This window comes from Podarcis raffonei, chromosome 2, assembly GCF_027172205.1.
Source record: "Podarcis raffonei isolate rPodRaf1 chromosome 2, rPodRaf1.pri, whole genome shotgun sequence".
Taxonomy (NCBI): domain Eukaryota; kingdom Metazoa; phylum Chordata; class Lepidosauria; order Squamata; family Lacertidae; genus Podarcis; species Podarcis raffonei.
The window spans coordinates 25,341,348-25,629,705 of record NC_070603.1 but is presented as its reverse complement, the minus strand read 5'-3'; the positions used below and the strand labels follow the sequence as shown (position 1 = coordinate 25,629,705).

General features: G+C 43.0%; 4 protein-coding genes and 3 long non-coding RNA genes across 21 annotated transcripts in view; 3 read left to right on the top strand and 4 right to left on the bottom strand.

Annotated features, from left to right (window-relative positions):
• MAP2K6 (mitogen-activated protein kinase kinase 6) overlaps positions 1-74,406 on the bottom strand; it is a 77,557-nt gene extending 3,151 nt beyond the window's left edge. Inside the window, exons 1-11 of the mRNA XM_053375418.1 lie at positions 74,058-74,406; positions 36,904-36,970; positions 31,276-31,324; positions 24,015-24,128; positions 19,826-19,945; positions 17,321-17,437; positions 16,283-16,334; positions 12,918-13,045; positions 11,036-11,113; positions 7,730-7,866; positions 4,329-4,374 (exon numbers count right to left, since the gene is read on the bottom strand). Coding sequence (XP_053231393.1) covers positions 4,329-4,374; positions 7,730-7,866; positions 11,036-11,113; positions 12,918-13,045; positions 16,283-16,334; positions 17,321-17,437; positions 19,826-19,945; positions 24,015-24,128; positions 31,276-31,324; positions 36,904-36,970; positions 74,058-74,073 — 924 coding nt within the window. The 5' untranslated portion in view covers positions 74,074-74,406. The remainder of the gene's footprint in view (positions 1-4,328; positions 4,375-7,729; positions 7,867-11,035; positions 11,114-12,917; positions 13,046-16,282; positions 16,335-17,320; positions 17,438-19,825; positions 19,946-24,014; positions 24,129-31,275; positions 31,325-36,903; positions 36,971-74,057) is intronic.
• An 18,578-nt stretch (positions 74,407-92,984) lies between these two features.
• Positions 92,985-98,057, top strand: LOC128407267 (uncharacterized). Of its 2 annotated transcripts, XR_008328750.1 has the most exons (3): positions 92,985-93,488; positions 95,204-95,304; positions 97,537-98,057. It is a non-coding gene; the product is annotated as an uncharacterized LOC128407267 (long non-coding RNA). The 2 variants fall into 2 exon arrangements; XR_008328749.1 differs by lacking the exon at positions 92,985-93,488 and having other exon boundaries at positions 94,954-95,304.
• Positions 98,058-116,081: 18,024 nt separating this feature from the next.
• Positions 116,082-169,758, top strand: ABCA5 (ATP binding cassette subfamily A member 5). Of its 6 annotated transcripts, none has more exons than XM_053375398.1 (40): positions 116,083-116,369; positions 122,177-122,370; positions 125,987-126,105; positions 127,033-127,237; positions 128,268-128,429; positions 128,829-128,926; positions 130,368-130,597; positions 132,707-132,848; positions 134,478-134,666; positions 136,807-136,954; positions 138,782-138,950; positions 139,720-139,778; positions 140,119-140,229; positions 140,717-140,892; positions 141,041-141,160; positions 142,661-142,799; positions 142,939-143,029; positions 143,534-143,673; positions 144,678-144,797; positions 145,359-145,560; positions 146,921-147,090; positions 147,950-148,122; positions 148,951-149,088; positions 150,187-150,300; positions 152,305-152,475; positions 153,632-153,745; positions 154,076-154,213; positions 155,750-155,815; positions 158,286-158,377; positions 159,865-159,988; positions 161,138-161,255; positions 161,359-161,450; positions 162,381-162,556; positions 163,166-163,241; positions 165,001-165,095; positions 165,876-165,995; positions 166,131-166,280; positions 167,004-167,083; positions 167,879-167,934; positions 168,443-169,758. In XM_053375398.1, exons 3-40 carry the CDS (start codon positions 126,001-126,003, stop codon positions 168,545-168,547), a joined length of 4,974 nt encoding a protein of 1,657 aa, XP_053231373.1. In that variant the 5' UTR covers positions 116,083-116,369; positions 122,177-122,370; positions 125,987-126,000; the 3' UTR covers positions 168,548-169,758. The 6 variants fall into 6 exon arrangements, 5 of the variants coding, with proteins under 5 accessions (XP_053231373.1, XP_053231375.1, XP_053231374.1 ...); XM_053375399.1 differs by lacking the exon at positions 116,083-116,369 and adding an exon at positions 116,475-116,619; XM_053375400.1 differs by lacking the exon at positions 122,177-122,370.
• A 1,745-nt stretch (positions 169,759-171,503) lies between these two features.
• On the bottom strand, positions 171,504-173,235 carry LOC128407269 (uncharacterized). The gene is made up of 2 exons (XR_008328752.1): positions 172,605-173,235; positions 171,504-171,947 (listed from the first exon to the last, which is right to left on the bottom strand). It is a non-coding gene; the product is annotated as an uncharacterized LOC128407269 (long non-coding RNA).
• Positions 173,236-176,000: 2,765 nt separating this feature from the next.
• LOC128407262 (cholesterol transporter ABCA5-like) lies at positions 176,001-225,040 on the top strand. 7 transcript variants are annotated; one of them, XM_053375408.1, is made up of 41 exons: positions 176,001-176,044; positions 177,137-177,464; positions 178,563-178,634; positions 179,270-179,388; positions 180,118-180,322; positions 181,889-182,050; positions 182,607-182,704; positions 184,861-185,090; positions 188,223-188,364; positions 192,313-192,501; positions 193,971-194,118; positions 195,188-195,356; positions 196,672-196,730; positions 197,416-197,526; positions 198,877-199,052; positions 199,189-199,308; positions 200,929-201,067; positions 201,175-201,265; positions 201,715-201,854; positions 203,055-203,174; positions 203,273-203,474; positions 205,155-205,327; positions 206,134-206,261; positions 206,630-206,767; positions 207,311-207,424; positions 209,686-209,856; positions 211,655-211,768; positions 212,144-212,278; positions 213,442-213,507; positions 214,854-214,945; positions 216,143-216,266; positions 216,629-216,746; positions 216,840-216,931; positions 217,572-217,747; positions 218,311-218,386; positions 218,844-218,938; positions 220,337-220,456; positions 220,568-220,717; positions 221,705-221,784; positions 222,293-222,348; positions 222,675-225,040. In XM_053375408.1, exons 4-41 carry the CDS (start codon positions 179,284-179,286, stop codon positions 222,780-222,782), a joined length of 4,932 nt encoding a protein of 1,643 aa, XP_053231383.1. In that variant the 5' UTR covers positions 176,001-176,044; positions 177,137-177,464; positions 178,563-178,634; positions 179,270-179,283; the 3' UTR covers positions 222,783-225,040. The 7 variants fall into 7 exon arrangements, with proteins under 7 accessions (XP_053231383.1, XP_053231381.1, XP_053231384.1 ...); XM_053375406.1 differs by lacking the exon at positions 176,001-176,044 and adding an exon at positions 176,173-176,271; XM_053375409.1 differs by lacking the exon at positions 176,001-176,044 and adding an exon at positions 176,278-176,426 and having other exon boundaries at positions 181,892-182,050.
• Positions 177,644-180,221, bottom strand: LOC128407268 (uncharacterized). The gene is made up of 2 exons (XR_008328751.1): positions 180,138-180,221; positions 177,644-178,159 (listed from the first exon to the last, which is right to left on the bottom strand). It is a non-coding gene; the product is annotated as an uncharacterized LOC128407268 (long non-coding RNA).
• Positions 225,041-225,332: 292 nt separating the features above from the next.
• On the bottom strand, positions 225,333-280,919 carry LOC128407263 (ABC-type organic anion transporter ABCA8-like). Of its 3 annotated transcripts, XM_053375411.1 has the most exons (38): positions 280,709-280,911; positions 279,819-279,992; positions 278,772-278,872; positions 275,945-276,171; positions 274,583-274,721; positions 272,020-272,205; positions 270,266-270,398; positions 267,028-267,199; positions 266,519-266,577; positions 263,941-264,051; positions 263,264-263,439; positions 261,064-261,183; positions 259,478-259,616; positions 258,015-258,105; positions 257,521-257,660; positions 257,205-257,324; positions 256,281-256,443; positions 255,361-255,524; positions 253,862-253,989; positions 252,050-252,187; positions 251,311-251,424; positions 247,970-248,146; positions 247,579-247,692; positions 245,849-245,962; positions 242,259-242,327; positions 240,591-240,682; positions 237,190-237,313; positions 236,147-236,273; positions 234,431-234,522; positions 233,995-234,167; positions 233,601-233,676; positions 231,583-231,677; positions 230,977-231,096; positions 230,269-230,409; positions 229,046-229,125; positions 228,251-228,306; positions 226,943-227,080; positions 225,333-225,912 (listed from the first exon to the last, which is right to left on the bottom strand). In XM_053375411.1, exons 1-37 carry the CDS (start codon positions 280,755-280,757, stop codon positions 226,982-226,984), a joined length of 4,593 nt encoding a protein of 1,530 aa, XP_053231386.1. In that variant the 5' UTR covers positions 280,758-280,911; the 3' UTR covers positions 225,333-225,912; positions 226,943-226,981. The 3 variants fall into 3 exon arrangements, with proteins under 3 accessions (XP_053231386.1, XP_053231387.1, XP_053231389.1); XM_053375412.1 differs by lacking the exon at positions 226,943-227,080 and having other exon boundaries at positions 280,709-280,912; XM_053375414.1 differs by lacking the exons at positions 225,333-225,912; positions 226,943-227,080; positions 228,251-228,306; ... (2 more) ...; positions 230,977-231,096; positions 231,583-231,677 and adding an exon at positions 231,691-231,966 and having other exon boundaries at positions 280,709-280,919.
• Between the last annotated feature and the right edge of the window lie 7,439 nt (positions 280,920-288,358).

The following is a 288,358-nucleotide window of genomic DNA, read 5'->3' as shown; positions in this document are numbered from 1 at the left end:
CACATGACCCAGAAGCTGTCTGTGGACAAACGCCGGCTCCCTCAGCCAATAAAGCGAGATGAACGCCGCAACCCCAGAGTCGGTCACGACTGGACCTAATGGTCAGAGGTCCCTTTACCTTTTTAATTCCCAAACAGGGTGATGATGACAGCGGGCCTTGACTCAAGGTACATTTTCCGTGGGACACATTCGGATGCAGCACCGAGCCATCAACCATGGTTAACCAGGTGAGTTTGTGCATGAGCCTCCCTTTCTCCAATGGAGAAACAAGCCATGAAATTGGTTGGCTTAGCATCACATCCCAACCACTGTCCCAGTTAGTTTTGCTGGAAACAAACCACAATAGGAAGCCAAGGTTCCCAATTGTGGCTTCTTGGGGAGGGCTGCTTTGGGTGTAATGCTAAGCCAGCCATCCTTTGGTTTGTTTTTCTGCTGGCCACAGGAAATAGCAGAGCGGGGAGCTCAAGCCCAGCTCATGCACAGACTGATTTGCTCACCCATGGTTTATGGCTTAGTGTGGCATCCAAATGCAACCAACGTCTCCACAGCAAAATACAGATGTCCTCCCCACCCATGGTCAAATATAAATGAACTGGATACAATATTATTGCAAAAATGGTAATCAGAATTCCGTCAGGGCTATCAAAGAAAAGCTTACAGTGAAAAGCAATTGAGAGCTATTGAAACAATAAATAAAATACCACTGAACTGGACACAACTCAGCAACAAAAGCTTCCATAAAGATTTAAATGAACAAGAAAAGAAAAATTCCTAACGTCTTTCTTGTGTGGGAAGTGCTTTTCATCTCTCTCTCTCTCTCATTAATTATCACAATAATCCCATTAAGCGTGTATTCAATACAACGTTTACAGAGAAGCAAAGCCAAGATTGAAAAAGAAGGACGTGCCCCAAAGTTAAAACTGGAAGTTCAAAGTTCAGGAAGGCCTGAAAGATGCTTCTCCCTAACCACTACAGTGGATGCAACTCAGAGAGGGTTTCCTTTGTGAGGAAAGACTTGAAAAGGTCCTCAGAAATGAACGCAGACCCACCCAATCTCTTAAAAGAGATCTCCAAAGTATTTCAGTCAATGAGCAAATGAGTTTTGAATGCGAAGGCTTTGAGGGAGGGATGGGCCACTTCTATGTGGTACGAGGTGTGACTCTCATGTATGATCTAGATCTCTTTGGCTGGCTCCTAGATTATGCATTGTAGCTGCAGTCACACCAGGGTTTAGGCGAGAGAAGAATCTATTCATCTAAATCCTGTCTCAGACTTATTTAGGGCTGGCTCAAACACAAGTATGTGCATATGTATAATTATATTTCTATATTGCCCTTCATCATAAGATCCCAGGGCAGTTCGCAGAATAAAATACAGGATAAAAGCAAGTATATAAGTACAGCGAAACGAAACGTTCATAAGTTATGTGCATGACACATGGTGGGGTCAGATGAAACTCCGTAAATTGGCCATTATGTATGGACTGGGGTGTCTGCCAGTAATCGCTCCCCATGCAACATATATGCCACAAGAAATCATGTGTGTGGGAACCTACTTGCATGTAATATACAACAATACAACAGTACACACAACAGTACACCCATAGCCCTTAATTCATACTAAATGTCCAAAGTGTTGAGGTGTGTTTATGCAGGAATACTCTTGTGCCACACTGTACATGTTGGAGCAATGAGTAAGCCAGCCCTGTAGGAATGGGAGTGTTCCCATGCTCAGAAGAGGTGTCCCCTTAACCCAGGCAGTGCAGTGCAGTGGGTATAGCTAACCTTGTACCCCAGCATTTGAGTAGAGCATCATCTGCAAAGGGCATTGAGGGGGTGAGGGAGGGAGAAAGAGTAACACTCATTCTCTCCAGCTGGAGATGGGGCCTGGGAAAAGGTGGTCAAATATATGGGATCCTGCCACTAATATTAAGAACTTCACGGTAACCAGCCAGATGAAAATCTGAACATCAATGGCCGAAAAGAAAAAAGAAAAAAACTGTGAGGAAAATGACCACTTTTCAAACTTTCAGCCTTCTGCAACTTCCCAGCTCATGGAACTGGCTTATGTTGCAAAGGATTCTGGGGTGAAGAATTTGTCCTTGGTCTTGGGCTTGTCTCCCAGCCTAACGAACACCCTTTTGGCCAATCTGTCTTTGAAGGAAGCTTTGCCTGCCATTAATGTTATTCTCCCAGGCGGAACCTCCCATCAGCTTCCAAGGAACCCCAGGGTTCCCCAGGACGCGTTTTGGAAACCACGGCGGTAATATAAAGCAAAGCGTCAGTAAGTAAGAAAATTAGCTCTCTAGCCATGCCCGAGTCATCCTCTCATTTTCCACTTGAAACCTCAACGACGCAGGAAAGCAAAAGAAGCAGCCTCAGCCTTCAAAGACAAGCAGCCCATTCCAGGACCGCAATGTCTACTGCCATGGGAAAGTGAAAAGGGCTAGGGGAGGAAAAGCCCAAACCACAGGACCTTACAACAATAATGTCAGCCATAAAATACCACAGTGCTGAGATAGATTTCAGAGGTGATCCAATATCCTAATTCAATAGAAATGTGCAGGGCTGCCAACCAGAGCTTGGCTGAAGAACATGCCTTTCCTCACTTCCACCCTGGCGAACCCAGTGTGTGCTAAAAAGCCACGTGATAAAAACACTGCTGTATGATTTGGAAGCGGGTGGAGGGATTAATTCTATAAATGCACGTATGGTGCATTTTTAAACAAGAGCCAATAAATCGAGGCCTTTCTCCACCTAAAAAGCTGTTAATGAAAGGTACATAGGATCACAGAATGCTGGAGTTGGAAGGGACCACTGGCTTAATCCAGTCCAATCCCTTGCAATGCAGGAATCTTTTGCCCGACGTGGGGCTTGAACCCACGACCCTACATGATAATTGCGTTATAGATCCATTTTGCAGAAATGCCATAGGAATTACTTATACACCAAAGAAAATCCCGTGTTGCAAAACAGAACACTCTGAACAACAACAAGCAACACGTCGGCTAATATTATACCGACAATATTTTTATAACACTATACTGTTTCAAAATTCATAAACAGAAGACATATAATATGTCCATGGAGTCACAAACTAATAAGAATCAAATAAATGTTCCAGGAACAAGAATGGTAGGAATGGTAAGTCACTGTCAAAGATCACTGAAATGGAATCAGAATGCCTTTCCACAGTCAATGTCCTACAAACGTGAGCTGATGGGTGCTCCAAACGTCGAAATAGGCTGCTCTGAGCACAACAGCAAGAACAGTACAGTTCTCCCAGGATAATAAACTGTTTCAATGATAAATCTTCATCAGCAAATTAATAGTTCCCAAAGGTACATCAAATGGCCATGGATCAGCTATCACTAAAAAGTGTAGTAAGCTGGTGCCATGTCGCTTGTTGTTGTTCATAGGAATTACTTATACAAATTTCTTTTACAAGAAAAGAAGAGGATAATGGTTCAGAAACTTACACTTGGATATCAGAACCACCATTTAGTAAGAGTCAAAACGAGGTGGCAGACTTGGGAGCATCTCAGAATTTCATCAGCATTAAGAAGGAAATACGTACTGCTATATTATACACATAAATGGATGGAAGGGTTGAAATCATTGCCAGAAGTCCCCACCTCCCTTCTCCAGGGACTTCGCAGAGGTGAGAAGGACATGGTGGTGGTTGCCACAAAAGTTTTTGGAAATTCATGCCGTCTTGCTTGATATAGTGATTTCATGGGTACAGGTCATAGAAGAGAAAGGGAACTGCAACTTCTCTACCGTAAAAATGGATCCCATGCAGTAAAAGCAGCTTGAAAATTTGTATAAAAGCCCCTTCAGAAAGAAAAACTACAGTCATCTCTCTCCAAACTGCAGTGCCTTTTTAGCAACATCTGGGTGGAAATTGCTGAAACGTCCGGGAAAAGCTCAACAACTTTTGTGTCCGGATTTTCACTTTTTGAAATATGGCAACCCTAACTGGTTCTTGAGTTTCCATCTGGCAGAAACAGTAGTGCTGATTAAGGATACTTAATGAATTTGATCTTTGAGGATTCCAGTACAAATTTACCCATTCTGCACCTCCCTGAGTAATGTGTGGGTTTGGGACTTCAGGCAGCTGCTGGATTTCACACTTCCTAAGGTAAGCTATTGGCTCAAAACATGATTCAGATAACGTAAAAGAACGCAAACATTTGTGGGTCTCCATCCACCCAGAGGAAAAAACCAAACCAATTCTCAGGATGAGCATCTGCAACGACAAGTTGTCAGAACCAAAACTTGTGTTTTCTGCCTGTACTGCACCTGGATCTGTTGCGACTACAAACTCACCATTAGTTCAGGGTATGTTGGCCTCTCTTTGGAATTCTTCTTCAAGCTTTAAGGGGGAAGGAAGAGAGAGAAAGGAAAATTATAGGTGTGTTTCAGCCAACAGAAGCAAACAGCCAACTTGCCTGTGAAAACACAAGGAATTATCTGTGTCCTGTAAAGGAGGGTGATGGGACTTGCTTTGCACCAGTCTCAGCACCAAAGGACACCAGAAATGGAACCAAAGCGATGCCAACTGATGTCCACCCAAACATGTAACTAGATCATGCAAGGTTCCAGCTCCCATGCCTATGCATGCAGAGAGCTATGAATACAGAATCCCTCCTGCATTAATTCCCATGCTTAAACTTCCCTTAAAACTGCAGGCATTGGAGAAGGGGCCAAGAGAAGCTGTTCTGCCCTGCTCTCTGGGAATCATGTGAGGAGCCCTTCAGGCATATCATTTGTATGGTGACTTAAGTGTGACTGGGATTCCAAGGCAAACTTTTAATTCTGCACAGCTGGTGACAAGCTGTTTCAGTGCCCTCACCAAACTTCAGTTCCCAGTATACTTTGCAGGGCACCAGGACAAGCTGAACAGGCATAAAACCAATACTTACTTGTAGATGAGCCTCCTCAGACATTCCCACCCCCCAAAGAGATGAGCACATATAATATTCATTTATCAGCTGTACACAACACGTGGGGCTGTTCTACCTTCCCATCACTTTTGATCTGCGTCACCCATTGCCAGGACAGGCCAGCTTGGCATGCTTCATCCTTTCTGCAAACAGCTATTATTACTACAATGGGTGGCTGGGAAAGTTTGTCTGTGACTTGAACGGGTGAGGTGGAAGGGTAAAAAAGATCCATTTATTCCGGTCTCCCTGCAGCTGAAAATAGCTTTGAAGACAGGATGTAATAGCAACTCACTTCCTGGCAGAGTATTTACGGGGAAGATGCTTGGAGTGACTTGAAAAAAGATCTCCACACGTACACATGCTTTAGCAGAGAGGGGAAGGAGGTGTAAAGTGTCACACTGAGAGAAACAAAAGTGTGATCATCGGGCTATAGTAAACACACCCTCTTCTGGGATTTGCCAAGCCCAGGGGGTGGGGGGGAAGTGGAGGATGCTTACTGAAGGGATACTTCCTGCCCATCTCTCACTGCATCATCTCAGAGCTCAGGTTTACGGAAACTCTTATGCTGTGTAATATAACAAAACCCAATGATTCTTTCGTGTGTGCATACACGCACACCCCATGTCTTTGCTTATCAAAACTGACAGGAGAGAGTGTGCATGTCGAAAATTGTTGGGTTGGTGTTTTTTTAAATAAACTAGCATCGAACTCTATCCAAGCTGGCCATGGGGAAATTTCGTATTCTTCTGCTAATTTATTCCTTTCCCATAAGCTTTTCATAACTTTACTATGAACCTAGGCTGCATTTTTGTAGAGTTTAAATCTATTCCTCTCTCTCTCGCTCTCTCTCGCGCGCGCTCTCTCTCTCTCTCTCTCTCTCTCTCACACACACACACACACACACAGAGAGAGAGAGAGGATTTGGATGAGAGTAGCAATAAGAAGGCAGAACGAGAGGGGTAAACTGAAGATGCAATATATAAACTGAAGATGCTAGATGGGATGATACGATGGCAAGTTTGGCCGTCTGAAAGAACATAAACTTACAGTGTCAGGACTAAATGGCTCAGAAAAGGCCACTATGAAACAATGAAGTAAAACAGCACCCATTTAAATGTCACAAAAGGAACTCCATTCTTTTAGGCAGCCTGCAGGAACCAAAGACTCTACACTGCTCTATTTCAACGGTCTTTTCTCTTCTCCTCACACTCTGCCTTGGCACAATGGCGTTTCACGTCTTGCCTCAGAGAACTAAAGGACCAGAACTCTGACACACTGAGTCACTTCCCCCATAGACCACTGGGAGGTCAACATGACATTTCCTGAAAGCTACAGGAAACAGTCCTTGAGGAAAGTTCACTCAGACACACGTGCCTTAGCTCAGGAAGAAGGCAGTGGAAGTAGAGATGGCTGACGTAAAGACCAGGCTCACATATGCACCTTGCCAGATTCCCTTGAGAGCTTCTGCCTGTTTTCAAAACAATGGAGCAGCTACTTCCAGAGCAAGTATCTTGATCATGCCATTAACAGCCAAAGGCAAGCATCTGCTGAGTAATTAAACTGACTTATTTTGTATTTATTTTTTAAAAGTAGTGGACTAAAATAATTATCCCTACCTCCTCTACAGCATTTTATAGATACTTGTGACAAATTTTCAAGGAAGGATGTGCGTCTTATACCTGCAACCTCAATCCTGCAAAGATTTTAACTCATAAGCTGAATTCTGGAGAGAAGGTGGGGTTTAACCCACAAGCATGGGTGCTGCTCTATAAAGTAAAAGGTGATTGGCTCCTGCCCCAATGAGCTTACAATTTAAAATTTCACCCAGGGGGACAATAGTCCAGCTACACCAGAGCTGGTCATTTGGGGCGAGCAGTGGAGCCATTTGTTGTTGTCGTTGCCACAGAATTTTAATGCATTTTAAATCTGATTTAAGTTATTGGTTGTCTTTTTCTCCTTTATTGTAGTGTGAATTCTGGCCCCAACCTAGTGTTTTTGACCCTTATAGATGCAAACTTCCTTTTTACCTTTTTTTTTAAGAGCCAAAAAGGCAGCATGTAATTCTTCTTTATTTAAAAAAACAACAAACTAATAATAAGTAGTGCATTTGATTTATGTATTTACTGAAATAGTTTAATGGAGACGTTATTTTGTTACTGCAAACTATCCTGAAATAATTAATGAAGGGTGGTGCAGAACTAATACTTTTAAATTATGTTTATGCATTTATATGCATATGTGTGTGTGTGTGTGTATATATATATAACTATATACACACAGACAGATCGATATACTCCAAAATAAAAGAAATCACAGTAAAACCAGTCAAATTCTACTGAAAGCTCAGCATTAAAACCAAGCAAATTCCTGGTGAGCACGCAAAGGTCTTCAATAGCATTTGGTTCAAACAAAAATAAACTAGGTCAGGGATAGAGGAACCTGTGGCCTTCAAACGTTGTTGGACTACAGTTCCTATCAGCCACAAGGGTCTATTTTGTGTTTCAAACTGGTTGGGTGTTTTTTAAGTGTACGCCACCTTGAGATGCTTGTTTGGAAGGTGATTAAATGTATCCACAATAGCGATAATGATCATAATCATTAATACCTGCCTGTTGGTTGTGCTGGCTGGGGCTGATCGCAGCTAGGAGTTCAACAACATCTGGAAAGCCGAAGGTTCACCAACCCTTTGACTACATGAGTCTGGGAGCAGGATCTAAAGTTAGGTAGGGGTCCCGTGGGGTTCCCGCCCCACCCAACCCCACCCAAAAAATGACTCACGCTTACCACTGTGAGGTAAAATCAACAAACTCTGCAGAGAAGGTGTCTGGGAGCTGAGGCGATGGCTCTTCCACCACCTGTTTGAGCTGCTGGAATGGCGTCCCCCAGGACTCGTACGGAAACCGCAAAATGGCCAGTTCAATCTGGGCATGGAGAGAAGATGGAGAGACATCAAGATCACTTTCTTAGGTTATTTTTTTTAAAAAAAGAAAGGTACCTTATAAAGGTACCTTTATAAAGTACCTTTATACAGTAGTACCTCGGGTTAAGAACTTAATTCATTCCGGAGGTCTGTTTTTAACCTGAAACTGTTCTTAACCTGAGGTACCACTTTAGCTAATGTCTAAACCACTCAGTCCAAACCACTGAGCCTCTTGGGCTTGCTGATCAGAAGGTCGGCGGTTCGAATCCCCGCGACGGGGTGAGCTTCCGTTGCTCGGTCCCAGCTCCTGCCAACCTAGCAGTTCGAAAGCACATCAAAGTGCAAGTAGATAAATAGGTACCGCTCCGGCAGGAAAGTAAACGGTGTTTCTGTTTGCTGCTCTGGTTCACCAGAAGCAGCTTAGTCATGCTGGCCACATGACCCAGAAGCTGTATGCCAGCTCCCTCAGCCAGTAAAGCGAGATGAGCACCGGAACCCCAGAGTCGTCTGCGACTGGACCTAACGGTCAGGGGTCCCTTTACCTTTACCTTATCCAAAAAGTACGGTGAGGAGACAAACACTGTTCCGTTTCCCTAACAACCGTAGCTTTTGCTGCCATCTGCAGGCATGGCCCCGCAATGGCACCAGACCTCCTCTCACGGCTTCTGCTTTTCTTTTTTCCGCTCCCCCCTTAGAAACCCTGGGCTCATTTGGCGCCTCTGGAAGGCACAGCCTGTGCGAATCCCTGGAGACGGCATGTCCCTGGGAATATTTAAAAGTAGCAGCATGTGAGGCCAGTTCAGCTGGTTTGCGCCACGTACCCACAGCCTTCCCTGGAGAATGCAGAATGCCAGGGGAGGGTATGCTCTCTGTCCTCTCCCTCTCCATTCCCTACCCACGGGGGCTGTTGCAACCAAAGGGGACTCATCCTTCCCTGGAGAATGATTCCAGTTTGCCAAAAGAAGCTGTCTGTTTGCTCTGAATGCTCTGATTCCCTGAAGCAGGCGTGGTGCCAGTTGAGTGAGTATGGAGACAGATTATGACTGCAGGGCACCAGGTTTCTTCCAGATAAACAACCTACACATGCACGCTGATGCCTAGCTACATTAGCATTTATCGGAAGCACTGTTTTAAAAGAGGCTGCGGAACGCTTGTACGTTCTGAAATTCACGTGCCTGCCCAAACTAGTCTGTTTTGGGTTGTTGTTTTTTAAGGAAGCCAGTCCCGATTTTAAAAACCGATCAGTCCCAAGGATGCTCAAAGCTGCTGACTTGGTTGTTCTAGAAAAAAGGCTGCCGCTGGCATACAAGCTGACACTACATCCGGAAATCTAGGCGTCTCTCCTGGCAACCTGCTTTCCTTCTGACCTGTTTCTGCCTATGGTTCTTAGCACAATTCATCTGATGTCTCTTGAACGTTGTCAAGAGAAGCTCGGATACCCACACAAAGTGAAGACACTCCTTTGTGGGGGGGGGAATAGGACCTCTGCAAACAAAACGAGAATGCACAGCTTCAGGTCTGCAAGAGGTCAGCTGGAGAAAGGGGGGAGGGGGAAGCAAAATTGACGATGGAAAGCAAAGCAGGAAAAGAAAGTAAAATCCACCTATGCAGCTTTTCAACATTAAAACTCCACTGCGTTTTTGGCTTTAAAGCCGCCAATAAATCCAGAAAGGAAAAAAGTGAACTGCTCCAATGAAGCATTTCTTCATGCCAGTGGCTCTCAAAATGCATTTTGGGGGGCAGTCTCCAAGTTTTCAAGAAGTGTATTTGGGGGGCAAGTTTCCTCTGCTTACTTGCAACTACAGATCACCCCTGGCGATCGGTGACAACTTGGGGCATTGTGTTTGTGCCATGGCACACTCTCAAATCACATGTGGTGGTGATAAGGCTCAATAGGCCTGTACGGCACCTGAAAGGAAGGCATGCCCTAGAACCATCTCCCCCCCTCCCCATCTCTCTTGCCTAGACAACATCTCCCATCAGCCCCAGCCAGCACGGGCAATTGTCAGGGATGATGGGATTTGTAGTCCAAAACACGTGGTGGGTTGGTGAAGGATGTTCACATTCCCCACAGTTTTCTGCAACATGTGTTCCCCAGTAGACTGTGGCTAAGGAAAGGGTTCCCTTAAAAAGAAAAAGGCTGAAAACCACTGCTATATGCCTTATCTGTAATAGTGATCTCTGCCTCTCTCTCTCTCTCTCTCTCTCTCTCTCTCTCTCTCTCTCTCTCTCACACACACACACACACACACACACACACACAAATACCTGCCAGACAAATACAGCGGTACCTCAGGTTAAGTACTGAATTCGTTCCGGAGGTTCATACTTAACCTGAAACTGTTCTTAGCCTGAAGCACCACTTTAGCTAATGGGGCCTCCCACTGCCACTGTGCCGCCGGAGCATGATTTCTGTTCTCATCCTGAAGCAAAGTTCTTAACCCGAGGTACTATTTCTCAGTTAGCGGAGTCTGTAACCTGACACGTATGTAACCTGAAGCGTCTGTAACCCGAGGTACCACTGTATATGGCTTACAATGGAATACTAAAATGCACACATTTAGACGAAGAGTCATGGGTATTGTTTCTGAAAAAAGGTTGACGATTACTCTTCCGGACTTCCTATAAACTCCAACCGCCAGTATTAGTCCAGTATTAACACAACCCTCACAGTTACTCACAGCTCTTTCCAGCCTCAATAAAATACTAGAATCATAGAGTTGCAGAGTTGGAAGAGATTCCAAGGTAGGTTGCCTAGTCCAACCTCATGCAATGCAGGAATTTCAGCTAAAGCATCCATGACAGACGCCCATGTAAAGAGTCAGAAGCAGTCAAACCACATTCCCCACCCAAAAAAAAATCAAGATATTTCTCCTGCTCTCATGTAACCCCCGTGACCGCAATGGGCTCTGCTAAGTACAGTGGCGAACTCAAAACAGTGAAATTGTTATCTTTCCTCTCACAGAATGTTCCGCATTTAAACATGGACACATTTCGAGCTCACCATGTCTTCACTGTATTGAAGGCTAAAGGCCTGAGCTGTATTCAGGCATTTTATTAATCGCAATCAGCCGCAGATTGCAAAATATTTTACGTGTGGAACAAGGCCAAACGGACAAAACTCTCTTCAGTAGACACAGTCCATCAGGCCTTCCTGTGTAAACTCTTACCATAGTGATTCCCAGACTCCAAATATCGGATTTGACGCTGTATCCCTTTTGGTTTAGTTCTGGGTTGATTCTTTCAGGCTGGGGTGGGGGGAGGAAGAGACAGAACACAAATCGTATTATATTTAGTTGCCCAAGTTGTAAATCCCTCAGCGATGGGGGAAGAAGACTCTCTCGACTTCCTGTATGTATGCAGTGTCTAGCTCCAGTCAGATATTCCCTTAGGCTTTGAAGAGATTTCAAAGGGAGTGTCTTTCTGTCTTAATCTGATTTTTGTTAAGAGCAGGGGCATAGGAAGGGGGGCGGTCCGCCCTGGGTGCCATCATGGAGGGGGGGTGACAAATTATCAAGGAACAATTACTGCCCTACTAGGGCAGTTCATAAAAAAACATTTTTTAAAAAATGCCTGCTCCAAAGGTCTTATCTTACTACACTAGGAATTATATAGCTATATCTGAAATTCCATGCATATTGGTTAATATCTTGACCCTCCTCCATGGAAATAACTGTTTACTTGGCCGTGTTCATATGTCGTGAAAGCTGAAATTTCAATTCAGTGGAGCCAAAACACAATCCATCCTGTAGATTTAAGTATCTGTCCACAGTCGCCTACTTGTTATCTGGGGCCCAGAATCCACATTCCTTTGTAAGAAAATATGAAATAATGCAAAACTATTTTTGCAGGCAAAAAAAAAAAATTCAATGGGGGGGTGACAAGAAATTTTCCGCACCTGGTACCACCTGACCTTCCCACGCCTCTGGTTAAAAGTAGCCTTCCCCAACTTGGTGCCCTTCAGATGTTTGGGACTGAAGCTTTTATCAGCCAAACGTGGGAGGATATCACATTCAGGGAAGGCTAGTTAAGATGATGCGCTTGGTTAATCTTCAACATCATAACAGGGAGCACTATAATGCATTTGGGAGCCAGTCAACTAAAAACACATCGCTGGAGATGAAATAAGTCTGGATGGCAAAAAGAATCAAAATGTGCTGGTTCCCTCGCTACCATCACCCCACTAAACCTTTATCACACTCTGCCATCTTTCATCATCATCATCATTTTATTATTGGACTGGATTGCCCCAGCCACTCTGGACAGCTTCCAGTGTCTAAAAACATAATAAAACAGTAAACACCTCCCTATACAGGGCTGCCTACAGATGTCTTCTAACAGGATGGGTGCCACTACCGAGAAGGCTCTCTGCATGCATCTCCCGTAAGTTAGCTATATTGTTATTTTGTCACAAGCGATTTTAATTAAAGAGCCAACGAAAGTGTAAACAAACTGGGTGCAATGTAATTTGAAATGCTGCTGCCACACTGGCCCTGGGAGATGGAGGAGTCCAGATGCTTAAGAACGCAAGCAGAGCTCAGAGAAGGACAAGCTAAACCAATAAAAAATGAACCCACAAAATATTTTCCTTGTTTCGGTCTTTGTGTGCAATACCTGCAAGTACAGAGACAGACAGTCCATCTAAACTAGGCATGGCCAAACTTGGCCCTCCAGCTGTTTTGGGACTACAGTTCCCATCATCCCTGACCACTGGTCCTGTTAGCTAGGGATGATGGGAGTTGTAGTCCCAAAACAGCTGGAGGGCCTAAACAGTCTTGCAATAGTGGGGCGGAATTTAACATCACACTCTCCTGAGAGTTCTGTCAGTGAAAGCCGTTTGGCTTGCCAGACAGAATGATCCCCCCTCTCCTTCCAGTACGTGCAGGTCTAGGGATTCTCTCCCCAGGTCAATTTCAGCAATTGAGGGTGGGGGCAGACCCCATTGCACAAGTGGAAGCCCTTCTGCAAGGCAGAAATACTGAAATACAAAATCCATTGAAGTTGAAAAGTGTCCCCAGATTCATTGGAAAAAATCTGGTAACCTGAACTTACTGCCATGTAAGGCTTGCAGCCAGCATCCATCGTCTTGGCCACGGAGTCAACGAGGTAACCACTGATTCCAAAGTCACACATTTTCACCTGTCCCAGTGTGTTGATCAGTACGTTTGAGGGCTTGACATCTGCAAGGTGGAATGCACAGGAAGCAGGTTGCTTTCAGTAGCGTTACAGCAGAAATGGAAGAGGACAAACATGAGCCACCAGAGGGCACCAGCATACATTTCACTTGTCATCTTGAGAACCACAGGAGATAAGAAAATGATGTCTCTTCCCAGGCTGTAAGCCAGGGACAGGGAGCCTGCCACCATACAGACGTTGGACTCCTATCCAGTAAAAGTCCACAAACAGGGGTACAAGTTTGAGCAGAAGTCACAGGGGCCAAACAGAGATGCAGGTTCCATTCCGGCTCGCTGTTAACCATAGTTAAAGAGACTGGGAGCCAGCATTAAGAACCCATGTTCCTTCTTCTTCCTGGAGCACAACTGCTATCTTTCTTTCAACCATGGTTAGCACCAACATTCAGCAACAGTTATACCAGCCGGATTGTCCAAGACTTACAGAAACCCTGGTTTATTCTATGGCAGGGAAGAAGACGTAGAGAGCTAGTGGTCACATTTATGCTTAATGCTAAACCATGTTTTAGAACTATGTGCAGAACGCACCCTATGTGCAGGTAAGGTAAAGGTAAAGGGACCCCTGACCATTAGGTCCAGTCGTGGCCGACTCTGGGGTTGCGGCGCTCATCTCGCTTTATTGGCCTAGGGAGCCGGCGTACAGCTTCTGGGTCATGTGGCCAGCATGACTAAGCCGCTTCTGGCGAACCAGAGCAGCAGAGCGGTTCCTATTTATCTACTTGCACTTGGATGTGCTTTCGAATTGCTAGGTTGGCAGGAGCAGGGACCGAGCCACGGGAGCTCACCCCATCGTGGGGATTTGAACTGCCAACCTTCTGATCAGCAAGTCCTAGGCTCTGTGGTTTAACCCACAGCACCACCCGCGTCCCTTTATGTACAGGTGCTTTCCCTATTTTTCTCCTTCTACAAGGCAGCCAGAAGGACTTTGTCAGTGAGTCTCCCCTAATCTTGGCTTGCCATTTTGTATTAGACAGGGATCATTGTTTATCGAACCTCTGGTTGGTTAAACAAGTGAGCTTCATTAAGCCATGGTTTGACCTGCTTCACACATCTCATTCAACCATCGTTTAAAACAAACTATGGTTTAATGTGATGGAGCTCGAAAGTTCCAACAGCACTCCTCCCTGACCACTGATGAGACAAGTCAGAGTTTGGCTTGTCCGTCATCTAAACTGGAGGTTTTCTTCCTCCAAACAAATGTCACTCCAAACAAACAAATATACGGTTTTTAAAAAAAGTTAAGAAAAGGGTCCGCAAACCTATGTTTGAGATAACATGAAAAGGGACTGAAAAGGTAGAAGACTACTGGTTGAGAGTTATATGTGACAGTAGCCATTGTGTATTTCCAGTGCTGATTCCTGCTTTGTTAAATGTGGATTAATAAGGACTCATAGCATAACAATTTCAATGAAATTATCTCTACTCTGAATGGCCATTAAGGAAGTGATTTATCTCTTAAAGGTAAAGGGACCCCTGACCATTAGGTCCAGTTGTGACCGACTCTGGGGTTGCGGCACTCATCTCGCTTTATTGGCCGAGGGAGCCAGCGTACAGCTTCCGGGTCATGTGGCCAGCATGACTAAGCCACTTCTGGCGAACCAGAGCAGCGCACAGAAATGCCGTTTACCTTCCTGCCGGAACGGTACCTATTTATCTACTTGCACTTTGATGTGCTTTCGAACTGCTAGTTTGGCAGGAGCAGGGACCGAGCAACAGAAGCTCACCCCTTTGCGGGGATTCGAACCGCCAACCTTCTGTTCGGCAAGTCCTAGGCTCTGTGGTTTAACCCACAGCGCCACCCGCATCCCTGATTTACAGTGGTACCTCGCAAGACGAATGCCTCGCAAGACGAAAAACACGCAAGACGAAAGAGTTTTCCGTTTTTTGAGTCGTTCCGCAAGACGAATTTCCCTATGGGCTTGCTTCGCAAGACGAAACGTCTTGCGAGTTCTTGCGAGTTTGTTTCCTTTTTCTTAAAGCCGCTAAGCCGTTAATAGCCGCTAAGCTGTTAATAGCTGCTAAGCCGCTAAGCCGCTAATAGCCGTGCTTCGCAAGATGAAAAAACCGCAAGACGAAGAGACTCGCAGAACGGATTAATTTCGTCTTGCGAGGCACCACTGTATCTCTTACACTGAAGCAGAAGATGCTGGGTTTACCTCCAAGCATCTTCCTATGACACTTAATGAGGGAGGATTCCTAGTGGGCAAGTTATATGACAACAGGAGCTCAACCCGTCACACAGATTTGAACTGCCGACTGTACAATGGGCAAGCCCACGAGGCTCAGTGGTTTAGACTGCAGCACCACCTCCATCCCTGTTGATTTGCCCCAGCTCCTGCCAATCTAGCAATTTGAAAGCATACCAGCGCAAGTAGATAAATAAGTACAGCTGCGATGGGAAGGTAAACGGCATTTCCGTGCACTCTGGCTTCTGTCACGGTGTACCACTGACCCGGAAAGCTGTCTGTGGACAAACACCAGCTCCCTCGGCCTGAAAGCGGAGGTGAGCACCGCACCCCATAGTTGAATTCAACTGGACTTAACTGGGTCCTTTACCTTTACCTTTGCCTATATGACAATGATACATAAGTATTCGTGTGCTTTTTTCTTAAGTGATCAAGGCACATGTATTATTTGGACCCCAAGTTGCAGAAGCAGATAGTCCTTTTGCCCAATTTTAGATAATATCCCCATCACTGAAGCCCCTCCACTCCAGCCATCACTGCTCAGCGCAGGGCCTGACTCTCCCAAGTAAGGCTGTTTGTGAGACACAGGAGACTGGAAGGGATAGGGGGGAAATTCCACTGCACTAACAGCTCTCCATTTAGAATCGCTTTGGGTTCAATCCATTATACCACAGTAATCCTTACAGCCGCAATGTACAGGTAGGCCAATTCCATTATCTCAGATGCAGGTGGGGATGCTGATATAGGAAAAGTACCAAAACAGCATTTGGCAAAGCCAAAATGAGAGTTCCAGTATTGAAGCAATACTGGCCAGGTCAAAATCAGCATCCTGAGTTGGGCCTGGAAAGAGGATGGGTACTAAGTACCCTCGGCCATCAGGGAGAAGTAGTCTTGGTCGCTGATGCACCTTCAAACTGACCTAAACTGACCCAAACTGACCTAAACTGACGGAAATGCCATTTAGCACTTTGCACAGCTCTCTTCAACCCATTTTCCAGAACCAAGAATTGTTATGGCGTCCAACTCTGGTCGCACTTACCTCGGTGAATTACAGACAGCTTACTGTGTAGGTGCTCTAACGCTTTCACAATCTGGAAAAAAAAAAGAACAGGGACAGACAGATAAGAACGAGCTGCAGCTGGCTGAAGCAGAAGTATTCTGCTTCGCTCATTCCTCCCAGGCCACAGGTTAGCTCTTCTTTCAACACTTAACCAGGCTGGAGACAGTCTAGGTTGGGCGTTTGGGCAATTAACAGGCAGGAGAGTGCTGAGCCTGCAGTCTGGCACCAGGGTGATAAAACATGATTCATACTATTCATTGCTCTTCCAACCCCCCTCTTTGCAGTGTGCTCAAAATAAAACACTGATGTAACAACCTTCGAGGGATCACAGTGTGTTCAAGCTTTGGGCATCACTCTTTAGGAAGTTTTGATGGCTGAATTCCAGCAGAGTTCTAAATTCCTTGGAATTCCAGGTTATACACCCAGTATAAGGTGTCTCCAAAGCACATCTTCTAAGAGGCAAAATACACAAAAAGAAAGGAGCCCTGGGATTGTTCCTCACCTGCAGAGGAAAAATATTGTTTTCCTCCACAGGTAAGAAAGGAGCTAGAGGGGGAAAGTTCCCCGTAGCAGAAAAATGGCTCAAGGAAGCAATTAAGCATCCCCTCTCCAATGGCAATCTGTGATCAAGCCACCAGTCCCTCATCCTCAGGTAACTTTCAGTCTTTGAAACTAAAGTCAAAGAACAAATAGGTATTTTCGTTGCATGTCATTTGGCCCTCAGCTCACCTCTCTCTTAATGTTTCCCCACAGGGCTCCCTAACCCCGCTTTGCAAAACAAATTCTGGCTCTTCTCTCAGGAAGGGCTTTCCAGGCTACTTTTAGGAAGATGTGGCTCATAAATACCAAGGATAAGCCCTAAAAGAGAAGCCAGCTGCTATTTGTTCTCCATTTTCCCTTTGCAAGTTTTGTACATTTAACAGCTGACTGGCAGATGTGGGCTGCAAAGATGGAAAGGGAGCTGAATCCCCTTTGGAAGAGGATTAAAGCAAAAAAAACCAACCCAGAAGCACTCACTGAGACGGCTATTTTTCCTAAGATGTCCTCAGGAATCGTCAATCCTTTGTCAATGACTTGCTTGTAGAACTTGTCCAGTGAAGTGTCCATCAATTCCATGCAAATCCAAACATCTCCCTAGGGAAAGGCAGAGGGAAAAGAATGGTGTTAATAATTCTCCACTCTGGAGAACCAACTGCAAACACACACACACACACACACACACACCTGCTTCCAACAAAGTGTATGTGTATTGCCTTCAATGCCTAATAATAATAATAATAATAATAATAATAATAATAATAATAATAATACTTTTATATGCGCCCATCTGACTAGGCTGCCCCAGTCACTCTGGGCGGCTTCCAACAAATTCAAACATTAAGCACAGTAAAACATCAAGCATTAAAAGCTTCCCTATACAGGGCTGCCATCAGATGTGTTCTGATAGTTGTTTACTTCCTTGACATCTGACGGGAGGGCACTCCACAGGGTGGGCACAACTACAAAGAAGGCCCTCTGCCTGGTTCCCTATAGCCTCACTTCTCGCAAAACCATCAGAAGGCCCTCAGAGCTAGATCTTAGTGTCCAGGCTGAACGACTGGGGTGGAGACACTCCTTCAGGCATACAGAGCCGAAGCTGTTTAGGGTTTTAAAGGTCAGCACCAACACTTTTGAGTTTGGCTCCCAGCACATTTTGGAGCGCATGTATGAACTAATATCTCTCCCATCACACTGTGTAGCATGACATACAACCTGAATAAATACATGTACCAACATCTCATGGCAGTGCAGGATTTGGGAAGACCATGAGCAGAGTTTGGGGCATTGCACCCTCCCATCCCCTTGTCTGAATTCCAGTCTCGGCCACAAGTTACCTCAGCCATTTCACTAACAATGTAAAATTAAGCTGCATAGCTATTTTGTTTTCTGAAGCTGAAGCATCGCACCACAAAGCTGGCTCCCCTCTGACCACAGAAACATCGGGGCCTCAAGGCTAACTTCCTTGAGAAAGGGAACAAGTTTGCTAAGTGCAGCAGTAGCCAAGAAGGGCTATTTGAAGGATTATTTGGCCCATGTGAATTCCGTCCTCCAAAACAAATTCCAATTGGTGCAATGAGGAAACAGAAGCAGGATTTCAATTTCTGCAGTGATCGTTTTCATGCCAAGCAAAACACCATTTTTTAAAAAAATAAAAATCCGGAATTCTGGCACTAAACGTCGCTTTCCTGTTGTGTGGAATTTTGTTTTGCTTTTTTAGGAAGTACTGGGAAACACGAGGTGTTGGGAGAGGAAGGAGGGACCTGGCACTGGAGAAAGGAGAAAAGGAAGATACAAGCTGTCAGACAGGTTGGAATCCCTATTTCATCAATAAAGTTAAAACAGAAGGAAAAGAGCAGGGGAGCCAACCTTTTTTAATCAACCGCTCTTTAACCATTTAACTGACTGCGTGCACCAAATGGAAGTTTTAAGAGAGAACCAAAAATTATTACTATTATTACACTCATATTCCAACTTTTCTCCAAGGTGACATATCTTTCCCTCTCCATTTTATGTCCACAACAATCCTGTGAGGTAGGTTTGGTTAAGAGATTGTGACTGGCTCAAGGTCACCCAGTGAGTTTCATGGCTGAGTGGTGATTTGAACCCTGGTCTCCCAGGTCCTAGTTCAGTGGTGGCCAAACTTGGCCTTCCAGCTGTTTTTGGACTACAACTCCCATCATCCCTAGCTAACAGGACCAGTGGTCAGGGATGATGGGAACTGTAGTCCAAAAACAGCTGGAGGGCCAAGTTTGGCCACCACTGTCCTAGTCCAACACTCTAACCACTACACCATACTTGTTCCCAGCATGCACTTCCTGTACTATTCAATACAGGAGCCAGTGTGGTGTAGTGGTTAAGAGCGGAAGACTAGTAATCTGGTGAACCGGGTTCGCGTCTCCGCTCCTCCACATGCAGCTGCTGGGTGACCTTGGGCTAGTCACACTTCTTTGAAGTCTCTCAGCCCCACTCACCTCACAGAGTATTTGTTGTAGGGGAGGAAGGGAAAGGAGAATGTTAGCCGCTTTGAGACTCCTTCAGGTAGTGATAAAGCGGGATATTAAATCCAAACTCTTCTTCTTCTCTGGAGTGGTTGAGAAGGTAGGTATTTCTGTTAGCCCTCTGCAGATACCTTGCTCTGCTTTCCTATGGTCTAGCTAACTTGTGAACTAACTAACATTACCACCTAGTATTGCTCAACTAAGATCTTGCACATATACTAAAAGAACGATCCGTGTTCAGTGGGGATATGCACAAGTGGTATAGAAGGTGCTTGGCATGCAGAAGGTGCAAGGTTAAATCCCTTGAATCAGGAAGCAGGGGATGGAGCCCGACTGAGACCCTGGACAGCCACTGTAAGTCAGAATAAGCAGCGCATACTATGATCTGGTGTTTTTTTTTAAAAAGGCGGCTATTTCCTATGTCCTGTACTGTGAAGGCTGCAGCCCAAATGAAGGACACAAGAGGAGACCTACGAAGCCGTACCTCACGAAACAGTGCACCGTAAAAAGTTACAGTGAAGGGGCAGTCTACTGTCCTCATGGAGATATCCAGGTCCATCAGCAGTCTCTTCTGCTCCTGGCTGTTCACTGTCGCTCGGATTCGCTGAAAGAAAGACTCGTTTTCAGCTTTGGATCTCCTCCTCCCCTGAGCCGTGTGAATTTATTCCAAGAACTCACTGACCAGGTACAAAGAAAAACTGACTTTGCTTGGATCATTTCGCCAAGCAAACGTCAACAGCACTGCCTCCGTTTTCCTAAGGCAGCTTCACCTCCGCAACGCCCCATACTTTAAGCAAAAAAGAAAAGGCAAATGGTTGTGGCCTAACAGTTAAAAGCAAGGTAACCTAGGTAAATCTCACAACCTAAAAATGGATCGCGGGAGCAGCCACAGAAGCTCAAAGCCAGCAGAGATGTTGTCTTGGGAAACCGTGACTCCCGAGGAACTCTGGTTCCTAATGGCAAAGTAATGCTTTAGTGGCAATGCGGCCCTTTGCATACTTACCTGGGAGTAATTCCCATTGAAACTAGGGAGACTTACTTCTGAGCAGACATACATAGGTTTGGTTGCAAGTGTCTCATAACAGGCACCCAAAATTAGAGGCCATGCTTGCACGTTGCTTTTTTTTTTTTCCTTTAAGCCTCTTTTGTGCCTCTGTGAAATGGGGATAATAATGCTTACCTACCTCACAGGCGTAATTTATGTCTGGGAAGCACTGTGAGATCCTCGGATGTGAGGTGCTATAGAAGGGCAAAGGATTATTGTTACTACAGAAGTGCTTTATCTCCTCTCTCTCTCTCTCTCTTCTGTTTTTCCATCATTAACAAAGCTATGATGGCAGAACATTTGGTGGAGGGAAGCTACTGAAAGAGGCTCTGGTTTAGCAATACATCCCTCACCTGCCCCAATCTGGTGGCTCTGTGTGTGCAGCACCTCTGATGCACCCAGCAAGGACTCTCTCATTCAGCTTCATGTCAAGAACAGGTGGGTGGGTGGGTGTAACACACATACATATACAGATATAGGTGTAGATACACACACACCCCTACATGCCTAAACATGTCCACCAATATTAATGTACACAGGAGGCCCCTGGTTACCTGAAAGGGTTTACACCAAAGCTCCTGTAAAGTTTCAGATCAGATCAACTTGACCCTACACGGACATAAAACTTAACCAGTATTTTGAATATTTTAACCATAATGGAAGACTGGTTGCAAACTGTAGCGGATTTCCAGGGCATTGTTTGCATTAACCATGGTAATCTGTTGCCTCTGTGATAAGTGAACCATGGTTAAAGGTAACTTCCATGTGACTCCAGCCGCTTTGCTTGCAAGACAACAGGCCTTGCTGGTGTCTCCTTACTCATGCCCTCCACAACAGCAGAACTTAGCTCAACAAGCTAAACTATGGTTTTACTGTACAACTGGGATCCTAAAAAATGGTTTAACAGACTGAACTGCACTAACCAAGATGAAGTTATTTTTTGCAGTGGTCCATGTGTCAAAATACCTGGCAGGCAGTAGTACCATGTGCTGGGGTCTAAAACAGCTTGGCACTCTGGACCAGATGGGGGAAATGTAGATTATAGCTGCTCATTCCTTGGATTAACAGTGAGCTAACCATGGTTACTACCCTCTTCAAAGGACTTTTGTAACCATATTTGACACTGGTGCCAGTACCTGCCCTTGTCCCCAAAGGCCCATGATATATATATATATATATATATATATATATATATATATATATAAACAGCTTTCAGAAAGGAAATGAGAACGTCAACAATCATTTCCAGTTTGTAGGATCAACAGCTTCAATGGGACATGCCAATATAAGCAGAAGTAAAACTTTCCCCCAAGCGTTTTAATCCACTGGGAATGTGAAATGGTTTTGAATAAAATGACTCCTCCCACCTCTTTCCAATTTGAAGATTTCAAAATTAAAGTCTCTCATTAAAACTGAAACCCAATTCGAAAAATCATTATAAACAAAACATTTTAGTAATACATAATTAAACATGGCCCTCTATGAAATACATGCTTGCAAGTACTTGAAATAGTAGCCATCCAGAAAGCTGATATACTTACAGGTTATGTTTTGCTCCAGTGAGGACTATCTAACATGGAAATACATCGGGCTCTACTGTTTTACAACATCCTAACCGAGAATAAGGCAATTTACATCTTCGACCAGTTCTTTGGGCTCTAATATGGACGGAAAAGGTTGGAGCCCACCTTTGTCAGTTTCCATTGAAATAAATGGGACAAAGACAAGACAACCAAGTCCAACTGTTTGGCTGCAATCCAATGGACACTAATCGGGGGGAAAGTCTCCATGAGCTCATTGGGACTTGCTTCTAAATAGACATGCACAGGGTTGTGCTATGTCCATTTGGACCCAGCCCAAAGACAATATTGGCTGATAATAACGATCATAACCAAACCACTGTGTTAGGGAACAGGAGTACGCATACATTAATAGATTGCTATTAGAGTGGCATTCATGCCTAAAGGCAGATTGCAAAGATTAAGAAAACCTGTCCTATTGACAAGATGTCAAAGGCCCAGTTCTGATGGCCATGTATCAGCTTAGTTAAGTGTTACGACCATGAACATGGTCTCTTAATACGTCAGCTTAAGTCAAGATGTGATCATCCGAACACACTCAAAAGATGTATACAGTGGTACGAACTGAATTCATTCCGGAGGTCCGTTCTTAACCTGAAACTGTTCTTAACCTGAGATACCACTTTAGCTATTGGGGCCTCCCGCTGCTGCTGCTGCTGCTGCTGCTGCGCCACTGTCGTGCGATTTCTGTTCTCATCCTGAAGCAAAGTTCTTAACCCAAGGTACTAATTGTGGGTTAGCGGAGTCTGTAACCTGAAGTGTCTGTAACCCGAAGCATCTGTAACCTGAGGTACCACTGTACTAACAAAATGCATTCATATGCAACACCAACTCTTACATCCCTAGTTCAGTTCACACAAGACAAGCTGAGAGCGGATGCAAATAGCCCTCAACGTTGAAAAGTACCGCTCCCACATTTTGAAAGCAATCGTCTTGGAGAGACTCAATACATTTTAGGGAAAAGGCAAAACAATCAAGTTACAAGAGTCAAGAGACCAATGATTAACCTCGTCAAACACCCCAATTCTAACATGAGCCAGCACAGGAGCCAACTCCTAGGGGCTGTGGGGGCTTTGCCCCCCCAATAAAATATTTGAGGGGGCTTCCCCCCACCCCAAGTTGATAGGCATTGCCATTTAAATGGTGTGCCTCCCCCCACCCCATATTTTATTCAAGTTGGCACCCCTGGGAGCCAGCCAAACGCTTCCAAAGAGCCTGTAAGGCTGATCTGGAGCACGAACAGGTGATAATTGGGTGGGAAACATGACCACGTATTTCAACCCTGAAATCTCCTCCAAATCCAAAGCAAGAATGCAAAGTTTAATTTTTAAATATAAAAATATAACTTGCGGAATGCAAGGCAATTTTGTGGTTTGACCGAATAGATGGCAGCTAGAATACAAATGTCTTAGGATGGAATTCAACGTCATGCTATGCTGAATGTTCCATCTGCGCAAGCAATTCTGCTTGCCAATTAGAACAATTTCCCCCCTCCTGCTGTTCTGGGGGTTGTCCCAAGCAAGAGCCAATTTTTGGGTGGGGGGCAGAGAATGGGGAAGGTGGCAAGAAGAAAGCCCCATTGAACAAGCCCTTATGCTTGGCTTCCGCTGACAGGATTCGTAAGGTAAGTCAAGTCCCACCCCTTTACTCCATATTAATGATGTCCTGCTTAATTGAACACAATCCTCCAGTTCATTGGAAGGAATCCAGAACAATAAAACAGGCTGATCTTTGGGACTTCTTTAGATTTAATGAATGATGAAAGTTCAAGCTTGCTCTACCTGAATCCCCAGAGTTTGGCTCGAGTCCTCCCACCAGGTCAGCACTTCAATAAATATTACTTTTACCATTAAAAATCAATAAATCAATTATCAAAGCATTTGTGCATGTGTGTTTGTGTATGTTTCTCTCTGTGTGAGAGAGAGAAATGCACACACAGACACATATATACACACACAAGTGTTGGAAAAGGTCAATAGCTGCTGGGAAGGTAAGGAGTTAATTTGGACAGTCAATGCGTTCAAAGAAGGAATAACCACGAAGTCTACCTTCACGGCCATAATTTGCCCACTGGGCATGTGCCTCATCATCTCTACCACGCCATATGCACCGCGGCCCAGTTCTGATATCGGCTCCAGGTCATCAGCTTTGACTTCAAAGTTCTGTGGAGAGATAAAGCCAAGAGAACGTCACCAGGAGCAAAAAAGTGTAGTTATCCAATAATAATAATAATGCTTTCATTTGTACCCCACTCATCGGACTGGGCAGCTCCATCTCTAATGCGTCCAAACTGGTGGCTGCTCACACACATATATAAAAATTAGTTTTTTAATATATCATTTTCAACAGTCATTCAACATACCGTATTTTTCGTCCCATAGGACGCACCTACTTTTGCTGACACCTGCGCGAAGCACAGGGCGTCCTCCGGAGGGCGCCCCGTGCTCCGCGCTGCAGGCTGCCACCTGCAAGCCTTGAGCACCCGGGGGAACTCCCCCCGGGCGTGCAAGGCTTGCGGATAGCTTCCTGGAGCCTGGAGAGCGAGAGGTATCGGTGTGCATCGACGCCTCTCGCTCTCCAGGCTTCAGTGAAAGCCTGCATTCGCCCCATAGGACGCACACACATTTCCCCTTCATTTTTGGAGGGGAAAAAGTGCGTCCTATAGGGCGAAAAATACGGTAGGTCACATCTTAACAGTTTTTTGGACTTCCATCAATCACATCTGGAAAAAAAAAATTTTCCAATTTTTTCACTTAATTTACATTTCTTAATTTCACTACTGCTTTTAATTATCTTATCTATTGACTCTCTCATCATAGCCTTCCTTACAATATTTCACATATTCCTCCTTACAAAACTTCTTGCAGTCCTACTAGCGTAATATGTTGATTACAGTTGCTTTTCAAATAGTTCACATTTTTATTCCAGTCTTCTGAGAATCTCTGGTCCTGCAGGTTTCGAATCCTTCCTGTCATCTTATCTAATTCTGCATAGTCCCATTAATTTCAGCTGCCATTCTTCTTTCATCGGTAATTCTTCTTGTTTCCATTTCTGTGCCAACAGTACTCTTGCTGCTGTTGTTGCATATAAAAACAATTTTTTGTCCTGTCTGTTAATATCACCACTTAAAATACCAAGTAAAAATGCTTCTCTTTTTTAAAAAAAAATGTATATTACAACATCTTTTTCATCTCATTATATATCATTTCCCAGAAGCCTTTTACTCAATGGATGACTTAGCTCTGAATTTCCAAATCTGTGCATACAGAGAAGGCTTGTAAATAAGCCCACAATAGTTACTAGCCCACTAAGAGTCTATTAGGCTAGAATTCTGTGCTGGCCACAGAGGGAGGAAGTTCCCTTCTCCACACGCAGAAGGTCAGAGGTTCAATCCCCGCCATCTCAGGGCACGGCTGGGAAGAGAGTCTTGCCTGGAACCCTGGAGAGCTGATACCAAGCCAGTGCAGAAAATACTGAGCTAGGTGGACCAGCGGTCTGACTCAGGGCTCATTCAGACTTCCTTTTGCACCGTGCTTTCCAGGCACGGATCAATGCTTTAAAGCTCTTTGGGTGCTTTTTGTTTCCTCCATCCTTCATCCAAGTGCTCTCCCTGGGGAAACCCACGTTTTACAGCTGAATCAGAGCAAGCATCAATCTGCAGGAAACCCTATTGCTCCGATTCAGCGGTAAAACCCAGGTTTTCACAGGCAAAGCTCCGGAACTACAAAAAAAAAATTCCCTAACTGGACACAGAGCCTCAAAGTGCGGACCTGGGCATAGAAATGAGGCACAAAAATCTGGATGAGGCTTCAGTATAAGGCAGCATGACCTTCTACTCAACAGATGGGAGTAGAAGAGACAAGAGCTGAGGATACGCTTCCGTTCCTTTGCAGACAGCAGAGAAACTAACCAGACTAGCCGAGGAGGAAGAGAAGAGGTCTGACCCTCCTGCGCCAACCTGCACACTCACCTGCATGCAATTGCTGGCTGCCTATGGCTACCATGGGAGGAGCTGTTTTTTCCCCCCATGCAAGGCTGCTCTGGAGCACCGACATATCCTTACTTCTTCAAAAGTGCTTGGATGGATTTCATTATGCCATTCGAGTTCTGAAGCTGGGGGCAGCACCTCTCTCTTACAGGCATGGGTAATCGTTTCTTTAAACGGAGCATTGCTTTGACCAGGGGTCAGCAAACTTTTTCAGCAGGGGGCCGGTCCACTGTCCCTCAGACCTTGTGGGGGGCCAGACTATATGTATGGGGGGGGGGAATGAATGAATTCCTACACCCCACAAATAACCCAGAGATGCATTTTAAATAAAAGCACACATTCTACTCATGTAAAAACACCAGGCAGGCCCCACAAATAACCCAGAGATGCATTTTAAATAAAAGGACACATTCTTCTTATTATTATTATTATTACCCATGTAAACACATGCTGATTCCCGGATGGTCCACAGGCTGGATTTAGAAGGCAAATGGGGCTGGATCCGGCCCCTGGGCCTGAGTTTGTCTACCCATGGCTTTGGCCGTGTACACTTGTTCCACGAAACAGCAAGTTCAATGTCTATTTCTAGATTAAAGGTAAAGGTAAAGGTACCCCTGCCCGTACGGGCCAGTCTTGACAGACTCTGGGGTTGTGCGCCCATCTCACAAAAGAGGCCGGGGGCCAGCGCTGTCCGGAGACACTTCCGGGTCACGTGGCCAGCGTAACAAAGCTGCATCTGGCGAGCCAGCGCAGCACACAGAAACGCCGTTTACCTTCCCGCCAGTAAGCGGTCCCTATTTATCTACTTGCACCCGGGGGTGCTTTCGAACTGCTAGGTTGGCAGGCGCTGGGACCGAGCAGCGGGAGCGCACCCCGCCACGGGGATTCGAACCGCCGACCTTTCGATCGGCAAGCCCTAGGCGCTGAGGCTTTTACCCACAGCGCCACCCGCGTCCCCCCACCGCGTAATCTAATTTCTAGATTACATCACTATAAAACACTTTTCTTAAAAAATCAGTTTACTCAAAAGGTTCGAAGTGATTCCCCCCCCCCTTCCAAGCAAATTTATGTCATCCCTCTCTTGCAATGATGTTCACTAGGGTAGGGGGGAATGTGTACACCTGCTGTGACTTTTGCACATGTCAACACAAGACAAAGGTTAGACACACTGGGTGCACATTGCTTTCTATACCCACATTTTTATTTCCTAGGCTAGACGACAAAAAGTTAAGTAGTTGGCACAGGAGGTTTGATCACCTCATCTGCAAGGATGACGACCTGTCCCCATTCCTTCCAGTTCAGATGTCTGGCTTGGCCATTGGGACTATGCCTGAATTTTACACACTCCTCCCTTGTTTTCTAGTTGTAGATAAACTACTACGGGTTTTCACATGTTGAGTCCTGAGAGGGAGAAACAGCTTTATTCTTTTGTGCCTTTAATTGCTGACAAAAGCGGTGGACCAAATTCCAGCTCTCTTTAAAAGACTGAGCTGGGATGAAGGGGAGATTTGCAACAGCAAATGCATGTACAACTTATAGATCAAAATCTGCTTCCTCTACGAACCTTTTGGAAAATCTCTCCCTTCCAGGGACAGAAGGGAACCTGCTTTTCTTGGAACAAAGGCATTCTACATCAGACATCTCTTTGATGCAATACTGGGTCATTGTGCTCCAGATGGCTCTCTCACTCCCTCCCATCTCAAAACACCCAAAGTAGCGGGGGGGGGGGGGCGTGCCTAGGTCTCTGAAAGGCAGCCCTATAAAATGCTAATGAATATACAACATTGCCAATAAATTAGCACTCTGCAGCTTAGGTGTGAGACTGAACAGAAAAGGCTCAGACAGTGCTAGTGCCCATGTGTATCAGCCTTTACATCAATCCTGCTGCAGTTTCCCTCTTCTAACCAAGAAAAATGTCACAGATTTGGTAAGAACTGGCCTTCAAACAATACAATACCTGAAAAGGGACGTGGAGAATTCCAAATTAGAGAAGATGGGAGAAACACTGATTGACTGATTGTTTAATTTCCAAACCATTTAATATATTAAACACACATTAAGGCTAGTAACTCAGGAGGTGTATATGGAGTGTTATCGGTTAAAATATTCAAGGATAAACATAGAATGCTATGGAGAGGGGGATGGGAAGTCAAGGGGTAAATTAGAGGTATTGCGGATGGTAAAGTATGCAAACTTTTGAAAACTAAATTAAAAAATTATATATATATATATATATATATATATATATATATATATATACACACACACACACACACACACAGAGAGAGAGAGAGAGAGAGAGAGAGAGTGTTTTTTTATTTAAAAATGTGTAGGGGTACTCTCATTTTGACTCAAGAAAATCACCATTTTATAGTTCAAATTGGAAAAAATAAATACAGTAAATGGACAAAAGTACAAAGATTCACAAAATGTTTAGGGGTATGCGTACCCCCTGAAAAAAGCACTACTAGTATATATATAATTCTGTTGGATCAGATCAAAGGTCCATTTAGTGCAGCATCTTCTTCCTCTTAAATGACCAACTCGAAGCCTATAGGAAGACACACAAACTGGACAAAAATGTGACAGCCCAATAGATTAAGCTTTTTCTCATTGCTACATCTGCAGCAACCGTGTGGCGTGCAGACATGGGACATTTCAGAACATCTGGAATTCCTCCTTTTGCCTTTATACCCAAACAGCACTGACCAGCGACACGAACACCTGATGTTCTGCTGACAAACTCACATAATTCCTCTAAATAGGTGCAGTGGACCTGCTGGCACACCTCGACGCTCGTTTTACCAGCGGTCCCCCTGCCGTAAAAGTTGAATACTGGGTCTGCTTGAAAATTACAGCCTTGAGAACAACGCCTTGTAGCTTTCTTGCTTAACAGCAGCGAGAGCAAGTGTTTGGAGGTAGCTGCTAATGCTAGCCAGAGCTTAGCAATAAGCATTTGGCGCTGAGCAACTGTTGCTATTAATATCAGTAAGCAGGTGCCTCTGTAGAGATGTTACATAAAAAGCTGGAGGGGGGCGGGGTTTGGGAAACGCAACCAGGCCTATTAATTTGGGTTATTCCTTGACGGAGCAGTAGGAGTCACCAGAGAATGAGGCAATCTGCTCTTTTTTTTTGCAGGGGATTTGTATACAGGTCTTTTTCTTAACTATTCCCATAGTCAGATCTTTGAATTCTTCGTTTTTGTTTCTAATAATAATGATAATAATTTTATTATTTATACCCCACCCAACTGGCTGGATTTCCCCAGCCCCTCTGGGCAGCTTAAGGGACAGAAAGGTAAAGGTAAAGGTACCCCTGACCATTAGGTCCAGTCGTGGACGACTCTGAGGTTGCTCGCTCATCTCGCTCTATAGGCTGAGGGAGCCAGTATACAGCTTCCGGGTCATGTGGCCAGCATGACTAAGCCGCTTCTGGTGAAACCAGAGCAGCACACGGAAACGGTGTTTACCTTCCCGCCGGAGCACTACCTATTTATCTACTTGCACTTTGACGTGCTTTCGAACTGCTAGGTGGGCAGGAGCAGGAACCGAGCAACGGGAGCTCAAACCGTCGTGGGGATTCGAGCCGCTGACCTTCTGATCAGCAAGCCCTAGGCTCTGTGGTTTAACCCACAGCGCCACCCGCGTCCCTCTACAGCACATAGATAAACCTAATAAAATATCAACCATTAAAAAAAATCCTGATACAGGGCTGCCTTCAGATGTCTTCTAAAAAGTTGTGTAGTTCTTCATCTCCATGAACATCTTATGGGAGGGCGTTCCACAGGGAGGGAGCCACTGCTGAGAAGGCCCTCTGCCTGGTCCCCTGTAACTTCAGTACACCCAAGTTAAAATAATGTAATCAAATGATGCCCATATATTTTAAATGGTACAAAAATGCATTTCAATATCCCACCCACCAAAGCCTGAGGACTTGAAACATATTTTTTTTAAAAAAAATGAAAGCTGGTTTGAATCAGAGCTGTAGTTCACCATCCATTAAATCCCACATGGAACAGACTTTTCATGAGTCAGTTTGGGTTTCTCTATACTGGTGGTCGAACAGCTGGCTTCCGTTTTTTTTTTTGCAGCCATCTCACATGTGTCTTAGATCTTAAACTATTAAAAATATGCAAGACTTGACCATTTAGCTTGCATCTACTGCAGTCATAGGAGGGATTCCTATGACAACGGCACATCCAGTCTTGGACTTCACTTAACAGAACCGCAGTTCTATGGACGTGAATATTGCCTGTTCCAAAACACACGCTTGCCCCAGTGAGTCTCAGCTATTAGCACAGCGAGCGTCACCAAGTCAAGCCTCTCCGGAGCAAAGGCAGATGGTTGCCTGACACAGTTTCGCGTTAACACAATTTGGTTATCATTTGCATCCCATTTTCCAAACTTAGCTGGATGCCAAGCAGTAACTGTTGGACTTACACGATATTCTTATTCATAAACAGATGCTCTCATGAAAAGCTTAAGTCAGCCATCAACTGAATTTGTGGACCACGGGATGCTGCAATACACATTTGTATGGAGAATGCAGTGTTCGACTCGTGTCTGTCTTGAAGGCAAGGGAGCAATAGTGTAAGTCAGGGGTCAGCAAACTTTTTCAGCAGGGGGCCGGTCCACTGTCCCTCAGACCTTGTGGGAGTCCAGATTTTATTGGGGGGGGAGGATGAACGAATTCCTATGCCCCACAAATAACCCAGAGATGCATTTTAAATAAAAGGACACAGTCTAATCATGTAAAAACACGCTGATTCCTGGACCGTCCAAGGGCCGGATTTAGAAGGCGATTGGGCCAGATCCGGCCCCCGGGCCTTAGTTTGCCTACCCATGCTGTAAGTGAAGCTGCTTTTAAAAGTACAGTCATGTGATTGCACAAACCACTGCAACAACTTGGTGTCAACCACCAAGTGGTTGTGCATAGTGTCATCAAATGAGGGCCTGCATATACCAGCCAGACACTCCCTAGCAGGGTCCCACATAGGTCTTACCATTGCTCCTGAGTAAACAGAGCTGCTTCCTTGATACCCCAAGCAATGTGGGAGAAAATACACAGCTTTACTCCAAGAGCGTCCAAATACAAAGACAACATCAGCAAAGAGGTGAAAAGTCAAAACCTTTAACTTGTTTTGGTAGGTGAAATTTGTAATAAAGGGAACAGGTGAATCAAGGAAAGAGGGACAAGAAGCTCAATGACTTCTGTACCAAGGAATGGGATTAGCAGATTATTTATAAGCCACCCCTTAAATTCACTTCTTCCCAGCTGGATGCACAGAAATCTTTAGAAGTTGTATTTGATCGTCACCGTACCTTGTCGCCAATGGAGATGCAGGCTTTGGAGTCCAAATCTCTAGGTGGCCTGCAAAATAGAAAAAAAAGAAGGCCCAGAAAACAGATTAGGAAGGAAGGATTTCAGGGCTCATATAAAACACATACAAGCACTTCATTTTTATTCCATCCTTTCATCCCTCAAGGAAATCAAGGTGACCCAGGCAAGGGTCCCAGGCATGAGGCAATCCAAGGCCTGCTTAGCTTCAGCGAGGCTGGTGCGCTGTGCACTTTCTTCAGACCATGCGCCGGGAACCAAATGTGAATACATGTCATGTATACACAACATCAGAATTAGCCAAGGGTCACTCGGAAGGAGTCTTTCCCATTTTTAATCCAACTTCCTGGTAAGAAATATGGTCACTCCTTTGAGATAACAATTGCAGCTACACTTCTGGGAATAACAGGTTTGGAATTGCCCGAGAAAGATGTTAAATTATTTTTGTATGCCACAACTGCAGCAAGAATTTTGTTAGCGAAGAATTGGAAAACACAGAAAGTACCAACAGTGGAAGATTGGCAGATGAAGATGATAGATTTTTCGGAGCTGGTCAACCTGACTGGAAGAGTCCGTGACCAGAAGGAGGAGGAGTACCAGCAAGACTGGATGAAATTTAAAGACTATTTTGCTAAATATGTTAAGATAACTTAATTGGAAAAGCTTGCAAATAATAGTTAGGCTTAGGATTTAAATATGTAAGGATAAGATTTAAGATGTTTAAAGTTAAATTAGAAAGAATGAAAGATTTTAAGTGATTAAGTTAATTTTTTGAGAAAATCAATTTTGGAAAACTGTTAAAATGATATATAATGAAATTCAACCAAGGGGATTTGAGGAAGTCACTTAATAATGTTACCAAGATTTAAACAGGATGTATGTATGTTTGTTTGTTTGTTTGTTTGTTTTGAATTTTTGGAAAATCAATTAAAAAAAATTGGGGGGGGAACAACTGCAACTACTATCTACAAAGGGAGAAGTGGACAATTTTCACAAGCTGTCAAGACCCTCATGAGCGGCTTTTTAAAACAGCTTTCCAAAGAGAAAGCTCGGTCTCTCCCTCCCAAGTGACAAGGCCCTCCTTCTTGCCTACAGAGTTTTTCTGACACGCATTCCCCTTTCTAGCTCAAAATGGTGGCAGGCAAGGAACACCCCCAGTAGCAATACAAACACATATGGGGTTGAACCAGACCCTGAATGATCCTAAAGCTGATCTGAAATGGGCCTGTGGCGGACTCAAAATATTTCAAATTCCAGCCCCCATTTTGGAATTTGCCACTCTTTTTCTCTCACCCCGCTGCAATATCTATTTTTAGCGCCTGCTCCACCTTAGAAATCACTGGTTTGGGGTTTCTCTACTAAGAAAAAACAGGGCTGCAAAAATTACACGGTGCAGTAAGAAACTAATGAAGTCAGGTAACCCCCAGCAAAAGCCAACATCTTTTCCATAAATAAGAAATACTCTTCTATTTATAGGCAGCCTGTAAAAAAAGACTGTATTTATCTTTTATTAATCTGCACCAGAAATAGCTAAGACCAAAGTGAGCAATGCTGAGCTTTGCCATAAATCCCTTCTTTCTGATGGAACATAAAGGGTCAGTCATGCTCCTGTTTTGCAAATGACTCCTAATCCAATACGTAAGGAGGCGCTCAGCTAAATTGCCCAAGTAAAACCACAACCAGTGTACCCCATGGGTTTAACATATATGCCAGCTTGCACAGCACCTCTTTTTTATATATAAAAAGTGTGCCCTATAACGCTCCCTCAGACTATCTACAGCCAAAAATAAGTGGGTCATTGAATGTGACCATTGTGACAATCTTCATTAAAAGTTTTCTTTTCTTTTTGAAAAAAGTATGCCTCAAACGCTCTTGCTTTGATATAGATTGCAAATCTTTTGTTTATTCATTATATACCGCTTAATTACCAAAGCCTTTAATCACATACAGTGGTACCTCGCAAGACGAATGCCTCGCAAGACAGAAAACTCGCAAGAAGAAAGAGTTTTCCGTTTTTCGAGGTGCTTCGCCAGACGAATTTCCCTATGGGCTTGCTTCGCAAGAAGAAAGCCCATAGGGAAATCTCTGGGGACCTCTTTTAAAATGCTGGCGGTCGGGAGCAAAGACTTTCGCCCACCGCTGGCCTTCAGAAGAGGTCCTGGACTCGCGGAACGAATTAATTTCGTCTTGCGAGGTACCACTGTAATAGGAAAGCAGTCCTTCCTTCTAATAACGAACAGCAGCTTGTGGATGTAAACTGCTAAATTAAGCTATACTTCCTTCTATAAAGGTAAAGGGACCCCTGACCATTAGGTCAGGTCATGGCCGACTCTGGGGTTGCGGTGCTCATCTCACTTTATTGGCCAAGGGAGCTGGCGTACAGCTTCCAGGTCATGTGGCCAGCATGACTAAGCCGCTTCTGGCGAACCAGAGCAGCGCACGGAAATGCCGTTTACCTTCCCACCGGAGCGGTACCTATTTATCTACTTGCACTTTGATGTGCTTTCAAACTGCTAGGTTGGCAGGAGCAGGGGCCGAGCAACGGGAGCTCACCACGTCGCGGGGATTCGAACCGCCGACCTTCTGATCGGCAAGCCCTAGGCTCTGTGGTTTAACGGTAAAGCTAGGCATTATGGTCAACATGTGGAAGCTTGTTCTCTAGCCTGTGGAGCAATGGGTGGGGGATGTAGAACTTTGTGGCATCACCACACAAGGCGAGTTCAACTAGATATTAAAAGAGGAGGACAGAGTAAGTAGACATTTGACGGCTGTTTATAGGAGCAGCCGCACTTTTTGATATTGCTAAGCCCGAGCCTAAAAAAAAAAAGTACCTTTGGTACTATAATCCCACTACTTCAACTGAAGGACAGGAAGATGATTTCATCTGTTGACAGTGCCAGCTGCAATCCTTTTCCAATCCTAAAAGTTGAGCTCTGGAAATCTCATTCCATTCCAGCAAGTCTACAGAATCTCCACTTCTGGCTCTGCATGAAATCTCTCTGAAAATCTCTCCACATCACTTTCTCTATCCTAGGCAGTCCTCTCTTATGGGCATATTTTAACATCACCCTTTGAGGTGTCCTGGCATTTGACTTTCTAATGCTACAGACCCATGTATGTACCTGTGGATGGCATAGGCATGGCCCCTTGAAAGATCAAAGGAAGATCAGGGGTGGGAGATGGAAAATTGCCCTCCATAAGGTAATTAAAAGCCCTCCTAAGAGAATCTTCTGTCTTAATAAGTCCTTTCATTGACTGCAAGGGCAGTCTCAGGTTCCTGGTGGAGATCAAGATTCATTTCACTGTTTCAAGTTGTGGAGAGATTGTGGGAAGAGAGGAGGGGGGCAGCAAATGCTCAGCCTTGAAGACTGCGTTCAAAGAGGCACCATAAGCTAAAACAGACCCCCTTTTTGAGAGAGAGGCATGCAGCAAACACAGTACATGAAAGAGAAAATAACAGGGCATTGCCCAGTGTCAGACAGGGCAGATTAGAGAGGAAAGCCTCCTTGACATAACCCATATCTTACCTTGGTACAATGAGAAAAGTTGAGAGTCTGTTGTGCTACCTAAAGAACTGTCAGGGGGCCCTTGGGTAACAAGCAAGTCACCAAATTTCAAGGATCCAAGATACGCATCATGAGGCTTCCAAAACTAAGCAGGTTTATGTATTTTATCTGGAAGCAATGGAACCGACTTCCAAGGAAATCTGGTTAGGATAAAGGTGAGCACACTTTCTGGGTGAAGGACAGACTGAGAAATTATGACTGAGGGGCCAGGCGGATATAGAAAAACTTTTCTTTCTTTCTTCCTTCCTTCCTTCCTTCCTTCCTTCCTTCCTGTCTCTCTCTCTCTCTCTCTCTCTCTCTCTCTCTCTCTCTCTCTCTCTTTTCCCCTGATTATTTTCTCAGTTGGCACAGCAGCCAGCTGTCCACTGTTCCCAGAGTTTACTCCGTTTACATAAGGTGCAAGGTCTGTGATGGGTAATTTGACAACTCAATAATCTTGCAGCCAAGAGCTTGTAAGGTATGGTATATATATATATAAAAAAAATCTGAGAATCTCTTGACAAACCCAGCCTTAGCCTTGCTTTCACCAAACCCAGAGATCCTGACCCTACGATCTGGCATAAAGATTTAATTCTTTTTCTACTGGTAGCTGCACATCTAGTGATAAAGTATCACTGGAAATCCTAGGTGGAACTACCTCTATCTGAAGAAGTGTGCATGCACACGAAAGCTTATACCCAGAACTAACTCTCTAAGGTGCTACTGGACAATTTATTTTTATTTATTTATTTATTTCCTCCAGAGATGTGGTTCAATAATATTTGTGATATAGCCAGTTCAGGGCAACTAACTGGGCTTAGAATGGTTACAAATGGGGTTATAAAGGAAAATACCTTTGATGAAACCTGGTCTCCCTTCTTTTTATATGTAAGGGAAAAAGAAAGCAAAGCTCTCGCACCAGTCTCACAAACCTGTCTGTGAAGAACCTATACGGACTTGCCAATGTTTTAAGGCCACGTAAAATGACATTGGCCTGGCACCTGCTTCGTATAATATAGTCAGGTTTTCCAGAGCAGATTTTCAGACATGTGGAGAGAAAAGGAAGGGGATGTTCTGTGGTGTGGACAGAACTCTGCTTGCGTGTGGCACAGGATACAACCCTATGGTTTTCACCTTCTCATTGAAACACAGTCCCTTAAGTACTATGTTGGACTGCTTCTAACACACCCCTGAGCCTGCCAACAGAAAATGTTTTACGTCAAGAAGCCATTAGGCATGCAAGAGTTGTTTCTCTGCATTGTGGTCTTTGTTAGGGAGCATTCACATCACCAATCTTCTTTCCAAAATCCATCTGAAACAAGCCCTGCGCTATATTATCATGTTAACTTACGCAGGTATGTAAAGCTGACTGCACACGTTTGCAAGACAACTTAATATTGGGCCATTAACTTTCTTTCTCTCTGAGCCCAGCTTCGGCTGGGGAGGGCGGGATATAAATAAAATATTATTATTATTATTATTATTATTATTATTATTATTATTATTATTTCTAAATATTCAATAATGGAAAAACAATTTAAAGTGTGGTTTCCCTTTCTCTCCTCTTCTCCAAGTTTGCTTTGGAATATTAGAATGCAGACCCAGAGTTTCTTTTCGCTAGTTTGCACAATTGCGGACTGTTCCATTGTTTCGTCCCTCCCGCGCCACCCAGAACACCAGCTCTATGAAGAATCCCATTTTGCTTCAAGCCAGGTGTCCACAAATCCACTTGCCTAGCCTTCTAGCAAGCAGAACCTCCTGAATCACGCACATCCATACCCTGGAGGTCTCACTTCCATTGCAGTTTTCAAGCAGGTTAAGAAACAGAAGAACGTTCCAAGCGGCAGATAGACTCCTGCTGTTTCTTGCTCTGTGTACTCTGCACAAATGGGAGAGGACCCTGCCTAACTTCCATGTGGAGTCTGCATTCCTGGAGGCTCAGGGAGGGGATTGGTGATGACCAGAAATAATAGCTGGCTAGTACGCCAAGTTGACATTTATGAACCCCTGCTTCAACGCCCCCCCCAGCCCAACCCAAAGCAATCATGCTGAGATTTCAAGACATACGTAGAGCTCGTCTGTGGTTGTTCAAATGCTTCTTTAGGAATTTTCAGCCCTGGATTTTTCTTCCTGCCTGTGAAATAAAGAACAGAGAGGGGGGGAAATAAGAACAACTTTTCTTCGGGTTTCAGAAACATCTTGCAGCACAGGGCTTGTTTGTAGTGCTTGATTTAAGTGCCAGGTCTAATTTGACACAGGCACCTCAATGCTGAAGAGGAGAGAGTTCAAAATACAAAGTTTCTTTGTTGGGAATCAGATTATACACTTCGGGTTCTAACTGATGCAGTCAGCAGTTCGGGCACACATCTGCATATTCTCAATGCTGCATTCAACACAGCAGAATAATATGGCTTCCTGACATCTCCATCTTTCCTTAATTTATTTTTTTAACTCTCTAGCATTGCATTATATGGAGAGAGGAAATGAAAATGTGCAGGTGATTTTGGGGTGGGGGAAAGTTGCGAAACCAAAGTGGACACCTTTGTGATCATGTCTTCCAGTCAAAAGAGGTGCTGTGAAAGACTTTGCAGTTTTAAATAGCTCAGAGCCCCTTCCCTGGGCTTTTCCTGATTCTTTCTGCTCCTGGTGTTTTGAAATCCACACGAGTCAAAAATGAAGCAACATGGAATGAAAACTGCAGGAATGAATGAATTTATCCTAAGGGCAAAACGGAGACTTGGTTAGCACAGAAACTGGGTGGCTGGGTCTGAAGGAGTGAGTCTCTATTAAGCAGACACATGGTTCGCGCAGCAAGCAATTGTTTATACACTGACCTGCCAAACTCTTCTTTAAATCCCTTCAACCTGAACTCTGTTAAAAGGCTACTATGTTAGCCCAAACTACATTAAAGCATCAACACAGGAAAAACCAATAGGTTACACTAGCCAAGCCAGACAGACATGGAAGCCAAATCAACAACAAACAACAACAACAACAACAACAACAACAACAACAACAACAACAACAACATATACCTCGCCCATCTGGCTGGGTTTCCCCAGCCACTCTGGGCAGCTTACAGAACATATAAAAACATAGTAAGACGTCAAACATTAAAAACTTCCTGATACAGGGCTGCCTTCAAATGTCTTCTAAAGGCTGTATAGTTACTAATCTCCTTGACATCTGATGGAAGGGCATTCCACAGGGAGGGCGCCACTACCAAGAAGGCCCTCTGACTGGTCCCCTGTAGCTTCACTTCTCGCAATGAGGGACCCGCCAAAAGACCCTCGGAGCTGGACCTCAGTGTCCAGGCTGAGCAATGGAGGTGGAGAAGCTCCTTCCAGTATACTATGCCAAGGCCGTTTAGGGCTCCTAGGGGCTGAGGTCCCTTCCCCCCCTCATAAAATATTTGGGGGGACCCCCCTCAAGTTGAGGGGAACTCCCATTCAAATGGGGTATCTGTGCCATGCCATGTGATCAATTGCACGCAGGGCTTACCCGCCCCGCCCCACCCCAATATTTTATTCAAGTTGGGCCCCCTGCAGAAGGTGTAATATGCAGATCTATTGCAGCATCAAGTTCCAGTTCTTCAGGGGAGGAAGTAGCTAGAGAACAAAGCCTCAGGTCAGGAGCACAGATGCGAATCCATATCTTTTGACCATTTTGTAGCCCACAATAGGGACACTCCTGGGGAGGCATGCAGACTCAGGGGCGAAAGCCATGCAGCCGGATGCGGCAAGAGCAGAAAGCAGGTTGGCTACAAATGGCAAAACTGCACTCTGCACTATGAGACAAATCCATACAGAAGGAAAGATATTTGAAGACTTGGACTGTCCCCTCCACAATCCCCACAAAGACAATCTGCCCTCTGGGAAGGAAAGGAGAGAGGAAGGGAGGCAGGATAAGACAATATCAGGGCATTCTCCAGTCAGACTGTCACTTCCTTGACCCCCCGCATGTGAGAAGTAAGTGTTCCTGGTTATTTTGGTGGTAGTGTTTTGGTGTTTGTGGCCCTGGTGCATCTGTTGTGTTTTACACAGGCGTTGTCAGCTGCTTTGAGAGCTTTAGGCAGAAAGCAGAACACACATCTTCAAAATGAATAAATATGCACTATATTGCACACAGCAGGAGTCTTGTGGAACCGCATGATGTGCTGCATCAAGAATGGGAATGAAGGGATACTCTCACAGGTGTGTTGCTGGGGGGATGTGGGGACGCTACAAAATATTGGAAGGAATTCAATGGCATTTCTATTGCTATTATGATTGTTCGATTTCAAGTGTCAGGTGGAAGGATCCCCTTCCCTCTACCCCCCCCAAAAGTCAAATACAGGAGCAAGTGTAGAGAAAATCTGCGAGGTGGTTTTGTGTCTTTCCTCTCACCCCACCTTTCTGACAGCCAGAAGTAAAAGACTGGTGTGCTGGCACAATAGATACAAATCACATTATATGCATCCCTGAACTGCCCTGAGACCTCCGGGTATAGGGCAGTATATAAATTCAATAAATAATAACAATACAGTAATAATAATAATAATAATAATAATAATAATAATAACAATCCCACTACCACACACATTCGGTTTCATTTTGAACAAAATCAGGAAACCGTGGTTCTCCAGTTCTAAGCCTTAAAAGAGGGCTGTTTGTTTTCAGCAACATCAAAATGATGGACAAACCACCACACCACCTCCTCAGGCGTTGATTGCAACATTCGTCAATTAACTCTCCTCGTTAAAAAATGCCTCTCTTGATATTTAGCCTGTAGCTTCCAGTCATTGCAACATGTCTGGGTTGGCAAAAATAAAAAGAAATGAAGGTGCCACTCTGCAAACACATACCTTCATTTGCCCAAGTAGCTGGGAATTACAGGTTGCTAGGGAGCACAGAGAACAACAAACCCCTTTTAAAAAAAATCCAAGTCAAATTCAACAGTAACAATGTGAATAAGGGGGGAAAGAAGGAAGCATATTCCCAGCATGGCCTGCAATAAGGAGATTTGGGGTAGGGTGGGAATAAAATCAAGTCTTGGGTTTCCTTTTTTTTTTTTTTTAGAAGATATTTGATATGTTTCAGGGCCCACCGTACCCCTTGTGACTTTAATTTCTTTTAAACTGTGTATTGTGTTTAATATCTTGTTTCTAAATTGCTGCAACCTACCCCTGGTAAAGAAACAAAACAGAACACAAAAACAAAATGATAATGGTCAAGTGTTTACAGCCCTTCAGAATGTCTGTGTCATGGTTCAGTCAGGACAGGCCCAAGACATTTTGTGGCCTAAAGTGTTATGACCCAGGGATCAGGCTCCCCATCCTGAGGGGAAGAAGCCATAGACTCAGAGGACATCTCTGACCAGGGACACAAAATGCCCTCTAAAACAGCCTATTGCCTCCCTGCCCTCTCAGAAATTCAAACACCACAGGAGCTTGTGATACCTCTCTGGCCTGAAGAGTTTGCATTACCCTCTTCAGGCTTCAGTCATTTCTAACCAGCACACAATTTCCCAGTGCATGCACAGAGTTGCACAGGGTGCTGTCCAGGGGCGGACGAAGTGGGGGGCGGGCTGCCCCGGGTGCTACTGTGGGGGGGGTGACAAGATGGCCCCTGCTTCCCCCAAGCTGTAGAGAGGCCGAGGGCACGTGCAGTCAGCATGGGCACCACTCGTGCGGCATCCATACAGGCTGCCACTTCTGCGTGTGTGCACTCCATATGGGATGCCGCACATGCGCAGTTCGTCCAGGATGCCACACGTGTGCAATCTGTACGGATGTTGTGTGTGTGCCACCGGGTGGTTCGCCCCATCCCTCAACGTCCCGCCCCGGGTGCCAGAGAGGGTTCATCCACCACCGTCCCTTTTTAAAAATAAAAAAAAGCCTCAATGAATTATCGCACAAGCGGTACCCTCAATCAGTGTATATGTATCTTAACTCTCCTTAATTTAAGATTTCAGTTATAGGTGCGATGAATACTTGATATTTATGACTTTTCTGCAGAGACTGAATTAATGAACCACCGTTTCAGCAGGCTTACCATTAAGTTCAATAATGAAAATCAATAGCCACCCAAAAAACAGGTTGTCTGGGGAGGTTTCGCGCCAGTATTTGTGAGGGATTCGTTTGAAATAAGACATCCTTCCTGTTTTGTGTATACTGATAATTTCAGCAATTTATTGTACTTTTCCATCTATAAGACTATGTTTTTTTACTCTAAAATAATGTCCACACTGATAGTATCTCTCCCCCCCCCCATTTTCTTAAATCGACGTCCCCCAAAATAGGGGGCGTCTTATACATGGGGGTGTTCTATAGGCGGAAAAATACGGTATATATCGCTTAGCACTGTGGTTTCTATATCATTTATCACCCACAAACACTATTACATAGCCATAGCAGGTTTTCCACCTTTGTCTTGATGCTTTAATTCCCCCTTTTGAAGTTGCAAAGTACAGAATGGATTCTCTTTACCTGCTTAAGAAAACGAAAGAGGCAGCACTATGAAATACAGTGTGTGTGTGTGTGTGTGTGTGCGCGCGCGCGCGCGTGCACACATGCCTGCGTTTTCCCTTTACTAGGTTTTTGGCATGTTAATATGCTGCACTGATACTCCTGCAATCTCACAGAAATCCCTGATCTGGCAACTTGCCTTGACACCTGCGTACTTGCCTCTGAGCAAACCTGAAGACCTCCATTTAACAACCGTCTCAAACTGGCTCAGCGCCTCTTTCGTTACAACATCACAGCATCACAACAACCAACCAACCCTTTTCCACCCTCCCAGCCTAACGCACATGAAATCCTGCTTGATCTGCTAATGGTGTCATCTACAAAATGCTAATGACAGGGCAATGAGACGAACACGGACGTAGCAACCACAAAGCAGAAACAGACATTCCTGAGCCCTCTATTCAAGCTGACTGCAGCTAGGCCATGCTTTCATTCATCTTGGAGACTATCAAAAAACAACAACAGCCAGGTAGGAAAGATTCCCACCATCCACCGGTGTGAAAGGTTCACCAGAGGAACAATGAGGCCCGCTTCCTGCATTCTCCTTTCCTACAGACACTGATTTCCATTATTTCCCATTGCTCACATCAGCTGCCCAACCCACCTATCTGGGATACTAAACATATTTGCGTCAAAATATGACTGCGGTTTCCTGTTCGGGCAACAGATAACATACAGAGCAGCCCAAAAGCTAGCCCTGGTAGGAGTTCAAAAGACAGAAAACTTGGGTCAATATTAGCAGTTTTTAAAATTTTGTTTGTGGGACGGTACTAGAAGAGTAAGAACCAAGGAAAGGGATTTAGTCTTTCAGCTGTGATTGGTTTTTGTTGCTGGTATGTCTTAAGTGAATGCAGTTTGCAGGCAGCTCTAAACTTACACAGGGGCTACATTTTGGAAATAGTGCGTAAAATCGTGCACAGTCACACAGAAAAAGTGGGGGAATGGGTTCAATTGTGGGTGGGACTGTCAAAGTCATTTTCCCGAATGCTCGCCCCAATTTAAAATGAAAGTAATCTTTCTGTCAAGCACGTAAAGCAGTGTTCGAAACACCCATTGTTCTAGGCGCATTTTGCGAGAGGGAATTTCATTAGTGTGAGCAGTTTCTGAGCTCTGGGCACAGTACTTCGCTTAAGATTTTAGATTAAAACTGCAGAGTGGAAGGAAAGGAGGACCTTTTTCTGCCTCCCCACTTCCAGCTACTCTCTGAAGACTGGAGAAGAGACCCTCTTAAGGGTATTGAGGGGGGCAGGGGAAGGACTAGACCATGTGAAAAATGAACGTAATATTTTAGTTGCAGTTCATTCATTTTCAGCTTTGTATTCTTGTTATATAAAAAAGGGGGGCAGGAAAGTTATCTTCAAAATAAGACCATCATTACGGATCATTTTCCAGGGGCTGTTACTTAATGATTCCAGCACAGGCAAGGCAGCTATTAACTTGGCTGTGCTAGAATCATTAACTAACAGTCCTAGATAATGATCTATAATGATGGTCTTATTTGCTTAGGTATCAAGAAAGAAGATTAGGGGGCTATTTGGCAACTGCTGTGTTTGTGAATCCTTGGGTTTACCAATATATTGGTCATTCTCTTTCTGCAACCGCATTCATTTTAGAGCAGGGACAGGGAACCTCCAGTGCACAGGCCAAATTTGGCTCGGCAGGGGATCCTAATTTGGCCTGTGAGGCTGTTTTCTGCATCCACACCTGATGTAATGCGGTAAAGACTTGGCTGCGAAGGAACAATCAGGAGCCTCAAAGTGCACTCTCAATAGTTCCTTGGCAAGCAGGGGTTGTATTCAGTGCCTTTTAATAGCAAGCCTCACTGTGTTGGGGTCCACTCAGAAGCTCTCAAGTGGCACCAATCCCTTCTGGAAGTTGGGCTTGCAGTGTGTACTTCTCAACTGACAGGCGTCAAATGTAAGCCTTCCTGGAATTGGCTGCTTTTGAGAGTTCTCAATTTTGAGCTCCCACGAATCTTCCTTTGCAGACCAACTTGCATTCAAAAATTGTCCTTCTTGTGGACATGGTTTCAAACCAGACCTGCAAAAGGAAGGACAGAATTCAGAAATGCACTCTAAGTGCATTCCTTATTCCTTCCTTCGAAGTTTGGTCACTTAATACCATGCTGGCTGGTGGGCAGCCCAGCCCATCTTTGTCAAAAACATGCAAATAGGGATCAAGAAGACATGGACTTGAATGATCTCCATTGGGTCTCTGTCTTCATAAATGGTATAGAGACAGGACTGAGAAGTGAGAAAGCCAAAGTCTGTGTACTACGGCACATATTATTAAAGATAGTGAATATTTAAGCAGACTGTACACACTTCAAAATGATTTCTTCTGAACCAGGTGAACTAACAAACATGGTTCAATGTAAAGAAAATCCAATTCATGGCATAGTGATGGCACCTTAACTGGTTATGTCTATTTGGAGACGTCTCCAGGTTATGGAAATCCAATTCATTTCAAGCTCTGTGGAGCTCCAACATATCTAATTTCTCTTCCTTTTTCCTCCTTCTTTCTCTCTCTCCTATCTATCTATCATACTGTATTTTTTAAATGAGGTTTCTTTATGACACAGGCTTTGTGATGGATCTGGTTCCAAAATCCTATTCATTTTTGTTTAACTAACTGATCCACACATTTAAAAACGTTTTATCATGTGGATTCTTCATTGTTTCAAAATGTATTTCATTTCATGATTAGGGAAGGTGCTTTGTGAAGGCTTTGCCCTAAAAGGTAGCTTCTAAACAAGGATACCATCACAAATGGTTAACAGCTTCTGAAGAAACCAGAAAGAAGCCATGGTTTAGCACTGGTTTCCAGATCCTGGCTAATTTAGAAGTCATTAATCATAGCTCCTGATTTTGATGTTAACTGGAAGCTCTGGTTAACCAAGGCTCCTGGGCTTGTTCACTTGCTTGCACGATGGGAGGAGCGTGTACTGGGTCTCAGCATATCTAGGAAAGGCAGAATGGAAGTCTTTTAAATGCTGAGAGACGCCAATGTTTCCAAGCAAGAACATTGCCAAGAGTTTCAGCTTGCAGCTTCTAGGATCACTTTCCCTAATCCCAGTTGTTTACAGTAAGCCTCAGAAGTTGAAAAAGTGTAGCCTGTTTTCAATACATCATGAACTTCACACCCCACACTGGGTGGTATTGGCGCTCCTAGAGACTGCTGCCACTGCTGCTGTTATAGCGAAACTGACTAATGCTCATTCATAATGGCCTCCTTTGTTATGACAAGCCCATTGGGGGGAATACACTGGTTCCAAGAGCTACCATGTCCTGATTCCTGGGATCTATAAAGGGCTGCCTTCAAACAAGCCACTTTAGCTTCAATACTGTCCACTAACTGTCAGCCACTCACCAAAGCAGAAACATTCCCCAGCTTCACTACCTGTAACAGCAGATCAGGGCTGTCTTAAGCATATGCGGTGCCGGGGTGCAAAGATCCGCCCGGCGCCCCCCTACCCCAGGTTGCCCAGTCCTAGGCACGCAGGAGGCCGGAGCCAGCTGGCTGCCTCAGCGTCTTGCTGGCTCGGTCAGCCCCAAACTTGCGGCACAGAGCCACCTGCAACAGAAGAGCCTGCCGTGGCACTCCAACCGAAGGATGAGCTCTTCCCAGGACTCAACTCTCGGACCCCGGACTCTCGGCCTGGTGCCCTGAGAGCCCGGGTGCCCCACACCCCTAGCGCCTATGGGTAAGACGGCCCTGCTGCAGATTCAGAAGGCGGTGGGGGAGAGGCAGTTCAATATGATCCATTAGCTTTCTACAGATCAGACTTCTGATATGGAGTACAGTGGTACCTTGGGTTAAGTACTTAATTCGTTCCAGAGGTCCTTTCTTAACCTGAAGCACCACTTCAGCCTCCTGCTGCTGCCGTGCCACCAGAGCACGATTTCTGTTCTCATCCTGAAGCAAAGTTCTTAACCTGAGGTACTATTTCTGGGCTAGCGGAGTCTGTAACCTGAAGCGTCCGTAACCTGAGGTACCACTTTACAGTCATACCTCGGAAGTCGAACGGAATCTGTTCCGGAAGTCCACTCGACTTCCAAAACGTTCGGAAACCAAGGCACAGCTTCCAATTGGCTGCAGGAAGCTCCTGCAGCCAATCGGAAGCGCGTCGAACATTCAGGTTCCAAAGAACGTTCGCAAACCGGAACACTCACTTCCAGGTTTGCGGCGTTCGGGAGCCAAAACGTGCAAGTCACAAGGTGTTCGGCTTCCGAGGTACGACTGTAGTAGCATTTGCACAGTGTGGTGTAGTGGTTAAGAGCGGTAGTCTCGTAATCTGGGGAACCGGGTTCGCGCTTCCGCTTCTCCACATGCAGCTGCTGGGTGACCTTGGGCCAGTCACACTTCTTTGAAGTCTTTCAGCCCCACTCACCTCACAGAGTGTTTGTTGTGGGGGAGGAAGGGAAAGGAGAATGTTAGCCGCTTTGAGACTCCTTAAAGGGAGTGAAAGGTGGGATATCAAATCCAAACTCTTCTTCTTCTTCAAACAACCTCCACCTAAATCATGGGTAGGCGAACTAAGGGCCAGATCCGGCCCAATCGCCTTCTAAATCCGGCCCGCAAACAGTCCGGGAATCAGCGTGTTTTTACATGAGCAGAATGTGCCCTTTTATTTAAAATGCATCTCTGGGTTATTTGTGGGGCGTAGGAATTTGTTCATTTTTTACCCCAAAAAAATACAGTCCGGCCCCCCCACAAGGTCTGAGCAACAGTGGACCGGCCCCCTGCTGGAAAAGTTTGCTGACCCCTGACCTAAATGGATTGCATCGCATGAACTTTAAGAACAGTTGCCCTGAATCTCTGCACAAATGTTGAATATTTGGGCCTTGGTTTTTAAAAAAGAACTTAGGGAAACGTTTTAACATTCAGTGCACACTAGGAGTATAGAAGAAAACTGGGTGGCATATTTATTTATTTTTATGTTTCCCTTTAACTCCAGTCCAGACAGTCAAATCTATCTTTGCCTCTCCTCAGGAAACACAAGTGCCAGAGTACATCATCTGGGCAAACTGCATTTGTTCCTTTCATGTTTTTTGCCTTAAGTGGCAAAACAGAAGTAACACAGTACATAGCTTACTAGCAGGCAGCTACTGAAAAAAAAATCTAACCCAATGCATACCCAAGCCAGAAGAAGTGGGGATATACAGTGGGGGGGAAATTACATCGTAAAGCATTTCAGTAAGTTTGCTTCCATCTCCAAAGCCACTGATACCAGTTTTATCAGTGCAAACAGGCCACCTGCAAGGTTTGTGCCGTGACAACATTCCACAGTTCATAGCATACAGTGAGGATTATATTCTACAAAGTGCAATTTGGAGGGAGGGGAGGCAAAACTAAAATAACAAAGTTGTTGCTAGTGAGGGTTGAAGTGCACTAGATGAACTGTGAAAATTGCAGGGATGTTTGTACAGTCTCAGTTCAGAGCACGGCATGGTTACTTGCGTCTCAAAACATTACCCCTCGTGTGAGGAAAGTCCAATTCTTTCTAGCACCTGCAGAAGAAGAATCTACTTGGGGGCTGGCTTGCAAATCATTTTGGCAAGATTTCAAGCAGCCGATTTATATGAAAAATTGCAATTAACCCACTCAAAAAATATATATATATACGGAGTTCAACTACCCAAAGCTCTGTCCGTGTAAACTTTTTTTAAAAAGTATTTATTTGATAAATTTGCACTCTGCACTTACAATCAGAATGTCCTCTGGCTGGGGTGGGGGTGGGGTGGGTAACACAAAATAGAATATTTGTTTCGTGGCTTCCCAAAATTTTTCCACTTTAATATTTTCATTTAGTTATTACTGAACATCTTCATGTGTCCCTTGCTGTGATTTTTCTGCCTGCCCAGGGCTCCCTCAAAATTATCCCTAATAAAAATAAATTTTAAGAAATTCAAAATTGGCCATGCTCATCTTTACACGCAGCCCTTGAAGGGTTGACCATGGGTCAATGCAGCACGAAAAATGTTAGCAAACCCTGGCATAAAGGGATCTTCACCCAGTAATGCCAGCAGCAACCTTAGAACACTGGGGGGGGGGGGGTTTCAGGCTGGGACAAGCTTTCATTGCATACGGTCAGCGCCTGAATGATATCGAGCATCAGAACAACTTGGCCACAATAAGGAAATTTTGCCCATGGTATGACTATTTTCTACCTTCCCATTTCGACTCTGGAACCCTATCTGCGTAACCTACCAATTCTAAAATACAGACATGCTTTTACTCTCACAAGATTGAATGTATTGCCCTCGGCTGTACTTGAGGGACAATTCCAACAGATTCCATACGAAAAACACTTATGTCCCTGTGGAGATGGCAGTACCGAATCGGTGGTGCATACCCTGCTGACTTGCACTCTTTATAAAGACCTGAGGAATGAGATTATCACCCCTCTTTTACTGTCCATTCCAGGTCACCCAACCACTGCCACAGTATCCTTTCTCTTGGCAGATCAAGATGAGCAGGTGACAGCAAAGGTTGCAAGGTGGGGCAATCAGAATAAGATCCACTCTTTGACTATTGATTCGAAACTCTAAAATCTATTTTATATAATTGACTTTTTATTTCTATTCTTTGAATATCGTATTGTTGTTTTATTGCTATGACCGATGGCCGACGCAAATAAAGATTCATTCATTCATTGCATATGGCTTTTGCAAAATTTGAAACAAGCTCAAAGATATATTGTGCAACATAGCACGTTTTCAAATACAAATGATGTACTTGGATAAATCAGTTGGTTAGATTGGGTACTGATAACACCAAGGTTGCAAGTTTGATCCCTGTATGGGACATCTGCATATTCCTGCATTTCAGAAGGTTAGACTAGATGTTTCTCAGGGTCCCCTCCAACTTTTTTTTTTTAAATTTTAATCCTTTGTTTTTCTGCTTTTTTTTAAACCTTCATTCTGGTTTTTATATACTATGTTTTGTATGGTATTGTCAGTATTCACAATACCATACAAAACATAGTATGTAAAAACCAGAATGAAGGATTTTTTAAAAAAGCAGAAAAACAAAGGATTAAAATAAAAAAAATAAAAACCAGCTAATGAATTCTTCATCAAATCATGGCATGAGGTCAATTTTTGAAATCCCCTTTGCACAGATCCTTGTGGCAACCCATGTAAAAAAGTGAAACCCTACAAGTCAAACAAAACAAAATCAGACTACCATCAAAATTAAGCCCGGTAAAGTTGTGCTATCACAATAAAATAGTATCTAGAAATTTTAAAAAGGCTTCTAAGTATGAAGGACAAAAAACATGTAGTATGGAAGACCAACTCTCAGTAATTTCACTAAGCCATTTATGCTGAGACAGAGAACCCTGGTGATATTGGCCATCCATCACGGCTGATAGCACAGTCTCACAACTGACAGCTGTAAAGGCTTGGCTGTGCTTAGGAAAAATAAGATTAACTAAACAGGAAGCTCTGCAATGGTGATTTTAAAAAACAAAACCAACCACCTGGAAAATTTTAAACTTAAAATTAAATTGCTTTATCAGACAACACACTTCATTTAAAAGTCCTATCCCTTGAGATTAGTGAGGGTGAGCAAAGAAAAATAGAGTAATAGCTGTGTATTATTATGTATATATCTGGAAACCCAAGTGCTGCTATTCTGTAAAGTGATGTAATACAGTTAAGATAGGTATCTAGCTAGAGAGTTTTCCAGGTATTTTAGTAGTTAGGAGTACAGTGGTACCTCGGGTTAAGAACTTAATTCATTCTGGAGGTCCGTTCTTAACCTGAAACTGTTCTTAACCTGAGGTACCACTTTAGCTAATGGGGCCTCTGACGGCCGCTGGGCGATTTCTGTTCTCATCCTGAAGCAAAGTTCTTAACCCGAGGTACTATTTCTGGGTTAGCGGAGTCTGTAACCTGAAGAGTCTGTAACCTGAGGTAGCACTGTAGTATTGTTTGATTTCACTCTGCATCTTTTGATATCTTTGTGCATTCAGCAGCTTCCATGGTCAGAACACACAAACACACACACTTGCCATTTTTGTTATTTATTGCACAGTAATCTGGCATGCGTAAAGCCCAGTGTCCAAAGTCTAGTGACAAAGAATGCACTGGAAAATTTACAGATATCAAAGTATGCATATGTCAACAAGTGCTGGTCAATGGACCCCTCCCCACAAGGACCATGAACCACAATTACTACTTCCTGACATACAGATAATCTCACTGCAACACATGTTATAATGTGGCCTCCAAACAGCCAATTGTCTTTTCAAAAACCCGCAAACAAGAGTTGGCTATACATAATAATCCCACCCCCTCTATTACAAGCCAGGAAATCCTGCAAAGATGACTCAGTTTTCTATTAATCATTCAGTCTCAGAAGAGAATGGCCATCATCCCATCTAGCGCAAATCCTGGCACTTGTTTTCTTCCCCTTTCAACAGGCCCTCGTATCCTGCTAACTCCACTTTTATTTCCTAAATCAATCAAGCCTCTCTTAGAGCTGTTACATCAGTCTTGCGTTTAACACATCGCTTGCTGGAGATCAGACAGCTGATGTTCCCTGTGTATGAACATTTGGAGGGGTAGTACCCTCTAGAATGATGTTCTTGTTGACACTGATTTATATACTGCTATCTATTAACATCCTTTGAAATAAGGAAATACTTTACACTAGGGATTTTCACCCCACTGCAGCAGGCAGAGCCCCACTGATTTGTCTGAAAATGGGTCAGTTTCATCACTGGACCACGTCTGTTGTTAATAGGGGATGACGAAATGAAGTTTTAAAAAATGAGAGGGTGGGTGTTATTGGCTTTTGTTGTGTTTTACTGTTGCATTCCATGGCACGCTTAATTCTGCAATTTATTTATATTCTGGGATTTGAAAAGGATTCACCAGATTGTTCTTCTTCACACTTGCAAAAGAACTCACATTTTTCTGACCCCTGGGGAAAAACAACGCTTGTCATTATAAAAAGACCAGAACAAGATTTTGAGGAACTTTTTGAGTATAGAAGAGGAGACAACTACCCCAAATATCTTGTAATTGCATGCGAACATTATTTGTATTTGCTTTTATATTTAGCTAGTTGTTTAAAACTGCCAATAAATCTTAGGTTGCATATATTTTCCACTAGCAGGAATGGCCTGGTGTTGATTGGAATTTCTGAGAAATCAGAGCAGTTGTTTTTTATTTTCTTTTTTGTTTTGCCTATTACAATGTTTCGACAATAGAGAGTAAACGAATTCCACCTATGTTTTCTGCAACTTCCCTCCCCCCAACCCCTGCAGTATCTAATTATATATCATTTTCTTACTGGATAAACACAAAAGCAGAGCAGTTCTGTCCATCACCTTGGTCCAAACGGTGTCGAATTTTATAAAGGTCCAAAACGTAGACAAAAACTTGTTCCTTTATTTCAGGAACCATCGTGCAAAACTGGGTTATGATACTTTAAGAAGTGTTCAAATGTACGGAGAACGGACAAATCGATGAACAAATTTCCAAAATAAAGAGCAGGTTTTAGAGCTTTGTTGACAACAGCTTGGTGATGGATAAATTCCTCCAAGCTGGACTTGGAATGCGACCGAAACTTCCCCACCTTCCCCCAGAGCTCCAAACTTGCTCATAACTCACTCTGAGGTTGCAGCGGAAGAATGTCTCTGTCTCCATCGTTCGTCCCTGGCTCCTGGAATGCTGCACCACCACTGGTACCAGGATTCCTCTGAAGAGCAAGACCTCCCTCTCTCTCTCCCTCTGGTAACATCACTACCACAGCAGCTGCCACTGTGTAAGTCAGGGACAAGAAAACTGGCTCTTTAGATCCAGCTGAGGTCCAGTGCCGAGGGCCTTCTGGTGGTTCCCTCATTGCGAGAAGCAAAGCTACAGGGAACCAGGCAGAGGGCCTTCTCGGTAGTGGCACCCGCCCTGTGGAACACCCTCCCATCAGATGTCAAAGCGATGAACAACTACCTGACATTCAGAAGACATCTTAAGGCAGCCCTGTTCAGGGAAGTTTTTAATGTGTGACATTTTAGTGTATTTTTTGTTTCTGTGGATGCTGCCCAGAGTGGCTGGGGAAACCCAGCCAGATGGGCGGGGTACAAATAAATTATTATTATTATTATTATTATTATTATTTAGATGTTGTTGGACTCCAACTCCCATCAGTACCAGGCAGCACTGTCAATGGCCAGGGATGATGGGCTTTGTAGTCATGGGTTTCCCCATTGCAACAGTACATGAAAAGGGAAAGAAGAGTTTTAATCTGAGTCGCTTAGATTAAAATGTGAGTCGGAGATAATGTTCAACCTTGCACCAAGCCAAAGATTCATTGATTAACCAATGTATCTTGGAGGCTAGATGATAGCATCTCCCACTCTGGTGCAGTGAATTGCGTCTTGACAACACCGAAAACGTCAAAAAATGACAAAGAGAAAAGAAAACATTTTCATATCCAGATATTTTAAAACTGCTGCAAAGCTACGGCCTTGTGGGAGTGAAAGAACAAGACTGATTGTTCTGATAAAAAGTGTCTCCCGTTCTAGGAAAAGTTAACTGAATAGGCACAGAACAAGCCTGGTCCTGTCAGTCGCAGGGCAATAAAGGAATAAACGGGAAAACAACACAACGGCGAGGGAGAGGACTGGAGACAGACAGACAGCTCGTACGTGGAATGGTGACTGGAGAGGCTATCACTCCGAGTCATGTTGCACCAGGAATGAGCTGGTGTTCGCAGATGCCAGGCAGTGACATTTTGCAGAAGATGAATCTTGCAGCCTTCACTGTGGAGCAACTGCTGATCACCTCACAGGAGTGGGTGAATGCTGGAAAACGATGTTGATGGAGACAAAGCCATTCAAATGAAGCCTAGTTGGTCACTTAATATTGGGGTACCGAGTTCATTCATAGGCCAACCCACCCTGATTACACACGGACACAGCGAAGATAAATCTCTTTTTCAGCTCAGGAGAGAATCAACGCAGCACTAGGCTTGACAACAAAATTCACAAGCCCTCGTAACCTCTGTTATAAGTTATCTCTTAAACCAATACCAATAAAAATCCAGAGACATGGGCAACTGGGGGAGCACTGCTTGTGATTCCCCCATGGTGCATAAATCACACTTGCAGTTCCTTTCTACCCAAAGTTCAGCGGCTACACTGCCTTTTCATCCCAAAAATAGTGTTTTCCCCATTGCTGCTTATCTCAAACATGGAAAACCACAGGAATTTCAAGTTGTAAAAAGGAAAAAAAAACTGGATTGTGAGAGGCTCGGAGTCCTTTCAGTTTCACTGGGGATCCTTTTTGTTTAGCAGATGCTTAATTTTCTCATCCTTGTGACCAGCTCTCTCAGGTCACTGGATTCCAAGGGAAATGTTTTTGAACATTTTGAACATTGCCTTTTGAACCTTTTAAAAGACCACAGTAACTTAAAGCATTGTTGATTCTAAAACCAAACAAAATGGGGAGAATTATCACTGCTGTGCGCATGTGGACATACCTATTTTCCAATAATTAGTACTGTGAAACATAATAAACCACACAAAAGAAAACGGGAACTGTAGTTGGAAAAACTTGACAGGCTGAGTTAAGCGAAGTCTTTAAGTCACCTACTTGACACTCTTTGTTTTTAACACACCCCTCCCTTCAATACTGAGATATCAGAAAAAAATGTAGTCCCCATTTGCAAGACCTGGTTTCTGTGTTTCATATTTAAACACCCAGTTTCAAGAGGGGAGAAGAATTTATACCACCTACAACTAGTAGCTGTTGACATTTATTCCCATATTTCCTCTCTTGTTCATAAAGCTCTAGGGTCAATGAGGTACAGTCGTACCTTGGTTCTCAAACGGCTTGGTACTCAAACAACTTGGAACCCAAACACTACAAACTAAGTGTTCCGGTTTGTGAACTTTTTTTGGAAGCCGAACATACTCCATTTTGAGTGTTACGCTTCCGATTTGAGTGCCACACTTCCGTTTTGAGTGACATACTTCTGTTTTGAGTGCTACGCTGAGGTCTGGTTTTGCTATTTCTTTTGCATTTTTCTTTTTGCGGCTTTTTTGTTTTGTTTTTGTGACTGTGTGGAACCCAGTTCAGCTACTGATTGATTGTGTGACTGCAGTATATTGTTTATTGCTTTCATTTTATGGATCAATGGTCTCGTCAGATAGTAAAATTCATGTTAAATTGCTGTTTTAGGGATTGTTTTTAAAAGACTGGAACGGATTAATCCATTTTGCATTACCTTCTATGGGAAAGCGGGCCTTGGTTTTGGAATGGACTTAATCTGGAACGGATTAAGTTTGAGAACCAAGGTACCACTGTATCAGGAAACTCTGATGGATCACAGAGTGTCAGGGACAAGTATCACATTACACTGAACTGCTTGGTATGTACCTATGTAATCTCCCCCTAGCCCACAGCCTTTTTAACTAGAGGTGCTGCCGGGAGGCAGTGTGTTAGGGGAAACGCAGTTCAAAAGGGGGAGAAAGAGGCTTATCTTTTCCCACCCTGGCTGCAATCGGAACAAAACTCCTTGTGCAGCTATGAGCCTTAGGAGAAAGGTTTCTAATGGTGCTAATGGGAACTTTTTTCAAAGGCTTATAGCCACAATGGGGTGGGTTTTTTGTGGGAGGATGATAAACTTCCCTTCCCAGTAACAACACTCCCCACCTATCATTAAAGAATGAATACAAAGACATAGCTAAACATCCAATATAATGTGCAGCTTGGCCCTCAATGCTTAGTTTTCTAGAGGAAAATCTTGACAGAACTTCATTATGGGTAGTTTTCATTTTATACTATACTGTAGTCATATGGCACAAAATGTAGGTACTGTATCTCACAGCAATGGTATATAAGAAGAAGAAGAAGAAGAGTTTGGATTTGATATCCCGCTTTATCACTACCTGAAGGAGTCTCAAAGCGGCTAACATTCTCCTTTCCCTTCCTCCCCCACAACAAACACTCTGTGAAGTGAGTGGGGCTGAGAGACTTCAGAGAAGTGTGACTGGCCCAAGGTCACCCAGCAGCCGCATGTGGAGGAGCGGGGAATCGAACCCGGTTCCCCAGATTATGAGACTACCGCTCTTAACCACTACACCACACTGGCTCTCTAAGCTAAGATAATTCCATTTTACCAAAATTGGAATGAGTGAAAACAGGTGGTGGTGGTTGTTCAGTTTAGCCGTTTAGTTTAGTCGACTCTTCGTGACCCCATGGACCAGAGCACGCCAGGCACTTCTGTCTTCCACTGCCTCCCGAAGTTTGGTCAAACTTATGCTGGTAGCTTCCAGAACACTGTCCAACCATCTCGTCCTCTGTCGTCCCCTTCTCCTTGTGCCCTCCATCTTTCCCAACATCAGGGTCTTTTCCAGGGAGTCTTCTCTTCTCATGAGGTGGCCAAAGTATTGGAGCCTCAGCTTCACGATCTGTCCTTCCAGTGAGCACTCAGGGCTGATTTCCTTAAGAATGGATGCGTTTTATGTTCTTGCAGTCCATGGGACTCTCAAGAGTCTCCTCCAGCACCATAATTCAAAAGCATCAATTCTTCAGCGATCTGCCTTCTTTATGGTCCAGCTCTCACTTCCATACATCACTACTGGGAAAACCATAGCTTTAACTATAAAGACTTTTGACGGTAAGGTGACGTCTCTGCTTTTTAAGATGCTGTCTAGGTTTGTCATCACTTTTCTCCCAAGAAGCAGGCGTCTTTTAATTTCATGACTGCTGTCACCATCTGCAGTGACCATGGAGCCCAAGAAAGTAAAATCTCTCACTGCCTCCATTTCTTCCCCTTCTATTTGCCAGGAGGTGATGGGACCAGTGGCCATGATCTTAGTTTTTTTGATGCTGAACATCAGACCATATTTTGCGCTCTCCTCTTTCACCCTCATTAAGAGGGTCTTCAATTCCTCCTCACTTTCTGCCATCAAAGTTGTGTCATCTGCATATTTGAGGTTGTTAGGTTGCATTAAAAGAATTGATTAAGTAGAACAGTTAAAACCATTCTGATTTTATCTACAATTTTCAACCATGCAGAAACTGGTTATACACTGCAAAAAAAAGGAGCCTGAAGTTTTTCTGTTCTGTAGAGATGCGTAATTACCTCCCTCCCCCCCAAAAAAAATAATAATAATAATTTGAAGGCTTCCATAAAATCAAAAAGAGAGAGCAATAAAGTTAGGTGAAAATTAGTTTTCAGGATTTTGTTGTAGTTATAATTAAACTTTTGTTTTGTTTTTTAAAACTGATTCTCACGCCACTATTTCACACACTTCAAAAATGTGTTTCTAAAGCTTTCCAATAAGAAGATGAAGTTACAAATATGCCAGGTATTAGGAAGAAATGCAGCATTTCTGGCAAAGTTTCAGGGTAAGGGCAAGGGCCTGGAGCACAAATAAAGAAGCAGAACCCATGTCCTCATGATTTCGCTCTTCGATGCTCTGCAGCAACAGGCCTCTCGCTGTCTGCTAGAGTGACTTTACATAAGTAATTCTGGCCAGCCAGGAAAGTGACCTCTGTTTGTTGTTCCTCGGCAGGCAGGCCTCTATTTGCTTCTCTGCTTCCAGTTCACATGGCCTCCCCTTTCAAATTCCAATTCCAGGACAAACGTCATCCGAGGAAGAAAGGCACTCCACAATCGGAGACGTGCCTAGCATTTCTCTAGCTACGGTTAAGCAGACTCTGCTTGCTTTCGACAATCACCCAATTATACCAGGATATATTTTTTTATACGGATACAGTATGGGGTCATTTGCCCAGCAAGTATTTAAGGAAGGTCACATATTTAAGCAACGGCAAGCTATTAGGACACATTCTGGAAGGCCTCAAAATGGGTACTGTTATAAAACGTAACTCTGGCATTCTTGCAAAAAGATATAATACACCACTTTAACCCTGACTCCCTTCCCTACCTCTTTTTGTTCCATTTCTTTTTTTGGAGGGGGTAACCCAAGCACAAATGCAACTCTGTGCAGGTACACAGGGTGCCCTAAATGTACGGTCGGCTCGAGAGTTTAAGAACACAGCATAAACCAATTCAATGCAACAGAGAATCCGGAACAAACTGTATCCTCTCAACCCAGTAGGGTGCAGAACATCAATGCTTTCCCTTCTTCTCTTTCCATGGTTCATTTTACATATCATAAATCCGTGCATATTTTACAAATACTATACCATTCAGTATTTCATTACGTCCATCAAAACTTGCTTACACTGTTGAATTTCTCTTAATGCTGCCAGCATTTTCAGCTGTACAGAATTATTTCCCACATATTGAATAAACTTTTTCCAATATTCTCTAAATGTGCAGTGGTACCTCTACTTACGTTCACCTCCGGTTATGTATCCTTTGGGATACGTATGCGGCAAACCCAGAAGTATTTTTCTGGGTTTCACCATGTGCGCATGCACAGAATCGCTCTACCGCACCGCACACATGCGCAGAATCGCTCTACCACCGCACGGGCATGTGCAGAAGCGGTCCCTCCAGTTGCGGAAACCTCAGGATCCGACGGGAGCTCCGCAACGGATCTCGTCCGCAACCAGAGGTACCACTGTATGTACTTCTTGTTCTCTTATACTATATGCTAAGTCTGTGAGTTGTGCATATTCCGTCAACTTAAGTTGCCACTCTTCTTTGGTTGGGACCTCGCTCGTTTTCCATTTTTGGGCTAACAAAACACGGGCTGCAGTAATGGCATATATAAATAACCTTTTTTGTCACCTGGGAACTTCAGTCCAGAATTATCCCCAACAGAAAGGACTCTGGGGTTTTTTTTGGGGGGGGGGGAGTACTTTAAAACTTTTTTTTTCAATTCATTATGGATCATTTCCTAATACTCTTTTACCCTTTTACAAGTTTACCACATGTGGAAGAACCTTCCCTCCACCTCTTTGCATCTCCAGCACTTATCTGATTCGGACTGATACATCTTCACAAGCCTACTCAGAGTGAAATACCATTTGTGAATCATTTTCCGGTAGTTCTCCTTCAAAGAATAACATGCTGTAAACTTCAAGTCACTTTTCCAGAGTTTTCTTCCGAGGTTAAAATCTACCGTATTTAAGAAATTAACTGATGCAAAAGAAAGAGGGGGGTTTGCCCTGCCGGACTTAAAACTGTACTATGAAGCAGCAGCTTTTTGCTGGCTGAAAGACTGGCTACTTCTTGAGAACACAGACATTTTGGACTTGGAAGGGTTTAATAATAGGTTTGGTTGGCATGCATATATATGGTATGACAAGGTAAAAACTCACAAAGGTTTCAAAAACCATATTGTTAGGAAAGCATTATACAATGTTTGGATTCGGTATAAAGATCTGTTGTTGTCACCAATGGAGGCTAAGGTGGTTGTCACCAATGGAGGCTAAGGAAGTTAAAAAACTTAATATGGAATCTAAATGGCCAAAATATTGGGAAATTATAGAACAAGAAGGTGGAAATGTGAAATTACAGAGCTATGAGAAACTGAAGTCTAAAGTAAGAGATTGGCTTCATTATTACCAGATAAATGAAGTATTTAAACAGGACAGGAAAATTGGCTTCCAGGTGGAAAAGTCAAAGTTAGAAACAGAATTGTTAGAACCCAATACTAAGAATCTGTCAAGAATGTACAACTTGCTGTTGAAATGGAATACACAGGATGAAACGGTTAAATCAGCTATGATTAAATGGGCACAGGACATTGGACATGACATTATGTTTGCTGACTGGGAACAGTTATGGACTACCGGAATGAAGTTTACGGCATGTAATGCCCTAAGAGAGAATATTATGAAAATGATTTATAGGTGGTACATGACCCCAGTCAAGCTTGCAAAAATATACCATTTGCCCAATAATAAATGCTGGAAATGCAATGAAACTGAAGGTACTTTCTATCACCTTTGGTGGACGTGCCCAAGGATTAAGGTCTTCTGGGAAATGATTTATAATGAAATTAAGAAGGTGCTTAAGTGTACCTTTCATAAGAAACCAGAGGCTTTCCTCCTCGGCATGGTAGGCCAATTGGTGTCAAAGAAAGATAGGACGTTTTTTATGTATGCCACAACAGCAGCAAGAGTTTTACTAGCAAAGTATTGGAAGACACAAGAACTACCCACGCTGGAAGAGTGGCAGACGAAGGTGATTGACTATATGGGACTGGCGGAGATGACGGGCAGAATCCGTGACCAAGGGAAAGAGACGGTGGAAGAAGATTGGAAGAAATTTAAATTTTATCTTAAAAATTGTTGTAAAATTAGTGAGTGTTAAAATGTTATGGGTAAAGCATAGCAGATTTGCAGCGATAAATGATTGGATAAGTGAAAAAAAGGTTAAAGAAAAGGAATTATAAGTAATTTAGATCAGGGGTTGCTGAAAAAATTTAAAATAGGGATGCAGAAAAGGGAGGCATGGGGAAGTCGTTGAAATTGGGTATAAGAAAAAAATTTGAAATTATACATGTTTATGTGTTTGTTTGTCTGTGTATTGTTTGTCTGTAATGTCTTATAATATATGTTGAAAAACTAATAAAAATTTTACAAAAAAAAAAAACAGAAGGGTGGTGGGAATGGGTGATTGGCAGATAGCTGTGATGAGCCTGTTGATGAGCCTGTTGTTGTGCTACTGGAAGGAAAAAAATTTTTTGTTTTGACTATGGCAGACCAACACGGCTACCTTTCTGTACCTAAAGAAGTACGTGATTGTATACATGTATTCACTTTCGATCTCATTTCACTTTGTCCTCCTGGTTTTCGATAGGGTCAGAGGACTATGTCAATAAATTCCGTCCCGTTTCCAGAAAAAATAAAAATAAAAAATAAAATCTACCGTATTTTTCGCCCTATAGGACGCACTTTTTCCCCTCCAAAAATGAAGGGGAAATGTGTGTGCGTCTTATGGAGTGAATGCAGGCTTTTGCTGAAGCCTGGAGAGCGAGAGGCATCGGTGCGCACCGATTCCATTCAGATGCCCATAAGATTCCGGAATGTTTTAAACACTTCTTGATCCAGACTTATGAAGCACTGAACATTTAAGGAAAAAATGATATTGGCGTTGTTTTTGGATTAGGGGTTTTTTTTTGAGAGGGTGGGAGGAGGCAAGCATTTAAGTCCTCCTGACTATGCCTCTCGCTCTCCAGGTTTCAGGCAGCTATCCGCAAGCCATGGGAGCCCGGCGGGAGTTCCCGCTGGGCTCGCAAGGCTTGCAGGCAGCAGCCTGTTCTGGGAGCTGGGGTCGGGGGAAGCTCCCAAAAAAAAAACTAGGTGCGCCCTATGGGCCAGTGCGCCCTATAGGGTGAAAAATACGGTATATTGTGTCCTATATCTATTGCCCAGTGTGTCATTGTGGCTTTAACAAGCTCGTCTTTTGTTTCCCAGTCTAATAACAAATTATACATTTTAGACAAAAGTGTTTCTTTGTTTTGCAGCAGTTCTTTTTCGAATTGTGAACTTCGGTCCGCAAAACCATTTTTTTCTATCTAATTTAAACATTTCATGTAACTGATGGTATTGTAATACAGTGGTACCTTGGGTTAAGTACTTAATTCGTTCTGGAGGTCTGTTCTTAACCTGAAACTGTTTTTAACCTGAGGTACCACTTTAGCTAATGGGGCCTCCTGCTGCTGCCAGGCCACCGGAGCACGATTTCTGTTCTCGTCCTGAAGCAAAGTTCCTAACCCGAGGTACTATTTCTGGGTTAGCGGAGTCTGTAACCTGAAGTGTATGTAACTCGAGGTACCACTGTACCATCAATGTTCAATAACTTTCCATCCTCCATATGTTGATGGATGACAACTCCCATTGGCCATCCTGGCTGAAAACGATGCGAGTTGGGAGTCCAGCAACAGGGTCACAGGTTCCCAATCCCTAATCTTTTGGGCAAAAGATTCCTGCATTTCAGGGGGTTGGACTAGATGACCCTCATGGCCCCTTCCAGCTCTACCATTTTATAATTCTATGTGCTGCCTCTTAAATCAGAAGCACTGTATCTGAATGCCCAAATACACCCCAGGAAAATTCTTCTAGCTGCAGCGCATTGACTGCTTCCAGGTGCTGAAGCCCTGGAGCAATGCAAGTCAGTATTTAAAACGGGGAAGTGGGTGGGACAGGCAAAACAGATGGTGTGGGTCCTTTCCTCAAGACTGGCATAACTGTTGTGGGGAGATATCATGTCTTCTGCGCTTTCTAGGTCGCCTCCCAGCCCCCATGGCTGGGTGGAAAACACAGCCACACAAAAGCAGCAACCATGCAAAAGGCCACCATTTCCTCCCTCGCAAATATATACAGAGCATTTGTGGTTTCACCCTATGTCCAATCAGATCAGCTCTTATGTTCTTCAATCCTACTCCTACTGAAGTCCAGAAGAATTGCACCCTTAAGCATTCACAGTGCAGTGAGCATCTCAAAGTGCTCAATGAAAAGGGCTCTTCCCTGCAAAAAGTAAAAAATGCCAGTAGGTCTCACTTCAAGCAGTTACATAATGATAAATTTCATGAGAGAACTTTTGTGTCTGTGCACTCTGGGCAAATGGAAGCCGGGTGAAGATGCACATACAGTGGTACCTCGGGTTAAGAACTTAATTCGTTCTGGAGGTCCGTTCTTAACCTGAAACTGTCCTTAACCTGAAGCACCACTTTAGCTAATGGGGCCTCCTGCTGCTGCCGCATCACGATTTCTGTTCTCATCCTGGAGCAAAGTTCTTAACCTGAGGTACTATTTCTGGGTTAGGAGTCTGTAACCTGAAGCATCTGTAGCCTGAAGTGTCTGTAACCCGAGGTACCACTGTACTGTAAAGGGAAAGTGTTTCATAATCCCACTGCTCCCTTTAAACACAAATAATGGGGGGGACGAAAATATTTTTTCTTCTCTTCCCTTTCTTTTCTGTTCATGAGGAATTGGGGGAGTAAGCTCATTTTTATTCCACTTTGCAGCCAAGGAGCCCTGAGCCCACCAACCAGAATTACAATGTAAGAATTAAAACACACATGTAGAAAACAAAATTTCCATCCGTCAAATGAAAACAAGAGAAAATGCCAGCATCTCCTACCTAACAGGAGATAGGCAAATCTCAGGAGCAGGAAGAAGTCTCTCATCACGCAAACACACACACACACAGAGAGAGAGAGAGAGAGAGAGAGAGAGAGCACTTTCCCATCCATGCAGCAAAGATAAGCAGATTGTTTTTCTGCTGAGCATCAGAATGTTTACTGTGGTCAAGAACTGGAGAAGCTGCAACGCCTCCTCTAATAAGTCTGTGGGCTGCTCTTTTCCTAAAGGATGGAACAAATCAAGGGAGTCAGTTCCTGCAGCCAGCACAGGTGCATCACTCAGGTTGGTTTGGGGCAGATGTAGGAAGCTCCTCTCTCTCCTGCCACCTGAATAGCCCAACAAGGCCACCACGGCCACAACCTGTGAGGAGCAGCATGACTGCTCCCCTTAGAGGCTGCAGCAGAAGCAAGTGAGGATCCAACTTACACCACCGAGATCAGCAACTGATCTCTTGGGTGTTGAACACAATGCAGATCTGGGAAATAGAGCAAAGGCCCAAAGAGTGGGAAAACAGGGCAGGGGAGACCACACACACACACACACACACACACACACACACACATCCCCTACACTTTTCCTGAACACATCGGCAACTCCCAGCTGTTGGCTCTTAATAAAATACTTTGTCCCCTTGGGCAACTCAATTTGGACAGATTGTAAAAGAGAAAAACTCTCGCCCATCCCCAGCCAGCTGCACCAAGTTGCTTCAGCTCCATGTGGCCCGTCTGAAGTTCAGAATGCTCAAATTCCATAGAGGTAGCATGGAGATAGAAACAGCTTGAGCTGTGGGGGAGAAAATCACATGCACACACTTTGTGAACTGTCAAAGGAGCAGGTGGTGTGGAAGTGGTATAGCAGGGTGCTTCTGCACTGGACCCACTGGTCACACTGGCCCTTCCAGTGTGAATGCCACCAGTGTTAGAAACTCAGATATATAAGCTAGGCACCAAATAGCTCCAATACACCAAGGTTGCAGTTGTCATTTTGGGGCAAGACCACTCTAAAGTCTTATTTTTCAAACGGTAGACAGACTGTGATTGATTCTCAGTTAAGCATCTGACCAGTTCAGATGACAGCTTTGAGCTACTATGTAAAGAACTTTGAGAATTTAAAGAAGGTCACTTGATCCAGTCCATGTATCTATTGGCCTATTCCAACCTCTTTTCCTTAATGGTGACTGCTCCTGCTCAAGGCAGCACAGAAAAGCAATTGGGTTCCGGAAATTCATCCCAATTGTGCAGATAAAATGTAACTGATAGAATTCTACAGGAGGAGGTATTTGTGTGCGTAAACAGTACAGATCCAGTGATCCACAGATGGTGGAGATGCCTTGCGCCATCCTGGAGCCCAAACATCTTCACTTGGTCACAAGTGGTCAAAAGTCAGGTGCAAAATGTGTCTGGCTGGCACCTGGCTAATGCTGAACACTGAATGCTATCCATACCAGTAATTCAGCGACTAACATCTACATATGTTTCCCTGCACTTCTACTCTTGGCTCACAATGTCTGACCCACCATTAAGCACCAGACAGAAATCGCAGTTCTTTCTGAAAATTTTAATATGGGAAATGCCATGGTCACAGACAATATCCCTAGGAAAGCGACCACAGTTAGCAGAGCCATTTGGTGAAATCATAATCGTAGGATTGATTAATAACAATCCAATTTTAATTCAGCACCACTACCCCTCTAACCTCCAAGGGAATGGCTCAATTTCACATTGCACAGGCCCGGGAAATAAAGAGCTTTGCATTTTATATATATCTATCTAAATGCTGCCATTTTCTAGACAGGCATAAAAGGAATATATATGAGCATCAGACAAAACGGGCCTAATGAATCAATTAGCAGAAGCTCCAAATCAACTGGATTGTTTTTAGCAGCTGGAAATCCCAGCACCAGCTTCCTTTTCCTTAAGAAATCATTAGCATGTGCTCAATTTTGGGAGAGCGTCTTTTGCAGGCTTTCTCAATTCCCTGCAAGAACTGCTTGCTATCATCTTCCTAAGTACCCTGCTTATGCTTCGTAAGTGACCTGCTTGTGTTGCATCTTGTTGTTTTGTCAGCTCCAGTAGCCTGCCCCCTACACGTCATATCCATGGGGTGAGCTACACAGAATCTGGAATTGTAGAACAGGAGCTATGAACAAGCAGGGACCGCTTCAGATTGACCGCACTTGTGCATTGGCAGAGGGCATGGCTTGGGTGCATACACACACACACACACACAGACAGACACACAAACACAGGATTCTAGGGCAGGGGTAGGCAACCTAAGGCCCATGGGCCAGATGCGGCCCAATCGCCTTCTCAATCCAGCCCGCGGAACGGTCCGGGAATCAGTGTATTTTTACATGAGTAGAATGTGTCCTTTTATTTAAAATGCATCTCTGGGTTATTTGTGGGGCCTGCCTGGTGTTTTTACATGAGTAGAATGTGTGCTTTTGTTTAAAATGCATCTCTGGGTTATTTGTGGGGTCTAGAAATTCGTTCTTCTTTTTCCAAAATATAGTCTGGCCCCCCACATGGTCTGAGGGAAGGTGGACAGGCCCACGGCTGAAAAAGGTTGCTGACCCCTGTGCTAGAGGCAGGCTAGCTCACTTATTCAGCCACTTCACAGGTTCATTACCAAATGCCTGCTGCGTGTGACTCTTTGCACTGCATAATACAAACAAAGGGAAGAGTGGTAATAATCCAATTACCAAATGGTTTCTGGGGGTTGGGTTGGAGGAACACCTTATAAAGTACTCTTCTGAAAGCTGTGAACCTTCCCCCATAACCCTGGAGAAGTACACAACAGTAGTTTACCTGCGTTTAGCAAAAGGCAACTATGGAATAGCCGAAGTGAGAGGGAAAATTCTTTCTCTGCCCTGTTCTTTCCTGAGGGTAAGTTTCACAGAACTCAATGGGGTTCAATTCCATGTAGATATAGACATAGACACAAACAACTGCACAACCAGCTGGTCACAAAAAAAGAAAGATTTCCTAAAATGCATGTGAAGTATAATTGTACCCTCTGTAGCCAGTGTCTCATTACAGGCAATGCACGCAGCTTATTAAAAAAATTAAAAAATAAAAAATGTGCAGCAAAGGACCACTGTGGAAAACTGCTACAGTTCCCATGGCATCTCTGTGTATGTCGCCTATATAACCCGATATAACAGCACAGGATTTTTCTTTTCCAAGACCTGTGTGGTTAGATGAAAAACAAAGGCAATATTGAAAGCTTGTAAACAGCCACCAGTCCGGTTCCCTGCAGAATTTCCTCCAGACAACCAGGCAAGGAGGCTATAAAAGAGACAGGAGATTCTTTTCATTTTGGGCAAGTGTACTAATGTAATATTTTTGTGCACTAGCTTCATTTGCAACATATTTAAGTATGTCCCACAAGCTGCTCATGCTGTTATATGTATACAAGCCCCACTAAGGCGCACAGCAAGGCTTTTAAAATGTTTTGTTTCTTGCCAGTGGTGTGCCTCCAAGATGAGTTGGCACCTGCCAAGAAACACATAGGGCATCACACATACGAGAACGACGTTTGTGGCTCTCTGCATCACACGCATGCAGAGAATAGATCGCAAACTTTCAGGAAATTCCCACCCATCCCCACCCCCCATTGCAAAACATCAAAATTTGGTGTGAGAATCATTTGGCACAATGAACTCAAAGCAACAATATCTATTTAGGCAGCCGAGCCGCTCTGCATTCCAAAGGCGGTGAACAGCTTAGAAGATATTTTTCTGCTCTCCAATCTTTAACTTAGCTTTCTGGTTTTAAATTCTGGACACCCCAACACCACATGGCTTCAAATATTATTATTTAAATATGAAAGAGGTTCAGTTCTGCCCTTAAAACAAAATATATACAGTGGTACCTCGGGTTACATATGCTTCAGGTTACAGACTCCGCTAACCCAGAAATAGTACCTCGGGTTAAGAACTTTGCTTCAGGAAATCGTGCTCCGGTGGCAGCGGGAGGCCCCATTAGCTAAAGTGGTGCTTCAGGATAAGAACAGTTTCAGGTTAAGAATTAAGTTCTTAACCCGAGGTACCACTGTATTATTCTTCATGAGACTGGGGTGGGTGGGAACCTTTGTATTTCAGCAATATAGAAGTGGAAATATTGTCCAGTATCAGTGATAGCGATCATAAAAAACCAATTATGAAATGGGAAGGGTTACAGGCAGCCTTTTAACGTATATTTAACTGCACATGAGCATGTAAGAACATAGAAGCCACTTGTCTAGGGATCAGAAGCTGGCATCCTTTGGGCCAAAGCCAGCCCCATAAGTCATGCCATATGTTCAGTCCCCTCGCTCTAAACAGGGGGCCATGGGATAGGTTATCATCATTTGCTTTAGCAGCAGATGAATGGAGGAATAGGGAAAAACTAGGCTTGGTAGTAGTAGGCTTGGATCAAAACCCCCACCCCACCCCCCAAAAAACCAACCACATATCAGATACATTCAGTGATTCCGTCAAACATGTTCAGCATCCCTATCGTGCCATAAGGAAGATTTTAGCAGCAAAGAACAACTCTAATAATCATCTACAGAGTAAACTCACGAAGTTTAAACCTCTGCTAAACGTATTAGCTCAGATTACGACACATGCAAGTCAGAAGCTACAAATTCAATAAGCAAAGGGATTTTCTGTAAATCATCGTTAGCAATGATATTAATGTTATTTGCAGTTTTCTAGGTCTTATAGCGTATGATCATCAAAAAAACATTTTTACACCCTTTTTTCATATATCAACAAGGACATAAGACCAGCAACGCACAAAAACCGAAGTGGGATAAATATGATCTGTGCCCACATTACATAAGTGGACTTAAGCAATTTTTCACTTTTTCATGCCTTCCTATTCCCCACTATTCCCCACCTCTCCTACAAAAGTTTATAGCATCTAACAAAAATGGAATATACAATACAAAAAGATATTGTCTACAATAAATCTAATGCTTTTGCGCATTTCATAGATCTCACTGGCCCAACTTCCACAGTATGATAAGCCATAGTTTCTTTCCAAGCATTTTGCACCTGGCAAGTTACCACTTGCCACCAAGTGAAAATGTCCAGGAGCCAGGATGGTACCTGACGTCTCCACCATCTGGAGGGGAATGAATGGGAAGACTTGGGTCTTGCCTGTTTTCACACACACTAACAACACATCCTGCAGAATTCTATCCATTATATGTTATCTGCACAATTGGAATGAATTTCAGGAACCAAAAAGTCAAATCGAGAAATACAACTTTTGAGCTGTCTGGCCCCAAAAATGGCAACTAGACAATCTGTTTTGGCAACTGCAACCTTGGCTTATGGAGCCCTTTGGCACCCAGCTAATACATCTGAGTTTCTAACAGTGAGTTGATGCCCAATAGCAGCACTCTGGGGCACTGTGGGAAATTCAAACAGCCCTCAAACAGCTTACCACCCTGGTAAGCTCACTGCAAGAGGGGCGTCACGGCATGGGGCAGGGTCCACTGAAGCAACTGGGGTCCCACTACCAGAAGTCACTGTGCCAAGTGCACACTCTCAAACCTCATGCCTGACCTGAGTCAGAAAGATGGAACTTTGCCTAAAGAGCTACCACGGATCGTGTGTGCAGCAAGGCTCCAGATCCCTCTTCAGGGTCATAAGAGACTTGCACAAAATCAGTCCCTTGCAACTGGCAAGCAGTGGGTTACCAGTATTTAATTTAATTTAATTTTTTAAATTTAATTTTCACAAACATCATCACCATGGCAGTCTACAAGAAAATATTATTCCGAGAGGCACGGCTGCAACGAAAATCTGGCATGCGTGCAATGGATACCGTTTTTCGAACACTTTTCAAAGACAGCAGATGCTGTTCACATCTTGCACAGAATTCCACTACACATCCCCATTTCTCAAGTTGTTACATCCAAATGGGACTGAGCCATGCAAAATCTTGACGCATATTAGAAGCCGCAAATCGGAAAACAACGAAGAAGGCTTCTTCTCCCGTTTGCTTTTTTTGTTTTTCTAACCTATTCCATGCACAGAGGGGAGAATAAATAGACCAAACACATTATCAACTGTAAAAAAGAAAAGGAAGAGGATGCATTTAATTATTCCACAAGTCACAGAGGTTCACATTTTTCTAAGTACGGAATATTTTAAGCTTGTTTTTAATGTTCTTGTTGGTTCTGCATCCTTCTGCCCCAACTTGAAATTGATGCAGAGTGGAATTATCAACATACAGTAATGCAATATGGGGCATCCATCACACTGGGTGGAATTTAAGGTAAAGGTAAAGGTACCCCTGCCCGTACGGGCCAGTCTTGACAGACTCTAGGGTTGTGCGCCCATCTCACTCAAGAGGCCGGGGGCCAGCGCTGTCCGGAGACACTTCCGGGTCACGTGGCCAGCGTGACATAGCTGCTCTGGCGAGCCAGAGCCGCACACGGAAACGCCGTTTACCTTCCCGCTAGTAAGCGGTCCCTATTTATCTACTTGCACCCGGGGGTGCTTTCAAACTGCTAGGTTGGCAGGCGCTGGGATCGAGCAACGGGAGCGCACCCCACCGCGGGGATTCGAACCGCCGACCTTTCGATCGGCAAGCCCTAGGCGCTGAGGCTAAGACAATCGTTCTGTCTGGGCAACTACATCAGCTTGCCAGATGTAACAATCGCTCCTCTCCTCCACTGTTTTGGGTAGTGGAGGGGGGGTATCCTCAGAGCCACTTATTTTGCAGTCGGGGGGCACACAGGGAGGCCCATTGCAGAAGCAGCCCTTACACAAGGCTTCCACAGAAGTGGCTTCTTAGGTATGTTTATAAGCAGTGAAATAAAGAACACTTTTTAATGAGCAAAGAAACTTCACCTGATGCTGCTCTTGATACGCCACGGCTAGGTTTCACAGGGGATGCCCTGCGTGCAACAGAACCTGCCGAAACACATTGCCACCCTTCCTCCCTACCACAAAAGGCCTCCCCTGAAGGTCAGGGGAACTCAATGCACCTCAAAGACTCGCAAAAGGTCTGCAGCTCCTATTCTCTCTCCCAGCATCCCACCCCCATGAGCTGAAGCACTTTCCATTCCAGCACAGGGCACTTTGGAGCTCAACCTTTGCTGTGCTCTTTTACCTGGGGATAATTTTCAGTGACTAATTCCAGCTAAGTGCTGATTTCAAGCACCCAGAACTAATTATCCTTCCACTAAACAATGGAGAGTATTACTTCAGTATTTAACCTCTTGCAACCAGTTCTGTAAATAGTCATTCGCGTTGCCCTAACGCTAGCTACACGATCAAGATTGCACACAAAAGCAAAGCAAAACTTAACCGAACGCAATCACAGCCAACTCTTCTGAACCGAACTAGCAAAGAGCTAAAGTCAAGAGAACCTTCCGACCCCTTCAGAAGTGCTGTCTGTGGCATTATTAGACTTGGTAGCTCAAAGCGGCTGCCATACACCTGTTGAACTCCTTTGTGAAGCGTTCCTGGTTCAATAAGGGTTTAATGGAATATTGAGGCCCCCTCCAGACTGCTGTTTAATAGCAGCTGTATGCAGCGACATGGCACTTATGCATTAGTAGGGCATGGGCGCATAGCGTGGGGAGTGCCAGGAAGGCACACAATTTTTGAGGGGGCACAAACGAGGCGTCTCCACACAGGTGACCCCAGTGTGGCATGGCCCGATGTTCCACTCTGCCCGCGAAGGGTCCTGCCGGCCGGCCAGGCTCCCCCCTGTGCAGGCAGACAGGCAGTTCAGCAGGGGTGGAGTCGCTCCAATGGCATCAGCAACTAGGCTCCCACCGCCACTCACAGTGTGAGCACAGCCCTCCCACCCAGCATGCCCTGGGCATCAGCAAACAACGCTATGCCACTAGTAGGGCATCTGAAATGGATTTCTATCAGATCAGCCCACATTCTCAGTTGTTCTCTTATACTTTCTAAACTTTCTGCGTTGCTGCATCCACACTTGAACTCTACCTATTCTGTTTTCTGTGTTTCCACCCCTCCCCCCCCCAAAAAATTGCTCACCCTCTACACTAAGTGTAAGATAGTTGCACTATGATGCCATGCTTCTATTTGTACACTTTCAAGGGTTTGGGTTCAGGCTGCGGTTGCAGGGCTAAACCAGAGCTCGTTTCCACACACAATGGTATGCCGGCACCTGGCATCAATAGGAACTATGCAGGAGTGGTTACATCAAATAAGTGGGTACATTTCAGCACATTATCTGAATGCCCTCCTGTTTTTAATGTTTGATGTTTTATTGTGTTTTTATATTTTGCTGGAACCCAGCCAGATGGACAGAGTATAAATAATATTATTGCTATTATTACAGCCGTACCTTGGTTCTCAAACGGAATCTATTCTGAAGTCCGTTCAACTTCCAAAAACATTCAAAATCCAAGCCACAGTTTCAGATTAGCTGCAGGAGCTTCCTGCACTCAATCGGAAGCCACGTCGGACATTCGGCTTCCCAAAAAAAGTTTGCAAACCGGAACACTTGCTTCCAGGTTTGCGACATTCAGGAGCCAAAACATTTGAGTCATAAGGCGTTCAAGAACCAAGATACGACTGTAAAGGATTTGTAGTATAAAAATTTGCAGATATTTAGCAGGAAACTTCAGGGCCCTGACCGATTACAGCCAAAGCAGTATAATCACCCTGAAATATTTGCATGTGCAAATGGCATTGAAAGCATTGAAAGCGCCATCACACATAAATATCAGAAACGAAAAAGCCTGCGAGCTAAAATGGGATTTAGTCCTGACAATGTTAACAAAGTCCTGCTGAATTCAACAGCGCTCAAAAGTAAAGTAAGGTTAGGACTGCAACCTTATGGCTTTCGCCTAGATCTGTATTTCCATCGTCCCGGGGTGTGCAAAAGGTTTTCAAAGGGGGCATATTTCATTTATTGACTGAAAACACTAACAGGTAGGAGCAGCCAGACTGGCTAATTTCACAGAAATCACTAAGAATGGTACCCTCATATGTTTCTTTCTTGGAGAGCTAGTGGCTTACTTTAAATAATTTACTTAAAAGCTCAGTTTGGGGCCTTTGCCATGAGGACATTTTCAGGCACTATGGTGCCCAGAGTCATTGGGCTGGTGACCCCTGAATGACCTAAGAACAATTCCAGCACAGACTGAGAAAGATGTCGGCTTAAAGGTCTTGTTGGAAGAGGAAGGTTTTCAGTAGAACAGTAAGAGACAGTGCCTGTCTGATATAATATAGAATCATAGAATTGTAGAGTTGGAAGGGACCCTCAGGATCATCTTAGTTGAACCCCCTGCAATGCAGGAAAATGCAGCTGTCCCATAGGATGGAGATCGAACCTGCAACCTTGGCATTACCAGCACTATGTTCTAACCAACTGAGCTATCCATGCACTAAAGGGAGGGGATTCCAACATTGTTGAGAGCCAAGTACCACTTAAATCAGTCTTACCATGAGGTGAGGGTACCTGGAAATGCCTAAGTATGCCAACAGTCCTAGATTAGCTTGCCCTTTCAGAAGAACTGGCTTGCCCCATGGATAAGTCCCCCTTACGTAGTCTGCCTTGGCACTGCTGCCAAGCATCCTCGCTAGCAGAATGAGGTGGCACCCAGAAAAAGGTTTCACATGATCAACTTTCCCCATTTGGGTCAGGAGCAGCAGCTTGCGCTTATAAAAAAGAAAACCCCACAGACCAGAAATAAATGCCACAATTTAGGTAATAAAAAAATAAGATACAGAATCACAGAATCAGAAGGTAACCTAAGGGTGATCTGCAATGCAGGAATCTCAGCTAAAGCATCCTTGGCAGATGACCATCCAACCTCTGCTTAAAAACCTCCAAGGAAGGAGAGTCCACCATGTCTCTTCCACAGTCAAACAGTGCACCCTGTCAGAAAGCTCTTCCTGATGTTTAGTCGGAATCCCCTTCCTTGTAACTTGCAAGCCATTGGTTCAGGTCTTAGGAGAAAACAAGCTTGCTCCATCCTCCATCTGACAGCCCCTTGGACACTGTATTTGAGGAATCATTTGCATGGCAGGGGGCTAGCTTCTCCTTTTATTAATCTAGGGAGATGGGTGGCACTGTAGTCTAAACCACTGAGCCTCTTGGGCTTGCCGATCAGAAGGTCGGTGGTTCAAATCCCCGCAACGAGGTGAGCTCCCATTGCTCGGTCCCAGCTTCTGCCAACCTAGCAATTCGAAAGCACGCCAGTGCAAGTAGATAAATAGGTACCACTGCAGCGGGAAGGTAAACAGTGTTTCCATGTGCTCTGGCTTCCATCATGGTGTCCCATTGCACCATAAGTGGTTTAGTCATGATGGACACATGACCCGGAAAGCTATCTGTGGACAAACACCGGCTCCCTCAGCCTGAAAGCAAGATGAGCGCCGCAACCCCATAGTCGTCTTTGACTGGACTTAACCATCCAGGGGTCCTTTACCATTACCTTTATCAATCTCGTGTTTAAAAATGCATACCCAAAAGAAGATTCCTTTCTGCCATTACAGTTGTCAAGGTGTATTATTTTAAAAATATTGCATCTCTTATAGCATCTCAAAAACAAATAATCCACAGAATCCCGCAGTTCTCATGCTCGGCTGAAAGAAATATCAAGTAAATGCAATTGTATTTCCTTTATATTGAACCTTGTAACCCTTGTGTTTTATTTCCTCCGCTCCCCCGTTGTCCAACCCACCAGTTAACATTGCAGGGTAACCTGAGCAAAAGACAAGTCCCTTGTCCCTAATGTGCTTACAATCTGAAGTTCCGTGTACACAGTTACCCCCACAAACCTCAAAGTTAGGCCTTCTTCTTTCTGCCGTTTTAACACACTACCCCTTACTTTCTACTGCATACAGACACCCTTATTCTTTTGAAATAAAGGTCTCTAGATGTTTTCGGAGCCAACATTTGCTTCATTTGTGTTCTTTATAGTACCTTAAAAAACACACAACCTCATCTACTTGAAAATTGCATTCCACACATCTAAATATATGTATGAAAATGCTTCACATGGACACAATGAGAGTTGGAAAGGAAACTGGAATTCTAGGATGGGAAATGATGGCCTTACCAGACAAGATGATGGATCCTGGCCACAAACAAAACTGAATGAAAGCAATATCTAACCTGAATGAATTGGTGCACTTTCCCCTTCAATTTAGATAAATCCAGTCCCTCAAAAAAAAGGAGTACTTTTTCACTGTCTCTCTCCTCCAGCTTTAATCAGTTTTTCCAAGGCAAGAGGAGGGAGATTCAGGTTTTTACATCCTCCCCTTTTCCTCCTCCGTGTATCAAATGATGGATTCCCCTCTTGGCTGCTAACTAGATCAACATGTTGGATCCGAAGAGAAAGGAAGAGAGCCACATTCTCTGCTAGCCATCCTTTTAGACTGGCAAAAAAAAACCCGATTGGGCTCTTTTCTGCTGAGAGCTTCCAATCAGCCTCCATTTGGCCAGAAGAGAGGACTGCAGTAAATAGGGAATAAATTATGCAATTCAGCCGCCACAAAGTGCAACTAGGGAAGGGGGGTTTGACATTAAACACTGCGATTAGCACCCATTGCCTCTCTAGCCCGCTTTCCCGACCACCCTCGAGAGGAAAAAATGAAGCCGTCGATAAAGCAACTCATACAAGTGGCTTCCCAAAATGCATTCTGCACCACTGTGCACAGAATCCAAACCCACAAGTCCTGCAGCCTCTTGTAACACAGATATTTGTAATGCAAAATAGAATAAAACCCAGAAAACTGAATCCGTATATCCATGCATAGACAACTAGATTCCTCCCCTAACTGCAAGACCCACGCAGGATGGCTACAGTAGTTCCCACTTTCAACATTACTCTTCTAAAGTTTGAAGGGGACGCTTGTCTACATTTTTATTCCATGTCCATTATCCTTCCACGTTTGCCCATCTTTTAAACCGTGTTGCCAGCCTTAGGAGGACACAGAACCTTCTCCAGTACTTTTGAGGAAAAGATCTGCTCTGCCTCCATTTACACACATCCCAAACCAAGAAATCCGTGTTCCAGTATAAGAAAACGTAGGAGACTTCCTTGCGTAACTTTCTCAAATCCATTCCTAAAACTACACGCACAGCTTGCGACGACGGGGGGGGGGGTTAGGTCTGTGGAAAATGAGCTCAGCATTGGCATCAGAACAATACTTTCCCATAGAAACAGAGGCATATATTTAATTCTTAGTAACTCCACTCAAGTTTCACCTTCCATTTCCTCCAGATAATTTTAATTTTTTTTAAATACAAAGTTTGGCTAAAATTTGCAAGGTAAATTGTCTTGCAGATTTGCATTTCGGCTTTTTTGGAAAAAGAAAAAAAGAAAATATACAGCAGCTAAATGCATAAGCCCTTCCTAAGCCTTTATCTGCCCTGACTGTGCAAAAGGCAAAAAAAAGAGCTCTGTAATCCCAGCAGAAGAATGCAAATAACGTCAATGCACAGCTGAACTGCAAGCCCTGCCTTACAGGAACTATGTGTGCCTGTGTGTGTATGTGCATGAGTGTGTGCGCGCGCCAGTGTGTGTCTGCAAGGAGGGGGGAAAAAAGGTACATTCTAAACAGGAAATGCAACTGAGAGCTATTCAAAGCCTCAAACTTCAAAATGCAATTGCATCCCCAAAATTGCATGCATGCAATTCCATAATGCATGGACGACTTTTTGCATATCTGCAAGGAACGCAAGTCGGAGCCTTACCTCTCGGCTGAGACATTTTCCCCTCTGCTTTGATGGGGGAGGGGAACACAAAAGACTTTGCCTTCTCTCTTCAGTAGCTAGTTTTGCAACAAAGATGAAAACTGCAAGCGCTCAGTCTTCATGCAACTGGAGTTTTTCTGACTCCCTGCAGCAGATCTCCTTGCAGAGGAAGGAACTGCAATTGCACACCTTGCAAAACAGATTGCAAAGTGGGTTTTCACCCCCTATTGCAATGGTAAGGAAGGCTCTGCTGCACCTACATGATGGGCCAGGACTGGCAGCTAAAAGCTCCAAACTTGGATCCGAGTGCCTTAGTGCGCAGACGTCCTTTCTACGAGCAGCGCGTTGGTTTGTGGGTAATGTAGTTCATCCGGACAGCCCATTGAGAGCTTCTTTAAGGAGACTCCGTTGTCTTCATGCTCGAGGAGGGAGGTGGGTGGGATTAAGATACACGGAGCCATCTACTTGGAGGCGACTGCTGTGCAGCGGGGGCGCACAGATCCCACTGGAAAATGTAAGCAGGAAATGGAAACGGCCGCGCACAGTCTTCTGCTATGTAATCGGAAAGCTGCAGAGAAGCATTGCCTAGCAGAGCGAGCATGCAACCACGTTATAAGACTTCGTGTCTATCCAATGGCAGTTTCATAACATAGGAATTGCCGTACTGCAGTCTAGCAGTCTGCCTCCAACAGTGGCGACCCCTCGCCTCGCATGGTAGTACATATACCAGGGAATGCTCAGCCTCTCGGAAGAATATTGTCACTATACAGAAATATCAGCATGACTAGCCATTGAGCATCTTCTGAATTAATTTGCCTTAAGCTTTTAGTCTAAACACACACATGCAAGCAAGACACACTGCCCAAGATAAACAGTGGCGTTTCCCTCAATAAAGACTTTCTTGCCATCTAAATGGAGGCACTCCGTATTGTTTGGTGCCAATATTTTGAAAATGCAGGTTGTTTTGCGTTCTCTTCAATTACAGGTTACAGTGGTACCTCGGGTTACATACGCTTCAGGTTACAAACTCCGCTAACCCAGAAATAGTACCTCAGGTTAAGAACTTTGCTTTAGGATGAGAACAGAAATCTTGCTCCAGTGGCGCGGCGGCAGCAGGAGGCCCCATTAGCTAAAGTGGTGCTTCAGGTTAAGAACAGTTTCAGGTTAAGAACGGACCTCCGGAACGAATTAAGTACTTAACCCGAGGTACCACTGTACTTTTAAAAGACTGGCGGACGAACCAGGGTTTCTCCGGATCAACAAATCTCCGGTCTTTTAATTTCTACTTCGCTGCTATTAAAAATATTGCGATTATGATTTTAAGTATTGCCTCGTGCCATGCATTTCAAACACATTGTAGGGATTGGACTAAATGACCCTCGGGGTCCCTTCCAAGTCTACCGTTCTATGGATCACAAGAACTGATCGCAAAGCTACAGCTCCCAACATCCTCAACAAACTACAGTTCCCGGGTTCTTTGGAGGAAGTCATTTGCTCGAAATCTATGGTGTGCATGTGAGCTCAGTCACATGTATAGTTCTCATCCCAGGACCTGACTAAAGCTCAGGGATAAGAGTCCAGGGGGTAGGAGCTAGTGCACTCAGTGCCACACCCTAGTGATACAGAGGTGGGGGCCTGCAGGGAGGGCGCTGAGCACGGCTGTCACGAATTGCTGCCCACAGGTAGAATTCGTGCACCCAGGGACAGAGCCAAACAATAAACTGAAAAGCCCAGTGCTAAAAGAGCAGAGCCTGTGTAGAACGATTAGTTGTGCTTGCCAGTCTCCTGAAACTGAGCGATGCAACCATGCTCATAATACCAGAGACCAGCACACAATTCAGACTCCCTAATAGGTAAAAGGTAAAGGACCCCGGGCGGTTAAGTCTAGTCACCGTCATGGAAGCCAGAGCGCACAGGAACGCTCTTTACCTTCCCACCACAGTGGTACCTATTTATCTACTTGCACTGGTGTGCTTTCAAACTCCTAAGTTGGCAGGAACTGGGACAGAGCAAGGGGAGCTCACCCCATTGCGGGGTTTACCTTTATTCCCTAATGAATCACCAGCACAATACAGAAACGGCATAAGCAGGGAAACCAGCTGCAACCTACATCTCACATTTTGCTCACATATATGCATCGCGTAATTAAGAAATTAATTTTTATTTACAAGACATTTCAGATAACAGCAGGTCCAAGAGGACAGTCGGTGAATTTATGCCTGTTCTGAAGGTCAGTCGGTGAATTTATGGCAGCCAACTCGAACCACACCTAAGACAGATCACTCAAGGAAGTGAGCCAAACCACAGAGGACAAATGAGGCTACAGATTCACAGAGCGAACTGAAGACCGTTACACAGCAGATCACTCACAGTTGAGTGAGCCATCTTCACCACAGACTACAGTCGAGTCACAACGTAGCATTCAAGGAATGAAGTATCTATAAAACTTTTGTGAGTTGCACACTTCCTCCCGTACACTCGCTTAAAACAAACCTTCTCTTTCACACACATACACAGTCTCTCTTTCTCTTAACACACAAAAAACAAATACTCTCACTTTCTCACACATATGGCCTCTTGCTTGTCCTCTGGGTTTGTGCTTCTAGAGTAGGAGACACAATCAACTCTGTAGGATTCTCGCTTGCCTTCTTCCAATGTTTATGTTGTACTGACCTCCGTTGACTGGGAAGCGGAAGGGGGAAAAGAGTCTTCATAGATTAGGTTAGTCAAGTGTCCTGAACCCCTGGCCTACCTGGAAGGAAGTCAATATGCCAAGTCCAAAACTCGAAAGTCCAGGGGTCAGTCCACACAACCAATGTTCAAAGGTCCGGAAACACAGTCCAACACCAATCCAAGTAGCCAAGTCTGAAGTCCAGCAGTCCGGATACAGTCCAGAGTCAAACCCGAAACACAGTCCCATGGCGGTCCAGGAACATCCAAGCCAAGTTCCATCAACATGGGCAGATGAGCAGGCATAGCCCCTCTTTTGTACAGTGGTACCTCAGGTTACGGGACGCGGGTGGCGCTGTGGGTAAAAGCCTCAGCGCCTAGGGCTTGCCGATCAAAAGGTCGACGGTTCGAATTCCCGTGGCGGGGTGTGCTCCCGCTGCTCGGTCCCAGCGCCTGCCAACCTAGCAGTTCGAAAGCACCCCCGGGTGCAAGTAGATAAATAGGGACCGCTTACTGGCGGGAAGGTAAACGGCGTTTCCGTGTGCTGCACTGGCTCGCCAGATGCAGCTTTGTCACGCTGGCCACGTGACCTGGAAGTGTCTCCGGACAGCGCTGGCCCCCAGCCTATAGAGTGAGATGGGCGCACAACCCCAGAGTCTGTCAAGACTGGCCCGTACGGGCAGGGGTACCTTTACCTTTACCTTTACCTCAGGTTACAGACGCTCCAGGTTACAGACTCCACTAACCCAGAAATAGTACCTTGGGTTAAGAACTTTACCTCAGAATAAGAACAGAAATCGCGTGGCGACGGCACGGCAGCAGCGGGAGGCCCCATTAGCTAAAGTGGTACCTCAGGTTAAGAACAGTTTCAGGTTAAGAACGGACCTCCAGAATGAATTAAGTTCTTTACCCAAGGTGCCGCTGTACTTGGCATGCCGATTACAGCATCTGGGCTTGTTGAGCCATGTGACCCTCACCTGCTCCAAGCCTACAGCTGAGGCATCACAGACCTCTTCCCAGAGCTAGCAAGCCCCACCTGGCCACCTAGGGAGCTGGGCTGTGGGCCCTTGCCTGCCTCAGCCTCCTAGAGCGCCCTTCCCACTGCTCCCTGTGCCTCAGATCCCGCTGTGTTCGTGGAGATGGAGGCCACTCTGGCAAAAGGCCCTCCTTCTCTGGTACCTTGGTGTGTCCCCGTCTTTGCTACGCCCCTCGCCGGGATCCTCTTCCTCCTTTTCCTCCCCCCTGTCGTCCTGCTACTTCACGACACCAAGTCAGAAAGTAAATTTGTACCTTCTAACAAAAGGTTTGAAGCTGCATTAAAAATCTAGGTATCTTTTTCTGAGAATCTTTCCTAAGGGTGAACACGCTCCAAGTTTCCATCCTTATGCAGCTGAAGTGGTATTATTATCACCTTCATCTTCATCGTCATTATCATTTTATACCCCGCCCAGCCACTCTGGCCGGCTCCCAACAGAATATTAAAACAATGATAAAACACCAAACATTAAAAACTTCCATCATGCAAAAGGAGGAGGTATCAGCAGCTGTGGTATATGGGAAGACTGAAAATCAGGCCGGACACTTAAGTGTTTGAAGCAGTAAATAGCATTTAAATGAGAAGGATGTATGGTGCTGCTAGTTCAAATTGTGAGCTCTGAATGGGAAACAAAGTCCAATTGACTTTAAAGTCTTAAACCTGAACGACTACTTGGCCCAGGTTCTTAGAGCAGCTGAGGTCCTACTGTCTAGTCTGTCCATAAGAGATGTTAGGCTGAGAGGATCCAGGAACAGGGCCTTTTCAGTGGTGGCCTTGCAGTTCTGGAATGCCTTCCCAAATGATGTTGGTATGGTCCAATCCCTGTGGCTTTCTTCAGAAAACCCTTATGAGGTTTTCATTTCACTCTGCTTTCTATTAATCTCCATCTAAGTGAAATTGTCCTGCTTAATTTAAAGGGTGCAGTACGGATATGAATCTGATTAATGTTGATATTGTTGTTCTTGTTTATAATTATTCAGGACTCCTCCTTGTGAGGGCAAAGTAGTTGGAAAGGCGGTTGTGGTTTTTTTTTAATAAATAAAAATAAATGTGAATTTTATGGCAGAGTTGTAGATAAAAGCCGTCATAGAAATATATTACAGGTTATGAACTGGCCTATGCACTTCAGTCAATCCAGAAAAAAAGGACTACCCAATTTTGTAAATTACCTTTCTGTTCCAGTACGTGTAGAAGTTATGCAACATTACAGGGGAAAAACATTAGCGTCTCGAGGGGAATGTGTGACAAACAGTGGTTAAACTGGCACATTCTAAAAGACTATGGGAAAATAGAAATTCCTTCCTTTAGAAACAATTTAACACTGGTTACAGTTTACTGGAACATAGTTAAATCTTTTGGGAAGGTTAAGCAGGAAGTATTGGCTCTTTATGGCCTGGTTGGAATTACATGCAAGTTTTCTTTCTTTCTTGTTCTTGTGTGTATGCTTTTCTCTTTCTTTCCCCTGTTTTTGTATGCATGATATTTAAACCTGCATTTTATATTTCTGTTTTAATATGTTAACTTTCATATTATGCCAGCACAATAAATAAATAATAAATAATATGATTAATATTGGTTATGTAATTGTTATATAGTTGCATAATTATGTAACTTTAAATGCATTCAAGTTAATGGGCTGGATTCAACTAACAAGGGCTCCTGCTAGTACAACGTGGCTTTCCCTCTCTCTGCTCAAATGTGCCTTCTGTGCCCACTCCCAAAAAAAATTCAGTCCAGAGGGTCAGGAGGATTCCCCCGAACAGCTCGTAGGGCAGGAGAAGAGTGAAGATCATGCCTCTTTGCAGACTGAAATGCTTTCGCTGATGGAATGATCAGAAGAGTGCAATGTTGAATTCCACCCATCCACAAAAAAAAATCAAGATATTTTTGAACTGCATGCATGAGACATTAATGTTGTTCTAGGGAAACCTTTGGCGTTTGCAGATGTTACTGTAATGTTGGGATGATATTCGGGTGTCATGGGACTCTGCGTGGTATGAGATGTGTGTGCGAGAATAGAAATGAGTTCATGTCTTGTTACGATGTATTGACTCTCCTTCTATTGAAAGAAATGTGTTGGTCCTAAAGTGTTTTCACTCTGCACAGTTTAGAATTTGGAGGAAGAGCATCCATGGAAATTATTGATGTGGGATACCCACTGTTCTACTTCTTGTTTTGATTTATGTATTGATTATTCACAGAATCACTGACTTGTAGAGTCTGAAGGGACCACATCCAATTCCCTGCAACATAGGAATCTTTCACCCAACATAACACTCCAACCCATGACCCTGAGATTAAGAGTCTCCTGCACTTTGACTGAGCAAGCCATAAAAAACATAACCAGAGCCAGGGGCATACAAAGTGGGGGACGGAGGGGGCGGGCCGCCCCAGGTGCCACTCTGGGGGGTGACAAGATGGCCCCTGCCTTTCCCCAGCTGTAGAGTGGCCGAGGGCGTGAGCAGTCGGTACGGGCTGCCACTCTCATGCGCCATCCATACGGGTGTCTGTACGGGTTGTCTCTCGCACAGCGACCGTATGGGCTGCCACATGTGCGCACTCCGTACAGGATGCCACTTGCGCAGCAGCCCATACAGGCACAATGCAAGCGGCAGCTCATAAGAACACTACGCGCGAGCAGCAGCCCGTATGGAGTGCACATGCGCGGCATCCTGTACAGTCGCCACACATGCGCAGTCCATACAGGCTGCCGCTTGCGCGAGGCGGGCGTACGGGCAGCCACTTGCGCAAGGCGGCCACATGGGCTGCCGCTTGCGCGAGGCGGGCGTACGGGCAGCCCTGCCATGGGTGCCAGAGAGGGTTACTCCGCCACTGAACAGAGCCTGCTGGATCTGGCAAGGGGCTCATCTTGCCCCACATCCTGTTGCCACAGTGGCCAACCAGATGCCTATGGGAAGCTGACGTTTGTCGCCTTTATTACATTGGAAAGCTTAGGTCTTAAAGGAAAAAAACTTCCAACCTAATGTGATTTTAGCTTGCTGTTAATGCCTGCTTCGTAGACATTAGCAGAAGAAGATATAAAAGCTCAGAAGCTGGCAGAAGAATGAAGAATGATAAGCATTAAGCAATGGATCAAAAGCCCTCTAATGCATAACTTTGCTGATGCATGGGGGGGAAAGCAGGCTGAAAGAACGTTGTCTACCACAGACGTATTTCCCCTCCTAAAATGCCTCCATACGACGCAACCCTGTAATGCCATCACCATTTGGCAAGAGGGGAACATTGGAGATGAAAGAGTAGCAGCCAATCATGTGAGAAGGAGTCTCTCCCCCAACAACTGGTGTTGCTGCGACTCATCTGGGTAGGCATCTGCACAGCTCCAACCTCACCACCAACCTGACCCTCCCCTGCTCAATCCAGGTAAGCTCACAGCGACACCAATGTCAGGAGGGAAGCTCTGGCCCACCACATGGGCTGCTTTGGCTATACAGTGGTACCTTGGGTTAATTCGTTCCGGAGGTCCGTTCTTAACCTGAAACTGTTCTTAAACTGAGGTACCACTTTAGCTAATGGGGCCTCCCGCTGCAGCTGCACTGCCGCTGTGCAATTTCTGTTCTCATCCAGAGGTGAAATTCTTAACCTGAGATACTACTTCCGGGTTAGCAGAGTCTGTAACCTGAAGCATCTGTAACCTGAAGCGTCTGTAACCCAAGGTACCACTGTATAATAAAGGCAAGGAGAAAGCGGTGGCGCTATGGTCTAAGCCATTTAGCGTCTTGGGTATGCCGATCAGAAGGTTGGCAGTTCGAATCCCCATGACGGGGTGAGCTCCTGTTGCTCTGTCCTAGCTCCTCCCAACCTAGCAGTTCAAAAGCACACCAAAAAGTGCAAGTAAATAAATCGGTACCACTCCGACTGGAAGGTAAACAGTGTTTCTGTGCGCTCTGGCTTCAGTCATGGTGTTCCATTGCGCCAGAAGTGGTTTAGTCATGCTGGCCACATGACCTGGAAAGCTGTTTATGGAACAACGCTGGCTCCCTTGGCCTGAAAGCGAGGTGAGCGCCGCAACCCCATAGTCGCCTTTGACTGGGCTTAACTACCCAGGGGTCCTTTACCTTTACCTTTTTACCTTTTAGAATGAAGGCAACTACAAAATAATGGATATTGGCAAAATAACATCCATGAAACTGTAGCTGTGTTGTGGTCGTCAGCAGTGGCTATCGGTTTATTATTATTATTATTATTATTATTATTATTATTATTATTATTAACTTAAAAAGAAACTTCACATTCCAAAGCTCACACCGGATCTGTTGCATGCCAAAATTATACCTTTGAGCAACATTTTAATGAATAAGGAATGAACCCCTTAAATTACAGTTTGCCAGCATAAAGAAGCAGTAAATGAATGAATGAATAAGAAATAAATACATTTATTCCCCACCTTTATACCCATTGGGCTCAAGGCAGCTCACGGGTAAAAATGAGAACTGCTAAAAACATAGAACTAGCAATCAATAATAACAATTGAAACAGTAATAGAATCAAAACTATATACATGTACAAAATCTATTAAAACAAGAAAGACGATAAAGATTTATATTTATTATATTATATTATATTATATTATATTATATTATATTATATTATATTATATTATATTATATTATATTATTATAATATTATATTATATTATATTATATTATTATATTATATTATATTATATTATATTATATTATATTATATTATATTATATTAATGTTTGTACCCCAGTCACTCTGGGCAGCTTCCAGCATTTTCAAAAACATAATAAAACATTAAACATTAAAAACTTCCCTATACAGGGCTGCCTTCAGATGTACGGCACCAGCCCGTTCATTAAAAGCAGTCAGTTCCCAAAAGCCTGATGGAACAGAAAAGTATTCAGCTGCCACTGGGAGGACAAGAAGAAGGACCCAGTCTCACTTCCCCCAGAGAAGGAATTCCAAAGTTTGGGCACTGCCACCGAGAAGGCACATAAAATAAATAAATAAGGCGGAAGTGCTGGCAAAGCCTTTGCTCATCCATCCTCAGTGCAGTGTAGCACATAACCATGCCTATAATCTTAATGTCTTGTGATGTGAGCAGCCCATAGGCAATGTCCACGGCAGAGTTCTGCAGATTCAGCTGATCCTGAAAGCCTGTGCAATGTCTGAAGTTTCTGAAGGCGTCCTGTGTTTATCATCTTTTGCAATTTCCATATTTTAAAACCATCATAAAGCACATGAAATCTCTGCAGAACTCGGGGGCTTTATCGTACATTTGTCTCACTCAGACAGCAAATGGGAATTACTCTGGGACGGAAAGGAGCTCTGTGGGTCAGTTTTCAGCTATCAACGTGATACTGTCTAGCTTTTTCATGGTGACTACCTGTGCTTTGTAGCTCTGTACAGTGGTACCTCAGGTTAAGTACTTAATTTGTTCCGGAGGTCCATTCTTAACCCGAAACTGTTCTTAACCTGAAGCACCACTTTAGCTAATGGGGCCTCCTGCTGCTGCCGTGCCACCGGAGCACGATTTCTGTTCTCATCCTGAAGCAAAGTTCTTAACCTGAGGTACTATTTCTGGGTTAGCGGAGTCTGTAACCTGAAGTGTCTGTAACCTGAGGTACCACTGTACTGTTAAGACAGACAACTTCTCTGTGGAGAAAGCTGCTTAGGGGGTCAGAATTCCACAGAGCAGGCTAACAGGAGAGAACCTAGCCCAGAAGCAGGGGAATATTATTCTTTTACTGCCTGCCATTCGCAAGCAGGAGAAAAGATCTGGAGGGCAGCAGCTTATGGAAGTCTGCTGTAACAACTATAAAGGTAAAGGCTGTGGTCTAAACCAGTGTTCCCCAACCTTGGGCCTCCAGCTGTTTTTGGACTACAACTCCCATCATCCCTCACTAGCAAGACCAGTGATCAAGGATGATGGGAATTGTAGACTAAAAACAGCTGGAGGCCCAAGGTTGGGGAACACTGGTCTAAACCACTGAGCCTCTTGGGCTTGCCGATCAGAAGGTCGGTGGTTCGAATCCCCTCAACGGGGTGAGCTCCCATTGCTCTGTCCCAGCTCCTGCCAACCTAGCAGTTTGGAAGCACGCTATGCAAGTAGATCAATAGGTACCACAGTGGTGGGAAGGTAAATGGCATTTCCATGTGCTCTGGTTTCCATCACAGAGTTCTGTTACGCCAGAAGCGGTTTAGTGGTGCTGGCCCCATGACCCGGAAAGCTGTCTGTGGACAAATGCCAGCTCCCTCGGCCTGAAAGTGAGATGGACGCCACACCCCATAGTTGCCGTTGACTGGACTTAACCTTCCAAGGGTCCTTTACCTTTTTACCTAACAACTACTGCACACTGGCCCACTCTCATTTTAAGGTAACGTATTAAGTGCGGGGATAAGCATTGTGTCAGCTTAGGAGCAGAGAGTGTGAGGGCCTTATAATCTATTCAGTATTACAAATATAGATGTATTCTAGTCCCACTCTGGCAAGCCCAGGAAGTTCTCCCAGGGTATTAGACTGGCAGAAGCTGGTTACCAGTCGTGATGGCTGTATGCTCTATAATCAAAAGGAAATGGGTCTCTGAATAGCAGTTGCTAGGAGACAACAGCAGGATAGGCCTTTTGTCCCTCACTTTATCCTCATGGACTTCCCTGAGACATCTAGTTGGCCACTGTAGAAAACAGGAGACTCGATTAGGTAAACCTTTAGTCTAATCCAGAAGGCCTCTTCTTAGGTTCTTAGCCATTGACAGGCCCCCCCTTTTTTTTAAGATGATGATGAAGAAGAAAATCCTCCGTTGATCCAGAGAGAACATGGACCTCCCAGCTAAGCCTTAGGATGGTAAGATCATTCTTTATGTCCTGTCAGATGACCAGATGCAGAAGAAGATGGGTACCTGTGCTTTGATAGATGAAAAGGAGAGGGCATTTCCACGACTGCCACTTTCCTCACTGTTAATGACAAGGTGAAACTAGCGTTTTATGAATCTGTTAGTTCTGGTTTCTCTCAGTTTCTCATTTTTCCAATCATAACTTCAGTTCTCTGCATTTCCACATCACTCTGTGATGTGTGTGTGTGTGTGTGTGTGTGTAAGTCCGATACAGCATTTTGGTGTGAATGTCTCCTAAATATTTTCATATGCATCTTCTACACATTCTTGTTGTTTTCCCCAATATAACGCATTTTGGAGGCTTTTTTTCACCAATATATGCATTTCTATGCACATTACTTGCTTGGAGAATAGCACTGCAAAATTTGGAGAAGTGTGAATTTTAAAGGGTGGCTGTGTTTCAGTTTGTGTATTGTTTCAAAAAGTGTGAATTAGGTAAGTCCACATTTAAATGAGAGATTAATTGAATTCCCCCACCCCATTCCTAGCTCCAACTGCTCTGAAATTTTCACTTCAGCACACCTCTTGAGAACCCAGCTGTCCTTTGTATCTGTTTGCCAAAAGCTCCCCACAGGTCAACAGAAGTTGGTGTAGATGACTTACCTTTGCAGCTAATTGTCCATTTGTCAACTGTGGCTGTTGTCATAATCCGGCTCCTTCTGCCACTCCCAAACAAGAAAAATGGGCCTTTTGTTTTGCATCAGAAATGGTAGCTATTGAAGTGTGTGTGTGTGTGTGTGTGTGTGTGTGTGTGTGTGTGTATTAAAACACACAGTTTATTTATTTGTATTTATTATATTTCTTAGTTGCTTTATGTATAAATAAAAGTCTCAAAGCAACTTAAGAATTTCCAGGTTGCTTTTCTTTTGTCTTACAAAAATGAAACTAAGACAGGAGGAATTTCTAGATTCTACTTTGTGGTTTATAACCAGATCAATGAATGTGTGTGTGTGTGTGTAGCATATACATTGCGACAAGCTATAAAACCCTGGGAAAGAGTTGTAATTCATAAAAGTAACAGGAAATCAAGCCCGTTCACATTTTAAGTTGCCCTAATACAATCTTGGGAGTGAGGCTAGAGGAGAGGAGGGAACTTCCAGGTAAGTAATGATGGAGACAAATCTTAGCGTAACTGAAACAAAAGAAGGAAAAAGTGAACTTCCAGCAAATCAACAGAGCCTTAACTTGCCAAGAGAAACAAAACTCAGCAGCTGACTCAGGGTATTAGAGCTGCAAAAGATATTCGAGATACACTGGACAGGTCTGCCAGACAAAGACTTATTTTTATTAGACTTGTAAATCTTGCATTTAGTTTAATAGGATGAAAAACAAATTCTTCTTTTTGCGATCTTGAATCTGCCAAGGTAGACAGGTCTGATGCCACCAATGGTTTAGCTGTTCCTTTAAAGGACTTTGAAATTGTTATGAAGTCAGAAGTGCAGTGCTAGAAATGCTTTGCAGCGGTTCTCAATCTGTTGTTGGACTACAACTCCCATCATCCCTGAGCTCTGGCCTTGCTAGCTAGGGGTGATGGGAGTCGTAGTCCAACAACATCTGGGGGTCCACAGGTTGAGAAAGGCTGCTTTAGAGCCAGCAGCAGTGTCTCTAATTCTGGATCCAGACAAATGCCTCAAGTATCTCAAGGAAGCTTTGGGTTTTATTGCAGGCATGTCAGTCTTCTAATGTCAGGAAGATAGAAAATATGTGGTGTTTGCATTCAGGGGTGAAGACACTCAAGCCCCTTTGCACAAAGATCAAACCCAGTTTGCAAAGATGCAAAACAGTGTCTGCTACCACATCTTCTTGTTGCTGGTTATGGGTCCAACCAAGGCAAGGTCTCGCTGTCAATCAGCTCCATCGACAGACTGTCCCTGTCTGGACAAGCTACACTTTCTCATTCTTGGTCTCCTGTGGAGGGAAGGTGCTTTTGGTAAGCTGAGAACGCCAAAGTATTAGCCTTGTTCTGTCATTCTTGTATGTGTAGAGGTGGAGCGCTTGGGTGTGGAGGGGGGGTGCACATGTGAGAAATGTACACCTTTTGGTGTTGCCACTTTTAATCTCTAAAAGAGCACGTGTTGATAACCCTTGGTGCCATGTGATGCCACACTTTATTTAAATATCATGTGGAACCCAAGAGCGTCTGACAGTAAATCAATCACAATGAACCTGGAGAACAGATATATATACAGTGGTACCTCGGGTTAAGAACATAATTCGTTCTGGAGGTCCGTTCTTAACCTGAAACTGTTCTTAACCTGAGGTACCACTTTAGCTAATGGGGCCTCCTGCTGCCGCCATGCAATTTCTGTTCTCATCCTGAAGCAAGGTTCTTAACCCGAGGTACTATTTCTGGGTTAGTGGAGTCTGTAACCTGAAGCGTCTGTAACCCGAGATACCACTGTATAGAGAGATCCTCATTACAAATAAAATAGCAAGCACCAAACTTGTACATTTTTAGTTTCCATGGCTTCTTGTGTTTGTAGCTTTTGTAGGAGCACAAGAACAGGCACGTTTGAGATTTGCATTTGAAGTTGGACCTTGGTACTGTATATTGTACAGTGTGTTGAGTTCATGTTTGTTCAAATGATTTTATTACTTCTTGCTACGGATGGAAGAGAAATATGCTTTGGTTAGGATTTTAACGTGATCCTACCTAATTTACACTATCTGGAACAACATGCAAACCAAAATTCAACTTAAAATTCACCCTTCTCTGAATTTTGTAATGCTGTTCTGCAACCAAGTAATGTGTACAATGATGTGTCTATTAGGGGAAAGTGTGCATAGAAATGTATATATAAGTGAAAATGACATGAAATGCATTATATTAGAGCAGAGCTTTCCAAACTGTGTGTCGCAACACGTTAGTGTGTCAGCTGTCGTATGTATGCATGTCGTTTGTAGCCGGAAATGGGTTATTATAACCTCTGGTTTGCTAGTAAAACTGAATTACTGTGTCGCAAAATTATGCATATCTAAAAAGTGTGTCACCAACATGAAAAGACTGTATTGGAGGTCGTGGCATGCAAAAATGTGCATACCAGGCAACATTTCATGCAGAAATGTGTATACTTGGAGATATTTGCACTGAAATGCAGACAGAGCTTCATGAGAACTTTCTGGGGGGAGAAAAATGCAAACTGATGCAGAAACATGGAGAAGCAAACTTAAGATTGGGAAACTGAGGTAAACCAAAATTGGCCAGCCCTGCTTCTTGCAAGATTGATGTCAAGTGTATATTCAACAACGCACTGTATGTACAAGAACTAGAAGTGGGAGGGTGCTGAGTTTATCCTAGGGCAATGCTCAGCTGGAATCAAAATACACGTGCAAAGGTACCCAAGGCACCAATGCATGAGTAATTGCACCCTTTGTGGGGGTGGGGAGAAATTACCATTTTTAACTGAAGACACAAATAATGTGGGGGGAAATCTTAAATCACAACATACCATATTTCTTCCATGTATAAGACAATATTTCCCCCCAATTTTTTAAGTTTAAATTTGGGGGTCATCTTATACATAGAATGCTGCAATTAAATATATAAATAAATACACGTCGTCATCCATATTCTTTCCCCTCAGCCTCCCCTCACTATTGGCCTCACGACAAACTCTGGTACCTCGGGTTACAAACGCGTCGGGTTACAAACGCTTCGGGTTACAGACTCCGCTAACCCGGGAGTAGTACCTCAGGTTAAGAACTTTACCTCAGGTTGAGAACAGAAATAGCGCGGCGGCAGCGGCAGCAGCGGGAGGTCCCATTACTAAAGTGGTGCTTCAGGTTAAGAACAGTTTCAGGTTAAGAACGGACCTCCGGAACGAATTAAGTTCTTAACCAGAGATACTACTGTACTCTCCCCAGCAGCCCCCACTCCAGACATTGTCCCTTTCACCATAAATACTAAGACAAAAGTGCAACACACAGGCAGGAGAGCTGGAGCCACAGTGGAGTTACACCGAGCTGACAGAAGCAGCCGCCATTACATCTTGTCTCACTGTTTGATGCTTAAATATACGGTTCTAAATATACCGGTGTTTTGAATATTTAATAAAATGTCAAAGTTGTTCTGTTTGGCGTTTAAAATGTTTATTTCTTAATTTTGAGCTCTAAAAATAGGGGCCGTCTTATACACGAAAAAATACAGTAAATGCTGCACTGCAAAATCTCGCAAAAGGAGCGTAAATTTGAGTTGCAGCCTTTGTGCTGTTCAAACCTTTTCTTTCCCCCAAGAGGTAAGAAGTCTAGGGCAGCCCTTACAGGACAAGTTTAACAAAAAACAAGAAGCACAGTGGTAATAGTTTTGGTTCTCCCCCCTATATATGTGTGTGTGTATATGTGTGTGTGTGTGTTGAGCCTGTGTTGCAAGATTACAGAAACAAGTATACATGCAGGCAACTTTACATTTGTCAATGCTGCCACTGGCCAGCTCAGGAAATGAAATTCTAACCAAATAACAACCGCAACATTTTCAAGCCAAGGAAAATTCACTGTACGTCCGCTTTGCGTGTTTCATTTATGGGCTCTTCTTCACTCTTCTCCAGCGGCGTTGGCCCTTGTTCAGTGCAGTCTTCTCTGAGCCACCCTGGGGAGGCTGTTTGGACTGCTCTACATCAGAGAGACAAGCCAGAGTATTTTCAAACGAATCCCTTGAAGTTACTATAAGATTAGGGTGCTTTTATGTTTAATTAAGAGAGCGCGGCATATCATTTCAGCAGTGTAATTGTTTCCTGCTATTAAATGGAGCTGGAGGTTGTTTATCTGCTCAACAAGAGACATCAATCCTGAGATGCTCGCCACTCCACCCCCCCTTCTTTCTGGACAATGATGTGATTTTTTTATTTGGCTGCATGATAAATGCAGCTGCAACCTTTGCTTGTTGATGGACTAACCCGCCCACTTCTGACGTTATTTCTGAGCAGATCATTTTATATTTGTTCCATGAGTATTAGTGTTGGTCTCTGTGCCTCTGACTTCTGATTCTTTTAGGATCATCCTGGCTCATCTGCTGCACTCCTGAAACAGACGTTTCTAGCGCACAAATTTGGCCTCTCTATAATATTTAAAAAGTATCCTCTGCTGTTCAAATACATAATTTAATTTGGACATGCACAATATTAACCTCTTCTGGTAACAATGTAGTCGGGGCAGGAGCAGGGACTGAGCAACGGGAGCTCACCCCGTCGCAGGGATTTGAACCGCCAACCTTCCAATCGGCAATCCCAAGGCTCAGTGGTTGACTGATAAGACTTGTCAACCAGTTCTTCCAAAGTCTTCCTAAATTATAAAGCTCCAAAATACAGGCCAAAAGAGAGCAGGTCTCGGAAGAGCGAGGCATACAACAGGCACCACCAGTGAAAAGCCCTGCTCCATGTAGCTCCTGTCCTGACATTTGATAGGGTGCCCACTTGCCCTCCTTCTTGACGTGGAATGCTCTCTATTGGAGTCTCCAGGTCCAGTACAAAGACCATAAGAAGGGAGAGCAGGGACCTTGAAGTTCCCAACAGCTGTTAATCAAGCAAGCACTCAGTCAGGACGCCTATGTCCTGGCCAGGCCTGCACCCAATCTTGTTTTTGTACAATCTTGTTTGTCCTCAGCCACCAAATTTATCTTATCAACATATACAAGCAGAAAAGTTGTTTTCCTTCATTTGCAAGGAATAGTACAAAACAAAGTGGCACTAATAAAGAAAAGTTCCAGGGTGGCAACAGAAAACAAACTAAAAATGCTTTTGCAGTTCATCAAAACTATCCAGCAATATCAATGTATAGGAAAACTGGTGCTATTAACAGTAAACCTTCTAGTTGGTTAATTGGTTCAGCAACTTCCATGCACATTACTGTTTGTAATGAAGTGAGAGCAGTAGTTTACTTGCTCGAAGTAACAAATAAGAAAGTTTTGAGAATTTAAATTATAGATTAAAATTGTTTACTTAATTGAGAAAGGGGATTGTAACACTGGGGCCTAATTTGAATAGTAGAGTGCCTGGTATCTGGTGGGCAGACCAAAGCACTCGGCAGGAGAGCTATGAGATTCAGGTGAGGGTCGTATGCCTTGTCAATCCCAGCAGGTATATAAGAGGACGACCCGGCCTGCCCGGCTTAGAAATGTTGCCTCCTTGGTAATGGTGTTGCCCCGAGTAAACTCCTCCTCCCCCCCCCCACTTCCTTCTCAGTTGTCAGCAGCACTATCCCCCTTACTGTGGCTGCTTAAGGCCCTTTGCCTCTTCACTTTCTTCGCTTTCTGCTCTCCCACTTTCACTGCTCTCCAGGTTCTGGGAGAAGGGGCGTCTGGAATGCTTTCTAACGATAACATGTCAGTCAGCTGCTCTGGTTCTGCTCCTCCCCCCCCCCCACTTCTTCCATGATTTCCCAGCTTTGTCCCTCTCCTATCTCTGAGCCGTGACCTTCTGCAAACCACTGTTGTAAATCTCTACTGGCTTCCTCTTCTCGGGAAGGTGGAGGAGGAGGAGGCAGTCTCCACCATTCCTCCTCAGTCCAGTCCCTGACATAAATATAGATATAAAGATATAACTAAAGATATAAAGATACTGTTTCTGCACCTAACCACCTTTTAGGACTGCTGAATGACTTCCTGAGGACCAGCCTTCTGCCTGGCTCTTTAAACGTGGCCTTCCTTTTGGGATTGTCCCTCCATGGCTGCTTTCTGGAATTAGTCCTTAGCTCACTTTGGACTATGATGTGACACTGTTGAGAGCTTGTGAGGAAACAGCAATGCTTTCAAATGTGTTGTGTGTGTGTGTGTGTGTGTGTGAGAGAGAGAGAGAGAGAGAGAGAGAGAGAGAGAGAGAGAGAGAGATGAAGTTCCCATCATCAGTGTATCAACACAGTTCTAACGCTGGATGCTCACGGGCAAAATCATTACCAAATTTGTTTTGGAAAGCTAGTCAATTAAGTGGCCAATTATTATACATTTAGCAATCAATAGACAGGTCAAAAGTTGTCAATTAACTGGTCATTTGAATGACTTTATGAGCAGAAACAACGTAAGAACTTATCTAGCAGATTACCAGTAGATAAAGAAATGGCTTATTATTTTCGTAGGTCCACTGTGTGTGTTTGTGTGTAAAACCACTGTCTTATCTCTGGTGGGGCTGCACAACCTAACTCTTTTCAGCAAAGCCTAAGCATTTGCAATTCTTCACAATGCATTCCTCTCCCAACCACCAGATTCTTTGCTCCAAAAAGTGCTGGAACTTTTTGTTTTATTAAAAATTACCCATGCTTCTGAACACAAGTAAATGTACAAAGAAGATAATCAAAACCACAAGGAAACTTACAAACAAGATAATTCAAATCACAATTAAAAAAAAAAACCTAGCAAGGGCAAGTGATTTGGGAGATCCGACTCCCAAATGAATGGGGTGGCATTTATCACCAAAGGTTGGTTCACACAGGCGTTTCCAAAACTTAATGGCTGTAACATCAAATTAATAATAATAATAATAATAATAATAATAATAATAATAATAATAATTTATTTATACCCTGCCCATCTGGCTAGGCTTCCCCAGCCACTCTGGGCGGCTTCCAAAATAATATTAAAATACTGTGATACATCAAACAGATTGTGACTTGTGTGCTTAAATGGGTCATCACAGATCTGAAAGTCGAAAGGAAACTTCTCCAATGATTTTAATTACTTTCCTCATATTTTTTTTCCTGATGGCATAAGTAGATTCAGGCCTTTTTTCAGCCAGAACTTGCCAGAACTCACTACCGGCACCTCTCAGGTGCCATTCTAAGAGACAGGTGTTCATGGTGAGTTCTTTTCCTAGAAAAATAGCACTGCTTATATTCATAATGGAATGTTGAAACTATGAATGTATTTTTACCCCTCAAGTCCTGGAAAGAGAAGACAAAGGTCACAGCAGATTTACCAGACTCTAGTCCATGAAGTAAACAGTTACCAGTGATTCCAGGACCAGGGAAAACAGAATACAAATTGAAGCCATCTGCAGCCACAATAACTTTATAATCCATTGAAACCATCTTTCCAGCACTCAAAACACCTGTGGTGTAGTGGTTAAGAGCGGTGGACTCGTAATCTGGGGAACCGGGTTTGCTTCCCCGCTCCTCCGCATGCAGCTGCTGGGTGACCTTGGGCCAGTCACACTTCTCTGAAGTCTCTCAGCCTCACTCACCTCACAGAGTGTTTGTTGTGGGGGAGGAAGGGAAAGGAGAATGTTAGCCGCTTTGAGACTCCTTAGGGTAGTGATAAAGCCGGATATCAAATCCAAACTCTTCTTCTTCTTCTATTTCAGGGATGGGAGCCCTGTGGTCCTCCACTTGTTGTTGAACTACAACTTCCATCATGTTCTTCAGCCATTGGCTGATGAGAGATGTAGTCTGGAGGTTTCCCCAATCCCTGGTTTACTGGTTCAAGAATTACATTTGGGGCTTTCCATCTGGTGCCCAACCTACCCCCTGCCCCCCATGAACCAGCTATTCTAATTGAGTAATAGTTAATACTTCAGTTTAACACTGGTCATCTGGAATGTTTTCCATGACAATGTTTTGTTCCAGTTTTTTTGGGGGGGGGGAGCCCATTACATAAAATTCATTTGGAAGGGCTTAGCATTTTCTGATGCTTTTTCTTTGTTGGAGCTGAGCAATCATAACAATATGCCCACGCCTCAGACTAATTTTCAGCCAAACAAACAAAAACTAACAACAATAGCAGCAGCAAGAAAGCAAAAACTTATTACTGATGTTCTGTTCAGAGCCAGATTTGTTCTGTAAATTCTGCAACACAATACCAGATGTTGGCCGCTGATTAAACAAACAGGAGCTGAGACGCAAGAAAAACAACAGTTTAACTTCAAAGGTAGCTTAGCTTGGAGCCTGACATTACATTATATATTTTTCCTTCTTCAAGAGTTAAGTGGGAACGAGATCTCTTTATTGCCAGACTTTGATGATATCAGATATCAAGATAATTTTATGCCAGGTCTCCACCTGAATAATTAAAAATATATCTAAGAAGGTTCCAATATCAGGGATTAGAAATAACTCTTCTAGGCAGAAAAGTATTTGTATACTGGCTGGAACAGATTATTATGGGACATATAAGACGGCCAAATTTATTAGTTTGACTTTAAGGAAACAGAAATTGCTTAATATTTTACATGGGAATATGTGTTAATGATTATAGCCTTGGCAAATGGTAGGGACATCGATCGCAAAAGTTCCACTGACAGCCCGAGTTGCTGTACCTTCTTGTTAAACTGTTGTAGCCCTGGGGAAAGAAAGGGGTCTAACAAAACTTCACTGAGGAGAGGATCTTTATCTGATGTAAGGCTGATGTTTAACCAGCATAGAAGAAATCTCGCCAGGTGACAGTCTCTACCTTGTGTTGACCTCCCTCTAGACACAAGGCTGCATAGGGTACACATCATGGGACAGTAAAAATCTTGAAGAGGAAAGCTGCCTGCACTCATTCTACCAACTGGGTAAGCCCTGGCAGCCAGACTGGAATACCATAGAGCAATTGAGCTATAATTTTGGCGTCGAAGACCTTAAGGGCAGAAGGGATATGCGAATTACCTCTTATTATGAAAAACGCATTATGGCCTGCATAGACATCTTACTGGTATTCACCGCCATTGCACGGTGCGTGGGCCAGAGAAGCCTATGATGGAATGTAATTCCCAGATAGTTGAATTTGAATACGTGCTGCATGGGTTTACCACCAAATACCCAGCTATAGCTCTTGTGTGAATTCCCAAAAACCATTTATTTTGATTTTGTCAAAGTTCATGTTAATGAATCACTGTAACAAGTCCAATTTTTCTAGAAAAAGAGGTGCTGGAACTCATCATGAATGGCAATGATAATGGCAATGGCGCCCACCTGAAAAAAGCCCTGACTATAACAATATCATTATATTCCAATACAGTTTAATGTGTTTTGTATGTATGCATCTTATTGTTTTTTTATTGCCTGTTATCTTTTATTTATGGCCTGATGGACTAGCAAGCAATAAACTGGGTTGGCTATGTCTAGGAAAGATGCCTTAGACATAGAATAAGCAGGTGTCATTTGAAAAACAGTGGAACCTTGGTTCTCGAACGTAGTCCGTTCCGGAAGTCCGTTCGACTCCCAAAACATTCGAAAACCAAGGTGCGGCTTCCGATTGGCGCAAATGCCCCAGAAACAATAGCTGACAACCGCATCGGATGTTCAGCTTCCAAAGAATGTCCAGAAACCGGAGCACTTACTTCCAGGTTTTCGGCATTCGGGAGCTGATTTGTTTGTCAACTAAGCTGTTCGAGAACCAATATTCCAGAATATTTCCACAAGCTATGGTAGGACCTCATGAACTTTAGATACAATGAAGTTACTGGTGTATATGGGTAGGATAGGTATAAGCCTAGGCAGTTGCTAAATAAGGAAATGACAGCCTGATAGAATTGATGCTCCATTATTGATTGCATTTATAGATCACCTTTTAGCTGTAACATCTTCACATTTTTATTTTTAAAACACTGAATCTGAGCATATTACCTCTGAGTCTATCACTGTGCTGTGATTTTTGTCCAGGAAAGGCTAGCTGACTTGAACAACCTTCCCCACCCATCAACAGGAGGCAGACAGAGTCCCTAACTGGCTCTGTGTTTGATGGTCAAGCTCTCCTTGCTAAAGTAAGCTCATAGATCTTTTTCTCTATCTTTGGAGAGGAGGGGTTCTGCAGAAAAACAAATCAATTTGAGTCCCAGGCAGATGGGAAGGGAGCAGATTGCTGCTGTACTAGAACAGAAGATACTAAACATGTTTGTCTGTTTACTATGACACTCCATGACTCAGGCACCTCTGTGGATAATAAAACAGGCAAGCATCTTCTATTGGCTTTTTAGGAGTCTGTCTCGTTTTGCCCTATCTCTGGGGCTCTGTGAAGCAAATCTTCATTCACCAGCCTGGGGTATGTGGCGATCACACAGGGTCCCTGGACGTTTAACGGTCTATTGATCCCTGTGCCACCACTGTGCTCACTTCCCCGCTGCCACCAACCAGTTACTCTCTGGTAAAACACTGAGTCCAGTCAGTCGTTAAAAGTGAACCAAAAAACCAAGTTTATTTTACAAACATTAACAAGTTTATGGTTTCTCAGATAATATTAATATCAGTATATTAACTTTTGTTTCTTTACCGACCTATACCTTCCTAATACCTTCTGACTGATTATCTCAACTGACTCCTCTTAACAAATTCTCTCACTCCCTCACACCAGACTAGCCCAACCCACAGACTTATCTTCTCTGTCTGTTCTAACTCCAGACTGTCTTCTCAACAACTCTAACTCCCTAAAAAACCTCTGTGCTTAAAACTTATACACAGTTAACTCTGCTCCCTGGGTTCCCATTGGTTAGTCATTTTACAATTAGTTAACCCTTTCCCTATGAACCCAGTATGATGTCACACACATAGGTGGGCAAACGCCACAAGTAGCTCATTTGGTAGAGCAGGAGATTCTCAATCTCAGAGTTGTGGGCTTGAATCTAACAGTGGGCAAAAGATTCCTGCATTGCAGGAGGTTATGCTAGATGACTCTTGTGGTCCCTTCCAACTCTATGATACTGCTTCCCAAATAGGGTGCTTTAACAGCACTGTTTAATTGCTGGTCTGTTTTCAGCTGGAATAGTAATTTTACTCTTTTTCCTTTTTGTTCTTCCCTTTGGTGCGTCTAAACTCATGGTACAGAATATTGGCACCTCTTTTTTTTCTTTTCTTTTGCTGCACATGGCAGCCATTTTGTGCTGCCACCCACATCACTTTTATCAATACTGTTGTACTGGCACCTCATATATATTTTTTTAACCAAAAGAAGTACTGCTTCAGCCAAGTGGGTAGTCCTAATTTCTTCAGTCCCAAATGTTGGGGGGGGGTTCATTGGGACCATTAGGGGGTGAGGGTTAAATATTCTTTTGCCCCCTCACTGCCCCAACATGACAGATTACACTGTGACACTTCTGTATGGAAAGGGAAAGGTTGAAGTGATAGAGTTGATTTCTTGAGAAGCAATAAAGATCATAGAGAAGGGAATGTGTAGAGCACTAGTGACTTGGGGAAATTGTGCAGGTATTCCATAACGTTGGATGTTCTGAGGGGAAAACAAGCTGAACAGAGAAAAAACATGAGTTGGGAGATGTTGTGTTCAAAATGTCATGCAGGTGCCTGATAGGTAAAGTTAAAGGTACCCCTGCCCGTACAGGCCAGTCTTGACAGACTCTAGGGTTGTGCGCTCATCTCACTCTATAGGCCGGGAGCCAGCGCTGTCCGCAGACATTTCCGGGTCATGTGGCCAGCGTGACAAGCTGCATCTGGCCAGCCAGCGCAGCACACACAGAATGCCGTTTACCTTCCCGCTGGTAAGCGGTCCCTATTTATCTACTTGCACCCGGGGGTGCTTTCGAACTGCTAGGTTGGCAGGCGCTGGGACCAAACGATGGGAGCACACCCCGCCGTGGGGATTCAAACCGCCAACCATGCGATTGGCAAGTCCTAGGCGCTGAGGTTTAACCCACAGCGCCACCCGCGTCCCTGCAGGTGCCTGATAGATACATGAAATACAGATTTCAGTTGTGTGGGTGTTGGGAGTTTTCAGTTCTTATCTCTTCTCTGCAGTAATGTAAACAGCTAGTGTTCTAGCTTGCCATTCCTCAAAAATGCCGGGGGGGGGGAGTTACAAACTCAACCCACCAGTCACTGATACTGTTCACTTTTTATCCAGCTATTTTCAAATTCTATTGACCATGAATTTGGTGCACTAGGATTTAAGATGCACCCAACCTCCTTCCCTTCAACATGGCTCTCTTTTTTATTTATTTTACAGTGGACTTGGGTCTGTTGTTTCATGTGCTCATTTTTCTCCCTAGGTGTCAGAGAGCAGAGATAATAGGCTGTTGTTTTATCTGTATGAAGAGGCTGAGTAATGAAGACAAGAAGAAGAAGAGTTTGGATTTGATATCCCGCCTTTCACTCCCCTTCAGGAGTCTCAAAGCGGCTAACATTCTCCTTTCCCTTCCTCCCCCACAACAAACACTCTGTGAGGTGAGTGGGGCTGGGAGACTTCAAAGAAGTATGACTAGCCCAAGGTCACCAAGCAGCTGCATGTGGAGGAGCGGAGACGCGAACCCGGTTCCCCAGATTACGAGACTACCACTCTTAACCACTACACCACACCGGCTCTCAAATGTTGGTAGTTCTCAAATGTGCACTGAAGATCTATTTCCATACAAGATCTGTTTAGAATTTAAGCTGAATTTAAAACAATTCCTCCATAAAGCTGCAGTTTAAAATAAACAGACATGTTACTTATGTTTTAAATTCAACGATTTCCAGAGGGGTGATCATATTAGGCAGCGTTGCAGCAAAAACAATAAACTGTCTTGTGGCACTTTCAAGACTAACTAATTTATTATGGCATCTGCTTTCATGGGCTAAAGTCCACTTCACCAGCTGCCCGAAGTATTATCCTCAGTTGCAGACATATACGCATACAGTATTGGAGTGGGGGTTGTAAGCAGTAAGCAGTGAGGTCAGAAGAAAATGAATTATCACAGTTTGTACATTTTGCACTACATTTCTATTTGACCTCGCTGGTTACAACTCCTCCCTCCCATTAATATATACCTGCATTATCTGCAAATAGAAGTTAACACTTCATGGTTATTTAGCGGATGAGGTTTGGAGGCATATTTTAAACTGGTTTTAACATCATGTTTTAATTGGTTTTTTTAATTGCTAATTTTATTAGATAAGCTTTTGCAGTTCTTCTTTAGCTTTCCTAGCAAACAAACCTGCTAATTAGAGTGTCACAAAGCAACTATATAACTACCCCAGAAAAGCTCAAATAGGGATGACTGTCATTCCTTTTTGTGTTCATTCATATTTTTTTTATGTCACACTAGTGATATCTCCCATAAACTGCACCACACCCCAAGATCTGGGAAATGATTTTCTCCTCTATTAGATGTTGTTGCTTTGTAACGAAAAGAAAATGCAATCCCACTGTAACCATCAACTGCTTTGTCTCCCCGCCACCTCCACCTCCCAAAGTTAATTCACTGGTGCACTGGAATAAATTACTTCACTACTTCAACCACCCTTCCGGCCCATAGACTGGCGTGGCAAATGGCAAAGTTCTCTGGTGAGAAGAGCTACTTTCCTTAAATACTTATTGCCAGTGCTGGATTTATGTATAAGCTAAACAATCTATAGCTTAGGGCCCCACTCTCTTGGGGGCCCCCCAAAAAATGAAGGGGGGAAACTGGATGTACATTTCCAAAATATAAGATAAAAAACAAATAAAGCCTACATAGAGCAACAGTGTATTGTGTTGTGTAGGCTCATATGATGTAAGTAATGGGCCCCGCCTGCTAGCCTGCTCCCTAAAATATCACTGGTTTGTTCACTTCTATCTCAATTACTTTGATAAAATACATATTTTGTTAAGTGCAAATGGCTTTAGATACCTATTAGGTCCATAAATTACCATATAGCATATATTCAACACAAAAAACAGCGACAATTTGTTGCTGACAAAGGACAGCTGGACATACAAAGGGCCCCATTACCTTCAGTAGCTTAGGGCTTCATCAGACCTAAATCCAGCCCTGCTTATTGCTATTCCACTCTGATTCCATTTACAGTGGTGCCCCGCAAGACGAATGCCTCGCATGACGGAAAACCCGCTAGAAGAAAGGGTTTTCCATTTGCGATGCGCTTCGCAAGACGAATTTCCCTATGGGCTTGCTTCGCAAGACGAAAATGTCTTGCGAGTCTCGCCATTTCCCCCCCGCTTTCCCCCCCTTTTTCTAAGCCGCTAAGCCGCTAATAGCCTTTTAGCCGCTAAGCCGCTAAGCCGCTAATAGTGCTAATCCGCTTAGCCGCTAATGGGGTTGCTTCGCAAGACGAAAAAACCGCTAGACGAAGAGAATCACGGAACGGATTCTTTTCGTCTTGTGAGGCACCACTGTATCTCCAGAGCTCCCAGGGCTTTTAAAAACAATTCACCTGTTCTGCTTGAGTGCAGTGCAGTCTCTTGCGTAATGATTGACCTCTTTTGTGAGTGCTGCAATACCTTGACGCTCGGGCGGCAGCTCGGTGAGAATGTCTTCTGATGTCGCATCGCTCACCTCGCTCCCCCTCCCTCAGCATTCCCAGAAGCAACTATGTGATCCTTTTACATTCTAGCCACAACCGTTCCACCCACCCACCACAGATTACAATGCGCTAATAAGGATGGCTGTTCTCGACATGCACAAAAGGTAAGTGCTTTGCTGTCAGCAGAATGGCACGTTGCTGTTCTAACAGGATACATACCCAACAGATCTACAGCCCTTATACACCCAGCTGATCACTACGTCTGAGGGAGGGCCTCCCACAAATGTCATCAGGAGGTCCATTCTGTATGATATAGGAATTGGGCCTTTAGCACGGTAGAATTCCTTTGGAATACCCTCATATTAGACAGGCACAATCTTTGCTGCCTTTTCAGCACCTATTGGAAACATTCATCTTTTTTCAATGAGCTTTTTAAGTACAGTGGTACCTCGGGTTAAGTATTAAGAGGTCCGTTCTTAACCTGAAACTGTTCTTAACCTGAAGCACCACTTTAGCTAATGGGGTCTCCTGCTGCTGCTGCACCGCTGCACCGCCAGACATGATTTCTGTTCTCATCCTGAAGCAAAGTTCTTAACCCGAGGTACTATTTCTGGATTAGCCGAGTCTGTAACCTGAAGTGTATGTAACCTGAAGCGTATGTAACCCGAGGTACCACTGTAGAGGCCTTTCTCCTATTCTGTTTCTGCATTGGATTTAAAATTCTTTTTCCATATGAAAGTGTTTCTAACTGGGGTCTTTTTAAAATTGTGTTTGTGTGCAATGGTTTCTGTTGTTGATCCTTTTATTGTGAAATTGCTTTGAGATATTTTAGGAGAAGCAATTCATAAACGGAGCAAAATGATGAAATAACAACGCACCTTTGTGTGTTTCTGTCAAGTAACTGACACCATCATGACATCAGGTGATGGACAGGTGGGTTGCCCCACTCACCTGTCAAAGTTGACCCAGGATAAAATTCTGACCCACTGGAGCAAGAATTTCCAACTCCTGGTGCATTTGACTTGACTTGGCTTATTGTAATTTTATGCCACTTTTCAGTCAAATGAATCCCAAAGCAGCTTACAAACAATAAATAACAATGGCGTAATAAAACCTATTGGAGCATCGCAAATAGAGCCTAAATCATATAAAATAATTAGCAAATCATCAATAAAACAGTTACAAAGTATAAAGCATTATTAACAATGGGGCAGCAAAAAATACATCACAATTACAGCAGAAGTCATATGATTAACAAATCAAGATGGCTTTTATAATCTATAAAATATTAACAGCATTAATATTAAAAACATGCGAAGCCTCCTCGATTTTATGGCATTTATATAACCTTCCCCTTGGCTGTATTGAGATACACTTGATTAAAAACAAAACAGAGGCATTAGCAGACCCTTTCCTTTAGTCACATCAGCCTGAGCCAGAACCCTCAAAGGTACTATCCCCTGAGCCTGACTCACCCACAGATTCAAGTGCTTCCTTCTACTGGACAATCTTATCAAGCCCCAAGTCTTCAGGAGATAAAAAAACAGCCAACCTGAGTCACAAACTGGAATTTTTCTTTGGTTGGTTAGTTTCAACCAGGGATGGGGACTATGTTGACCATCAAATGCTGTTGGACTCCCAGCCAACACCGCTCACCTCAACATCACTCAACTGCATTATAAGCCAGTTTCCTGTATTCCTATCCATTGCCTTCCTCTTATGAGCAAAAAATCTGTACACCAAGTCGTGCACATTGACTTACCGAGAGTTTTCTATATTACTCTTCTATTGCGTGCACCAAGCAGCTTCAAAGGGAAGCTGTGGAACTGGAAAATTAACCAATTTTATTGCAATAGATAAAAAATTGTCCCGTAGCACCTTAAGGTAAAGGTAAAGGGACCCCTGACCATTAGGTCTAGTCGCGGATGACTCTGTGGTTGCAGCGCTCATCTCGCTTTATTGGCCAATGGAGCCGGCGTACAGCTTCCAGGTCATGTGGCCAGCATGACTAAACCACTTCTGGCAAACTAAAGCAGCGCACGGAAACACCATTTACCTTCCCACCAGAGCGGTACCTATTTATCTACTTGTACTTTGATGTGCTTTCGAAGTGCTAGGTTGGCAGGAGCAGGGACCAAGCAACAGGAGCTCACCCCGTCGCAGGGATTTGAACCACCAACCTTCTGATCGTGTGCATGCACACTTTTTCAGATACATTGAAACAGAAGTATCTGAAGAAGTGTGCATGCACATGAAAGCTTATACCAAGAACAAACTTAGGTGGTCTCTAAGGTGCTACTGGACAATTTTTTATTATTTCGACTGCGTCAGACCAACATGGCTACCTACCTGAATCTACAATTTGATTGCATTTCTCATAGCTTGAACTTCCAAGTATAGGCAGTTTGCAGGCTTCAAAGGGTAAATCACCTCCCAATGAACTGTAATATTTATTCACACGTTTAGTGATCAGGTTTTTTAAAATTTATTTTCATTTTGAACTCCTATCATTTTCTTCTCTCTCAAAGTTAACTTGGCACATCTTGCAGTGTAACTTATTTCAGCTGCCACTGTCACAGACAGAGTCCGTTGCCTGCATCAAGTGAAGCGAACTGTTATCCACAATAGCTCTTGCCACAAGGAACTTAGGGTTGTATCCAGTGTAGTGCTAAGTAATTCACATAACAGAAGGATTTAGACTTGCACAATGGAATTCCCCACCCCCTTCCCATCATGCTCCCTAAATGTGTTCTGGATTCTTACCAACACTCCAGAGTTGATTTGCAGAGGGTGTGGGCTCTGAGGAGAGGGAGGGAAATCCGACCGCACAAGCATAAATACAGGTACTTGCACTGATGGGACACGTTAATTGGATACCGCTCTTCATCTTTCTAACAGCATGTGTCTTATTGTTATTAAGGTATTTTCACTTGGATTTGTTAGGATTCTCACTCTAAACCAGGGTTTCCCAACCTTGGGTCTCCAGCTGTTTTTGGACTACAACTCCCATTATCCCTAGCTAGGAGGGCCAGTGGTCAAGGATGCTGGGAACAGGAGTCCAAAAACCAGTGAGGCCCAAGTTTGGGAATCCCTGCTCTACACTGAAGACTAGGACCAGAGCTACTATAATCTTCCATTATCTGTGATTTTAAAATTAACAACTCCGCTTCCTTTGAGCAGCAAATTGCAATTTTGCCAAATTGCAATTTTCATTTGAAAGTCCTTTCATTTTGTCATGTCGCATGGTGAGCCACTATTTTAAGAACTCGAGTCCAAAGGACCTTTGGGCATGCAGAGCTTCGTTTTGCTATTCTTTGGATCTCTGTTTGGGTTTATTTTTGGCTTATGTTAACAGGTGCTGTCCGTGGTGCTGAAGATAGCATTCCATAATTCAAAAGTGGGGTATTTTCTGAGTGGGGCTTAAATAGCTTTGGCTGTCCAAGTAGCAGACATTCAGTGCAACAAACTGGGCAGAATCAAAGCACACTCTACACTCCAATACCGGGATACTGAACCTGGTCTCAAATGGATCAGGGAGCTGCTTAACCCACATGTGAACCTACAGAGTTCCTTCCAGGTATCTGATTCAAAGAGAGGATTGCTCATTTCCAATCAGACCTATTGCATCTCAGCACAAATCACTTCCCTGAGCTTATCTCTTTCCACTCAGGACAGGAGTTATTCTCAGAACAGTTCTTCACACAAAAACACATAGACTGGTGGGCTCCTTTGACGGTAAGCAAACTTTTTAAAACTCTAAACACAAACTGTTTCTGGGTGCAAGCCAGTGTGCTGTAGTGGTTAAGAGCGGTAGACTCGTAATCTGGTGAGCCGGGTTTGCATCTCCGCTCCTCCACATGCAGCTGCTGGGTGACCTTGGGCTAGTCACACTTCTCTGAAGTCTCTCAGCCCCACTCACCTCACAGAGTGTTTGTTGTGGGGGAGGAAGGGAAAGGAGAATGTTAGCCACTTTGAGACTCCTTCGGGTAGTGGTAAAGCGGGATATCAAATCCAAACTCTTCTTCTTCTTCCTGCAAATTTCAACTCAATACAAAAGTGCATCTCAGCAACCAGAGACTGGGCATTAATGGTTGGGGAACACCTCGTGCAAGTGGTATTTTTTTAAATTTTACCCTCTTCCCATATAGGAGAGCTTCATGCCATATAGCATCCCCACCTGTTTTCCTATCTAGCAAAACAGATATTGAGTAATATCATATTATAAAAGCATATTTATTTGAAAAATTATATTGCTTAGTATAATTAAACCTCTAAGTGGTTTACATAAAACTCTTTAGGGAGATCCTAATGGGGGGAACCCTGACAACAGCCCAATGGGGCCTGAGCATGCTCAGTGGCCATGAAATTGCACTGGGGCAAGAGGACAGTGAGGGAGAAATGGAATGGAGTATTGTGGAGGAGGGCATGGTTGATTTGATTAGCAGGGACACTGATTCAGAGCATGGCAGGTTCTACTTGCTTGTAGATAAAACATTACAAAAATGTCACAAGTCCTCAGTGTGCTCTGATCTAAAGGAAGTCAAACCCACATTGCTCTCATCACTTGGCAAGGTGGGGAGCATGTACCATTACAAAAATTTTAAAGATGAAATATCATAGTATCACTAAAGTGGGTGCTAGTACTCTGGACTGGACTGGACTTTGCTCTCGCTTGCTTGCACGCTCTCTCTCTCTCTCTCTCTCTCAAACACACAAACACAAACACATTGCCTGCCTAGCATGGCAAATAGGTCCTGTGCCTGAAATTTGGTTCCTGCTGAGTTCTGACATGAATTCGAGCAAAACATCAGTGCTGACTTGCAAACGGCAGCATCTCTATGCCTTTGCAAAATTTCGTTTCTGATTGTGAATGCTGCAAATGCACATTGGAAGGCATTGTGCCTCTGAGGTATGCCATCACACAATTCATCAACACAAAGCTTCAGCAAAGTTCTTACATCCCGGCTACATACACACACACACTGTGATAATCTCCCTTCTCCATCCCTCACACCTTCCCCAAATCTGTTTGGCAGGATTGGGAGAAACCTCAAAAAGACTGCATGGTGAGTTGAGGGGGGAAATCATTCTGGCAAGCAGAAAAGCTTGCATGGATGGAACAATCACCTTAGTGTGACATTGAATTCCACCCTAGATGTATTTAAAAAGTGAATATATGGGTTGGATTCAGCTAGACAGTTGCACAACCCTCACATGGCCCAATCCTGCATTATTTCGTTTGATTGTGTCCTATTGTGACCAGTGGAGTACAGGGTCAGATTTAAGGTGCTGCTTTTGACCTTTAAAGCCCTTCACGGCCTAGGACCCTCATACCTACGGGACCGCCTCTCCCGGTATGCCCCACAGAGAGCCTCAAGGTCCATAAATAGCAACACCCTAGTGGTCCCAGGCCCTAAGGAAGTTAGATTGGCTTCAACCAGAGCCAGGGCCTTTTCAACTCTGGCTCCGGCCTGGTGGAACACTCTGCCTCATGAGACCAGGGCCCTGCAGGATCTGATTTCTTTCCGCAGGGCCTGTAAGACAGAGTTGTTCCGCCTGGCCTTTGGCTTGGAGCCAATTTGATTCCCTCCCTCCCTCTCTTTTTTCTTTTCCTTCTCCTCCTGCAATGAGGCTACATTTTAATATTTTAATGTTCCATTATTTTAATGTTGTATTTTATTTTTGTTTTTAAGTTGTAATCATTCTTCTTGTTTTTATTATTGCTTGTAAGCCACTCTGAGCCCGGCCTTGGCTGGGGAGGGCAGGGTATAAATAAATTATTATTATTATTATTATTATTATTATTATTATTATTATTATTATGCTCAGGCCTCCATTATAGTATGCTGGATCCCTAGCACTCTCTCCCCTCTTTATATGGCAGCCACAGTTTCCCTCCCTCTCTCCCTAGGATAAGTCAATTGAACTGTCAGTCCAGGCCATGCTGTGTTTGTGTACGCCTGTGCATGAATGTGGGCAGGGTCACAGCCCAAGGGTACAGTACTGTATACACTTTATATGGAAAAGGACCCAGGTTCAATCCTCATCATCTCCAGCTAGAGCTAGGAAATACTGTGTTGGAGACCAGGCTGAGGAGTACTGTTCTGATGAGGAATGGTGGGATTCTGAAGCTGCTCGGGAGCAGTGGGGCAGTATAGATTGGGAACAGTGGTTTGCAGAGGGGCATAGTTCAGAAGACAAAAGATGGGACAAACCAGGGGGTTGAGCAGCAAGGTGAAGAAGAACTGGAAGAGAGAGAGCCAGCAGACTCTCTCACGCTAGAAAGTGTCCAGCCTATCAGTCCAAGGTCACGTAGAGTAGATAAGGTAGTGGTTGTGAGATCAGGTTGCAAGGCGAGGAAGTTATGAGGGTGGGGATGTGGGTGTAGACATTAATTGGGAGCACCTTTACTCTGAGAATGGGCGCTTTGTTCTTTCGTGGTGATCATCAAAATCTATTTAAATGGTAAGAGACTATTTTGTTTTGTTCTGCTTATCCACGTGGCAAAGGAAGGGAGTGAGCCGCATTCCCGAAGCCTGACATACTGTTCCCTGAAACCTTGAAGTGCCGCTGCCAGTCAGTGTTGGAACTATTAAGGTAGATGGACCAATGGTTTAAGGCGGCTTCCTGTGTTCCTACACTTGTACCCATATTTCACAGCTATTAACTGCCTTTCTATTTTGTAATAACTGCAAACCTTTGCTTTCCATATAAATGGTAGTCTGCGTTCTGTTGCCAATTTCTTCCTCATCTTAAGTGTGCAGGGCAACTTCTCCTGCAGTGTGGGGTTATTCTAGGCCCAATATCTTATAAGACATCCTTCTGTCGATGGCATGCATGTGTGCTTGTGCGGCACATGTGATGAGGTTCATGTGTTAAGAAGCAGTACACGGGGAGAAGGAATATGACACAATTTAACTACTTCTATCATGTATTTATATGCGGCTGGCGCTGTGGGTTAAACCACAGAGCCTAGGACTTGCCGATCAGAAGGTCGGCGGTTCGAATCCCCGCGACGGGGTGAGCTCCCATTGCTCGGTCCCTGCTCCTGCCAACCTAGCAGTTCAAAAGCACGTCAAAGTGAAAGTAGATAAATAGGTATACCGCTCCGGCAGGAAGGTAAACGGCGTTTCCGTGCGCTGCTCTGATTCGCCAGAAGCGGCTTAGTCATGCTGACTACATGACCCAGAAGCTGTATGCCGGCTCCCTTGGCCAATAAAGCGAGATGAGCGCCGCAACCCGAGTCGGTCACGACTGGACCTAATGGTCAGGGGTCCCTTTACCTTTATCATGTATTTATGCTGTTTGCGCTGAATGAAGTGGGGTTTCGAAGTTTGCCCTTACAATATAATATTTTTACTCTTTGGGGACATCTAGTGGAGTGACAGATTTGTTACATTGCTACATCAGGAAGGCTTCATCCCACATACAGTGCTTTAATTCAGAAATTGATTAAAAGGCCTTGGGGAGTAGGGCTTCTATGCCAAGTGTATAGCTTTAGCGTGTCAGGCACTGTGTGTTTCTCTTGGGACTGACCATGATAAGCATATGGCTAAGGAGACAGGTGTTGGCATAGCGGGTGCATTTAAGTGCAAATAATCGTGGATCGTGTAAATTTTCACCCGTGTCAATGAAGCTTCTTGGTGCTCTGCTAACTTCCTTGGAATGAGCTGTTGTTTTGCGTTACACTTATGGGAGTAGCAGTCAGCTATGTTTTGCTCAGAGTAAACCTGCTGAGATTAACGAGCACGACTCATAAATTAGATTCGTTAATTTCAGTGGGTCTACCCTGCCAACCTAGCAGTTTGAAAGCACGTCAAAGTGCAAGTAGATAAATAGGTACCGCTCTGACGGGAAGGTAAACGGTGTTTCCGTGTGCTGCTCTGGTTCGCCAGAAGCGGCTTAGTCATGCTGGCCACTTGACCCGGAAGCTGTACGCCGGCTCCCTCAGCCAATAAAGCGAGATGAGCGCCACCACCCCAGAGTCGGCCACAACTGGACCTAATGGTCTGGGGACCCTTTACCTTTACCTTTACCCTGAGCAAAAACTCTGTTGAATACCACCCGTAGTGTTGGAGATGATAAAAGGCACTTCTGGTCTGCTCAGTCCACCAGCTCATCCCAACTCCTTAGTTCAACCTACACAACTGAGACCACATTTGCCAAGTATAGGTACATTACCAAAATATATTTTTCAAATTACATTCTCATTTCAAAGAGGCTCAAGAGGAGGAAGCATAGCTCCCTGACACAGCACAAAAGAAGGGTCAACCCCCTACCATCTCCAGTTAAATGTTTAGTTGGGGTTGGTGGTTATTTCAGTTTGGGTATAACTATAAACTGTATATTATAATTGTTGTTGTTGTTGTTGTTGTTGTTGTTGTTGTTGTTGTTGTTGTTTTCTATTGATTTGTTGGTTTGTTGGTTTGTTGCTTGTATAGGATATTTTGGTTTTTAACATTAGATGTTTTGTTGTGTTTTTATATATGTTGTAAGCCTCCCAGATGGGCGGAATATAAATTAAAAATTATAATTATAATTATAATTATAATTATAATTATAATTATAATTATTATTATTACTACAGTGGTACCTCTGGTTATGAACTTAAATTTGTTCCGGAGGTCCATTCTTAACCTGAAACTGTTCTTAACCTGAAGCACCACTTTAGCTAATGGGGCCTCCCACTGCTGCCGCCGCGCGATTTCTGTTCTCATCCTGAAGCAAAGTTCTTAACCTGAAGCACTATTTCTGGGTTAGCGGAGTCTGTAAGCTGAGGCGTATGTAACCTGAAGCGTATGTAGCCCGAGGTACCACTGTATTTAGTAGCAGGCAGTGGGGGGGCGAGGGAGAGACCTCCCTCCCCCTCCCTCCCTCTCCTTGCATCACAGCCCTAATCCAAACTGAATTCTCCACACAGCTATATTTAGCCAAAATACCCCTAGAGACTGTGACTCTTGAAAGAACAAAGGCTACCTCTGTATTATAATATGCATGCAAGTTTGTGTGTTTTCCAGATTCACTATTATGTCCTAAATAAAAGAGTTGTTTACCTGTGCAAAAATCTCCCTTGCCTCTTTTAGCCGTGAGAGCTTCTTCCTCCTCCTCTCCCATTATTTCCCAGCTTTCCCCCTCATCTGCCTCTGAGCTGTGATCTCCCTCAAACTCCTGTTGTAATTCTGAACAGTCTTCTTCTTTTCTGGAAGGGTCGGGCTGGGGAGGCAGTCTCCACCACTCCTCCTCTGCAGTGTCTCTGACATTTACTCAGCAAAAGGAAAAGAAGAAACTTATCCTCTTATCTCCTCTATTATTGTTACTGACCACTTGCCCAAGGGAAAAGGCTGCAACTCACTGGTAGAGAACATGCTTTGAATCCAGAGATCCCAGCTTCAACCTCTGGCATCTCTAGGTAGGACTGGGAGAAAATCTTGAAACCCTGGAGACCGACTGCCAATCAGCAAATACAGTACTGCGCGAGATGGACCAATAGTACAAAGCAGTTTCCTATTTTACAATGTGTGACGGACACAGTTTTGGTTTTATGTACTATCTCTGGCATGTATACCCTGCATAAGTTTAGAGTCGCCTGTAAATACTCTGTATACCTGAAGGAGCATCTCCACCCCCATCGTTCTGCCAGGACACTGAGGTCCAGCGCCGAGGGCCTTTTGGTGGTTCCCTCGCTGCGAGAAGTGAGGTTACAGGGAACCAGGCAGAGGGCCTTCTCGGTGGTGGCGCCTGCCCAGCAGATGTCAAGGCAATAAACAGCTATTTTACTTTTAAAAGACAACTGAAGGCGGCCCTGTTTAAAGAAGTTTTTAATGTCTGACGCTGTATTGTTTTTAATATTCGGTTGGAAGCCTCCCAGAGTGGCTGGGGAAATCCAGCCAAACGGGCAGGGTATTATTATTATTATTATTATTATTATTATTATTATTATTACTACTACTACTCTTCTTGATGGTAATGTTGCACCATTCTTTGGTGTGTGTGTTTTTTTAAACTGTTGATGGGCCCATATTTATAATTTTTCTTTGACCATTTTAAATTTATTTTGTCTCTACTTGGATCTTTCATATTAGCATGTTAGCTTATGCACTTGATCCCAGTTAGCAACAGAGTCGAATACCATGGCAGCATCAGTCTCGAGGCACATTCAGTAAAGCCCCAGAGCTCAGACTGGGCCAAGCTGATTTTGTCAAGCATGAGGCTTTCTCACTAAGCAGCAGACTAATATTTATTGTGCATGCAATATGCAACAGTAATAGATAATTTGAGGAAACCGTGGAAGGGAAGTCAATCACTAATGGAATGTATATTGAAAAATGTTGGTCTAATTGTCTTTTATTTTTGGAAAATAATAATAATAATAATAATAATAATAATAATAATGCATTCTGAGCAGCAGCAAGCCATAAATCAAGCCAAGAATCCCCACCAACAGTATTATTGGAGAAACGGGGGGGGGGCACAAGTTATTTCCAAAATGCTAGTCAAAAGAGCAAAACTGAAAAGCTCTTGAAACTGGCAAGTTCCATTGAACCGTGACATATCAAAAGTACTATGAATATGAGTTCTATTATAACTCAAAACATTTAGTCAACTAAACATTTACTCAACTATTTGATGAAGAAAGCATGCAAGAAACCGGTTTTCTGTCAATAAAGATGGTAATTTAACATTAATATGTTGAAGTTCTTTTGCTGAATACTGTTAGGAGCTTTTGTCCATTTGTAAGCTAAATGGAGCTAAATGGAGACAGACTTAGATCCCTAGTTGAGAGCAGAAAAAAATGAAAACCACTGAATCCAACTCTAGAAATCTCAGAAGAGGAAGTTAAGGAGAGATATTAAAAACAACATACACTGGGATTAGATGGATTTATTTAAAAATAAATAAATTGTAAAGATGCAGCTAAGGAAAGTTGGAGATATCCCCCAGATGCAGAGAAAAACTGGAATAGCAGCTATTCCTAAGCCTAGAACAGGATGCATGTATCTGGAATCTTACAGGCCAATCGTTCTATTAAACAAAGATGCTAATTTATTCAAACATCCTTGCCAAAAGTGTTAAGTGCTATATTAAGGACCGAAAAGGTTTGTTCACAGTAGACAGAGGGTTCAGTATATACAATATATCCACAGAACTTGCCTCTGAACAATGGCCTCCCTGGAGGAAAACTGCCATGGCATTTATCTGAGGCACTTTGTCCATACTGCACTTCAAACTGTGTATAATCTGTTCCTTATAGCCTTACTGCTCACAGGAAACTCTCTGCAAGCAATTTAGCAACTCCTGTCTCTCTCACTTTTAATACCAACAGAAAACTGCTTTTTCAAGATTCGGAAAAGTATGGTTCAAAGAGTGGGGAACTCCATTCTCATGAACAGCTAACTCAAAAATAAGGGGTTATGAAACCTACTTGGTCCCACCTGTTCCAAGCAGGTTCCATTTGTGCCCCTAACAAATTTTCAGCACTGGGTAATGAATAGGTTGAATATAGCAGTAAAAAGTTTTCACATTATATAACACGCTGCTTGGTATTTCAGGCAGACGGCACAGAAAAGGTTGAAATCTGCATGGCAAGAGGATCTGTAGGAACCCTTTGTCTGCAGGGGGGAAAGCTGATCCAGCGTCTGGAGACAACAGCAGCCTTTCAACATGGGTTAGAGAATGCTCATTGATATCTGTCCAAAAGCTGACATTTGTCCTCACTGCAACTGCACAGCGTTGTTAAAATCCTACTTCCCAGTGTTGGAGGGCTTGTGGGAAAACAAATACAATACAGAGGCCAGTGTTGAGAGAAAATATTTAGTGCTTCTACCTGAACCTTAATGCTCTCTTCAGAGACCCTGCTCTGAGGGTCCTCACCAAAAGAAATGAGGTGGAGGACCACCATTTTGTGGTGGCACCCAGCCTTTCCAGAGAAGTTTACCGGGCACTATCTTTATGGTCCTTTAAGGTCCATAAACAGCAACATCCTAGAGGTCCCGGGCCCTAATGAAGTTAGATTAGCCTCAACCAGAGCCAGGGCTTTTTCAACACTGGCTCCGGCCTGGTGGAACGCTCTGACTCATGAGTCCAGGGCCCTGCAGGATCTGATTTCTTTCTGCAGGGCCTGTAAGACAGAGTTGTCCCGCCTGGCCTTTGGCTTGGAGTCAGTTTGATTCCCTCCCCCTCTTTCTTTTTTCCTTTCTCCACCTGTGATGAGGCTGCATTTTAATTTTAATGTCGTATTTTAATCTTGTTTTTAAGTTGTATTCATTCAACTTGTTTTTATTATTGTTAGCCGCCCTGAGCCCGGCCTTGGCTGGGGAGGGCGGGGTATAAATAAAATTTATCATTATTATTATCTCTCCCACCCTGCCAAAATCTGTTTTCCAGGTGGGGCTATACCAGGGTTTCCCCAACCTGGGTCTCCAGCTGTTTTTGGATTACAATTCCATTATCCCTGACCACCGGTCTTGCTAGCTAGGGATGATAGGAGTTGTAGTCCAAAAACAGCGGGAATTGGGAAACCCTGGGCTATATGAATAGACAGAGACCAAATCTAAATAAGGCAAAAGCACCCAGGAGGGTGATCTTTACAGTGGTGCCTCGGGTTACATACCTTCAGGTTACAGATGCTTCAGGTTACAGACTCTGCTAACCCAGAAATAGTACCTCGGGTTAAGAACTTTGCTTCAGGATGAGAACAGAAATTGTGCTCCGGCGGCACAGCAGCAGCAGGAGGCCCCATAACTAAAGTGGTGCTTCAGGTTAAGAACAGTTTCAGGTTAAGAACGGACCTCCGGAACGAATTAAGTATTTAACCCGAGGTACCACTGTATTTCACTGCTGCAGCAGGATCCCTTGCCCGACAAGTAAGGAGGGGGGCAAGAAATGCCCATGGCGTAGAACAAAGAACCCTTATGCATCTTCTCAAATGAAGAACTTTAAGCTAATTGGTGACATTTTGTTGTGGCCTGCAAGCACTGCTCACGGCCACTTATCAACGGCTACATTCCTACCCTATCAGGCTACTTTTGAAGTAGACTTTGCTCCACAGTGGGGTCTCCTCTTGCTTATCTTCAACCTCCCTCCTCATCTGTCTCACAGCTATCAGGTTGCATAAACATTAGGCATTCAATTGTCCGCCCTTGGCCTTGCTCAAATGCAAGCATTGTTCAGACAGCTGTGTTGTTCCAAATTAGTTCTTCACAGGTGCCGGGTTAATATCTTTTTATTCACATGAGCCTTTTAACTAAAACTTACGTCAGGTATCCCCAAACTCAGCCCACCAGATGTTTTGGGACTACAATTCCCACCATCCCCAACCACTGGTCCTGTTCGCTAGGGATGATGGGAATTGTAGTCCCAAAACATCTGGAGGGCTGAGTTTGGGGGGTGCCTGACTTATGCATTTCAATCTGGGTCTCTCAGTTTTAAATTGGGGTTTGTTTGCTTAAAAATAATAACGACATAGTTCGATATTAATGGCACCTTCAATATAAAAATTTAAAAATAATGCTTGTTGCTGCAGGACATTCATGTTTGCTGGAGCTCTTCAGTCATTGGGACATTGGTTAGAAATATGCAAACTAAAAGGGGAAATTACATGATCTATTACAATAACGGGGCACAGTAGCCTGGTTGGCTCAGCAGTGCCATGGGGGGCGGGAAAAGGACCAGGTAGGAATGAAGTGGTTCTGAACTCTTCTCTGCGAGCCTGCATATTTGCTTAGCTCCATAAGCCATAGTTTCACTTACTCATGAATCACAACCCAGACTAGCATCTGCCTGGCTTGTTATTTGCAGCTGACATGGATGGCACAATTTTATAAAATATTATGGAGTTTACTTGCAAGGGACAATGGTTCAAAAGTTCCTGATAACTGGAATAATAATTCCTCATATTTAATGAACTGGTATTTCATACTTTGGAATGTTGCTTGCATGGCAAGATACTCTTTGGTTAAAAATGGTAGCAAGTTTTGTTGTTTTTACTTTTTTGCAGTTTGCAATTACACATATGGTGACAGCGTCAATTTGATTTCTTGTAACTACTACAGCTATATCATAATAAACATAACAAATATACACGATTTCTACTCAAGATGCCATTGTTTATATAAATATAAGGTGGCAAACTGTTGTTGTTTTTAAATGCAACAGAATTTGGTAAGAAGTCTGAGGATGACTACATGTGGCTCACTAGCTCTTCCTAGACTGTGGGGCTAATAAGCATCTTCTACGTTGAAGAATTATTATGTTCAGCTGCTCAGTTTTCCTCCTGCCAAAGTGTTCTGAAATAGCAACAAATTAGACCCCTGTCTTTGAAGCTTCAAGTTTCTGCCTGGAATGAAATTAAAAGGGAAGAACGAAGATTCAGACCTAAAGCATCTGTAATCTTGCTAGGAGTCTCTCTCCACTCGTTAGACCTAGGTTGTTTATAAAGCCTCAAATGCCATCTTGCCCACACTTCCTTGGAAGTAACCATCACAAAACCCAGTGGGACTTACTTCTAAGCAGTGGAAAGGTTCTTGATTTACAGAAGCCATCCCAGTTTCTGATTTGATCCCAGAATGTCCCACTTTTCCTTAGGACGTCCCTATTTTGATTGGAGAAATGTTGGAGGGTATGGAGTTATCCGAGCCCTGAGCTATCTGAAGGCAGCCCTGTATAGGGAATTTTTTAAAAAAATGTTTAATGATGTTTTAATATATGTCGGAAGCTGCCCAGAATGGCTGGGGCAACCAAGTCAGATGGGTGGGGTATAAATATAATAAGTAATAATAATAATAATAATTTCATCAGAGAAATGTTGGAGGGTATGTACATTTAAAGCACACAACTTCCCTCAAAGGAAACATGGCAACTACAATTCCCAGAATCCTTCAACTACGGTTCCCAGGATCCTTCCTTTTGCGAGGAGAGGCATGTGCATTGAACGTGCTTTGAATGTATGGTGTGTCTCTGTGTTCAAAGAATCATAGAGTTGGAAGGGACCCAAGGGTCATCTAGTCCAACCCCCTGCAATGCAGGAATCTCAACTAAAGCATACGTGACAGAGGGCCATCCAGCCTCTGCTTAAAAACCTCCAAGGAAGGGGAGTCCACAACCTCCCAAGGAGGACTGTTCCACTGTCGAACAGCTCTTACTGTCAGAAAGTTTTTCCATACATTTTGTCAGAATCTCCTTTCTTATAACTTGAAGCCATTGGTTCACATTCTACCCTCCAGAGTAGAAGAAAACAAGCTTGCTCCATCTTCCATGTGACAGCCCTTGAGGAATTGCAAGATGGCTATCCTATCTCCTCTCAGTCTCCTCTTTTCCAGATGAAACGTAGCCAGCTCCTTCAAGGGCTCCTCGTAAGGCTTGGTTTGCAGACCAACTGATCATCTTAGCTGCCTTCCTTTGCACACATTCCAGCTTGTCAACGCCATTCTTAAACTGTGGTGCCTAGAACTGGACACAGTATTCCAGATGTGGTCTGACCGAGGCAGAATTATTATTATTATTATTATTATTATTACCCCGCCCATCTGGCTGGGTTTTCCCAGCCACTCTGGGCGGCTTCCAGCAGAATATTAAAATACAAAGATTCATCCAATATTAAAAGCTTCCCTAAACAGGGCTGCCTTCAGATGCCTTCTAAAAGCCCGATAGTTGCTTATTTATTCGACATCTGATGGGAGGGCAGATGTGATACCATGACTTCCCTTCATCTGGACACTATACTTCTATTAGAGCTGCCATATTTCTAAGAGCCAAAAACATTTGTCGACTTCCACTTTTAACTATGGAGCGCTATGACGGCTCTCATTTCTAAGATCCATGAAGAAGAAGAAAAGGACTTGTCCTGGAAAAAGAGGACATAGAGTGGTACCTCGGGGTAAGAACTTAATTCGTTCTGGAGGTCCGTTCTTAACCTGAAACTGTTCTTAACCTTTAGCTAATGGGGCCTCCTGCTGCCATTGCGCCGCCGCCGCACGATTTCTATTCTCATCCTGAAGCAAAGTTCTTAACCCGAGGTAGTATTTCTGGGTTAGCGGAGTCTGTAACCTGAAGCGTCTGTAACCTGAAGTGTCTGTAACCTGAGGTACCACTGTATGTGGCCACCGTGTTGATGCAGCCTAGAATAGCATTAGCTCTTTTTTGCTGCTGCATCACCACACTGTTGATTCATGTTAAGCTGGTGGTCCTGGTGTTGCGCGTGCTCTTCCTATGGGTGGCCTGGCTTCTCCACCCGATCCATCTCCCCGCTGCCCTAGGGTCGCCACCAGCATTGGGTAGGCTCTTTAGAGTATAATCCGGGGTGTGTGTGTGTGTGTGAGAAGAAAACGCCACCGAATGCATTGCTTGGCAACGCGTCTGGGATCTGCCGCATTCCGTCCCGAGCACTCGGCGGGAGAATGTTTCTTTTCTGTCGTTACGTCTAAAGCGGCGCCTGCAGAACAGCGCCTTTTATTTCCATTTCTTCCCTTCCCTCGGAGCGGGGAGGAGGAGAGGAATTCGCTGGGCTTGGAAACTTGCTCCTACCAGCAGACGACGCTCCTTCCTCTCTGCTTTCCGTCCAAGCCGGCGGAAGGCAGCTCGCCTCCCTCTCGCACGGCAGAGCCAGGTAAGCTGCCGGCTGCTGCCCTGGGAACGAGGCTGCGGGGGCAAAGGCGCAAAGGCGCGCAACGGCAGCTGCGCGCCATGCGCGCCGGCCGCCGCCTCCTTCTCCGCCTTCTCCTCCTCCTCCTCTCAGCCCCCTTGACGAAGCGGGCCTGAGGTGGAGGAAGCGGGGCCGCCGCCGCCGCTGCGTCTCGCCGGCTTGGCTGTTTTGGGGAGCGGCGGCTGCTTCTAGGCGAGGCTGCGGCTTCTCTCAGGTACAGGCTCGGCGGAGGGGAGGAAGGCGCCGTGTGGGGCTGCGCGGTGGCGGGAATGGAGCGAGAAAAGACGCGGGGAAAGGGGAGGCCAAAACTAGGGTGGAAGAAGAGATATTCAGGGGAAGGAAAGGAGGCGGCGGGTTGGTTTGTTTATTTGCCCCCCCTTTTTTTGGAGAGGGCGAGCAGCACCCCCAGGCCCAGGCCCCTCTCCTTCCCACGTTCCTTTGCTGGAGGAGCGCCTCGGGGGCTGCAACCCGACGGCCCCCTCTCTGGGAGAGTTGCCAAGGCCACGGGGCTGTCTTGGGCACGTCGGCGCACGCGGCTCCTCTCCCAGCCCAGACAGGCTTGGCTGCTGTCGCTGCAGGTGTATATGGGGCTGGAGCTGTCAATAATTGAGGAGCAACCCTCACGACGGCGTCGGGTTTCTCCGCTTCTCGGCGCGGAACGCAGCGCGTCTTGGCTGCTACGCGGGCTGGGAGGGAAGGAGTTTGGTTTTTGTAAGCTTGTCCGAAAGCATGCCTTTCGCTTGCGTGCGTTTATGCGCTTTTCCCTCCCTGCCCCTTCCAGAATCGATGCTTTTGCACAACCTCATAATGCTGCCCATAGGAGCCAACTCCTATAAAATATTTGACGGGGGGGGGCCAAACCACCCCCTCCCCAAGTTGATGGGCATTGCAATTCAAATGGAGTGTGATCGATTATGCTGGGCAGGGTTACCGCCCCCACCCCCCACTTACAGTGGTACCTCGGGTTAAGTACTTAATTCGTTCTGGAGGTCCGTTCTTAACCTGAAACTGTTCTTAACCTGAAGCACCACTTAAGCTAATGGGGCCTCCCACTGCCACTGCGCCGCTGCTGCACGATTTCTGTTCTCATCCCGAAGCAAAGTTCTTAACCCGAGGTAGTATTTCTGGATTAGCGGAGTCTGTAACCTGAAGTGTATGTAACCTGAAGCGTATGTAACCCGAGGTACCACTGTATTTTGTTCAAGTTGGCACCCCGGATGCTGCATATGAATTAGGCATCAAGTGGACATTGCTGCAGTTTTGCAGATGATGAGATATGCACGCAGGGTGGGGAGGGAGAAGAATAGCAATAGCAAGCCAGGTCCAAGGGATGAGGCTTTAGTAACACCTACTGCTTAAATAAGAAATATCCATTCAGGTGGCATGAGAGGGCAGTGTGCCTCCTCATGTTTGGAATGCAGACTGTGGTGCTTTAAGAACAAATCCCAAGGCTGTTCTTCTAGAGCCACAGCCAGAGTGGATAGCTGTCAAGATATCAATGCAGCCACCGTCAGTTATCTTTTGAATGCAGTCATGCCTGCACATGCTTTGATTATGGGAAGGAACAGTCCATATCTAGCTGCAGACAAGGAAAGGCCATCTTGTTTTCCTTTGAGGAGCAGCTGTATTTTACAATTTGCTTCTACTGTAGTCGTTCTGGGTTCTGGTTAGGATTTTGGGGAGTGATTTTGTTTAACGGTAAAGAGAGGCTGTGGGGGGAAAATAAGACCAACAAGAGCACAAATTAATTCTCTGGTTTCCCTATCACCACCAGCTGCTCTCTCTGCAATGGCATGCCAAGCCCTGAATTGATGCTGCATCTTCCTGTGGCGCAAAGGCATAAGATAAAAGTGAATAATGCAGATTGAACACTTGTATGTTAGGGCTGCCGTCTTGTCAAGCCGTTTTGGCAGGAGGTTCCAGAAGCAATAAAAATAGATGATGGGATATGATGTTCTGTTAAATCCTAAAGGACTCTTTCTGGGATGTTTGAAGGGCCACACCTGACAGGAAGACTTGGAAATTTCAAAGAGTTTTACGTGCGATAGCAAGATAAGTGGTAGCTGCATCTTGGAAATCCTCGAGAATATTTTGGTATGAGGAAATTTGACATTTCTAACCAAAATGTACAGATTAATAGGAGGGTGCTCAACAGACAGGTTTATTGAAAAGTGGTGTTTATTTATAATCAGTGGAATATGAAATACCATGATAATTGAACCATATATATTATTTTGATAGGTCCAACATGTTGTTGTTGTTGTTTTATTGTTGTAAATGTAAATCATATCTTCATATGCTGTATATTTTATTATCTAAAAGTAATACGGTTTTTTATGTTTGCATTTTCACAAAAACAAAAATTGTTTTACAAAAATGAAATATGGTAGATTTGAATTGGAAGAGCAAATAAGAACGGTCAGCTAATTAACTTGCCATTAAATTTGTGTTATCGTCAACACAGCTTTGCAAATATGAATGGTCACTATAATGATTTTATCGTTAATGTAATTGTCACAGTCTGGTCTTGTATTGCATTTATCCCTTATCGCTTACACATTCCCACTCCCCATCTGCATTCCCATGCAACCTTATGTATGTATAGATCGGTCAACTTACATAAAATTGAATGCATCTGAAGTGGAGACTAGTCCGCAAAAGCCTATGCTATATATTACAAGCCTTTCTGTAGCTTTTAATGCAACAGGCTTGCATGGCTAACACGCTGGATATACGTTAGCTGATTGACAGTGATTGCCTGCTTCATGTGGAAAGTTGATTGCATTGACAAAACGTTGATTTTCCTCTAGCAGGCCATAAGCATAGTGTCAGAGTAAGTTTTTGGCAGTACAGTCGTACTTTGGAAGTCAAACGCCTTGCGAGTTGAATGCTTTGGCTTCTGAATGCCGCCAACCTGGATGTGATTGTTCCAGTTGGCAAACGTTCTTTGGAACCTGAACGTCCATCGCGGCTTCCAGTTGGCTGCAGGAGCTTCTGCGTCTTGGTTCGCGAACGTTTTGGAAGTCGAACGGACTTCCAGAACGGATTCCGTTTGACTTCCAAGGTCTGACTGTACTGCATAAGAACGTAAAAGCTCTGCTGGATCAGACTAAAGGCCCATCCTAGTCCAGCGTTCTGTTCTCACGGTGGCCAACCAGTTCCCTTCGGAGGCCCACAAGCAAAACATGAACCTTAACTGCATTTTGCCAGTGGTGATTCCCAGCAGCTGTCAGCCAGGGGCACATTGCCTCTGAAGCTAACTGTAATATAGCTGTTGTCTGTAGTAGTGAAATACGTACCGGTATGTTGAAGTTTATATTTCAGCCAATCTTTGGCAGTTCATGCCACTAGGACTGCAACACTCGGCCTTCTCCTTTTTTAAAAAAACAAACCATAATCCCATTTGAACTGTTTTATTAATGTGCATATTTGTGCATAATTAATCAGCAATTAATCAATTAAACCGCATGGCTTATTCCACTATGATTTCTTCAGACAAGTGGCCATTCTGTTTGCCAGCAGCTCCTACAGTTGTTCATTGGGCTGGCTCACTGTAAAACTGCGTTTCCCTTGTTAAATGGCAACTTTAGCAGAAGCCTGCTTTCTTAACCTTACTTTTTTGCAAGTGACTTCAGCTAAAATAAGCATAATCTCTGAATAAAGATTGTTAGGAGTGCTTGTGTATAAGAGCTCTCAGGCTAGTTGGCATGAGGGACAGAACCTTTGCAGTGGTGGCTCCATACTTTTGGGTTGAATTGCCGGCTGGGGTTCTTCAGGCATAAGGAGAATCCCAAAACTCATATGTTTTTACTACCATTTCTTTGATACATATTTTTTGTGGTTCGCTCCTCCCCTTTATTGTAACTGTCTTTTGTTGAGTTTTTATTGTTGTTTGCGCTGTATTTTTTTATGGTTCACCATATCCTTGGACCTTTAATGGCATCTTAGACGTATTTTAAAAGAAATAAACAAATTAGGAGTATGTTACTTTAAATAGTTCATATTAATGTTTGGACTGAGAAACAAAATGAGCATATGACTGAGGTACTATGCTCTTTGTACTGCATCTTTTAACTGATTCCTGCCCTGTAAATTGTGATTCTACTTTTAAAGAGTGTGCACAGCTTTTCCTAATCTCTTGACGTATTGGCAATATTCTGAGCAGATTTAAGAGTAATCCTGTTCCATTTGCTAAAAAAAAACAAAACCAGGCAGTTGGCAGAAAAGATGGGATGCGATCTGTAATACTCACAGGTTGATCATGTGTGGATATTGGATTAAGAGGGAGAATGACAATGTATTATCTTGCATCTTTTCCCACAAAGTACAAGTACGATTGTACGTGAGAGCTATACAGGCTAATTTCAATTAACTTGTGTTACCAATAAACTATTGGCGGATTTTAGATGAATCATTTTGCTTCTTCCGTTGTGTAGTCTATATAGACCTTGGAATTTTATCTCTCAGAAGCTGTAGGTGAAAAGCATTCAAACAAGGACCTACAAAATGCTTGTAGGTTACCCCTAACATTAGCTCTAGGTTTCTAAAATCATATTAGCAAGGAGGTTTTTGTGTGGGGGGGTGGGGTAATGTCTCTGGTTCACTGCACTGCAGCTGGGCTGACTGATTAGCTAAGTACCTTTGCATGACCTCCATGCTACACCCCCCCTGCTTTCTTCAGATTTGCATCAGATGCCGCTGCTAATTTAGCATTACAGCACCATGTAAAAAGGAATGAGAGGTTCCTTTGCTGAAGTCGCCTGTACTTCTTCTGTAAGCCAATACTGTACATGTGAAGTTATCTGGATCATTAACAAAAGGGGGTAACTAGAATACAGTTTAGTTCAATAGAGGCTTCAGTCAAACATGACGGGCATTAAATATGTAAACAGAATGCCTCTGTCTGGTCAGGAATTGTCTTTCTTGAAGTAAAGTGTATCTGCCTACTATAATGACATTTAAGTCTGCCTTACTGGCCCCCGGATGAGGTTTCACACAGTTTCTCCTCCTTGAGTGCTTTTATTTCAGTACGCCCAGATTGCAAAGTGCTGTGATCACAATGCTGTGTGTCCACAGAGAGACTCTAAAAGCCTCTTTCCTTTTTGTGCAAATTGCCTCATCTAGCCAATGTTGTCAGCTTTGTCAGAAATCGCTTTAACCCGAGTTCTTCACAGGCCAGATCCTTATAGAGAGGAATTGCTGTCAGAGTACACAAATGTGCTTGAAGGATAACTTCCCTTTCAAGATATTATTATTATTATTATTATTATTTTATTATTAAAAACTATTCAAAGAGGGGAAGCAAGATTAGTGATGTAAATGAACATTGATTTTATATAGCAAATGTGCCATCTCTGTGTTTTGTTGTTGTTGTTGTTTAGTCGTTTAGTCGTGTCCGACTCTTCGTGACCCCATGGACCAGAGCACGCCAGGCACCTCTGTCCTCCACTACCTCCCGCAGTTTGGTCAGACTCTGTGTACATATGGTTAACTTTCTGCACCATGTTTTAAAGAGGTTTTTGGGCAGTAGTGACAGATAATTTTAAGCTGCAGAGGTGAGAAATAAGTTACGGTTTGTTTGCTCATCTTTGAGATGACTTGTTGAACAAATCATGGTAAAAACAAACCATAGTTGAGCATTACATGCAAACAGTCTGTGAGTTGAACTGAAATAAGCATTTGTATTGAATGCTTCTCTTGTTTACTTGCATGTGCTGCTTTGAACAAGCTTTTCTGGTTGCTTGTCTCACTGTCACCTTTCTTGTCTGCAGCTTGAAATAAAATCCGATTTCATTTGAAAGAAGCATTTCCTGGTCTCTCATCAGTGTTGGGACTAAGTGATTTGGCTGTGCCTGAACCCCTGGCAGTCTTTTGCCCATAACAATTTGGTGACCCCAAAGAGACCACACTGCTTGATGTTGCCAAGGCCCTGATACTCTTAAACCTGACCAAAGGAGCAACACAGGTGAGTTCACATTCCTGTGGTCTTTCTTGGGAGTTTGGACCTTTGTATGAACCGCCAAGTTTGTCCCTAAAATTGAGAGACACCTTTCTGGTGGAAACGTCTGGACCGGTGGGGTCTGGAATCCATGCATGGGTGGTCCAGTAATGTATTTGGTTTAGTTCTACTTAAATGTCTGTAGCTCAGAGTGTTGGTTTTGAAACAGGTTTGAGACCTGTAAAAACAAATCGGTGATTACAAGTTGAAGTTCTGTAGCCTGTTGAGTAAATTTTATTGGAAAATCCATGGATTGGGTCAGTACTGTGTGTTTTGTTGGTACTTTTAATATGTATTTTTAATATGGCGCTGTGGATTAAACCACAGAGCCTAGGACTTGCCGATCAGAAGGTCGGTGGTTCGAATCCCTGCGACGGGGTGAGCTCCCGTTGCTCGGTCCCTGCTCCTGCCAACCTAGCAGTTCGAAAGCACGTCAAAGTGCAAGTAGATAAATAGGTACCACTCCGGCGGAAAGGTAAACAGTGTTTCCGTGTGCTGCTCTGGTTCGCCAGAAGCGGCTTAGTCATGCTGGCCACATGACCCGGAAGCTGTATGCCGGCTCCCTCGGCCAATAAAGCGAGATGAGCGCCGCAACCCCAGAGTCGGTCACGACTGGACCTAATGGTCAGGGGTCCCTTTACCTTACCTTACCATAATATGTATTTATTGTACTGAGGAATACAGATTGTGATGTGTATATATACGATACCATTGCCTTGCTCTTGAGTCCCAAGAAGGCAGGGGCAACCTTTAGTTCTGACCTCTTGATCTCTGGGCAAGACAGAGACATTGTTTGTGACTACTGGATGCTAGAAGTTAGTGAACGTTGCGTTACGAATATTTGTTTCCTTCCTTTTTTAAAAAACTTATATTTGTTTTATTCCCTCCTTGTTTCTCTAGAGAGGGGTTCCCAGAGGACCATGACACTTGAGTTGCAGTGGACAGTTCATAGATTCTTCTGCAGATGTCATGACTTTCAAGTCTGGGATGCCAGACAGATATTGTAAAAATAATAATAATTAGAAGTCATTGGCTTCTTATATTCTTTTAGAGGCACACTTTTGCCAACATCATATGCAGTAAACGGAAAATCAATTTAAGGACTTGCTTCTTCTTTTTAGGATAACAAGATGCCAGAGATTACTAACATAGATGTGTCAGGCAGGCAGATTGATAAAAGTGTTTCTAGGCAGCGGTCCGTCCTTCCCCATGCCAACTAGCTAGTGGTGAGTGCTTTGAAATGATGCAGAGCAGCAGGAAGTCTATGCACAAAATCCAGTCCTTGCTTGAAGCTTTACTAATAAGCAGAGCAGTCTGTTGTCAGTGAGCTGAGTCTCTATCTGTGTAATTTCATTGCCTTGGTAGTTTCGGTAGCAAGAGAGTAGAGTTCTCAGATTTTGTCTGTCTGTGGCTTATTCAATTAAAAAGCAATTAATAGCAAGCATTTATTTCAGGAAAACTTAATGATTTGATAAATTGTTTTTGTGGAGACTAGGTCAGGAGTGGAGCCATAGTTGTATAATGTTTGTGATGGGAGTAACATTTAAAAACACACGCACACTTCAATGTTGTTTGGCACTGTTGTCATTCAGTCACACTTGGCTTCTCAGAAGACAGTTGATATGCAATATTCCTAAGGGCAGTGCGTTCTCTTTCTAAATCACAGGGATTTTCAATCTTTTCCTTTCCTTTTCTTTTTTCAAAGTTCCTGAGGACGGAGGCTTAGAAGAGATGCAAACATAACCATGCCTTGTCTGTAATGCTTACCATAGAGCACCATTAAAGTCATAGATGGCATAATAAGACATGGTAAGCCATCTACCATGGCATACCATGGGTGAGCAGTGCGCTAGCGTCAGGCTGGATTGCTCCTTCTGCACTCCTCCATCACAGCAACAAATAAGCAATTGTAACAACTGTACATTTTCTTTTCATACGCTCCCAACATTTCCCGAGAGGAATTCGGGACACTCCCCATCCCACGGCTTGTCTTCCCACACACACCCCCACCTCCACCTTATCTTCCTCTCTCCACCACTGTTTGTGGCCTGTGGTTGCAGGCAAAGACCATGATGCACGGTCAGGGAAAAAACAATGTTGTCCAGGGTTGTAAAGACTGCAGAGAGGATAATTGGGTGCACTCTTTCCACCTTCCCAAATCTATGCTTCCAGGTGCCATAAGAAAGCTGCAGAGATAGTGCAGGATAGCGCGCACCCCGGAAATGATCTCTTTCAGCTTCTGCCTTCTGGAAGAAGGTACAGGGTTATAAAGACTAGGACTAGCCGCCTGAGACACAGTTTCTATTCAAATGCGATTTTGGTTTTAAACTCAGTGTAAGGTAGTCTCTATGGGAGTATATTGTATTTAATTATGGGGTATCAGAGTTTTTAGGGGGCTAACCAGGCTGGGATAGCAGGATTGTTGGTTTCTCAATGTCTGATGTAGATTTTCAATTTCGTTGTTCTATATGAGACAGTGACAATAAAGACTTTTGTATTGTATGATGCGGTAGAGGTGGAGTTCGTGGTGCAGCAGAAGTGTGTTGTCAGCACGCTTCTGGAAAAGCCCAGAGCCTTGGCTAGGGCAGCACCAGCACAGGTGGAGACTGTGGCAGTGGTGGTGTTGGCCAAAATGGGACATCCAGGATTACTTTCAGAAGCTGGGGTTGCTTATGTAAATCTGGGGTGTCCTGGTAACATTGGGGCACTTTTTTTTTAGTATTGTTAAGTCCAGTTTTACAGCGGTACCTTGGTTCTCAAACGTAATCCATTCCAGAAGACCATTCAAGTTCCGAAACGTTCGAAAACTGAGGCGCAAAGGGCTGTCTGCAAATTCAGTTGAGAAAATTGAAAAACACTCAGCGGAAGCTGTTTGACTTCTGAGGTGCATTCGAAAACAGAAGCATTTACTTCTGGGTTTTTGGTGTTTGGGTTCCAAAACTTTCATCAATGGAGACGTTCGAGTACCGTGGTAACACTGTAGTAGCTTTTCCTGTGCTTGCAAAGCTGGCTGGAGAGAAGAGTATTTCTGATCATGTGCAAACATAAAGCTTGATGGAATTCTGCTAAATAAATATAGTGTTATAACATCTGGACTTGGAGGGTTGTTTGTTCATCACAAAATTAACTAAAGTGTGGGGATACGGACCCTTTTTGTGTTCACCACCCATATTTGTCTTTAAAATTTCCACAGGCCCTATGTTATGATACCAAAAGGTTTTTTACTTCTACCAAGGCTCCCCTCATTTCCCCCTCCAATTTAGACTTTTAAATTATTCTTTCTTGATTGCTCCCTTAGTTTCTTAGTTTCTATGATGTCCTGCTTAAAATATGTGATTCACCCCCACCCCATTTGACATTTACAAAAAAATAATAATTGAATTTTGTAATAAATGACTCAAAATAGTGTAGAATCTTTGATGGAAAACTCTTATGGAAGGCAGCCTTGGGTAGTTATGAAATTATTCAAAGCTCCTGTAAGAGTCTGCTCATTATTCTACAATTAACAATATGCACATTGGGCATTTAAAAGGTACAAATTCGTTTTATGTAGCATGCCTTATGCTTTTTGCTTGCTTTTCAGGCCACGTGTGAAAAATGCCTACAGATGCTCCGAGACATGTGGGAGTGTGGCGACAAACCAGAGCTCTTTTATACAAGAACTGCCTAGTTAAATGGAGGACGAAAAAGAGCAGTGTTCAGGTGAGCTGAACAGCAGTATTCTAATGTTTATGGCTGTCTGTGTTTTCTAGATTTATCTGAAAATGTTGCTGAAGGTTTAACGGCATTGCTTTAATTCTTGGGGCTGTGTTTTAAAAAGATCTTTCAGATTTGCCCTTGGGTTCCTTCATCAAAAAAACAAAATTGCTTAAATGTGATGGGCTATGCTAAAGGCAGTGTTTTAGTTAGCCAATTTTAATCCTTTGTGCTCCACGTTTTCTAAAAAGTGGAACTTGCAAGTATAAGGACTGTATACAATGATTATCATGAGCTCAGTAGGAAAACAGTGTAACCATGTGAATTGCTGTAATCACACCGTCATTTCAGTACTGCCAGAATCTCAGGAGAAGCCTTGGTGCTTTTCTACCCATGCTGCAGCTGACTGTGCTTTTTGTTATTATGAATCATCAAGGGCACACTGACTGCGAGACAATATTAGGAGCAATACTGTAGTCCAAGAGCTGTTCTGCAAAGAGCATTTGCCAATGGAGCTGCCAGAATAGGGCAGAATCATGCAAAGGACATGGGTGCTGCTAGAGTGGAATAGACGTGCCATATCCTATAACCTTTCAATCTGCAGCGGGTGTAGCTGTTGACAGAGCAATTTTGCACCAACCCCAGACCTGGTGTAACAAATTTCCCTCCCGCTGGTTCTCATTTAAATCTGTTGCGGTGCTGTACCCACTAGTCATGATTATTTGCTTCTAAGGGTTTTGAATTTATCTGAATAATGTTGATTAATTTGATGTACTTCTTTTATACCGAGCACGTTTGTGCAAAGGGTACAGTCCTGTTTATTATGCATATTTAAGCTTATTGCCTACCATGAGGTTAGGTACAGGAATGCAGCCTTAGGTGGCTACTGTTAGTTACTGTTACCCATTTAACTTATTCATTTCATTTGTGCAGGAAGTCCTACTTCCACTTTTCTTTTTATTTTGGCTAATATTAATGAGCATGATGTATCCAAACAAGAAATATGATGAGGTGCCTGATTCTGATCTTTATTCTGTGGATCACTCCAGCATCTCTGAGTTAATTGTTGGCTACACACCAGCGAATGATGAGACAAGAAAAATCATGCACAAAATGTCTGCAGAATACTTTACAGAAGGTATTGTGAGCTTTCATTCTACTCTTCTTCTTTTTTGTTCCATAAACGTGTTTTGCCTTTTCCTTTGCATTTACTTGGCAGATGCAGTTATCAGAATGATTGATCGAGTACGTTTTCTGCATGAAAGAGTGTTTCTCCTGTGTAAACACTACATTCTCAAAGCCTTTGACTTCACATTTTGTTCATAGTATCTAATCCTACACGACTACTGAATCCCTCTTGCATCCAGTTCAGCGACATATAAGGGCTCAGACAGACATATTTAAGGAGGAAGGTTTCTTTTCTCTCTCACTAGAATCTTATCTCCCAATGTGCTGTTCTCCATTGTTTCCCACTATTCAACTTGTCATTGATGTTAGAAGACTGCCTCAGAGGCCCTGAAGAATACACCTTCCTACTATACAGTGTTCTCATTGCTGCATACCAAGGGAGTTTTCACTACTATTCCTGTGCCACTGCCTGAATCACATTAATAAGCCACATAGCAGTTATACCTTCCAGAAACAAAGAAAACAAGTTCAAGATTTGTCTTTCTCCTATTGGAAAAACTGGGTGAATATCCCTCCAGGGACATTGGCATCCTGAGTCTTAAGTGACCTGCCCCCATGCCTTATGTTACTTGAGAGCAAAAGATCTGGGCTCTGCCATTATATTTCCAGTTGCTTGAGTAGAAAACACTTGCACTTCATTTGCCAGGGGCTCAGAGCCCTAATCTATAGAATCGGTCCACAGAAAAAGTACTTTTCTATTTTTGAAGCATACAATTGCTAGGTTCATGTATAGGACATGATATTCATACGAGTTTACAATTTTCACTTTGCTGTATGTTGCTTTGAATAACTTCAGGGGTTCCCATGTTGCCTGCAAAGCTAGAGCTGCCCTTTCCAGCACATACCGGTATTTGTAAAAACAAAAAAGGCCTTCTAGGCTGTGGGCTAACAAATGAGGCAGCAGCTAATGTACTGAATTGTCCTGTTGATATAGATGTCCATAGATGAGAGTAGCTAAGAGAGACTTTTATATTTTGCAGGAATAATTACAGAAGAATTTCTAAGTGAGGAGGGAATGCAAGAGGCTAATCTTCGTAACCCTCGAAAATTTGTGGGTGTAATTTTCAAGGATTCTATGTCCTACCATCTCAGATTTCCTCCTGCAAAGGTTCCAGTATCTGCAATTTATATGGAATCCAGAGGTAATACCTGTATGTATGTATGTATGTATGTATGTATGTATGTGTACCCCTTATAATATTACAGCTTTAGTCATGGGAGCAACTTGCAACAGTAATTTTCAAGACAGTTGGTTTTGGTTGAGCAACTGCTAATCTTTTTGCTGATGCTTTTTCTTTGTTATTTTATTGAATATATTTTTTGAAGCTGCCTAGAGTGTTTAGGTAGAAGAGTGCATTAAGTAAGACAACCAAACCCACATTTTTGTTCCCATAGCATAGAATCACTGGGCAAAATCTAGCTCGGTGACAATAAAACAAATTCATAGGGTTTTGTCATCAGAATTTATGTCAGCCTTTTTGCTTTTGGCTAATTAACAGAGAAAGTTTAGGTTTCTCATCTTAGAATTTGTTTTTCCACAGCCAGCTGCCCAAGCCCTTCCAAGATATGTGAAGCTGAAACGTACTGGCGCAATGGATTCACTGCTCTACAGATCAGTATTGATGCAGCAATTATACAGGTAAATGAAAAGAATGAGAATGTGAAATGCCCTGAATCATTGTTGTTCAAGAAGAGTTGATATATTAAAAATCATTGCACTTTCTTCCTTGCATTGTAAGGCATTTCACATAATGGAGGGCCTTTGCTCAAATGAATGGCAATAACATTTGCCTTCATGGTGACTATCAATCAAGTGTATATGATGATTTCTATAAAGATATCAAGGCCAATGGTTAGCCAAATATAAAACGTTTTTTTCTGAGTTATGCCATATACGTCCACCCAAATGGGTATTGTGGATATACGTGCAAGCAACATTAACTGTGTTATGTGTCGATAAAGTTGGTTAACTGGATATTTTCGATAAGATACAGCAGACAGGTAGGTGGAGAGTACCATCATAAGAAATGAGAAAACAAGAGGTATGGCACACATGACTTACAAGATATGCAGAAAGATCAACCTATAACTGAAACCATTAGAGGCACAAGGAGAACCAAGAATAAAAGGCTCTGTATTACATCAAGAAAATTTTTCAACCAATTAGATGTTACTTATCCCAAATTTCTTGAGAAGCTTGGAGAAGGGACAAATGTAATTTTTAATTTTTTTATGTATTCGATAAAATCTCACCAAACAGAGGCAAAAAGGGTGGCCTTTGTTTCCCTTTCAAAAAAACAAACACATGAAAATTATATTACATGAAACATTTACCCACAGGTAAATGTCTCACATAATGCAATTTTCTATACATCACTCCGCCATCATGTCAAAAACAGCATTTTGAATTGGACATGGAAGCAAGACTGGAAGCCCATAAACACAACAAAGCACTTGAGAATCTCACAGAACTCAAAAAGAACTTACTTCTAATGACTGCACTGTATGGATGCTTTCTGAGCATTTATCATTTTTGCTTGTGAATGTAACATCCCATGCCAGTTTTGGTTTGGTTTAGTTTTCATGTGCTTGTCTCATGAAGTTATATTTTGCTATTTAGTTTATATGGGTAAAAAAAAAAAAATAAGGCCGTTCTTTGTTTTGTTTTGTTTTTAAGTGGATTTTGGCATGTTGAACTAGTTCCAGGAATGCTTTGACACAGATATGAATCAGTTTTTGGAAAACCTGAAAAGTTGGTGATAATGCAGCGTCACAGGTTGTAGTATGGACATGTTTTCTGTCTGAAATTCATTTTTTATTAATTTATTTGACTTTTCCTCTGCTCAAGAACCCCAAGATTCATAGAGTGAAATAGATAAAGCAAGCAAGCATTTAAGAAATCAGTTTTGTGAAACTCAAAAACGTTTGAGTTCCATGGGATTTAGCTGGATTACTAAACTAGGTTAAAGCACACATATTGTTATATTTGTTTTAATGATTTTGGAATTAAAGTTTACTTCATAGGGGCAGCATAGAAACTGATTTTAACATTCCCTCCCTTTTCTTTCTTTCTTTTTTAGCTGAAGACTAATCATTCGCTATTGGAAGACCTGAAACTAACAAACGCGGTCATGATGGGAGAGTCTGCCATTATGGAAATAGACAGTTTCCCTCGTGCAATCATTTTAATTTATTTAGTAATTGCCTTTTCCCCCTTTGGTTATTATTTGGCAATTCATATCGTGGCAGAAAAGGAGAAGAAATTGAAAGAATTTTTAATGATCATGGGTCTCCACGACACTGCCTTTTGGTATGTATGTGCCTTAGTTCTTCGATGTTAAGTAAACAGCATGGATAGTAATGCAAAGCCAAAGCCATGTTTTAGTGTGATTGCGTAGGCTCTCAGAGACGAGATCATAGCTGCTTTGCTCCTTCTAATCCTGCTACTTTGAGCTAAGCTGTGGTTTGGGTTAGCGTGGTTTACAGCATGTGGTTTGTCTGGAAGAGACTTACCTCGAGCATTTGTCCTCCTCCTACCACAAACATGGACAAACAGATCACAAGGGCTTAGCTTACTCTCAAAGCCATTGTTGATATTTCATATGCCACCATTATTGATATGAGCTCTGCCAAAGGCTCCAAAATGGATCCAGTGGTGCCTGGTAAAGAAAAACCTATTATCCTAATGATGCTGCCACCCTTTTGCTCAATATGAATTCCAAGAGGCCTTGCAAACTGTTTCCCCAGGCCAGGATCTTATACCTCATTTCCAGAGGTCAACTAACACTTAGATTGGGTACCATTATGTAGCCCTGGTCTTGGGGGGCAGGGTTAGTTCTGACTGTTGCAGTTCCTCTGTTGTGGAGAGGTCTGGAAAGGAAACCTCTCTCTCTCTCCCCCCGCCCCCACCCCCATCAATGTTGTTTTCCTTATCTTGAGCCAAAGGATGATGATTATGATGATGATGATTTATTATTTATACCCCACCCATCTGGCTGGGTTTCCCCAGCCACTCTTGGCGGCTTCCAACAAAAGATTACAAATACATTAAAACATCAGTCATTAAAAACTTCCCTAAACAGGGCTGCCTTCAGATGTCTTCTAAACGTCTGATAGTTGTTTATTTCTTTGACATTTGCTGGGAGGGCGTTCCACAGGGAGGGTGCCACTACCAAGAAGGCCCTCTGCCTGGTTCTCTGTAATGTTGCTTCTCGCAGTGAGGGAACCATCAGAAGGCTCTCGGAGCTGGACCTCAGTGTCCGGGTTGGACAATGGGGGTGGAGACACTCGTTCAGGTATACTGGGCCGACACAGATAGTTGGCAAAGGATTAGATACATTGGCAGAATTTCTGAGACAGCTGTTTTGAAAGAGTTCGGAAGAATTATGTACTTTAGAACCTTTTGGATTAAAATGTTATTGAACTCATTTCAATATCTGTGCCACAATGTGCTCCATTCATTTGAGATTCACACGAGGGCTCATTTTAGGGCCTTATCACTTCGTGCAGCATTGAGTAGCATGTATTGCATTTGGCTTCAGTTTGTTGTTCTTCATGGTCTCTGGGCTATCACATCTGAGTTCTGCACCTATGTTGGGCAAGTTCAGGATTTTCCTAGAACTACCCTTCTGTTTGGATAGAGCAGTGAATTGAGAGACAGGGCAAGCACCTTCCAGTTCGGTTCTCTTCTGGCTGTTCTTACAATAACAGCATTGATAACTTCCCTCTGTCAGTTCCCTTACAAAATTTCTTCTAACACAATCCTTTGCATGTTTACTCAAAAGTAAGTCCAATTGTATTCAGGTTGGCCAACAGTAATTTTGTCTTGTTTTGTTCCAGCCCTGGTTTGTTAGCCTACGTTCAAACCACCCCAACAATGATGTAGAACCTTTTTGGCTTTAGATGAAATGGAGAAATATTGCTGGGTGTCAAAATCCCTGGCCCACCATTTCCTGTGACTTCGTGAAGATGCTAAATAGTATGAGGGACAAAATAGGCCAATGTCAAAGGGGTGAACGGTGGTCCCCCCAAACCACCTTCTGGGGACACTTCACCAAGCAGGATTGAAGCCACTGAAAAATGGTGTCTCCAAGCCAAATGTTGGACATAATGGCCAGTGACATAAAAAGCCACTGAGCATTCTAGTAGAACTAAGAGGGACCCCATTACTTCCCTGTCTATTATCTAGCGTAGATAGTTGGCAAAGGCAATTTTAGCCCCAAACTATTTCAGAACCGAGATTGGAAGGCTTTGGCCTTCCTAGAAAGTTCCCAACTTGCTCTTCTCAGGTACAGAAACCAGGTTTGAGACGTGCCCAGATGACCATTCAAAGGACTCACAGAAAAAGTATCTTTATCTGTATAGTTGTACAGATGACCTTGAAATTCATGAACTTTCATTGTGTTTCTCCTCTTTCTAGGCTTTCTTGGGTCCTACTGTATACCAGTCTGATATTTGTCATGTCCCTTCTCATGTCGATCATTGCAACATTCTCTTCGCTCTTTCCCAAAAGTAGCAGCTTTGTGATATTTCTTCTTTTTTTCCTATATGGAATATCTTCCGTAAGTGTGTGTATGTGTTCGTGCTCATTGTCAGTATATTGAAAGTACTGTGTTTTGGAGTCCTTCTTGCTATATTGGCACAAACGATTTGTTTATGATGTGTTTTTTTCCTCTGCTGTGAATAGCAGTAGGTACCCTACCTCTTTGACCTCTTTGACAATTGCTTATACATTTTGGCAGACATTATTTCTCATTTGCTGTTGAATGTATTCAAATGGCTACTTACCACATAACCCTTCCCTGATATTAGAATGAACTGCATTACTTATTCACTGCAGTCTTATTTTAAGCTGGCAGCTTTTAAAGAGTTATTAATTATCCATTAGCCAAGGGTGCAGTTCATCTTGGAAAAATTACTGCTGATTTTTAGTGGACCTCATTATTCTAGTAGTTTCTGAGTATCTTAAGTCTTTTGACTTGTGAATAATTTATTGCAGGCATAGGCAAACTCGGCCCTCCAGATGTTTTGGGACTACAACTCCCTAGCTAACAGGACCAGTGGTCAGGGATGATGGGAACTGTAGCCCCAAAACATCTGGAGGGCTGAGTTTGCCTATGCCTGATTTATTGTTTCTTGATGCTTGCAGGCATTTAAATAAATCAATGGTGGGTAGCAGAATGCACTCTGTGGATACGAAGATTAATTTATTTACAAGTTTATCATCTGCACTCCCATAAAAACATAGCAAGGCAGAGTACAACATACAGATAACATCAATTGAAAACATTAATTAAAATGTACGAGTTCAAATGAAAAATCATTTTGTAAAGTGCTGTCTAAACAAAAAAGACATCTAAAAGAAGGGAGGGATTGTTCTTGCTGAAACTACTAGTAGAGAGGCCTAGTGAAGGCCTATCAAGCATCATGGACATAAGGAACCACCAGAAATGGTCCATTAGAGGGTTTCGATGGGGCAAAAGGAATGAGGTGGTCCGTAACTGGAAAAAGTTATTTGAAAAGTCTGCTTGTTGATTGTTGGCAGATCTTATTTTTAAGAATATAGTGTATTCCATATCACTTTCTCTTATAACTCTGGTCTCATGGCCAAAATGAGATAATGGATGTTAACATGGACTGTGTACACTCATAATGCTAAACTATAATTCAGTGCTATGTGCATGAGCAGAAAGGAATTCATGCAAAGTGATAGCTACACCCTCTCGCTGCCTCCTGTGGGGCCAGGAGTTTTGGCTTTTCAGTTTCAGAACAAACATCTTCAAACAATGGGCTATGAAGCTGGCTTGTTTATCTAATCACTGTCCATTTCAAACCACGATTCCTCGTTTGCATGTCATGACAAGCCACAAATTGTCAAAAATGAAATGTAACTCTGGCAAAGTCCTTAGCACACGACCCCACGTTTTTGTGTGAGCTCCTTTCTGTTCATGCACACAGTAAACAATGGTTTAACACCATGTGCAAATTCAGCCAGCATATCAAAAGCTATAACACTCTTAGGAAAAGGTCCTCAGGATGATGAAGCCAGTTGATTTCTTGGATCAGGTACATTATAGGTATTAAGAGAGCAATACGTTGTAATTGTTCCAAATTGTCTACACAAATTATGATTTCAGCAATTTTAATCGAGGTTTATTGTGCACTGAAATAAATGTTCTGTTTCTGTTTAGGTTTTCTTTGCATTTATGCTGACTCCTCTCTTCAAAAAATCAAAATATGTCGGTACGGTTGAATTTCTGACCACCCTGGCTTTTGGTTTTGTGGGCCTGACAATCGTCCTGCTGGAGGATTTTCCAAAGTCATATGTCTGGTTACTAAGTCCTCTGTGTCAGTGCACATTTTTGGTTGGTGTTGCACAGGTTAGTAAAGTTCCCTATTTAATCAGTGCTGGTATATGGGTTTCCATGAATAGTAACTTCACTATGGCTTAAATACAAGATAGGATAATAAGATTTCACTTCAGTGTAAAAAATGTGTGACACGGAGTTGTCATTTCTTAAACTTGCAGTGAACATGTTGCTTGTTTATTGTCAATGGTTTTCTCATCAGCTAACATTGGCAGATATTTTGGGGGGACCAGAGCCAGAATAAATCTGCAACCCACACCCAGCACTCTCTGGGATGAGTAAATTTGGAATAGCTGGAACTTGGGCTCAGCCAGGGCTATGCAAGCTGAATTCCCTCATCTTGGCTCAGCTGGAGATATGCCAGTATAAGTCCCATAGCCAGCTGAAACCTGCTGAATTGAAGTCAGGTCAGGATAAGTCCCCCCCAGGGCATTCTGTGGGTATGGTAGAGGCAGGGCAGGGGAAGACTTAGCGTTATTCCAAACTCCTTTGAGCTCAGTCACATGACATAGTCAAACTTGTATTTTAAAGGCTTGTTTAAAGCCTGACATCAGCCCTACTCCTGAAGGGAGTTAGGAATAGGATGTTCACAGACGCGTCTGGGATTTCAACTAGTGTCCCAGGGGAATTTCGGAAAACCGGCCAAATGTCAACAACTTCCCCCCAAATAGCTCAACAACCCTGGGATATGTCCCAAAGCATTTTTTTTACTCTGGGACAAATTACACTGGCTTCCTGTCATTTGCATCGCTCTAATTAGCCTTTTCCTTTTGCTAGCATACAAACCAATAATAATGTGTCTCCACAATTATTGATGTAGGAGAATTAATGGTTTTTGTTTTTGTTTTGTTATGTATTTTGTGTTCTCATTTTGTATTTTTATCTTGTGAAGCGCCTCGTGATCTTCAGATGAAGGGCAGTATACAAATTTAAATCATCATCATCATCGCAATAGTCTTTAAGGTGCCAGAGGACTTAAGCAAAAACAACAAACATAGATAGCCCTCCGAAAGGAGGTTTCTGCTGTAAACATTTGTACTAAGTGTACTGTTTTGCCACTGTGAAAGTGTGACTGCTAACCTTTTCCCAAGATAGTCAGTGGTTAGGTTCACCACCCATGCACTATATAAACCTTTCTCCTTCCATGTTCTGAGTAACCTCAGCTGGAACCTGCTAGGGTCTGCATTCCAGCAAAATACGGTAGGTAGGATCAGAATAAGTGCACATCCACACCCTTCTATTCTCCTCTTCCCCTCCCTCTCTTATGCAAAGCTAAGTAGAGACAGGCCAGCTGCCTGGCTTGGATTCTCAGTCATGGAATGGGAGGGGGGTTGAGTGTGGCATTGTGGCCTTTGTTGCTTGGGCTAGTGTGCTTGTTTACATCCCTGCTTTCCTCACGGCGCTACAAGCCAAGAGGAGGCAGCCATGGGAATTGGGGAAGTTGCAAAGTTGCACTCCCCACTCCCAACTGTGGTAGAGGTATTCTGGTCCCCTCTCCTGTTGTATCATTGCTAGGCTCACCAGAGCAGGGATGGCTTGAGGTGAGGCCGCTGAGGTCTGGGTGAAATGATATCATGGTCTGGAGGTTCACCATTCCTGTTACAGGGGCAATGTTCAAGCTCTCATTTCCCATGGAACATGTGCTTACTCTGTTCCCCATGGGATGGCATTCACTCTACCTGCAACAATCATTAATGGTTCATTTTGAAGCTCATTGTTTCCTCTCAAAAATGCAGGGTGTTGTGTGTCCAGTTTCACACAAATAACAACTGTAACTTCTTCTTCGTCGTCGTCTTCTTCCTCTTCTTCTTCTTCTTCTTCATTTATTTATTTATTTATTTATACCCCGCCCATCTGGTTGGATTTCCCCAGCCACTCTGGGCGGCTCCCAACAGAATATTAAAAACACGATAAAACATCAAACATTAAAAACTTCTCTAAACAGGGCTGCCTTGATGGCCAGTTAGAAAAGTTCCCCTGATAATATTAAATAAAGTAATTCTGTTCCATAGTATCTATAACTTCTATAGTCAGTCAGTTTTATTGCACATAGCCAAAGGCTGCTGCAATGTACACAGAATCATTCAAGAATTAAAAGAAAATACGCTGGATTAATACGCTGGATTACTATAACTTCTGTATTTGTTTGCAGGTGATGCATCTGGAAGATTATGAAGAAGGAAGCGTTTTCTCAAATTTAAGCCATGGTCCTTACCCTCTAGTTATTGCACTTTCACTATTGGCCCTGGACAGCATGCTTTATCTACTCCTAGCACTTTACCTGGATCAGGTGATTCCAGGTATGATTGGTTTTAGCATACACGCACGTATGTGCTAAACATTGCCTAACACAGCATAAAGTTGGTAGCATCTGGTAGGACAACATCTGGTCGGTTCAATGCCCACCTGTATAGGTGCATCCCTGTTCTAATAGTTAGGTGGGAAATTGTTCAGTGGGTTATCCCCATCCTTCATATGAGAGAATGAGAAAGCATAAATAGGATTCCACCCCTGGATCTTGAGCCAGAGATGCTCGTGTGTGAAAGAAGGATTTATATGCACCACTAGTATTGTGCAATGCAAAGCATTGTGCAGCTGCACAGACAGCAGATGTGTATTCCCAAACAACTGTCTGAAGGCATTTGACACAAATGCATTACTGGAGGTAAGCTGGTGTGCCTGATAAGTTGCCTGGGTGGGAATCTGTTGTTACTGCTTGGATGGGCTGGGGCCTTTGCACATGCCCCAGAATTACCGTATTTTTTGCTCTATAAGACGCACTTTTTCCCTCCTAAAAAGTAAGGGGAAATGTGTGTGCGTCTTATGGAGCGAATGCAGGCTGCGCAGCTATCTCAGAAGCCAGAACAGCAAGAGGGATTGCTGCTTTCACTGCGCAGCGATCCCTCTTGCTGTTCTGGCTTCTGAGATTCAGAATATTTTTTTTCTTGTTTTCCTCCTCCAAAAACTAGGTGCATCTTGTGGTCTGGTGTGTCTTATAGAGCGCAAAATACGGTATGAGGTTCTTTTAGCTTTGCTTAGCAGGTGACTATGCAGTGTGTACATTCTCGGTGCAAGTGCACAGAGGGGGCAAACCATGGCATAAACTGGCAGCTGTAATTAAAAAGAGATTGTTTGGGAATTGAGAGGCATGTATGCCGACACCTAATTAGGCGCGTGATAGTTTGCTATCTGCCAACACCAGCATGAGCCTCTGTTTGGTCTTCATTAGCCCTGGCGAAAAGGAAAAGAACCTTCTTTTGATTTACACTGTCATGGTGGGGACTGAATCAATAGCCATTTGCGTTTCCTAAGATTGAACACCTTTACCTTCAGTTTCCTCTGTATCTTAGATCCAAATATAGCATGGACTTGAGACAACTGAGTTCTGATTGGTTGTTGCCAATGGAGGCTGGTCCATTAGGGCAAATGGAGCTCTTCTCCACCAACTCAGTCTACCATCAGCCAGTCCCCGTGCCCCCCGCTTTACAACCTGTCCTGGGGGTGGCACTGTCTGCCAGCCTGCTGCTCCTTAGTCTCAGTGCTGCACTTGCAGAACTCGGCAGGGAGGAGGATGGGGGCAAGAGTGGAATTAGTTGGCTCTGCTTGGCTTTGGCGCCACCTGCTGTTGACCTCCCTGTCTCCCGTCATACTAATCCCAATGGGCACTACCCACCGCTAGTTTTTGCCTCTCGCTCTTACCCCCTAGGTTGGCCCAGTCTGTGGGGTGAAATTTGCATGGCCGTGTTGCGAGAACGTAAATAAATTTGAAACAACTTTCCCAGGCAGCTGTTCAAAATGGTTCCATAAATACTTCCAAATATGTGTTTCTGTTGGGTTCAGAAAAGGCAAATACTCTACACGTATCTCCTGATTCATTTGAGCAGAGCAACTGGGCATTAGTTTATGCTGATAATTGAAGGACGTGCATGCTCTGTAGTACTGACAAACTTTCCTTAATAGAGACCTAAACCCCGAATAAACCTTACAGTTTTCTCAGCTATCTAAAAAACCGGTAAGCCATAATTGGAAATCAGTGAACATAAAAGCACCTAGCATTGATATGCTTTGATCAGCCTGTAGTTAATATTTACAGGCCTTTCTTCCTCTCTCTTTTTTTTATTTCTCAGGAGAATATGGACTGCGGAGAAACTTTTTTTTCTTCCTGAAACCATCGTTTTGGTTAAAGCGAACCAGAAATTATAAAGAATTGTATGAGAGCAGCATTAACGGGACCTTAGATTTCAATGAGATAATTGAACCGGTATCCTCTGAATTTCAGGGGAAAGAAGCTATCAGGTATGGACTGATTATGCTTCATTCTAGCTTCTGTTGCTAATGTCAGTTACTAATACATCAGGGCATGGGACACGGATGGCACTGTGGTCTAAACCACTGAGCTTCTTGAGCTTGCTGATCAGAAGGTCAGCAGTTCAAATCCACGCGACGGGGTGAGCTCTCATTGCTCTGTCCCAGCTCCTGCCAACCTAGCAATTTGAAAGCAGCCAGTGCAAGTAGATAAATAGGTACTGCTGCAGCGGGAAGGTAAACGGCATTTCTGTGCGCTTTGGCACTGGTCACGGTGTTCTGTTGCACCAGAAGCTGTTTAGTCATTGTGGCCACATGACCCAGAAAGCTATCTGTGGACAAACGGCAGCTCCCTCGGCCTGAAAGTGAGATGAACCCCACACCCCATAGTTCCCTTTAATTGGACTTAACCGTCCAGGGGTCCTTTACCTTTACCTTTTTTACATCAGGCAAGTCTGAAGTAGCAGTGATTCAGTGATTGGAATGTGCAGCTACTGCAAGTAGCAATTATTTTCATGGTTCAACTAATGTCATGTAAGAAATGTTATGTAGTGGTTTCCGCATGTTACTGTGAACCAACTTCTTTTGAATATTCAGATCAGCTTTCACTGCAAACCAAAGCAAGCATTATTTATGGTAAAATAAATATTGATCCCTTTATATTGTTCACTTTTTATCTTGCTAGGGAAATTCTGCCAGAATTCTGTGTTACCTTTTAAAAAAAAAATAAAAAAAATAAAATTAGCTTGTCTTCTTTCAGAATCAACTGTGTACAGAAAACATTTGTTAAGAAAGGTGAAACTGTCGAGGCTCTAAAAAGTAAGAATTTCATCCCTCTGCCACAAGTGGGAGTCCTTATACTTCGGTTGCTGCTGTTTATTATATAGGGACAGCAGAAGCAATGATATAGCACTTGATCAAGCTTCTCTTAAACCTCACTGATTATTAACTCTTCTGGATGTTTAAATATATTAACTAATATATGTTATATTATGTTGTGATAGTTTCTTAAGGGTGAGTGGGACTGTACTCTGTATGGCAGGGTTTCGAACATTTAATAAGGAGGCATGTAGAAGCACTTTCTTACAGCTTTTATCTCTGTCCCTCACCCCCACCCCAAATCACTTCATTCTTCTTTCCTTTCCTTTTCTTTTTTTAGGTTTATCCTTTGACATATATGAGGGTCAAATAACAGCATTACTTGGACATAGTGGAACAGGAAAAACAACCTTAATGCACATTCTTTGTGGATTGTGTCCACCTTCTGATGGTAAATATCATCAAAATGTGTCTAGTTTATCTGATCTGGGAGCTAGTAAAGAAAAAGAAAGAGTCTTTCTAGGAAGAATTAAACAGGTAGAACTACTTGAATTAATTCATAGAACAACGAGTGCTGCATCACTCCTGCAGAGGGCCTTCTCGGTAGTGGCGCCCTCCTTTCTGATGTCAAGGAGATAAAGAATTACACAACTTTTAGTAGACATCTGAAGGTAGCCCTGTATCAGGAGGTTTTAAATGCTTGATGTTTTTATTGTGTTTTTAGATATGCTGTAAGTGGCTGGGAAAACCCATCCAGATGAATGGGGTATTAATAATAAAATTATTATTATTATTATTATTATTATTATTATTATTATTATTATTATTATTATTTCCGGCTAAGTCCCTGCTGCAACTCCAGTGGTCCACACTATTTTTTGTCTTAAGATTTCTTTTCTGCATCATTGCCTATCTTAATTGTATTTTTCCCCCATTAGGTTTTGCGTCAATCTATGGATATAGAGTTTCTGAAATAGATGAAATGTTAGAAGCAAGAAGAATAACTGGAGTTTGCCAGCAGTTAGATATATATTTTGATGTACTAACAGTGCAAGAAAATTTGTCAATAGTTGCCTCAATTAAGGGGATACCCCCCAATGATATGATACAAGAGGTGAGTTAATTGGATGCAAGCTGCACAGTGCATGCAATCATGTTTAATTAAGGTCAACATATTATATTTAATGTTTTCTAAGTGAGCTTGGTAGATGTCCCGGTAAATTGAGGTTACCGCTAAGTACTTTTAATCCTTATTTTTAAAGGTCCAGAGAGTTTTACTAGATTTGGATATGCAGCCCATAAAAGATAACCAAGCAAAAAAGTTAAGTGGAGGACAGAAAAGGAAGCTGTCAATTGGAATTGCGATTCTTGGAGATCCAAAGGTAAACGGTGGCGTAAATGAATGTCCATAATATTTTGTTTTCCGCATGCAAAATAGATGCTTCTTTGCCTTGCGTGTAACAGTTAAGTATCTGTAGAAACATTTTACAGTGCATATTCATTATTCCCATTCATTATCCTATTTCTGCTTTTAAAGTGACAATACAAAATAGCCAAGCTGTGGTTTATTGGAATTGACTGGGATTTTTATATCCAGTTCAGTTGCAATAACACTCTTGGTGACAGTGCTGAATCCTAACCAATAGACCACCAGGGAACTCAATAATGCTCTTGGAAATGTATGTCCATCTCTGTATACCCAACTTGCCAAAAAACTTATGTCCACCTCCCCATACATCCATCTTGAGACTGAGTGCCTTTGAGGGTCTATTGTATCTAGAACTATTGTTGAGGGTCCTCTTTCAAATCATTTTTGGGCTGCAAAGTTCAGTATTAAAGGAAATAAGTTGGTAGCTTCCAGAATTGGGAGTAGAGGAATAAGCAATTGGGTTTTTCTCTCTCTCCCTCTAACAGCTTCCAGTTGACCAGCCCTGAATCTCAGCAGCGCAGCACTTTAATGCTCCTTTCCTATAGTGTTGACAACTGAAATGCAGTGGTACCTCGCAAGACGAACGCCTCGGAAGACGAAAAACTCGCAAGACGAAAGAGTTTTTCGTTTTTTGAGTTGCTTCGCAAGACGATTTTCCCTATGGGCTTGCTTTGCAAGACGAAAACGTCTTGCGAGTTTGTTTCCTTTTTTAAAAAAACCGCTTGAAGAGGTGCAGTTGCGACTGACCGTGCTCCGCAAGGCGAAAAACATCGCAAGACGAAAAGACTCGCGGAACGAATTAATTTCGTCTTGCGAGGCACCACTGTACAGTGCTTGTGGAGCATCCAAACTGAAAGGCACTCAATCAGTTTGTCATTAGATGGAGCGATGGGGACGTGGGTGGTGTGGTGGTCTAAACCACTGAGCCCCTTGGGCTTGCCGATCAGAAGGTTGGCTCTGTCCCAGCTTCTACCAACCTAGGAGTTTGAAAGCGTACCAGTGCAAGTAGATAAATAGGTACTACTGCTGCGGCGGGAAGGTGTTTTCGTGCACTCTGGCTTCCATCACGGTGTCCTGTTGTGCCAAAAGCGGTTTAGTTATGCTGGCCACATGACCCAGAAAGCTGTCTGCAGACAAATGCTGGCTCCCTTGGCCTGAAGCGAGATGAGTGCCGCCCCCCATAGTCGCCTTTGATTGGACTTAACTGTCCAGGGGTCCTTTACCTTTTTTACATTTTAGATGGAGCAAGTGGCTATTACCTCAAGCATGCGGATAGCTCCCTGTTGTACGTTAGTGGTGCCATTTTTGGTACCCATCCCCCAGCACTCAGAATTGAGATGACTGTATGATATTGGTGAGGATCAGTGGCTGCCTTATTGCTAATAATCTCACTGGCAATTTGAAATGAATAGCTAGATATTCAATCTATTGCTTTCCTTGGCCAATAATTCAGGTATTACTCTTAGATGAACCAACTGCTGGCATGGATCCGTGCTCACGGCATACAGTTTGGAACCTGTTGAAAAACGGAAAAGCCAATCGCGTGACGGTGTTCAGTACCCATTTCATGGATGAAGCAGACATTCTTGCTGGCAAGTGCAAAACATTTTTTGGGGAAGTGGGGTCTTTGTTTGTTAAATATGTGTTTGGCAATATGACCAGCTTTTTACTCCATTGATTATTACTGTATCAACTGGAATAACTGAAGGTACCCTCTGCTTTTGTTTCTAGATCGGAAAGCTGTGATTTCTCAAGGAATGCTGAAATGCCTTGGCTCCTCTCTGTTCCTTAAAACAAAATGGGGGATTGGCTACCGCTTGAGGTATCTGTAGTTCGAAAGCCTGTTTCACTGTGTGTGGTAAAGGCCACAGCCCAGCCCAGGGTTAGATGCTATTAAACCTAATGAAGTCAATATATTACTGCTCACAGGGCCGGCCCAAGATATTTTGGCACCTGAGGCAAACCACAAAATGGCGTGCCACCCAGGGAAGAATGGGTGAGTGAGGATCTATATTAGAATACAGAAGGGTGGAATAAAGATCTACCCTGGGATCTGCTGCCTCTGTGTATCCTGCTGCCTGAGGCAGTAACCCCACCTTGCCTCATGGGTGGGCCGGCCCTGGCTGCTAATATTTCCTTTGGCTTTGTTGGAATATTAGAATATGGAAACATACTTATAGATTTTGTTCTTCAGTTGGATTAGGAAAATACAATTTCTCTTGTAAGTCGGCTTTCAGTATGTTATTCCTAATTGTTTCTAAAAACAAGACTGAGGCTCGCTTTGTAAACAAAAAATGCTTATATTTTGTATTCCCCTCCCCCTTAGTATGCACATAGACAGGTACTGTAACACAGAAGGTACAGCATCTTTGATCAGACAACATATCCCTGGAGCCAGTTTGTTAAAGCAGACTGAAGAGCAGCTTGTGTATGCCTTACCTTTTAATGACATGGACAAATTTTCAGGTATAACTTAACTGTCTCTTGAAATTTCTAGTGAATCACATGGATGGCTTTTTAAAAATAAATTGCTGACATGGGAGGAATTGGTTCAGATTGGGACCCCAGTGCAGAGAAGCCTTAACACTTTGCCCCACATTGTTGTCCCAGTCTGGATGACCCCCACCCCACCGAATTGCATTGGGGAGGAAAGTTCCCATTGGACTCTCTAGTTTGGTCTTTATTTCAGGCTATATAGTCTTTGACTTACGTCCTGTTATGTGGAACAAAGATACGGCAGTTATTCTTGAAGAGGACTGCTGACTCCCAACTCTTTCCTCCACAAATAGCAGTTCTGGAAAGTAATAGGAAAGTTCACTGCAAAAAAAAAAAAAAAATTCCCCAAGGCTTTTTGTCGCTTACATGAACACATTTCTGGACTACAACTCCCATCAGCGTCAGCCAGCATAGCCAGGGATGATGGGAGTTGTAGTCCAGAAACATCTGGAGGGCCACAGATGTTGTGCACCCCTCCCTTAAACAGTAGTGATAACGAAAGCCATGTTGCTGTTGTGCTAAGAACAACTTAAAGAAGTAGTAAAAGGTAAAGGTACCCCTGCCCGTACGGGCCAGTCTTGCCAGACTCTAGGGTTGTGCACTCATCTCACTCTATAGGCCGGGAGCCAGCGCTGTCCGCAGACACTTCCGGGTCACGTGGCCAGCGTGACAAGCTGCATCTGGCGAGCCAGTGCAGCACACGGAACGCCGTTTACCTTCCCGCTGGTAAGCGGTCCCTATTTATCTACTTGCACCCGAAGGTGCTTTCGAACTGCTAGGTTGGCAGGCGCTGGGACCGAACGACGGGAGCGCACCCCGCTGCGGGGATTCGAACCGCCGACCATGCGATCGGCAAGTCCTAGGCCCTGAGGTTTTACCCACAGCGCCACCCGCGTCCCAACTTAAAGAAGTAAGAGAGCATAATTGCAAAGAAATGTATTTCCAAGCATGAACTTAACTACTTCTTCTTACAGCACTGTTTGCTGATCTAGACACTCACTCTCATTTGGGTGTTATTTCTTATGGAGTAGCCATGACGACTTTGGAGGATGTCTTCCTCAAGCTGGAAGTCGAAGCTGAAATCGACCAAGCGGGTGAGAAGCAACTGCAGTTCTCTCTCTAGTTTTCTAAAATAAAACACCATTATTATTTAAATGTAGACCTACCTTTCCTCCCAAAGAAGCCCAGTGCAGCAAAGATGATCAGTACTGAGTTTATTAAGGTTGTATTTGCAACTGGTAATAGTGTACAAGATCCCATTCTCGTGATATATTTACAATGGGGGAGATCATTAAGACTGCAGTGCCAACCATATTTATTGGAAAGCTGTGCTGAGCTCATTGGGTCATTCTACTGCAAGGATTAATATATTGTTCTAGAGCTGTTTTTGGTTTTCAAGATTCTGGTTCCAACAATGCCGCCCTCCAAAAACAGAATTTTCTATTTTCTCCTTTAAGTAATACCTCATCCCTCTGGGCACAGTCCTGGTGGCACTGCCAAATTAATGCGAATCCCAGAGTATAGTGTGGCAAACTTAAATGTAGGGTGTTACTGACAATCATAGTATAAGTGTGGACCCAAGCTTTATAGAGCTGTGGTTTGATCAGAGGGGATCAATTCTAAATTGCCAACCTGTTCTACTCTTTCCCCCTTAGATTTCAGTGTATTTAACCCAGAGCAAGCTGAAGAGGAAATGGATGAGAAATCTGTTGATGAGTTAGAGCAGAGCCTACTACTGCTATCCGAGACGAAATCTTGTGCATTGAGCAATAAGTCTCTTTGGAAAAAGCAGGTCTTTACCATGGCGAAAGTACACTTCCTTAACTTAAAACGAGAGGTTAAATCAGTGGCAGCAGTGTAAGTATTTCAGCTTTGTGTTCCATAGAATTGTAGACCTGAGAGGGATCTCAAGGGCAGTCTAGTTCAACCCCCTGCAGTGCAGGAGTCGCAGCTAAAGAATCCCTGACAGAAGGGCAAGGTCCAACCTTTGTTTAAAACCTCCCAATTTTTTCCCAGAGAGCAAAGCATGTGGCGAATGGAGCATCACGCCACTCCCACTTCTCCTTATATATGTTTACTTGATTAAATGTTGGGAAGCATTGGAAATGGGAAGGTAAAAGGACCCCTGACCACTAGGTCCAGTCGCAGACAACTCTGGGGTTGCAGCGCTCATCTTGCTTTACTGGCCGAGGGAGCCGGCATTCATCCGCAGACAGCTTCTGGGTCATGTGGCCGGCATGACTAAGCCGCTTCTGGCGAACCAGAGCAGCACACGGAAACCCCTTTTACCTTCCCACCGGAGCGGTACCTATTTATCTACTTGCACTTTGACGTGCTTTTGAACTGCTAGGCTGGCAGGAGCTGGGACAGAGCAACGGGAGCTCACCCCATTGCAGGGATTCAAACCACCGACCTTCTGATCGGCAAGCCCTAGGCTCTGTGGTTTAGACCACAGCGCCACCCGCGTCCCACTTGGAAATGGTGGGAGAACGGAAAACTTCTTGTTTACAAGTAGCATTCATTCCACATGCCAAATATATATACATAACCTCTGGTTACGAACTTAATTCGTTCCAGAGGTCCTTTCCTAACCTGAAACCGTTCTTAACCTGAGGTACCACTTTAGCTAATGGGGCCTCCTGCTGCCGCTGCACGATTTCTGTTCTCATCCTGAAGTAAAGTTCTTAACCTGAGGTACTACTTCTGGGTTAGCGGAGTCTGTAACCTGAAGTGTTTGTAACCCGAGGTACCAATGGCAAACCTTATTCATTCCAAGGGCTGCATCGCCAAACACAGCATTTTCCTAGGAGTTGTGCTTACACAGGAAGTTGATAGCTGCCCGTTGATAGGCTGTTGGGGGGGGGGAGTCTTTAAGGGGTGGATATAAGAGGAAAACCAGGGACAGTGTGCTTGTGGGCTGTGTTAAGATGCTGGCCTGCTGGCAACTGTCTGAGAATGTGGATGAAGGATATGATATCGTTCCTTTAGACATGCCTTGTGTCTGTGTTTTGATTGTTAAGTCATTTCAGAGTTACAAACTCTATATCTATATCTATTTTTCTATCTATCATGGGTTTTTCTAAAAAAAAGAAAAGACTTGAACACCACAAAAGTCTCAAGTTAGGCTCTTCACTGATCTAGAGAAAAGGAATTCTTAAATAGACTTACATATAAATTGGATCCGTTTTAATTATGCTTTTTCTTTCCTTTTTTTCAGATTCTTGCTATTCGCAGTGTTTCTTCTTATTCAGATTCTTATGTTCCTTATACACCATTCCTTCAAAAACGCAGTGATCCCTATCAAACTCTCCCCAGATTTATATTTTCTTAGGCCCAATGAAACTCATCACAAATACAAAACCAGTCTCCTCATTCAAAACTCTACAGGTAAGATGTATTTTATAATGTATTTCAATCACAATTTTAATACGTGCATCTTTATCATATTTTATTTTCTTATTGTGAACTGCCTTGGAATTATTTTTTAATGAAAGGTGGTATGAAAATGATTTTTAAATAATAAAAAACATCCAAGTTATAAAATACAATTGATTGTGATGTACAGTGGAAATAAAAGAATAGTATGTGTTAGTTCAGGTTGAAGAGTGGCTGGTGTGGAGCATGGCTGGCAGGTGGCAAACTCAGTCCTCAAAAGCAGAAACAAATCTGGGCATTCACTCTCCTCCCAATTCATTTGCAAATTGGACTGACAGACATGTTTTGCACCAACAACCATTCTTCCCCCTGGTCCAGTTAGCTAAGAATCATGGGAGTTGTAGGCCAAAACATCTGGAGGGCCTCAGGTTGGGGATGCCTGGTTTAGGCAAAGCATCTCTTGCTGCTGTAATAGCTGCTGGTGGTGAAAAGGGGGAGTTATTTTTTGTTTGTTTTAAATGAAGATTTCTGCCATTATTCTCAAAGGTGAGCAGCCCCTTTAAATCTTGCTACTGGGTTTCTGGGGTTTTTCCTGTTGTTATTCTGTCTCTCACAGCTACAATAAACCTACCATTAAAATTATGGACTGGTCATTTCTTCGGCAGAGGGCAAACGGGCAAATTTAGCAGGGGATTAAATACTTTCTCCCCTCACTGTATATTCAACACACAAAAACCAGCGACAATTTGTTGTTGACAAAGGACAGCTGGACATATAAAGGGCCCCGTTACCTTCAGTAGCTTCGGGCCTCATCAAATCTAAATCCAGCCTTGATACTCGCGTATCGTTCTCTTCATTGTCTTTAACCTAGGATCAAACATTGACGACATCCTCAGATCTCTTAGGAGCCAGAATATTCTGACAGAGATACTCAATGGCAGTGACTACGGATCAGCTGACGCCCATGGAACAGCATTGAATGGTAGTGATTACGTCTCATTTGCTCCACATAATGCAGGATTAAACGTGTTGCATGATGACAAGGTGAGAAGAAATACTGGTCCTCTTGGGATTAGAGACAGGAAGGCCTGCAGGGGGGAAAGCCAGAAAAATGGGGGGGGCAGGGGTTTTTTCCGTTTTCTTCCAAATGGGAACAAACAGCATTGGGGGGGGGGAACCCTGTCCCCCCCCATTTTCCCGGGGTATTTTTCCTGGCCTTCTCCCATCTCTGCTTGGGATATAGAGAGCTCAAGTAAACTGTTGCGCGTGTGGTTGCAATATGATGGAGTTAACTTGCTGGAAGCCAAGTAGGCTGGGTCACTGCCTGGATGGGTGGTTATCTGAGAACCCCGTGAATTCTGGGATGGAAGAAATGTACTAAATATAAAGAAGCAATACTTTTAATGTTTATTTTTAGTGCATAAATGTTTATTAAATGTATGAGTCACCTATTAAAGTGACATTCAGAACATAAAAAACAGATCCCTCCCCCGGTTGTAAGCGATGGACGATTACTTCTAAGAAGTGGGAAAGAATCCTACAATAAGTCCCAAATTAGAGCCATTGCTTCTTGGAATAAACACAGGGGAGTAACATGGCTAATTGCTATTTTTGCAGTGTGATTTGACCAACAACAACCATGCAGTTGCATTATAACATTTATCAAGGTGGGACTTGTAATGTTGTGACGTGTTTTGTAAAATCCTTTTAGAAGCACATGATAGATACTCTATAGTCTGAGGGCATCCTTGCACAGAGGTATTTGCAAGCCTGATGTCCCATAAGTAGTATTATCTGAGCCTTCTCAACGCTTTGTGAAACTGTGTACTTTTGATTCTGGAAGCTAGTTTCTGCGTTATATTTTTTTTGCAGAACTACATGTTTACAGTGGCTTTTAACCGTACAATGGTACATTCTTTACCTGTTATGATGAATATCATTAGCAACTTGTACCTGCACAATTTAAACGTAACTGAAAGGATCCATGTCTGGAGTAACCCTTTCTTTCAAGTAAGTGAATGCAAAACCCAAAGACTAATAATTGTAAATTGAAGTGGTAAGGGAAATGTAGGTGTGTTTTTTTCTTGGGGATAAGCAATCCCCCTGTTTTGCTCCTTTATTCCATTATGGATCCACTGCACTCCAGTTTGGTCCTGTAGATGTATGCTCAGGGGCGGAGCTTCATACTCCAGCATCGGGGGGGGTGGAGAGCAGGCGGGGGCAGGGCTGGCGTGCGTCCTGGGGGTGTGGCATGCCACCTGCAGGGGCATGGCGCCCAGTTAAGGCCGGGGGGGCAACCGCAATGGCACCCCACTGGGATCGTGCTGCCGGGGGCGGAGCGCTCACCCCACACTCCTCTTCCTCCACCAGTGTGTATGCTAAGAACTGGGAATGTCTACAACATTAATTCCACCCTCATATTTTTCTTGCTGCAGTTTCACCATTTAGATTTATTTGAATTAAGCACGCGCGCGCACACACATTTTCTTCTTCTTTGGCGATCACTCGTAGCAGAGTAAGATTGTCTTCCATAAACATGGTTTTAACAATGAGTCCGTAAGTGATTGTGGAGGCCAATTCTGGATCCCAGTTGTCAGTGTTTATACTATATTTTTAAAGATTTGCCTTGAGACAGTCTTCAAACCTTTTTTGTTGACCTCCAGCATTACGCTTTCCATTTTTAAGTTCGGAATAGAGTAGTTGCTTTGGAAGACGATCATCAGGTATCCGCACAACATGACCTTCTTCCAGTACACACATTAGTTTGCCTGTCTTCCCAAGTGATGTGTAAAATTTTTCGGAGACACCGTTGATGGAATCTTTCGAGGAGTTGTAGATGGTGTTTATAAGTGGTCCATGTTTCACAAGCATATCACACATGAGCACAGCCAACGAAACACAGCCAACCATCTAGCTGTGTACTTGTGGCCTACAAATGTTTGACAACCCTTCTGCTGTATACCTTTCCAGTCACTAGCAGACAGCAAAAACAGGGTTTGATTGAGTCCATTTGTGGACACCCCCCCTTCCATGTCTGCAGACATAAAATTAATGTTCTGGATGATTTTTGTGTGTTTTTTTCTTACACTGAAATCTTTTGACTTGCAGGAAATTACTGACACAGTTTTCACACTAGTTCTGTACTTTGAGGCTGTGTTACTAGGCGTCATTGTAACCGGGATGCCGCCGTATTTTGCCATGGAGAACGCAGAAAATCACAAGGTAATATATTTCAACCCCACAGTATTTAGAAAAGGAACATAAGTCTTATTTACTGGTTCCCCCAATCATCTGGCCAAACATGATATGATATGAATGAGTAGATAATCAGGCCATCTAGTTGTCCTCATGACCCACATTAATTGATCTCGCTTTGTAGTGTACTAATCCATAATATATACAAACATATTATATGAGGACCAGCAAATAACAACCACTTTCTCCAAGATTGTTTTAGGATGGTACCATTCAGCTAATTAATACTAAACTAACACAGTGCAGCCTGAGAACATTTGTAGGGGCAAGTATTGAGGACACATTCCACCAACTCTGGTCACACCTATCCAGTGCTTTTTTTCTGGGGGGGGGGCACAGCGGTAAGCATGCCTCTAAACATTTTGCGAATCTAAGTTTGGCCTCATTGAGGGGCAGTATTTCAATATGAGTAGGAAAATGAGAGTAACCCTAAACATTTTTAGAAGAAAAAAAAGCACTGCACCTATCTATTTCTTGGCCTGATTTAAAGTGCCTAAACAGTTTGGGGCCTCCACATCTTGGAATGTGATGTGGGGGGGGGGGACACAAAATGGAGTATTTTTTTAAAAAAAAAACCAAATGAAAAATATCTTAGGCTATGAAATGCCTGTCTGTCCAGTATTTTTCACACTGAATATTGCAGAAACTTTGGTGTCATCAGAAAAATTAACGTCGTATATGTTAGCTGCAGCAAAAATACTTCTTTGCTAAAACACGGAGATCAGCTAACACATCATCTATTAATGAATGGTTGGAGAAACTTCGGGAGTTTGCTGCTAGGGCCAAACTAGCTCATTAGTTCACATTTAGACAACAGGAAGGTGTGATAGCTTCGTAATAAGATGGAATAGTTTTATTGAAGATAGCAAAAATAAATAATTGTGGCCACATGTAATAATAAATCAGTTTGTAATGCAATTCAGAACCGATACAAATAGTTTTCAATATAAATCAGTAGTTTTTCATTTCTTCAGCAGGACAGTACCCTCTCTTTGTTGGGAGAGCCAGTGTGGGGTAGTATTTAGAGTGTCGGGCTAGGACCTGGGAGACCAGGGTTCAAATCCCTACTCAGGCATGAAACTCACTGGGTGACCTTGGGCCAGTCATTGCCTCACAGCCTAACCTACCTCATAGAGTTATTGTGGGGATTAAGGAAGGAGGGGGGAGAACCATGTACACCACCTTGAATTCCTTGGGTGGGAGGGAAGGTGGGATAGAAATGCAATAAATAAATATTTGATAATGATGATAATAAACAGTACAAATAAATTAGTAGTATGCGATTTATGTAAGCTTATAATATTGCAATTAACTATAGTTTTAAATTTAAAAGGTGCTGCACGAATTAAGTATATGCCCATAATGTGTTTTTAAAAAATGGTTTGGGACCACGCTAACTGAAGACCACTTGTACCTGCCTAGGCTTTACAATCAGTCACTGAGGTCCTGGTCCCAGCAATAAGAGATGTTAGGTTAACAGATTACCAGGGACAGAGCCTTTTCAGAAGTCATTGGCATTTGTAGATCAGGGATTAAATCTCCTTCCCTAACCGTATAAAATCCACACGCCGCTCTGGAGGATTTTTATTTATCTTACTCGGGCTTCCCTCTCTCTCCAACACCGATGTATCTGTCTTTCCTTCTTTGACCTGCTCTCTACTTACTATATAGCTTTGTTGCTAAATAAGACCTATTCTTATTTGATCTGTGCTCATTCATCTCTTACTGGTGTTTTGGCTGCTGTACATCAGTCCAGGAAGTTCTGGGCTTCCCAGAGGCATCTTGGTGGTGAGAACAGAATGCTAGACTCAATGGGCATCCAACAGGGTTTTTCTTACATTCTTAGATTTCTGTGATGTGCATGAGCCGTTCAGCTCTGTCCATCCCAATCCAAAACTGGTGAAGAGCAGAAATCTGGTTAGGCTTGGTGCCATTTTCCATGTTTGACATGTATTTTAATGTGTTTTGCAGATCAAAGTCTACACTCAACTTAAGATCTCAGGTCTTTATCCATCTGCATACTGGTGTGGACAGGCGCTAGTTGACATTCCTTTATTTTATATTATTCTCCTCCTCATGATGGGTAGCTTATTTGTATTTCACCATGGAGTTTATTTTTTCCCTGAAAAGTTTATTGCTGTGGTAAGTTTTGCTTAATTTCAAATAAATTTCCTGTATTTTACTCATTCTTTGTTGTTGTTGTTGTTAATATATTTGGGTTATTAACCCACTTCTCAAAGGTGGAGACAAGATCGAAAATACCTAAATCTTAATTCCTACTAAAATAGAAAACAATGATACCACTTAGCCCCTCATACTGGTTTCACTATGGCAGTGAAAATCCAGCACAGATGCAAACATCTGAGCGCTTCCCAAACATTCAGTTTTTGTACTGTCTTGGTATGCAGGTGCTGTAAACATAAGAATTATTTCCATCTCTTTAAAGTTTTTTTCTGGCTCATGGCATTTAAGGATTTGTATGCCAGTTCCAATCCAACATGGCAAAGTATGTCTGAAAATGGCAGTAGAGATACAACAGTGCAGCTGTGAATTTGCTTTCTAGTAGCTACTCCCATTAGTGTATGGGCTGCTGCTTTCTTCATGCAGATTCATGGGCAATTTTGAGCAAAGCGCATATTTTTACTGATAAAAAGTAAGAACATCATCAGTGTACGCCAGCGTGGTGTAGTGGTTAAGAGCGGTGGACTTGTAATCTGGTGAACCGGGTTCGCGTCTCCGCTCCTCCACATGCAGCTGCTGGGTGACCTTGGGCTAGTCACACTTCTTTGAAGTCTCTCAGCCCCACTCACCTCACAGAGTGTTTGTTGTGGGGGAGGAAGGGAAAGGAGATTGTTAGCTGCTTTGAGACTCCTTAGGGTAGTGATAAAGCGGGATATCAAATCCAAACTCTTCTTCTTCTCCCTCCCCTGTTTCCCTTATCAAGCGGCCGTAGTACAAATGTGACCAGCCATTTTTGGTAAAAAGTGGTCTGTGTTTTCCTCTATCACATGGATTCCAAATCCTTCCCTCCTTCTGAAATCTCCATGTGCAGGCTATAATCCCAAGTAGCCTGCAAGACCAGTCCTGGACAGGAGCAGGGCTATTGGCTTAAGGTCTGTGAGGGAAACATGAACAAAATAACAGAAGGGGGAACTTAAAGGACGCCATTGAGCCCTGTAGGGATTCCCTGCTCAGGGGTTTAGGGGAGCAGGGAGTGCCTTAGTTTCTTAACTGCTGTTACCTGTTTCCACCTCGGAACATGTTTTAATTAACACTAATAACTTTCCTTTCCTTACAGATTTTTTGCCTCATTGGCTACGTGCCATCAGTAGTTCTGTTCAATTATGTTGTCTCCTTCACCTTTAAAACGATTCAAAACACCAAAGAATTTTGGTCATTCATTTTTTCAGTGGTAAGTTTAATGGCTGTGTTGAAGTTGCCTTTCCTGCTTACCATAATTTTGCAATGAGTATTGTATCAGTTACATCCCCCCCCCCAGTAATTTGGATGTGGCCCAGTCCTGCAAGCACACAAACCCTGTTTAGGCGCTTGGTAGCCTTGGCTACCAAATGCAGGATAGGACTACCAAGAACACATGAAGCGGCCATGTCCTCTGGATGATGACACCGGCCATGCCTTCCCTCCCCAATCTCATAGGTATACACACACGGTTCACTCCATGAGAACGGGAAGCCGGTTGTTGAAAGTCCAAGTCTTTATTTTAATTTCTTTTCCCTTTCAGGCAGCCTTGGTTTGTTCTGTTGTCATCGAAATAGCGTTTTTTATGGTGTACTACACAACAGCGGCCGTCCTTCACACCTGTTTTTCTGTCTTCATTCCAATCTATCCCCTTATTGGGTGCCTCATTTCTTTTATAAAGGTAAGTTTTCAAGGAACTGAAATAGGGAAATGTTCTGCTTGTGGTGTGTCCTAGGGGAGGGAATATATTAAACTGCAATGTGAGTGCAGGATAAAGACATATCCAATAGTATTATGTGGGTTAGCTCCTTCCTCTGATACCCACTACAAAATAAGGGTAGACCTTTTTCAAAGAGCATCATGGAGGTTGCCTGGGCAAGAGGAATGGTGTGAAGAGGGGCAGTTTCTCCTTTCACTGACAGGAAGAGTGGAAGAGGAAACTTACTGAGGCAATATCCCCAACCATAGCAGCCTCTGAAGTAACAGACTGGCATTGTATTAATGTATGCAGTACTACCAATCTTATTATATGCTTGTGAAACATGGACCACTTATAAACGCCATCTCCAACTCCTCGAAAGATTCCATCAACGGTGTCCCCCAAAAATTTTACACATCACTTGGGAAGACAGGCGAACTAATATCAGTGTACTGGAAGAAGCAGAGATCACCTGTGTTGAAGCAATGATTCTTCAACATCAACTTTGTTGGACTGGGCATGTTGTGTGGATGCCTGATGATCGTCTTCCAAAGTACTCTATTCCGAACTTAAAGATGGAAAGCGTAATGCTGGTGGTCAACAAAAGAGGTTTAAAGACTGTCTCAAGGCAAATCTTAAAAAATATAGTATAAACACTTACAACTGGGAAACACTGCCCAGCGAGCACTCCAGTTGGAGAACAGCCTTTACCAAAGGTGCCGTGGGCTTTGAAGACACTCAAACTCAGGATGCAAGGGAGAAATGTGCTAAGAGGAAGGCACGCTTGGCAAATCCACACCGTGATCAACTCCTGCCCGGAAACCAATGTCCCCACTTTGGAAGGACATGTGGATCCAGAATTGGCCTCATTGTTAAAACAATGTTTATGGAAGACAGTCTTACTCAGCTACGAGTGACCGCCGAAGAAGAAGAAGAAGAATCGTGCATTTTAGTCACAGGCAATTATGGGAGCTCTCTTTTACCGTGTCATTTAAGCATCATGAAAACTTTGATAATATAAACTGCAGCTGAATCGAAGAGAAAAAGGGGCGTTCTTGGGCCGTGCTGTCCTTAAATGACCCTAGCCCCACCCCTGCAGCCAGCCGATTGGCTGGCCCCGGGGTATGACGCGACCCGAGGATTCCCCTGATTGCGCGGGGCTGCAGCCACCCTCGCGCGGGTGGTGGGCGTGAGCCTGCAACCCCCCCCCCTCCTGATGTCGGGAGTGGCTTTATCTTTGAAATATTCTTGTCATATTTAAAAAGGAGGGGAAGCATTTAAACAGCATGGTTACAATCCAGAAGAGACATCCCATTGGAATAAACTGGTATTTTTAGTTTATGGTATCTTTAATAGTGGTATTAACTGTATTGATTCGCTATAATTCAGAAGAAAAGTTTTATCACTCTTTGGGAAAGCATGCAGATTTTCTGAATTGCAGTGTTAAAATTAAAATTGGCATCATCTGCAAAATACATTGAAAAGAGTTGTATGAATAACTATTTGTTATCTTGTTAGATAGCCCGGAAACTTGATAACAAGATGGAAAGGAATTCAGAAAGATTGCTGGTTTCAGTAGTAGCGGTAAGCATGCTGTTTTTATTTTGATATTTGGGGGATCGGCTATTTGGTTACATTTTGGAGAGTAATTATTGTTACTGTTTATCATTTGTGCAAACCCATCATATTATTGTGTGTTTAACTTTTTTTTTGTTTACATGCAGTATTCTAACATGAAGTAGTATAGTTTCACCTTTTCAATCAGAGGGCATGTGGTGTTTGTTCCAGACAATCCTGGGAGTCAGTGTGCTGTGCCCATAGATTACTTGGGTTTTTGTAAGATCCCAGTTGAACTATTGCAATGCTTTATAAAGTGGGATTTCTTGAAAAAGCATTCAGAAATTTGGACTAGTGTAGACTGTGGCAGATTATTGACTGGAATTCACCACAGGGAACATATTACCAGAATGCTGAATGATTTTCTTAAGACTTCCATTCAGTTTCCGGGTACCATTCAAAGTGTTCGTTTTAACTTTCAGTGGTGAGTCTAGAACTTTAAATGGCGAACTTCTCTCATGTGAGAGTTCTATAATTTAAGAGCTTCATCTGAGGCCCTACTTTGAGTGCCTCTGTCTTTGGAACTTAGGCAAGTGCCTGCAGAAGAGAATTGGCACCCCAATTATGTAGTTTCTTTTCTACACTGCAGTCGAACGCATTGTTATCTTTTAAAGTCTTGTGTGTCTGTCCTGATTGCCCATGCTTTACTATAGCTCTTGATATTTATTATCTGGTCTTTACTTGGTTTCTTAATTGTCCAGTTTTAATTCTGATTTTATGAGAAAAAAAATTTTTTACATAAATAATTTAATCTACAGGTGGGTCCAGAAAGTGCAATGACAGAGTGAAAGATGCTCCATCAGAATAATTTTACTTTTACGGAGTTTTCCTAAGTACTCCTAGCATTTTCCATGCCTATAAAACTGAATGAAAAAGGCAAATTGCCCAGAATATTTATGCCACATGCTATATCGCCTTACTATCATTCAGATTGATACTATTTAAAAGTAGGAGGTTGTATCCAACCAAGTTCTACTAAGAGCAGATCTGTTAAAATGAATGTACCCAGGTTAGTCATGTCCAGCAATTTCAAGGGGTCTCTTCTGAGTAAGACTTAAACTGGAGACATCCCAGTGAATTGTCTTCTTGTGAACTTGTCTTCAGACTTGGAGAAAGGGAGGGAAGAACTTCACGAGAGTGGTTGGTAGCAACAAAACCAAAAACTTCACTCCTCCATTCTTCATAAAAATGTGACCAACTGAACCACCTTTTCAAATAACAATTAGGATGCTATCCTTCATTCTGGACAGTGTAATTCAGAAAGATTATTTCATGCTTAAGGCTGCTGCTTGAAAAATCAATCCAAGGGTTCAGAGGTCTCACCTGAGGTCTCATACTTAGGAATGATTGGACCTTGGTTGATGCAAGAGGCCTTGTTTCCAGTGCCAACATAAGAACAGCCATTTTGCCTGACCCTGTCACCACTGTGGCATGTAAGTGCTGCTCAAAACGGTATTTAGAAGGGACAGGGTGAGACAAACCTACTTAGTTCTTAAATAAAACAATAGTATTTATTTTATTGATCTTTGATCAAAACATGTGAAGGTCACCTTTTAGAACCTGGTCCTTTTAGGCTGCTTAAACAAATCAGCCTACAGGTGGATACAGAAAAAAATGAAACCATGGAGTGTAACACTCTCCCTCAATCTATAATTTTAGGTGGTGTACCCACCATGTCTTCAAAGGGCATTTGAAACACATTCTTTCCCTCACAGAATTTTGGGCATTGTAGTTTACTGCTCACAGAGTTACGATTCCCAGCTACCTTTAACAAACCACAGTGCCTGCAATTCGGGGGGGCGGGGATGTGCTTCAAATGTGCTTTATATGTTTAGTGTGTACCACAGTTTTACATTACACTGTAGAACGGGAGGAGTGTTAATAAATGTTCAGATCCTGAAGTTCAGTTGAAACCCAGAAGAAGACATGTAAGAATACCGTGGGAGACCTCATATCAGGAAATATATCTAGTTGTTTTGGACTAGTCTCCATGAGCCCCAGCCAGCATAACCAATAGTCAGGGATGAAATGAATTGTAGTACAAAACAAGCATTCTGTGAATGATGAAGAAAATCAGAAACCTCTTTCATGAGGGGGAAACGTTCAAGAAATTAAGAGAACAGATTTCAGCAGATTACAATTAGGAAGACTGTGATTTCCAGATTGAACATTTTTTAAAATAGAACTTAAAAAAAAAAATCACCACAGAGCCTGCAACCTTATGATAAAGGTTTGCACTAAATGTGTTTGCCTGCCAGTGCCATAGTCTCATAACCATACACAATACCATGGATTATAAATATAGGAGTACAGCAATTGGCATGCCCCATTCTATAAATTCATGTTTACGTTTCAGTAAACTTGCAGTTACAAATACAAATCAGCACAGGACCAAAGCTGTTTCAATTAATATACTTTTTTCCTTTCTTCAATTTAGCCTTATTTGCAATGTGTAATTTGGCTCTTCCTTCTACGATATCTTGCGGTGAAGTGTGGAGGCAAATCGTTGAGAGAAGACCCATTTTTCAGGTTGGTTTGTCTTTGAAGTAGCAGTATTCAGAACAGTGTGCACCAACCAAAAGAATCAGCACAGATCGATGTGGAGGCTGAGATCCAAACCTGACTTCAGGATGATATTATTAGTAGTATTTGTATTAGTATTATTTGCACTTATTAGCCACTTTTCTTACAAAATAGTTCAAAGATTAAAATCAATATAAACCAAAGCAGAAAAAAACCCATTCATACGTATTAAAAGCCCAATCATTTCACCACCCATTTCACATGCGCCTTGGATGCTGAACACAAGGTTTGAGTTCATGTGAGGAGAGGCAATCCTTAAAGTATTGAGCCACATAAGGCCGAAAGCTTGATAGGCCCAAAACCAGCACTTTGAATTGAGCCCAGAAGGTAATTGGTAGCCAGTGTCATCATGCCAGAATTTTTATATGCTTGGACTGACTTGCTCCCATTCAGCTCCCATTGACCAACAAATTCTTCACCAGCTGCAATTTCGGAACTGTCTTCAAAGGCTCCCTATATAATGCATTGCAGTGACCTAACCTAGAGGTTACCAATGTAGACAACAGAATTTAGGCTGTCCCAGTCAAGATAGGGCACAGCTGAGACTTGGTGCCACTGAGGCCCCTTGAGCATCAAGCAACAGTAATGGTTGCCAGAAGCTATGTAGCTGCTCCTTCAGAGGGAGTGTAACCCCATCCAGAGAAGAACACATCCTCTTCATCTGGTCTAACATAACCCTAGCAGTCATGTCTGGATTAGGTTCCAGTTTATTGACTCTCATCGAGTCCATTACAGAAGTAAGACATCAGTGCAGCACATTGACTGCTATGCCTGCAGATGTAAAAGAGTAGGGCTGGGTGTCACCAGCTTATTGCTCACGGTGTACTGCAAAACTCCTGGTGACCCCACTCAGTGGTTTCATGTTGGTGTTAAGCAGCACGGGGGATAAAACTGAACCTTGCAGAACCCCACACCGAAGGCTCCATGGAGCTGGACAGTTGACTCCCCAAACATCATCCTTGGCTGTTGCTCCTCTTCAAGCCAGTACTAGATGACTCACAGAATCTCGGCACTTGGGGACCCTCTCCTGTTGCGAGGGACTGTTCTTACTGCCAATTCTGCCGCAGTGATGCATCGGATAGGGACATATCAGCAGGGTTGCATGTATGGAACTTTCCATATTATGGACTGGCCTGTTTTGCTGATGGCATTACAGTGGTACCTCCGGTTGCAGACAGGATCTGTTCCGGAGGTCCGGCCGGATCCCGAGGTTTTTGCAACTGGACAACCGCTTCTGTGTATGTGGCGGTAGACTGCTTCTGTGCATGTGCGCACAGCAAAACCCGGTAAAATACTTCCGGGTTTGCCGCTTTCGTGTCCCGAAATTTACGTAACCAGAGCATTACATAAACAGAGGTACTACTGTATTTCTGTGAGTGCTATGTATCCAGCGGTCCCATGAGCAGAGTTTTAACATATTTCCCTACCTTCAGAACTCCCGTGAAAGTGAAGCCCTGGAAGTTCCCAGATGTGCCACATAATGAAGATGAGGATGAAGATGTTATGGCTGAGAGGTTGAGGGTTAAGGAGATGACAACCTGCCAGAGCTGTGAGGAGGTCAGTCTTTCCCTTCAGTGAAAAATCACACTCCCTAGTTTGCACCCAATGATGTGCTGAGATTTAGGGAAGCTGGAAGTCTTTCTCCTGGCAGTATAGGAGGAAGACAGGTGAGTGAGGAGCAGATGAGCCTGAGTCTTCTGCTTAACTTCAGGCTCACATCTGTGTGCCTTAGGCTCATGTGTTCCTGCACATCACATTTAACCAGGGTTTGCTAATTCTCACTTCAGTGGGCTAATTCACCCCGATATTGTTTTCTGCTGATTTTGGTGATGGTGATGTAAAGAGCAGAAATTAAAGTAGACACAGCGCTGGGGTGGATAGAGCTCAGTGCTCAGATGGGATTGCACTTAACCACCTCCTCTGTCATCAGATCAGTGTGCATGTGAGAATGTGTGGTGGTCATAGCAATTGGTGGCATGAAACTCCCAGAGGATTGGACAATGGTGAATGCAGCCCTCAAGCCAAAAGAGGTTATCCACCCCTGTGCTATGACATAGTTCCAGCTTGTGAACGTCACACACTAAGCCATGCTCATCCCAGCTCCTATACTTTGGGCTAAGCCATGGTTTAGTGTTACATGAGGATGCAGTCTTTGACTGAGAGAGCTTTTGCCCATTCTTTTGCCCAGTATGTCCTATCATACTGCATCACGGTGTGGTACGCTGGTTTGACATCATCTGATAGGAAGTGCCTACAGTGGGTGGTGAACACAGCATAAGATATTATGGGCTGTCCCATGAATCCGCTGGATGAAATAGCGGAAGAACGTTGCCTCAGGAGAGTGAGGAAAATTCTCAGGGATGATTCACACCCTGGCCAGCACTTTCTTGATCTCCTGCCCTCAGGCAGCAGATATAGAAGCATGATTAGTCACACCAACAGGGTAAAGAACAGCTTCTATCCATGGGCTGTTAGGCTGCTGAATGAAAAGATAACAACAGGGCAACTGACTTTCAGGTTTGGTGGGTGTGCCTCAGTAAACGAGGGGAATTAAGACTAAGAGAGCTGAGTGGGGGGTGCTCGTGTAATCTCGCTGTATACAAGTTGTACAAGTGACAAAAAAGTATTTGAATTTCAGTTCAATGGAATATATTTTGCATTATATAATCTCATCCAGTATTAAACTGTCATCTTTTGCTTTATTAGAAACCAGCCGTTTTGGTCAGTAATTTGCATAAAGAGTACGGTGAAAAGAAAGATTTTCTTCTCGGAAGGAAAATAAAGAAAGTGGCAACGAACCATGTCTCTCTTTGCGTAAAAAAAGGTTTGAGTTAAATTGTTTACTACGGAATCAATACTCTTTTTTAGAAAATACAACACACCCTCTTGTGAGGCACAACTGCAGGTGCTCTTTCTTTTTATTTCAGGGGAGATTCTGGGACTGTTGGGCCCCAATGGAGCTGGGAAGAGCACACTCATTAATATATTGGTGGGAGAAGTCGAACCAACTTCAGGCCAGGTATTCAAATGCAACCTAACCTGTCTGCTCACTCTTCCTTCTGAGTTTTATTGTGTTCACCATTACAGGAGTTCTCTTTTAATTAAAAAAAAAGAGGGAGTTTCATAGCTCAGGCAGTGGTCTCTCTTTCTAGATTGAAGTAACTGATATCTCATACCGAATCTACATACAGTTTACAGTTTGATTTCAGAATGAATTGTCCATGCAATTCTCTGCTCGCTCTACACCCTGCATTGAGTTGCTTAAGAGCAGTAGCTCCAATGCCAGTCTTCCTTCTGCCACAACAGCAGTGTGGCTCACTAGGAAGCATGATCTGACACGCCAGCCAGCCAGAACAAAAAGCGTACAGAGAGAGAGAGAGATTGTGGTGGGCTGACAGAGAAAGAAGGGGGATTGTCAGAGAGCATGGGGTGTGTGAAGTTTCCCTTTTCTTCAGAAGCTCAGTGTGCTGATGCTGGTACAGCTGTTGGTTTTCATTTGCGCTGAAAAGGGCCATACAAAACTGAACAAAACAGTGTTACGAGTTACAAACAGACTCATGCTCATCTTGATTCTGGCAGCACTCCAGTAGAAACTAAAGATAGGAAAAATGGGTTCGCCTCACGCATATAACACTTTATAAAGTCAGAAATAGGCTCGTGGGAGGGTTGGAACTTGCCCAGCTTCCATAGGATTATCATGTATCAGTAAGATGAAAACTCTTCAGATAGTATTTCTTGCCATTATTTTAATTTAGCTCTTCCTATCGTTCAGTATTTCCTTGCAAACTTTATGTAGGAATTTTAAAACCATAGACTGTGTAGTTTATTTTTATGTACACCATATTGGAATGCTAATTACTAATCGGTATAGAAATGTTTTAAACAAATACATTAACAATAATAATGATAACAAGGTGAAAATGTTAACTAAGGATTGGTATATCCACAGGTGCTGATGGGAGATTATTCCTTAGGTGAGAATAATGAGGATAGCTCCATGAGATTTGTGGGATACTGTCCTCAGACAAACCCACTCTGGCCTGATATTACATTGCAGGAGCATTTTGAAATTTATGGTGCTATCAAAGGAATGAATGAAAGCGACATGAATGAAGTCATAAAATGGTAAATATTTTATTTTGAACACTTGTTGTACAGTAGTCTATCCCCCCCCCCTTGTCCTTTGGTATGGGTATCTTAGTTAATTGCGAAGTATAAAAGCTGTAATTGATTTTGATCAAATTGTACTTGTAAAACTTAGCATGTCCCTTTAAAATGCAGCTTTCAAGTATTAAAGTGGTACATACTATATTTAACAGAAGTGTTTCTTTTACACTTGACAAATGGCTCAAAAGGGAGATAAACCCAGAAAGAAACAAGATTTAGAAACCTCAGAGTGGTGTTTATAAGTAGCAAATACATACCAGGAACTGCTCTAAGTTTTAAGATACTGGACGGTTCACAGGGGGGTGGCCGCGGGAAAGGATTCTCTGAGAGCTGCTAAATCCATCTTCCATGCCCTTCTTCCTTTATTGGACAGTTTTCACCAGGCACTGTTTGTTTTACTACTTTTGTCCAGGTAAATCACATAAATCTCACTAGCACATTGAAAAAGATATATGAGCGTATAATGAATTTATTGATGTTCTCTCATGTAGGCTTTTTAGAATGCTTAATACTGTAGTGACACCCCTTTCTAGACTACAAAAATGTTGGCCATGTGGTTTTCTGCAGCGTTTCCAGTGCACTTGACTTCAAGGAACATCTTCAGAAAAGGACAAAGAAACTTGGAGCAGGAATCAAACGGAAGGTATTTTATTGCTTTAAAACGTTGCATTTCTAATTCAGGCCACATGGAATAAACAGGCATTTGACTGTATGAGCAGCCCCTGTTCAAACTGATGTAAACAAGCAGCCCTCTGCCTTGATTCTTCTCAGACTCCATTCTCTGCCTACCTCTTCCCCAACAACAATAAAACCTCACCTTGCAAGAAGCGGACATGGTAGCAAGTGGAGGAGAGCTCAATTGAGAATGAAAAATGCCTGTCTCCCTAGGTGGTCATCCATCAGATGGGTAGATTGTTGTTGTTTAGTCGTTTAGTCGTGTCTGACTCTTCGTGACCCCATGGACCAGAGCACGCCAGGCACTCCTGTCTTCAGATGGGTAGATACTGACATCTATTGTCCAAAGGCAGAAAATGCAGAATTGAGGAAGTAGATTGCCTCTCAATGTACAGAACCTCCTGTCCATTCATGAGATTTTCATGTTATAGTGCCTCTTTCCCCCTCCCTCAGCCCTGAGCCCATTCAGTCACAGTACAGTGGTACCTTGGTTCTCAAACTTAATCCGTTCCGGAAGTCTGTTCCAAAACCAAACCATTCCAAAACCAAGGCGTGCGTTCCCATAGAAAGTAATGCAAAATGAATTAATCCGTTCCAGACTTTTAAAAACAATCTCTAAAACAGCAATTTAACATGAATTTTACTGTCTAATGAGACCATTGATCCATAAAATGAAAGCAATAATCAATGTACTGTACTATAAAATCAATAAGACAGTATTGTAGATGATAAAATGAAAAAAAATATTCTTCCCTGCACTGATGATAGCCATTGTTTGGATGGGAGGCTTTTATCTGTTTCTGCAGTTACATAATCAATCAAGCAATCAGTAGCTGAACTGGGTTCCACACAGACACAAAAACAAATTAACTGAAAAAGCCTCAAAAACAAAAATGCAAAATAACTAGCAAAAACAAAAGCACCAGACTTAATCCGTTCTGTAAGTCCGTTAGACTTCCGAAATGTTCGAAAACCAAGGCACAGCTTCTGATTGGTGCAGGTGCCCTGGAAACAATAGCCGACGACAGCATCGGGCCTTTGGCTTCCAAAAATCATTCGAAAACCGGAACACTTCCGGGTTTTCGGAGTTTGAGAACCAAAGCGTTTGAGAACCAAGGCATTTGAGAACCAAGGTGGTCATTTGCTTTTTAGTTAACCTTCCTTCCATCTTCCATTCTGTGAGTGGTATGTCAGTTCCTGGCAATTTATGCTGGATTTTTTCGTTGTGTGCTTGTCTATTTAGTCTCCAGCATTTGTAATTCCAAATGCAAAGCAAGGTTTTTCTCCTTTGCCAGCTTCCCCGCCTGCCCCCCCCCAAATAAGACTTTTTTCTCTGAGACTCTTTTCTCAGTGTCACTTGATTCCTCCTTTAAATAAATAAACAAACCCAATCTGTCTTTCTTACTTTCTTCTTCTACTCTCCTCCTAATGGCAGGCTGAATGGGTTCCCCTGGCAGTTGTTGGAGCCCTCTTCTATCTACCACCTACTTCAGCTCCCCCAAAAGGAGACTCTCCCCTCCACACACACTTTGGGGGAAGATATAGAGCAGTAGACAGGAAGATTGCCATTGCACCTTGAATGCTTGGAGATCCCCTTTGAGGGTTTCCAAGTGTTTGCACACTTTGAGGATTAAAGTCAATGTAGTTTCAGCGTGTGCACATGTTTTCTTCATCTGTAGAGCACATGGCCATCAAATTAATCTTTCTTTCCTACCCTCTTGTTTTAGCTATGTTTTGCCTTAAGTATGCTTGGTAACCCTCGTATTACTCTACTAGATGAGCCATCTACTGGCATGGACCCCAAAGCAAAGCAACATATGTGGTGAGTAACACCAAACGACATGGAGAATGTGTTTTGGAATGGAATATCACGGCTTTTTATTTAGAATTACATCTCACCCCTTACTGCATCACTTTCAATGCAACTAGCAAAACCTGGAATAATCATCTGAAAAATCAGCACAGTGAACAAACATTGACAGCAGGAACATAATACAGTTGCAACACAAAATAACACTGATTCTATTATTATTATTATTATTATTATTAATTATTATTATTATTGCTGTTGCTGCTGCTGCCTCCCCCGCCCCCAGAATGCCCAGGGTAATTTTGGACAAAGGAAAATTGACAAAGTAGGTGGCAGTTATCTTAGGGAACCTCAGCTACCTCTGCCACCTCAGAACCAGCAAACAGTTGAGAAATATAGATATTGTGCTACCCACACTAAACTCCAATCTCTTAAGAACCCTCCTGCTGATTATCAAGAACTTTCAACTCCACAGTACCAGAAAAGGGAGTTTTGTGTCATTTTTCCCACATACCCCAATGAAAGGATTTATCAGAGTATTGTGTAAATTGTAACCTATGGCCAGTGCGCTGGACCTACCTGTCATCCCTGGGGAATGGGTACAAAAATACTTGGATATGGAGATACAATTGAGGTGTGTGAGAGATTCGTATTTCATTGCGTCTCCAGCTGATGGAAAGTCCAGCAGATGACTTTATGTCCATTATATGCTACTCCATAGAGAAATACTAAAAAAGTGAACCATTTGCAGGTTAGCCACTCCACTTTTCCACTATTTATTACATCTGACAGGAAAGCAATTCGTGCAGCTTTTAAAAGTAAAGAGAGAGCAGCCATTCTGACAACTCACTATATGGAAGAAGCAGAGGCTGTGTGTGATCGAGTCGCAATCTTGGTGTCTGGAAAATTAAGGTACCTCCTCCGCGTCTTTGGGATATCTTGAATAAAAGCATCTTGGGCCTTTGCATTAAAATATCATGAAAGATTTTGACATTAAGTTCGCCTTTGTCTGCCTGCCTGCCTTTTCTCCCCCCCCCCCGCCCAAAGATGCATTGGTACAGTTCAACATCTCAAGAGTAAATTTGGCAGAGGATATTTCTTAGAAATGAAACTGAGACATGTGCCGCTTACAGAGAAGAAGGAGTATCTTCAGAGGGAGATTCTGCGCATCTTTCCAAATGGAAGTTACCAGGAAAGGTAAAAAAGCAAATCGTGTAAGAGGTCTGGGTATTAAACTAACAAAAAGAAGCTTGATTTCCCTCAACACCCCAAAGTGCACAACATGGGGAGGGGGGATGAAAAGTGAGGATTCATTGGTCAGTTGGCAACACACCTGGCAACAGTGACACAGAACTTAGCCCACAGGTTGGTCACAACAAATGCCTGACTTCCAGCTCTACAGCAGGTAGCCTTGGGAAGGGATTTCGGAAATAGACTAGAGTGGGAATTTCTCTCTGGTCTTCTCCCGAGCCATAAATTGGGCCCTGATGCAGGTTTAGGCCGGTATTTTCATGCCTGTCCTCCTACTTACATTTGGACACTCATTATTGCAAATATTGCTTGTTACTGTAAATACAGTTATGTGTTTGTTATAGACCCAAAGTAGACTGTGGTTGATGTGGCTGGCAGAAAAGTTTGCTTGGGTCCCTGACAGGCAGCTAAGATCTGCTTGTTATGTTTGGTTTTCTCATTGCAAATCACTTTGATTGGTACTTTCCTTTGTAGGACCCTCAGCTGGCTGTGTTACAAATAAGTTGATAGAACAGATAAAAGCTGCAGTCTGATCCAAAACAACAGCCTGTTCAGGCGTATTACAACATTTTATGCTTAATTCCAGTAACATTACTTAAGCCACTGGTGGTTTTCATTTCTGCTTAGTTGTTGCTGAATGCGCTGATGCCTGTTTTATCTTTGTTGCAGTTTTGAATCTATTTTGGCTTACAAAATCCCAAAGGAAGATGTCCACTCACTTGCATTATCGTTTTCTAAACTGGAGGAAGGTGAAGTAACAATTTACTAAGTAGAACCTCCCATCTGATTCTCAATTTTCTATCCAAACCACCTGTTAACCTGAATTCATCTTAACCTGAATTCATCTTGTCAATCACCACCCCCATCATCACGTCTCTTAGAATCACAATTCTCTCTGTAAATAATATATTCCCTTATCCAAACCCCTGGTCAGTGGATATGTTGCCTTCCTGATTTGCCTTCCTGAGACACATTGAAGTCTGTTAACTTTTAGAGCATTTAAAGAGGTACAGGATTTCCTCTTGATGCATTAACTTGTTGTCTTCTCACAGCCATACACAATGCTTGACTAGTGCTTGCATCCTTAAACATTAAAGTCGTCTGGAAGCTCCTAATGTGCAGAAGAGGTACCTTGGTTCTCAAACTTAATCCATTCCGGGAGTCTGTTAGACTCCCAAAACCATTTGAAAACCAGAACACTTCCAGGTTTGCATTGTTTGGGAGTTTTGTTCGACAACTAAGCTGTTCAAGAACCAAGGTACCACTGTATACTGTACTGCAATGCACACAGTGGCTTTTCTGGTCACTGAAATCTTAGGGAACAGCAGGGTACATGTACCCCAATGTGTCTGTATATGCGGGAGCCAGAAACTGCTAAGAGCACATCTTAATGCTTATGACCTTCAGATTGATCAGTGTTTTCTATTTTTTACTGATATTGAGAGACAGGTTTCATTTTAAAATGCATGTTGATGTAAAGTAATTTTTGATGTATAATTGATTACTGTTGAGGAGTAAGGAGTTCCTTTTATCACTTTTAACAGCAAAACATGCGTTTGATGTTGAAGAGTACAGCTTCTCTCAAGCAACACTAGAACAGGTAATTTAAACAGACTTTTTCAAAAATATAATGCAGTGTGCCACATAACATAGTTTCACGGTTTTCAAATTTATATTTGGTAAAATCAATTGTTTGCTTGTGTAAGCTAGCTATATAACATGGTCACAGAAAACATTCACACCTCTCATATCTGGCCATGATTTTATTATAGCTTTCCAAGTTCACAAAAGTTTTGTAAATTAACATGACACATAATTTTTGGACCAAACCATGGCTTAGCACAAATGTGCAAAAGTTTGGGTTCTGGGAGCAAATATCGTTGCCGCAACACTCCTGTTTCTTCTCTACTAACTAAAGCTAAGTCATTCTTTGGCTTAGTGATACATCTAAACGCGGACTTGTGGTTTGCAACAAAGTTTTAGTCTTGGTTTACTGCTTGTGGAGATTTCAAACTCTCTATTAACTTGGGCTACCATTTTGCCTGGAAAATTCTCACATGCATTGTGGTTGTAATTTAACATATTCATGAAGCTCTTACTTGTTTTAGGTATTTGTGGAACTTGCAAAAGAGCAAGAGGAAGAAGACAGTGGTTTTGGAACACTAAACAGCACACTTTGGTGGGAACGAGCGCAGGAGAGAGTGGTTTTCTGATCTGGTCCGCGTTGTAGAATTTTACCTCTTTCATTCTTCAACTTTTTTTTAAAGGACTGTTCCCCCCCCTCGTCTTTGTTTCCTTCTTTTGGAATGTGTATGAGCACAGTGAATCGGAAACGTATTCCCAAACAATTATAAGTATAAATAACACTGATTTCACCTAAAAATGCAAAATGGAGCCTATTCACCTTCTTTGCCTTACATACATCAACATTATAAATGTCTTTTATCTATGACTTGCTCTTTTTATGTGAAATGTTTTGTAGCCATGGCAGAAAGAGGGCAGATTAGAATTTAATTTTTGGGGTGCAATATATGCTTTCTACTCTAGAATTTCATATACCAAATTGCATCAGTCAGTACAAGTATATGGTATCCTCTTTAGCAGAAGACAACTACAGATTTTTAAAATTTATGATTACAAGGCATTTAAATGTGATGCAGTTCATGAAGCTTGATTTCAAGAACCACCTCTGAAGTTGTAGGGAGAACATTTTGCGACACCACTGAGCAATCTACAGTATAGTAATCGGTTTATATGGATATTTTTCAGAGGAGATTTTTGCTAAAGACCATACTGACATGGTTCCGGTTCAACCTGGTAACTCCTGTCAGTTTGCACACATTTTTATGTAAGCTAAATCATAAGAGAAAGCAGTTCCCTAGACTAGCAGGTATTATTCAGGTGGCTCAAAGCTCAGGTACACCTCAATTTGTAATAAACCACAAAATAGAATACTTAGCATTTATTTAATCTTCTTCAAACTTCTGGGGAAATTCATATTGGAATTTTCTTTGTATGCTAAGTGCTCAAGTTGATCTTACTGTGCAACCCAAAGTAAGGAAGTCTGCCTGGGGACAGGAACATTGGCAGTTCTGGCATCACAGACTCCCATTTCATACAGTCCCCATTGTATGATGGCTGAGAAAAGGGGAACAAGAGCATCAGAAGGCACAAGGACACGTCCATGATAGCCCCACCCACAGCAGCAAATTCAGACACAGCTCCCAGCAGCAAAGGCTGATCCACCCAGTACACACATGACCAGACAACACATGACACTCACACTCACTGTGATACTGTAAATACACTTAGCACCAGCAGTGCTGCAGCTGGGTGGTAATCAACACCTTGTCATTTCCACTTCAGGTCCCTAAACGCAGCACTCACACCACCGAAACACACGACAACAGGCAGATCATTTTTTTTTAAGCCCTTTATTGCTACGATGGAACCAGCTACACAGTCAAACAAAATATCTCTGTGCACCTTGTTGGGGATCCCCCTAGAATGACATGTGTGCATGTTGGCTCTTACATCTGCAACCTGAGCGGAGTAGCAGAAGTTTATTTTATTTACATTTGTATCACAAAAATATATATCAGCAGTTTACAGCAATAAAAACATAAAATGGGGCCTGTGGTCGTCCATGGGTGGGCTGGCTCCTTTGTTGCAGGGGGCTCTGTCGTTTGCTACAAAGACATGCTCCCTTTTTCTGGACTAGCTTTGCTGGGCGGGGTGGCTGTGTGAAGTCCTCTCCAACCCGGTTATCATTTTTTAGTGGCATTTCCTGCTGGGTCCTGTTATCTGTAGAGCTGCTGCTAAAAAGCCTGGTTGGGATGGAAGCCCAAGAGTAGTGTTAGCTTTGCCCCATGAGCTGTAGAGGCAGGCTTTGAACAAAGTGCCTTCTGTTTATGTTCTGTGCAAAATGCCCTTTCACCAGAACCCCCCACCCCCTCAAGTTCCAAGTCCACAGACAGAAGCATAGCCTCATGCCGTGTTACCTGTTCTGACATTCTGAGTAGGGTTTGACACGTCACAGGTTTGTATCCAATGTACTGCAGTGGTTGGCTGTCTGGTTCTGCCACATGGATGAGGGAGGGAGGGAAAACTGGGAAGTCTGGTTTTGACATGGGATTTGCCAGGTTGTAAGGGTGTGGCCAGCAGCTATGGGGTCTGGTCAGATGTGGAACTGTGTCTGTCCCTAACCACGCCCATTCTTCACCAAAAGCACCCCATCTGTGTGCTTTTCACCAGGTCAATTACCAGCAATTATGTCTTCTGCCCTCTCCATGGCCAAGGAGACACTTTCCTGACAGCTTGGACCCTCTCTGTCAGTACAGGGCCCCAGTACTGCCACATCCAAACCCATTTAAATGAAGCTATGCACTATTTGAGTTAGAATCTACATTGTCAGTTTGCAAATTTTAATGCTTTTTTAAAGCAAGTTGTGCATCAGAATTAATGACATTTATGCTCTAGCCCCCATCTCCAAGCCCCTTTCCTTTTGTGTTGTATGGGCTAAATACCAGCCACATGATCTTATAGCACTGCAGGTCAGTTGGGCATAATCAGCATTTCACTAGTTTAGAAGAGAGATTTATTGGGTCAAGTCCCAGAAATATATTGCACTTTAAGGCTGTGTAGGATTACATTATAAACCACTCTGAACAACCACATACTAGTCAACAAAATCCAAATACATGTACATAAAGTGTAGTATAAGGCTGCCAGGTATATAAATTGTTTGTTTTGAATGGTAAGTCTAAATTGTGTCACTGTTGCAAGTTGCACAGAAGCCTATACTGCATGCACAAGTACATTTAAATAGTTTAAATAAATAGGTTTCTTTCACGTTTACAAATGCAGATTGTGAAAACCAAATAGCTAAATCTATTTGTACATTCCTTAATAGCCTATAGCATGTTGAACTGTTGCATCATTGTGGTTATTTCTGTTGAGAGTTTCAACAAATTAAGATCTACCACTTTTGGCAGGCAAACTTTTCTGTGTTCAGTTTTCAAGGTCTTTCCTTGACAGTGAAATTGTAGCCACGCACACCACAACCTTGTATTTATTGTGATGTTGATGATGATAACTATGGAAAAACATAACGAAGCTGTTCCAGTATCACTGGGAAGTAATAAAGATCTATGTTTCGTATAGCCATACTTGAATGTAATCAATTTATTATTGGGATATAAAGAGAATTCTTCAAAAATGATAAAGAGGAGATCACATTAGCACACCCCTAGTGTAAGCTGAATTCCATGCAAAGGCCTAAAATATCTGTACTTAATTAAAGAATGTTAACCTTTGACTAAGCACTATAGTATGAAAGTTAAATGCCGGATTCTAGCAGACTTACTGTTGCTTCAGCATGTACTCTTACGAAAAGTCAATTTTTCCATTAGGTTCTAGAGACTCTTGCTATTGCTACTTCGATTCTGACTTTGCTAAATGCACAGTAGAAACGCAAAACTAAGATGTGGAAAAATATGTGTATATATGACAAAAGATCCTCCAAAATCTTGTTCCTATAAAATCATGTTATTTTTGATGTTGGAAGGCTGTTTCCCAAGCACAATTTTCGCTTGCAGGATTTGTCATGCCTTCCTGTTTGGAGAAAATTGGGAGAAGGGTTTTTTACACAAGTCAAAGTTATGCTGCTATTGTTTTAGGGGGCTCTGTACTTCAAAAGGATGGTTGAGATACCACAAACAGGTTGTTGCTAACTGGTTGGTATTTTAACCAGGCAGATTTCCCCCAGAAGGGGTAAATCTGGATTGAATGGGGGGAAATGCTGGCGGGCATTTTGATGTCAAGGACTATCATTGTGGGGGTGCTTTAAATATGCTTCAAAAGTATGGTCTGTATGCAGCCTAGGAAAGCTTCGTCACTCCCAAATTTTCAAAAGAGGTATGTAAGCAAAAACACGTTTCTGAGCAAGACTCTCTTAAATGAGACTTTGGGGGCTTTTAAGAATTGATTTAATCTTCCGCTGCACTAGATACGTAGCTTTGGTTCTCTACGATTATCTTTAACTTGAAATTGGTAGCAAGGAGGTGAAGACCAGAGTGCAAATTGCTTGGCCTGCAGAGGTATGAACAGCTGTTCTAAAGTTAGGGATGTGAAAGGGGAAAGTCAGATTTGAGCGGAGAGAAATAAGTTGAAGGGCAGGCGTTGCCTATTCTAAAAGCAAAGATGTCTTCCTTAAAGGGCTATTTGCAAGTTGGAAAATGAGCTTTAACTAACAACAGCTTAGTGACTCACGTAAATCAACTACATTTCTTCTTCCACACCAGGCTTTCTCCTTTATCGGGGACCTGTGCCCCTGGCAAGGAAGCAGGGGGCGAGTGGACACTCCTTTGCCAATTCCTATGGAGACACCTATAAGGATAGAACAGATTGGGGGAAGAAAAATAGTACAAAGGAAACAAAATCGATTTCCAAGACTTCTTACTACATGAACAGTGAGCTGCAAATGAATTATCTGACAAGGAAAAGCTTTTAAGTGGGAGTTGGTTTGGGAGAGTTGGTCTTGGGGAGGGTGGGGGGTTCCCAAAGATGACAGAGAGCGTAGAGGCGATTTAGATGGCACTGATTCAGCAATGAGTAGTGCAAAAATGTTGAGTGCAAGAAAAGGACTGTGCGCACATTTCGGATGTAGTTCCTTAATCTTGATGGATGCTAATGGGTGACTAAGTACCCACGGTGGATATTCCGGTGGGCATGCTGTTACAATTTAAAGATTTGAATAATTTATTTGAATTATAATGCTAACAGCGCTGAAGCACTTTTGTGCTGGCAGCTGGAAGCAGAGTAGGAGGAAACTGAAGATGAGGACTAACACAGGACTTAGGTATAACAAGCTGCACTTGAATGCTTACAGCTTCCATAAATCTGTTCTCATACATATACAGTGGTACCTCGCAAGACGAATGCCTCGCAAGACAAAAAACTCGCTAGACGAAAGGGTTTTTTGTTTTTTGAGCTGCTTCGCAAGACGATTTTCCCTATGGGCTTGCTTCGCAAGACGGAAACGTCTTGCAAGTTTGTTTCCTTTTTCTTAACACCGTTAATACAGTTGCGACTTGACTTCGAGGAGCAACTCATAGAACGCGGTGTGGTAGCCTTTTTTGAGGTTTTTAAAGACTTTGGTGATTTTTGAAGCTTTTCCAAAACTTTCCCGACACCGTGCTTCGCAAGACGACAAAAATCGCAAGACGACAAAACTCCCGGAACGAATTAATTTCGTCTTGCGAGGCACCACTGTACATTCCAGTGTTACCGACAGCCTGTTTGCTGGCACTGAATGCCCCCAGCTTTCCTGCTGAGGGACACAGGAAGGAAGAATGGCATCAGACAAGAGCAGACAAGTTAAACAGCTCTGGCTGCTTACCCTCACAAACCTCATGCCATCTCAGAGAGGAACTGAGAGGTGTCTGAAGGGTTTTCCCCAAATATGGTCCCTGCCCTGTGCCTGCACCCCAAGACAGTTTTGATAGAAACGAGAATCGAAAATAAAAGGTGGTGCAAAAGAAAACAAAGCACCCAGCTAAAACTTAGAAGGTAAAATTCCACACTGGGTATTCACCTCATATTGGCTCCCTCTAGGCTCTAAGTTTAAGTGGTCCAGAAAGAAGTCTCCCCTCTGGTCTGCCCTGATTGCCCCATCCATAGACCAACCAGGGATGAGCCAATATGGCTGTGAGCAGAGACTGCAAGTGATAGGGTAGCCGGGTCTCAGAACTGAGTGATCCCAGCCACACCGACCCACATCTGTCTTCCATCCTCCTGCTCCCTTCTCTGGAGGACAGGGGACTTCGCTTCTGCTAGCATTAAAGCATTTGCTGTTATGTGTGTTTGCAAATTATTAGACTCAAAACTATCAGCACTGCATCGCTACTGGAACCCAGCATGCAGGAGGCAGTGGAAGACAGGAGTGCCTGGTCCATGGGGTCACGAAGAGTCAGACACAACTAAAAAACAACATCTGGCTGGGTTTTAGTGTTAATATAGCCATTATAACTAATAATATGTATAGCTAAGTTACTGGAGGAATATAGCTAAGGTAATTTGACCTTCATAAGGTGTAATCATGGCATGGACAGGATCCTCTGATCCCTTTTTAAAGCCATCTGAGTTGGTGTTTCAACATTTGATGTAACGGAAGCAAATTTCAGTTTGAGGATGCACTGTGTGAAGTACCACTTTTGTGCTTCCCATAGGTACCTGGTTGGTCACACTGAGAACGAAATGATGGGTTGTTGGGCCAATGGCTAGATACAGCAGACTCTTATGTACTTGTTTCTTTTCGTCTGCCTAGTTCCAGATGTCTTGAGATGCATTTGGTATTGTGTTTTTTGAGCCATTGTGCCCCTCCCCTCGAATGCTGTGTCTAATCACTTTTGAAACTGCCAGGGGTCTTTTCAGAAGCAATGCCAAACAACGCAGGACTTGCTGTTCAAAGCTGCATGCACGGAGCACAACAATATTGCTTCAAACCTCCGAACACAGTTACCTGATGCCTTTTTATTTAACTCTACACATTTGGGACTACAGTACTCCTCCTGAACGCAAGAACCCACTTTACATAAATTGTGAATCTAAATTTTCTTCTCACCGCGAAGGTGCATCTCTTCATTTCAGATTTTCAGAAAGGGTTTTTTGGAATCCAAACAAGCTTTTCATGCGCATGAAGGAAGAGTAGTGGTACAGAGCTAAATAAAAAGTCTCACTATCAGTAATCAGTTCCCCTCGCCCTCCCTCCTGCACCTCTTGTTTAAGGCAAAGAGGCCATATTCTAAGGAACCTCGCTTCAGAGTAACATGCCCTCCAATGCTTCTCGGTTGAAAATAGGGACGTCCGATTCCATAATGATAATTTTAATATTTATACCCCACACATCTTACTGGGTTGCCCCAGCCACTCTGTGTTACTTCCAACATATTTAAAAAATATAATACAGTAAACATTAAAAAAAACAACCACACCTATACAGGATTGGCTTCAGATGGCTTGGGGGAGGGGGGGGGTCAAATAACTCCATACCCTCCAACATTTCTCCAATGAAAATAGGGACATCCGCCCATACCCTCCGACATTTCTCCAGTGAAAATAAGACGTCTTAAGGAAAAGTGGGACATTTCGGACTCAAATCAGAAGCTGGGGCGGCTTCTCTAAATCAGGGATGTCCCTGGAAAATAGGCAGGGTCTGGAATAAATCAAATGAATCCTTGAAGTTAATTGCATGGGTGTAGCAGGGATTTTTGTTGGTTGAACGGGGGAACAGCTGAAGTTTCTGGGAAATCACGGGTAAAAATAATAAAAATAACATTAACAATAACAAGAAGAGGACATTAACAGGGGCGGGACAGGCTTCTGCTGTATGAAGGCAGAAAGTCAGTTAATTAAGTACCCCTTGGTTAATTTGCACACACACATTGGAGCGGGGAGGGCAGAACCTCAGTTGATTGAGAACCTCAGTTAATTGAATAGCCCTTGGCTACGGCCCATGGTTAATTTGCTTATTGGTCGCAGTACACACAGAGAGAAGACGGCAAAGCGAGAGCGGCGAGGAAAGATGCTGGCCGGTCTTTGCCTCTGATTTGGCGGCTCTACCGACGACTTAGGGCAGCTAAGGCTTCCCCCCCCCCCCCGCCCCATGGACAGGTGAGTTCGGCTCCCTGGTCCCCTCACCAAAGGCGCAGGTGAGTGAAAAAGGGCGGCGCCGGCGGGAAGTAGCTGCCGCTCCCGCGTTCCCCTCCCTCCCTCCCGCCGCTCGGGGACTGGAGAGACGCCGCCGCCGTTCGCTGCTCGGCCTGGAGCCTGCGGCCTGACGCAAAGGCCTTCTTCCCACCCGGAGGCAGCAGCTGCGCGCGCAGGCCGGGAGCGGTGGCACGGGAAGGAAACCGCCGTGAGGAGGAGCGACGCTGCGGTGAGGCGAAAGGGAGGGATGCTGGAAGCGTCGAGTTGGAAGGGGGCGCCCCGAGGGGTCATCTAGCCCAACCCCGGTTGCAAAGCAAAGGGTTCTCAGCTAAAGCATCCATGAGGGGAAAGCAAGCGAGGGAAGGCAGGATACGTTAGTGTGGGGTAATAATAATAACAATAATTAAAATTGTTGTACCCCGCCCATCCGACTTGGTGACCCCAGCCACTCTGGTGATAAAAGGGAGGAGGGGCTTTTGTGTTTTTTGGAGGGGGGGACGCATGGGCGTAGCCAGGATTTTTGGGGGGACGGGTCCTCAGATTTGTATTGATTTAAGGGAAGCAGCTCCCTCCCCCTTGGATACGCCCATGGGGCTGGGGGGGGGCTGTCCCACCACAGCAGCAGCAGCAGCTGCACGTCTCCAGATGCCTTGTTGCCCTTGGCTTTGTACTTTGAAAGGCGTCGCAGAGGCTGGTGCATGGGTTGCCTTTTCGGGCATGGAGCCAGCGCCCTAATGCATCCCTCAAATCGACTCAGTCAGGCGTCGCTTGGAGACACAGTGAATAGGAAAAAAAGAGAGCTTAGGATGGGATGAAGGCGAGCGAGGAAACGGGCGTTGTTTCTCTTATCCCCATTATCCCCTCCTTTTCATTGCTCCTCTGCTCCAGTACCTGCCTGCCTCCTTGGGTTTTAGGATTGCCTGCTGCTGCTGCTGCTGCTGCTGCTGCTGCAGCTGCTTGAATCCTCTCCTCTCTGGGCTGCCATTTAGGTCCAACCCATTAAGCTGCCTCCGCTGCCACCACCTGGTCTGGCTCCTTGGAGGCTGCTTGCTGCTGCTTTCTATTAATTGTCATCTTCCTTTCCCGGACTGCAGTGAGGAGGAGGACGTGATTGGCACGATGCTACGTTGGGGACCGAAATGCCAACCAGGAGACGGCAAGGCGATGATGAGCTGAAGTGTGGCTGAGGGCCAGTGGGAACACCGTGGCTGCGCTGCTTCCTTCCTGGGGTCTTTTAACGGCCTCCTGCTGACTCCTGTTCTTGCTTGTCCATCTTAAGACTTTCACATCCACGGGTGCGGCTTGTGCCAGACGTCATATAGGGTCAGGATTCTGATGTCTTGACTTTGGAATCCCAGAAGAACTGAGACACAAGGATCCTGCACGTTTCTCTCCCTAGCAGATTGTTTTCAGTCTCCACAGGTTGGTTAATACTTTTAAATTTAAAAGCATTACTTTTTAATTAAGCATTTAACACCCGGCTGTTCTAGAAGGCTGCTGTCCGAGGAACTCGTTTAAGTAGGTGCTGTTGACAGACAGATGTAAGGTGGAAACTGTTCAGGTGAAAGGGATTTTTTTTTTGGCCATGAAGAAGGTAGAAAGTTCTTTTTTTTTTGTCTCATGGGAAGGATTTTGCGGAGAAGATCTGTTGCTAATTCTGGGCAAGTAAGGGAGGTATGTTTATTAGCCTGAGGTGGGGAGAAGGAGATTGTGCCAAGATATATAAGAGGAAAGTTCTCCTGGATTTAATCCTGGATGAAGGGATCGATCTGGCATGTGCTACAGAAACCTAGCTGGTGTGACACTGTGTCTTATTCTGTCCTGGAGATGTCCAGCTGCATTATCTGCAAAGCATCACAGGTGAATAGATGGCTAGGGTCAGGCAAAACAGCTGTATTTCATAGGAATTCCTTTTTCTTTTCTGTTTTTTTACCCATCAGTGTTGGGCTGTGAGGAGACACTGAGGTTCTAACCATCTCTGTGGTGGTCTCAGTTTTACCATGTTGGAGATTTCTGGGCTGTTGGTCTGAGTGGGGGCTGCAATAGTCCACAGGAGGCGTTATTATACGAGGAGTGACTCAGGATTTCATAGCCACCATGGCAACCTTTGGACTGTCCTGTTATATAGAGAGAACAGATACATGGATCAGGTCATGCACTTGATGTGTTTGGTGCCTTATCTGGATTGAGGCAGAACTGCTCTAGTGAAGGAACCCTTTAGAATTAGTTCACTGTTGTGGGCCAGTCATTGCTTGGTAAAGTTCAGAATCTTGCAATATCTGATTCCTTCAAGTGTGAGGAAATCTGTTCAGATGGTTGATAGCTATTACTTTTCAGAATACCTTAAGAGATTCCTTATTTAGAATTACTTGCAACCCTGCCACCGAGCCTTTGGGAGAGGGGGCTTATGTGGATAATCAATATGAACTTGTGATAGGTATGTTGATTGTATGGTGACTTGCCTGCCTATTAGAAAAATTCCAGATTACTACCCTATAAATATGTGGTGAATGTTCACAGTGCAGGAGAGGGGTCGACAGTTGTTGGCACTCAGACACAGATGCATTGTGCACTCTAGGAAGAAAAACTAAGGTAAGACAATGAAGTTCAGAACCTCTTCAATAGTGTTTTTGTAAGTGTTACTTATTGTTGAATATATTTCCTCTAAGTAGCTCAAGGCTATATGCACTCCTCCCTTATTTTCCTTACACCAGCTCTGTGAGATGACTTAGTATGTGAGAAAGTGACTGTTCCAAGGTCAGCTAGTGAACATTGTGCCGAACTTGAGTCTCCCTAATCCTTATACAGCACACTAAGCACTATACCACATTAGCTTTCCTACTTGCTCCATATGCAGGGTGAACTAGATTGGGTCTGTGAGGGCTTGTTCTACGCACAGGACCAGAACTGTGAGGGTCTATGTGTTTGGGTGATGAGTGAGTCAAGAGAAAGAATTTAGCTTTCTTAAAGCACCAAGGAACAGTTTGAAAATAGCTGTGCCTGTTGAAAAGAGATAAGACTCCATTTGATCTGTGATGGGATTATAATGGTGGTGGTTAACATCAAACAAGCCCTAGAGTAGCTTTTAAACTGACATAATGGGGGACTACTTCAATGTGACTCATTCCTAAATGGTTGTTTTAACTATTGTTGGGCATTTTTAAAGGTGCAAATTAAAGTGCATTTTTAAAAGTGCAAAGGCACTCATGTATTGCTTTGCTTTTCAGGCTACACATAAAAAATGTCTCTGGATCCTCCGAGACAAATAGGAGTGTGGCGACAGACAAGAGCTCTTTTATACAAGAACTGTCTAGTTAAATGGAGGACTAAAAAGGCTAGTGTTCAGGTGAGTTGATTTTTTTTTTATATGCAGTTATGAGTTTGGAGTGCCAAGCTGTGTGCCAGACCACTCCAATCCCTGGATCCAGAGAGTGTTAAATTAAATCAAGGTGTCCTATTCTGGGAATAGACAGACTAGCCTCCTGGTGAAGTGATACCCTGGGTGGTGAGCTGTTAAGGGGTTCAGTGTGAGATGACAAATGTCAACAGACAAAGCCAGAGTTTGGAGTGGAGTTTTGGAGTGATATGACCTAGAAGTAAAGCAGCAAGCTGGAGAAAGGGTAGGAAATGTTCGACTTATGTTTGAATCCAAGGCTTTGGCTAAGGGAGACAAAGAGAGAGCTGTGGATAAGGGAGAAACAAGACACTTTTGGGGTGTTAATGCTGTGAACATCATAGGCTCGGTTTATATATGTGTGTAAATAAACCATATATCATAAAGACATCAATTTCTTTTTCTTTCAATTCTAAGAGTTGCTAATATGTTTTTAAACTATTCATATCACATGATGCAGAATTGCAAACCACTCTGAGGTTTTACTGTTGAGCAGTATGTACATTTTGTTACATATATCTCATTCATCTTTACGTTTTGTCGTAAATGCTGCAGCCCCCCTCCTCCGTTATGTGTACCTAAGCTGGTTGTCTTCATTGGGCCTGTGTGCATAAATGCAACTGTGGCTCTCTCCTTTCGTTTCTTCTTTTACCATTAAACTTGTTTGTTCCCTATATACAGGAAGTCCTGATTCCACTTACCTTTTTAGGTTTGCTAATAATAATAAGCATGATTCAGCCTAACAAAAGACATGATGAAGTTCCAGATTGTAATCTTGATTCTACGAGTTGCTCCAGCATCTCTGAGTTTATTATTGGCTACACACCAGTGACTAATATGACAAGAACAATCATGCATAAAGTGACTTCAGAATACTGCCCAGAAGGTACCATGAGTTGTCATGCTGCACGGTCTTTCATAAATTTGTCTTGTGTGGTTTTCCTTCTTCTTGAATTTACTGGGGAAAGTATGTATCTTATTGCATAGATGCTAAAAGTTTAAACCGCTTGAGTTTGTTGCATGTTTTTCTCATACTAAATTTAGAAAGTAAGAAAAAGGATGTAATGCTCTATAAAACCTAAACATAATTATGTAGTCAAATCTTCACTTCCTTTACTACTACTAGACAATAGAGTGGTGTGCTTTTAAAGCTCAGTTTCACGGTTGTCATTTTGACATTTTAAAACAATTTGTTTATTTCTTATTTGTACTGAATTTATATATTTTTAGTATCAATTCAGGAGCTGTGAGAACTTTCTAAGATACTTTTTGTCTTATCCATTCTTGATATTTTAATTATTAGAGCCTTATGTTGTATTGGGGGTATTACTGGATACTTGAAAGAATTTGGGTATAGGTTTGTGACACAATTTGCATAATGTTTTCTTATGTTAACATTTTTAAGAATGCTTTTAGAGAAGGAAAAAGTTGTGGCTCTTGCTGTCAGCAATTGATCTGATCTATGGGGCACTAGCAAGATTTTCTTGGCCCAGCTCACTATATATGTATTTTACACTCTTCCCACCTCACCCTCCATAAGCAGAATAGAGTTGACCCTCTCTGTAGGTTGCTTCTGTGTGAAAGATACGGGCTCTGTGATGATATTGCCAGATTTGGCAATGCTTCAGTGGGTGATACTTGCACCGTATCTAGCATAAAGTGCACAATACACGACTAATGAACAGAATTGAGCCACAAAGGAAAATGAAAAAATCCTCCCATTTTGGAAATAAAAGAAAGCCATGCTCATCTACAGCAGGGATGGGGAACCTGTGGCCCTCCAGATGTTGAATTACAGCTCTCATTGGGGGAGGGCCTTAGCTTAGTGACAGAGTATCTCCTTTGATACAGACAGCCCTGGGTGCAATTCTCAACATCTTCAGGTAGGTGCAAGAGAGATTCCTGCTTGAAATCCTGAATTCATCAGTATAATCATCATTTATTTATGTGCCGTCTTTCCATAGGAAGCCACACTCAAGGCAGCTAAAAATATAAAAATATGCATAATTTACTAAGTTACAAAATACAACAAAATGTAAACAGTCAAACAATAAGCTAATTAAAACACGTCACTAGGTAATATACTAAAAATTATAATTCATAAAAGGTCTAACAAACAATAAAATACAAAAACAGTCCCAATAACAGTAAAAAAAAACCCCACACCTCTTGAATTAAATATTTACCCCAACAAAAACAGCCCATCTCCCTGATAGTCTCTGGGGATTCTGAGCAGCATGTCTTTCTGGACTCATGGCAAGGTGGATCTCTGTCACCTTCAACAGTAACAGTTTCTGTCGCTCCCCTGGTACCTTTAGCAGTAGTAGCTTTTGTAGCTGGAATTGGTCGAAGCCAGCACAGAGATCTCTGAACTAGATGGACTCAGTGGTTTGAACTCTGTATTAGGCAGCTTCCTGCAAAAAAGTAATCAAGTAACTTTGCTATTTTGCACCAGAAGATGCAAAAGAATTTCTGAGTGAGGCAGAAATGGAAGAGGCCAGTCTTCAGGACCCTGAAAACTTTGTTGGTGTCATTTTCAATGATTCCATGTCCTATCACCTCAGATTTCCTACTGTAGTGGCTCCAAGATCTTTAATCCTCCCGACATCAATAGGTAAGTTTAAATAAATGAATATGTAAAATATGTGTGCTTGTTAATTTTAAAGTACAAAACGTAGATGTTTGACCTTGTCTTGAAAATGGAGACTCAAAAAAACAGTCAACAACAATAATAGGAGAAAACTGTTTTAATAGAAATAGATATTTAGGAATCCTTTGCACATGCTTATTTTAGGTCCTGTTTGCAGGCTCCCAGATTTTCAAAATACTTGCACAATTGGCATTTCTCATTGAATAGAGAACTCTTATTGTGTTACAATTTCAGTCGTAGGAGTGGCTTGCAATAGCAAGATTATCTGCTACTACTTGTTTTGCCGATTGTGTATAGCTCTGCATGGCTATTTTATTAATTTCTGAGCATCAGTATCTTGATCCTCTGCATGAATTGTAGGGCAATCTATCCATGCTGGTATGGTATCTAGAATGGTGGAGATAAGTTTTTAGAATCTGCATGTATAGTGCAGAAACCTAATGTCAACCCAGTTTTGATGCTTTTGAATAATTAACAGAGTTTAGATTTTCCTTCTTATGCTTTGATTTTTCCCCCATAGCCAGTTGTTCAACCCCTTCCAAAATGTGTGAAGCTGAAACATACTGGCATTATGGATTTGCAGGCATACAGATCTACATTGATGCAGCAATTATAGAGGTAAATATAAATAATCAGAATGTGAGCAACTCTGAATCACCATTATTTTGTAATAGCTGACATATCAAAAGGTATTATGGGTCCCCCCCCCCTGTATTTCAGGATATTTTATATAATGGTGTGCTTCGTACATCATGTTAAGCCAAATCAGCAAATGTGTGGGCTCCTGGATAAGAGATCATAGCTGCTTTCATGATTTAGCTCTCACCAGACAAACCACGAACTGCAACCAAGGCTGCTTCTGTGGTTTACAGCTCACGGCTTGTCTGGGAAAGCGAAACCACAAATGCAAGTTTGGATGACATGCTAAGTCAGCAGCACAGTACAAAACAATTAGGGAAGAGCAAAGCAGCTCTAATCTCCTTTCTGAGAGGTTTGTTTGTTTGTTTGTTTTTGTTTGGCTTAATGTGATGTGTGAACAAATGCAATGAGGTGCTTTCCCCTAAGCATAAGGCATGATAGTAACAGTTCCGATCATCACTGAATGTTAAGTTTAGGCAGTGATTTCCATCAGGACATCTGCGTCAACCGTTAATGGCAGATAATTTATTCTGAGTGTTACCATATACATTTATGCAAATGAATACTATATATATACCCCTAAGGAACTATGGCCAGTTATGGATCCCTGAGTATATACATAGTATAAATATATGTGTTAAAAGCCATGATTTGAATCTTGAGTTACCTTTCTGCAAATGGAAGTATTCATTCTATTCAAGGACGAAATGGTGGGAGGAGGCAGTTTTTTTCTGATTACCTCCTTTCCTATGCAGCTCACCTTGCATGTTGTTTTAGAGAGTTGTGGAAGCCTTTGGAGCAGAATTGAGGGTGGGACATGGGGGTTTTATAGGCATGGGATAATTAGTCAAATTTGCCTCACCCCTCTTCTTCTGCCAGTGGGAGTACCCTCTGAGTGAAGTTCTACTCACATGAATTTGTATTTGACACCCATATGTATCCTTTCATAGATACTGTAGCAATTACCAATATGTATCCAGCAAACACTACTTTGTATTTTTTTTCCTCACGAACCAAGTGAGAAAAAAGTTTGTGAGAGTCACCATTAAAATTTTATTTATGGAATTTCATAAATCACTATTTAAGCACGGCACATACATTTATCAAGAAAACACTGCTAAAATTCACAAAGCTGTCAAATACCATGGTACCTCGGTTTTGAAACATAATCCGAAACGTTCAAAAACCAAAAACTCATTACGGAAGCCTCAATACGGAAGCCGCATGGCATGTTCAACTTCCAAGGTGAGTTCGAAAACCAAAGCATTTACTTCTGGGTTTACGACATTCGGAAACCGAAACGTTTGTCAATGGAGATGTTCGAAAGCTGAGGTACCACTGTATACATAAAATAATAATCAGTAAAACTTTTAAAAACAAATATTAGATACTTAAATTATATGTCTGAGTAGGCTTGCTGAAATAACAGTTTTCAGCCGGCATTTATATGAAGTGAAAGTGCCTGCCTAATGACAATTGGAAGGGAATTTGGAAGTATAGGTGCTGCCAGACTGAAAGACTGCTTCACTACTACCCTGGGCTACTAGATCCAGCAATTGCATCCTGCCACACTGATATTCTAGAACTCTGAGAAATGAAGATTTCCAGTTCATGAATATCTGGGTAATAATTAATGCTGCAGAATTTATGTGGCCACTCTTTCATATAGTAAAATAATTTGGTACTGATTTTTTAAAGAGGGATTTTGACATATTGAACTGGTATCCTGGATGTACAGTAGGGGGGAAAGTATTTGATCCCCTGCTAAATTTGCCCGTTTGCCCTCTGATGAAGAAATGACCAGTCCATAATTTTAATGGTAGGTTTATTCTACCTGTGAGAGACAGAATAAACTGTAATTTATAAAGATTGCCATACTCACTTTTGGAAAATGTGAACTTGGTGAAAGCAGAACAAGGCAAACTCTGGGCACTCACTATACCTTGTAACCAAAATGCTGTTGTGAAGGATCCCTTTTGAGTTTCATGGCAGTAAGTTAAGTTTGGTATAAAAACTAGTTAAAGTAATGAGATTGGTATTTGCAGATTTACAGTTTATTTTGGAAATAGAAAATGCCTGTTGAAATAGCTGCTACAGTAATTTGAAATCTGATTTTAACATTTCATTTTTCTTAGTTGAAGACTAATAAATCAGTTTTGGAAGAACTGGAATCAGCAAAAGCTGTCAAGATGGGAAAGTCTGCTGTTGTGGAAATAGATAATTTCTTTCGTGCAGTAATCTTAATTTACTTAGTTATTGCCTTTTCACCTTTTGGCTATTTTTTGACTATTCATATTATGACAGAAAAAGAGAAGAAACTGAAGGAATTTTTAATGGTAATGGGACTTCAAGACACAGCTTTTTGGTATGCATATTTCTTAGTTCTTTGATGTTAATGCAACTTTTGTTCCATTTATTTATCTCATATCACTGCGTTATGCTACTCCAGGAAGAAGCAGCACACAATAAGTTAAGCCAACTTAAGAAAGTTCATAAAAGGAAAGTTTCCTGTGCCTTCCTCCCCTGCTGCAGCCATCTGAGACTTGGTACTGGTTTACAAAGCCCTATTATAACAGCTTGGGACCAGGATACCTGAAAGATCATCTTGTCTCTGTGGCTGTACTCTGCACTTGTATTTTTATTGGTAAATCACTTTGGGATGTTTTATGTGAAGTGATTCGCAAGTGTGTGTGTATGTGTGTATGTATTTATGCAAGCAAGCAAGCGAGCGAGCCTCTCCAGAGGACCAGAGGTCTCTCCAGAATGTTTCAGTGCTCTAGAACATGTTGCACCTGTTGAGGGAAGGGAGAATCACTAAAAATTAGAAACCCTCCATCAACCCTCCCGCATTGCTCAGGAGGACACCCCCCAACGTTGCAGTTGTTCAGCAGAATCTCTGATCTGGATCTTGCATAGAGTTGGATTTTCTCCACTACAATTATGAGTTTAAAAGCTTTCCTGCGGAACAGTCTTAAATACTAGTTGCAATAAGATAAATGTCACGAAATAACAAAGTAACCCATTACAAACGAACAATGGGGTTCAGTCCTTTATACTTTCCCCCCTCTGGTCCCAGCGGGAGAACCTGAATTTACTCATCTTTGCAGAGCTTCTCTGCAACTCTTCTGATGATGATACTGCTGCTATCAAACACCAACAAACTCACATACAGGCTTAAGTTTCAGCTTCCTGCTGTGAATTTCTAGTAATGAGTCATCAGGTAGCTTATCTTACTGAACTGGAAAAATGCCAGCCTTTTCTGTTGCTTTTGCAGCATTTTAAATGTAGTGCATTCAAACGCAGCATGTTATGTGCTTTTAAACTTATAACTTTAACACCCTACACCCCCCAACCCCTCTGGAAAGGTTACAGGAGTAAGGAAGGCACAGTGTTGTTTTCTTCTATGAATTTTTTTGTTTGTTTTAGGATCAAAGCTAACATCATCATGGTGTTCTTGTGACAGTTTTTCTATGTGAACATCTTTGGTTAATTTAAGTGGTCCCATTTGTGTGCTAACTTTAACCTTAAGGCAGTGAACCAAGCTGCATGTGATATGCATTATATGATCAAGGAAATGGGCATGTAGAAGACTTTGAGGAAATGATTTCCCCATTTTATATATGGGAACACAATGCCAAAGCCTGAGAAATGGCAACACACAAAGCCGCCTCTCTGTCTCTGTCATGCACCCAGAAGAGCTCATACAGCCACACATAAAATAAAAACTGTGTTTCTGTCTCTCCCTAAGTAATCAGATGTTAAGGGACAATGGGGTGGGGATGCTGTTGCCCTCATGCCTGTCTTACAAGCTGCGTGGAACATTTGGTTGGCTATTCTTGTGAAAAGAATGCAGATCTAAATGGGAAAAGTCAATATGTCCAATGAGTAGAAGACAGAGGTCAGCTTTGAGCCCCAAAAGGTCAAACACCTCCTTTCAGTTAATATTTGTTGTTGCAACACAGCATATTTTTGCATTACAATTCCCATTATAGAATTTACATGTGTAGGCTACTTATACAGATATTAATAAGAGTGTAGGGCCCAAAGTATTTTTCTAGATATCATGCGTAAACTATTGAGACTGTGTCTTGCTTCTGAGCGGATATGCAGACGCTCATTCTTCAATCTACAGGTATTTTCTGTGCTGTTACTGTTGGTGATCTTCTCTATATTATCTGTCATTCAACTGCACACTTTTAAGCCTTCATTTCATCCCTACTCTCCATTTCAGTTTATCTCCATTTATTTCCTCTAGTTTATTTCTCTTCTCCATAGCCAAATCAATTTCATTTCTCTTCTCTAGTTTTCCGTTCAATTTTATTTCATTCCCATTCATTCTTTCTTATAGTTTATGAAAACCCCTCTTTCTGCAGTTTATTTGCTTGAGATTACCACATGATTAAAAAATGCCTATTATAAAATATTGCTGCTGTAATAAAACACTTGTGGAATGAACACCACTCTGAGGGGTGTCATGCACCAACATTGTGCATTTACTTCTTGTCAAAATTTCAACCATCTTTTTGCCCAAGGTTTTGAGACAAGTAAGATAGAATGTCAATTATACCAACTGTTTTATTCAATCCCTGCTGCCTTGAGAAGTTTGAGTGATTTATTAAAATAGTCAATATCCATTTTGCCAGGTAACATCATTGTGTGAAGTGCATGGTATATTAGGAATGGAAATAGAACTCCATGCAACTAGAATATATGGGTGAGCGCTCCCAAGATCACCTTGGATTAAATTGGAAGTGATCCAGGGCTGGCCCACATTGCAGCCATCACTGCCACCATGGTAGCAGCAGTAGCAATGGGCGATGCATTCCTTGGAGGCCAGATCTGCTGGCCTTGTGGATCCTACCACCCGAGGCAGTCACCTCACTTTGCCTCATGGGTGAGTTGGCCCTATCGAAGCCCTTCCAAAACCCTTGGATCACTTTTCTGAGCCAATTCAAAGCTGGCAAAATGATGGACCTCCTCCCAGCTTGTGAGGTCTGCAGGGACAAGTCGTGTTCACTCTTCACTTTTGGTCTTGCCAACTCTTAATCTCCAGCAGACCTCACAAGATGAGAGGACCTCCATCATTTTGTCCTCAAGTCATATGTATTGCTTGTACCCCAGTGGTGTCCAAATGATTCCTTCCCAGAGAAGCCTTTCACTGGCAGCAAACAATATATGTACCACTTGTTTATTTCAGTGGAAATGCCCACATAAGCTCTAACCCTAACATTAACTAGTTATTTTCTTCCCATGAGCAACTTACCCAGCAAAAATTACTTTTCTTGGTTTGTGGCTTACTATGTACATTGCAAATATTTTAGATGAATATGAAGTAATTCATCTTGTCATGCTTACTGCGATTGTGTGCTTCATTAATTTCAGGCAAGGGTCCATTTGAGAGTTATCACTTTTAGTATTGACTAATATTTAGCTTCAACTTAGTTCGTAATGATAACTTTGAATTCATGAGCCTTCATTGTGTTTTCCCTTTTTCTAGGCTTTCTTGGGTCTTGCTCTACACCAGTCTGATTCTTGTCATGTCCCTTCTCATGTCGGTTATTGCAACATTTTCTTCGCTCTTTCCCCAAAGTAGCAGCTTTGTGATATTTCTTCTTTTTTTCCTATATGGATTATCCTCCGTAAGTGTGTATGTATGTGTGCTTGCTCATTGCCAATATGCTGAAGCTACGTGTTTTAGGATTGTCCTACCTGTTGACATAGAGGTATCCTATGATGGTGTTTCACAGGTACTCACTAATTTAGGGATAATCCCGGGGACGTTTAGGCAAGATGCCATGGATTTCCACCAGAATAATGTTACTTCTACCCAGATAAAATGTAGCAGGTCTAACAGACACAACTACAGCCTCCATGGCAATTCTGCCACCCCACCAATTCGCAACACTGAATGCTGATAGCTTCGCCGTATTAGCCATCCATGGAGGGATCCGGTCAACAAGAGTGATGGCATCATGTCACCCTAGCTAGAACACATATAAAATATAACCCAGCAGCCCCAAAGGCTCCACAACACTGTGCCCAGTATAGACCACTATGGTTTAGTGAGCAGGAGCATAATAGCTGATACGTACAGTGAAACCCTTCAGGGATCGCTTCTTATTGAGAAGGATTATAAATCCCCCTAATAGTGCTACACAGGCAGTCTGCAAACAAGCACCTTTTGACAGACAAGTGCACAAAATCATTCAGATTGGCTACTCTGATCACAGCACTAACACAATGGATTCCCAAGAAGGTTTAAGCTGAATTGGACAATAATGTTCCCCCAAAGATACAGATTTTGGGATGAGCAAGCTATTTGGAAAGGACAGGAACATAACACATAAGGAAGAGCAAGGACCTCAACAGGCTGCTCCTGGAGGCCATTTCTAGGACCTGCTTTTTAACGCAGCAGAAATGAGCTATGCAGTATGTAGCGGGAGATAGCAGGACCCAACTATATAAACCCAGGACTAAGGGAATTCTTAAAGAACCCAGCACAAGTTTAGTATGCATGAGTCTCACGTGGGTACAGTCTCTCATCAAAAGGACTGGAAGACGGCATACCTGAGGCAAAGCAATGTGACAGCCAATTGAAAAAGGTGATGTGTGGACCTTGTGGAACCCATAGAGCCAATGGTTTGTCACTTTTGCTCAGCCCCCTTTATCCCATCCTGTCTATTTCTGCCTTTAGTGCTGCGTGCCACCTTCTTTGCTCCATCTGACCTGGCAAGGAAGAGAGCTTATACTAGGCATCATTGGGGTCAAGTGCTCCACTTCTCAGTCTCAAAGGTAGCTGTGCATCTCATTGCCTCTGCTGGTATGCATTGAGATCCCACCTTCATGGCAAACATCCCCTCTTCCTGCAGAGTGTGTACGTACCCTGAGTTGGAGACAATATTGGTTGCCGTTGAAGGCGAAAAGATTATTGGGAGTTTACACTGTCCATATTGTAGCAGCGGGTGAGGATTGGACAAAAATGGGAGAGATCTGGAGAAGTAATGTTTCAGGCATGGATTCCTGCCTTTCCCCCCACCCACTGGGCTTCCGTTTAACTGTGTGTGGTGGCCAAAGTTATTGTGCATTATCTGGGATCCTGAGAGACAGGGTATTTGCAAGAATTCTGAAAAGATACACATGATCGTAACCTTTTTAACTTTGCACAAACAGTAAACATACAGGGCTAATAAGTTTCCAGAGTTCTTCTGTGATTTCTCTGGACACATGCACAGAGTAGTGTAACTTACCTAGTTGTCTGAACTGTGTTGTCCCCGTCTGAGTCTTATATACAGCTGTTGGTGTGTCATGATTGCCTGCAACATTGGTTGAATTCCTCTCCTTGTGTAGTGCAGAAGGCAGTAATGTTGAAGTGTCCATTTACAGCAGCAGGAGTCTCTGAACTAATGCAAGCTCTTTTGTTGTAATGTTATACCACAATCAGGGTTAACATTTTAGTCAGAACAGGATTCCTCTCCTTCTGTAGCACATTATGTAGGCATACTGTTATGCCAGCACAGTCATGGCGCTGTGGTCTAAACCACTGAGCCTCTTGGGCTTGCCGATCGGAAGATTGGCGGTTTGAATCCGCGCAACGGGGTGAGCTCCCATTGCTCTTTCCCAGCTCCTGTCAACTTAGCAGTTTGAAAGCACACCAGTGCAAGTAGATGGGAAGCAGATGGGAAGTCAGGGCAGGACTATTAACATTGGTGCCGTGTGCAGGCAGTAGTCTGTTCCCATTGCCAGTCTGTCCACAGCATTTTGCACAAGGGTGGCCCTACATAAAGCATGTTGTTTCTGATTTATCTGTGTTTCTCGGGACCAAACTGCATGTGACAGGGTTGCCACCCATCTACCTGTCTGCCGTTTTTGTTCAGATGCCAAGTGCAATTGGAGGGGCAGTATATCTTTTATATGAAAGGGCACACTTGGGGAGATGAGCGAAACTCGCCACTTCACTGTGCTTTGTTTCATTAAGCAGTCTTCTTCCAGCTCATCTTTGATAGTGGGACAATTGTGTAGAAGAATTGAGCTGGGTAGAATTGCTTGAAGCAATGGAATGTGATGCTGGTGGGAGTTGGGGGGGAACAGACTGTATTTCTTTTCATGTAGTCCTCTTTCCCACCATGACATGTGAATGTGCCTAAGACCCTTATGATTGCCCCATCTCGGTTATTTAGACCAATTTGTCCATTCCTATTTTAGTCCATGTGTCTTTTGCATGTATTCACTTATTTGCCCATTCTGTCCCATTTCTGTACTAATTTACTTTCTTTTTAAAAAGTTTGCACAATTTGCATATAAATAAGTGTTATTGAATGTATTTTATCTCAAAATGTTAAAACTTTTTTGGGATAAGCGCTGTGTTGCAACATTCAGAGAAGTGATTAAAATAGCAATGTTCTGTTCCACACATTAGTCCAGGAGTTTTGGATTAGGTCAATTCATATTGGAATTTGTAAAGTTCAGATTTCTCAAGCATACCTATGTTTAGTTTGGCCCAAAGTCTTCTGGCTCCTAACATTTAATGTATGGAAACATCTATTTATAGCAAGAAGAGAAGGTGACCTGTGGGTACTGATTTTGCATTTCTTCCGAATACAGCATATGTAAATGGACTGTATATTCAAGGGCCTTTAAAGTCAAATTCTGATCTTGCTCTCTGTTCTGCACAATCTGCCCATTATTTACATGAAAGGTGTATATAAGCTGCATATTGTACAATCAGGCCTCTACTACAATGTGTATAGTCCGTACATTTGGATGAAGTTTAGTGGAAAGACCGCTTCTGTGGGCTGGCATCTTTACCATCAACCAGTCCCTGAATCTATCTGGGATTCCTTCTGCCCCTTGAGAAAATGCTGCTTGGGTTGAGAACAATAACCTCCCCCAGAAATAATAACATATTGTTTATACGGATTTTAATTTTAAACTTCTTTGGGAACCAATCTTGGCCAGAAAATGGGATATAAATGTAGAGTTCTGCTCATGGGACATCTCATTCATAGAAGGGCATGGCAGGTGACTCAGAAGGCTGTCGTGGGAAGGGAGAATTGGAAAAGTTCCCTCCCATCCCGCTTCCATGAGCAGCAGCTTCTGCAGCCTGTCTTTTCATTGAATCAAAGCAAAATACATACCAATAATTGCTTAACTTTGAAAACCTCATTAAATGTAAGAGCTGCACTGTGATTTGAATTGCATCTTGGCCATTCACTGTCTTTCTGAGCCTTGAATCTTAATTGAAAGTGATCATTTTTGAAAAGGTGACCTGTTTTTATTGCAAAAGAATCATTCCTTAAAAATCACATTATATTTTGTTAATGTGCTCCTTGCTACCTTAGATTTCCCACTCTGATTTCATAACCAATTTGGGAAATTTTGATGTTGCAGTTTGCCAAAGGAGATAGTACTCTTAGGAAGAAAATCCTCAGCCTGTTAGCCAACTGATGTCTTTCATTAGCATATTATATTGTCTTTAGCAAATACTAAGTGATACAATAATTATGATGGTCACATATAAAAATTGAGATTCTAGCAATTTTAATCAAGTCCTATTGTGCACTGAAAATACGCTTTCTATTTCTGTTTAGATTTCCTTTGCATTTTTGCTAACCTCTCTTTTCAAAAAAGTGAACTATGCTGGTTCAGCTCAGTTTTTCACAACTGTGGCTTTTGGTGCTGTGGGCCTGAGCATTGCCCTGTTGGAAGATTTTCCAAAGTCTTTTGTGTGGTCACTAAGCCCACTGTGTGAATGCCCCTTTTTAATTGGTGTTGTACAGGTTAGTAAAGTATTTGTTTGTTACTGTGGCATGCACCCATCACTGTGGTTCTACTATGAGATGTTATAATAGTTTAAATCTTTCATCTTGGAATAATGTATTATAACAGACCTAGAACTTGCTTTGAACTTTATATATATGTGTTTCTTGTTGTTTTCTAATCCATTATTAAGTAGACATTTTAATCTTTCATCTTGGAACAATGTATTATAACAGACCTAGAACTTGCTTTGAACTTGTTGTTTTCTAATCCGTTATTAAGTAGACATTTTAACCGATGAGAAAAATCAACTGTAATAAGTAACACAATTGTCAGAAGTTCAAAGAACACTGTGTGTTGCAGACTTTTTATGTTAAATTTTGCAGCTTCCTGTCATAAATGTGTAGTTTTCAGTGTATCACAAGCGGACTTTTGCTAGCATAGCAGTCTCCGCCTCTGCAGTCTCCCGTTCACCTCAAAACATTTTCTCTAGAGGCTCCCCCAACTCTCTGGAGCAGATTTTGAGGATGCAGGGTGGGAAAAAGGAAGGTAGAAGAAGAGGAGTTTGGATTTGATATCCAGCTTTATCACTACCCTAAGGAGTCTCAAAGCGGCTAACATTCTCCTTTCCCTTCCTCCCCCACAACAAACACTCTGTGAGGTGAGTGGGGCTGAGAGACTTCAGAGAAGTGTGACTGGCCCAAGGTCACCCAGCAGCTGCATGTGAAGGAGCGGAGACGCGAACCCGGTTCACCAGATTACGAATCTACCGCTCTTAACCACTACACCACACTGGCTCTGTAGTGGAATCCCGTTGTATGAGCAGAAGTCAGCTTTAAAGCCACTGAGTTTTTCTTCTGGGTCAGATATTAATCCAAACTTTAGAAGAACACCTTCCCACTCCCATCCAGCAGCTATGGTAGTAACAGTGAACTTACCTCCACACTTCTTTTTCTCTTCCGCTTTCCTTGGTGTCTGGAATGCTGCCACAATAGCATTCCATGTCTCTGAAACCCTGATGTTAGTTTGGGCATTTTGTCGTTGGAGAAAATTATGCTTCCTGGGGATCCAGGAAAGGGAAGATCTGAAAGAGAGGGGGAGGATAATGGTTGGGAGAGAGAGAGACAGACACATTCAACCTTCCCTCCTGCTGCTGTGGCCACAACTGCCCTAAAGGTAGAGGAGACAGAAAAATGGCATCCCACTCCTCAACAATCTTTGCTGCCTTACCAACCATGAAATATAGAGGGTTTTGTACTCACAGGGGATCAGCAGTTAATAATTTAGACTGGGGGTGGGAGGGGGGATAGCTTGAATGTTCTCCGCTTTAGCTCATAATTGTCTGCCCAAATGAGGAACTTGGCCCATCACCCCTACATGTGATGGCAACTTGAGGATCATCATCAAGGTTTATATAGTGTTACATTATTTACCTTACTATTTTAGTAAATTAATGCTGTCACATAGCTGCAATTATATGTGTTTGCAGGTGATGCATCTGGAAGATTATGAAGAAGGAGCTATTTTCTCACATATAACTCATGGCCCTTATCCACTAATTATTGCTTATACGCTATTGACCCTTGATAGTATGCTTTACCTGCTCCTAGGGATTTATTTTGATCAAGTGATTCCAGGTATGTTAGAATCAAAGAAAAATACAAAAAAACCTGAACAACATCAAGGGTTTGGTTACATATTAAGTATTGTGACACATATTATATGTGGTGAAATACTCATTTTAAGTGTATCATCATCCTTACTGAAATTGTGTCCATACTAGAAATCTTCATTCTCAACCTCTTTAAATTCATTCTAATCATTTGGGAAATATGTTGCAGAACCAAAATGCCTGGATATGTTATGACCTCTGGGCACTATCGAAATTGCCAGTTCATATACAATGTATGTGATTTACAATCCCCACTGGGATTAATGCAGACTGGAACCTGTTAATCCTATACTCCAAACTACCCAAACTATTAGTTATATTTCATAATTCTGGTATATATGCTTCTGGTCTACTAATAAATAATAGTAAATCACCCACATATCTGTCTGTGCTTAATAAAACCATCCTGATCTGAATGAACAACTATTATTATCACCACTGGCTGAACTCTATTTGACAAAATCACTTTTACTATCTTCTGTGTTAATTAAAGAAATTTGCCTATAATTTGCATACATGGTTTACTATTCCTGAGTGTGGTACAAGTCATACATCTACACATCATAAATTGAAGTCGACTGGGTGCCTAAGCATTTTGATAAATACAGAAAAGCTTAGGGGTCAGAAAGTTTGAATGTGCCTTTTACCATTCTATGCTGTTGCTCTAATACTCCTGTAGGATTCAGAAATGGTCGTTAATCATGGGCATTTTAAATGCAAAACTTTTATATCCCAAACCTCCTTAGATTTGGAGCCAAGAAATAAATAGCACCTCAATATAAAATTAAAGCAGAATTTCAACTTGCACATAGTGTATATGTATGTCTGTGGCACCAGAGATGTATTTGTAATTCATGCTAAAAATTACATGCCAGTCTGTAGTACTGGAAGATTTCCTGGGTTACAAAATAAGGGATATAGTTTGCACAAGTCTAAAAATTAGCAAACTATAAACAGAAAACTGTCCAAACCTGTAATTATACTGTGTAATCCATATGTTTACAGATTCTTTCTCATCTTTTTTTACCCCTCAGGGGAATATGGATTGCGGCGAAGCTTTTTCTTCTTCCTAAAGCCCTCATTTTGGGTAAAGCGAACAAGAAATTATAAGGAATTGTATGAAAGCAGCATTAATGGAAGCTTAGAATTCAATGAGATTGTTGAGCCTATATCTTCCGAGTTCCAGGGAAGAGAAGCTATTAGGTATGACGGATGATGCTGAAGTTTAACTTGAACCTATTGTCAGTTACTAATTGTTTTTGCACTTAGAAAGAAACTGGCTGCGTTTGCATGAAACGATAAAGAACCTTGGCTTAATAAATAATTTTGTGTACAAGCAGCATGTACACACTTTCTGACTGCTGCAAGCAAATCAGCTCAGCCTGACATTTGAATGCAGGAGTGTTGTTCATTTCTCCCTAACAAGCAATACTTGGTAGGCAGCCTTAAATCAAGGCTTGCTGTTGGCTTTCAAATTCTGGTTCATTAGTGATAAGCAAACCACACTCCTAGGTCACATGAAGGGGGGAGGAAAGAGTTGAGTAATCCTCTGCATGTACATTATGGTTTATTAAGCCAGGGTCCTTGGCTTAACATTGCAAGCAAACATGGCTGCTGTGTGAAGTATGCATGCAGTGATAATTAATTTGTCAGTTTTATTATGCACACTCAAGTAAGAGGAGCAATGTGATAGTTTTCATATGCAAATATAGTTTGTGTTTGTCCTGTGAAGTGATACTTCTGTCATTGATTACTGGCAAAGAAAAAAAGTCCATATTGAGAAAAGACAGTGTTAATCAGTTTTGGTTCTATCAAAACATACATTGTAGAGCAGTACCTGTGCAAGTGATCTGAAGCTCCATGTATTGCTTAAGATGCAAATGTTGCATGTTGCACGTACTAATATTTCTTTCCTGATAAGAGTCAACAAGGAGGTCACTGCATGTACAAATCTCTGTTGCATGTTGACTAGTCAGTTTGCAATTGAGGCAAGGAAGGTCATTTTGCTAAGCACTCAAAGTACTATGTCTTTGCGTAGGAACCAGCTTAGTTTCAATCAGAAGTGAGGCATATTCAATGCAATTAACCTTGGGTGCCATTTACCCATATTTTCCTTAGTTTGACAGGAAGCCAAATAGCAAAAAGTGGTATTTGTGGTTTAGAAATGTTCCATTTCATCTTTTTCACTGTATTCTGTGGTTCAGACTCCTCCTCATTGCATCCATTTCTCAAAATGTTTCATGAGAGATCAAACTCTGGAAGAAATCATAGTCAAATTATATGTTCAGGAAAAGTATGTGGTACTTTCTTTCTGGGAAGGGGTTGTGGCATAGTTTCCCAGGAGCATTGTACTACTTTTGAATATGAAGATCACCTTGCATTGTAAACCAAAATGGGAATATTCAAGCTAATATAAATATGTGGTACCTGCATATTCTTTGATTTTATCTTGCTTGGTAAATTTTTACCAAAGTTCTGTGTTTCTTTTTGAAAATAAATTTATCTTTTCTTCTTTCAGAATCAATAATGTCCAGAAATCATATATTAAAAAGGGTGAAACTGTGGAGGCTCTGAAAAGTAAGACTTCTTAGGTTTTCAGCTATCTGCCACAAGTGTGAGCCCTTGTTCTTTAAGTGTTGCCTGTTTGTTGTTTTCTGACAGTGACTATTTACATGTCATGCTAAACCGTGGTTGAGCACAACATGCACTAGCAGAAATGAGTTTCAGCAAGACTTGGGCTTGCACACTCCTTCTTTTCCTCCCATATGCCTGGCAGGGTGAGTCCAGAAGATTTTGCTTTTGCTTTACCTAAATCACTTCTTAACCATGGTTTAGCATGGTGTGATCAAGGAGAAATAAGCTGCACCAAATCTTAGGATTGTGCACTCCTGTTCAAACTGGGGTTCTTACTTCCAAACTGCTCTTGACCAAACCAGAGGAGGAAAGCGGAGCACATGAGGCCAAGGCTCAATGCAAACATGGCCAATGGGAGCAATGATATAGTATGTGGGTGAGTTTCTCTTTACTGACTACTCATTTGTAATCAGTAAATATCTCGATAAGGAAACATCAGTCAAAACAAACACAATCTGTACACAACTGTGTGTTTGGCTTTATTAAATATTAAATGTTCTGTTAATGGTGGGGGTTTTCTTAAGAGTAATTGATAGTGTATGTAGCAGTGGCTAAATACTTCCTGAAGCTTATAGCAATACTATATAATGCCATTAATTAATCCCCTTCCTTTTTCATTTCTTATTAGGTTTATCCTTTGACATTTATGAGGGTCAGATCACAGCCTTACTTGGACATAGTGGAACAGGAAAAACAACATTAATGAACATTCTTTGTGGATTGTCCCCACCTTCTGATGGTAAATATGTGCCTACTTTTGTTCTATTTGCATTTGTCTTAAAGAGTGTTAATGGAAGAAATCCCCTGGAAGCCTATTTTGTGGTTTTTGTTTTGAAATATGTAACCCTTGGGATAGGCTTAATGTAGGTTCTGACTCAAGACCCCACTCAGGAAACCTGGGACATTTGAATGTTTGAATAGAAGCCTTTTCTCAAAACACACACACACACACACACACACACACACACACACGTGCAGGCAGTGCTATTTATTCAAATAATAGTGGATCAACAAGAGATTAACAATGTAGGGAGCAATACAAAAATATATTTTACTCTAGTTCATTCCACTGTCTCTCAGGGTCCATCTATGCCAAAGGAAGTTTGTGCCCTTAGGTCTTACTCATGGTCAGTTAAGGGATTCAGCCCATAGATGCAGAATTTGGGAGCATCACAATACTGTACAGTCATACCTTGGTTTTCGAATTTAATCCATTCTGGGAGTTCATTCGACTCCTGGAACAGTTCGAAAACCAAGGTGCTGGACGTTCAGCTTCCAAAAATTGTTTGAAAACCGGAACAATCACTTCTGGTTTTCAATCGTTTGGGAGCAAAAACATTCAAGTTCAAAGGTGTTTGGCTTCCAAGGTTCCACTGTAATGAAATCCAGCTAGCAGGTCACAGCAGAGAGGCTGCAGTGCAGCGGCAACTGAGGTGTGCTGCAATTAAGAACTACAGCAGATGGTGGCCCCAAGGCTTCTGTGACTCCACAGCTGCAAACCAATAGTAAAGGTTAATTCAGCCAGTAAAGCTTAGCAATTCCTCATTTCAAGCAGTGTGCAGGAGAACAGTTCAGCTCTCTTCTGAAAGGTTCCCCTGCTTTCCAGAGGTTACTTTTTGGGCATCCAGCATCACTCTTATTGAGGGTAGCTAGCTGACAAGAAGGCACAAATGGTCTTCATTAACAAGTCATTCGTTAACTAATTCCAACTTTTACAATAAAACATAGAGGGCAGCTCTAGCCAACATGCAAATGATTGTGGCATGCTGAATCTGGACACTGTGTTTTCTCTGCACTTTCTGCTTCCAACTGTTTAGTGGCATACATTCTTTTCTCTACAGCTTTACAAATCAGTTCCAAGAGCTGTACTGTTTCTAATGTTTTCTGATTTGTGTGCGTGTTGGTGGTAGTGCATAATTTTTTTTGATTGCTTTTATTTTAAAATCAACTCTGCATGTTCAGCGATATTAGACACTTTGACTTTTGGGGGTGTTCTGCCTCAGGTTTGAGCTAGCTGCCTTTAGATATATGTTCTACGCTGCTTGCCATCACAGTGTTAACATTTCCGCTCTTGCTTTTCATGCATTAGGATTTGCATCGATTTATGGCTGTAGAGTTTCGGAAATAGATGAAATGCTAGATATAAGAAAGGTAATTGGAGTCTGCCAGCAGTCAGATATATATTTTGATGTATTAACCGTGGAAGAGAATTTATCAATAATAGCTTCGGTTAAAGGAATACCTCCCAATGATATGATACAAGAGGTGAGTGCAGGCTAATGACCATATTCCATTATGCTTTCATAAATATATTCCATTATACTACCATAATGTCTGCAAGCCATCTTGAGCCTTAAGGATAGGGCATTTAACATGAAATACTTCTTGTCCTTGGTTTAAGGTCCAGAAAGTTTTACTCGATTTGGATATGCACCCCTTTAAAGATAACCAAGCTAAAAAACTAAGTGGAGGACAGAAAAGAAAACTGTCGGTTGGATTTGCAGTTCTTGGAGATCCAAAGGTAAGCACCAGAAGGTCAAAACGGTTGATTGATGCAGCAATAATATGTAATTTCTTTACAAGAAATGTGTTTCTCTGCACTGCTTCTATGGAAAAGTAGTAGATATATAGAATCAGTTACATGGCATATTTATTATGCAGATTTGTGCACCCATTCTAGTAGTTGTTGAAACTAGAGATAGAAGCATCTGACTGTCTTATAGTGGCATCTCACAAAGTTAAAGGAATCCAGAAGGATGCAGATTTCAGTGTGAACCACAGGTCTAGTCTGCAAATTGGTTAAGGGGTATCTGTCTTCAAATCCTAGTTTGTTGGGGAGCTATTCCAGCTCTAGTTGAAATGGATCAAGGTAGTCCCTTCCTGTTCATTTCTGACAACGTGCTTGCCCATCTCTCAGTACCAACCATGCCAGAAATATGGGCAGGGCCACTGGGACAGTCTAGCAAGAGATCTATGAGCCAGATGCTTGCCTTGCTGGAGCTGTATTTCCAACTGTATGTCAAGTGTTGTTGTGGAATGGGGATGTTTCATCAGAGTTAACCACCTATATTTACCTGCTTGCATTACTTATTTCTTTACAACTGTACTACTACATTTGATTGGTCATAATATGGCTTTGTGCATTTGCCATATAGTCCTCAACTTCCTGTTACCAACACTGAGGTCGTTGGTTTACATTTCCTCGTTGTTACTGATCAGAGCCAGTTTAGCAGCTGCATATGTATTTAAGTCATATTTAAGCTTCATATTTATTTGAGGCAATCCTACATAACACGAGGCCCGGAGGCCTATTACATCCCCTCCCTCTGAGTGTTTGAAGCCTCCTAGGATAATTCCAAGCAAAGTTGTTTGTAGCTCTCTTCCCACTACTTTGTGAAAGCATCTTAGGCACTTTTATACATAACACCAGACGGTGTGGGCTAGGGCTTCTGATCGTCTTTTCCCACATCAACATGGCTATGCTGAAATGGCTTCTAGAATAACATAAGAAATGAGCTAAAGATCCATTCACAGCCCATCAGAAGTGGTGATAGCACTGAAGAATGTCTATGTCACTACATCTACATTGCTCTTGGAATGATGCCAACATTTCTCATCCAAATTTCTCCCCAGAGTTTTTGCAGTTCTTTACTAATGGAAAGGTTAATGAGAATAATGCCAGAATCTCTGATGTTGTTTGATTTGTACTTCTGGACTGTGTTTCTTTTGGTAGGAATGGATTTGTCGTAATTATTATAAGGGGTGGGTGTGGGCATGTGGGTGTATGAGACTTCTCAGTTTGCAGGAGCTGAACAGGATATGTTTCATGAAGCAGAGTGTTTTAAAAATTATTTTATTTTTAGTATATTCCCAAACTACTGGCAGGCAGACTGAGACCGTGAAATAAAAACTTACAATAACAGGAGACAATGTGCTTGAGGAAACAGTAGGGTTGCCATATTTCAAAAAGTAATAATCCAGACACAAAAGTTGTTGAGCTTTTTTCTTGGGATCTTATCTGGTCAAACTGTTCACATATCTGATAGAAGTGATGATAATGATAAACGATATTATTGATAAGGGATAACTGTTACTTTCAAAATGAATAGCTGTTCCATTGTTTTCCATGGCCAATATTTAGGTATTACTCTTAGATGAACCAACCGCTGGCATGGATCCATGTTCACGGCAAACAGTTTGGAACCTCCTGAAAAATGGAAAAGCCACTCGAGTGACTGTGTTCAGTACCCATTTCATGGAAGAAGCAGACATTGTTGCTGGCAAGTGCAATTTGGGGGTCTTTGTGTTAGTACCAGTTTGGTAATATGGCCAGTTTGTCGCTGTATGAACTGATATAACTGAAGGTACCTTCTGTTCTTGCTTCTAGATCGGAAAGCTGTGATTTCTCAAGGAATGCTGAAATGCCTTGGCTCCTCTCTGTTCCTTAAAACAAAATGGGGAATTGGCTACCGCTTGAGGTATCTGTAGTCTGAAAGTCTATTTCAATGTGTTCTTTATTTTCCACTTTGCCTGAATTTTACAACTGACTTAAAAAACACCCAGTTTAGTTAGCTGGAAGTATAATAGCAATGAGTAAACCTGGTAAATATGAACACTAGTTGATTCATACTGCCTTATTTTCTTTCTTAATTATCACTACAAAGCAACTGCCACAAGGTTATAAAAAAGCATTTGACAGAACAATTCTATGTCTATCCACTCAGAGTTCCCACTAAATTTAATACTACTTACTCCCAGGTAAGTGAGTACAGGATTGCATTCTGAATAAAATTTGGATTAAGAAAATAACGTTTATATGTTAAATTGGTTTACAATATGTTCTTTTTGTTACTTAAAAAACAAACAGACCATAGAGTCCCACCTTGTAAAAAATAATTAAACATTGTGTGTGTTTGTTTTTCCTTAGTATGCAAATAGACAGGTACTGTAACACGGAAGGCACAGCATTTTTGATCAAGCAGCATATCCCTGGAGCCAGTTTGTTAAAGCAGACTGAAGAGCAGCTTGTGTATGCCTTACCTTTTAACGACATGGACAAATTTTCAGGTACACCTCATCTCCCCTTTGAACACCAGTGAAAATTGGAGAGTAGATGAGGAAAATAATGAAATTCATGGAAAACTAAATTGAAATGGACTTCAAGAGAAATAACATAGGTTTTGGGCCTGCTATGCAAGGAAAAGAGATGGTATTTATTGTGAAAGGGGTCAAAACACCCCAAACTATGTTGTTTGGTTTGTGTTTTGTTTTTTGTAATCTTCCTTCCTTCCTTGGCAAGCTTTTAATAAAAATTATATAGTAGCAAGACAGTTCCCAGAAAACAACAAAAAACCCTCAATTTCAGACACATTTTTGACACTCTCATAAATGAAGGAAAACATTCACCTTTTGTTTCATGTGACTTTGAACTGTTACACTATATGCAATCGTTAAACAATAGTGGCACCAAAGGCTTTTTTGTTGTTACACTCAACGGCAAACAGAAATAAGGCAACATGATTGCAAGAAATGTAATAGCTATAAAGCTCAGTGGGAGAGAATAAACTTTGCATGCAGAAATCTCTGGCACCATCAGGTATGGCTGGGAAAGACTTGTGTCTGAAGCCCTGGAGACCCACTGTTATCGTAGACCAGCAGAGAGACATAATACACCCATCCAGATACCTAATTTGGTACTCAAGGCAGGCTATTTTTCTCTAAACCACACTCGCCTGTTCCACCCCTCATGCCATATATGATATGCAGTCATAGAATCGTAGTGTGTGTGGAGGGGTGTCATCTAATTCAATCCCCTACAGTGCAAGAGTCATAGCTTAAGGAATCCCTGACAGATGGCCATCCAACTTCTGTTAAAAAACTTCCAGTGAAGGAGAGTCCGCCCGCCTCCGGAAGTAGTCCATTCTACTGTCAAACAGCTCTTGCCATCAAAAAGTTATTCCTAATGTTTAGTCAACGTCTCCTTGAACATCTCTGAGGGAAGGTAAAGATGCAACTCCCTGCTGAATTGTTTGCAGGCACTTGCAAAGCCCAGTTTGTTTGCCTGCATGGTTTGATTACATCACGGTGATGTCAGGTGATTGACCCGTCAGCAATCCCATCCATCAGCAATGCATCCAATCCCTGCTGTAGGTAGGGATTGATCAATGGTATAAGACAGCTTCCTGTATTTCTATTTCCAAGCAGTAGCACGGCGGCGGCGGCTGTTGCTACTATTACCACATCTATTCCTGCTTCTTCTTCTTCTAGCACTGTTTGCTGATCTAGACATGCATTCCCATTTGGGTGTTATTTCTTATGGCGTTTCCATGACTACCTTGGAAGATGTGTTCCTCAAGCTGGAAGTTGAAGCTGAAATTAACCACACAGGTGAGAATCAATGACAGTCCTTCTTGTAGTACATTACAGATCAATGATTTGGTGATGAGGGATAAATTCTAAGTTGCCTAACCTGTTACCCTCCTTAGATTTCAGTGCATTTAACTCGGAGCAAGCTGAAGATGAAATGGATGCAAAATCTATGGATGAGTTAGAGCAAAGCCTGCTAATGCTATCTGAGACAAAATCGTGTGTACTAAGCAATAAGTCTCTTTGGAAAAAACAGGTCTCTACTCTGGCAAAAGTTCATTTTCTTAATTTCAAACGTGACATCAAATCACTCACGGAAGTGTAAGCATCTTGGCTTTCTGTTTCTTAGTCCAAAATGTATGAGAGTCAGAAACGGAAATAGGTTAAAAGGTTAAAACAGACCACAGCCCAGAGTGAAGGCTGCATCTGATTGGCGCCTTGTGTTGCAGCACCTGATAGGGAAATAGTGAGTACAGCATGTGTGTGTGGAGGATTTGCTATTGAGTCTCTTCAGTGCTTCCTATGATACACACATGTAAGCAGCACGCTGCATCATTTTGGAGAGTGGAAGGTCTGTGTCGTTTTCCCTTATCTCTTAGTGCAAGTTAAATTTGGGAGTCAAATAGCTAGCATCCAGAAAAGAGAGGGAGAGTGTACATACATGCATGCGTGCTTGAGAAACACAAGGGACATGTATGCATGCCTCCTAATCCCTATAATGTTCTAGTGTGCCAAGGAGAAGCCAGGAGATAGTTGGGGCTTGTGTGTTCATTCAGCCTTATTATATTAGATTATTTCTGACCCACCTCATCTTTGCCAGCAATATCTGTGTGAATACTTAATGCCCTTCAAGAGGGCAGCTTGCCACATCCTGAAAAAATGTTTGAAAAGAAGTTCCAGTGAGGAAGTGGCAAATTTCAATCTGCGCAATATGAAGCATTCACAAGGATAGGGTCGTTTGAAAAGAAATTGCATCATCAAACATCACATTTGGCTGCAAGTTCTCTTACCAAATCTTACACGTGAACTTCAGGAAACATTTCCGTCTTATGTTTTAACAATCCAAAGAGAAGGAGCCCACGGAAGGAAAATAAGTGATTGCATTCATGTCATGCTCCGAGAGGGACAGATGGCTATTGCTTGAGACTGGGGGCTTATCCACATTTACCTTTCCTCTCTTTCAAGGCATGATCTGTGCATTAAAGCTGCAGGTCTGAGCACTGTTTTTGTTTTTAATCTGGAGCATTCCCCACACAAACCTGCTCTTTAAAGCTCCGTTGGAGCAAGCGTCAATGTGTGGAAAACCTAACTTGGCATTGGCTCTGCTTGAGCACTAAATAATGGGTTTTCATGGGGAAAGCTCTAGGACAAAATAAAAAATAAAACACAAGCACAGACCTGTGCCTCGAAAGAGCAGGGAGAAGGTAAGTGTGGATAAGCCCTCTGACTATAATGCTAGCTTGTCAATAACACTCCCTGTCCCTTCACCTTTCTGAACTTTTTTAAATACCACACAAGGTGCCTTAGATATACTCATGGACTGCTGTCTCAGTGTAGCTGTTTACAGGCTTGTACTTTTAGTATGTGGATGAGTGAAATCATTATTTAATGACTTGTCATCCAGAGCAGGGATTGCAGCCAATTTTACCAGTGGATACAGTTTAAGGAGATTCTTACAGAGAATGCTTGAGCAGGTCAACCTGGTTCTGATCTAGCAAGGTCCTTTCCTTTGTTACTGCGGAAGAGTACATGCTTGTCATCCTCAAGTTATTTTGTATATGTGTTTTGTATTGAATAAACTTAAGACAGATTAGTGTTTCCAGTAAAACAATGCAAAGTCACTTAGAGGTTTTACATAAATTAAAAAGCATACAGATTATGTTAAATTAAATAAATAAATACTATGGATGATGGCTATTCAGTCTACCTCTGCTCTAAAGGTCACAATTCTTTACTCTAATTTGTACCAGCCTTACATGTACTTTTTTCTTCTTATTTCAGGTTTTTGCTATTAACAGTGTTCCTTGGTGTTGAGATTTATATGTTCAATATGTATCGGCAATACTTCAAAAATGCAGTGGTTCCTGTTACGTTTTCTCCAGACTTATACTTTCTTAAACCAAATGAAACTCATCATAAATACAAAAGCAGTCTCCTTGTTCAGAACTTCACTGGTAAGTTACTTTTCAATTTATTTGCTTTTATTCATTTCACCATCTGGCATTTCATTATTTTATTTTATTTTTACTGTATGACATACAGTAGGAATAAATTAAAAGTGTAATTAAGTTTAACAGCAATCAGTGTAATGAATGGTTAGCTTGAAGACAGGTAGAAAAATCAGCCCTCTGGCAAGTCTGGTTTGATTCCCCCACCCCATTCAATCACAAATTGAATTTAAAGATATGTTTCTAGAATTGTATCTGGTCAACTTCATGGAACAGACTTTAAATAGTTTGATTTTTTACCAAAAAGCTGAAAGCTTTACAGCAGCATCAGTTAGTGGGCAGGGTATAAATATTTAAAAATAGATCAATAAAATAAGCAACATTATTTCATAATTATAGTGATTACATGACAGCACAGTTCGTGTGTGTGTGTGTGTGTGTGTGAGAGAGAGAGAGAGAGAGAGAGAGAGAGAGAGAATATATACACATATTGTCAGTGCTTCAAGAGTATTGATCTCCGTCATGCACAAAGCAGACCCACTCAAATAATTAACTTTCATTTATTTCAATGTGTTGGGTCTGAGTATGACTTAATTGGAATTCACCCTAAAACTCTAAGGATATTTTGATGTTTATACGGGACTTCTGGAGAACATGAGCCTTCTTGTTTGCTGCAATACCAGTGCTAACTCTAAATGTTCAATAATAATATGTATCTTTGGCATAGCAGGGAATGGGGAAACTCTTTGCATGCAAGGAATCTTTGTGCCTGTAAGACTAACCTTTCAACTTTCTTTGTTGTCTCAACCTAGGGTCAGACATTGATGACATCATCAGCTCACTCATAAGCCAGAATGTACACACAGAAATATTCAATGGCAGTGATTATGTATCGATTGCTCCCCACAATGGAGCATTAAATGTATCTCATACAGGCAAGGTGAGAAGAAATGCAGGTTAAATATATTGGTTCTATGTGGGCATTGGTTCTGTTTGCTGGCAGGGAGTTGGGGTGCAAAATGAATTTTCCTCCCAAGTGGGATAGGGGAGGTTTTGAAATTTGAAGAGGGAACTCGCCTTAGAAACAGGGCGGTAGGTCTTTTTCCTTTTTCCTCACTGTCAGCCTTGGTGTCAGCAGCAGTGGCAAGATCAAAGCTCACAGAGTTTTCTTTAATAGCTCACATGTCATTTCCTTTCTCCCAGACTGCCCTGGTGTTGTTCCATCAGCACATAAAGTGCTAGGGGGGAGGAACGGTGGCACTAGAGATTTGTAGCTGATTATGCTCTTTTTCTTGTTGTTGTTTTCAGAGCTACATCTTTACAGCTGCTTTTAACTGCACCATGAAACATTCCTTACCAGTTATGATGAATATCATTAGCAATCTGTATCTGCACAATTTAAATGTAACAGAAAACATCCATGTCTGGAGTAGTTCGTTCTTCCAAGTGAGTAAATACAAAGTCCAAAAAAAGTTCTTGTAAAATGAAGTTGCATTCCAGTTCATGACAAGGTGGCCTTTGTGTATATTGGATTGCATGACGTGATCTCCAAAACCAAACATGTTTTAAATGCCATGTGTTGTGGTCTCCCAGGTATTCCCTGTTTTGCAGCCCTTTATTTATTAGTTTTAGTTTTCAAACTTTTATTGTACTGTCTTTCAAAAGAATTAAAAATAAGGTTACCAGATTTTTTTCAATGAATCCGGGGATGCTTCTCAACTTCAATAGATTTTGTATGGGGACTGATTTGTAAATCCAGGGACTGTCCCCGGGAAATGGGGACGTCTGGTAACCTTAATTAAAAATGAAAAAACCTTTAAAGTTTCACAGCTCAAATATGTCAGATTATATAACTGCAAACTAAATATAGCAAAAACAGACTGATTTATCAAGCCACGGTTAGACACCCCCCCAAAAAAACCTTAAAATTATATTTCACAGTGGGTTTTTTCCCTTTGTATTCTAATATTGCAATTTGTTATTTTGCAGAAAATCACTGACAGAGGTTTCATAATGGTGCTGGTTGTTCAAGCTTTGACAGTAGGAGTCACAATAACTGGATTGCCATCATATTTTTCCATGGACAATGCAGAAAACCACAGGGTAACTTTGTATTAGAACATACTTTTTTAAAAAAAGCAATGTGAAATGTCCTATACATTGGTTCAACACAGTGATTCCTCAGACCAAATTCCTCAGAGAGAAAATCCGGAGTCACCACCTATTTGGCATCGTAACTTACTTTAACTGATTTCATACATTGTAGTGAATCAATTCAATTCAGGGCAGATATGGTTGTACGTAAAAGTGTTCAATTAGAATAAGGAAATAGCAGCAATATTTATAACTCCTCTGTTCAACATAGTTACCAAATAGTATTGTTCAGCTAATTGATACTATGCTGTCATAACTTGGCCTGGTTGTCATGCTGCATTCGAAAGAGCTTATTTATTGGGTTTGATTAGTAGGATATTCTGGTTCAAATTCATTGCCACACTAGGACTCAGGTGGAAATTACAGATCATTCTGGTGAACTTTCATTTTACCAATCATCAAGAGTCACTTTGCTTTTTCTTCCTCAAACTACGCCTTTGCTACTACCACCCAAACTGTCCCGTTATTCAATCTCAGGGGAAAAAACTATACCTGCTCTCTTAATTTTAATGATGCAACTATGTTTCTTTTCTTTTTCTTTTCTATGTGTCTTGTTTTTGGGTTTTTTTGCACCATGTATGCCTGTGTTGACCAAACCTTAAGTTCAGAGAGCAAACACAAATTTAAAAACTTCTAGCCAAATTTTCATATATTCTCTGCAGATGCTTGCATAACTGCTTGTTTCACTACTTACAAAGAAACTGGCATAAAAGTAATTATTTAGATGGAAATGATCCAAAAGCCTGTATCTTCCTTACACACCATGTTTCTTGTAGTATAACACAACTCCCGATATATTGTGGTGGTGTACACTGTTGAGAAGTCTTCTGCTAGCTTGCCCACAAAAGTTAGCAAACATTTTCTCTTTTCACAAATGGCTTTTTGGATCCCACCCTCTGGCTCTCTGAAAACCACAGCTATAGTAACTGCGGTTGCAACCTCTTTATTCATTACTTTTACTTGGGAGTAAACCACATGGAGTTATATGGGATTTACTTCAGAGTAGACATCAGAGTCTAAATGGGAGTATATAATTTGGCTAAATGCTGCTTACATTTATCCTTTTTTAAAAAAATCATCTAATTGCATTTGACCTCAATATTCCTAACTAGGACTGTGCAGGCAATGGCCTATTGATCCCATGATCCCATGCTGCCAGCCATATAGGATGAAAAAGAATAAATAAAGCTTCTTAATTCCAGTGTCTCTGGGTGGGAGGCTGCAGGCATTACCTTTATTTGTTGCTTGCTATTGTTAATGTTTAATATTTAATATTACCTTCAGTGACTGTCATTGGACTAGGTACTCACTGTTGTGCCCCACTGTAAAACAGGACTAATGTCCTCTAGATGATATAAATGAAATATAGTGCATATATATGTGTGTGTGTTATGCATTTGATTTGCCTTGTAGCCTGTGGCTTGCCTCCCTGCTTTTGCCAGCTGGAGCCACCTGCTTGCATGCATATTAGTTCCTGCTTTCTCCTTGTGGCACGTTTGACTCTGGATTGTGTTGGCCCTGCTATTGTCTGCCAAACCACACTGCTGAGCTGCTGGACTCCGCCCCTAGCCCTACCCACTCCTGTACAGGAATGTCCCTATTTTCACCCATGAAATTTCGGGAGGTAAGTACTCCCTGGTGTGCAGGACTCTCTGCCATTGCTGCACTTTTCTTTGAGCTGCTCCCTAGTTGTAGATCATTTTAATTTTCTTAATAGGATATGTTCTTCCTCCATCTTGGTTCATTCATCAGTTAGGGATGTTTGAGGTGTCTTGTTTCAATTAAATTAGAAGGACTCTTGGTGTATGTTCCCAATGCTTTTCTTCTAGAAAACCTTATGTTCCAGCCCTACAGATAAGCTAGTGGCCAAGGGCTCAATCACACTTCCATTTGTCCACCACTTTCCTCCAGGAAAACCCACAGTTTAGCACCGAATCAGAACAAATAGCAATCTGCCGAAAATCTGGTTGCTGTTTGATCTGATTTAGTGCTGAAGAGTGGGTTTTCCTGGGGAAAGTGGCAAGCCAAAGCCACTCAGACCCGTATCTAGAAAGTACAAGAAGTGTGGGTGAACCCATAGAATGTTTTGTACTGTATTTTTTAAAAATAGTTCATTCCAGATCATATCAAAAGCAAAAGTACAATTGCTGGATTTCCTGCCATTCCCCATATTTGACCTGGATTTTCATTTATTTTTTGCACCTTTGCAGATCAAAGCCTATACTCAACTTAAATTATCAGGTCTTTATCCATCTGCTTACTGGTGTGGGCAAGCACTAGTTGACATTCTTTTATATTATATTATTCTCCTTCTGATGGTCGGAATCTTGTTCATAGTACACCATGGGATTATTTTTTCCCCTGAGGAGGCTCTTGCTGTGGTAAGTTTTGTTTTCTTTTTTGGCTTAATGCCCCCTTAATGATACTTTTATCCGTTCCTTGCTCCCCTTATTGGCGTCACCTCAACAACAGAAATCCAGTAGGATTCAGAAAAGATTTCCCTATGGCAGGAAGGAACTCTGTTGCCATGGAAAACCCCACTGCACCTGTTGAAGGTGCGGGCAGGAATTACTAAACTAATGCTGGCAGGAATACCTGGAACCTTGGAAGGGAAGAATAGGGCTAGCGATGGAGCCACTGGATCAAAAATCAGTCTGTTTCCCTTGGAGGAACTGATCCAGGACTCTTTGCTGCACCATCCACAAAGAATAAAAATTAACTGCCCAGGTAGGCAGGAGCCGGCAGAACTGCCCTTCTTCAGCCCTAGTAAAGATTCTTCCCCACGGCACCATTTTATTTTATTTATTACAAAAGCAGAATAACACTGTATTCAACTTGGAGGTTCCCAAAGCATCTTACAGAGTACAGCAAGCCACAAGCCACATAATTACTAAAATCAACAGAGCAGCAAAGTGAACATAAAGCAGAAATTGCCTGCGTAATGGCATTGCCTGCCATTTTACATGCTGCACTCACTGAAGTGTATTTCAAACATCCTGCAATAAATAAATAAAAACTTACGTTTTTCTGCTCTACTTTTAACCAAAGAACCATCAACCTTTTGGCTTTTAAATTGGCATAGGAGCAGATGGTAACACTGTAAATGAATACAACACACTGCAGGTAGTGAGGAACTTTCAATAATGTGCAGTAATTAAGGGAGTCTTTGTATTTCCTTTTTTGTTTTTGTATTAAAAATATGACCCCTGATTTCATTTGCAAAACATTGCAGGGTATCCTATGGCTGCCATATTTCAAGTTGTAGAGCTTTTTTTGGGGGGGGGCAAAGTTGGTCTTTTATTTACAGTGGGACCTGAGAAAGGAGACACTCTTTGTAGTTTGAAGGTTGAAGCCATGTGGGCATTTGTTTGTGTCTGGAGAGTGCAGAAGACTGCTCTTATAGGGAGGTACGCTGCCCACTGCTTTGGGTGTCAACCAACCAAATCATACTTGTACTCATTCTGATTAGTTGAGTTTGTTAATTTCAGTGGGTCTTCTCTGAGTATGACTAACATTGGATATAACCCCTTATTCTTTTCAGGCAGCCCTAAGTAAAGCACAAACTTTCACCTGACAAAAACTAAGAGCATGAACCCTAATTAGCTCTACCTTCTCCTCTTTGCAGGTGTGCTTAACGTTTTGCTCTGCTACATCCCATGACATTGCTACCCACAAGACCCATGTGTGCCTCCCATACATAGATCCCCATTCTTCCTGAAGTCTGCATTCAGGCTATGACCATTTGTAGTCCACACACCCAGCTCTGTAGGGTATGGAAGTTCTGATATATGTACAGTGGTACCTCGGTTTACAAACTCAATCCATTCTGGAAGTCCGTTCTTAAACCGAAACTGTTCTTAAACCGAGGCGTGCCTTCCCTAATGAGGCCTCCTGCTGTCAGTGCCCTTCCACCATTCAGATTTCATTCTTAGACCGAGGTAAAGTTCTCAGACCGGGACACTACTTCCGGTTTTGCGGAGTTCGTAAACTGAATTGTTCGTAAATAGGACTGTTCTTATACCGAGGTACCACTGTATATGAAACATGCCTACATTGAGCTCTATAACCTGAGTCACCTTCCCTCAGGAAAGGTGACAGATTGGATTGTATTCTGTGTTCTTAATCATTTTGTTGTGTTTTCATGTTATGCATAACTCAAATTTAATTTCCCTCCTGCAGGTTTTGTGCCTTATTGGCTACGTACCATCGGTAATTCTGTTCCATTATGTTGTCTCTTTCACCTTCAAAACAATACAAAACACCAAAGAATTTTGGTCATTAATTTTTTCAACAGTAAGTAAAAGTGCAGTACTTGATACATCTTTCCTAGTTAATGCAATTTAGTATTTTAATTGATTGTTCTATTTAAGAAATAATTATATGTCTTTTTTTCATTTGGGTTGTAGCTCAGTCCTGCAAGTGCATAGTTTGCTGTGCAGCATGAAACCATACTTTGCAGAATTAATTATTTGTCTCTTAGGCACTATTTACTGTTCCTTTTATTCTGGATATTACTTTTTGCTTTCTTAGCAAAAGCAATCTATACAGCTGGTTTTTCAGTAGCCCACATGCAAATGAATGCTACAACATTTTTTAAAGATGGATAAAAAGAAATCAAATGGTGCTCTATTTTTATTGTAATTATCTTTATTTCTTTTCCCTTTTCAGGTAGCCTTGATTTGTGTTATTGTTATTGATGTAGCTTTTATTCAGTCGTACGCAATAGCAATTATAATTCACACATGCTTTTCTATCTTCATCCCAATATATCCTCTTATTGGGTGTCTCATTTCTCTAACTGAGGTAAGTTTGCAGTGAACTGAAACAGTGATAAATTTTGTCTGTAGTTTCAAAAGTCTGGTGTGCAGGAGGCAATACATTTAATTAAAATTTCATTCCACATCACTCACTACATGACTTAAGACTAGTTATGGGCAACCATAGCTGGGATCAAGAAACTGAACTATTTTGAAAGGTGGGAAACAGGTTGTTGTTATTTCTTGCAAACAACAACTGTTCATATATAGCATTTGATATAGCAATCTGATTTTAGGGGTATTCCAATAAAAGGGTAATTCAGATTGAAATCCACTTTGTGTTGGGATTCAGGGTAGGCATGTGGATTGGGTCAAGGTGTCCTTCCATCCAGCCCTGTTGGCCTCCATGTGTATTGGAATTACTTAAGCTATTTTCTTATTTTGGTGGACAGGGGGTGCAATAGTTTGGTTTGTCAAACACAATTCTGAATCAAACCAGCTAGTGTATACCCTCTGCTAGTCAGCAGTAGACTGATCTTCTTTACAATACCATGGATTATGAGAGGTGCCATATTTACTCGAATGTAATGCACATATTTCCTGGCCAAATTGCACTGTGAAAATTAGGGTGCGTGTTAGATTTGATGGCATATTTGCATTCACTAGCAAATGCTTTTTTAGTTTCAAGGTTTTGAAAATTGAGGTGCGCCTTAGATTTGATTGTGCATTAGATTCGCTTAAATACAGTATTAGATAGCAGTTCAAGATAGATGTTCTCAGTAGTGACCCCTGACTTTGGAATGCCCTCCCCTCTCAGATGCAAGTTGTACCAGCACTGATGGAGTTTCAACACCAGCCTATTCATTAAAGCATTGTACCAAGTGTTGATTCTCACCTTTTTGATCTAGTTATGTTGTCCACATATTGCTTTTATTTAAGTTGTACTTAAATGAAATCTACTGTTTTTCTTGTATTTTGATGCTCTCTTTGAAACAAGGAAAATCAGGTTGGTTCGTTGTAAAAATGTATGCTTTTTGATGAGCTTCCTGCAAAAATCAGTTTGTGGAAGAAATAATTCAAAGAAATTAATTGTTTCGAAAAGCATTGTAAAAGCATTTTCTAAATGGTAATATTAAAAAAATGAACTCAGAATGACTAGTAGAAATATGAAGGGGGAAATATTGAAATAAGCATTTTCTATATTGTTAGGTAGCAGAGAAGCTTGGTCGAAATATGGAAAGAAATACAGAAAGGCTATTGGTTTCAACAATAGCGGTAGGCACCATATTTTCCCCTAAGAATTTAAGAGATGGGTTGTCTGGATACACTTTTACATGTAATGATAAGGTGTTATTGTTTTTATTTTATTTCATAAAATGTATATACTACTTGCATGTAAAAAACCTCAAAGCGGTTTACAAAAAGGTGTGGGGCAGGTGAGCATTGTTTAGAGAAAGCTGCCTCTTGGGTCATATTTGATCCCCTGGCCGGGGAAGACATGGCTGTAATCATGGTCATTAAACTGAGCTTAAAGGGTTCTTTTAGAGTTATTTTGCTAAAAGATAGAAGCAAGTGTATGCTGGTGCAACTAGTCTTGCTTCTAACACGAGCTGAAGATCAGCCATTTTTGATGCACTATTCCTGAAACTCCCACCACTGTGGCATATAAATGATATTGAAGGATGTTTAGCACAAGCTGGGTTCAGGCGTCCTCCTAATTGCTTAAATAAATAAATAGTTGTGGAGACAACTGACAGATGGGTGCAGAAAGGGAAATGTAATGAAGGTCTTAAGATGCTCCATCAGTCTTAATTGTATTGTATATATTGCTTTGTGAAGCCTCATGTGAAGTGTGATACATAAATAAATAAATAAATAAATAAATAAATAATATTTTATTTATCATTGTATTTATATTCTACTTTTTCTTCAAAGAGTTCAAGGTGGCATACACACTTACTCCCTCCCCCCTTTTATCCTCTAAACAACCCTGTGAGGTAGGTAAGGCTGAGAAGGAATGACTGGCCTAAGGTCACCCAGTGAGATTCACGGCCAAGTGGGGATTTGAACCCTGGGCTCCCAGGTCCTACTGGGACGTGGGTGGCGCTGTGGGTTAAACCACAGAGCTTAGGACTTGCCGATCAGAAGGTTGGCGGTTCAAATCCCCGCGACAGGGTGAGCTCCCGTTGCTTGGTCCCTGCTCCTGCCAACCTAGCAGTTCAAAAGCACGTCAAAGTGCAAGTAGATAAATAGGTACCGTTCTGGCGGGAAGGTAAACGCCGTTTCCGTGTGCTGCTCTGGTTCGCCAGAAGCGGCTTAGTCATTCTGGCTACTTGACCTGGAAGCTGTACGCCGGCTCCCTTGGCCAATAAAGCGAGATGAGCGCCGCAACCCCAGTCAGCCACAACTGGACCTAATGGTCAGGGGTCCCTTTACCTTTACCTTACTCCCAGGTCCTAGTCCAGCACTCTAACCACTACACCACACTGGCTCTAACTTACACTGTTTTGTGGGAAGAGAGTGGAGCAATGTGCAATCCAAGAGGGGGGATGCATCTAGGGTCCTTTGCAAAGGAGAAAATCCATTTTATTTAACGTGCTTATTCCTTTATTCTCTTTTAGCCCTACTTGCAATGTGTCATTTGGCTCTTCCTTCTACGCTATCTTGAGGTTAAATGTGGAGGCAAATCAATGAGAAATGACCCATTTTTCAGGTTGGTATGCCTCTATGTACAGTACTGAAATTACTACACCAAGGCAGAGTTAGTTAGTAGTGAACTGCAACAAAGTATATACATTAAAAGTTTCTTGGTCCATGGAGAAGTGATCACTTGCTGAGGGCTTAAGGGAGGGCTGGAGTTATTACTTAGATAGGCAATACTTTTAGGGACGATAGTGAAGCAATTGGAGTCCAAGAGTTTGCCCTGGAATCCTTGCAATGCCACAACTTTTTCTGTTCACGATCTAAGAGTTGTGTCCTTGACATTCTTTCTGACGCTACTTTATTAGGAAAACTAAAATAACACAAAATAATGTGTATGCTTTCCTAGTTTGTGGATCAGACAAATATATTGTAGCCATCAGCACCAGAGAGTTTATTTGAACTTTCTCCCAAGTCAAACACTTCAAATATGCTTTAGAATGAGAAGGAAAACAAAACCTTCGCACAGCTTCTCTGAACACCCACCCATCATCCAACTATTTCTTTAGCTGATTGAGTACCATATTTTTCACTCTATAGGACACACCCGACCATAGGACGCACCTAATTTTAGAGGGGGAGAACAAAGGAAAACATTTCTCTCCCTCTCTGCGCAGCGCCCCTTCAGCAAAGCGGCAGGAGAAACAGAGCCGCTTCCATTTCTCCTCCTGCTTCGCTGAAGGGGTGCTGCACAGAGAGGGAAAGATGTGTAGCAGCTCTCCAGCGAAGTGAAGCCTCTGGAACGCGGCAGGAGCGCTCCCACTGCACTTCGGAGGCTTCACGTTGCTTTCACTGAAGCCATGGAGCCTGCATTTGCTCCATAAGACGCACACACATTTCCCCTTAATTTTTGGAGGGGGAAAAGTGCGTCTTATAGAGCGAAAAATACGGTATGTGATGATTCTTACATGAAAGAGCATTCTTCTTACTGTTGCACATAAGAAACTGAATCAGGGATAAATGGGATATTATCAGCGATTGCAGCGTGAATGCTGCTACCTTCTCATTCACCCAATCACTCTTTGATCCAGCAAAATATCTCACTTGTCTATTTTAGGTGTTTTTCTAGCCAATTCTGTCACAAGGTCACATTGGACAGGGAAGTATCAATATGGTTTCATGTAGGTCTACCTGATGGCATTATTTCTGTTAGTTCTATCTGTTCAGAGGTCCCAATGAGCAGATTTTAAATATATCTCCTTAACTTCAGAACTCCTGCGAAGCTAAAGGCCAGGAAATCGCCAGATGTGCCATTTGACGAGGATGAGGATGAAGATGTTGTGGCTGAGAGGTTGAGGGTTAAGGAGATGACAACGAGCCAGAGCTGTCAGGAGGTAAATCTTGCTCTTCAGTATCAACCCTGTGAACCTACTGGCACCTGGTCGTACTGTAAGACCTGTATAAGGGGTGATGTGCCTTACCTCTCTTATAGTGATAGTCTGTTTCAAAAAACACAATTTCCAAATCACGAGTTATGCACCTTGTTTAACTAACAATCCCTGGTTAGCAGAAGACATGCTAAGTTTATGGGAACTGAAAGTAAATGCCCATGAAATCCTTCTCCTGGCTGCACAGGTGAGCATGTGAGGTTGAGGCTTTGCTCAGGCTTGTTTCAACTTGTGCATGTAGCAAGAAAGCATGGTTTAGTTTTCCATGTGCGTTATTAATTAAGCTCTGTTATCTTTTGTTTCACCAGAAACCTGCCATTTTGGTCAGCAATTTACATAAAGATTATGATGAAAGGACAGATTTTCTTCTTGGAAGAAAAATCAAGAAGGTGGCAACCAATCAGGTCTTTTTTTGTGTAAAAAAAGGTTAGTTGTAAAAATAAATAAGTCGGGAAATAAAATGCACCATCTCATTAAACAGAACTGCACATTTTACGTGTTTGCCTTTTCTTTTTCCAGGAGAAATTATGGGACTGCTAGGCCCCAATGGAGCTGGGAAGAGCACACTGATTAATATGTTGGTGGGAGAAGTAGAACCAACCTCAGGCCAGGTATTCAAGTGCAACCTGAAGCTAGTGTCCCCCTCTTCCATCCAGAACAGGTTTCATAGCTCAGGCTGTAGTCCTTTTTTTTCAGAGGGTAAAAAATGTTATTTCATACTGAGGATCCATACTCTTTTCTGGATATTTCTTTCCAGCTGGCACGTAAATACCTAAACCTCAGCTAGATGCCCAAAGAAGATTATGCAAGAGTGGTGTGTCCATTATTGGAAATGTTCATGCATATGAATTTTCAGTGCCTAACTCCTTTTTGGTTTCATGGATAATCTCAGAACTATGAACTGGGGGGGGGGTCACAAGACCTACTAAAATACATGGTTGAGAGTTGTGAACAGACTCATGTTTGCTTTGCTTCTAAAGCTAACACTTTTAGAGGGGGTACAATGGATTTTCCGTTCATATGATATATGGCTTAGATTCAGAAATAGGCACTGGGATGTTGTGACTTCCCATAGGAAGGCTATATCCCAGATGGCTCCTGGTATATAAAAGAGTGATCATGTAGTAAAACCAAACCTGAGCATTTCTTGTCATTTTTTTTTTAAATTTAACTTTCCATACAATCAACTTTTCTGCATGTTAACTGCAAACTATATGTAAAAATATTGAATAAGGACTGGTATATTCACAGGTGCTGATGGGAGATTATTCTTTAGGCGAAAATAACAAGGATAGCTCCATGAGATTTATGGGATACTGTCCACAGACAAATCCACTTTGGCCTGATATTACATTGCAGGAACATTTTGAAATTTATGGTGCTATCAAAGGAATGAGTGAAAGTAACATGAAAGAATTCATAAAATGGTAAATATATATTTTAAACAAACACTTCGTTTACATTCAGAGAAGTTTCTTCTCTCTTACTTTGGTATAATTTCTCCCTGAAAATGGTTGTTAGCTTCAACTTAAAAACCACACCACACAGATTCTTGTAGATACACAGATATATCTAAGACATAAATTTGCATCATTTTATTTTTAGGCTGATGAAAGCTGTAGTTCAGATTCTGCTTTCTGTTATGTATCAAAATCTTCTGTGCTAGTTTGAAAGGTAATTTGTAGTCAACAGTCTAAGTTACAGACAAAATTGTCAGGTTGCAAGACTTTTCTGGTCACATCTCTTAAAACACCATTAAAAAAACACTTAAGCTACCTGTGGCATACATCTTGATTATTTCTGTAGGGAAGATCAATCCAGTTAAAACCACAAATAGTGTAAAGTTAACTGGAGATCAAATAATACTAGCTAAAACACAAAATGTCATATGAAGTAATTTACTTGAAAAAGAACTAATGAGCATACGCTAAAGTTCTCTAATACTGGTTTCTTAGAATGTTTAACACTGTATACTTTTGTTTTTCTCCAGCATTTCCCATGCACTTGACCTCAAGGAACATCTACAGAAAAGAGCAAAGGACCTTGGAGTAGGAATCAAACGAAAGGTATTTGATTGTTGTTTTTAAGCTGAATTGCTAAACCAAAAATCCAGGATCAATAAGCCTGGATATGCATGACCACTGTGAATCCACACATTCTTGTTTCATATGAGCGGCAAAACAAACCATTGCTTATTATTGTGTGCAAACCCAGAAACTATGGTTAATCACCAAAGCAAGCCAGGGGGCATTAAGCCAAAAAACATTGCTTAATAACCTGGCTTCTTTTGAAGCTAGTTTCTAGGTTTGCTCACAATGGAAAGCTGTGCTAAAAATCTTGGCTTGTTCTGCCACTGGTAGGAAGGAAGGAGCAAAGTAGTAGGAAATGGGCTGCATGATGATGCACATCACTTGTGCATATCCCAGATTTAAGTCAGGATTTTTGGCTTGGCATTAATGTTCAAATGCAGCCAATGGTGCACTGTATAATGGTCACCCTTCCCTTACTTCCCTTCTCTTTCAGTTATGCTTTGCTCTTAGTATGCTTGGTAACCCTAACGTTACTCTATTAGATGAGCCATCTACTGGTATGGACCCTGTAGGGATACAGCAGATGTGGTGAGTAACCTCAAATATCATGGAGCCTTTATGTGGAAAGCAATATCACATGTGTGCGTTGCTTATATTATAACCATGCTTTGCTCATTATCTCTCTTCTGCTTCTGAACAGTAGGCTCAGCCTTTTTGTACAGTGGTGCCCCGCAAGACGAAAGCCTCGCAAGACGAAAAACTCGCTAGACAAAAGAGTTTTCCGTTTTTTGAGTCGTTCCGCAAGACGAATTTCCCTATGGGCTTGCTTCGCAAGACGAAATGTCTTGCGAGTTTGTTTCTTTTTTCTTAAAGCTGCTAAGCCGCTAATAGCCGCTAATAGCCATGCTTTGCAAGATGAAAAAACCGCAAGACGAAGAGACTCGCGGAACGGATTAATTTCGTCTTGCGAGGCACCCCTCTATCTTTGCAATATACATATCTTGAAGATACGTGCTTAGATAATCTATGCCATATTATTGGCTGCCTTCCTATTAATGCTGTAGGTGTATTCATTTATATATATATAATGGATGTTAAACAGGGCTAAAACAAACCTTCTCCCCTGAAGAGTTTATGGTCAGAATTGGGTGTGGCATTGGGGAACACTATTAGCTGATCCTTTCCACCCTCTTTGCTGTTTCCTCTTTCATGTTGACCAGGCATAGGCAAACTCGGCCCGCCAGATGTTTTGGGACTACAACTCCCATCATCCCTAGCTAACAGGACCAGTGGTCAGGGATGATGGGAATTGTAGTCTCAAAACATCTGGAGGGCTGAGTTTGCCTATGCCTGATGTTGATACACAGTAGCTTTGTTCCCACTGGCTGTTCTTTTTCTTTCACAGAACTTCCATGGCACCAGCTGCATGTCACGACTAAGCGCTTATCCAGACTGCCTTTTGTGCCATGTTTCTAAGGCATCGGTTTAAAGCTTTGAGCATTCCTGTTACGTTGCATTTTCCAGATATAGGCCTGCCTTTTAAAGGCCCATGTCTTAGCGTTTTGCTTTGTTTTTTGTCCTGGCGCTTTCCCCAAGAAAGCCTGCATTTCACCGCTGAATCAGAACAAAGGGCAACTGGGTTTTACGTGAATTGCCATTTGCTCCGATTCAGCAGTAAAACGTTGGTTTTCCCAGGGAAAGCACCAGGACAAAAAACAAAGCAAAACGCTAAGACATGGGCCTTTAAAAGGCAGACCTATATCTGGAAAATGCAACGTAACAGGAAGTCTGGATGATCCCTAAATGTCAGAGGGAATGTGAGGAGAGAATGCATTTGGTGGCTACTCACAGTATACCACTGCCTGTACATTTCCAATCCTCTGTTTCATCCCCCACTCACTTGCGGAAGATCCAACAAATGATCTTATGCCCTTTAAATGTAACTGCACACCGAAAGAGCAACAATTTGTAACTTATTCACCATAGGAAAGCAATTCGGGCAGCCTTAAAAAGTAAGGAGAGAGCAGCAATTCTGACAACTCATTATATGGAAGAAGCAGAGGCTGTGTGTGATCGAGTCGCAATCTTGGTGTCTGGAAAATTAAGGTACTTCCTTGGCATCTTGAGTGAAGAAGCTCAGATTTTTATTGTTAAAAACGAATTTAATGCCAAAATCTATTATTTTGTTTGCCTGTCTCTCTCCCCCAAAACTGATAGGTGCATTGGTACAGTTCAACATCTCAAGAGTAAATTTGGCAGAGGATATTTCTTAGAAATGAAATTAAGAGAAGTGCCGGATTTACAGCAGAAGGAGCGTCTTCAAAGGATGGTTTTGCGCATCTTTCCAAATGCAAGTTGCCAGAAAAGGTAGAAATCAATAGTTGAAGTTTCTGAGCATTAAAAAGAAAAAGTGCTTACCATTCTTTTTTCAAGCAATCACTTTAAAAATAAAAGCAGAGAGAAAATCTTACAATTAGAAAAGAAAACACTATTGCTAAAATGTATTATTTTTCTATGAGAGCTCTTGTACACTTTGGGCTTTGAGTAATGCTTACTAGAGAAACATACCTTATAGACCAGAGGTTCTGGAAATGTGGTCCAAGGCCCACCAAAGAAACTGGCATAGTAAAGTAACCAGCATTCCCCTTGTCTATTTTGCTATGCAGAAGGCAGGAAGCTGGCATTCCTGTCAGCATTTGCTGTGCCAAGGATCTGTCCAGGCATGGAGTTCACTACCCCCACCCCCTTCAGCTTGGCTGAATCATCCATTATTATTTTCTTGATGTGATGGGAGCAGAGAGGTGCAAATCTAAGACTGGTGCTGATTTAAGCTCTCTCCTCATAGTGTTCGAGTGAAAGAACCCTTAATTAGAGTGGTACCTTGAGTTACGAACTCCGCTAACCTGGAAGAGTTACCTTGAGTTGAGAACTTTGCCCCAGGATGAGAACGGAAATTGTGTGCCGGCAGCGCAGTGGCAGCAAGAGGCCCCATTAAGAACAGTTTCAGGTTAAATCGTTCCGGAGGTCTGTTCTTAAGTTCGTAACTAGAGGTACCACTGTACTGCTATGGTTAACACATTTTCATTCTCAAAATAGATGGAACTTGGTACATGGAAGGTTTCATCAGTGAATGCTTTGGCAACTAGGCAAGCACCTTGAATGCCTCCCTCTCGTACCATCTAAAACCTTCCTATTAGATAAAACCTCTAGTTTGATTCAGTTATTGTACCTGTTTGGCTACATTGTACAAAATGCTTAACACCTGCAACTTTACTCCAAGCAATTTTGTGATTCTCATTTCTGCTTAGTTGTGGTGGTATGTACTTGTGTCTGGTTTTTGTTGTTGTGTTGCAGCATTGCCTCTGTTTTGGCTTACAAAATTCCAAAGGAAGATGTCCACTCGCTTGCAGTATCTTTTTCTAAACTGGAGGAAGGTGAGGCAACAATTTACTAAGTAGAATCTTCATCACTGGGTTCTAAGTTATCCATCCAAATCTCATAGTAATCTGAATTCACCCTGCCAAACTCCCACATTGTCCCCAAACACTATGTAAACAACACATTCCTTTATCCAAACGTTAGATTACCTACAAGCTTTTATCGTCCCCCAGGCCATTTGCCTTGGTGCGTGTGTCGCCTTCTTCCCTTGCTTTTGTGAGGCATAGTAAAGTTAGAGCATTTTAAAGAGGCACAGGATTGCCTCCTGAGAAATAAACTTGCCATTCCCTTAGAGCCACAAGGTATGTTTGGCAGGCTACAGTGTCCTTAAACATTTAAATCAACTGCACTACAACTTGACAGTGGCTTTCCCATTGAGGACAGCTGGGTTCCTGCACCCTGTTATGGCCACTTCTGGCCATACTGATTTTAGTTGATTGTGTGTGTGTATGTATTCTTTTGATGCCTATGATTGTAAATACTTCTTTTTAACATTTCTAACAGCAAGACATGCTTTTAATATTGAAGAGTACAGCTTTTCTCAAGCAACACTGGAACAGGTAATTTAACCGTTTTTCAAGAACAGAGCATGCCAGCCCTAGAAAATAAGTTTGAAACGCGGTGTCTCCATTTACATTTCTTAAATAAAATTGTCATTTTATAATTCATAAATTGGTTACATACCTAATGATGTTTTGTCACATAGTGGGAGGTGTCATTGGGAATTGATCCCCCAGAAGAAAAACCTCTATGTTTACATGTACAGATGATTTGTAGTATAGCACTGTTGTCTGGTGGAGATTTAGAAACCTATACTAGCTTAGAGCACTATTCTGCCTGACTGGGCAGAATCCATGTATTAATTCATGTATCTTCTTCATTTCAGGTATTTATGGAACTTGTCAAAGAGCAAGAAGAGGAAGAGAGCAATTTTGGAACCCTAAATGGAACAATTAGTTGGGAAAGATCCCAGGGGGAGAGAGTTATTTTCTGATTTGTTTCACACTGCAGAAATTCAAGAGCTTCACTTGTCAGGGTTTTTGCTAAATATTTGTTTGCTGTGGCCTAGAGAACAAATATCTTACAGAGCCTATTCCTGAACAATTGAGTAAACCTTCTTTGCCTTATGAAATACCTTTATTTTTGAATACTCTTACTACTATTCTAAGACTTGCTTCTTTTTTAAAAAAGTAATAATGAAAACCTTTATGATTTTATCCTTTTGTTTTGTTCTGTAGTAATGGTGGAAAGAGGGCAATGTACTTAATATATTGTTTGGGGGCAATTTATTTTTCAAGAAACTCATTAGCTTTAAGAGAAGGACCATGGCTGGGCCCCAGTGAACTCTTTCTAACCCACTAAATTTAAGCTTCAGGTAAGACCAATCGTCCTATTTCAGTGGGTTAAGGAAGGGTTAACTGAGATGGGACTTACCACAGCGATTCCCAACTGCAGTGCGAATACTAAAGAACCTGATGCAACACTGTGCTAGCATCAGCTGAAGAATACACGTGCAGTCTGTAGTGCCTAGGGAAGATCATGTTGCCACTTTACAAATATCCAGCAATGATGTGTTCGCAGCAAAGGCAGCATTAGCTGCTGCTGACCTAATTGAATGAGCATGAACCTTTGTTTGCCAGGGTCATTGCTGAAGTGCTTGTTAACACTCTATTGCACTACAGTACTTTAAAAAAAGCAATTGCACTTCCAGAAATCCCCTCATCTCAGTCAAAAAACAATGGGAGTACAATATGGGTTATGAAATAAACCCTGCCCAATGGACTAAACTGTGGTCTAAACCTCCCTTTAAATCCATATCAGCGAAAAGAAGGCAACTCACATTGAAACTTAATCTCTAGATGGTACCTAACAATGCAAAAGGTGGTGCTGACACACCCAGGAACCCCACCAAAATGCTGGAGCGGTTGTACCCTTTTGGACATCAGTCCTACAAGAAATAGGCAAAATAACAAAACAGGTACTAGAAGCCACCCGAGAACTGGCCCTACTGAATATTTTCCAAGACAGTAGGCACATTCACACTCCAAAGAACTCATAACCCACCTATGCTCAGCAGCCAGGATCATCATAACTAGACACTGGAGGTGACCTTCAGGAGTGAACATAAGCCACTGGGACCAAACTGTCTGGGAAAACCTAAGCAACAAATTGAAACTAGCATGGGGACAAACAAAAGAGGATGCCTTCACCCCATTGTGGCTCCCCTTTATCACATACAAAGCCCAACAAGACAAGAACCCACCGACTGCATATGAATTGATATGACTAACTTGACCTAACAACCCCTGCCCCTCACCCATGCAAACAAAACTCACTGCAGTCAACTGAAGGCAATCAACCAGGCCTTGCCTCCCAAGCTCCCTCACCGCCAGTGAAGACGAATGAATAGAAAGAGAACCTACCCATGTGACGCTGACACAAAACCTTGCACATAACACTATGTAAAATAATGAACATTTAATACTCCTCCCCCCCTTCTCCCCCAACCTTTTATTGACTAAAACATTAGCGTCTCATGTCGAATATGACTGATCTGTAGAAAGGACTCTGAACTGAAAACAGATGCTGTTTGTACTCATGTAACCCAATAAAAATTAATTTTAAAAAAGCAATTGCACTTCAGAATTAGTGACAAGGCATTTATGGCATTGTTCTAGCTCCCCCTTTTGGGTTACATGTTCTGAACAACAGTCACATTATCCAGAATAGATCTGGTCAGATGGGTATAGTCAGCATTTCATGAGCTCGAAATAAGTATTTTGCCTGCAGCCAATCACTTTAAGCCACTATGAATTACATTCAATAATGTCAAAATACATTTCAATATATGTGTAATGTGGTATAAGACTACCAATGCTCCATTTTGTTTTGGATGGTTTAAACCATTACCATTGCAAGTTGCAAAGAACCCTGTATACTGCATGCATGCATATGTCCATTTATTTAAATGGGTTTCTCTCACTTTTCCAATGCAAATTGTAAAGGCAACATGACTAAATCACTTTATACAGCATATTAAAGCATTGCATTATATTTTGCCATTTTTAATGTCAACACACAAGATGTACTACATGTTTGACAAACTTAACTTTTTGTGTTCCTTTTCAAGGTCTTTGCAATTTGTAGCAGCACACCCCAGTTCTAATGTTTTGATAACCATGGCAAGCAATGAATCTGTTCCATTGGCCGCTGGAATAACAAAATAGAGGAATAAACATTTATATGATACAATCATACTTGCATGTAATCAATTTCGGATTAGGTTGTAAAGAGAATAAAGTGGAGATCATATTATCACACCCCATGAGAAACTGAATTTGAATGAAAGCCATACCTTATATCTCTTCTTATGAAATTAAAGATGTTCCAGCCACTGATGTACTCTATAGTTTGATGGTTAAATTGTTGGTTCTAGCAGATTTGCATTTGTTTTAACATGCGTGCTTCCGGTAGACTTGGACAGATGTACGGTGACACCGTGCTGGCTTCATGGTGGTAGTCCTAACAAATCTTCCATCCAATCTTCCATTTTGCTTTTTTTTTTAATTAATAAAAAAAATGTAGTACTTGCAGTTTACAGAAGAAAGATTAGTCCTAGGAGCTGCTTGTCTGGAAACAATCTTAGAGAAGTATTGCCACTTTATTTTACATACATCATTTTACTTCAATCTCTAACAATATAAACCCATGAACAACAGCACCAGAAACAGAAATTATGCTCCGTTACAAGTCGTAACTTAGTACAATTTTCACAAATATATGTTCTGCAAATGCAAATATAATTTTTTTCAGATAAAATAAAAATATAATAATCTAGACCTCTTTATGGTTTGGCATTACAGATTAGTAAAGCATTCTTCAGCCTTAGCTGTCTTTCACTCCCTCCTTTCCTTATGGTTTCTAATATCTATGTAAAGCGAGGTACTGTATTAGGTAGTTACAATTCATGAATCTTGTGGGCAATGTGCAACCCGTTAATTTTCCTGCCAGCTTCATACAGCTTTGATCCAAAAAGAATATGTGCAGAGCAGCTTGTCTGTGCCTGGAAATGTTAAATAGTAGAGGAGCATCTTTCATTCATGCAACCCTTCAGTTCTCTGGAGCTTATGGAGATAAAAAGGAAAGCTTAGAATTGGAAGCAAATAATCTTCTAGAAAGTGCTTCTGGTGAAAGAAGGAAGCATGAGATGGTTGGATTTTAAACGGCATATTATTTAAATGAAGTTCTATGGGTTGATGCAGCTAATTTTGTCCACAGTTCCTATTTCACATACTGTATGAGTTGATGATACACTACAAAAGTGTTCGGGTGTTACTATGAAGTGTGATGAAGTAATGTTTATTTGAATTAAGTTTTAATGGATGTTGGGTAATATGTTCTGACATTTGTACTACATTGTGATGCATTTGACATGGGAAGTTTTCTGTCTGCTCCTGTGGAAGTTAGTTTACCTGCTGCTTGGGGCCTTAACTAACAGCTGCAATAATTTCTGAATTTTCAGTTTGGCACCATTGGCTGGAGCTGGACTAGAGGGGCCAGAAAAAAGTACATATTTAGCCAGGTGCTGGTTAGTTGGCGACAGCTGGACTTGTTGGTGCTTGATGTCATGGAGACAGCCAGAAGAAGACAGCAGAGGAAGAGCAGCAGTGAAAAAGAAGGAAGGCCTGGGTGGAGTGGCTTGTGGGAAAAGACTTGCTGGGGATAGCTGAATCACAAAGGCATTTACCCTTTTCCAACCTGATAAATATGCCAAACAGTACAATTTTATGTGCTAAGCTATACATAATGCATTTTATGGTTTTTAAGTAGTAAATTAAGCTGAGATGATATAAGAATTATGTACTGCATATATTTCAATTCTCACCCCCCCCAAAAAAAATTCAAAACATTTTTTCTGGAAAACAAATAAAAAAATTCCAGGGGATGAACATGTCCAGAAATGGTACATTTCATTCTCTACGTATGACCAATATGGGTTTTGGTCACACAGACCTGTATGTAGAGCTATATGTAAAGTCCTCCCGTCAAAAGGCTGGACTCCAGTCTCACATGCCAAAGGAGACACAACATTATTCAGAGACGGGCTGCTAGATCCTTCTTATATCCTTCTTGTTTCAAGGGACCAGCACTTACTCTTGTAAGCATCAGTTTCATGTCTAGGTTGCGAACAACTTAAATATCAGCCTGCTGCAGCTGTTGCCATTCAAAGGCTGTGCTCAGAGACGGATCGAAACAATCACGTTCCTGCTCTTTGACAAGTTCTAGGAAAACCTGCACAATACAGTACAAAAAAAGGGTTTATTTAGCTAAGTAGTGCTTGAAAGGCATCACATTTCTTTTCTTTGGATCATTCTGATGAAAATGAAGATAATTAAATTTCAGTCCTATTATGTACAGATGTGACCTAAATCTGTCATTGTTTTTAAAGAAGGGACCCTACTCCATCATGTCAGTTGCCATTTCCTTTAAATATGGCAAATTATTAGCAGTCTCAATCCAGAATGTGTGCCTAACTGCTCAAAAATTGTAAGCTGAACATTTTCTTTAAAAAAACCACCCTGATGAACTCCATATTTTTTTAGCTAATCCAAGAACTCAAAAAACAACAACAAAACACTCCATGCATCTCCAAGGAAGTGGGGAAATCTTTCTACTGTCTGTACACAAACTAATGATCATGATAAGGAAAAGATGCTACAGGGAGAGAATCAAGGGTTAAAAAAAATCACCCTCCCTTATTCAGGACCTGCAAGAAACAGCTAACTTGCCCCATGGGCTGGTTTCTCCCCCTTTTGTATGCAATGGAATCACATAGCTACACAATATATAAAGCAGGAGAAACCAAGGAATCCACCTGTAGGTGCATTGCAGGCTCCTCCCCCCTCCCAGTTCTTCCCAGGAAGAATCTCCATTTCCCCCTGTTTAGTATGTCAGAGCAATGCCATTCCACTGACTCCAGTAGGGGCAATCTGAGAGGCCAGAAAAATCTCCTCTGCTGAGGTTTTAAGGGTGACCCTTTGCCTTGCCCCAGTTCTTTTCAGAGCCAGGCTCAGGAGAACTTCACCAGATCCCTAAAAGTGGTTTTGCAGAAAATTCCCAATTGGATAGATAATCCTTCGTTCTGGATGCAGAGATCCAGCACTGGCTGGGGAGGCACTTGCCAAGCTCTCTTGGCACCATAGCTGTCAACTTTCAGATTTGAAAATAAGGGATCAGCAGCCTCACCTGTCCCGGGGACAGTCTACAGGATATCTAACAATCTGGGATAGCAGCGGGAAACAGCGCTGGAATAAGGGAATTTCCCACAAAAAAAGGGAAGGTTGACAGCTACGCTTGGCACTACTTTTCTAATCCAGCAGAGGAAGCCCACGAGGAAGCTGAATTGTGGTGAATGCAGTGCTACAAATTCCACCATGCAATTGTATTTGAAAATCGCATTACCTGCTCCAAGGTGTTCAAAGAAAAGCTGTACTCCTCAAAGCTGAAGCTTCGTTTAGCTGTGTGGATAAAAAGCCAATTATGTTTGGTTGACCCAAATCAGCTTGATAGGTTCTTTTCATGGGATGACTGAATTTCAGTGCCAGAGTATCTGCTTTTTATTTAGAAGGTTCTTTCTGGGTTGCTGGAGAACCTTTGCCAGTCAGCAAAGACAATGCTAGATGGACCCGATGGTCTGACTCTGCATAAGGCAGCTTTCTATGTTCCCATGATGTACCTTGCACCTTCATTCATGCAAGATGCACTTCCGTCTCTTCAACACCCCAGATGTCTGAGGGTGCAGCATTTGAAGCAAGAGCACACAAATATGTAGAAAATAAATAAATAAATAAATAAATAAATAAATAAATAAATAAAATTTATACCCTGCCCATCTGGCTGGGTTTCCCCAGCCACTCTGGGCGGCTTCCAACAGAATATTAAAATACAATAAACAGGGCTGCCTTCAGATGTCTTCTAAAAGTCTGGTAGTTCTAAAAGTCTGGTAGGAACCCTCTGCCTGGTTCCCTGTAACTTGGCTTATCACAGCGAGGGAACCTCTGAGATACAATATGCCTCTACATTCCCTTAATGTGCTGGGTGTTACACATCTTTCTAGAGGTAGGAAAGGCCTACCTAGTGAGTCGGAAGGAGGGATCTTCTCTGCTGTGCATAGAGGGAAGGAAAGGGGGCAATACCTAAATCAGGTGGGCATTAAAATATCTTCCACAAACAACTGCACAGTCTGTCTGGACGTACCTTCCTCTAACATGGAGAAGGCCTTCGATAGAGGCAGCGCGTCTTCCATTGGGATCTTGTAGGCCAACAAAGTGGATATCCTAAGGGCAGGGGAAAATCAACTCAGTCACCAGAACGGCTTTGATCCAATTGGAGTAAGTGTAGTGCAAGCAGTCTGTGTGTAGACAGCCCTGGTTAAAAAACCAAAGTCCAGTATGGGGGAATGGGGGGAGTTGAATCTAGCATGCACACATACATGCGTGCGTGCGCGCGCGCACACACACACACACAGAGAGAGACAGAGAGAGAGAGAGAGAGAGAGAGAGAGAGAGAGAGAGAGAGGAGAGAAACTTTTCCTGCTGAGCAACAAGACTAGATTTTTATAGGGTCTCCTTGTGCACAGCCTTGGCTGTTGGCAGCAGCGTGCTTTGGGCTCTCAAATTTCAACAGCACCCCCCACCTCTCTCACTCTATTCTACAGCCTTCTGGTGCTTCCTTGGGCAGCGCACAGTTCAATCACACTGGTTGCATGCCACCCTAAAACCGCCTCTGCTGTTGGTTTCAAAAGGGAGCCACACGTGAGTTTCCTCATCCACCCATGGATAGAAACAGAAGCCACCTGCAATGGGGAGTGTGGGGCCGTCTCCAGAAATAACACCTGCTCAGTATGTGGCAGGTCCACGTGCTGGTTCATTGGGGCCTAGAGGGCTGGGGGACAGGAAGAAGCAGAAGGGCATTCTGTCCCCATCTTGTTCATCTGGCCCATTACCAAAAGCTCAAGGAGGGTAAGTAAGAGGGTATACAAGAACATAAACTATAAAGGTAAAGGGACCCCTGACCATTAGGTCCAGTTGTGACTGACTCTGGGGTTGCGGCGCTCATCTCGCTTTATAGGCCGAGGGAGCTGGCGTACAGCTTCCGGGTCATGTGGCCAGCATGACTAAGTCACTTCTGGCGAACTAGAGCAGCGCACAGAAACGCCGTTTACCTTCCTGCCAGAGCGGTACCTATTTATCTACTTGCACTTTGATGTGCTTTCAAACTGCTAGGTGGGCAGGAGCTGGGACCGAACGACGGGAGCTCACCCCGTCACAGGGATTCAAATCGCCGACCTTCTGATCGGCAAGTCCTAGGCTCTGTGGTTTAACCCACAGCGCCACCAGCATCCCTCTGAACATAAACTATAGTAACCAAAATAATTCAGGAAATTATATGTCAAGCTGCAGGAAAAACACTGCAGTTACCTTTCTTGACGAGCTGCATGTGGGAAGATCTGTAGAATATGAGTATTCAGAAGCTCCCCGTGGTCCACGCCCTTAACCTTTATTTGGAGCAAATAATTTTTGCCAAATTTGCTTTTCAGATACTGAATAGAACCAAGACACCTGCAGAAGGAAGGAATCAGCATTTGTGACATTTGGATTTGGGGACTGAAGATAATGTTTTGTTATAGAAAGTGGTTTTGTTGAGTGTTATATTGGAGTGGATGAAGTTATTATTGTTTATATATAGCGGACATATGAAGAATGGGAAGTTCTTTAGTTTCTGAACTTTATCTTTTCCTCTTTCTTTCTTTCTTGCTATGTTTTTATCTTATTTAGATCAATGCTGATAAAAAAGATATTTGATATTAAGTTTTGTATTTTTCTTTATAAACCCTAATAAAATTTATTTTAAAAACACACTTTAAACAGTTATTGTCAAAAACATAACAAATTATAAGTTGAACACAGCGAGCTTCAGAATCAGAAGAATCTTTATTTGCATCAGCCACTAGCCATAGCAATAAAACAAAATACAATGTACTGAAGATAGAGGTAAAAACGTAACTATACAGAAAGCTTCTTATGAGAAGGTGGGAAAAGAGTAAGAAGAATATTTCGCCCCATCAACACATCAGCTGTTTATGGTATCCTAATATGCTGGAAAACAAAATGCAAGTTGAAGCTCACCTGAGCTGTCCAGTCACCATGATGGCTACTCTGTCACACACTGCCTCAGCTTCTTCCATGTGGTGAGTTGTCAAAATGGCTCCTTGGTCTTTGTCCTTCAGTGCAGTGAGGACTGCTTTCCTGCAGTCAACATAAGATTTACTAGGGTGGAGTAGGGTTGAAGGAGCCGTAAATAGCCTGGTTCCTAGCAGACATTATTGTCTGGTACAGTAGTACCTCAGGTTAAGTACTTAATTCGTTCCAGAGGTCCGTACTTAACCTGAAACTGTTCTTAACCTGAAGCACCACTTTAGCTAATGGGGCTTCCCGTTGCCACCACGACGCCGGAGCATGATTTCTGTTCTCATCCTGAAGCAAAGTTCTTAACCTGAGGTACTATTTCTGGGTTAGCGGAGTCTGTAACCTGAAGCGTATGTAACCTGAAACGTATGTAGCCCGAGGTACCACTGTATTTCAAAAAGGCACTGAACAAATTCACAATATTTACTCGGATTCCTAAATGCAAGTACATCATTATAAGCATACATTTTGTTTTTGAGTGATATGCTGTTATGTATTGCAAATTCACAAACCTGCTTCGAGATATTAAGTGTATGAGTCACTCACCACACTTGGCGCTTTCCTTTAGGATCCATTCCTGCTGTTGGTTCATCTAATAGCATCACTGCAGGATTACTCAGCATGCTCAGGGCAAAGCATAACTAAAATGAAGGAAATAATAATAACCATTTAAAGTTGCTTCAAACATTTGATAGGATATAATTTGGGGTGGGGAGTAAGTACAAATACAACTAATAATATTTGCAGAGGGTTTTGGAAGACAGACGAGTCTGTGGTGACATTTGCCCAGGTGCAGAAACCCAGAAAATTATCAATATGTGAGTGAGAACTAGTGATTGTAAGAAGGCGTTGTTTTCTGTTCCACACACTTGATTCCATTGTGCTGTAGTTTCTCTTCTGCCCAAACTGCATTATCCGTCTCACAGTCCACTGTGGCAAAATTATTTGTTTCAGTGCAAAGGAAACAACGGGGGAAAGAATAATGAGTTATGTATTGTTTGTGGACTGAAACAACAACAACAGCAAATGCAAAACAAAGTGGTACATGCTGGGTTCATTTCCATTTCAGAAACAGGATGGATAAACAAGCATTGGCAATTTCTGTTCTCATTACCGCTTTTGTCAGAATTCTCCAACGTCCCTAGCGAGGCCAAACTAAAAGATGCTGAATGCTCGGACAGGAAAATAAGCCAATAAGAGATTTTGGTACCCTTTTTCCTTGAAGAAACTGAGGTTGGTGGACAAGCAAGGCAATTAGGACTTCCAAGGATAATTTTCAGTCCCAAAGTTTTGAATGGACACACCCTGGTAAGACTGCAGCATATTTAGAGCAGAAGGTCTGTTAAGAACTAAGGTGTGGATATGTTGTTGAAATCACCGAGACAGCAATCTGCACCATGGACTACATTGTTCTGTGATCCTCTTGCATTGCATCTTCTTATTCACAACCAGTCCAATGAACTCAAAAGACAGGCTAATCTCCCAGCCAGCATAACATAATGACATACAATGTATGTCCACGGCTGGCTCCAGGTTTGCACACTGTATCCACCTGCCATGCGAGTAAGCTGCCCTCCTTGTAGTGGGCCGTGGATGGCCCTGATTTTTAATGTTTTGTATTCAGTGGTGCATGTTTGCCTGAGCTTGAGTCTGGACTAAGAACTCTGAGCTCCTGTGTTCTGATTCGATACAAGATATCCAATCATAGAACATTTCAGGATTTGGGCCTCTGCCATTGGTCCTTGGACTCTGAGTCATGATTTGCAGCCAATCACGTTAGGAGTGGGAGTGGCCCAGGCCTCCAGAAATGTATATAAGCAGTTGCTTTGCCCCTGTTATCCAGTTCTGTAGTTCAATAAAGGTTCTTGCTGTTATCACTGTGTCTTGCCTCATGGGAACCTACACTTCAGTTAACAGAACAGGGAAGTGGGAGAGAGCATTTTCTCTCTGTAGACAGGCAGATGAGATGGACTTCCCTTCAAACAACAGCAGCAAAGAGATGGAGGTGGAAGTGTCGGTGAAGACCAGGATGCAGCAATGGGGGCAAGGAGGAAAATAGGCAGTGCAGTGGCAAAGAACTAGTGCTGACTGAGCAACAAACCCAAGTACCTTGTGATGCCGCTTGGTCTCTAGCCATTAAGGTAAAGGTAAAGGGACCCCTGACCATTAGGTCCAGTCACGGACGACTCTGGGGTTGCAGCGCTCATCTTGCTCTATAGGCCAAGGGAGCCGGCGTTTTGTCCACAGACAGCTTCTGGGTCATGTGGCCAGCATGACTAAGCCGCTTCTGGCAAACCATAGCAGCACACGGAAACGCCGTTTACCTTCCTGCCGGAGTGGTCCCTATTTATCTACTTGCACTTTGACATGCTTTCGAACTGCTAGGTTGGCAGGAGCAGGGACCGAGCAACGGGAGCTCACCCTGTCGCGGGGTTTCGAACCGCCGACCTTCTGATCGGCAAGTCCTAGGCTCTGTGGTTTAACCCACAGTGCCACCCGCATCCATTAGCCAACATTAAATATTTGGCAACCCCTTCAAGAAACTAACAAAACACAGAACTTACTTTCCTTCTCAGTCCAGCAGGTAATGCCTTAGCAGCCGTTTTCAAATGGTCCTGGAGTTCTAGAGCTTGAACTATTCTGAAAGGGCAGAAGAAACGACACCTGGAGTATTCTAGAATGGATCTCTTTTGCATAAGAATTACAGGGGAGGTTGCAAGTGAATCTCAGGGATGCTGTTATGATACTGGATGGAGATGAACCACATGTGCTATTTGTCAGCGTAAGAACTTAATGCTAACTGCCCACCTCCCAAGGAGAAATGTCAATGCTAAAAACAATTAGCTTTCAAAGTCCAACGATTCTGTCAAGTATAGAATGAGAGGCTTTGCACTCAGTAGCCCAAAAACTAAGAGATAGGAAGTGTACCATGAAAGCAGGATCTTTTGCTGCCCTTACCGACTGATAGCAACACCAGCTGAGTCTTTCTGCATCCCTTTCACAGCTGCATTAATCTCCAGATGTTCTTTCATGGTCAGGCTGGGCCAGAGGGCATCCTCTTGGGGACAGTAGCCAAGAAAACCGACAGCATTTTCTTCCGTTGCAGCTGCATCAGCTCCTTTCATCAGGATCTGTCCAAAATATTGTGGCCCCATTTAAATTTGTCCAACGTGAGTCATCTTTTGAAATATAAAAGTCCTATCTAGGAAATTAAAGGCCAGCCCTCAATCTTCTACCTCCCATGCAAAGATCCCTCCCTGTTACTAGTCCTAGATGGGAATCTGCTATTGATGCCATTGACATACTACTCTTTGTAATGCATTGAAGTTGACTTTTGCAGTGATGGTGCATCTGTTCATGAAAAAGAAGAGTACATTTTAGTGCTCACACTTACCTGTCCAGCTGTTGGATCTGTGTCTCCTGTTATCATATTCATTGTTGTACTTTTACCAGCTCCATTGGGTCCAAGTAGCCCCAAAATTTCTCCTAGAACAACACACATACACTTTTGTAAGGATACTACACATTATCCCAGCAAATATAATAAAATAATAAAATAAAATAATTTATTACTTATACCCCACCCATCTGGCTGGGTTTCCCCAGCCACTCTGGGCGGCCCCCAATAGAATATTAAAAACACAATAAATACATCAGACATTAAAAAACTTCCCTAAAAAGAGCTGCCTTCAGATGTTTTCTATTTCCTTGACATCTGTCGGGAGGGCCTTCCCCAGGGAGGGTACCACTACTCAGAAGACCCTCTGCCTGGTTCCCTGTAACTTCGCTTCTTGCAGTGAATCAACAAAAGACTCTCAGATGAGGACCTCGGTGTCCAAGCTGAACTGGGGGTGGAGATGCTCCTTCAGGTATACTGGGCGAGGCCGTTTAGGGCTTTAAAGGTCAGCACCAACACTTTGAAATGTGTTGGAAACGTACTGGGAGCCAATGAAGGTCTTTCAGGACCGGTGTTATATGGTCTCAGATAGCTATATTTATAAGAAATATTGCAAGGATACTACACATTACCACAACAAACAAAATAAAATAAGGGTAGCTATATTCATAAGAAATATTGCACTCTCAGTCGCCTCAGTCATCTTCCCAGGTACTACTCAAAGTCTTTACAATTGAATATGATCATTAGACTAAGGCAATTTAGGTTCCCTATAATTATTTTAGACTCTAGAGAAGTGTGTTTTTTAACGTTGATTTTTGATATAGTAAAACGGCTTATACAAAACTTTAAAATAACTTTTTAAACAGCCTGATTCCCTGGGAGCAACAAATGCTCTTCTTCTATAAGTTCTGCTTAGTTTTAACTCTCTGCAACAGTGAAGAAAATTTTCCTGGGTACAATGGAGAGAAAAGTGGCGAATCACCCCACTATTTCCAAAGCCCTGCCGGCTTGCATCAGCCGGTCTGGGAGTACCTTCCACTGAAACCAATACAGTAGTACCTAAGGTTAAGTACTTAATTCGTTCTGGAGGTCCATTCTTAACCTGAAGCACCACTTTAGTTAATGGGGCCTCCCGCTGCCGCCACGCTGCTGCTGCGCCATTTCTGTTCTCATCCTGAAGCAAAGTTCTTAACCCAAGGTACTATTTCTGGATTAGCGGAGTCTGTAACCTGAAGCGTCTGTAACCTGAAGCGTCTGTAACCCAAGGTACCACTGTAGTGATGAAATTACCCAGCCCATCTCCAAGCTGCCATTGGTAACAAGCCTGATCCTGGGTCCCCTCTAGGAAGAAGAGGGTCTTTTGGGTTCAGAAGATTCAAGTCTGGCTCTGCTTCTGGCTTTCCCCAGGAACACCGCCTTTCTGGGGCTACTGCCAGTAAAAATGCTGCAACTGGCAGATCAATGGCAGCGAAACTTTCAACAGCAGCTGTGGCCCCATGCCAGCAAAGGGGCACCTGCACCACATCAGAACCCAAGCAGCCAGCAGATCTGGGGTTTAGGATTGGTCTGCCCCTATACTGATTCCTTTCCTTCCTATCTGAGTCCCTTACAGTATATCCAAATGTCAAGCATCCCCCAAAATGACTACAAAGTAAAAGTTATGCTTTTCCTTGGTCAAGCTGTAACAGTAATTTTCCATTGCCAGCAAACCTTTTTTAACACAGAAGGAGACACTTTTGGTGGCCACTTTCCCCAGCGTCTTGCTTTTCTTGCCACAGGAACAAGCCTTCTCACTTCTGTATTCTTTGCGCAAGTTGCTGACTAGGATAACTGGTCTCTAAATAGGTGCAGAAGAGAGAAGCTTGCTTACGGCACATATACATACATACCTTTGGTTTAAGTGGGTCAAAGCAAGAACCATGGAAGACATTCTGCTTCAGACAGAAACATAGGAAGAAGTTGACTTATAACAAGCCAGGCTATTTGTCTATTTACTCTCTGGCTGGTGGCAGTACCCCAAGATATCAGGCAGAGGATCTCCATGCCCTTTACCTGACTCTGAAGCCTTCCTGTATGCAAAGCATGAGCTCTATCAGTGAACTGTGGTCCCACTCCAAAGCTAAATGCCTCAAGTATACATCATCAGATAGTGCTAACTGTGCCAGCATCCCAACCACACACCTGTGCAAACAACTGTCAGAACTGTGGCATATTAAGAAACCAGGTAAAGATGATGGAAGAAAAGATGATGCTTCAAATTATTGTTAGGTCAAGTAAGTCACCTTAACATTAATATGTTAATATTAATAAGCCAAGACAGTGGTTCCCAATCAGTGGTCTGCATAACCATTCACATAACAAAAGCTACTGTAGAGATATCAACATTTTCAAAAGTATGGAGGTGCATGGCTTGGCTTTTGAAAAACAGGGTATCTGCAGTAGTTAGTTTTCTAGCACTTAAGGTACTGACACTCTTCTTCCGGACACTAATATCTCATCCCTACATAGAGCTCTGTTTATCTAGGAGGCCTCAGTCCTTTTCTCTTAGCATCTCTTCCTCCACTTTTTCCAGCTTTTATAAGAAGTACCCGGGGAGTGCCAAAGATGTTAAAGCAGTAAAAGCTTATTTTCCAGAGTGACCATAAGTTGGAGCAGGCATCATGTTACATTGCACAAGCAAATCACTGCAATGAACATCAGAGCAAGCTATAAAGCCTTTCTAAAACAAGGAAATCACAATAATTCTGCTTTACCTCTTCCTGATTTGCAGAGGCCAGTGCACTCTGAACTCTTGCCCTTTCCTCTTGAACATCTCTATCATCGCCCTGACTGGCTTCTTCAGGATTCTGATGGCTGCTCTTTCTCTGTGGAGAAATCCTACAGATCAAAGACACCACACAAAGTGTTTCAAAAGCACTGCACACCAAGGAATGAATTCCATTCTCAAGTAGGAAAGCAGAAAACAGTCCATAAGGAAGCGAGAATCTCTGAACTTAATGTGGAAACTCGTCACAGCCCAGAAAACGCTGCCTTACAAAACTACATCTGCTTTTGCAGATAACTGTCCCAAACGCATGGGGGGGGGGCGCTAGGCAGAAACATATGCATAATTATAGTTTGTATATCCCTAGCCACAGTATTATTGTTGTATGAATTTTGTTGGGGGACGGGGAACAGTCCGCATGATGCCCCAAGTGACTTCCAATTTTTTCCTTCCTCTATCTGTAGGGGGGGTAGGAGGTACGAGAGCAAACTCATCAAGCCGATCTCTAGGCAATGGCTGTGGCTGAGTAGATAAACAACACAATAAGCATAATTGCTCTGCGCCATACTGCAGGTCTGGATCCTGTCCGGAGCCTGGGCGCAGGCTAGGGCCATGGCAAGAATCCATCGGTGACCCTGGGGGTGCTCTTAATTGATGTATATCATAGGGCTCCCACCTACCAGTGGTTTACCCTTATGAGACTCCCTGCAGACGGGCAGAAGTCCGGATAACATTTTGCCCAATGCCTAAGGCAAACCGCTCACATCTGTAACCAATAAAGGCAAAGGGACCCCTGACCATTAGGTCCAGTCGTGGCCGACTCTGGGGTTGCAGCGCTCATCTCGCTTTATTGGCCGAGGGAGCCGGCATACAGCTTCCGGGTCATGTGGCCAACATGACTAAGCTGCTTCTGGCAAACCATAGCAGCACACAGAAACACCGTTTACCTTCCTGTCGGAGCAGTACCTATTTATCTACTTGCACTTTGACATGCTTTCGAACTGCTAGGTTGGCAGGAGCAGGGACCGAGCAACGGGAGCTCACCCTGTCACGGGGATTTGAACCGCCGACCTTCTGATCGGCAAGTCCTAGACTCTGTGGTTTAACCCACAGCGCCACCCGCGTCCCTTCCGTAACCAATAAAGTTGTGGCCTATTTTATCCCAATAAGCTAAACATTTGTGTCCGTGTGTTTATTATCTAAGGGAACTGCAGGGCCCGGGGCCTCGCCAGGCAAATACAAGAACAATAGCCAGTGTATTGTATTGATATTTATTACGGCCATTGGCCCATCACACGACAGTTTCCCATACCAACATAATATACTTAAACCTCCAAATTTAAAACCGCCAAAACTTACAAAAAACAGACAAGAACCAAAGCAAAACAAAAACAAAAGACCAACATCATACATTACAATAAATTTATAACATAAACATCGCCCTCTACTCATAAATTAGTAGAAGACATCAATGGTGAAATCACCTAATTACATCCTAAAACATAGATCATAGTTTAAAAAGATTATCCGAGCCGCACAGGAGTCCGTTTCTCTTCTTTAGGGATAGGACGCTGATCAAGAATCTGGCAACCATGAGTGAATAGCCAGTGTAGTGTAAGCTAGTCAGAAAGGAGGTGAAGAAGCTGGAGACACAAGAGACATGCTTGTTCTGTGCTGGGCTTTGGGGCTTCCCTGGAAGCTTAATGGGAAAGCAAGATCTGTTGGGAAGTTAATGCTGTTAAGGCCTCTCCAGTCCCTGCCAGTCTTCATTCAAAGAAAACTGAACTCGAGAATGCGCTGAAACCCCTGGAATCTCTCACCATTTGGAGACTGGGGTGGTATGTAACATTATTAAGATCACCATTATTATTTTTCTATTTATAAAGTCAACTCCTGGAGCTAAAGATTGATTGTTAACGTTGTTAACATTGTTTTATAAATGCTGTATTGATTTGTTAATCATATAATATGGCTTGCTTTAAATGTGATGTTTGTCTTATTTTTTTAGTTGTTTATTTGTAAGCAGTGTTTTATAGATTGCAAATGTTCTACTGATGATTTGTTAATTATTCTATTACATTTATGTTGTTTTTTGTGATGTTCTATTATGTTCTATCATGTTATTGCTATTTTTTGTTTGTTTGTAAGCCGCTTTGGGATTCATTTGAATGAAAAGAAGCATAGTAATATAATAAATCAAATCAAATCAAAACATATATTCTGCCTATGTGAGGCAATTTTTTAAAATCATACTTTAACAACAAAATAATATCCTCTTTTTTCAGAAGTTTGGCTCTATGGAAGAAAACAAGCACCCTCATGAAATGAAAGATTCCTAAAAATTATGAAGGTGTTTGTTAAATCTTGAATATCCTCTTTAAAACAACTGTGAAATGAATCTACCTTTACACATTGCCAAACACATTAAAGCAGAGCTTTTCAAACCTTTCACATTGGTGACCCCTTTTTAGACATGCATTATTTTGCAACACAGTAATTCAGCCCCAGGAGGAGAATTGATGCGAAAATTTGGCTTTTGCTGCCCAACTTCCCATGGGATTCTTTGAGTCCCCTAAGTCCATGATTTTTACCTCAGGGTGGGGAGCATTCACATGACACACCTACACACTGCAGCCGACACACTAACGTTTCTCAACACAGAGTTTGTAAATCTCTGCCTTAAAGTTTTCATGGAATAAATAAATAAAGCGAACCAAGGGCTGGATTAAACTAAAAAAGCCCCGTCAGTGGGAACCTGTTCAAGAACTTCCAAAAGTACAACAGGACTACCCCAACTCCTCCATCCATTACTGCATCAAATTGGCTTGGGGAAGGGGTGAAGAGAACCCCTGGAACAGTAAGTGGGAAGAGAGAGAAGTTGATTCCCTCAGGCCAGCAGAGATGCATTGACAGAGCCATTTGCTTAGTGCTACACTGAATTACTCCCAGGGGATATTGGGATTCTTAAGCGCAGAACTAGGAAAACTTGCTTTTTTAAAAGAGAGAGAGAGAGAAGAACCTATGGATATAAAAAGTGACGTACAGATGTACATTGGAAGTTGAACGGAATCCATTCCGGAAGTACGTTCAACTTCCGAAAAGTTTGGAAACCAAGGCACGGCTTCTGATTGGTTCCTGATTGCGCAGGCGCTCCGGAAACAATAGCGGAAGCCGCACCAGACATTCAGCTTAAAAAAAAAATATCAAAAACCCGAACACTCACTTCTGGTTTTTGATTGTTTGAGGGACAGAACGTTAGACTTCCAATGCGTTCGGGAGCTGAGGTATGACTGTATGTATTTGAAAGTCATCATTTCAGAAGAAAAACAGGAAAACCTTTTGCATTACTAAGTCTGACTGCATAAGCAGGTTAACCATATGTGTACAAACCTAAACACAGGATCTCTTCTCATAACTGGCCTGCCATATTTTGCCGTCAGACAGCGAAGTAAAAGAATGAGAACCACAATGTGGAAGTAAGGCTAAACAAAACAAAAAACAAAAAAATCAGAAACAACCAATTATGTTCAAGAAGTGTACAGACCTATAACCAATTTAAGTCACTATATTTGAGCTACAATCCTATAAACCAGTAGTGGGGGAGGCCATTGCCTCTTCATTTGGTCCATGCAGCCATTTGGGGCAAACCAACACACCTGCCAATCATCTGAGATCCTAACCACATCATGCCTGGGGCAAGTAAGGGGATCTCCCATCTTAACACCAGGACACTAAGATCAGAGACAAGCAAGAGTTATCTCCAATGCTCTTATCTACAATGTGGTCTTAGTGTTCTAGTGCTCATCAGTAAGATAGGGAGATAAGATTCCTCTCCTTGCCATTTAAAAACCAGGTAGATAGATCCATTGTAGAGAAGGATTTTGTATGATGTAGGTACACTTTCAGAGCTCTGTGCATATCCAGGGAGTGCCAGGCTTGCTCCTTAGGTTATTTTGGATGCAGACGGAAAGTCAGAGAGTCAGATTTTGTTGGCAGTGGAACCTAGATAGACTTTCGGAAGGAAGGAAAGGGTCTGAACGTAGCGCCACCTTATCCTTGTGGAAAATACAAAGATGTTTAGGTGTAGAAAGGGCTGAAAACTCTGACACTGTGTGCCGAAGTGATTGCCACCAAAAGAGAACTTTGAAGGAAAGAATCCTTAGGGGTGCAAGACATAGACGTTTGAAAGGAGGTCTCTGAAGAGCTGTGACGACCGAGTGTAAATTCCAGGTGGGGAAGAGATGTGCCATTGGTGGGTGTCGACATACCACACCCTTGAGAAAGCATTTGACTAACCAGTTCTGGGATAAGGGCAGCCTACCGGTAGCACTCAGAATTGAGGAAATGGATGAGACATGTCTTTTGAGTCGCACATCTCACCGGGCACTGATTCTGGAAAATTTATCAATATAAGTAAACAACTAAGGAATAAAAGAAGAGTGGCAAATAAGCAGAACAACCAAACAGAAAGAGCAAAGGAAAGGGTTTCATTTGTCTGTCTGTTTGTTTGTTTGTTTGTTTGGTTGGTTGGTTTTTGTGTGTGTGTAAGAAACCACAATGCATGGACAAACAAAGAACTGTAGAACTAAAACGACCATAAGGGAAATCTAAAGAAAAAAGAGGGTTCAGAAACTAGGAAAAAACTTAGTTGAGTCAGGAGAGCTGGGAGGAATGTACTGTACAGGTGAAACTCGGAAAATTAGAATATTGTGGAAAAGTTCATTTATTTCAGTAATTCAACTTAAACCATGATCATCACAATTATAACAAATAAAGGCTTGACATATCTTGCTTTGCATGTCATGAGTCTATCTCATATATTAGTTTCACCTTTTAAGTTGAATTACTGAAATAAATGAACTTTTCCACAACATTCTAATTTTCCAAGTTTCACCTGTATGCATCTAGACAGGAGGAAAAACTGAGGGAGTCCAGCCTGCTCCCCACAAGTCTTTGCTCCTGTCTAGTGTCTCGCAACAAGGTGAACACCCATTCCATTGGATACAACACCCTACGAACTAAAATATCTCCCATACAAATATTGAATTCATTCCTCACCATAAGGGAAGCCGCCCAGATCAGATTTGTTAATGGTCTCTCTTCATCATAAAGCGGTACACTCAACATCTGTAAGGAAAAAAAGGTGATTCTGTAGATTATTCCCTCTAATACTGAAGTCAGGTTGTGCCAGTGCCTGTCAGCTTGAAAGTTAGTGTCCCGCCAAATTAAGTTAACTGTTTCTGCTTACTCAGAAGTATACTAGTTTGTGAAGTAAAAGAAAATGACTTCGAAAGACAGTGACTCGAGGACCTGTGAGCTTCTAAGACCTACATTATGTTGAGTGCTTCTTGTTGTGGGAGATAGGAAAATTGGGAACTGCAGGTCCATGCAGGATTGTTCTTTATGTATTAAATCTGTATACTGCCCTTCATCTGAAAATTGCAGGGCGATTCACAGCATATAAATACAAGACAAAAGATACAAAATGCATAATAAGGACAAGAACAAACCAAAGCAACAAACATTCCCCCCTTCCAAAAAAACATATAAAAGGACATAGGATGTTAGTCAGCCAAATGCCTGGCTGCAGAGGATAAACTACACTTCCCAGAATCCTTTTCATGAGGCAGAGGAGAGGATGGGCTCCAAATGTATGCCTGGTGGGGTGTGTGTGTGTGTGTGTGTGTGTGTGTGTAGGCAGCCAGAATCAATAGATGTGTTGGCGATTCCCAGAGGGCCTGGAGCCCCCTCTCGACGTGGAGGGGTGCAACAAAGCAAGAGGGGAATCCTGGAATTTAGTACCAAAATGTCCCATTGGATCTCTGCTAAAACAAATTTGCTAGTCATTTTGTGAGTAAAGTCCCTCAGGTTTGTTTGGAATTGGATGCCATGATTAGGATTAAGCCATATGGAGGCATCCAAATGGAGCAGAGCTGTTGGATCAGATTCGGTTACAGTGATACCTTGGGTTACAAACTTGCCGTATTTTTCGCCCTATAGGACGCACTTTTTCCCCTCCAAAAATGAAGGGGAAATGTGTGTGCGTCCTATGGGGCGAATGCAGGCTTCGCGGACCTCTCCACAAGCAGCGGGAGCGCTCCCGCTGCTTGCGGAGAGTTGCCTGCATGCTGAAGCCTGCGCTCGCTGAGCTCAGCGCGTCCAGGCTTCGCGGACCTCTCAGCAAGCAGCGGGAGCCAGCACTGGGCTCCCACGGCTTGCAGAGAGCTGCCTGTTTGGGGGCTGGGGTCGGGGGAAGCTCGGGCTTCCCCCGCCCCAGCCCTGCGCCTGGGGAAAAAATAATTTCCCCCCCTTTATTTCCACCCCAAAAAACTAGGTGCGCCTTATGGGACGGTGCGTCCTATAAGGCGAAAAATACGGTAATTTGTTCTGGAGGTCCGTTCTTAACCCGAAACCGTTCTTAACCTGAGGTACCACTTTAGCTAATGGGGCCTCCCGCTGCTGCCGCGCCACAGCCGCACAATTTCCATTCTCATCCTGGGACAAAGTTTGCAACCTGGAGCAACTACTTCCGGGTTAGCGGAGTTTGTAACCCGAAGCATTTGTAACCCGAAGCATTTGTAACTCAAGGTACCACTATATTACATCCCAAGGATGTGGAGAGCACCTCAAGGGGGTGGAGATGTCTTCCACTCCCTCAATATTTGTTTGAAGGAGACCCAGCTCAATGTTGTGGAAAGCTGCACTGGCCTGTGCAGTGTCAGGAGCCATCGTGGGTACCGGCCTTCCTAGCTCAGGGTCACACCAGCCTGCGCAGCATCTCCCAGCACTGCGGGGACCAACACAGCCTAGCAGAAGGCTGCACCAGCCAGTGCAGTGGTGGGAGACATGTGTGGTGTCACGTGACATGCACATGACGTCATACATGCGTGTTGTGCTCCAGTCCCCCCACTCTTGAGGCTAAACTGGCACCGCCGGTAGAACAGATGCTTGAAAGTGTGGGGCCAATGATGCAATTCCTTGATCCTCTGCTTCATAAGAGCAAAATGCAGGGGGTTGACCAGGGAGTAATTAAAACTTAATTATGGGAGAAGGTGGTGCCACCATCCTCGAAGAAGGCAGCAGTATGACCTCTCCTCAAGAGGACTCCCTGGACCCGGAAGTGTTGATAACTATGTCCCTGTCACCATTATCCCTCTTTTTGGCCATGTGGTTGGGAGGGTGGTGGCAAGGCTGCTTCAGGCATTCTTAGGTGAAACCAATTATCTAGACCCATTCCAATCCAGTTTCAGCCCAGATTTTGGGACTGAAACTGCCTTGGTGTTAGGGACCGTGCTGAGGAGGGCTGCACAGATGAGGAATGGTGGGAGCCTCCCCCTCCCCCGCTCCTGCAGTGGGACAGTATAGATTTGGAATAGTGGTTCACAGAGGGACATAGTTCAGAAGACAAAAATTGGGAAGAACTGGGTGGTGAACAACTAGGATAAGAAGAACCGGGAGAGAGAGAGTTAACAGGCCCTGGTTCGCTGGAAAGTGTCCAGCTGATCAGCCCACGGTCAAGGAGATTAGATAAGGTAGCTGCACAGATGGCACAGTGGTTGCGAGATCCGGTTCCAAAAGAGGAGGTGGCTCGGGGGGGAGTGGGTGTAAACCTTAATTGGGAGCACCTTTATTCTGAGAATGGACTCTTTATTCTTTCTCTGTGATCATTAAAATCTCTTTAAATGGTAAGAGTCTATTTTTGCTTCGTTCTGCTTATCCACGGGCCAAAGAGAAGGAGGAAGCCACTTCCCCGAAGCCTGACACTTGGTCACCCGGGTTGATTACAGTGGTACCTTGGGTTACAGACGATTCAGGTTACAGACGCTTCAGGTTACAGACTCCGCTAACCCATAAATAGTACCTCGGGTTAAGAACTTTGCTTCAGGATGAGAACAGAAATCGTGCTCTGGCGGCCCAGCAGCAGCAGGAGGCACTATTAGCTAAAGTGGTACCTCAGGCTAAGAACAGTTTCACGTTAAGAATGGACCTCCAGAATGAATTAAGTTCTTAACCTGAGGTACCACTGTATTTTTGTTAAGTGCAGGGGAAGCAGAATCTCCTCTTGAATCTTCTTGACCTCCGTGCAGCTTTTGATACCATGAACCATGGTATCTTCTGGTCTGTCTGCCAATTTCAACACAACACTGCCGCGCATCAGAACCTGCACTGTGATGGTGGAACACAGTCAGGGAGCAGCCTCAATACCTGAAATCCCTTGACAAGTAACAACAGCTGTGTATTTCTGGGATTACAGACAGATTACAGATGTACTATTATGAATCTGGTGGCCCATGATGAGCTACTGTTTCCTTAACCCAAGAGCGCAGTTGCAAAGCGATAGCCTAGCAGACCCAAACCTTTTTGAATTGTGTGATAAATTCAGAAACTGGACACCAAATAATGCCGATTTCATAGGTCGAAAAATTGGTCATGTTTGGAACTCCCCCCACCCTGCAAAAGCACAGACAAAATGCACAGACAACACCACATAAAAACAGGAAGCCTCCCAACCCAAAAACATCATTTAAAAATGAAAATAAAATTGGAAGGGGCAGGTGGGTCTTGGTACGTGACAAAGGTACCAAGGGCTCTTTGGTGCCCTAAGGGGCAAGTTCAAGATACCAGGAATAGGCTGAACTTTTGCTTACCGTCGTGAAAGTAAACATAAATTCTGTTGCTGTAAACAGGGGAAGAATTATTATTAGTAGATAATGCACATAGTGGACTGCTAAGATTCCATTAATCAAAGCAAGCACGTTCACCTGAAATGAAACAAGAAAAAAGTATATTAAGCTTTTGAACAGATTAAACAGCTTCTTCCCCTTTTGTTTTCCATACTGAGGCTTAACTCCTTTACACCCCAAACGAAACACAACCAAGTGTGTGTAACTACATCTCTCAACTTACGTGGGGGTTATGTTCTGAGGACAGAGTGTGAGGCCAAAATCACGTATGTCAAAATAGAATGAGTTCAATGCTGGGTGGGATTGCCAACGTCTTTCTTCTTGGATACCTGCCCCGCTTTCTGTCCCCTTTCAACTTTTGTTATTATTTTTTTATTTGCCAAGTGCATAAAACCAAATGCTCAGAAAATAATGTGCATAAGTTGAGAGTTACCACTCTGTGGGTAGTGGGTGAATCCTACCTCCCACCCCACTGGAAGATGCGAATTGCTGGGGTGGAAGGTGGAATTCACCCGATACCCATAGAATGCAATCTATACCCCAGGGCTAGCCCAAGACATATTGGCATCTGAGGTGGACCCCAAAGTGGCTTCCCCTCCCTGCCAGAGAAGAAGGGGTGGGGGAAGATCTATATTGGGAATGTGGGGAAAGAAAGTTTGATACCGGGAACTGCTGCCACTGTGGATTCCAACACCTGAGGCGGTTGCCTTAGCTTGCCTCACGGGTGAGCTGGCCCTGAATAAGATCTACATTGGGGTCTGTTGCCCCAATGGATCCTGCTACCTGAGGCAGATGCCTCACCTTACCTCACAGCCACTGGCTTCACAGGCATTATTGAGGAAGGGGCAAAATGATAGTATCCTATTCTAGTGGCAAGAAGAAAAGTTTTTTGTGGCAGAGTATAAGACAGGTATAAGGGACGCGGGTGGCTCTGTGGTCAGAAGGTCAGTGGTTCGAATCCCTGCAACGGGGTGAGTTCCCGTTGCTCGGTCCCTGCTCCTGCCAACCTCGCAGTTCGAAAGCACATCTAAGTGCAAGTAGATAAATAGGTACTGCTCCGGCGGGAAGGTAAAGGTGTTTCTGTGTGCTTCCCTGGTTCGCCAGAAGCGGCTTAGTCATGCTGGCCACATGACCCGGAAGCTGTACACCGGCTCCCTCGGCCAGTAAAACGAGATGAGCACCGCAACCCCAGAGCCGGTCACGACTGGACCTAATGGTCAGGGGTCCCTTTACCTTTACCTTTACCTATAAGACAGGTACAGATCTCTTTGGGCAGCTCCTGAAGAAGGGTCCTCACAGTCCCAAGTATGGAATAACTTGGCTCAAATGCAGACAGTTTGAAGGAAGTATTTAGAACAGGGTTTCCCAAACCTGAATCTCCAGCTGTAGTTGGACTGCAACTCCCATCATCCTTAGCAAGCAGGAGCAGTGGTGAGGGGTGAGGGCAGTTGTAGTCCAACAACAGCTGGAGACCTGATTTAGAATACCGCTTAAGTATGCACACTTAAAGGATCACTGCTCATGCTCTTTTCTGTTCAACGTGTCATTCAGTCTTACATTATTTCACATTATTATATTTGAAGCATCCACTGATTTGTCTACTTTAATGGAAAATTATAAACAATTAGAGGTATTGTAAGATTAAGAATATAAGGAAATAAATGATCAGTCAGTGGTCTGGTCATAAAACTTACCAAGATTAAGACGAATGACCAAAAACTGCTAGCATGCCATTTGTTGCGAAACACGAAGGCAATTACATATAAGAATAAGACCATTGACGTGCTGTAGCCAAACAGAAATGACACCTGTTAAGAAGAAGGTTAATATTTATTGTTAAGACTGGTGTCTGAAAACACAGGTTTTCTGGGAACTCATTTCATATGACCAAACTATACAGAAGGCCCATTATGTTCAGGTGAGTTTACTCCCTTGTAAACTATTGAGGATTGCAGCCAAAGTTTATTATTCAGTGGAAATGGTTCAATGTTTGTAACATTTGTAAACATTAGTTTGTAAGCATTGTAAACATTAAAGGTCATTTAAAGACTACTTTTAAAAAGTAATGTAAGTAATTATACTCACCAAACATAAAATTGCGGTAGTACGGCCATGAGGTTCCACAATGTCTAATAGCCTGAACCACGGCCAAAGCAGCAGCAGCAGGAGAATAAAATGCAAAGGGACGTCCACCAGAGCTAATCCACACCAAAACGCAGAAGGAAAGAGTCCTGAGACCCGCAACTGAGAACGAGTTTTTATCTAGCAAAGAAAATTGCAAGAGATAATTATGCCCTTCAGTATATGATTTGTGGCAAGATACATAATAAAGGGAAGGGTAAAGGGACCCCTGACCATTAGGTCCAGTCGTAACTGACTCTGGGGTTGCAGCACTCATCTCGCTTTATTGGCCGAGGGAGCTGGCATACAGCTTCCGGGTCATGTGGCCAGCATGACTAAGCCACTTCTGGTGAGCCAGAGCAGCGCACGGAAACTCTGTTTACCTTCCCACCAGAGCGGTACCTATTTATCTACTTGCACTTTGATGTGCTTTCGAACTGCTAGGTTAGCAGAAGCCGGGACTGAACAACAGGAGCTCACCCCGTCACGGGGATTTGAACAGCTGACCTTCTGATCGGCAAGTCCTAGGCTCTGTGGTTTAATGCACAGCGCCACCCACATCCCTAAGATACATAATATTTTTCATCAATTACTTAGTCCCCCCCTTTCTTTTATGCCCCCTCCACAGGGGATAAGATGGGAGTGGTGGTTCCCCACTTTTGGAATGCTCTCCCCCGAGAGGCTCACCTGGTGCCATTGTTACTTAACTTCAGGCACCAGGTAGAAACATTTATTGGGTTTTAAATTGCCTCCTTGTGTGTGGGGTGTGTGTGTTTTATTTCAACTTTTTTAAAGTAGAGTAGCCATTTAGATTTTTCTTTCCTTCCTTTTATGACAGATTTAAGGTATGTGTTTGTTTATTTACTGTAAGACTCTTTGAATGGCTTTGGTTAAAAAGCGACTAGCAAATTTAATAAATAGAACTAATAAACTTTGTGTTAAACCACAGAGCCTAGGACTTGCTGATCAGAAGGTTGGCGGTTCGAATCCCCGTGATGGGGTGAGCTCCCGTTGCTCGGTCCCTGCTCCTGCCAACCTAGCAGTTCGAAAGCATGTCAAAGTGCAAGTAGATAAATAGGTACCGCTCCAGCGGGAAGTTAAACGGCGTTTCCGTGCGCTGCCCTTGCCACATGACCTGGAAGCTGTACGCTGGCTCCCTCGGCCAATAAAGCGAGATGAGTGCCGCAACCCCAGAGTCGGCCACGACTGGACCTAATGGTCAGGGGTCCCTTTACCCTTTACTTTTACCACCAGGGGACCATTCTAAAGGGTTTGGGCTCTGCAATTTACAAAACGTTAATGGAGAAAGAGATGGCAACTTAAGGATTTAGGGAGGCAGTTAGAAAATCAAGGGTGGGCTCAGGTTTGGGAGAAACCTCCTCTCTGTACCACTTTGGCCAGGATTGAGGAAGTAGCATTGAATACACTGCTGAGGTGACCACTGGTCTCCTAGTAAGTTGTCATGAATTAATAGGGGTATCAGCTGAAATGTGAGCAAAAACAATGAAGTTCTGAATAGGAGTGTTCTGCGGAAACAAGAGGGTGAGGGGAGGAAACGAGCAACCAAAGACTAAAGAAGGAGAAGTCTGAGAAAAGTGTCCCATTCCTAGGTGAGATAGGGAAGGAACTATGGGAGCTGGCAACTTAGTATGCCCTTGGATGTCAGACAGAGGGAATGGTGTATCAATACTTCACATAAATACCTGCTCTCTCCACTTGAATGAAGTGGGAAATCTTTGCACTGACTGCAAGAATACTGAACTGATCACCTCTTGCCACACTTACCTACCTGGACCTGCAGATCATTGCAGGAGGCCCTTCTACAGCTGCCCCCACTAGGTGAGATGCAGCAGGGGGCCTAGAGTGAAAGTGCATTTTTAGGAGCGTCATACCTGGGGTTACAGCCACTTCAGGTTGCGTTTTTTTCGGGTTGCGGACCACCAAAATCCGGAAGTACCGGAATGGGTTAATTCCGGGTTTCAGCGGCCGAGCATGCGCAAAAGCACTAAATCATGCTTTGGCATGCACAGAAGCACCAAATAGCAACCCACACATGCGCAGACGTGGATTGCGAACGTGCATCCCGCATGGATCACGTTCGCAACCCGAGCGTCCACTGTAGTGGCATCACAGTTGTGGAATGACCCCCAGAAGAAGGCGCACCTGAAACATCTTTTAATGCCCTTTCAGAATTTAAAAACCTTACTACAGTGGTACCTCGGGTTAAGAACTTAATTCGTTCTGGAGGTCCATTCTTAACCTGAAACTGTTCTTAACCTGAGGTACCACTTTAGCTAATGGGGCCTGCTGCTGCCGCCGCGCCGCCAGAACACGATTTCTCTTCTCATCCTGAAGCAAAGTTCTTAACCTGAGGTACTATTTCTGAGTTAGCAGAGTCTGTAACCTGAAGCATCTGTAACCTGAAGCGCCTTTAACCTGAGGTACCACTGTATAGCAGTTTTATCCGCCCCCCCTTTTTCGGTGTGCTCATTTTTTCTCAATTCCGAAATGTATATTGTATTGCTCTTTTTTATCACTGTTTCAGCTTACTTGTTTTTTAAAACTTTTTTTAATAGGGCAGTCTCTACATTTCAAAAACAAATAATAAAACATTCAAAGGGAGATCTGGACTGGGATATAAGAGCTAGCATAAAACTGAAAGTTTTTATTTCTTCCATTGTGGCACATTGGAATCAATAGAATCGTTAGCTCCCCATTGCGATCTCCCAAGGTTTGAACATAAATACAAGAGCTATATCCAACTCAAATAAGTTATCATAAAAACAAGAATGTAGGGGTGATAGGCCCCAAAGATATGATTCTGTCTTACGCACATTTAACTTGCGCGATTTCAACCATATGCAGTTGAACACTGGCTGATTGACGTTAAATGCTGATGTGTGGAAAGGGCTTTGCTTGGGAAGTGAGGGAGAGAGCTTAGAAACTATTTTCACACTGGATTTTCCTGGTGCACATAGAGCTTTTAAGCTCTCTGGCTTGCTTTCTGAGCAAGGCTATCTCCTCTCACCAGTCTGGGATGCTCCCACAAGATCACATAAAAGTTTGGTTCCAAGGGTTTGAGTTCATGCGTTTTGCCTATACGGGTGACCCTTGGAACTAAACTCCCACATAAGACACAATTATACTGCAATGCCAAGGGTGCTGTGGGTGCTTGGACAGTAAACTATATGCAGATCCAAAATTGATAGATAATCTACTGAATTTGATGTCAACTGGAGTGGGGGAAATCAAAAGACTGCATTCATTGCAAGGGAATAAGTTTCATGCATGTTTAATTACTTTACCTTGTAGTAACGACCGCTCATCATCGCAAAATGTGCTGGAAAGGTAGGGTATATAAATACCCCAAACATGCACATGTTACAGAAAAAGATCCATAGCTGTTTGCTACTAAACCGCTGGGAAACAAATCAGAAAGATAAAGTTTATAAACACTGTGTGACAGTATATATGATTAGAACAGCTGCTATTATTCTCTGCACTTGGTAGGCTTAAGAATGATATTTAATTATAGGAATAAAGTTGATCATTGCTTATTTAAAAGTTGTCTTTAGGTTGATGATGTAGTACTGTTAACTATTATAAACTCACAAGAATCAACTGAATTCAGAGACTACAGCAGAGTCTCTGAGTATAAAATCGACTCAGGTGGTACAGATATTATGAGTATTAATATACTGTACTAGAAGAAATTAAAACTAAAATATCAAAACAAATGAATATTAAGTGGACAAACGTTTCTATCAAATACCTTGGAATATATATAACACCATCTAATAAAATGATGGGAAACTGAACGCATGATTTTTAAAAATCATATAAGTTCTGAAAAATGGATGAAATTAGAAATACCTTGGCTTGGAAGCCTATCAATATTAAAGATGAATGTAAATCTATTAAAGAGAGTCGTGTGTGTGTGTGTGTGTGTGTGTGTGTGTGTGTTTTCACACTTATTCACCACTAAAACTAGCCTGCCTCTTCACACTACTGTAACAATTCTTATAATCCAGTTGAAAGACTTACAAATAGAAACATGTGACTCCAGATTCGAATATGGGCAGCGGAATTTAACATTCGCAGGCGTGCATTGCTGATGATGTTGACAAGCACCGGAAAGCAATTGGTCACTTCCATGTGGCATATGAGTGTGAATCTGTATTTCTGAACCGAGACAAGAAATGAAATACAAGTTAGAAATTCAAGTGAGTCAGTGAATGAATGCTGAGAAAATAACAGCCTGTAATGAAAACAGAAATTCATAAGCCTGCTTTATGTGTTATTTGTAATGAAGGTGTCCTACATCACTAAGTGCCTTCAAGTGTGGACCTTGGGCAGCAGATGGGGAAGAGTGGGGACAGGAGCCTGAGACAGCAGAGCAAAGTCTTGTCTGAAGAAAGATGGTAATGCTGGTACTGGAGTCTCTGTTGCTGTTTCCCTTCCTGTCGAGGACAGAATGTTGCCAGAGGCTGTGGAGAGCTCAGAGCCACAGCCTGGGGTGAGGCTGAAGAGGATTCACAAGAGGAGGCAGGTCTGCCATTGTCTCCCAGGGTCAGAAGATGCCTTCACCAGTGGGAACAGATGCACCCACCTTGATGGAGTCTGCACCTGTAGGCTAGACATTCTTACAAGGCTGATTCTTTCAAGGAAGGTATGTGCCGTGCCTTAGCTATAAACGGGGTTGTTGTTTTCAGCCAGAACTCACAGGAACTGAGCTCCAGCACCTCTCAGGTGGGATCCATTACCATTATAAGATAACGAGCGAGGCGTTCATGGTGAGTTCCAGCACCTCTTCTTCTGGAAAAGAGCTTGCTGGGTAGGTATACGAACTTGTTGGGACAGCTTCTGTTATGTACTAAGCTTGGATCCTAGAACAATAGGCAAGTAGGATCCTAGAATGCAACAACTGATTGGCTTGCAGGAAAAGACCAATCAGGCTCCAGGAGGAAGTTAATCAGCCTATTAGGCTGGTAGGATCCTAAAATGCAACAACTGATTGGTCTGCAGGAAAAGACCAATCGGGCTCCAGAAGGGAAACAGAATCAGCCAATCAGACGGGACTCATTGTGTAATTAATGTATATAAAAGCCTGGGGTTTGGGGGGCAATTCAATCACTGTTTTACAAGCTGCAATAAAGAGCATGAAATCACTACAGGACTCTGAGTATATTTCAGCTTCATTGCTCTCATACAGTTGTGAACTTTGTGCCCCCATATTTTGGAATCGTGGCCTTGCTTCTAATTTGGCTGGGATGGAGCTAGCTGTTACCTGTTACCTGATGCTGCACCAGTATTATACTCTGCTTAAAGAGCATTTCTCTTTAACTGGGAAAGGCATTTAAAAACAGGCTTGCAAAACAGCTACGCTCAACACCACAAGATGCTGCTTGCTTTCAAATTCAAAACATGTACAACCATATTTGGTTACCAGGATTTTTTAGTATTGCTTTTATGAAGAAACAAGGACAGTCAAAGCTCTCCTTCGTTGTCAGGGAGCCAGTTTCACATGATCCTAAACCCCTCCAGCCAGCGACATGGGGCTAAAGATTAAAAAAGGAAACCACATGGAAATGCAAAGAGTAAGTCTGCCCTGACATTTCCTGCCCCTGCACAAGCTGGCACAAGATGGTAACAGTCGATATGGGGCTTTGCTCCCCAGTTTTATCCCACTTAGGATTACACCCGGGGAGGTTCCCCCCAGTCAGAACTCAGTTCTGGCACCTCTCAGGTGAGCACCATTGCCATTTTAAGAAAACAAGGGAGGCGTTCGTGGTGAGTTCTGGCACCTCCTTTTCTAGAAAAATGGTACTGATTGCAACAAAAAATAAGTGAAGTTACCTTGTCTTCAAGGGCTACCATTATAGCCCCATTGTGCACTAGTTGGTCACTGACATTTTTGCCAGAGACAACTTCTACCAGGACATTCTGATTCTTCACTGCTTGGATGAAACTGTCAATGCTTGCACCTGAAAAAGAAAACAAGGATTCACAGAATGACCGGAGGACTGTGGTATAATCTTAATTTCTCAAACAGGAGAATACCAAAATGAAGTGTAATACAGAATTTGAATTATCTTTGTGTAACATTTAATGCCTATTTATTTGCTAAAATGGGTTGTGTTATCCCACTAGCACAAATGGGCTTCCCTCACCCTCTCCTCCCCAAACTGACTTGAGGGGAGGGAAGTTTGGGGAAAACCCCTAAAACAGCATGAAGGAGGAGATGAGCACTGACGGAACAATCGCCTTAGTGCTATATCTTGAATTCCACCCAAAATTCTTAATTTTTTATTTTTACTATTGAGGTAATATTGGAATTATCTTATTCTTTTAGGACTGCCAATAGTGGCAGGCTCCATGATATGACCCCATCAGTGAAGCAAACTTTGAAGAGCCATTTCCTGGTTGGCTGTAATCAAAATTTTTGTAAGCAAATATCTGATACCTTACACAATCTGGCATCTCAGTCAGCCCTGGAGGAATCCTCTTTGGAGGAGGACTTGGCACTCCCCAAAGCTAACATGATAGAGGAGCACCATGTATAATGGGGCAGTGAGACAGAGCAGGGGGATTTGGAGCCTTCCGGGATCGTGGCACAAGACCTTTCTTCACCAGACCTTTGTAAGGAACCTACTCCTTATGAGTAGACCAAACTCCTCAGGCAATCCATAGAGCTATGCTATTGTTGGGGCTCTGGGGGCTCTTAGTTAAAAAGCCTTCAGTTCCTGCTAAAAAGGTAAAGGGATACCTGACCACTAGGTCCAGTCGTGACTGACTCTGGGGTTGCGGCGCTCATCTCGCTTTACAGGCCGAGGGAGCTGGTGTACAGCTTCCGGGTCATGTGGCCAGCATGACTTAGCTGCTCCTGGCGAACCAGAGCAGTGCACAGAAACGCCGTTTACCTTCCTGCCGGAGTGGTACCTATTTATCTACTTGCACTTTGACGTACCTTCTGATCGGCAAGTCCTAGGCTCTGTGGTTTAACCCACAGCGCCACCTACATCCCTCAGTTCCTAATACAGCACTGGAAAAACATTCTTCACTCGCTTTCTGTTGGTCCATTAAAATTGTATGAAAACTTCATTTTATTACATTCATATTCTATCCTTCCTTCCAAAGGGCTGTTATACATGGTTCCCCCTCCCCTCACTTTTTGCTCACAACACTGAGACAATATTGGATTAAGAGATGATTATTGTTCAATCCCTGTGCTTTATGCTGAGGAGAGATTTGTACCCAGGTTTTCCCAGTCTGGCCATGGTGTATTGACATGTTGGCTCTTGGTCGAAACCTAATGGGAGCGGGGAAAATCTCAATATTCTGTTCTTCACTCTTACCTGTATTATTAAGGATCAGAAGTCCAGCAGACCCTCTGAAAGACTCCTTTCCTGGCTCAAAATAAAGCCCAGGATGTAGCTCTGCACAATGCAGGCTCCCCCAAATAGTATATAACAGCACCTGGATGACTAAAGGTGCCAGCAAAATTCCAAAAAGGAGCAGTCTGTAATAAAGAAAGGATAGTAATTAAGCAAATGAGAATGATTGCAACTGGTATTGAATCTACTAGTGGCAGCAACCCCATTTCTGTCACTGGCCAAACCAACCTATCCCCCATTGCTAACCTCTCAATTCTGCCCCCCACCTCAGTACAGTGGTACCTCGGGTTAAGTACTTAATTCGTTCTGGACGTCCGTTCTTGACCTGAAACTGTTCTTAACCTGAAGCACCACTTTAGCTAATGGGGCCTCCCACTGCCTCTGCGCCGCCAGAGCACGATTTCTGTTCTCATCCTGAAGCAAAGTTCTTAACCCGAGGTACTATTTCTGGGTTAGCAGAGTCTGTAACCTGAAGTGTATGTAACCCGAGGTACTACTGTACTCCTGTAGACCAGCCCCCTCCAACCGCATGCAACTACTAAACCCCATTTCCACCTTCCCAACCCCATTTCTGAAGCTGCTTCTGTCTTCTAGACTGCATTCCCCTTGCACCCCCACATTTCCCTTTCACCCCCATTTCCATGTCTCTTCCTCCCCCTCATTTTCTGCTCCCTCCCCATGATGGGAACGGGGGTGAAGGTGAAAATAGTGTACAATTGTGGCTGCAAAACTGGATGGGTAGTTGCTTCACAATTGTGGTGTGTGTGTGTGTGTGTGTGTGTTAGTAGTTACAGTGTGGTGGAGGAGGAGGCTAGGGGGCGATGCTACATATACAGTAACCCAGATTGCGACGGCTTTTAAGCAATTATCTTGGCACTTACAGCGTTCCCCAGAGTTTACTCTCGCGCTTGAGATTTAAAAAATGCATTCTTGCCATGGCGCAAACTTGTTGCCTCCAGAGTTCTGATCCGCTTATGGTTGCCTTTCCCGTGTCTGAGAGCAATAGCAGATCTTGTTCCATTTCGTCAGCCCCCTTTGGCCCCTCTTTGTAATCAAATTTCAAAAGCACAAAATCAGATCTTTGGTATTGGCCAAAGGAGAGACTACTTGCTTATACAAACTCAGTTCTGACTTCTTCTGATGCTGGGTCAGTCAATCCCCTACTTCCCCCCAGCTCTCCTTGCTGCCACCACTACTGCAGATGTTTTTCCCCTGTCATTGATAAACCATCCCAGCTCTCACTCCCAGATTCAAAAAAAACAGGGAAAGGCAGCTGTAATGCAACACTTTTCCAGGGACAATCCTGGATTCACAGAAGCTGTCCAGGTTTCTGATTCGATCCCAGAATGTCCCGCTTTTCCTTAGGACGTCCCTATTTTCATCAGAGAAATGTCGGAGGGTATGGAGTTATGCAACCCCCAAGCCAAGGAGATAAGTAACTATACAACCTTCAGAAGACATCTGAAGGCAACCCTGTATAGGGAAGTTTTTAAACGTTTTATAGAATCACAGAATCTTACGAGTTGGAAGGGACCCAAGGGTCATCTAGTCTAACACCCTGAAATGCAAGAATATATGTTTTATTATGTTTTATATATATTTATTGGAAGCCACCCAGAGTGGCTTGGGCAACCCAGTCAAATGGGTGGCATATAGATATTATTATTATAAAATAGGAGAAATGTTGGAGGGTATGCTCCCATGACAGTTGGATGCCAACAACAGATATGGTCCCAAACTCATATTTTCCCTGCTGTAGCAGGGAATCACTACTAGAAAGTATGTTATTTGGAACAGTATGTTACCTTTCTCATCAATCATTTCATTTCCCTCCAGCTTCAAGAAGACATCTTCCAGAGTTGTCATGGTAACCCCATAATTAACAATTCCTAGTTCTTTCTGGCGGTCCATGTCAGAGAACAGATCTACATGACAGGGAGAAAGAAACTCAAGTGCTTACTTCTAGTTCAAGATTAGCATTTCCAATCTCCATTACGGCCTTGTGCAAATCCTTTTTATTGTACTTACAGCCCAAAGTAACATTTTGAGGAACATCTCCATTAATAGCACACTCAAAGATGATAGCCATGATATCATTTACATATTCAAGACAATAATTACCTGGAAATTTATCCACATTTTCCAAGGGCAGTATATAACTCAGCTCATTTTCATGTTGTGCTGATAATTTGGCAGCAGGGATGTATTGCTTGACCAGGGATGTTGTTCTCTCGGGGTCATACAATTCATTTACATGCATCCTGTTCGTATTCAGAATGGATTTAGATGGACACCAATTACCAAGTATTGCATTCCTTTAATAAAACTGTTATCTGAATCAAGTATTTATGACATTACTAAAACCATAAGAGTTCTGCTGAAAGAAACAGCAGCACAGCATCTTTACAGCCTGATCTCTCCCTTTCCTCTTTTTGGTCTGAGCTTGGACCAAGAGATGTTGAGCCAGAAAGGAGGAATTTCTTGACATACTTAGATTTTTTTAAAAAAGAAGAAGAGTTTGCACAATTTTATAAATAAAATAGATAAATATCTGTGATTGCCCACCAGAGATTGCAAAATAGGTGAGAGTACAAGATTGCCAAACTCAAAAGTACCTTAAATGGTAGCCAACACCCCATTTTTTCTTCAAGAATAAAGATGAACCAACACACGACAGCCTGCCATGAGAGATAAATGCTTTCCGGTCTGGAAGGAAAAACACATAAAGTTCTGGTTTTACTTATCACATTCTGCAGAAATAAATTATTCCCCATATCCAAATCAGAAGCAGGAAATTTCTGAAGGGGAATGTGCAGTGAGCTGAGATTCAGAAGGGTGATGCAGAAAATAAAACGAGTTCCAGAAATGTTCCCTTCATTTCAAACAATCCTGTTTGTTTACATGCACACGAATCAGAGGAGTATGTTGCACACACAAACAGGCAAGCTGTACAATTGTCACAGCAGGTCTTGCAAGCAAATCTATTTCATTGGGGTAGGGTTAAGTCAGCATAATTGTCCAGGTCACAAAAAGCAGCCTGAAGCGAGTCAGAAGCTGAAGACCAAGGTGCAATCTAAGGGAAGCTACATATCAGGAACCCGGAATAAGATAGGAAATGCAAAACACATTTCAGCTAAGGCAGAACTTGCTGATCAAGGCTCAGCTGGAAGAGATCTATTTACTCCTTGTAACCCAGGTGGAGCCAAGCTTGGAAAATGCAAACACTTGTCCCCCAGAGGGACTATTTCACCTGTCCTCCCAGTACAGATTATTTTACAATCACATGGCAATTGTTAGGGCAGGGCTGTTGATGTCATGCAAAAAGAGATGCAACAGATAACAGGGAAAGGATCCAAAAGCTAATGAAGGTGATGGAATGAGAGAAAAGATTGGTCACCCTCAAACAGCTGTGAAGACTGCATTGAAGAGTAGTAGCTGCAACCCATTAAACCAGCATTTCCCAAACTTGGGTCTCCAGCTGTTTTTTGGACTACAACTCACATCATCCCTAACTAGCAGGACCGGTGGTCAAGGATGATGGGAATTGTGGTCCAAAAACAGCTGGAGACCCAAGTTTGGGAAACACTACATTAAACGCTTAGCCCAGGCATCCTCAACCTTCAGCCCTCCAGATGTTTTGGACTACAATTCCCATAATCCCTGACCAGAAGGTCCTGTTAGATAGGGGTCATGGGAGTTGTAGGCCAAAACATCTGGAGGGCCACAGGTACGGGATGCCTGGCTTAGCCAGTGAAGCAGAAGAGGTTAACAGTAATTTGACATTTCACAAAGGCATTGGAATTTCCAAGGCTAGTCCTCAGCACGCCTGTTACTCCTGGAATAACAGGAACTTGGTGAATGACAGCATAGTGAAAGATGTGAAGGAATCATCTAGGGTGCTATGTGGATCACCTCCTTTATGCAGTGCAACGGAAGAGCTTTTTGTTCCAACAGACAGAAATAAGGATAGTGCAGATCAGTGCGGGATAAGTTCCCAAGTCACATGGTCTCGGTTATTTCTCTCTCGCTTCATGCCTATACTTGTCAAACTGTTTTTACCATGAGACATTCTACTAACCAGCAAGAATATCAGCTTCATCCATTAACTGAGTGGTGAGCAGAATCACTCGACTTGCTTTGCGCTCATTCAGGAGGGCCCACACTTGGTGTCGAGAGTAAGGATCCAGCCCTACAGTTGGTTCATCTAAGAATAAGACCTGTAGGCAGAACATGCGATTGCATTTTCAGACTCGGAAACCTTGAGAAATTAGCACATAGCATTCCATGTTGAAGTGGATTCTTTAAAAAGAATTAATGGCAACCCAATTGGGTCAATGATATTGACCCATCCCAACTGTGGAGTGGTGCAAGAGCCCAGAGGTTCCCAACTGTGGAGTGGTGCAAGAGCCCAGAGGTTCCCAACTGTGGAGTGGTGCAAGAGCCCAGAGGTTCCGGGATCTTACCCAGAGTTCACTTTCCTTGGAATGAGGGACAGCAAAGACTGTGGTGCCTTTATAATATATGGTTTATATTAAGTAGTGGGTTGACAAAGCAGACGACACAGAGATTTCTCCAAGTGTTTCTTTATAGTAAGCTGAAACTGAACTGAACTGAACAGCTCAGCCGGCCTGCTTTTATAGGCAGCCGGCTGTCAACATTGTAACCCGAGGTACCACTGTACACAATACTCCTGGTGGCCAGGGTGAGAACTTCAATACATAACAGTTTATTTACACATAAAGTGGTACCTCGGGTTACAGACGCTTCAGGTTACAGACGCTTCAGGTTACAGACTTCGCTAACCCAGAAATAGTACCTTGGGTTAAGAACTTTGCTTTAGGATGAGAACAGAAATTGAGCAACAGCGGTGCAGCGGCAGTGGGAGGCCCCATTAGCTAAAGTGGTGCTTCAGGTTAAGAACAGTTTCAGGTTAAGAACGGACCTCCAGAACAAATTAAGTTCTTAACCTGAGGTACCATTGTATATACAACCTGAGTCTACGATGGATATGGTCACAGCATTAACACCCCAGAAGGTCTTGCTTTTCCCGTAGCCAAAGCCTTGGATTCAAACAGAAATCAGACATGGCTCTCACTCTCTGACTTCTGCCTGCTGTTTGCTTCCCGCCCAGTTCTCTCTCACATACCTCTGGCACTTGTCCTTCTCACCACCAGCCAGGTGAGGGAAGGGGCCCACTCATTTGGCCTCTGGCACAAAGCCCACTTCCTTTGTTACCCTAAGGACCCATACTTAACGGCCATTAACTCACCAAGAAGCTGGCCTGGCTATTCCAACAGTTGCATCCTCCATTACATTTTAACCCCTTGCTGGGTGCAGGGTTAACTCACAACAATATAAACAGTTATGCGGCTTTAAAAAAATGTTTTGGGGAAAATAATTTCATATTATTATTTTTTAAAAAATTGAAGCTAATCTTGCACTAAATGTGAAAGCTTCACTTTACATACAGTGTTTGGGGAATGGGAATTTAGAAGGGAAGTAAAGATAAGACTGAAATTAGGGAGTTTCATGACTGACCACAGATCAGTGAGAGATCTACACACTCCATTGCTTTTGAGAGGAAACAGTAGATGCATTACAAGATGGAGAGTACTTATGAAATATGTTCAACAGGTCCTTTTGTCCTGACCTTGCTTCACCTACCTGTGGCTCTCCCAAGAAAGTAATCGCGAGAGATAATTTTCGCTTTTGCCCACCACTTAAACGATTAGCTTGGGTGTTTTGAATGGCATCGAGATCCAAGAGGGTCACTAGCTTTTGCACCTGTAAAGCATATAAACACATGTTTCAAGCACCAAGATGTTGGCTTCTTTCGGATTTCTTCCTATCTTGCTTTTCAGTCGCTTGGTTGGTTGAAAGCAACAAGCTATTTTATAGAGGTTCGAATCTTAATGGAATATTATGCAACCTCTCATATTTGAAGTATAAGGCATTTCCAGATGAGATGTCGTCCCTGGAATTAGGATCATTTGCTCAAGCAGGTTTTTGGAAGAACCCAAATGGCATTGCTCCAGACTGTTGTATTCCAGGGTTTGCTTGGTTATGCAACGATGCTTGTGCTATTATTATTATTTTTTATGAATGCCAATGGGATTACAGTACAGTTTCATGTGTGGACTGGAAAACGCTATTGGTTCATCTAGTGAAGAGTGGTCCATGAGGCAGTTCGGTACTGCTCACGCTGCATTTTCTGGATGCACAGCTGTCACTCAAGGAGCCCTTCAAGAAGGTTTAGAGTTTGAAATCAGCTCTTGAGAAGCAGAAAGTGGGATTGCATTAAGCCCCTGCTCCTTGTTCCCTCCCAAACACATCAACACTAAGACTTTAATATGCACCGGCTGCCTGAATATCTGCCGCTAAATGTTCTACAACATGGTCCATTCCTACATTATTTTTCAATCATGTCTTTTTCTGCACCCATGCTGTGATATTTAATAACTAAGGAAAAGGCATTGCACACAGCATCCATTAGGTGACTCCTGCTGCAACATTCTGCCTTCATTTTTGCCTTCAGTCATGCACCAAGCATTATTTTGCAAGTCCTTGTTTTCCATAGATTTCAGCTGGGCAGGAAAACCTTAATAATTTCAAACTGCTGATCAGGATTTCATCAAAACAATGAAAAGGTCTGGTCCACAACAAGCATGGATAAAGTACACCAGTAGTTTGCAACATCTAAAAGAAATAATACGAAATGATTTGTTGCCAACTGGAAAAAAAGAGGTCAAAGCGCCACTTTTCAGCACTTTGTAACTTGCTGTAATCGTGCCCATTTTTATTGGATCAGTTTGAAATGTGGCACTTTTGTAGACGGCATCAGGTAGATTGTAAATGCCCAGTTTCAAGTTATGAGCCCAACAGATGCCTTTTTATCAGCTATAGAATTTTGTGGCTAATCATTCCTGAGCCTTGTTTCTGCTACTAATCTATGCACCCTTGTCTTTGCCTTACACCCAAAAATAGCTTTTCTTTTATCAATTTATTACTGTTCTGCTTTGTTTAGTATGTGTAATTGAAAAGTCAAAAATACAATGCTTAAATAAACAAACTAAATCAATACAAGGTATATACTTGTGGTAAACATCCATTTATTCAGCTGGGAAAGTCTGTCAAAAATTAAATTCATTTGTTTCTGGAAAGAGCAGATAATGGGCGCCTGTCGTATCTTGACCATAATACCGTTCCAAAGAAAGGGGGCAGCCACATGAAGGCCCTTCTCCGAGTTATACATATACTCAGCAAGAATCTCAACATACCCTGCAACCTGCCGCAGAGGGAAATCAGGATGCACGTCACATGACTCAAACAAGAGCACAGCCCCCCAAAATGGGCATCTTTTGAGGCCACACTCTTGTGGGAGCCAAAATAGTACATCCCGGGATCCAATCAGGAGCTGGGATGGCTTCTGTAATTCTGGATGTCCTGGTCAAATCAGGACAGTTGAGGGGTTTGCCTCAACTCAACTCATCTCAAGAGAATCTTCAAATAATTCCTCCATAGTATGATAACAAAGACAGTGCTGGAAGAATTTTCATTTGTGTAGGTCTCAAGGCTTACATATTTTGTTCAGTTATTGAATTAGTCCCAGTCCAATGAAAATTTATTGCACCTCTCCCATTGCAATTAACAGGATTTAAATTGGTCTCAACAAATTTGTCCCATTGACTTCAGCGGGACTTAAGCACAATGAGTTTTCTCTGAATTAGGCTGAGTAAACCTCAAATACAAAGCAGAACAAAAGATAAGGCAGCAATCCCTTGCCATGAACCTGTTTTACAAAGAAAATAGACAAAGAATATAGAGAGGCGGAACCGAAATACTTGCCATATAAATATATCCTTACCTCATTCTCAATATCATTGTTTGGAATCCCCTTTATTTTAGCAAAAGTCCGTAAATTTTCTTTCAGCGTTAGGAATTCAAATTGCACATTGAATTGTGGGCACACAGCACTTATCTCCCTAATTTGTTCCATATCTTCCCTTGCTGAAATATTGTACTTGAAGATGGTCGCAGAGCCTGTACACATAAGCAAATAGGAAGCAAATAGGTTGGCTTAATAAACAGTGTAGGCTGCTTGAATTCTCATAAAAGTTTCAACATATCCTATTAACTGCTGTCCTGCTAAGAGTGGAAATGAGACCTAGACTGCAATTCTAGGTATGATTGTTTGGAATCCTCACAGCCTCAATGACAACAACGAATCTCAGTTCTTCACAAAGCACATAATTAAACTACGGAAGTTGCCACCATACAGTGTAGCAATGGCCCCCCAACCTAAATGGCCTTAAAAGGGGATTTGGACATGTTTGTGGCTGCTAGTCGCAATGGCTAAATCAGAAGACTGACTGCTGTGGAACTGCTACTGCCCCCTTTGTGCTCCTCCCAATGGCGTGTGGTGGGCCTTTGTGGGAATCAAATGATGGACTTGTTAAGGCTTTGGTCTGATCAAGGGGAACCTCCTCCTGTTCTTATGGATTTGGGTGGCAGCCTCCTTCATTTTAAAGTTCTGATACGTACCATCAGATGGCTTCAGAAGTCCACTAAGGATGTTTAGCAGTGTTGATTTCCCAGCTCCACTACAACCAAGAACTGCAGTGATTTGACCTTCATAAATATCCAAGGACAAGCCTAACAGAAGAACAGAAGTTAGCTCTTAAAACGGCCAAGGTACATGGAGGCTGCATTCCTAAACCCTCTTACTAATAAGTTCCATTGAAATCTCACTTCTGAGTAAACCTACAAAACTTCCGTCATGGCTCATTTTTAATTTCCTCACATCACATCACATCAAGCACTAGGGATGCTGCCAAAATTCTTGTTTGAATTTTCGAATGGATGCTTGAATTTCATACTGCAGAATATTGCTTCTCCATGGAATCAGTCGGGAATTAGGAAGAAATCTTCCACTGTTACACCTCCCCGCCCCATCCTAAATTTTGTACAGAGAGCTGTGCATGTATAGTCCTGATGTCAGTTTACAGTGGTGCCCCGCAAGACGAATGCCTCGCAAAGACGAAAGGGTTTTTTGGTTTTTGCATTGCTTCGCTAGACAATTTTCCCTATGGGCTTGCTTCGCAAGATGAAAACGTCTTGCGAGTTTGTTCGCTTTTTTCTTAAAGCCGCTTGAAGAGGCGCAGTTGCGACGGACCGTGCTTCGCAAGACGAAAAACATCGCAAGACGAAAAGACTCATGGAACGAATTAATTTCGCCTTGCGAGGCACCACTGTATTTCATTTGTCTCCACTTTTCAATATCTGTATGAATTTTTGGCATGCATTGATAAAGCACTGCAAAAAGTCATATGATTGCATCAAGAGGTGTTTTTGTTTTTTATCACTGTGCATGCAGTGATATGTAGTACGGGGGGGGGAGTACAATACAGTAGTAGAGTATCTGTTTTACATGAAACAGGTCCCTAGTTTAATCCCTAGCATCTCCAGGGCTGGGAATGTCAGTGCAATAAGCCCTTGTGACCTGCTGGACAGTCAGTGCAGATGAGCCAGAGGTCTGATTGGGTATAATACAGCTTCCTATGTTCCATATATACATGTACTTTTGTGAGCTCATAAAATAGTCCAAAAATGCTGCTTGTGTTTACATAGAAGATCGGATCCAATTGTTTTCCAATTATCATGAATTCCTGCATTGCAGATGGCTCTTGGGTCCCTGCCAACTCTTAAGATTCTATGATGGAAATGAGACACATATAAAAAAACATTGTGAAAACGCTTTTTTTAAAAAGTTTTGAAAAATGTATTGAATTTGCCATAGCTCACCATCACCATCTAATGTAAGATTGCATAATGCACTTTACAGCACTATTTATTTATTTATTTATTTATTTGTTTGTTTGTTTGTTTGTTTATTTGTTTATTTATTTGCTTGCTTGCAGCTATACAGTATAGCTGAGTCCTAGGATTCAATTTACCTTCTGTCCACCCCAGCTGTAGGTTTTGTCCTGAAGATATCCACTTCTAATTTGTGGACGTTAGTGACAGTGTCAAGGAGTCATGTCTCCTCAAGGGTGACAAATGAACTTTATGAAGATTATTTTTGCATTTGGTATTTCATGTGCAAATGAGTAAAAAAAAAAGGCATAAAAGGTTTTGGAATTTGGTTTTTGTATGCAGTATTACTGATGCACACACAGTATGTGTATCAGGATTGTGGAGGAGAGATTAATGAACCAAAGGACATTGTATCTGCCGCAAGCTGTTGATGGAATGCTCAGGGATGTTTAAAAAATAATTTTGTGTGTGTGTTTGTTTCTCAGTTCCACGCTTTTACATGCATTGTGGTATTTTATGCATCATGACTTGCAGTTATTTTTATTGATCGTAGTTTAGTAATTATTGTAATTGTTAAGAGTGAATTTTTGCTTAATTATTATCAGCTGATGTTCTGAGAGTTAATTTTATGGTGTACTATTAGATTCTAATACATCAAATAAAGTAATATACAATAATCTAAGTTGTTCCATTTTAAAGTTATGTTTGATTGTGACTTTTGGTATTGGATCAAATTATTAAAAGGTATGTGTTCTTTGTTGTATATTTTGTTGCTGTAAACTGCCTTGTACATAGTAATATAGAAAAGTGGTACAGTATTCATAGGGAGTGCAGTGGAAGCAATTCTCCTAGCTGTTTATGAATGCAGAAGCAGTTGAACATGGGGCAGTGGTGAGCCCATGAATCAATAAAGGAAGAGGGGAAATCCATTATTTCCTACAAACCGCCTCGTCCCACCATAAAAGTCAGCGCTCAATAAATGTAACTGCATTGAGGGGAGGTTAGATATTAGCCACAAAGCTTAGAGTGGGCAAGCCTGCTGAAAAGGCAATGGAAAACAAAAAGAAACCAGACTACTTGTCCACATTTAACAGTGCAAATTAGGAGGGTTGACCCCTGTGCTCCAGAGCAATGCTTCACAAACGTATAGCCAAGGCTCCTTATTCTGCTTCCAAGCCCACAACCCATTGTTACTTTCTCCTTTTCCTTCAGTAGGCAGTGGAGTCATTGAATCTGCACACACAGTTTCATGCATGCAGCCCAGTCCCACTACGGAACGGACGAGAAAACATGAAAAGCACCTCACCTCTCAAAGCTTCTGTTTCCTTGCTCTTCTCTTTGTAAGTTTTTTTAATGTTATTTAGTCTAAAGGATTAGGAAACAACGAATGGTTAATACAATACTGGATTTTAGTTACAATTCAGTCACAACTATCTCCCCGGTGGTGTATCATCTCTATGGGAAATGGTCAAGCTGTGCAACTTTGAAACTATTTCAAATTCAGACCAGATATTATCTTACTTCCCTATCAATGTTGCACATGGGTAGAAAGAATTCTTAGACATATGCTCGGTTAGTTGTCATTCCCAATAAACAACCTCATCCACATACTTGAGACTCCTTGGCATTTTGTGCAACAGGAGTATATATTTCTGTCTGCATCGCTCTCTTGTGAATGAAAACAATGTTCCCCGATACCCTCTGAAAACAAAAACTAAATATTTTTGACTTCATACAGATCCTTGGAGCAGGGGCAGGATTTCTGCGTCAATTTGCTCAAAAAATTATTTAAGGCCACGCCTCCTTAACTTTTACCTAATGGCTTCCTTTCCATCAAATTCCGGAGGCACAAGCTCAGCATTGTCACTGAAGATATTACCATGGCTTGGTTCATTTGTAAAAGCAGTGCTGGTATAGCTTCCTCTTGATTTAAACCAGTAGGACTTCTTCAGGAAAAAGAAGGGAGGATAGGGCACGCCATATTTGTCTAAGATACACATATAAAAAAGGTTTTATGCATCAAAAGGTTCTATTAATTCTTGGTATTAAACATGTAACACACTTCAAATTTATCAGCCCTTGCTACTTCTCTATAGCACAGTCTCAGTGACCAACATTTAGTGGAAATGGATGTTGCAGCTTACTTAAACAGTCATTCATTCAAATATGTAGTGGATGTGGAACAAGTCACATAACTTTAACCGAATAGATACATCGGTTGCATTCAGGCAATCATATCTTGGCTTATTAAGCCTCAGCCTCTTTCCTGTTCCCTTCACACGAGTCACATTAAACTCAAAATGTCTCTAATTGACCATAGCTTTGTGTTTCATCTGAACTAGGAAACTATGGCTGATAATTTCAGAACAAAGCGGGATTTTGCCTTGCTCTAAAGCCAGTAAACGTCATTTTCTGGTTCAGGCAAAATAAGAAACTATGGTTAATTAGAGACTTCCTGGTTTGATTGCTCATATCTTGCAGGGAAAAGCAAAGGGGTTGTAAAATGCACTTTTAACTGTCCTAGATGAAAGCAGGGCTAGGACCTAAAACCTAACAAAGTTTCTTTAAATATACCTTCATAGAATCCATATTTGGATAATGCTTATGTTTTCAGAATCTTAAACAGAATATATAAGCTACTACATCTCAAGCAAGGTCTAGTACTGCTGCTCCAATCATGCTATTTCCCTTAGAAAAGGCATTAATCACAAGGCTTCCTAAATTACAGAAGTCAATTCCAAAGAAATAAATCAGAGGTTAGGAAATGCAATCTACAGAGATGCAATCTTCCAGCCAAAAGCCATTTCTTCTAATTTTTGTTTTGCCCACCCTTCTCACAGCAGTCACAACAATTTAAGATATTTAAAAACAGTTAAAGACAAATTACCATACTTTTCCGTCTATAAGACGATGTTTTTCCCCCTTAAAACAACGCTTAAAAATTGGGGTAGTCTTATACATGGGTAGTGCAGAGGGAGGACTGTGGAAATGATTTCTGTCTTGAGTAGTAGATAGTTACTGGTGTTATTGCGGGTGATAGGCTGCTGTAACAATGTCCGCTTGTGATTGGGTGCTGCTGCAACAATGTCCATTTGTGGTTGGGCATTGCTGCGGCAATGTCTGCTTGCAATTGGTCGCGGGTGATAGGCTGCTGCGAGAATGTCCACTGGCGATTGGTCGCTGCTGCGACAATGGCTGCTGGTGATTGGGCTCTGCTGCGGCAATTGGGCGTGTGATTGGCGGCTGCTGGTGTCGATTGGAAATACGATAGAAGGCTTCTGCATTGCGTTCGATCGCAAACGTTTGGAATTTGGGTGAGCTTTTTTTGGCATTCCTCCCATTCTGGACAATCTCCCCATTTTCTTAATATTGAGTCCCAAAAACTAAGGGGTGTCTTATCCACGGGGGCGTCTTATAGACGAAAAAGTATGGTTATTGTCACAAGAATAAGGTGGATCCTATCCCTATGTTAAAGACCAGAGTACATCTCAAATCTCAAAGGCCAGGAGGTACACCTGCAGTATGTCAGAAACTCTTCTTACTGGGACTTATGGATATACAGTTAGAAAAAGACTATGGAACTTTGCTACAATATTGTGATTGTGGCTGCAAGTCTTTTATATGCACAAAGATGGAAAGGCCCACTATTACCAACAACAGAAGAACAGCTGTTAAAACTAACAGACTTAGCAGAGATGGAGAAATTGGCCTTGTTTAATGCATTGTGAACATTTGTTAAAGACTGGAACTCCCTCGTGGACTTTTGCATGAAAAATAAAATAAAATACTGATATCTGAATTTGAGGATTGAAGATAATGTTTGTTTATAAAAAACAGTTTTGTTTGGTGTTATATTGGATTGGATGAAGTGACTATTGTTTTTATATATAGTGGACAGATGAACAATTGGAAGTCCTTTATTTTCTGAACCTTATTGTTCTCTCTTTCTCTTTTAACCTCTTTCCTTCTCTTTTTATTTCTTTCCTTTTCTTTCTCTAGCTCTCTCCCTTGCCCCTCCCATTTTTCTGTTTTTATTGTATTTAGATAAAAGCCTTGGTTTGATTTGGTGGTGGTTGTTTTTTTAAAGGAAAAAGATATTAACTTTCGTATTTTTCTCTATGGAACTTAATAACATTTATTTAATAAAGAAACCATACAATGAAAGTGCCATCTGGGAGAGAGAAGTCCACAGCTTGGGAGTGCCCCTCTCCTCAAAAAAACTTATGAGAGCAATGGAAGTACAGTTGTACCTCGGTTTTCGAGCGTCTTGGAAGCCGAACATTTTGGGACCCGAACACCAAAAACCCAGAAGTAAATGCTTCCATTTTCAAACGCGCCTCAGAAGTCAAACAGCTTCCACTGCATGTTTTTCCATTTTCTCCACTGAATGCTTGCAAGTTTTCTGTGGACTTCCCACAGGTATCTTGTTGGTTACTGTGAGAACAGGATCCTGGGCTTGTTGGCTCTTTGGCTCTTTGATGTTCTTACCAAGAACATAAAGGTAAAGGGTAAAGGGACCCCTGACCATTAGGTCCAGTCGTGACAGACTCTGGGGTTGCGGCGCTCTTCTCGCTTTACAAACCGAGGGAGCTGGTGTTTGTCCGCAGACAGCTTCCAGGTCATGTGGCCAGCATGACTCTGGCGAACCACAGCAGTGCACGGAAATGCTGTTTACCTTCCCGTCGGAGCGGTACCTATTTATCTACTTGCACTTTGATGTGCTTTCGAACTGCTAGGTTGGCAGGAGCAGGGACCAAGCAACGGGAGCTCACCCCGTCACGGGGATTCGAACTGCTGACCTTCTGATCGGCAAGTCCTAGGCTCTGTGGTTTAACCCACAGCGCCACCCGCGTCCCTACCAAGAACATAAACCACTACTAAAGTCAACAGATGAGAGGGTCTGTGGGGAAGGAGGCAAGCCTTTCAGATATTTGCTTAGGGTTTTAAACACTAGTGGTGTGAAACATCTTCAACTGGGCCCAGAAACAAATGCAACGGATGCAGCTGTTTTAAAGCAGCAATTATGCAGCTAGCATGCTTGTCGTATGCTTACCGGGTATGACCTTGTCAAAATAGAGGGCCAGCAACATATATAAAGTACCGTCAAAAACCAGGATATATGTGCATGGTTCATGCATTAGGCTAGACAAGGTGAAGTTTCCTCCATATTTTTGAACATGGAGAATCTGTGGGGGGAAAGAACAACATCTAAGTCCCCGTGGGTCAAAACTGGAGGAAGAAAAGTTTGAAATGGAATTAGCCCCTCGCTACCTGCCTGTTGTTTAAAAGCTAGCCCCACGTAAGCGAAGCATGGATCACAGTTAAGTAAAATAGAAAAGAATACAGAGGAGCACCTGTTGTATCAGTACAGTCATACCTCGGGTTACAGATGCTTCAGGTTTTGTTTTTTCAGGTTGCGGACCGCCGAAACCCAGAAGTACTGGAACAGATTACTTCCGGGTTTCGGCGGTCGTGCATGCGCCGAAGCGCTAAATCACACTTTGCGCATGTGCAGAAGCACTGAATCGCAACCCGCATGGGTTGTGAACGCTGCGGATTGCGAACATGCATCCTGCATGGATCACGTTCGCAACCTGAGCATTCACTGTATACAGATTTCTGTACATTCACTCTCAGAATCCCTTAAGAGAGGCGAATGGAAAGGGCAGGGATTGCCCAACACACTTTCCTGCATAAAGGAAAGGGTAAATGGGTGCTCTCCCCTCAGCTCTCCATGTGCAGAAGCCATCTGGACCAGAAGCTGGACCTTACTTCAGTACTGGTGACGGGACAACACCACTGCACCTGTGGGCAGCAGGTTAGTTTCGGAGGCACAGGGCATGTCATGTGGCACACACAGCAATGTCCTCCCCTGCTTTACACTGTGCATGGCAGCACTGGTGGAGGAAGAGGAGTGCTGGGGGAGCGCACCGCCCCTGGCAGCGCAATCCTGGTAGGGTGCCATCGTGGCTGGCCCCCTGCAGGTGGCATGCCGCGCCCCCTGGGACGCGTGCCAGCCCTGCCCCCACCAGCTCTCCACCCCCCCGGTGCTGGAGCATGAAGCTCTGCCACTGCATGGCAGGGCCAGCCCTGGAAAATGCCTGTGCTACCATGATGGTTGGGATCTTTCTCCACAACAGGCGCCAACTCTATAGGGCTGAGGTTCCTTCAGACCCCTTCCCAAGTCTGTTGGGATGGGGCTGAGCCCCCCCCCCCCATGCTAGGCCTCCTCCCACTATTGGCCTCCTCCAGGAGGTGTCACTAGGCAGGCTGAGCCACCCCGTTTTGCCCCCTGTTCCACCCTCCGCCTCAGCCCCAGGCTGAGGGAGAGGAAGCTGCAAGCCCCGGGGCTGAGGCAAGGGGCAGCCGACAGCTACGCCTTTGCTGGGAAAGGGGGGGGCATGGTTTCTACCATTACCGTGCTGAAGAGAGTCGTCAGGAAGGGTTAGGCTGTGCTGTGGCATTTGTTGCATCAGGTACAGGGGCAAAGAAACAGATGCTCTGCTGTGAATGTGACACACAGAGAGCAGGAAAAGAAATAAGGGGCTGCAGGCCAGCATGGTAGGGCAGGGTGGGGAGAACTGACAGGGTTTCACTTTCCTGTTTTTGAAAGGAGAGAGCTGGCCCCCTGCCTCCATAGTCAGCCTCCTCCCAACCCAGTGTTCGTCACATGCGCAACAGGCCCCACAATGTTGGGCACAACTCGGCACCTCTGCTCTCCACTGAAAACATGCCTGAAAATCAGCTTCACCAAGGTTGGGGGGGTAGAATGTTGTTTTCCATTCCAAATAAAGCACAGTGCCCTACCTTTGACAGTTCAACACCAAAGGCGAAGGGGCAGAACACACTCAAAGTCCATTTCAAAGCTGCAGGAACTAAATTGATCAACAGAAGAATGCTGATGGCTCCAAGAGTAAACATGAAGAGGAAGACAACAAATGAAGTGGTCTTAGGCTTCTTTAGGAGAGAACTGACCATGAAGCAGAAGCATATCTGAAAAACAGGAAACAACCAGTTAGCAGGAATTGAGTTCGATACTATAGTGGTACCTCGGGTTAAGTACTTAATTCGTTCTGGAGGTCCGTTCTTAACCTGAAACTGTTCTTAACCTGAAGCACCACTTTAGCTAATGGGGCCTCCTGCTGCTGCCGTGCCGCTGGAGCACAATTTCTGTTCTCATCCTGAAGCAAAGTTCTTAACCTGAAGCACTATTTCTGGGTTAGCGGAGTCTGTAACCTGAAGCGTATGTAACCCGAGTTACCACTGTAATTTAAAGAGATTGGATTGCTATCAAAGTAAGTCGTGCTTTGAGCAGACCCACTAAAATCAACAGACTTAAGTGCCAGAATTTTTTGCTCTATAAGACGCACCCAACCATAAGACGCACCTAGTTTTTAGAGGAGGAAAACAAGAAAAAAAAATATTCTGCATCTGAGGCCTCTCCCCTCCTTGTGCTATGCACTTGAGTGCTCCTGAGCCTTGCCAGGGGCTGCTGATGCTGCAGCTGCTGCTGCTGCTGCTGCTTCCAACACATCAAGGGGCTTGCGAGGAATAGAGCCAGGCAGCCGGCTTAGGGGGCAGCCGGGCTCTCAGGAAGGCTCAAAAGAAGCCCAAGGCAGCTGGGGAAAACAAGAGGAAGAGGAAGAGGAAGGAGGAGGGAGGATCAGGCTAAGGAGCCGCTGGTCCGCCCGCCTGTAAGGCTCCCTTCCGTCCCTCATCCTGCTTCGCTGGGAAGGCAGCACAACAAGAGGCTTTGCGCAGCTCTCCCTCTTGCTGTTCTGGCTTCTGGGATAGCTGCGCAGCCTGCATTCACTCCATAAGATGCACACACATTTCCCCTTACAGTGGTGCCTCGCAAGCTGAAATTAATCCGTTCCGCGAGTCTCTTCATCTTGCGGTTTTTTCGTCTTGCGAAGCACGGCTATTAGCGGCTTAGCGGCTATTAGCGGCTTAGCGGCTATTAGCAGCTTAGCGGCTATTAACGGTTTAGCGGCTTAGCGGCTTTAAGAAGAAGGAAACAAACTCACAAGAACTCGCAAGACGTTTCATCTTGCGAAGCAAGCCCATAGGGAAATTCGTCTTGTGGAACGACTCAAAAAACGGAAAACCCTTTCGTCTAGCGAGTTTTTCGTCTTGCGAGGCATTCGTCTTGCGGGGCACCACTGTACTTTTTAGGAGGGAAAAAGTGTGTCTTATGGAGCGAAAAATACGGTAAATTGGTGGTCAAATGGCAAATGCAATTCAATGTAAACAAGTGAAACTGATACGTGTCTGGTGGGGGCATATTAATTTTACATATATGCTCATTAGGTTAATCATGACTAATCCCATTTGCCAGTAACCTCCACAATCTGTTACATGGGGAGGTTGTGCACAAAGGGCTACAGGGTGGAGGAGAGGAAGTCCCATTACACAGGCAGATATCTACTCATGCAATGTTGGATGTCACTTGAAACCTGTCCATATTTTTTTTTTAATTTTAAAATAATGTTAAGAGATACAAACAGAGAGCAAACAGGGCAAGTTCTTCACCGACTGCCTTCTTCAAACACAGGACCATTTCCCCAAAAGGGAATATTTAAACCTTTCTTATCCTGAGCCATTGTTGGCATAGTGTCTCAAGAAGAGGACTAAATGATTTCTTTGCCCCATAGCATCTCCGAATTCCTTCCAACAATCCTCAGAAGGACGTTTGGTGGTGGTGGTGGTATTGTTTAAAAAAGATAAAATCTGGAAAAAGGCACAGTTGGCTTACCCTAAGTTTCTTTCCAACTGTGTACAGAGGGCATCCTTACTCAGAGGACAAACCACAATCAAAATGTAGGAGAAAATGTTACAGTGGTATCTCTGGTTATGAACTTGATTCGTTCCGGAGGTCCGTTCTTAACCTGAAACTGTTCTTAACTTGAAGCACCACTTTAGCTAATGGGGCCTCCCACTGCGGATGCGCTACCGGCATGCGATTTCTGTTCTCATCCTGAGGTAAAGTTTTTAACCCGAGGTACTACTTCTGGGTTAGCGGAGTCTGTAACCCGAAGTGTTTGTAACCCGAGGTGTTTGTAACCCGAGGTACCACTGTATTTGGAATGCGACAGCTAGCGTTCTGCTGGCTTAACTGCAGCCAGGCCTGTGTCTGAAGCATGGGGCCAGAGTCTTGTTTCCCCCATAAAGTTCCTGGTTGGCTGGGAGGCATGAGATGTTCTTGGCATGACAACGTATGTCTGGCAGGGTCCTGGCAGGGAGCCCCTGGCCAGCTTAGCCCTCCAAGGCCTGGGGCAAAGTACTCAGCTGCCCACCCCCTGCACGGGCCTGACTGCTGCCACCCCCCCCCCGAATTAAGTACTTTATAGAATAAAATCCACATACTCACACATGATATGCCATAAAGGAAGAGCAGAAGGAATACTGCAGGAAAGGTACTTGCAGTCAAATAGGAAACCATCAAGGGAAATGCCAATAGACAGGACAAAATCGCAACGTACACAGCATAAAGCAGACCCCAGGATAGCCTAGGATGGAAAAATCCTGTTAGTCTTCTTGACAATTTGAACTCCGGCACGTGATTGGGATAAAGGCTATGCAGAATGAAAGAGGACAAAGACGACACTCAAAGTTGCGTAAGTGAGAAATTTGACATAGAAGCATCCATGGAAGTTTTGTTTTATGACTGGAAGGGATCAAATGGTGTTTTTTTAAACTTTTATTGATAAATACAATACTTACAAACAAACACAAAACAAAACACAAAACAAACTTATTATACACACATACATACACCTCTCAACTTAGTTTACAAAAAAGAAAACAAACAAACTAACTAAACATGCAAATATAAATCTTGACTTCCCTCCACCTCTGTGTGGCTTCCTTTATTTCTTTTCTTCTTTTCGCTGTGTTATCAATATTATTTTTGACTATCTCATCTTATACCCATTTCTTCTTAATTTTTTACTCTATAAGTTTCATTCATTGCATATTGATATATTAATACCAGAACAATGTTTTTTGATGTATTCCTTCACGCAAGTCCACTCCTCAGTTTTTGGTCTGATTGGCCTCTTACCACTGCTTTAAGTCTTGCTGATTCTATGTACAGTGGTACCTCTGATTACGTACTTAATTCGTTCCGAGGTCCGTTCTTAACCTGAAACTGTTCTTAACCTGAAGCACCACTTTAGCTAATGGGGCCTCCTGCTGCCGCTGCGCCGCCGGAGCACGATTTCTGTTCTCATCCTGAAGCAAAGTTCTTAACCTGAAGCACTATTTCTGGGTTAGCAGAGTCTGTAACCTGAAGCATATGTAACTTGAAGCGTATGCAACCTGAGGTACCACTGTATTCACAAAATCTTATTTGCCATTCTCTTACTGAGGGAGTTTTTTTCTCCTGGAAGGGATCAAATGTTTAGGCAGATGGAACCATGCTCTTCACCCTTGCTAATGGCAGCTGATGATGTAGAGTAAGAAAGTGGAAATAAACAACCCAATGGCAACACAGCCAAGGTAGGAGTACCAGAAGATTATGCTGAGGGAAAATAACTCAGGTTCCCATTTGAAGCAGCACCTCCATGTTCAGTGTTGTCTAAAGACCTAAGAGTGCCCAAGGTGGTAACATTTCCAGTCCAATCTCTATTATGATTAAGGAACTATAGTCTAAAATACAAAAACTCAGATCTAGGGGCCTCGTATCATTCTTTTATCCTTTTTCTCATAGGAAGCCAATCCCATAGCTCACCAGAATGCTGTGTCTCGTAGCCCCATTGTCTTCATCATCTCCTTCAATTTCCGTTTTTCTCCTGAAACATTTTGTGACAAGAAGTACAAAAATGGAGAGAAGCACAAGACTGTAGCCAGAAAGGTCAGGTTGTTTGCTAAGCTATCTGAAGGAGTAAGAGAAGACGATCTCATACGGATGCCACCAATAGATTTCATTTCGTCCCAAACAGAATGATTGGTGATCAGCTAAAAATTAAAATTAGGAAGGCAACAGTGTTAGGAAAAAGTCACTGAACAATTTCATAACAGTTCTGGAGTATTTCACAATTCTCATTGCCACATGAACCTGTTGCTTATCCCCGTTTTGCAGACATAGCTCAATGGCAAAAAGGTCTTCACATGTCGCCACTCTGGGCGGCTTCCAACAAATTATTAAACCACAGTATTACCAAGAAGGCCCTCTGTAATCTCACTTCTTGCCAGTGATTTTTTTCCTTAAAAAATGTTTAGGGGTACTCTCATTTTGACTCAAGAAAATCACCATTTTATATTTCAAATTGGGGAAAATAAATACAGTAAATGGACAAAAGTACAAAGATTCACAAAATGTTTAGGGGTATGCATACCCCTGCATTCCCCCCCCCCCCAGAAAAAAGCACTGCTTCTTGTAATGAGGGAACTTCCAGAAGGCCCTCGGAGCTGGATCTCAGTGTCCGGGTTAAATGATGGAGGTGGAGGTGCTCCTTCAGGTATACAGAAGGTATACATTTAGGACTTTGTTTAGAAGCAGAAGTTGAATTGCCTCCTAGCCCTAGAATACATAGATGCAAGAAAATCTAGGCTTGGGCAGTCACAAAGCAAAAGGCCTTGTGACAGAGAGCCCAGCTTAATAAAACTATAAGGGACTCGTTGACAGTAAAAAGCTCCTGCAGAGCAGGCTGAGCGCTTGCAGCTGGGCCTGGGTGAAGTTTGTCAGACTAGACCAGTGTTTCCCAAAGTGGGCAATACTGCTAGGTTGTGGGTGAACATATCAGATGACACAGCGATTCTTCAAACAGCTCTTGTTTATTCACAGGCCAGGACAGAACTGAACTGAAGGGTTCAGTCAACCTGCTTATATAGAGTTCCAGTACAATGTAACTGTAACAATTTTCTAAAACTATCCAATCACTGAACGGCACTTTCGATCCCTTATTTGCATAACTATCTACAGTATCCCCTTGCTGGCCCAGGGTGAGAACTTCATTATATAACAAATACCACCCCCTGGGGGGCACTGGGACGATCCAGGGGGGCAGTAGAAGCCTCTGGTGCAATTGGGGGGGTATTGAATAAAAATAAGGGAGCAGTGGAAGCATAAAGAAAGAAGAGGAGAAAATTCTGAAAAACCATTCATACATGTTTCATCTGTTGTGCAATGACGCTTATCGCCAGGTTGGGCACAGTCGTGGGATGGCAACAATGCCTCCCCTGGATCCGGCGGTTGTGCTGGAGGCTAGGGGTTTTCCCAGGCTTCGGTGAACCCTTTTCAGCTTCGCCCAGGCCCAGGAAGTGGATCGCAGCTTGCTTGCTTGCCTATTTATAACGTCAAGCTTCAAGGTGTCTTATTTACAACAGCATCTTTCTTTACTGTGTTGTAGGACTTAGGTAGAAATATAGATGCATAAAAGAAGGCAAATTTATCATTGCATCTTTCTGTTTGTTTGATTAAAGACGGCAAATTTCCAGGGGGCAGTAGGCCAAATAAGTTTGGGACCCTCTGGACTAGACTATATAAGTCTCAGGGATGGAGGACCTATGACCCTTGAGATGTTGCTGAATTCCGGCTCCCATCTTCCCTCATCATTAGCCATGCAGGGCTGATACAAGTTGGAAGCTAACAACAATCAGGGGACCACAGATTCCCCATCACTGACTCAGCTGAGGTCTGGGAGCTGCTAAAACAATTTGTGTCTTTCATTTCCCAGATGCTTGTGAACTGCGTGTTTCACTTAATCTGCCCTACCTTGTTATGAGGGGATGTGGGTGGCGCTGTGGGTTAAACCACAGAGCCTAGGACTTGCCAAACAGAAGGTCGGCAGTTCGAATCCCCGCGACGGGGTGAGCTCCCGTTGCTCGGTCCCTGCTCCTGCCAACCTAGCAATTCGAAAGCACATCAAAGTGCAAGTAGATAAATAGGTACCGCTCCGGCGGGAAGGTAAACGGCATTTCCGTGTGCTGCTCTGGTTCACCAGAAGCGGCTTAGTCATGCTGGCCACATGACCCGGAAGCTGTACATGACTCCCTCGGCCAATAAAGCAAGATGAGCGCTGCAACCCCAGAGTCGGTCACGACTGGACGTAATGGTCAGGGGTCCCTTTACCTTTACCTTTTTTACCTTGTTATGAACTATTGCTTGTTTCTGGATTGAGATTTCCCTTGTGTTTCTGATCCCAGTGTCCTTTCGACCTGGTTCTAGATGGGGTTACTCCACCCTTTCCCTGAAAATTGAGACTCACCTGGCCTGATCAGGACACCTTCCTGATGATGAATATGCAAGAGGGAAAGTAAACAGTTTTTAATGGTACTCAAGTGTACAGTTCCTACTCATTTATTAATGCACAGTCCAGATGTGTTTCTTCAAGTGTGTACTTGTGTTGCAGAGGGTCTATTTCCCCATATATACAGAAAGCTGGAGCCTGGAGCTGTTGTATTGTCAAGGAAGCAACTCAGACTTAAGGCTGGGCTTGGGTTAACTTTGTTGTCAGACTTCCACATTTTTATATTACATTTAATATATATCTTGATAGGGAGACTAATATGATACAGCAGTGTAATGCCTCAAATAATAAAATAACGCTACTTACTTCAATAATAGCACTGTCAATGCTGGACTGCAGTGATAGAAATCCTTGAAACCAGTATTTTGGATTTTTACAATAGTCTGATGTATAGTTGTAACAGTAATCTACAAGCAAGAAGAAGAAGACGTGGACAGTGTGTTATATGCACATTCTATTAGGTTCCCTACAGTTATGGAAGCATTGAAAATGTACGGTAATTAAACCAGATTTAATCAGAAGGGAATATCAAATGTTCTAAAAGATTATTTGCTCGGTAAATCCTATGAAAGGTCTGAAGGAACATAATTTAAAAGCTTTCCAAAAGTATCCTAATCTGAAATTTTCTTCGGATTTTGACGTTCTGAATTATCTGGTCTCATTTCTGAAGTAGGACATATATGTTAGAAATGCTTTATCACCTCCTATTCCACAGGGTTCTGGCCTAAAAGTTATGCATGCTCAGAGCAGGGACAGAGGAGAGGAGCAAGTAGATGAATATGTGTGCATGACTACTTTAAATATCTTCCTACATGAAGAAAAAGGAGCAGAAGTATTTAATTATTTATAGGTCTATATATAGGGACGCGGGTGGCACTGTGGGTTAAACTACAGAGCCTAGGACTTGCCGGTCAGAAGGTTGGTGGTTCAAATCCCCGCGACGGGGTGAGCTTCCGTTGCTGCCAACCTAGCAGTTCAAAAGCACGTCAAAGTGCAAGTAGATAAATAGGTACCGCTCCATCGGGAAGGTAAAAGGCGTTTCTGTGCGCTGCTCTGGTTCGCCAGAAGCGGCTTAGTCATGCTGGCCACATGACCCGGAAGCTGTATGACGGTAATCGGCCAGTAAAGCGAGATGAGCGCCACAACCCCAGAGTTGTCCGCAACTGGACCTAATGGTCAGGGGTCCCTTTACCTGTACCTTTAGGTCTATGTATAGGATAGATATGCAGCTGTCCATTCTACATTAAAAGCTTACTCATCTTAACATGTGGGTCCAGATCTGCACCTGATTGCACAGTACACCTATGAATATCTAAGAAATGGAATGTAAATACAAAGGCATATTGGATTTACCGATTTCTTCAACATTAGCGCTTGGAGAAACCACTCTAGGATAAGAAAATCTGAGTCGATAAGAAGTGTCGTCCTGAAAAACAACTCCAACATATTCATAGTCATCATCATCATATTCATTCTTTTGCGCGGCTTCCATTGCATTTTCATCTTCTACCGGTTCTACTCTTATACCTTTAGTTCAAAAAAAATGCAGTTACTATATGAGCCTCCATACAGAGAGACTGAGTGAGAGAAATGGCTTCTTGTGTAGAGTTTGCAAGCAATTCAAGTGTATCATTATGACATGGGCATCTCACAAGATTATAGAGCTTAGGACAAACTCGGCGCTCCATATGTTTTGGGACTACAACTCCCATGATCCCTAGCTAACAGGACCAGTGGTCAGGAATGATGGGAATTGTAGGCCCAAAACATCTGGAGGGCCGAATTTGCCTATGCCTGGCTTAGGATAAGGAAACCACAGACAACTTTGCATGCTGCAATCTCACTCCCTAACCACCTCCCTCTTGCATGCCTGTGGGAAGCTGCCAAAGTTACCCACTCCCCCCCCCAAAAGGTGCAGCCAGGGAGGCCAAAACACTGGGGTTCTCTGGTGGTCCCCTGTCCCCAGTTGAAGAAACACTGTTCTGCTGTTGACAGATGGCTTGATTCCTCAGAAGAGGTCTCAATCCTGCCTGAAAAGGGCTGTTTGACAGGGGAACCCTCTGCTTTATTCACTCTGGGGGGACAAAAGGGTACTCTGCACATGGACAAAGACACTCATTATTTGCCTATCTCTTCTAGATCACACTCCTGTCATAGAAAATAGCCTCCAGAGCTCATCCATTTTCAACTTAAGCCTTACTAAAGAAATAACGTAGCAAAATGTTTTAATAGATAGTATATACCTTTCATGACAGAGGTGGTTTTTACTTTCTCCATGATTTCCATTGCCATCTTTGTTCTTGGAGTATACAGGATTCTAAGTTCTGTATAATTGAAGGAAGGATCATCTAGTTGACCAAGGAATGCCTGAGGTATTTCATGAGCTGGCTCAGAGAATATCCATGCTGTTGTTAGGTAAAATGTGAGGAGGAGAACCAACACCGAGAACCACTCCTAGAAATAACAAACAAGTCACTGACTAGAACAATACATTGGATGTTTTAAGCTATGAGAATGTTTTTGTTCCTATGGGTTCCTATGGTTCCATATATAAAGTTAAAGCTAAAGGACCCCTGGATGGTTAAGTCCAGTGAAAGGCGACTATGGGGTTGCAGCGCTGATCTCGCTTTCAGGCCGAGGGAGCCGGCGTTTGTCCACAGACAGTTTTCCGGGTCATGTGGCCAGCATGACTAAACCGCAACTGGCAAAACCAGAGCAGTGCACGGAAACGCTGTTCACCTTCCTACTGCAGCAGTACCTGTTTATCTACTTGCACTAGTATGCTTTTGAACTGCTAAGTTGGCAGGAGCAGGGACAGAGCAACGGGAGCTCACCCCGTCGCAGGGATTCGAACCACTGACCTTCCGATCAGCAAACCCAAGAGGCTCAGTGGTTTAGACCACAGCGCCACCTGCATTGCCATTTCCATATATAGTGGAAAGGGGATGAGGGAATGCCCCATGCCCCTGTTGAACACAAGCATTCTTGTACACATGTTCACGAACACGCACATATCTATAACCCCCACAAATAGATTGGATTTGCCCATAAAGGTGGGGTCACTCCTTGAACAGCTAGAAAAATAGAGCTGAAGCTTTTTCTGCTCAGAAAAGCATGGGCAAACGTCTGCACAGAAAACATGTGAAACATGAGCATTGTATTCTGGGGTCCTACACCTTTGTTCCAGAGAAAGCGTTATGGGCCTCCAATACCTCCCTTGCATTGCTAGGGAAAATTGTGATCTTTTGGGCTCCATGTCAGCTCCTCAGGTCAGCCTCCCTGGGGAGAGCCTTCTACAAGTGGGCAGCCACTGCAGAAAGGGCTTGTTCTCATGCTGCCGCCCTCCAGACCTCTTGAGACACACAAAGACAGGCCTCAAATGATGATCACAGGGTCCGGGTCAGTTCATATGGGGAGAGGCACTCCTTGAGGTATTGCGGTCTTGAGCCATATAAAACTTTTATAGGCCAAAACCAGCACTTTGAATTGGGCCCAGAAACTAATTGGCAGCCAGAGCAGTTGGGCCAGGAATGGCTTTATATGCTGAAACCTTCTTGCCCCAGTGAGCCACTGAATTCTGAACCAACTTCAGAAGCAGCCCCAGGTATAACATATTGCAGTAATCTAACCTAGAGCAGAGACAACAGAAGTTAGGCTATCCTGGTCAGATAGGCCATCAACCAAAGCTGATGGAAGGCACCCCATGCCACCAAGACCGCCTGAGCCTCAGGTGACAGCAGTGGATCCTCAAGCTGTGTACCTGCTCCTTCAGAGGATGTATAGTTCCATCAAGAGCAGGCAGCCTCCCATTCATCTAATCTAAGGAACCACCCACTAACAGTGCCTCAGTCTTATCTGGATTGAGCCTCAGTAATCCAGTCTGTTACCAAAGCAAGGCACTAGTCCAGCACTTCTACTGCCTCACCTACAGATGTAAAGGGGAAGTATAGCTGTGTGGTTTTGACTGTTTTAAAATGACCATTACAGATCTTCCTGTTTGATTAATCCTAGTTTTCCTAGACTCAAGCAAGCCTTTACAGCTCTCAGTTTCCAGATGTTTTCATTGGCTAGGACTGACGGCCAAGATGATCAGATTTTCCCGGCGTAGCATAGATGTATTTGGGGGAATATGTGGATAGAAGATCTTCCATACTACATTTTATTTTGTCCTTTGTACCTGGAACTGCATTTTAAATGTGTAGAATTTATTGGGATTACATTCAGAATCCATCAAAGAAAAGATTTGTTTTCTGTTGGCAGACCTTTTAATGACTTATAAGGTATCTCTTTTTTTTGTACTGACTTCCGTAAGGATCTGGGTGAAAGAGTTTTCAAGGCATAATGATGCTCTGATATTTATTTGAATTACTCATAGTTGTTTTTCCTAATCCTTTGATGTTGCCTGTTTGTTTGTTTTTTTAAAAAAGCTTTTAAAAAATCTATTTTATATAAGTACTATTTGCGGTATTTGCATACCATTGAACTTGTCTGATTTTTGAAAAGGCCTTTGTTTGTGTGAAATACAAGCCTGACTTGAATTGGAGCCATGGTGGTGTGTTCCAAAATCAACTTACTACACTTATGTAACCCCTTAAAAATTCTGCCAATTTTTTGCTGTTCCAGCCAGGATAGTTTAAGGAGAGAAATACCTCTCCCCCCATCTTTTGAATTTTTTTTTTTTTGCAAAAGCACAATTAGAACCATGTCTTTTAAATGTAAGAATATATTGACAGTGCTTATTACAGTAGCAATGCTATACTGAACAGAGCTTTATCATTACAGTGGTACCTCGGGTTACAGACGCTTCAGGTTACAGACACTTCAGGTTACAGACTCCACTAACCCAGAAATGGTACCTCGGGTTAAGAACTTTGCTTCAGGATGAGAACAGAAATCACGTGGCGGCGTGGCGGCAGCAGGAGGCCCCATTAGCCAAAGTGGTACCTCAGGTTAAGAACAGCTTCAGGTTAAGAATGGACTTCCAGAACGAATTAAGTTCTTAACCCGAGGTACCAGTGTAATAGCAAATTAAAACTAACAGGAAAAGAGGATGAAAGGGAGAAGTACTGCAGCTATCTTTAAGTTAAGAATTAAGTAAAGGTAAAGGGACCTGAAATATACTCAGAGTCGCGAAGTGATTTCATGCTCTTTATTCAGCTCATAGTGGTGAGGAGGAATGAATGAAAGTCCCCTCAAAGCATCTGCTTTATATACATTATTTACACAATGGGCTGCACATGATTGGCTTACAGTAGAATTCCGGAATTGAAATCACTTCGCGACTCTGAGTATATTTCACTGGCGACGAGGATGGGATCCCGCTGAGCTGACTGCCACACACAGCACCGCAGCACCGCCACCTGCCACACCGCTGCCTCGCACCGTGTTCCAGGCTTCAGCTCCGGGACACAAGGAACTCAGAATGGCAACCGACAACAGCTTCTCGCCATTCAACCCAGCATCTGGAGACTGGGAAGCGTACGCCTCCCGTTTCACCTTCCTCCTAGAAGCCAAAGGGGTCACCGACGAAGAAGACGCCAAGAAGAGGGCGATATTCTTCAGCGTCTGCGGAGAGGAGACGTTTGAAATCGCCCAGGCTCTCCTTGTGCCTGAAGACGTCGCTACTGTTCCATACAAAACAATAATGGAACAGCTGAAGGGGCACTTTTCGCCGCAGCCCTCAGTGGTGGCTCGTCGAAATGCCTTCTACGCAAAGCGGCAAGCCCCTGGGGAAACCATAACTGGGTTTGTGACCTCTCTCCGCCAAGCCGCCCGGTTCTGCAACTTCTCAGAGCTGGAGAACATGCTTCGTGACCGCCTCGTCGGTGGCCTGAAGGATGAGAAGCTGCAACGACGCCTCTACGCTAAGAAGGACCTAACGTTCCAGGTCGCTCTGGAGGAGGCCCTGGCAACGGAAGCTGCCGAGAGGTCGACGCAAGAGGCACGGCCGAGCCAGCTGTCCCAACCGAGGGTCCACCACGAAGACCTCACCGACGACTCAGGATCCGACAGGGAGGAGGTGCACCGAGTACAGCAGCGCACTCAAGCAGCCCACATACCACAGCTGCCTCGACGAGAAGGAGGGAACTGCGCAAGCTGTGGAGAAAGTCACGAGAGGAGGACCTGCCGTTTCCGCAACGCAGAGTGCAGGCAGTGCAGAAAATTGGGACACATCGCCCGGGTGTGTCGGGCTCGGCCCACCCGACGCCAGGCATCAGATGACCAATCCAAGAGCCCCAGGTCCCGGGGCCCAACGCACCAAGGCAACTCGACAGAGCTCACGGACTTCCAGATATACCAGTTGCCCCACCCCAACGTAGAGAAAATTTATGTAGAGGTACAGATAGAGGGGGCCCCATGCCGCATGGAGCTTGACACGGGTTCAACTCTATCCATAATCTCGGCAAGGACATTAAGGAAACTGTGTCCTACTGGGGGTCCCAAACTCAGGCCGGCCCCATTCACCCTCCGGGACTTCCAAAAACGTAAGGTCCCCACAATGGGGGTGGGGACCTTCAGGGTGCAATACCGAGGGCGGACGCGGCAACTGGACTTGCTCGTGGTCAAGGGCCCCTACATTAGCTTACTGGGATTGGCATGGTTTGGACCACTGGGGCTAGCCGTCACCGGGGTGAACCACACTAGCTTACAAGTGGACATGGACGCCATATGCAAGGAATTTCCGGGGGTTTTCGATGGGAAATTGGGACAGTATACGGGCCCCCCCATTGCTCTACAGCTTGACCCCGCAGTACGACCGGTCAGGCTCAAGGCCCGCCGGGTCCCGTTCGCCCTGAAACCCCGTATAGACGAGGAATTGGACCGGCTCGTGGAGCAAGGAGTGCTGGAGCCGGTGCCTAATGCCCCCTGGGAAACCCCAATCGTCACGCCCGTCAAGCCTAATGGTTCAGTCCGCATCTGCGCAGACTACAAATGTACCATAAACAAGGCCCTCACGGCCCATGCATACCCAGTGCCAGTGGTCAGCCATGTTCTTGCCACCCTGGCTGGGTCGAAAATTTTTGGCAAGCTGGACTTGGCCCAAGCATATCAACAGCTGCCAGTAGATGAGGCCACAGCAGAGGCACAGACGATTGTGACGCACAGAGGAGCATTCAGGGTAAAGCGGCTGCAATTCGGTGTCAGCGTGGCACCAGGCATATTCCAGAATCTAATGGACTCTCTACTTAAAGGGATTCCTGGCGTCACCCCCTTCTTCGATGATGTGTTGATTGCCGGGCCCACACCAGAGGAGTTTGAGGACCGCCTCCGCACCGTTCTGCACCGTTTCCAGACGGCGGGTCTCAAGGTGAAGCGGGAAAAATGTCTACTAGGAGTGCCTCAGGTGGACTTTCTGGGATTTATGGTGGACGCAGAAGGGGTCCACCCGACTGGGGACAAGGTACGGGCCATTTGTGATGCCCCAGCGCCCAAGAACAAGACTGAACTTCAGGCCTTCTTGGGACTATTGAACTTTTACCATTCCTTCCTTCCCCACAAGGCGGCGGTAGCAGAGCCCCTACACAGACTCCTGGACAAGCGGGCCCCTTGGGTGTGGGGCCAGCGTCAGGAGGCCGCATTCCAGGCAGTCAAGGACTTGCTTGTCTCAAACTCGGTCTTGGCACACTTCGACGAGAGGCTGCCGGTGGTGCTAGCATGCGATGCCTCGCCCTATGGAATTGGCGCTGTCCTGGGACACCAACTCCCGGATGGAAGAGAGGTACCGGTGGCATACTTTTCCCAGACACTCAACGCAACCGAGCGGAACTACTCGCAAATCGACAAGGAGGGTCTGGCAATCGTGAAGGGAGTAAAAAAAATCCATGATTTCTTGTACGGGCGGCCCTTCACCGTGGTGACTGACCACAAGCCGTTGCTTGGCTTATTTGCCCCTGAAAAGCAGACCCCCCAAGTGCTGTCTCCTCGCGTCCTCAGGTGGTCAATTTTCCTTGCCAGCTACCAGTATGCACTGATTCACCGTCCGGGGAAGGCGATGGGCCATGCGGATGCCCTCAGCAGGCTACCACTACCGGAAACAGGCCCCGACCCAGCACCTGCACAAGAGGTTATGAGCCTGGAGCTGCTTCCCGACCGCCCCATTCAGGCACAAGAAGTTGCACACCATTCCAAGAAAGATAGGGTCATCTCCCGGGTCCTGGACTGGGTGTGGAGGGGATGGCCCAGCAGCAGCCCCGGGCCAGAATTCGCCGGCTACACAACCCGCAAACATGAACTGTCGGCCCACAAGGGGTGCCTGTTATGGGGAAGCAGGGTCGTTGTTCCCCAGCCCCTCCGCAAAAGGGTCCTCACAGCCCTACACGAGACACACCCAGGGGTAGTAAGAATGAAGGCCCTTGCCAGGAGTTATGTGTGGTGGCCGGGGATCGACGGAGAGATAGAGGCCTGGGTCAAACACTGCCAGGCCTGCCAAGAATCCCGCCCAGATCCCCCAAGGGCCCCAGTCCAGTCCTGGGAGTCCGCCCGAGCACCATGGTCACGCCTGCATGTGGACTTCGCTGGCCCCTTTCAGGGGAAAACATTCTTCATAGTGGTGGACTCCTACACCAAATGGCTGGAAGTCGCACTGGTACCGTCCACTTCTACGTCCGCAGCCATCCGGGTACTACGCAGGCTGTTTGCAACCCACGGGCTCCCTGACACTCTCGTCTCAGACAACGGGACTGCATTTACGTCAGGAGAATTCCAAACCTTCACAGCGCAGAACGCCATCCGCCACATCCGTTCGGCGCCATTCCATCCTGCCACCAATGGCCAAGCAGAACGCATGGTGCGGACCACCAAGGACACCCTTCGCTGCATGACGCAAGGGGATTGGGAGTACCGCCTTGCCACATTCCTTCTAGCACAGCACAGCACCCCCAGCTCAACGACTGGCCGGAGCCCCGCTGAACTACTAATGGGTCGGCGCCTTGCAATCAGATTGGACCGCCTTCACCCCGATAGAGCTCAGGATGAGGTAGTGGTGGGGGAAGGCAGGAACCCCCGGACCTTCGAGGCCCAGGACCCAGTGTACAGTCGTGGCCAACTCTGGGGTTGCAGCGCTCATCTTGCTTTATTGGCTGAGGAAGCCGGCGTACAGCTTCCAGGTCATGTGGCCAGCATGACTAAGCCACTTCTGGTGAACCAGACTAGCACACAGAAACACTGTTTATCTTCCCGCCAGAGCGGTACCTATTTATCTACTTGCACTTTGACGTGCTTTCGAACTGCTAGGTTGGCAGGAGCAGGGACTGAGCAACAGGAGCTCACCCCGTCGCAGGGATTCGAACCGCCAACCTTCTGATTGGAAAGCCCTAGGCTCTGTGGCCACCCGCGTAAATATGATGTATTTATTGTTATTTTTAGGTTTGAAGTTATTGTATAAATATGTTATTAGTAGCTTTTTCTTTTAAGAGGCAGCAAAGTGGGAGAAAGGAGAAACAAACCAGAAGCGGAAGTTGGGGGGAGCCTAGGGGGGGAGGGAGGAGGGATTGCATAGTAAATGTTATGAATGTGAGATGTGTGTAATGAATGAGAAAGAAAAATGAATTTAAAAAATTCAAAAAAGAAAAAAGTAAGAGGGAAGGGAGGAAGGCTGCTGGCAAAGCGGCATGGCTCCCTCTCCACCCCCCTCCCCTGCCATGTGCAGCTTGCTCCACCCCCAATGGGCGGCTCACTCCGCCCCCATGGGCATCTAACCCCCTGGGACACTCGCCACGGCGCCCCCCTGGGAATGCTTGTCCCTCCCCCCTGGGACGTTCGCCCCGCCCCCGGGTGCACAGCATATGCTTGCATGGCTGTTTGTTGCAGCAGCCCTGGCTACAAGCTCCCCAGGGCAAATGGTGGCTCTAGGGCTGGCCAGGCACCTCTGTCTGGGGCAGGCAGGGCAGCTC

Coding starts and splice junctions, on each gene's coding strand:
- LOC128407262 (XM_053375408.1), top strand. CDS start 179,284: ATGTCTCTGGATCCTCCGAGACAAATAGGAGTGTGGCGACAGACAAGA. Junction 206,262..206,629: donor ATGTATCTCATACAGGCAAG/GTGAGAAGAAAT, acceptor TGTTGTTTTCAG/AGCTACATCTTTACAGCTGC. Junction 213,508..214,853: donor TATTGGTTTCAACAATAGCG/GTAGGCACCATA, acceptor ATTCTCTTTTAG/CCCTACTTGCAATGTGTCAT.
- LOC128407263 (XM_053375411.1), bottom strand. CDS start 280,757: ATGGCAATGGAAATCATGGAGAAAGTAAAAACCACCTCTGTCATGAAA. Junction 251,425..252,049: donor GGAGTCACATGTTTCTATTT/GTAAGTCTTTCA, acceptor TTTGTTTCCCAG/CGGTTTAGTAGCAAACAGCT. Junction 230,410..230,976: donor ATGGTGACTGGACAGCTCAG/GTGAGCTTCAAC, acceptor TTCCTTCTGCAG/GTGTCTTGGTTCTATTCAGT.
- ABCA5 (XM_053375400.1), top strand. CDS start 126,001: ATGCCTACAGATGCTCCGAGACATGTGGGAGTGTGGCGACAAACCAGA. Junction 162,557..163,165: donor ATGAATGAAGTCATAAAATG/GTAAATATTTTA, acceptor GGTTTTCTGCAG/CGTTTCCAGTGCACTTGACT. Junction 165,096..165,875: donor AAAGCAAAGCAACATATGTG/GTGAGTAACACC, acceptor TACATCTGACAG/GAAAGCAATTCGTGCAGCTT.